At 45.2% G+C, this 288,358-nt stretch overlaps 5 protein-coding genes, 3 long non-coding RNA genes and 5 pseudogenes across 17 annotated transcripts; 4 read left to right on the top strand and 9 right to left on the bottom strand.

The window, feature by feature from the left end:
- The first annotated feature begins 19,705 nt into the window (after positions 1-19,705).
- Positions 19,706-26,106, top strand: LOC136513682 (kinesin-like protein KIN-13A; annotated as a pseudogene).
- Positions 26,107-46,244: 20,138 nt separating this feature from the next.
- On the bottom strand, positions 46,245-265,069 carry LOC136513299 (uncharacterized; annotated as a pseudogene).
- On the top strand, positions 97,537-101,262 carry LOC136512187 (replication factor C subunit 2-like). 3 transcript variants are annotated; one of them, XM_066506168.1, is made up of 9 exons: positions 97,537-97,893; positions 99,040-99,201; positions 99,497-99,577; positions 99,778-99,897; positions 99,982-100,051; positions 100,140-100,213; positions 100,294-100,414; positions 100,595-100,678; positions 100,942-101,262. In XM_066506168.1, exons 5-9 carry the CDS (start codon positions 100,034-100,036, stop codon positions 101,047-101,049), a joined length of 405 nt encoding a protein of 134 aa, XP_066362265.1. In that variant the 5' UTR covers positions 97,537-97,893; positions 99,040-99,201; positions 99,497-99,577; positions 99,778-99,897; positions 99,982-100,033; the 3' UTR covers positions 101,050-101,262. The 3 variants fall into 3 exon arrangements, with proteins under 3 accessions (XP_066362265.1, XP_066362266.1, XP_066362264.1); XM_066506169.1 differs by lacking the exon at positions 99,497-99,577; XM_066506167.1 differs by having other exon boundaries at positions 99,497-99,897.
- On the bottom strand, positions 138,632-139,410 carry LOC136511522 (uncharacterized). The gene is made up of 3 exons (XR_010772746.1): positions 139,318-139,410; positions 138,904-139,056; positions 138,632-138,811 (listed from the first exon to the last, which is right to left on the bottom strand). It is a non-coding gene; the product is annotated as an uncharacterized lncRNA (long non-coding RNA).
- On the bottom strand, positions 139,593-140,711 carry LOC136512240 (uncharacterized). Its single transcript, XR_010773013.1, has 3 exons — positions 140,633-140,711; positions 140,506-140,554; positions 139,593-139,724 (listed from the first exon to the last, which is right to left on the bottom strand). It is a non-coding gene; the product is annotated as an uncharacterized lncRNA (long non-coding RNA).
- Positions 151,579-154,383, bottom strand: LOC136513638 (glutathione S-transferase 4-like; annotated as a pseudogene).
- On the bottom strand, positions 161,212-179,100 carry LOC136513929 (glutathione S-transferase 4-like). 2 transcript variants are annotated; one of them, XM_066507906.1, is made up of 3 exons: positions 178,736-179,100; positions 178,580-178,628; positions 161,212-161,772 (listed from the first exon to the last, which is right to left on the bottom strand). In XM_066507906.1, exons 1-3 carry the CDS (start codon positions 178,889-178,891, stop codon positions 161,357-161,359), a joined length of 621 nt encoding a protein of 206 aa, XP_066364003.1. In that variant the 5' UTR covers positions 178,892-179,100; the 3' UTR covers positions 161,212-161,356. The 2 variants fall into 2 exon arrangements, with proteins under 2 accessions (XP_066364003.1, XP_066364002.1); XM_066507905.1 differs by lacking the exon at positions 161,212-161,772 and adding an exon at positions 177,569-178,101 and having other exon boundaries at positions 178,582-178,628.
- On the bottom strand, positions 180,980-183,086 carry LOC136512205 (sugar transporter ERD6-like 16). 6 transcript variants are annotated; one of them, XM_066506190.1, is made up of 6 exons: positions 182,365-183,084; positions 182,036-182,123; positions 181,893-181,952; positions 181,637-181,690; positions 181,365-181,424; positions 180,980-181,259 (listed from the first exon to the last, which is right to left on the bottom strand). In XM_066506190.1, the coding sequence occupies exons 2-6, from the start codon at positions 182,036-182,038 to the stop codon at positions 181,041-181,043; spliced, it is 396 nt and encodes a 131-aa protein (XP_066362287.1). In that variant the 5' UTR covers positions 182,039-182,123; positions 182,365-183,084; the 3' UTR covers positions 180,980-181,040. The 6 variants fall into 6 exon arrangements, 5 of the variants coding, with proteins under 5 accessions (XP_066362287.1, XP_066362284.1, XP_066362285.1 ...); XM_066506187.1 differs by having other exon boundaries at positions 182,036-182,143; positions 182,256-183,083; XM_066506188.1 differs by having other exon boundaries at positions 182,256-183,083.
- Positions 199,697-200,143, bottom strand: LOC136513671 (pheromone-regulated protein PRM7-like). The gene has a single exon (XM_066507634.1). The coding sequence runs from the start codon at positions 200,141-200,143 to the stop codon at positions 199,697-199,699; it is 447 nt and encodes a 148-aa protein (XP_066363731.1).
- LOC136514336 (uncharacterized) lies at positions 216,687-218,547 on the top strand. Of its 2 annotated transcripts, none has more exons than XR_010773618.1 (4): positions 216,687-216,892; positions 217,333-217,402; positions 217,607-217,691; positions 218,274-218,547. It is a non-coding gene; the product is annotated as an uncharacterized lncRNA (long non-coding RNA). The 2 variants fall into 2 exon arrangements; XR_010773617.1 differs by having other exon boundaries at positions 217,607-217,967.
- On the bottom strand, positions 225,475-233,379 carry LOC136514293 (putative disease resistance RPP13-like protein 3; annotated as a pseudogene).
- LOC136513300 (putative disease resistance RPP13-like protein 3) lies at positions 256,921-265,111 on the bottom strand (annotated as a pseudogene).
- Positions 265,112-269,167: 4,056 nt separating this feature from the next.
- On the top strand, positions 269,168-269,728 carry LOC136513670 (disease resistance protein PIK6-NP-like). Its single transcript, XM_066507633.1, has one exon. It carries the CDS (start codon positions 269,168-269,170, stop codon positions 269,726-269,728), a length of 561 nt encoding a protein of 186 aa, XP_066363730.1.
- The last annotated feature ends 18,630 nt before the right edge of the window (positions 269,729-288,358 follow it).

Raw genomic sequence — 288,358 nt, 5'->3', positions numbered from 1 at the left:
CTAGGGTTTGTATGAAAGATATTGGGTAAAGTATAATTGTTGCTAATTGTTGTCTTTGAAATTGTTTATTGTAATCAATAAATATGTATTTTAATTATTTATGGATAAATGGGCCATTAATTAATTTTCCTTTACCATGGTGTGTTTGTATGCTTCATGTAATTATATTAGATTTATATTCATATATATCTGAAGTATATACAATTATTCTCAAGTAATTATTAATTTGTTTCATTTTTATATATATCTGAATAAGTAGTCCTTTAATGTTTGTTTTGTTGTTGTTGTAAAAGATGGAGTACAGGAACTCTTGGATGTATGGTTCGTTAAGGTTCAAGGCAGGTTTCCGTGAAGAGGTGGATAAATTTATTGAAGCCACAAAGAAGCATGCAACGACATTGAAAGAGAATAAGGATACAATTATTTGCCCATGTAAAGATTGCAAGAACCGTATGGCATGGACAGATGTGACTATCATCAGATCACATTTGATTATGCGAGGATTTGTTGAGGACTACACAGTGTGGATTCATCATGGTGAAACGGTTATTGTTAACGACGAGGATGAGGACGAATACGACGACGAAACCATAGAATCCTGTCCCAATATTCAGCAGAGCTTGATGCACGAATGGATTTCGAGTTTGGCAATGAACAAGGTGGTGATGCTGGTGGTTGGGATGGTAACGACGAAGGTGGTGCCAATAATGATGGTGGAGCACGTGTCGGGGATGAAGATGATTTGGAGGACATGATTCGAGCCCTTGGACCAGAGATTTTACTAAATAGCCCGAAAGGTCTAGAAAATTTGGAAAGGGTGACAAAAGCATCGAAGGAGACTGTGTATGGTGTTGAAAAGGGCTGTCCGACACATTGGACATTGCTACGTTTTGTGCTTGAGCTGCTCATCCTGAAGGCTAAGTACGGCTGGTCAGACTGTAGTTTCAATGATCTATTGCATCTCCTGTCATGGGTGCTGCCACAACCAAACTCAGTTCCCGCCAACACATACCAAGCGAAGAAGGTCATAAGTCCATTGACAATGGGGGTTGAAAAAATCCATGCATGCCCCAACCACTGTATACTTTTTCGTGGCGAAACGTTCAAGTCACTGGATAAATGTCCCCGGTGTGGGGCCAGCCGATACAAGAACAATGACCTTTACGGTGGGGACGAAGCCTCCACGGGGAAAAAGAGGAATAAGAAGGGTACAAAAAAGGTGGTACAAGAATCTCAGCCCCCAGAGGACACTCCATTAGGCAACGATGCAAAGCAGAGAAGAATTCCTGCCTTGGTAATGTGGTACCTGCCAGTGACCGACCGCTTGAGACGTATCTTCCTAAACCCTAAAGAAGCCGCACTCATGACATGGTGGGATGATGAGCGCAAGGTGGATGATGATAAGATTGCACACCCGGCTGATTGTAGTCAGTGGCAAAGGTTTGATGAGAAGCACAAAGAATTCAGCGATGACCCAAGGAATGTACGGTTTGGCTTGAGCACCGATGGAATGAATCCCTTCAATGAGAGGATGAGCGACCACAGCACATGGCCAGTGATCTTGACCATGTACAACATCCCAACATGGTTGTGTCAGAAGAGAAAGTACCTTCTCCTCACTATTCTTATTTCTGGCCCTAAACAACCAGGCATTGATATAGACGTGTTCCTCGAGCCTTTGATGCAAGAAATGGAGAGGCTATGGAGGCATGGGGAGCAGATGTACGATGCATTCCGAAAGGAGGACTTCATATGTAGAGCAATAATATTTGTTACTACCAATGATTACCCCGCGCTGTTTGCTTTGTCTGGATAGATCAAAGGAAAGACAGGATGCTTGGTTTGCTTGGATGGTACTACATGGGTGTACCTAGATGCATCCAAGAAGATAGTTTACCTAAGGAACCGACTGCTTCTTAAAGACAAGTCACAAGTACCGCAGCAAATTGTTCTTTAGATTTTATGACAACGCCCCGGAGATTGAACCCCCTCCGGAGAGACGTCATAACGGAGAACACGTGTACAGAATGGTGAAAAACATACGCGTCGTCTATGGAAAGAAGAATCGGATGGGACTGAACAGAGATAGAAGCACACCTCCTGTCGAAGGAGTACCTTTCAAGAAACAATCGATCTTCTTTCAGTATCTGCCTTATTGGCCAGACTTGGAGGTCCCCCATGCCATTGATGCTATGCACGTGCAGAAGAATGTCTTTGAGAGTCTCATTGCTACCTTGATGGACACAGGCAAGTCAAAGGATGGTCTAAAAGCATGGAAAGACATGGTGCAGCTAAACGTGATGCCACAGCTTCACCCGGTACCTGAGGCTAATGGAAAATACACTCTGCCCACGGCGTGCTTCAACCTAACACCAGACGAGAAGAGAGCTATATGCACTTTCCTGAGGGGGATCAAAGTCCCGACTGGGTTTTCAGCAAATGTGAAGAAGCTAGTGTCGATGAAGGACTTGTCAATAACACACTGCAAGGCTCACGATTGCCATGTGATGCTGACAGTGTTTCTACCTATTGCAATCAGGGCTATAAAGCCAGAGTTCTTGAAAATGGCCATCACCCGCATGTGCTACTTCTTTTCGAAGATCTCACAGAAGACGATTGGCAAGCAAGAGCTGAGTGACCTACATGAATTTGTGGTGGAGACACAAAATCAACTAGAGATGTGTTTACCTCCTGCTTTTTTTGATATAATGCCACATCTCATGATTCACATGGTTCATCAGATACAGGCGCTGGGCCCTTGCTACTTGCATGAAATGTGGTCCTACGAGCGGTTCATGTCGGTTCTAAGTCGATACGTGCATAATCGAGCATACCCAGAGGGCTCCATGATAGAGGGTTACAGTACTGAAGAAGTCATCGAGTGCTGTCAAGAGTACCTAAAAGTACAGAAAGGGATTGGTAAACCCGATTCTCGTCACAAGGGTAGGCTGGCTGGGAAGGGCACCAGTGGTAGAAAAGTGTTCATCGACCATGATTACAAAGAGGTGAGTCGGGCGCATTACAGTGTCTTGCAGAGTACACAACTGATGCAACCGTACATTGATGAACACTTGGCTATCATTATGGCAGAGAGAAATAGCCAGTTCGGATGATTGGGTCATGAAACAACACAAGCAACGACTAACTACATGGTTGAAGGACCAAAACATACCGCCTGGAGAAACCATAGACTCTATTACCATCAGTAGGTTAGCGGAGGGGCCATCGAGACAAGTGACATCTTGGAATGCTTATGACATCAATGGGTATACGTACTATACCCACGCAAAGGATAGTAAATATGTGAACCAAAACAGCGGCTGTTCGAATAGAGGCTCTCGATGGATTGGGGCGAAAGATCCAATACTTTGGCATCATTGAAGAGATATGGGAACTTGACTATGGAAGGGATATAACGGTGGCCCTGTTTCGATGCCGCTGGATCAAACAACACCAACTGAACGAGATCGGATTGAGAGTCCTGGACCTCGAGAATCTAGGCTACCAAGATGACCCTTGGGTGCTCGCTTCACGTGTCGCACAAGTTTTCTATATGTCTGACCCACAAAGTAACCTCCCCCCGAAGAAGAAGACAAAGCACGTGGTTGCCTCCGGGAAACAACACATTATTGGAGTTGATGGCGTGGACGATGTTGAAGCTTACAATAACTACGATGAGATGTCGCTATTCATAGACTTTCCTAAGAAGATCAGTGTTGTGGAAAAGAACCTCCCCAAAGACATATTGCCATGGGAACGAAAAGGTGTCAAGGGAAAGTCGTTACAGTGGGCTAGCTAGTTGTTGAACGTGGAGTGTTTATGTAAGTGTGTGTTTGTAAGACTTCATTTATGGATGCGTGTGAGACTATATATTTATGTACGTGTGTAAGACTACATATTTTTGTATGTGTGTGAGACTACATTTATGCATGTGTGTGAGACTACCCTTTGCAACATCCAGATGACTCTATTTGAACATCCACTCTATTACTACTAAAACTTTATGAAATCACTTAACACTTTATGAAATGAAGAAATGACCAAAATAAAAGTAGGAGATCTTGACGAGTTATACAACTTTTATATTCATCACCTTTACAGCTGAAATCATTTAGTGTTTGAAAATCAGGTTTGAAGCTGTCATTTTCTGAAATTTAAAATTTGAATTGTTCAAAATTAGTGACAAAGATAGATGACTAGACTAAAATGATAGAGCATGATTTTAGAAAATTTTAGGAAAAAAACCATCACATTTGGAGTTAGTATGAGGGAGAAAAACTAGTTATAAGTTTCTGCCACAGATTAAAAAGAGAAATCACACTTGTTCATCATTGATCATCATGAACAGTTGTGCTTTTACTTTTTAATCTCTAGGGTAAAATTTGTAACTAGTCTTTCTCCCTCATACTAACTCCAAATGTGATGATTTTTTTCCTAAAATTTTCTAAAATCTTGCCCTATCAAGTTAGTGTGTTGATTTGGTCATTCTTTTCATTTGACAAAGTTTGAGCACTTCAAATTTTCAAATTTAAAAAAATGACAAGTTCGAACGAGATTTTCAACCATTAAATGATTTCAGCTGAAAAAGTGATGAATACCAAAGTTGTATAACTCATCAAGATCTACAACTTTTATTTTGATCATTTCTTCATCTGACAAAGTGATATTAAACATTGTTCACAAATCAACATGTTTCTCGTATAGTTCAGGAAACTATGAGTCATATGTGAATTTATGAACAATGTTTACTAATACTTTGTCACATGAAGAAGTGACCAAAATAAAAGTTGTAGATAGTGATGAGTTCAACAACTTTTATGTTCACGACTTTTATTGTTGAAATCATTTAAGGTTTCAAAATCTTGTTTGAAGTTGCCAATTATTGAAATTCAAAATTTCAACTATTCAAATTTGGTCAAATGAAAATATGATCAAAATAAAAGTTGTACATATTGATGAGTTCTACAACTTTGGTATTCATGAGTTTTTCATCTGAAATCATTTACTCTTTCAAAATATTATTTCAAGTTGAAATTGTTTGAATTTCAAAATTTGAATCGTTCAAACAAAGTCACATGACAAGATGACCAAAATAAAAGTTGTACATGTTGATGAGTTATACAACTTTTATGTTTACAACATTTTCATTTTATTTCATTTAATGTCATAAAATTATAGTCGAAGTTTTAAAATTCAAATTTTTAATTTTTGTTTTTTTGTTTTCTATATTGTTTTGACTACAATTGTTTATATATATATTTCTTCATATATAGAATAATACAAAATATTATATTTGTGCATATACACAATTGTTTTTATATTACTTTTATTTTGGTCACAATTGTTTTATATATACACAATTGTTTTTATAATACAGAATTAATAATTTAAAAAAATAAAAAATATTTGTAGGGGCGGTTGGATCAGGAACCGCCCCTACAAATGCATTTGTAGGGGCGGCTGGATCAGGAACCGCCCCTAAAAATGCATTTGTAGGGGCGGCTGGATCAGGAACCGCCCCTACAAATAATCCCGACTATAAATCCGAGGGCGCACGGGTGTTGTCTGCTGTTGGGCGCTCTCTTCTCCTCCGACGCCAGTCAGGCTGCCCCGCTGACACCGGCCCGCGCCCCTTCCCCGCCGACACCGGCCCGCGCCCCTTCCACGCACCCGCGCGCCCCATCTCCGCACCCGTGAGCCCCCTCCCCGTACCCGCGCCCCCTCCCCGCACCCGCACGCCTGCTCCTCCCCGCCCTTGGGTTTCCGACCGGCCGACGGCGCGCCTCCCTAGGGTTTCCACCGGCATATATAAAAGTTCGTCTGCTGCTCGTCGAGGTACCCGTCGCCGCTGTCCCTGTCGCAAGCTTGTCCGGGTTGCCGTCCGCACTTCAGTCGCCGCCGCCATCCCTGCTGCGCGGTCGTCTAGGTCACCATCCTCGATTTGCGCTCGTCGGAGTTAGGGTTCCAAGGGCGAGGACTTCGTGAAGACCATCGACTGCGCCGAGTGCTCGAGATCAGGTTAGGGTTCTTTTCCCTAGTTCTATTGTGAAGTGCGTCATTCATTCGCGGTCGATCTACGACCGATGACTCGAACAGTAGGGGTAGGGGCAGATGGATGTGGTCTATGCGTAATGCCAGAGGTCAATGGGGAATAACTAACTAGTGAGGAATCAGGCAATTGATTTGGGATATTGAGTTTCGTCTCCTTAATTTTGGATTGTGAGTTCCCAGTTTCATGTATCTTGAGTTCTGTCTATTTATTTTGGTATCTTAAGAAATTAACTAGCGAGGAAGAAATCTTCTTTTTTTCATTGTCTGTTGTGTACTTCATTTCTGAGAACTCGATTAGTGACCATAGATGCATCGTTCCAGAGGGCCTGGCTGAGAGATTAAATGACTTGTAGACATTGGATGGCTATCAACTAATGCATGGCAAGTGGTTTTTGATAACCTGATGGATTTAGTAAACACTTCTGCATATATTAGAAAAATTGGCTCAGATTTTTGTATATTTTTTCAAGTTCTGAATTGAGCCCATGCAAGAAATTTTTGATTGCCGACATTCTTTTTCAGTTACTCGTCTAGATTTGTTGCTTTTAGAGGTTGAAAGAAAAAAATGTGCTGCTCGATAGGTCACAGAATACATGTTCTTTATCGATTGTTATCTTTTTCTTATTTCTAAAAGCCAATTGAATTCTTGGTTCAGTCATTGTTATCTGGTATATGTAGACTATGAGATAGGAGCCTGCACATCTTGACTGTGTCAAAATCATGACCAACCTCATGATGCCACTTGAGATCACTGCACTTGATGCTTCAGAAAGAGTAACCTAGATGGCACTCATGTCCCATACATGATCTTACTACAACAATCGAACCATCTAAATATTCATTCTCATGAGTACACTATTTTATCTATTCTAAACTGTGAGCCAACATGTTGACTACTCTTTATTTTGCCCAACTTTTATCTGAATGTATGCACTAGTTTTCATCTATTCTAAACTGTGAGCCAACATGCTGACTACTCTTTATTTTGCGCAACTTTTATATATGCCAACTGTTTTAATATATGCTTTTATATTTGCAACAGCTGCTGCTTCTACTACTCTCCTATATGGCAATAGCTGCGCTGCTACTTTTTTTGTTGCTATCCAGCAATTCTTGTTTGGCAGCAGCTGCTGCTCCTTTGCTGAGTTAAATGATATGCAGACCTCTCTTCTCTCTTCTCTCTTTTCCTCACCTCTCTTCTCTCTTCTCCCTTCTACTCACCTCTCTTCTCTATTCTCCTCTCTTCTCTCTTGTTTGGCAGCAGCAGTTGCTCCTATTCTGATTTAAATAATGTGCAGACCTCTCTTCTCTCTTCTCCTCACCTCTCTTACTACTCCTGCTGCTCCTCTTACTACTAAACCTGCTTAGTTTGGTTATGCTTCTTGATATCCTTCCACACCTAGCTATCTACTTGAGTAATGGTTCTTATCCTTCCACACTTAGTTTGGGACTTGTATTGTTATGTCTTGCTGTTAGAAGTTACTAGCATTAGAAAGGTTGAGTTATCAGTCATTTTTTCAGTTAAGTTATCATGTCTTGCTATTTTTCTATTGCTTAAGTGCTTGAACTCATTTCCTGTCATTTGCAACAGCTGCTGCTTCTACTACTCTCCTATATGGCAATAGCTGCGCTACTACTTTTTTTTGTTGCTATCCAGCAATTCTTGTTTGGCAGCAGCTACTGCTCCTTTGCCTGAGTAAATGATATGCAGACCTCTCTTCTCACCTCTCTTGTCCTCTCTTCTCTCTTGTTTGGCAGCAGCTGCTGCTCCTTTGCTGAGTTAAATTATATGCAGACCTCTCTTCTCTCTTCTACTCACCTTTCTTCTCCTCTCTTCTATTTTCTCCTCTCTTCTCTCTGTTTGGCAGCAGCAGTTGCCTCCTATTCTGATTTAATATCTCTCACCCTCTCTACCTCTCTCTCTCTCTTCTATCTTCTCCTCTCTTCTCTCTTGTTTGCGTAGCAGCTGCTCCTTTGCTGAGTTAAATGATATGCAGACCTCTCTTCTCTCTTCTCCCTTTTCCCTCTTTTCTTCTACTCTTGTTTGTTACAGCAGCTGTTGCTTTCTTTTACAAATCTCCCCTCCTCTCTCTCCTCTCCTTTGTTTTGCCGATGATGAAATTGTCCAAGTCCATACATTATATGGAATATGAGCTAATGATCAAGAACTTGTGAGGAACTTGGCATCATTAGCAGCCGCCCCTACATTACCTTCTCTCTCTTCTCTGTTATGATGCCTTGATGCTCCAAGTTCATGATCAAATGACGATTGACATGTTTCTGAGGCCTCTACTACTGCTACTACTAGTTTTTTTGATATATTTTTTGACATGTTTCTAAAGCACACTTTCTTGCATCTATTAGAACAAAGCGTGAAATAATGTCACGGACACCAGACAGTGCAGCCCGATGCCCCGAGCATGATGAGCAACCAACCTATGAGGAGCAAGCACTAGAGGACCAGCTAACATCAAGAGCAGTTCGATAACGAGTTAGAAAAGGATCTAGAAGTGATGCTTACTCAGGAGCAGTGTGACGAGGAGGAAGGGGGAGCAGAAGGAAGAGCAGGAGAGGCTGCTGAAGGCGAAGAAGAAGAGGATGATGATGATGATGACTCAGAAGAGGGATATGTAAGTCCCGAGGATCCTTTCCCGCACATGAAGCCAGAAGGAGGCCAACTGGAGGAAGATTTGGACAAGGATTTTGACCCGAACGAGGAGGTAGGGAAAAAGCCTTAGCTTGTAAATTTTGCTAAAGCTTTGGCTGTGTTACCTCTGCTAACACTTTGACCTATCGTATATACAGGTCCCTCCTGAAACTCGAAAAAGACGACGTCGACGTCCGCGACATCTCGCTGGACTAAGACGGAGTAGAGGAAAGGAGAGCAGAGGCAACAGCCATAGAGACGGATCACGATGCCTCTGCTCCACAACCTCAAGACACAACCACGACTACCAAGCCTAAGAGGAAACGAGGGGATAGAAAAGGAAATCTATATCCAGATAAGGCATGCTATGTGATAACGGAGGTCGGGCCAGCAGGGGAGATCCTTGAGCCGAAGGAATTAAGAGGACGATTCTGTAATGCGATCGGGGCCCTAGTAAGAGATAAATTGAACCCAGCAATCCCTAACTGGAAAGAGGTACCAGAGAACAAAAAGAATGAACTATGGGATAGGTAGCTGAAGCTCAATTTTAGATTTCCGGAGGGTAAGCACGAACTGGTAAAAAAATGCTTTTAGGATGATGGGAGAGTCATTCCGACGTTGGAGGTCAGAGCTCAACACGAAGTATATCCAAAAGGGGTTAACTCCCTTCAAAGAGTTAGCAAAATAACTCCTAGTCAATGGGAGGAGCTCGTGGCTCAGAAGACTTCACCGGAGGCATTGGAGCTCAGTGCCCGTAACACCGAGCTGGCGAAGAGGAACAAACACCACCATCATCTAGGCCCCAGTGGCTACTATGCCAAGGAAGAGCAGTTTAGGAAGATGGACGAAGAGGCCGCTAGCTGCTGGAATATCGATGTGATGAATTTGAAGGTACGCTCAAGGAATTGGATATATGCGAGGAGTACAGAATCATTCGGCGGTAATCTTAAGTTTGATAAGCCGGAGACCCAAGAGGCAATATCAAGGATACTGAAATATGCTGAAGACAAGAAGAAGGGCTCATTCAATCCTTCCAGAGAGAGGGACGAGCTTAGCCTTGGTTTGGGAAACAAGGAGCACACAGGCCGCACCAGGGGGCTAGGGAAAAGGATGACCTGGAAGCAAGGATTCAAAGAGGACAGGCACATGTACAAGAAATATGGCAGAGATCGGGAGACTAGTCTTGAGCTCCAAGTGAAGGCTCTAGTTGCGAAGGCGCTGGAGGAGCAAGGATTGTCTACGGAGCCACGGATATTAGTGACGCCAGCCGGGAGAACTAGCATTAGTTGGCAGCCCTCTGAAAGTTCCTAGCAGCCAAGGTTCCACTGCAGCCACAACCCCCATCGATCGCATACGGGAACCAACTAGTTGCACCTTGGTGTTTCTCAGCGGCCGGCAGAACACTATGATGGAGGTGGCAACGGGTGTGGCACATCCTCCCGGTGGCTTACACCACAATAATAAGATACCAGACTACACTAGGGTCGAGGTGCATACAGTGAAGCCCGAGTTCATGCAGTGGAGGATAGACTACGCAACTCTCGAGGGTCTGGTGTTACTTCGGAGATGTTATGGGGTAGTTCATCCTTTGGCACAAACGGGACATTATATTGACTGCTTCTTCGCCGCCTCCCCCTCTCCCAAATTTGGAGCGAGTTGTTGAGGTCGGGGAGATATTTTCACCGTCTCGTGACCACATTCCTAAGATGCCACATTCTTCCCCGCCTCCTAGCGAGCATGTGCCTGATGAGATGCCACAACCTTCTCTAGCTCGTACCGAGCAAGTGCATGATGAGATGCCATAGTCTTCTCAACAAGCACAGCCGATACATGAACAACGAGTGCCTCCTGAAGAAGGTGATGCACAAGAAGATGAGGACGTGCCTGAATGGGAACTTCAAAAGAAGCATCCAATCACCATAAGGCCAGTTTATGTTCCGATCAAAGACGTCTCAGTCGGTGTCCAAGTGGTTTTCCCATGACCAGTTCAAGCCGAGAACCAAGTTAAAAAAGTCCCATCACGGGGTTCTGAGGTAGGCCATCACTAGCAAACTCCACCAAATTGCAAAGCAGTATCCAAATGTTGATGCCATCAAATGGTCAAAGGATTGCCTCAAAAACATATGAAAGAGGCAAGCCCTTCCTACCAAACCGGGACATCCAGCGCCTACCACTTGGAATGAGAAGGTTCCATGATTGGTACTTGCGTGTTCTCCCAACGAGCATAGATCTCATACAAGCATGCTTCCCCACCGGCACATTTGGAAGCCCAGCCGGGAAAATTGTCTTTGACTTCAATGACATGTACACATGCTTTCACCTGGGAGAAATGGAGATGAATCTAATTCGCACGTGGTGCCTGTAAGTCCTTGTCCTCCCGATATGATATGAATGTAATCTTTGAATTTTGTTGTAACTAACCCACGCCATGATTTGTAGAATGCAAGTGCACATTGTCAAACAAATGCCAAGTGTGAAAGCCGGGTATCTAGACCCTCAAGCTATAGCCCTAAACAAATTTAATTACCCTAAACGGTGGACACTGGATGCCAAAGAGCTAGCTGCTGCAAATGACTCTTCGGGAGAAAGAGCACATCCGTACTGGCGAAACTAAGGGAAGAGTCCCTTAAGGTTGCGGCATACATTGCCCTGGCTTTCAAAACTCTCCAACAACACTCTACTATATGGCTACCATACAACTTCGAGTAAGTTCAACTCTATACTTAAAGCTGTGTTCGATATATTTTATTCGATGCAGAAGGGCTTATCTAGTTCTATGATTAAATCCATGCAGCAACCACTGGATTTGTATAGCCATCGATGTCGGGAGGAGCATGGCATGGGTCTTTGATTCAATAGATAGGGACCCGGTGACATACAAAGACTTCATATCGATTCTCAAGACGTATACATATCGACAATCCTCATTAGCTTATATGTTTGTATATGTACTTGTAACATTCACTTTTGGATTCTAACAAGTTGTATTTGCTAAAATAATTTGAACAGGGCATTTAGGTTCTATGTCACTAGTCATCACAGAAGGCATGATCCAGCAAGAAAGGAAAAGCTGGCTATAAAAACACTATGTGCGGTAAGTGTAACTTCTTCAGTACTCCGTTACATGGCTGTCAAAAGCATTACTTAACATTTTCATATGCAAAACACATAGTGCCCCAAGCAGAAGCCTGGGAGTGTACATTGTGGATACTATATATGTTCGATGATGAGTAACACCGGTGCCTACAGGAGACACCCCTTAAGGGTAAGTTTGAACCTCTTCACCCGTAGTATAAAAACTTCGTACATGGTATGAAATACTAAACCGAAACTTGTTCTCTTGTAGTGGAGAGAAGAGAAAGGAATGAAAAGAGACCCATACAAGGATGACCAACTCTTAGAGCTCGTCGGCGACCTTTGCAACTTCATATTGGACCAGATTGTACACGTCAAAGGCACCTAGCATGACCGAGAGTCTGACTTAGGTACAAATCCTCAGTACCAACACCTTCGTGAGACTGAAAGGCTAGCTCTAGGACGTTAATAACAATGTGTATGGAATTTGTATATTTAATGATGGGTTGTATATATTGTTTTGAATTGGACATGTAATTGTAGTTTATATAATACTCTTGTGCTTGTAGTCGGGGTCGCGGGGCGTTCGGCAACGCGAACGCGGTTCGGATCGCGGGGCGTTTGGCAATGTGAACGCGGTTCGGAACGTTGGTCGCGGGGCGTTCGGCAACGCGATTTTGAATTGTAAATTTGAATTTTTTTGGCCGGAAAACATACTGTAGGGGCGGTTCTAGATTGAACCGCCCCTACAAACAGGAATTTGTAGGGGCGGCTGGTACTACATCCGCCCCTACAAATCGATTTGTAGGGGCGGCCAGTAATACGAGCCGCCCCTACAAATCTATTTGTAGGTGCGGCTGTAGTACCAGCCGCCCCTACAAATCGATTTGTAGGGGCGGCCTAGGAACCGCCCCTATAAATGCATGATTTGTAGAGACGGTTCGATAGGGGCGGCTGGCCAAACCGCCCCTACAAAGGGTTACCAGCCGCCCCTACAAATGCTTTTTGTAGTAGTGAGTAAACGGTCTAGGGAATCTCAAAAATAAAGTTTTGAGCCATAGTGAAAACAAATAACGTTTCCAAAAACCACAACTAAAAAGCAAGTCTATTGCTAAATCGGCAGCCGTGTCTTGCAAACACCTCCATCGCGATTATCTCAATAGTCCTGCATCCCACCTTCATCATATGGCGATCATCCTCCTTCTATAGCAGGGACCAGGACGTGGCCAGTAAGCCCCTGAAGATAACCTGCAAATAAGATGGTGCTAGGACCTTGTCAAACACGATGTCATTCCGAGTTAGTTATATCGCCCAACAAATTGCACATACACCCACAAGAATCTGAGATTTTAGTTTCCTATTTATCCCTTCCAACTAGCCTGTAAACAAATTGTGTACACTAGTTGGAGGTATTAGATTAAATAAAACATAGAATAGTTCTCCATATAAATTTAGCAAAATGACACTCAAGGAGTAAATGTTGTATAGACTCGTTTGAAGAATAGAAACAACACTTCCTATCTCCTTGCCATTGTCGCCGTACTAAATTATCCTTTATTAAGATTACTCCCTTGTACAAATACCACATAAAGACTTTGATTTTGAGAGGTAGTTTAAGTTTCCAGATTAATGTGTTATATGGTATAGCTTCTGCTCCTAATAAGGCTTTGTATATGGATTTGACTGAAAACAGCCCATTCTGATGTAGCCCCCACACAAAGTGGTATCTGTAGTTTGTTAGTAGTACATCTACAACCATAGCCACCACATCGTGCCACGCTTGCAAGTTAACATCCATCAGAGATCTCCTGAAAGCTACATTATTTAACGGTGTCATAGACAACACTGATCTTACAGACGCATTTTTTCTCCTCACAATATTATATAGTGCAGGAAAGAGCGATTTTAGTGGGCACGGTCTTATCCACGAATCCTCCCAAAATTACACTTGAGACCCATTACCTAGATCAAACATGCCTAAAACTGAGAGTCCCCGGGCATATATTGAACCTATGTCAAAGTTTTGTCCCTTAGATATTTATTCCTAAGCAATTGTTTCTAAACTCCGTCTCTATTCATCAATTTAAAAAGCCATTTGCTTAAGAGACACTTATTGTGAACATCTAAATTTAGGACTCCCAACCCTCCTTGGACTTTCGGTGTACATACTACCTCCCACTTAGTCAATCTATATTTTTTCTTGTGTTCATCACTCTACCAAAAAAAACCGTAATCTAAAATAATCCAACTTCTTCAAAACCTCAATAGGTATTTCAAAAAAGGGCATCCTGAACATGGGAGGACTACTCAAAACAGACTTAATTAGAACAAGCCTCCTCTTACCGACAACATCTTACTCCTCCAACGGTTCAGTCTCTTTTGAAATCGTTCTTCCACATGTTTCTAGTCCTTATTCATGAGTTTTCTATGGTGCATAGGAATTCCTAGGTATCTAAACAGAACGACCCCACATTACACCCAAAAATTTGTGCATACTCGTTTTGATTGGCTTTGGCTGCTTCGTAGCAAAACATTTAGCTCTTAAGGAAATTGATCTTGAGTCCTAATAACTGTTCAAAAGCACAAAGCAAGAGCTTCATGTGCCCATAAAGATAAGAGTGTCATCCGCTTACTGAAGGACTGAAAGTGTCATTCCCAGTTTTCCAAAGAAAACCAAGCTCGCCATATGTGCCCAGGAAGTCCACACATACAACAACAGAATAGAAAATATTAGAAACAATGTTATATATTGCTATATTAGCACTTAGATCAAAGTATCACAGAATGGTAACTAATATTCAGGCTCCATTCTTCTCAAGGACGACTAACTGGGGGCTCCATATGACAAGCGCTTCTATCAGCCTTCTAGGAACTCCTGTGTGTCCTCATCAATCTTCTAAGCAACTTTACTACAGTCTAGGGGTGTGGGGAAATAGCTAGGGTGAGCACATGTCGTACTTAGCAAATATAACAAGGGGTTCATGTGGCTCAAAATGTTTGACACGGGTTTACTGCAATTAGATTTTAGTGAGTCAAGTTTTAGCAACTAAGTAGCAACAATTTTAGCATAAGCCCCAAATAACCGCATGATCATGTAAACATAAATAATGTATAGCATAAACAGTAATCATTAGTGAGCATCTTTATCATCAGTATCATCAGTGTTCATCATCTATTCAGTAAGGAGTCCAGGCCGCTCTTGTCCGTGAGCATGGCTGTTATAACAGTTTTTAACACTCTACAGATGTTGTACATCTTTACCCATAAGCCGTGATTTACCCTTTCGCCCGAGGTGATCAGCCTCTTGACCCACTTCCAAGGAAGGTCGGCGGGGTTCACTATGAAGTCTTTCAAAGGTTCATCTACCAAGTTAGGACCGCTGGGTTTCTGTGGCCTGCAGATGTAGGGTTCTCCTTCCGAAAGGCATAATAACGCGCAGCCTATACACTGATGGACAGAGGCCGCACTATACCCAACCCGGAACACACCCCATTTGCGCCATAAAGGTAACCTCTAACAAGCTATAAAAGGTCCTCATACTTGACTAAAGCCAGAGCCATGTAGCGCTCATGGTTGCACTATAATTTCCGGATGATCTCTTACAGACAAGTCCTTAGGGAGAGGAATCTAGAGCACCACAAAAACAACCCAATGCTCTAGCCCTCTGATTCCATGTTGCTAAAAAGCATATTTTAATGTTTATTGCATATACCATTAGTCACGTTACAAGATCATGGTTATTTATCTTGAGCACTAGCATAATACAACCCAATGCAAATCACCCATGATGTCAAGGTACAAGATATCAAATAGCTAGGATATCCTTACAGGTAACAAGGTAGACACATGCATCATGAATTAATAGTGATTAAAAAGTGAATAGGTAATAAGGATGACCCATGCTATACTTGCCTTAAACACTTGCTCAACTCTCACACCATCAGATTTCGGTCATCACCTTCTCATCATCCACGCCCACAAATGATTCTCGTCTACTCGTAGCACGCACCACAGATAGACAAACATACAAGCAAACAAATAAAAGCAACTAAGAACATTACACCACATGAGACAAAACAACGTACTAAAGAGAGCACGTTACTATGGTCGAGAGAACGCAAAAAACGCCAATAACGAAACTATCATTAAAAAGAAACGACTACCGGGAGTTTTACTATATTATAAAAGAGACAACTACGAGCTTGATTTATTTTAATTAAATAAAGTCATGGAGAAGTTATTAGTTCAGATTAAACAAATCATAATTTAGTTTAGAGACGGAGTTTAAGCTAGTCATATTTTATTTACAAATATCCCGATATCATTTATGGCAATTAAACTTTAACTTGCAAAAGCAAAGTAACATATGAGAGCATCTATAAGAGTCTATTATATGTAGCGTGTTTAAACAAAGTAAATTATAATTTAAAAGCATATTAATGTTAGTAACTAGTCACATTAATATTTATGTATAAAATTCTAAAAATAAAACCTATATTGATTTTAATTATAAAACTAGTTTAATTGAACATTAATAAAATTAATATCTAATTATGAACATATAGACATGCGACATGATAAGTGCCGCTGATAGGTCGTAGATCACAGTGATTTGAAACTAACGCGGCAAAGGAACTGAAACTGATCTAAAATAGATAAGATGTGAAGGACAAGTGCACGTAGGGTTGCCTTGCTTTGCACTTCTGCATTGCATGGCGAGCTATGTTCTCTAGACGATGAATGTGCAAAAAGTACAGGTGGGCAGGAGATACGTACAGATGCATGCATGTGCACTTGGTGCATTTACTGCACAAACCTTGCACGCGTTGTACATAAGGCGTGTCTTGATTACCTCCCTGGCAGTGAAGAAACGTGCAGGAGCTGCTTGCTATGGCGAGGATAGAGGCAAGAGCCTAGCTTGCTTGGGAAGAGGGGCAGCAACTGGCAAGGACGCTGGTTCCCTGAGGTGGATGGCCGGCGTGCAGCATAGCAAGCAACGGCGACATGCAGAAGCTGATTTCCTTGCAAGCAGACAGATACACCGTGATGAAATAAACGAGTACACTGTAGAGAACACACAAAGACCTGAGAGAAAGAAGAGGGGGTCAAGAAGAGGCGTCCTCACCGGAGGCAGATGTACGTGCGGCAGACGAAACAATGGTGACCGTTCTGATTGTTGGCCGGCCGGACTCCACGCCGGCAACGAACTCGATCGGGTGCCAAGGAGATGAGAACGACAGCTTGACGGTGCTACTTCTCGACATGGTTTTCTCAGGCTTGGGTTTCGGCGTTGCTGCAGCAAGGTTCACGGTCAGCAATGAGAGAACACGGAGGCAAACATGAATACAGGGCCGAACAGCAATATAGGATCACTTTGAGCAGGACTAGCCTCACCTCGCCAGCAACGAACGGCAGCGGCTCGGTTAGGGGCAGGGCTCGTGGCACTCGATCATTTTCTCCATGCTTTGCTCGGCGCCGACTCTTCAACATCGTAGGAACGAAAGATCTATGGCGCCGAGAATAGTAACTTCGAAGGCTAGGGCTAGGGCGGCGGGCGAGACATTGAAGATGACGTAGTAGAAAAAGGAGGAAAAAATATATAATTTACTACCTTAGGAATTCCCAAACTAGGGGCTCCCCTTACGTTAGTTCTAGTGTGCTTTTGCCAAAGGGGTTGGTGCATATATAAAGAGAGAAAAACTCATCGCATCTACATCAACTAGCAATATGGTATTAATTGATGTTGCACGCTCCACATTTACTAATGAGCCTAAATAATCATTAAAGCCCATTAGTAAATAAATGCATGGGCCTTTGAGATTTATTAGGATTATTGCACATGGGCTTTGAGGGTTGGTTGGAAAATGAGATATATTATTTATTTTCGGAATTAATTAATTTCATGAATAAAATAATTCTAGAAAAGTCCAGAATTGATATTTAAGCCACGAAACATACTCCGAGACCTCCGAAAATTTGGAGAAAAATTCCCAGAGACACTTTGGAACATGATGAACCCAAATAAAGTATTTGAAGCTCATGAAAAGATATTTTGGAGCATCTAAAAATTAGATTATGCTTATAGAAAAATGGAAAAAGATTCCAGAAAAAAGCCAGAAAAATTCCCAGGAAGTTTTTAGAGATAGGCCGATGGATTATGAACTCAAAGAAGTGATTTACAGCACAAGAAAAAGGATCTTAAGAAACTCCAAACGAGAGGATGGAGTTGGGAAACAATGAATTTGATTTTAGAAAAAGACGGGGACAGGCCGGATTAAAGATAAACCTTACTAAACGCGTCTTGAAAATTTTACTCACTCACCACAGAAAGTCATGCAACAAGAAACATCACATCAAGCAAAACCCATCAAATTAATTTAGAAAAGATTGAAAATTCACATTTTCTATAACTAAATTTGCACTACCATAAACTAAACTTGGGAAATTTTATATCAACATTGAAATCATTTATTTTATTTAGTGTTTTCTATGCACAACCCAAAATCAGAAATTTTGGGGTGTGATGGATCTACCAAATGCGGAACAACCCCTTGGATTTGTTCAGCCTCTTTAGCTCGTTAAATAAGGATAGCCAACATGTCAACCACTATATTAAACATGATTGGAGATAATGAATTCCCCTGACGCACTCCTTTCCTCGTTTGGAAATAATGGCCTATATTATCATTGACCTTTACTGCAACACTCCCTCTAGACATGACTTTTGAAATCTATTCACAAGAATAATGCAGAGTTGATGAAAGAGGATGAGCTGCCCGAATCAACCAGGATTTGAACTGGAATGTCCGCAACTGTTCCCACCAATTTGACTGTACGAGAAGCAGGAATACCAGAGATAGCTGCCTTGGAGATAGCCAAACAGAGTTGCTCCGTGGCTTCAGTCGGTTCTGACTCCTCGATGGATTCCTCTTCTTCATCAGTATAAAATTCCCAGAATGCTTACGCTGCATGAAGAACTTCGGGAGCGCACTGATGATCCTTGCTCCACTTTATTACATTTGAAACAAAGACCCAAGGCATGGCGATAAGACTTAATTGCAGCCAACTTGGAGTCAGTCGGCGTAACCACAGGTGGAGAGGTCTTGTCCGCACGCGCCACAGCTGGAGTGCAAGGAGTCACACGAACAGTGGATGATGACTTGGGCGATGGAGACCAATCACCACTGCGGTGCACCCGTGGAGGGGGCACCAGGTTCGCCTCTTCCTATAACATAGCAAGAGTGCAAGCAGTATCCACATCGAGAGGCCGTAACACAAGCACAATAGCTTTGATGTCATGACGAAGACCATTGATAAACCTCATAGTGAAGTACATGGGATCGGTATTAGAAGAATAAGCCGCCAGCTGGTCGACTAATTCGGTGAATTGGGCAATATATTCGGCGACAAAGGAAGTTTGGTTGACATGGAATAATTGGCGAATGAGGAGCTCTTTTTGATCGCGGTCGAAACAATCATGGAGAAGGCGGCAGAAACCCGGCCAATCAGAGAAATCAAGGGTGGACTCGATGGATTGGAACCAACATGCTAGAGTTTTGTTGAGATGTTGCTTAGCGACGTGGATCTAGATGGTACTAGGGACACATACATGTCGAAATAGTCCTCACACAAGGAGCACCAGAGGCGAGGGTTGTCCCTATTGAAGTGAGGGATGGAAAGCTTAGGAAGGCGACCTATATGCTATGAAGCGGTGTAGTCGATTCGGCACAGTGCTCGTCAGGCGGTTTGGCAGCAAGTCCCGCAGAGGATGGCGCGGCCGCCGTGGGTGATGCCGCGAAAATCTCGGGGTGGTGCGCCATTGCATCGAACACCTGGCGGTAGCGCGGGTTGGTGAACTTCTGGACCTCCAACTTGATGTCATCTAGCACACCTTCCATGTCGGGGCGCCATGCGATGAGGTCCGCGGTCGTCATGGTCGTCCTTGGCGTCGGCGACACGGATGGCCTCCAGATCCGCGATGCGCTGGGCGTAGTCGGCGTCGCGGTCAACATTGTTTGCCTCTAGGTTCGCGAGGCGCTGCTCAACCGTCGTGGCGATGGGGTCGACGCTGATCGACTCCAGCTGACAACGCGTTCCTCTGGCGCCGTGGTGGCGGCCGCCATCTCGGTGAAGCGCGACTCGATGGCGGCAGCATGGGTGGCAATATCGCGGTCCCGATCGGTGAAGCGAGTGTTGAGCTCGTCAAAGCACTGATTCATGGTGTCGAGGACGAGCTGCAGAGCCGGATCCATGGCGCCTAGAGCTCACACTACTAAAAAAAGGTTTGTAGCAACGGTTCATTTTTTTTGTAGGGGAGGTTGGGGATGGAGGCACCCCAACTGTGGGTGTGCTCGGGACCCACGAGACCAGCCGCCCCTATAAATGGCACAGTTGAGGCGGCTGGTGATATGAGCCGCCCCTACAAATGGGTCGATTTGTAGGGGCGGCTCACTCACCAGCTGCCCCCGATGTTGCGATTTGTAGGGGCGGCTCAATCACCAGCCGCCCCTACAAATACATTTGGCCCACTCATCTCGTCCATCCATCTTGATCCAACGGGGAGGCTCCCCTTCGCACCGAACCCCGTGCCCAGTTTGCGAAACCCATCGTCGCCGCTCCTGTTTTCACGCGATCGCAACCGCGGTTTCGGCTAAAATGCTGGGCCCTGCCTGTCCTCGCTTGTCCCCTACCGCCTTCCCTCTGAGACCGAGCACGCGCGCGCGAATTGGAAATTCGCCGGCCCCGCCGCTTCGCACCTGCACCCAACCTACCCAGTGAGACCGACGAAACGGCCCCACTGCTAGATGGCGCTCAGGCACTGGCCAGTCAACCTTTAGGAGGTCCCCCACAGCCGCTTGACCCAGCGCCGTCCCAATTTGTTTACCACAATCGCGAATGTTTAGACCCTTGTTTGTTTGTGTGATGTAACTAAATAAATTCTTCTGTTTTCTTCTAACACTGTTTCCTTCAAGTATTGCTTACCACTACATAAAAGTATTATGGTTTTCCTAGTGATAGGATGTTTACATATGAATATACTCTCATAACATGTGCAATTGCATAAATGATGATCATCATTACTATTATTGTTTCATAGGGCTATGGGCCAGAGTCGATTGAGGAAAAGCAGAGGCTTTATAGGCTTCTAAGAGGTCTAAATTTTAACGGAGAGTCTGCACCCACATCAATGTCTGAGCCTTACACACCAACGGCTCAGAGCTTTGGTGGTGCGAACCCTGTTGAGGGGTTTTATTCACCCGAACTTAGAGGGGAACTTGGTGCTGGACTTCTAGACCTTCATGCTATGGATGATACTGAGCTTCTGTCTGAGGTATGCCTTGTAAACATTCGCGATTGCATGATCTATGCGCGAAAACAGTATTTCATATTGATTCCTGAAGTGGCTTCATTCAGTCTACTTTAGGCTTATTATTTTTCTGTTGGCAGGATGTAGCATCGGAACCATTTGAGCCATCACCTTTTATGCCAAAGGATATCGATGATGATGATGAGGATGTGATATCAGGGAGTCAACAAGCCCCAGTAGATAATTATGGTGTGGTCACCAGTGAAAAAGAGAGCACTGCTAGAGGAAATAATGTAGCAAAGATTAAAGTAGTGGTATGTTAATCTTGTTCAAGTCAGTGATATGCTTGAATCTGGTTAATACTTGACATACCTGACTTAGTTCTTCACATTTTCAGGTAAGGAAAAGACCTTTGAACAGAAAGGAGATATCTCGAAAGGAAGAAGACATCATAACTGTGCATGATTCATCATGTTTGACAGTCTACGAGCCTAAGCTGAAGGTATCTATGACTCATGTTCAGAAGTTTTGTTGTGCTTATATAAAGCTACAACCATTTCTTTAGATTCTTTTCATGGTTATGGAAATCAACCATTTTACACGTAAATGTCTATTTGATGCATTAGATGGTCAACATAGGTAGAGATACTCCTTTAACTCTTTTGTGGTGGTACTTCATGGCCATGAACAATGTACTCGTGTGCTTACCGTGTTACTTTCTTGCTGCTAGTCATATAACTATGTATCAAAACATGGAATACTGATACTATTCCTTGCCTACCATGCTAGATAGAGACCATATGGGTACTGTAGACATGTAGCTTTCCAGTGTTGTGTGTATATATTTGTGTTGGGGCGTGCCTGTTCCTTGGAATGGGCGGGAAGAGTTTGCGACCATTTTGGTTTAATATGTTCTAATTTGGTGGTAACTTAATGTCTCCTGTTGACTATCATGTTGGGTTTAACATTGCTGCTATACATTCCTGAGCTTATTAATGAACCTATGCAGTGAACCGTGGTGCTTAAAAGAATCCTTTAGAATGTTTATCGAGAAAAAAACATCAAAACTAACTGAAATTCTGCTTGTTTTCCTTCACTTATCAGCTATATATATATATATATATATATATATATATATATATATATATATATATATATATATATATATATATATATATATATATATATATATATATATATATATGTTTTCCAAAACAGCTCTAAAATAATTCTGAAATGCTGTAGGATAAACGTGAATTCATAATCTTAAGATTTCACGAGTACTTCTTTGGACCTGTTTTTCCTACTTTTATGATGCCTGCTAACATATTCTTTCCACTGAAAGGTGGATCTGACAGCCTATGTGGAGAAGCATGAATTTTGTTTCGATGCTGTCCTCGACGAACATGTTTCCAATGATGATTTGTTGCTCTTTCTTATGTGTTTTTTTTCTCTCGAACAAGGAGGAGAGTGTAAGATCAAAATAATTCTCATTTAATTTACAGTTAACCTTATGGAATTTTCTGGACAGGTTTACCGTGAAACAGTTGAGCCCATAATTCCAATTATATTTCAGAGAACAAAAGCAACATGCTTTGCTTATGGCCAAACAGGTTAGATAATACATTATGTTATTACAGGGTTATCAATATACTCCCTCCGTTCCAAATTATAAGACGCTTTGACTTTTATGGTACATACATTTTGCTATGTATCTAGCAAAATGGATGTACCAAAAAAGTCAAAGCGTCTTATAATTTGGAACGTAGGGAGTATATTTTTATGCATAATTGCATTGTTGTTTCTTATAGTTTCTGTTGTCCTACCATCTGTCGAATTCGTGAACAGGCAGTGGCAAGACATACACAATGCAGCCTCTGCCTCTGAGAGCTGCACAAGACATGGTTCGTCTATTGCACCAACCCGTCTATCGGAATCAGAATTTTAAGTTGTGGCTTAGCTATTTTGAAATATATGGTGGGAAACTCTTTGATCTTCTATCTGATAGAAGGTTAGTTTTTGGATTTTCTATTTTCGGTTACGTGACCTGCTTAAATATTTAAAAATGGCATACGTTTCTACCTTCATGATTTTGATGTATTGAATACCACACTATCACATTGTCTTTTTTCCTTCTTCCTGGTTGTGTGTGGGTGAACTTGTGCATGTGTGTGCTTGTTGCTCGTATTCATGATCTCTGGTGCGACCGTGCGAGTGTTGAAGCATGTCTCTACTTCAAAGTATCTATTCTTCATCTATACATAGTCTATTGTTAGCCTTGAAACATTATTTGTTTGGATGAGAAATCCATGTTTTCGGATATTAGGCCGAAATGCCGCTTGATGCTTTGTAAAAAACAGCTGCTGTTAAAGTTCCCTTTGACGTAACCTACATTTTTCATCATTTACTGAAAGGAAATATTTATGTCTGAAACAATGGCACTTCCTTTTGGATTTTGAAGATTTAACTTATTGTTTGAAATATGGGCCTAAAAATTGTTTTTGGGATGTTCTGTCCAGATTATTTTACCTGAACTGAAATGTTCTATCCTTTGTTTTATAGGCAACTACCGATGAGGGATGATGGCAAGAAACAAGTTTGCATTGTTAGTCTACAGGAATTTGAGGTTTCTGACGTCCAGATCGTCAAGGAATATATTGAAAGAGGAAATGCAGCCAGGAGCACAGGGTCAACAGGGGCCAATGAGGAGTCATCAAGGTCACATGCTATTCTGCAACTTGCTGTGAAGAAGCACATCATTGTAAAAGATACCAGGAGACAGAGAGATCGTGATGCTAATGAAGCTAAAAATACAAAGGCTATGGGGAAAATATCATTTATTGATCTTGCTGGAAGTGAGCGTGGTGCTGATACTACCGACAATGATAGACAGACAAGGTGTTGGTTATGTCTCTATAGATTTGCACTCCTTTATTGATTTCTCAAGCTCCTTTGCCATCTCACTTATTTTAACCATCAACTTGTTATCATATATCAGGATTGAGGGAGCAGAGATAAATAAAAGTCTGTTAGCTCTCAAGGAATGCATTCGAGCTCTTGATAATGATCAGATACACATTCCTTTCAGAGGAAGCAAGCTTACAGAGGTTCTTCGTGACTCATTTGTTGGTAACTCTAGGACAGTGATGATTTCTTGCATTTCTCCAAACGCAGGTTCATGTGAACACACACTAAATACCTTGAGATACGCTGATAGGTAACAATGCTATATCCAAGTGATATACATGATTTGTTTGTTTCAAAAATGCTTCCTGTCATTAACTTGAATTAAATAATAACAGGGTCAAAAGTCTCTCCAAGGGCGGAAACACAAGAAAAGAGCAGTCCACAGGACCAACTACCACTTCTAGCCGGGAGTCTTCGTCAGCTCCATCATATCCATTGCCTGCTGAAGCTGAAGAAATTCCTAATCAGATTCAAGAGAAGAGACCGGTTGATACTTACTGGAAGGGCACTGAAAATTCGATCTCCAACGCTTCTGTGGAGCCTGACAGAAATTCCTTTAGTATGATTCCAAGTTATTCTAATAGAGGGAGAGAAAAAAAACGGCGCAGCATCTGTTAATGACAGGGAGAGGTATGATTTGAAGTCCAGCCAAACTGCTTACACTAGTAAGGCACAGTTGGTTCAGAATTCAGCAAACACACAGGAGGAGGAGAAAGTCACAAAAGTCTCACCTCCTCGGAGAAAGGCTTATAGAGAAGACAAATCTGATAGGCAGAGCAATTACATGAAAAAGGATAATGGTCCTGAGACAGGTCGGGCTGGGTATAAGATGCAGCAGGCAAAGCAGCTGCAACAGCAGCAAAGGCCAGCATCTGCTTCAGCTTCATCAAGGCAATTTGAAAAGGAAAGTTCTTGTGATGATGTAGAAATTGATGCAATTCTTGAGGTAAAGACAATTCATGAAAATGCTGTATGATTTTATCGTGCATCGAGATGTGGTGCTAAGCTTTATTTTGTATGTTAGGAAGAGGAGGCCCTCATAGCAGCTCACAGGAAGGAAATCGAGAATACTATGGAGATCGTGCGGGAAGTAAGTTTTAATCTACTGAATAATGTCCATGATAATGTTCTTAGATTGACAGCTGTATACATACAATAAGTCATCTTACTGTATACTACCACCTCCATTTCAGAATGCATGGCGAATTAGAATTTGAAAAGGCCAGACTGTAAGCTTTGATCATCAATTAGTTAAAATCTATCTATGTTTACTTGTTTAGTGGACAAAAAGATATATCAATAGATTTGTACTCCATGCCAAAACCGATGCGAATATTGCTTAGTCAAATGATTTGAAGTTTGACCAAATTTATATAAAAAGATGCTAATATTATCATACTAATTAAGTATCATTAGAAGCATCATAAAAATAGTATTTTTAATATTTTCTATGAACTCCGTCAAACTTAAGATAGTTTGACTTTGACCAGACCTAGAATTGCATCCTTTTTGGGACGGAGGTAGTATTTCACATGCCTTTTAGTAACATAGTTTTGTAGTAATTGATATTATATTGTAAGAGAATCAATATCACCATACCTTGTGTGTTCTTTTAATTATATAATACGCCTTATTATAATGATATTTGTGTGTTCATAGGAAGAAATGTGATTAGCTAAGTACACATATATGCACATACATGTCCGGTTATCATAAAGAGGGGACCATATATTTTGTGAATTAACGTTAAGCTGTCTATTTACTTTTGACTTCCTTGTTTGTTCTTTTGTTTTAAGGTCACTGGTTGATAATACCGCTATTTCACAGCGCTGTTCATTTTGCCATGCTGCTTAAACACATGCTTTATTTTTCTCAGGAGATGAACCTTTTGGCAGAAGTTGATCAACCAGGTAGCCTGATTGACAACTATGTGACCCAACTGAGCTTTTTGCTCTCACTCAAGGCTGCAGGTTTGGTCAGCCTCCAAGCACGCTTGGCATGGTTCAAGCACCGCCTCAAAGAGCAAGAGATTCTTAGCCGCAAGAAACCTTCCAGATAGTATGATCAGCAATGGCTCTGGCCTTTTGCCTGGTAATATGATTGCTTGGAGCTCAGTTGTGGTCTCAGTTGTTTTTTACCTGTGCGCTCCAGTAAATGCTAGTCCCAAGCAAGGCAGTGATAGAAGACACATGGGAGTGGCTTAGGGTGGTCTTGACGTTGAGGCCGTGGTCCTGGTTGATATCACCTGCACACTGTGGGTTTGTCAGGGTTGATAACCACTTTGGTAATAGTCCTTTTTGCAGTGGGGCTGCTTGGGTGTGCTTTTTTTTGGCGGATGTATGGCTTGCCCACTTTGCCTTTCTTTCTTTTCCCCATTTTGTACGAGGAATTGGAACTCTTGTTTGCAGATATCAGTTGGTCTAATTTTCGCCATGGGTTCTTTGTGGAAACTGATACATTGTTGTATATTCATTACTGATATTATTTGCATTGAGGAAGGAAAGGATGTGTGAATGGTGAAGCCCTTGAATGGCCTTTTCCCCATTTCTTTTGAGCGAAAACAAGGAACAGCAACTGTTGTATATAAGTAACTTCCCCATTTGTAATAGTGTCAGTCTGCATTCTCTGAGACTGACCTTTTCTTATGATTTTTTTTCTGGGCAAACTCCAAATGTTTAGAAGGGCACTCATTTGTCTCCAACATGAGGTATAAATCAGGTCAAAACTCATGGGTTTTTTCGTGGTCCTAAGCTTCAATAGGTTTAGGGTCTTTTGGTTAGCAGCATAGTTTTTAATCTCCCGCTAGCCCGCTATAGCCTTTTGATGCGGGCTGCCGCTATTTGTGTTCATGTACAATTTAGCCGCTATATCCCACTATAGCCCGCTATAGCCCCGCTATTAGCTGTTTTAGAGATATACCGCTAAACACCTTATCCTAAGCATCAATAGGTTTAGGTTGAATATAATGAATTTGATGTTAGCTTGAAGATATACCATCTAATTATTTAAAGATAAACAAGATCATCGTTACAAATTATGAAAATTGATAACTACTCAGGAATGATGATATTGCGTTTAGAGGACTAAATCTCTCTCTCTCTTCTCTATACATCTAAAACATAAGTCGCTCGCACGCCCAACCGGCGCTTCGCTCGTTCGCTCACCCGCCCGCCTGGCTACATCACGTGTGCCACTCCCCTCGCGAGATCCCTCTCCCCGAGCTTATCCACGCCCGCGCTACCGCGTCCTCTTTGTCCCGTAGCACCCACGCCGCGCTCGGCCACGCCGCCGTGCCCGCGCACTCGCCCACGCCGCTGCCTCCTGTCCCTCCCCGTCGCACCTGCGCTGCACTCACCCACGCCGCCGTGCTGCCTCTTCCTCTCCCTCCCCGTCACACCCGCGCCGTCGCAATGCGCCGACGCCGCCTCCAACTATCGGCTGTGCCTCACCCATCACGATGACGCCGCCTCCTCCGCAGTGATTTGCTGAGGACGTGGGCCTCGAGGGCGTCCACCGCACCAGCCTTGCCTCCCTCCCTCTCCACCGATTGGATCAAGCTGCGGTGACTCTCCCTTCGCGCTGCCGCCTCCCTCCTCTACCCTGGACTAGGTGGAGATGTGACTGGCATCTGCGATGGAGGACAAGGCCATCGCGAACCAACCTCATCTGATCCTCGTGATGATCCCCCTCCGCTTCTGCAGATGACTTCATGGAGTACATCAATGGCGGAGATCTCTACTCCCTCCTCAGGAACCTCAGCTGCCTCGACGAGGACATGGCTAGGACATACATTGCTGAGCTTTGTTGCCAATGGGATTTAACTTTATCCTGTTCATAGTGACATCATTTTAATGCAATGACTGAAAACATCAAGGATCCATTGCATTCTTTCTGAATTGTGATGGCCATATAAAGGTAATCGGTACCCATTGCTTTCTAACAGCTTTCTCTATTCACACTAAGGATTTGTACCGCTGAACTGATGCCTCTCCTAGACTGCTCTTGTTCCCCAATGTTATACATTTTCTTAGGCTAGGCTTATCACTTACTTTCCTACATATAAAAATGTTTATTCATGGATCACTAGCCTGTTCAATTTGATTGGAATAGAATAATTAAGTTTTTTTCTATAGAACATTGGGCAGCTCAATCTAGAATAGAACTATTTCATAGGCAAGTATCAGGTCAGTGCACATAATCTGTAACTTGCAAGCATTACAGATCAGTAGGCCACCAACTTTTACAGTGGTATTTAGCTTCTAAAATATTTATCCTTTCATTCATTAGTCGATATATACTTGTTGCGTGTTTTTATTTTGTCGTGCCTTTATGTTTATACGATTCTCATTTGGTCATTTGGAACTTTCCTTGAAATTTTTTCATCTGTTAGTGATTGAAGATATAGTCTGAGTCCTATATTTGAGGTAGTTATCTTTTAGCATATCCTTCACCTAATTCTTCCCATATGATGTTGAAGGATCTGAGTCATGTTTGGAAGACAACCCTCCTTCGCAAAATTCAATCACTGTAATGCAATGTTCTTTTTCTAGAAAAAACATGTCTGACCACAAATCTACAATACTGGAATGTGCCTGAACTATGACATGCTGGTTTTAGGGGTTGCCTCTGGTTAACAACAATCCTCCAGTAGTATGATGGCAGCTCCCATTGGGTGCAGTGCATTTAGAGATATAACCAGCACCGGTAAGTTTCTTTTTTCTACTTTTTTATTAACCAGAAGTAGTTTCTTTTGGTTGCTATTTCCTTTAATTAATGCTGAGCCTTGGATTATATTCAGTATGATGCTACAATGTCTCATACCATGCGGGTCTTTTTCCTTCTAAACTATAATTTTTAGTTTACAGTCAACAACAAGTAGAGATCAAGAATGCTTACTTGGGTGAGTTCAAATCATCCTAGGTGCCTGCAGAATGTTTGGATGCAGAGTTTCAGAACTCTGAACTTTCTTAGCTAGTCTCGGACACCTTCCCGTTCAAGTTAAATAAACCATTTTATATTGAGCATTGACAAATGAGTACCATTAGAGTAGGTAGTAGGTAGGTAGACTGCATCGAAGATGATCGCAAAGTCTCTTTTGCTGAGGTTCAGCGGTGTCTGCAGACATTATTCTTTATTGGCAAAGTCTGTTTGAAAGAGAGTTGGGTGGACTTAATCTTTCTTAGAGAGACTTTGAATTTGTTACATGTCTGATCGACAAATGAGGTGACATCTATATTTTGCACAATTGTAGTTATGAAGTCTATTACCAAAGCTAAACCACAATTTCTCTGAGAAAATGACTGATCCTTCAGTTTAGTGTATGTAACTGTTTAGGAAATCTGGGCTTTAAGCATAACTAGACATTTTCCTTTGTCTCATTCTTGTATCCCTGGGCTTGAATTGATGCGCTTGACCTTTCACTACGCCAGATTTGCACATCACTGCCGGCATCATCACTGCCGGATTTGTGGTGATGTACCTTCACTGCCGGTTATGAGCTTGAAAATGAAAAAATGATTGGGACTGGGCTAAAATTAGCAGTGAAGGACCACATCACTGCTGGTTTGTGGCTTGAACCGACAGTGTTTTGGCGGCCACACATCACTGCCGGTTTAAGCCAAGAGCCGACAGTGATAGGGCTCTATCACTATCGGTTCTAGCCAAGAATTGACGGTGATAAGCCTACAACACAAAAAGGCTGCAGCCGTCCTCTCCTTCCTCCTCTCTTCCATCCCGAGAACAGAGGCACGTGTTTGGACCCTACCCTCCATTGTTGCGGCTGCTCTTCACCATGAAGCTAATGCTTGGATTTTGAAGAATGGCTTGATCTTTTTGCTTTAAGGTTAGTAACAAACATCCACTCCTTTGATTTTGTTGCTTAATTAGCTTCGTTTTGATGGCTACATTGCTTGATTCTCATTCTAGTTCTTTCTCCATTCTAGAGAGCACTTTTCCAATTGGACATTTGTGCAAGGCTCAAATTGTGGTGAATCCATCATCCAAACGGTTGGTGTCTATGAACACATTTAAATTCCTAGCTAATTATTCCATGGTGGTCAAGATCATCATTGTTAGTATGTGATGCTATAATTAGTTCTTAGAAGTAGAGTAGAATAGATGTTCTTCATTATTGCGCAATAATTGTTTTTTACTACGATTTTCAATTTACAGGGCCGGGGCTACCAATTTCAATTTTCCAATAATTAGTGTACAATAATGTTTTCCAAAAATGGTACTTTCGAGCTACAATTGTTGTTCATGAAGCTCGATTTCTTATTAATTCTTTGTAATTACTGTCTCAGTATTTTTTTGTGCAGAGATGGATCGAGAGTGGATGCATCTGTCCTGAACGGACAAGCGGTACATGCATGGCGTCAGCCAGTTTATCACCGATGCCAAAGCCCATGCTAGGAATGGGAACCCTGTCTTCTGCCCATGCAAAGATTGCAAGAATCATAGGAACTTTCGTCAAATTGAGTCTATACGATCGCACTTGATTACCAGGGGGTTCATGCCAAACTATACGATATGGACTATGCATGGTGAGGTTGGTGTGAATGTTCTGCAGGAAAACGATGATGATGTGGACATGCCTGACGTAGCCATCCATGATGCTGACGAGGAACCCGGTGTCAATACGGAACCTATGGCCACAGTTAATAATGTGTTTAGGAACACGCTAGCTGACGACACCGAGGATAACGATGGCATTTCTCAGCTGCTACGTAATGTAGAGACCGGATGTCTTAGTGAAAGACAGCTGAGAAAGCTAGAGAAAATGAGACAAGATGGCAAAACACCATTGTATAGGAATTGTCCAATGAGCAAACTGGAAGCCGACATCATGCTGTTAGAGTTCAAATCGACAAACGGATTGAGCGATAAAGGCTTCGATCAGTTGTTAGGTATAATAAGGAAAATGCTCCTAGAAAAAAATGAGTTGCCAGAAAAGACATACTTGGCCAAGCAAATGATCTGCCCCATCGGCCTCGAGGTTGAAAAAATCCACGCGTGTTCCAATGATTGCATATTGTACCGTGGAGAAAAATACAAAGACTTGGACAAGTGCCCCAAGTGTGAAGCTCCACGGTACAAGGAAGGGCCGTCAGATGAGGGTACCAAGACCAGAGGAGGTCCCGTAAAGGTCATTTGGTATTTCCCTATAGCTCCCCGGGTGCATAGGCTGTTTGCATGTGCAAAGTCAGCCAAGCTGTTGCGCTGGCATGGCGAAGAGCGTAAGAAAGATACAATGATGAGGCACCCCGCCGATGGGCATGACTGGAGGACTATCAATACTATGTTCTATAAGGACATCGGTGGAGAGGTAAGGCACCTTTGGTTTGCTTTGAGCACAGATGGGATGAATCCTTTCGACCAGGTTAGAAGCAATCATAGCACCTGGCCAGTGACGCTCTGTATATACAACCTTCCACCTTGGGTCTGTATGAAGCGGTCGTACATCCAGATGCCACTACTGATCCAAGGGCCAAGACAACCTGGGAATGACATCGATGTGTTTCTAGAACCAGTGATCGATGAACTAGTGGAGATGTTTGAAAAGGGTGTGCCGGATGTTTGGGACGAGTACAAAAAGGAACATGTCACGATCAAGGGAGTACTTATCGCTACAATCACCGACCTGCCAGGTCGAGGTTCGTTGTCCGGAGAGAAGACAAAAGGCTATACTGGATGTGTCGAGTGCTTGGACGACACCGATGCGGTAAATCTACCAAATAACTCAAAGATAGTTTATATGGGACACCGTAGGTTCCTACCTAAGGATCACCCTTACCGCAGGAACAGAAAAGATTTCAATGGTACTATTGAGAAACGCTTAGCTCCAAAATATCGAGACGGGCCTGCGATACTTCGAGAACTCAACAAACTAGAGGTTGTCCTTGGGAAGGGGGACAATGCAGTAGCAGCGCCTGATGGGAGCGTTTGGAAGAAAAAAATTGGTTTTCTGGAAACTACCTTACTGGCCATTTCTGAGTGTACGCCACTGTCTTGATCCCATGCACATCACTAAAAACGTGTGCGCTAACACTCTTAACACCTTGATGGACACCGGGGGGACATCGAAGGATTCACTAGCCACACGCCTGGACATGCAACACTTGGGAATCAGGAAGGAGCTGCATCCCGTGGAGCTAGAGAATGGCCAGTTCGAACTTCCGGTTGCGTCATGGACATTGAAGAAGGAAGAAAAGCGTGCGCTTATTTCTTTCTTCAATGAACTCAAAGTCCCGACGGGCTACTGTGTGAACCCGAAGAGGCTAGTGAACATGAGAGAACTCAAGTTCAACTATGGCCCTATGAAGGCCCATGACTGTCATGTCATTATGACTCAGCTGCTCCCTGTTGCCCTGCGTGGTATCCTCCCCCCAAAGGTCCTGCCCCAATCATAAAGCTTTGCTCGTTCTTCAACGCGATCTCAAAAAAGGTCATTGATGTGTCCATGCTAGAGCAGCTACAGCGGGACATAGCCGAAACTCTCGTTAGGCTTGAGATGCATTTCCCGCCGACTTACTTTGATATCTCATTGCATCTGCTCATTCATCTTGTTGACCAAATTAGAGCCCTTGGCCCAATGTACCTGCATCAGATGTTCCCTTTCGAAAGATTGATGAAAGTTTTTAGGAGGTATGTTAGGAACAGATTCAGGCCAGAAGGGGGCATGGTTGAAGGATGGTCAACGGAGGAGGCCATTGAGTTCTGCACATATTATCTGGACATCAAAAGGGTCGGAGTTCTAGAATCTCAGTCACGAGGGAAGACTACGTGGCAAAGGAACGATTGGGGAGAAATCTATTATAGTAGACGACCCTATTTCTTTCAGACAGGCACTAGTTCGCTGTTCTCTAGCAAGCCGAGGGTGTGATGCCATACATTGACGAGCACAGGCAGTCGCTGCAAACTCTGTATCCGAGCAGGTCACAGGCTTGGCTGGATAAAAAACATAAGGAGGAATTTGTCAACTGGTTGCGACGTCGCTTGCTTGGAATAAAGTTGGGTAATCAACTGGATGCCTTAGCCAAGGGACCTTCGAGTACATATCTTAAGTACCAAGGGTATGAGATCAATGGATTCACATTTTACACAAAAAAGCAAGATGGAAAGAGCACATACCAAAATTGTGGTGTTCGTTTTGATGCTCACGATGAAAACGGCAACTGTGCAGGCGACATACTATGGTTTCATAGAGGAGATATGGGAGCTAGCCTATGGTCCGTTGAAGGCAGCTCTTTTTCGCTGCCAGTGGGTCGGCTCGAGGAAATCAACACTGACAGCGAAGGGTTCACTACCGTTGATCTCACTAAGACCGCATACAGAGACGACCCCTTCGTCCTTGCAAGAGATGTTATGCAAGTCTTCTATGCAAGGGACAACAAGACAAAAGGAAGGCTAAAAGTAGTCCTAGAAGGGAAAAGGAAGATTGTCGGTGTCGATGGAGTGACGGACGAAGAAGACTACAGGGGCTATCAGGAAATGCCTCCATTCAGGGGCGAACGTACCCCTACCTATCCTTCAAGAGGGTGATGAACCTGCTTACGTACGGCTTGATCACAATGAGGCCCTCATTGTTGATGCACGTAAAGATAGTTAGATTATTGTTAACTATGTAATCATTATGCACATAACCGTGAAGGATGTTTGATCCTGATGAAACTCTCATCTCCTCTCTCCTCCTCGTTAATACTCTGCCAACTCAGCAAATATGCCGACGTATCATAGCAATTAATGAGAATGAAAGTTATTTAAAACTACCATTGAGACTGACCTTATTACTATTCAAACACTCGATTAGACACCGGACGTAACATTTCTAAACTTTACTCTCTGAATTTAAACACCAGCTAAATATAAATATAAATATATATGTCTAGACTTCTGATAGAAGGACATTGGGGCGGCCATTCTCTTCCGAGCTACTACTAGTAGTGAGGGATCCACAGCTCCTCGGCGCCACTGGTCCCCAACCAGTTTGTAGTCCCTGCTCGCAATACTCGAAGGAGCCCAGCCCACAGTCGGCATTGAGCAAAGGTGTAGTAGCTCCATTCCTCCTCCAACCTTCATTGACCATTGATGTATGTGCTCCTGGAGATGTGAATGGGAATGCCTGTGGCTTGTGTGTTGACTGTTGAGTGATCCATTTACTTGATGCGTGTACTGTTCCTAGTCTCCAGATCAGGCCGAGATGAAGAGGAACGCTAAGAAGGCCACGGAGAAAGAAGGTGCATAGAGAAAATTCATTTAATAAATTATAAAATAGAACAAAAAAATTTGGGCCGCCTAGGGACTCGAACACGGGTCTCGGGGGCTAAGTTGAGGGGTCTTAACCGTTGCGCCAGTAGGAGGAGTTCAAAAGAAATCTAAAAGTTATCCTACTTAACACCTAACTGCTACACCACATCACTACCGGTTTGGAGAATGGCCCGGCAGTGATGTACACCATCACTGTCGGTTTACAATCAAAACCGACAGTGATGAGCTATTTCCGAAGTAAATTAATAATTTATTAAATAGAACAAAAAAATTTGTCGCCTGGGACTCGAACACGGGTCTCAGGGGGCTAAGTTGAGGGGTCTTAACCGTTGCGCCAGTAGGAGGAGTTCAAAACAAAATGAAAAGTTATCCTACTTAACACCTAACTTAACACCTAACTGCTACCCACATCACTGCCGGTTTGGGGAATAACCGGCAGTGATGTACCCCATTACTAGTCGGTTTACAAGCAAAACCGGCAGTGATGTACCCCATTCACTATCGATTTTTAAACTAAAACCGACAGTGATGTGTAGATGCTCCTCACATGCCAACAGTGCTCCCACTGACCACAACAGTTGGAACACTGCTCCCACCTACCCCGACAACTTTAGTTCAGAAATAAAAATGTACCACGACTGCTAGCCCCTATAAAATGGCCCTCGGCCAGGAGCTAGCCTCTCCATGCATGTTGGTTTCAGGCAGGCCTTATCAGCCATGATACAATGTTTTCCTCTCACAACAAACCACATATATCGTTATGCGTCGTAGTCCACCAAAATGGTGCACACAAGAGGTACTAGAAGAATGCTACTGAAGATAGAGCAACGCCGAAGATTGGAGATGCCACGAGGTTCACAGAGCCATCCGCTGCGGTGCGCATCTGGAAAAAGGCCATGTACAGATAAGGTGGATTCATCGATGCCACCTTGTCATCTCCAACCGGTATAGCTCGTAGACCACCTCGGTGCTGCTGTTTGCCCCTAGTTGGTGCTAGAAGAATGCTACTGAGGTGGTTACATTATAATGTGTTGATACACATTGATTGTAACATTGACCTGTACGCAAATAGGTCTTTGTTATCGTATATGGAATTTTAGTGTAAGGTCTTTGTTATCGTATATGTAATTTATTTCTAATATTTTTGTTATTTTTTGATGTATTTCATTACTATCTAAATAAATATATCGTTGTTGTTAAAACTTTCCCACTGTACTATCTAAATAAATATATCCTTTACATATATGCACCCTTCACTGTCGGTTCTACTTACAAACCGGTAGTGATATTAACTTTCACTGTCGGTTCTACTTAAAAACCGGCAGTGATGTCCATGCCCCCCTTTATAAAATAAACTGCCGGCCACATACATCGATCCCACCCACCCACGAACTCTCATAGTCTCATTTATCACGTTTCACTCTCACTTCTCAAGAAATCAACTCTCTCTACGTGATTTGGTCATGGCTCCTGCATTTTTCAATGGTATTGATATGTTGTCTTCTCCAATATTCTATCTATATTCATTTGATCTATATTTATATTCATGTTTCTTTGCATTCTACATTTATATATATTCTTATTCCTTGCATTCGATCTATATTTAATTATGTTGCCACATTTTACTTGGAAGAATTTTTTGTGCATATATTTTATGTTCATATTTTTATTGCATTTTATCGATCAGGTGGTATGAACAACGGACCTCCCCCACCATAAGAACCAGGTTTCTACCCTGGCGATGAGCCATTCACTCCTAATGTGGCCATTTCACGGTTCCCTATTCTAGCTATTGTATGAAATATTTTCCAACATCTTTTGTTTTTTTATGCTAACAAATAAGTGTAATTAGTTTAATATCATTGTTGCATACATATATGTCGCAGACTATATCCCCAATAGATTGGCTGCGAACAGCACTTAGCTAGTTCTTTATCTCGAACATCGTCGAGAACATGGCATCTAATGCAAGTGGTTAGCTATGGACGTGTGAACTCAGTTTTTCCATCCCTTTGAGGGGTGCAAATCATCGGAACCATATCCATGAGATGGGAAGACAGAGCCCGGACGTGATAAGCGTCCAATTCAGTGTCGTGCGCATATGTTTATAGGCACTTCGACGTGTTTGCTATGATATGCCTGATTTCTCACACTTCAAGGCACTTGCTTTGAATGCTGGTGATATCCCCGTCCCGCAAGCAAGCGAATGGTTTGCGAGCTACAACCGTGCGGATGTGGTAAAATGGTCACTTATACCTGAGTCGTGGTTATTTGTTGTTTATTATTGTAATAACATTCTCTATTTTTTTTCTTTTTCTCCGCATGCAGATTGCGCTTCAGGACCTTACCTATGCTGCATGTGGCTTGTGGGCCGTTCTAGACCAAGCTACGGAGCAACTCGGGTATGATTGGGACTTCTGCAATGGTAACCTTGGCCAGCTCACTGTAGAAAGGACGCTACTACTGCATAAGGATTACTAACAGGGGCAGTGGTCGTTCAGTAGGTTACATCTATGGCCGACCATTCTTTCGGTATTGTGAGGCACGAGAGAGTGCACTTATATGGTCATTGGACTTCATCGATACAAGTGGATACATAATCCGTGACATCAATTACCATATATGGCTATAGAGGCATGTTAGTGTGCGTGGCCCGATCGAACCCGGCAGTGATTCCGATAGTAATTAATGTTTATTAGGTTGTTTTCAAGGTCGTAGTTTAATTGGGTTCTAGTTTTAATTTGTACGGCTTTGTGTGTTTAATTATGGTCATGCATGTAATTCGTGTAACATTTGTTGGGCAACTAGAAATATACATTCCGGTGTCGCATTCATCTCAAACTTTTCTTAGGCTTCCATATGCCACGTGTGAAGGAAATACCTAGTTTGGGATTTTCCGGAGATGGTTTGCTACTTTCTAAGGTTTAATTAAAGTTCTGTGCGACGACACTGTTTAATTATAGGTTGAACTGAGTCTACCCACGAAAAGATCTCGAATGGTTGCTAAACTTTTACACAAGCTCTAATGTGCCCTAGGATAAGAATTTGTGGAGGTGGATGACAAAATCTATTGGGTCGAGGATGAAATTCACCCTCTTTTGTCTCATTCGGCACAGAGAAAAATATAATAAATAAAAAAACTGATCAGAAAAAGCTCAGATCCTGTGTGGGGTCTTAATTTGGATGTACATGCTTTTCAAAAAAAATTCAAGCCATTTCGACATAGGTGGAGTATACATGCTTCATAGAGGTACATGTGCCCTTTCATCGAACCATGACTATACACATAGGTTATCAAGGTTTCTGTGGTTCATAGGCATTCTGGTGTCGTATTGGTCTTAATCTTTTTCTTAGGCTTGCACGTGCCATGTGTAAAGGAAACACCAAGTTTGGGATTTTCCGGAGGTGGTTTGCTACTTTCTGAGGTTTAATTGAATTTCCGTGCGACGACACCGTTTAATTATAGGTTGAACTGAGTCTACCCACGAAAAGATTTCAAATGGTGTCAAACTTTTATACAGGCTCTAATGTGCCCTAGGGATAAGAATTTTGTAGAGGTGGATGACAAAATCTATTGGATCCAAGATGAAATTCACCCTCTTTTGTCTCATTCAGCACAGAGAAAAATATAATAAATAAAAAAATTGATCAGAAAAACCTAAGATCCTGTGTGGGGTCTTAATTTGGGTGTACATGCTTGCCAAAAAAATTTCAAGCCATTTTGACATAGGCGGAGTATACATGCTTCACAGAGGTACATGTGCCCTTTCATCGAACCATGACTATACACATAGGTTATCAAGGTTTCTGTGGTTCATAGGCATTCCGATGTCGTATTGGTCTCAAACTTTTTCTTAGGCTTGCACGTGCCACGTGTGAAGGAAACACCAAGTTTGGGATTTTCCGGAGATGGTTTGCTACTTTCTGAGGTTTAATTGAATTTCTGCGCGACGAGACCATTTAATTATAGGTTGAACTGAGTCTACCCACGAAAAGATCTGGAATAGTGCCAAACTTTTACACAGGCTCAAATGTGTCCTAGGGATAAGAATTTTGTGGAGGTGGATGACAAAATCTATTGGGTCCAAGATGAAATTCACCCTCTTTTGTCTCATTCAGCACACAGAAAAATATAATAAATAAAAAAACTGATCAGAAAAACCTAAGATCCTGTGTGGGGTCTTAATTTGGGTGTACAAGCTTGCCAAAAAATTTCAAGCCATTTCGACATAGGAATACATATGCTTCTATTTATTCAATATATAAAAGGAATTTTTTAATATATATAAATATCACTGTCGATTTAAAAAAACCGGCATTGTTGAGAATAAACCCACAGTGATACTGGTTATCACTGTTGGTTTATTTTAAAAACCGGCAGTGATAATTAAAAAATTAAAAAAAATTATGCAAACCCTTGGGTTCGAGCTCGGGTCTCGAGCTACAGAGTTCAGAGACTTAACCGCTGCGCTAGTATAGGATGTGTGCTTAGGGTTATTTCCTTTTTCCTTTTAACCTTGAGGCCACTTAATAAATTATAAAATAGAACAAAAAAATTTGGGCCGCCTAGGACTCGAACACGGCTCTCGGAGGCTAAGTTGAGGGGTGTTAACCGCTACGCCAGTAGGTGGAGTTCGAAACAAAACAAAAAGTTATCCTACTTAACACCTAACTGCTACACCACATCACTGCCGATTTGAGGAATGACCCAGCAGTGATGTACCCCATCACTGTCGGTTTACGATCAAAACCGACAGTGATGAGCTATTTCCCTAAGTAAATTAATAATTTATAAAAAAATTGGGCCACTAGGACTTGAACACGGGTCTCGGGGGTTTGGTTGAAGGGTCTTAACCGTTGAGACAGTCGGAGGAGTTCAAAACAAAATGAAAAGTTATAATACTTAATACCTAACTGCTAAACCACATCACTGCTGGTTTGGAGAATGACCCAGCAGTGATGTACACCCATCATTGTCGGTTTTGGGAGGTACCCGGCAGTGATGTACCCCCATCACTGTCGGTTTTGACTTACAACCAGCAGTGATGAGATACTGGTATAAAAGAGGCGTGGGTTGAAATTATCCAAATTCATTTCAACCCCGCGCCAACCCCTCCCCCGCGTCGCTGGAGCACCATCCCGCGCCGGAGCACCGCCCCACACCGTCCACCGCCCACACCGGAGCACCACCCCACGCTGGAGCACCGCCCCACGCTGAAGCACCGCCCCATGCCGTCCGTGCCCTCGTTCGTCATCCACGACGCCGGCCGTGCCCCTCCTCCTTCCCGATGAGTGCGTTCAGGAGCACTCCCACCGCCGAGGCCTTCAGGAGCATGCGGACAGCTGCTTTCCCTCCCCCACGGTGAGTACATGGCTCACTACCCGCTGTGTGTTTGATGAAATGCCCCATGGTGTTAGCGCCTCATAGTAGCGCTTCTCCCTCTTGGTTCCTACCTTCCACCACCTGTGGCTAGTAACATTACTGATTTTTTTGTATCACCCACATCACACGTATAATCATGGTCATCTCAACTCCATCTTCCATGAGTATTAGTGGTCTCCTTAGACCACGTAGGCTCGGATGCCAGGTAAAGGAAAAAAGCAGGGACCTCGGTGGCTTCATGGATTGCTAGATAGAGCACGGGATGAGTAAAGTGACCGAGTCACAAGATGGCATAACATGGAGTGGTTGGGACAAGAAGAAAGTGACAAATATACACTGTGTTAGGAAAAATTAGTTCTAATACATCCACTCCTATGTGTATGATAGTTTTTTTAAGATAGTTGATAGTGTATGCCCACATTGATGATGCTGTTAGGGTATTTTTGTTTTTTCAGGCAAGAATCCCAGGCATCCGATTTTTAAATGTCTGGAACAAAAAATAAAGAACTTCCTTGTGACTTCGGAGAGCATTTGCTGGTTTTTATGAGCTTTCTAGCATCCTTTCTAAGATAGTATTTTCTAGCATATTTTAGATGATTACTGATGATGATGTATTGTGTGATCTTGATACAAAAACTATAGCTACGTATTTGATGTTCAAGTACAAATTTGTGTGCTCTCGCCTCTCTGTCAGTCATGAGAAGAAATGATACATTTCAATGGCACAGACATGCACCAGCATCCCAAAAATGCATCTAGTTGATTTTTTAATTTCCTGGAAGATGTGGTTTTCTATTATTTGTTCATCAACCCTTTTACAGCAAAAGCCCAATTGACATACCTACAAATATTGTTCATTAGAGCAGTGGTATCCATAGCCTCATGTTTCATGTAGATTTCGATATAACAGTGTGTGGATTACCAATGCATCAATGAGAGGTTTTTTTAGATACTAATGGCAATGTAAAAAATGACATAGATAGGTGACACCTGAATAAGTGGATTTTATTAAGATATGACTATATAAGTCAATTTTAGCTTCCTCCAAAATTAATAAACTAATCGGTATAATATGACTATTGGGAGCAATGAAGAATTTGGTTATTCATCTTGCACATGAGCAATACTGACAATGTATTGCCGAACAATGTTCTTACTCTTAAGCTTCCCTAGTTCAGTGAGTTACTATTACCACTTACCACATGCCTAATTTACTTAAATGTATAGGCAACCATGGCATGGTATGTAGTGCATGTTGGTCACATGCCTGGGATTTATCGAACCTGGGAAGATTGCTATGCTCAAGTCAATCGCTACCCTAGTAATTTGCACAAAAAGTACAACACAGAAGCTGAAGCTTTGAGGGCCTACTATAGTCATCCGGCCTACCTTGCAAACCATGGGCAACCGGCCTACTATGGTCCAATGAATGCAAACCATGGCCATCCGCTGGCACTAGAGATTGAAGAGAAGCCACCCGCCGGAGATGTGAAGATTAGGAGAATTGCTCCTTGGTCTTGGAAAGATGTCATGCTTTTATTTATGGCTATGGTCATTGCTTTTCTTATTTAGAAGTTGATGTAGGCTTAGTTTCGTAGAATAGTAGGTGGACTTTGTTGTATGTGGTCAATCAAACAATGAATTTGTTCTAGGTGAACATATGCTATTATTTGACTTTGTTGTATGTGGACTTATTATTAGACTTTGCACTAAACATATTATATATATATATGTATATATATATATGAACATATGCTATTAGTAGTTGTCCGCATCCAAAACTAACCACGATCGTGTCACAGCCATGACTCATCGTCGCCAGTTACCCCATCGCCGAAGAACAGATCGGCAACAAGAAGCGGCTGATATCGCTGGGACGGGAGAGCCGCATGATCCGACAAACGGTGACGGTGTCAATCAGGACGGTGAGAACAAGCAGCTATGGCCCCCGTCCGGCCTGCTCGATCTAGGTCAAAATGACCAAGATGGCCAGGTAACTTTGGTATCATGTGACTATGTAGCCACACACGCTAATCAATTGAGAGGGTCATAGCTTACTTGGTGTCTCTAGCAGGAGCCTCCGCCGGCCGAGGAGCCAGAGGGTTCGGGTAGCAGGAAGGCCAGATCCAAGCGAGGCGTGTCAAAGATTCCTGTTGGTAGGAATGCACACTGGCACATTACTGAGTTCGATGAATTCGGGGATCCACTCTTACCGCCTATAGCTTTGACCAAATACAAGACTATCCTCGGGTTACTTGTTTGGGACTTCATCCCGATTAGGTACAGGAAGTGGATTAGGAAAGATGATGACCCATGGAGGGTTCCCGAAAGTGAGAAGGATTACATATGGGATGTCAAGATCCCAGAGTATTTCACTTTCCTAAGGGTGTATGACAGTGAGTTAGTCAAGAAAAAAGCAAAAGAAATCATGGGGACATGCTTCAAGAATTTCAAAGGGCCATTGTACAAGAATTTTGTCCTCCAAAACAAAGAGCCAAATTTTGATGGTGGACAGTTTAGCAAGCAGAAGGACTTCTGGTAGGATTTCAAGGAATACAGGTTATCCGAGGAGTACTTAGAACTGAGCAGGAAGAATAAGGAGAACTCGTAGAAAGCGACGAATCCTCATCATCTCGGCTCTCGTGGCTACGCCAAAAAGATGCTAGAATTTGAAGCAGAACTTCAAAAGATGGATCACCTTGCTGAGGAAGGCGTTCAGGTTGAGACCACCGATTGGGAGCCCAGATCGGTAATATACTGTATGGGGAGGAATGTACGGCACGCCGAGGACGGGAGCTTTAGCTCCACAAATGAACCCATGAGAAAACTCATGCAGAGGATCTCCCAGGTAACTAAGGAGGTGAGGCAATTGACTCGCACTTCTAATAGGGAGAAAGATGTGCTCACCCAAGCACTTGGACCTAAGGAGCACCCTGGTCGCACTAGAGGAACCGGTGTTGTTCCTTGGAAACTAGCATTCCCCCAAGAATCTAACACTTACCGAAGCCGCTCGAGGGGTAGAGCGGAACAGGAGGCAGAGTATTTGAGGCAACTAAAAGAGATGGAAGACAGAATGGAAGCACGGATTGAGGCGACTATTGAAGCGTGAGTCGAGCAAATTCTGCTATCCAAGGGCTCAGGAGTACCACAAAACCCTACTCCTACTGCCTTTAGCCCATAGTTTAGGGGTCGCAGCAGCTGCGAATTGACCCCGCTCGACGAAGAAGAGACGAATGTGCCTCATCCGATGGATGGCATCACTGAACCCATTAATGTCATGTTGTATATCCGTCAGGAATGGACAAAGGACAAGGTGGCGCTTGGCCAGGCCTGGCCTGCGGGAGACGGGACAATTAATGGCCGCCCAATTCCACAGGGGTACGCTCGCGTCACCATTGACAGAATACTTGATAAGAAGTATAACAAGATACCCATTGAGTACCCCGTAGCGGAAGACAAGCCAAAACTTGGTCAAAACAAGGGCTCTCAAGTGGCCTGGCGCAAGCGCTTCATTAAGATTGACCATCAATTGTCCTCTGATGATGAGGACGACTGCGAGTCTTCGCCCACCTGCGATGATCACTCACCATCTCCCAACAGAGATCACTCCCCTCCTCATCCGGAGCCAAAACCCCCGAGAAGACAGAGGTCTCCTTCTATTCCTCCTCGTCCGACTCCATCTTCATCAGCCCCAAGAAAAGAGACTCCTCCTCCTCCTCCATCTTCATCAGCACCGGGAAAACAGAATTCTCATCGTCATCCTCCTCCTCCTCCACCTCAGCCCAAAACAAGATCAAGGACATCCTCGCAGTGGCAGAAAAGGTACTTGGATTCGGTCGCTAATGCTCCCAAAGTGGACCAATAAAAAAGAAAAAAGGCCGTTCATTGGTAGCATTACCACCTTGATGAAAGAAAAATTTATAGCACACATCTCGAAGGAAGATTGTGTTAGTTTCTTCAATCTCTGTGCCTCACTGCCTTCGTATTTGTTGAAGTCCGAATTCGAAAGGCAAACACAGAATAAATACGCTACAACAAGAGATGAAGAAATACACAATAAAGATTTAAGGAACATACAGAAGTATGTCAAAGACAACCCAGGATTAACCATGGAAGAGGCCGCGAACATCTATTCAAGGTGTGGGACTCGAAGAAAAAACCATTTCATCATCTGTATGCACCGGTGGCAGTGCTGAATTAGTAAGCGATCCTAATAACATATTATTTTCTAATCACACATACCGCTTTCTAACGTTTCTCCTTTTAATGTTGCTCAGTGTCCGAAGAAGACATATCGGTGGGACGCATGTCCCATTCAAGGTTGTCAAAATGGAGGGGAAGTACCTGTCACAGCCGGCGGGAAACAATGAATGCAGGTTTTATGTAATGTGGGCAATGCTTCGCTACATCGGCGGGAAATCGGAAGAAGCCAATATGTTGGTGTGTATAATCCCCATTTCATTTATGTCTGTTAATCATTCAACAAAATGATTTACTGATTCCTCTTTGGATATCATCTTTTTTGAATGACAGCGCAAGAAATATAATCACGAAAGGCTGTTAGACATGGAGATCGTTGCGCTGCAATCGGAGCTGGCAAAATTCATTTTTAGCCGAGGTATTGGAAAAAGATGGAGTCTTTTCCATTGCACAATCCGTGAAGTTCAAGGACCAATATGGCCTAGAGTGGCTTGCCAGATTATTGTAACAAGTCCAAGAAGCATGCTTTATCTTATCGAATAATTTCTTTTTTAATTTGAGGGATCGAGATCTTGATAAGAACATTTTAACTGTAACCGTAACATTTGTAATGTTTAATATTGATGGACCTATCGTCTACATAGCGTATATAAAGCGAAACCCGATTCAACGAAAAAATATAAATTAAAATAAAATATAAAACAATAAAATGCGAACGGGCCATCACTGCCGGTTAGCAACAAACCGATAGTGTTGTCGTAACCATCACTGCCGATTACCAACAAACTGGCATTGTTATCGTAACCATCACTGTCGGTTAGCAACAAACCGACAGTGTTGGCTTGCTCAACACTGCCGGCTTGAACCATGAACCGACAGTGATGGTTACGACAACACTGTCGGTTTGAGCCATGAACCGACAGTGTTGGCTTGCTCAACACTGCTGGCTTGAGCCAAGAACCGACACTCTTTGAGCAACCTTCACTGTCGGTTGGGACTACAAACCGGCAGTGTTATTTAACTCGACACTGCCGGGTAGACCCAGGAACCGACACTGTTGCCTGTAGATCAGTGTCGGTTTTTAAGAACCGACAGTGATGTCAACCCCCCATCACTGCCGGTATGCCACTGTAGGTTCAAAATCCGGCAGTGAAAGGGGTTTTTGAACCGACAGTGATGTCCAGATCTGGGGTAGTGTTTGCAGGTAAGCCGGTCAAAGGAATGCCCTAAAGCTAAAGATACGCACAAATGGGCATCCATCATGTTGCTCAGCGTGCTGGATCTGGATGGCCATGGGCAACGGGGATAGTGACCACCAGCCGGTGGTGTGTACTGCTTGGTGTGCTGGATGGCCATGGGTATATAGATGTGTGACGAGAACAGGGCATGCCCTGGATGTGTGCAATGATGAGGAGGCATTGAGGCAAGTCGATGTGCTATCATGACTTGGTGAACTTATCTGAAAATTGTCTTGAAGCAGAAGACAGCTTTGACTTTTGATGCAGTAGACACGATAACACTGCTAGAAGCCTAGAATGGTTTTTTAGATATTGTAATTTATTGATCATCATACTTTAGTAGCAGTAGCACTTACATGTGTTGTGTTTCGTTTCACTATATTTACATGAAGTCTACATTTGGAAAAATAATAATAGGCAGCGCTTGATTCACCCTTTTTTGCAGAAGCACTTTTATGTGTTTTATTTCTTTCGCTCGAGGTCTACGCGCAGTTGGCTTTGTAAAAATTTTGAATAGCATGCATGTTCTGGTGTAGACAAGCTATGCATAGTCTTCTTACACCCCATGGAGTCTGATGTCCCTGCCAAGCTTGAAAATGGCTATGCAAGACAATTGACATGTTGATTAATATACAAGAGATTTTTTTTCGAGGACATCTTATCTGCATATGTTATGTTTATTTTCCTTTGCAAATGGATCTAGGTCAAATAAAAAATTTGATGGGATGGATTAATTAGAAATGAAATATAAACAGTTTCTTTTTATTGATGATGATTTGACTTCTGCGTTAGACAGTGTATGCCATTATCACTGTTTGTTTTGCCCGTAGCAACGCACGGGCACGATCCTAGTAACAAAAAATATTTTGTCACTCTCATTTCCCTCCGTATTTTTTCTTTACCTAAATGCTGTTCTCATAATTATTTTAGTAAGTCATGATATGCAAACTAACTCGTTACAAGTGGAGTTAGTCTGCATATTGTCATGATATCCAAGGACAATTTTCTCCACTAGTAACGAGTTTTTACAATGCATGTCGAAATCTCACATCATTCACAAAACGAGAGTATTGCAATTGCAATTCAACCTAAGCCAACTTGACTGGAGAATTGGGTAGGCTGATACTCAGCATTGTCCCAAGGTCGTTGTATATAATAAGATAAGAACATACAATGCCCACTATCCAATTATGTTTTTTGAAAAAAAGAAGAAGAGTGATGGGGAGGGAAATGTCTCACCCACTAGCAACGTGCATATTTATTACAAAATAAGGAAGTCCTCAATGACATGAAAACACTAGTCTTAGATATATAGATCTTGAGGAGATCTGACGATGGATGGTGTACACATAACTGGATGGGTGCATAAAAAATCAGTTCCACTTGACTGAATATGTATCTAGAGGCCAAGCCAAAATATTTAACTGAGTCTGCTACTGCTGACATCACGGGATGGATGTTGTTCTGAGGTGACGTCGCTCCCCACTTGTACGTCGTCTGTATCCAACGGCTCCAGCACAAGAACTGCGCCATCGCTCATGCCCACTGCAATCTGGTTGGGCTTCCACGGATGCGTAGCGACAACTGTGGGATAGACAGTTTCACCATCCCTGGGAACAAGAGAGGTAACAAAAACAAGACGTTGGTTACCAGAATTGAAACTACCGCTCACAAAAAAAAGGAACTGCTTGAAACTCCACATACCTGGATATTGAAGATGGTATGTAGGCAGAGGGTGCTATCCTGCACTTTAACGTAAGAGATTCTGCATCGAATATTCCAATTGCACCATCACGAAATCCAGCATAGACCAACAAACAACCAAGTGAGTATACCGCACTTGAAATTGGGGAAGGGGGTGCATCTCTTGGGAACCACTGCATTGTCAAGTTATGGAAGGTTAAATATCAGTGTGTAATGTGCTTATTATAATGCATCAATACGATTAGGAGCATTCTACAAGCATGATGTAAATCATGTAATATGTTAGTACTCCGACTCAATAGACAAGACTGCATATGATTACTAAGAGATGCAAATATATTGTTATGAAAATGTTGTGAATGACTTACCGAGCACAAGCATTCCAATTGCCAATCATAGATTGCCAACTGACTCTCATGAACTACTAAAAGATGTGTTCCATCATAGTGAAACTGCACCACTGTATCACCAACTAAAGCACCGGAACCATTAGATGGATGTTTGATGTATCTTGATTTCTTCTTCTCCCAACCATGAATGCTCCAAACACATAGCTGCAAATTTCATTTCATTGCAAAAAACAAGAAAAGGATGATTCAGAAAGAAACAATAGTGTATTTTTAGATATTTATACCTTTTAGAAAGTGGAGTGTATTTATAGATCTTTATATATTTTAGAAAATGGACTAATGGATGGTATGAAATGCGACTAACATAATGTCGGGGGACCATACCCCGGTTACCCCACAACGCGGCTTACGCTAGAGGAAAGCGCACTTCATGGCCCAGTAGGCCACGGCCCATCATCCGCGTAGCGCCTCGACCACTCGCTCCACCCGACCATGCAGTCGGGTCGGGATACGAGGCATGACCTCGACCACCCTGGGCCTAGGCTGGCCATCAACGGATAAGACCAGGGGAGGTTGGCGCATTCAATGCGCCTGCCACAACGAGACGTGCACGCACCGCACACCCACTCAGACCAAAAGGACGACGACCACCCTTCGGACCGCAGGGTCTTGGGGTGAGGCACCACCCATCGGATTGCTCCCCCCACCAATTCAAAAGGCCACTCTGTGGCCAGGCAATGTCAGGATATGGCATGGGACCGCTCAAACACTATATGACTCGACGGGCAGGTGTATGGCCACGCTCGCCACAGAGCACTGGTCTCACTTCTAGGGACTTGACTCCTCGGAACGGGACAAACAAGTTGACCCCCGACCACCCGTGTGTGGGATGAAGCCTCGCCGCCCCTTCATGATCAGGAGGGCGGCTGGTCAGCAGAGGATGACAGCCATAGACTCAATCTAGCGCACGACGCCCCCGGGGGCAGTAGGCGCAAGGACGAAGGCCACGACTCGCACTATGCGCCCACGTCCCATCGGACTACAAGAGGACAGCCACGACCCGCACTATGCCGCTATGGCGCACCATACCAGCCACAACCCGCACTGTGCCGCTATGGCGCACCATACCTCGAAGTGGAGAACAGGAACCCATGACGACATCCGAGCATGCAACAGAAGCTGGGACAAGATGCAGAGGGCCCATGGACCGGGCTCGCCTACCTCCGCCCTCCCCTCGAGCTCTCGACCACTCGGGTCGTGGGAACCCTTTCCTTTCAATCGTCACTCGGCCCCCGGAAGCATAAGGGAACCGGGCCTTCATTCTAGCGGACGGAAAAAGGAAACACTCTCTATGGCTCTGGAGGGATCGATCTATTCTCTCGAGTCCTCTCACTTCTGAACCCACGCTTATGAGCACCCCCATTGTAAGCCAACTGAGCACTTGAACCGAGAAACACAAACTCGAACCCCTCTGAGACCGTAGGGCTCCGGCCTGAAACAGTATAACCTCCCCATGTCTTGAGTGCTTCCATCGATTCCTAGAGCTGCGCGGCACTAAATTTACTGGTCGGTTCACAAAACACCGACACATAACATTTGACTGTATTTAATTCAGCATCCCTTAAATTTATAAGCAAAAACAAAATCGCTAGTCCTAATTTTGATATATATTAGAATTCACACCTGAGCATCAGCACCTGAAGATACAAGCACCTCCATTGATTGCGAAAATGCTAGTCCAGTTATCTTTTTGTGATGACCCGTGAGCACAATTTTAACCTGTGCAATTCGATTAAGATAAGTTGATATTTTGGCACGTCGATGTTAAATATAAGCTAAACGGTAATTAGTACACTAAGCATAATGTTTCACATAGGAATAATCCATTATCGTTAAAAATTCTCAAATTTTTAAATGTCGAGCTAACAACATATGTATGGTTTATGAAGGTTTTTTAGGTCATATACCACGAGGTACTTACTACTCTTCATATTGTTGACGGGAGCTACCACAAAGTTGCTATGTAATATGTGTACCTTGTGGTATCTGCTCAAAGCCCGCAAAAAGTACATAATTTGTTATGTCAAAAAGATCACATGTAAAACAACATTTACAATCTCATGATCCTAATACATAAGTAAAACATGAAGGGATATATAGTCTGAAACGAGAGCACATTATTTTACAATGGGTACATTACTGCATTTCCAGTGAGAACCATATATAATGAGTTTTGCCAATACTCTGAGATTCACGGAAACAGGGGATGATAGATTCACGTTTAATACTCACTTCGTCTATACGGACATTGTAGATTTGAATTGAAGAGTCCTCCCTTCCAATAGCTATGATGTTATTGTCTAACGGGTAAAATGCAAGGAAAGTTGCAGCAGGTGGAGGTGCCATGAAAGTAGTCATGACCTATATATGAGAGATTGCACAAGATCAGTGAAGCCAAAGAAAGGCCATGGTGCAACTACGAAATAAAAATTATTTTACGGAAGTTGTCATGCATGATTTGTAAGAGATAAATCATGGAATTAACTACTTATTGTTATAGACAACTGAAGAAGACATACCTTGAATGTCATCATGTTGAACACTGAGACTTTGCCACCAGAAGCAGAAATTAGATAGCTGTCATTTTTGGATAGTGCAGTGCAGGCTGTTGCTTCTTTAGGGTCATTGCCATCAATGGTGTCGTTTGTCATTGGAATGCCATTTTCCGGTTGCCATAGTACAGGTGGAACAGATTTGCATGACTAACGAAAAGTAATGATGGATGGTTTTTAGAAAACAACAAACAGAACTACAGTGTTGAAATCTTAAGCTAGTGGTCCTATCTAACCTTGCCACGTGGATTCTTGTCCCTGTGCTCCCATTTCCACAGCTTATGAACAGCATTGGAGCTGAGAGCCAAAAGTGCCAGCCCATTATCTGTGTACAACAAGCATATAACCTACAAAGAAAACAAATAAAACACAATGCTTATATATCATAATTATATACTGCTCTGAATATGACCATAACAGTCTTAAATTCTACCGAATTGTTCGGTGTGTGCTATGTCATGAAAATCATAAGCACACGAACAGATACTGATGTGTGATATTCCTTGCATTAATTTAAATGGAAGATGTACATGCAAACGTTGCTGAACATACTTTGCTTGAAGATGCGGTCGGATCTGGCATATGCAGTATTTGAATTTGTCCTGAGCCAACGATGTCCGCCAACTTCCAGGCCTTGGTTACTAACTCAGGGGCTTTGCTCATTTCCATACATGCCTACCATTTGTTCGATACGGTTAGCAAATAAATACAAATATATTGAACTGCGAGGAAAAAGAAAAAAAAAGCACGTGCACACTCGGCTGGCCACTCATGAATTCCCTGTCATCATCATAGAAACATGTACAACATACACACTCCAAAACTGAGTGCTTTTCCTTGCATTTCTAATTACGTTCCTTCAGTAGTTAGACACCACAATTCATAATGTTATGAATGAATCTGCCTTGAGCCACGCAAACACGGCCAACCGGTTGGCAGACTATGGCATTTGCGAGACAACACGGCCAACTCGGTGACATGCATGCATGGCCACTGCAATCCTGCGTGTTTGGATCGAAATCTGAGCTATAGGCAGCAGATCCAGCCGCTAGTGTTTAGAATGAATCTGAGCCAAAAACAAACAGGCCCTACAAGCATGCAAGCGAGAACAAGGCAATCGGGATATTTTTACGTTAACTATCACGGCCCACCCACCCTTACTTAATACGGAGTAACTATTTATTTAGATAATCTATGATGCCCTTGCCCGGAATACTGTGTAGGAGAACCCGATTGAGCTAGGACTAATAATAATTCAAAGGAGAGGATGTATGAGATAAACATTTTATTGTGACCATTATACAGATAGAAAGACAGGATAGATAGGAAGCTAGCAATAGTAAATCAGAGCCAGTAGCATTTGAATTTTGAAAGCAAGTTCAAATGTGCATGCATGATCAGTTCATCATACCTCTTGGTAGCGTGACTTCATATATTCTTCCCCTACCCTGTTGGTTAGAAGGGTGGGATGTTTTGGATGGACTGCGGCCGCGTGCTCCAACGCAGACTCCGCTTCCTCCACATCCCGAGTACGGGCACCTTCACAGTTCACTTCGGCTTTGACTCGCTGGAGCGAACTTGTTCCGAGGTTCTGGAAGCCAAGCATCTTGTCAAAACCAAGCTGCAGGTTCTTGTCTTTTAGGGACCGCACATGGACATCAAACTCAAGGGATTCAAGACGTGGCATGATAGTATTAGATGATGCTACCCTGCTGCTGTTGCAGTACTTGCTGCCGCGCAGATCAAACCAGATAGATGCACCATCTATCTTTAAGAATCTCAACTTGCGGAAGTAGCCAACACCTTCAGCACGAAGCTTTATGCTAACTAATTTGGTGCCAGCCAAATGCAGTATGAGGCAACTAAGCTCTGGCGACTTGGCAAGGGTTTCCATGTCCTGGTCTTCCACAGCTACCACTAGCAGATCCAGATAGCATAGGTTTGGAGCAAGTGACGAGTTAATCCACACTGGCAGTCCAGAAAACACCAAGCGATCCAAACGCAGGAAACGGAGATGCCGACAGGAGACCCGTCCTGCATCGCTGCTCACCCAGCCCTTATTTGGAGAGTAGTATACCAAAATTTCAAGTTCCTGCATTTTGTACAGATGGCCCAGGGACTCCAGCAAAGCACTCTCGATGCTCTCACTCCTAACAGAAATCCATGTCTTGAGCACCCTCAGTTCCTTCAGCAGGCCCAGCTCCTTCACAAACTGCATTATTATAGCATCCTCATCTCCACACGATATACATAGCTCTTGCAATGATGTCAGCTTACCGATCAAACCAGCCGGCACTCTTGTCTCGCCACGACATCGTAGGCAAACAAGTTGCGTCAAAAGTCCCACCTCCTCTGGCAGCTCCTTTACCCGACTCCTCCGTAAATCCAGTGTTTGCAGAAACCTCAGATATCTTACCTCCCTAGGAAGCTCAGGGATAAAGATACTCTCTACTCTGAGGTACCTCAAGTGAAGTAAACTCCCAAGATGATTCCTCAACACATCTTTGATGCAGTCTTTGTTGAAAACAGAACATCCTACCATTTCTACTACACGTAAATATGGGAGGCGTGGGCATAATGCACAAAAATCACACTCACTGGCAAAGATGGATCTCACTCTCTCCACAGCGATGTTAGCCAGCTGGCCAACGTTGTGCTCTTCAACACACTGTAGGGCTAACCTGCGTGAAATGCTCCGCTGAAGTTTCTGTCGCTCACAACCATTCAATACAGTGACAAAATTTACTTCACTTGACAATTGATGCATCAGATCAAGAACCATATCATGAACCGAGCAGGCATCAACGTACCCTTCATATTGTGTCTCCTATGCCTGGATCATGTTTCTATTTATCAATTCATTAAAGTACCTCTCCCCGAGCTCAAATAATGATGTTACCCCTGCTGCTGCTGCTTGTTCCTCAGAGATGAAACCTTCAGCTATCCACTTCCATATCAAACTATTTTTCTCTATGATACTATCTTCCGGAAATACGCTTAGATACAATAAGCAAGACTTTAGATGTGAAGGCAGATCATAGTAGCTAAAAGACAATATCCTTCTGGTATTATCTACGTCATCATTGCCTTTACGCCCAAAACCAATTGAGTTGTAGACCTCAGACCAGTCCTCTCCTGGTTTACTAGCCAACAAATTGGCTATTGTAATGATAGCAAGTGGCACGCCGCCACATTTCTTCAAAATTCTTTCACATGTCTCAACCGAAAGACTATCGAAATACTTCCCTTCACCGTCAACTATTCTTGCGTACAATAATTTTTCAGAGTTATCATGAGAAAGTGGTTGTATTTTGTAAGCTTCATCAGCATATGCGGCAACTTCAGAAATACGTGTAGTGATCACAAGTCTACTTCCACAATTACTTTCTTGCAGAGCACATCTGACTAATTCCCAGGTCTTCTTGTCCCATATATCATCAATAACAATCAAACACCTACATATTCACAAGATAGTTCAAGAAATGGTAAATAAATATACGAGACATCATTTATAGTTTTTTTATTCGTATATCACCATTTCGTTATGTTCCTTTCATCACTTTCCTTTATTAAAATAAATAAGATATAAAGAACCAATAATTGTGCAGCTACATAATCTAAAAGCGGCTATAATTATTTTTTAGCAGTGAGCCAGCGATGAGTAGCAATGATTAATGAATCGGTGATCATATTAGCTCGTACCTCTTTTCCTTGACGAATTCGTTGAGTTTGACCATGAGCTGATTTTCATCCAAACCCATTAATTTGGGACGAGTGTAAGTTTGCTCATCAAGGGCTATGAGAATGTCCCCAAAGACTTTCTTGATGTCAGGATTCTGACCCACTGGAACAAAAGCCCGGCACTCGAAGCGCGGTTTGAGGTGGTCATAGACAGCTTTGGCAAGAGTGGTCTTGCCTAGCCCTCCAAATCCAACGACAGAGAGGATCTTCATCTTTGTAGTACTAGACAGATCCACGTCGCCATCCCCTAGGGACAGCATATTTATGAGCTTGTCCCTTGGTCCCTCAATGCCAACAAGCTCGGTCGCCCTTTTGTATAGATTCAGGATGCGAGGGTCAATGGTGTTTGCAGCTACAGGGCTGACGACAATGCTGTCAAGTGTGTACCTGCCTCGCCTTGTTGCCACCACCTCATGCTTCTCGTTGATGTCATCTATTAGGCTAGAGATCTTGCGGCGAGCCTTGCTCCTCTGGAACAGCCTGCCCACCTTTTTCAGGAGGCGCCGGTGCATGTGTGGCTCAGTAGCTTCATTAGGGTCTTCAACGCGCACCAGGAATGTGTCGACGATGTCTTCCATATCGTAGGATGCCTCCCTGACTTCACTCGCCCAGAGCCTGACCAGGTCGTCGAGCTGGTCCGGTGGAACATCGCCGATCTTGCGGAGGACGGCGTGCACCACCATGAGCTCCCGTGAGAGAGACTCGATCTTCTTCTTCACGTCCTTTTGCAGGCCGTACTCCTCCTTGAGCAGCTCGCCCAGCTTGGGGAGCAGGCTCCCCATCGCCCCCGCCACCATACATGCCTACCATTTGTTCGATACGGTTAGCAAATAAATACAAATATATTGAACTGCGAGGAAAAAGAAAAAAAAGCACGTGCACACTCGGCTGGCCACTCATGAATTATCTGTCGTCATCATAGAAACATGTACAACATACACATTCCAAAACTGAGTGCTTTTCCTTGCATTTCTAATTACGTTCCTTCAGTACTAGTTAGACACCACAATTCATAATGTTATGAATGAATCTGCCATGAGCCACGCAAACACGGCCAACCGGTTGGCAGACTATGGCATTTGTGAGACAACACGGCCAACTCGGTGACATGCATGCATGGCCACTGCAATCCTGCGTGTTTGGATCGGAATCTGAGCTATAGGCAGCAGATCCAGCCGCTGGTGTTCAGAATGAATCTGAGCCAAAAACAAACAAGCTCTACATGCATGCAAGCGAGAACAAGGCAATCGGGATATTTTTACGTTAACTATCACGGCCCACCCACCCTTACTTAATACGGAGTAACTATTTATTTAGATAATCTATGTTGCCCTTGCCCGGAATTCTGTGTAGGAGAACCCGATTGAGCTAGGACTAATAATAAATCAAAGGAGAGGATGTATGAGTTAAACATTGTATTGTGACCATTATACAGATAGAAAAACAGGATAGATAGGAAGCTAGCAATAGTAAATCAGAGCCAGTAGCATTTGAATTTTGAAAGCAAGTTCAAATGTGCATGCATGATCAGTTCATCATACCTCTTGGTAGCGTGAGATCATACATTGTGGGTCTACCCATTTGGTTAGAAGGGTGGGATGTTTTGGATGGACTGCGGCCGCATGCTCCAAGGCAGCCTCTGCTTCCCCCACATCCCAAATACTGGCACCTTCACAGGTCACTTCGGCTTTGAGTCTCTGGAGCGAACATGTTCCGAGGTTCTGGAAGCCAAGCATCTTGTCAAAACCAAGCTGCAGCTTCTCGTCTTTTAGGGAGCGCACATGGACACCAAACTCAAGGGATTCAAGACGTGGCATGATAGTATTATTAGATGGTACCCTGCTGCTGTTGCAGTCGTTGCCGCGCACATCAAACCTGATAAATGAACCGAGTATCTTTAAGAATCTCAACTTGCGGAAGTAGCCAACACCTTCAGCACGAAGCTTTATGCTAACTAATTTGGTGCCAGTCAAATGCAGTATGAGGCAACTAAGCTCTGGCAACTTGGCAAGGGTTTCCATGTCCTGGTCTTCCACAACTACCACTTGCACATCCAGGCAGGAGACGTTTGGAGCAAGTGACGAGTTAATCCACGCCGGCAGTGCAGAGAACACCAAGCGATCCAAATGCAGGAAACGGAGATGCCGACAGGAGATCGATCCTGCGTTGACGCTCTGCCAGTGCCAGTCCTTACCTGTACATATGCCCGAAATCTGAAGTTCCTGGATATTGTGCAGATGGCCCAGGGACTCCAGCAAAGCACTCTCGATGCTCTCACTCCTAACAGAAATCCTAGTCTTGAGCACCCTCAGTTCCTTCAGCAGGCCCAGCTCCATCACAAACTGCATTATTATAGCATCTTCACCTCCACACGATATACATAGCTCTTGCAATGATGTCAGCTTGCCGATCAAACCAGCCGGCACTCTTGTCTCGCCACGACATCGTAGGCAAACAAGTTGCGTCAGAAGTCCCACCTCCTCTGGCAGCTCCTTTACCCCACTCTTCCGTAAATCCAGTGTTTGCAGGAACCTCAGATATCTTACCTCCCTAGGAAGCTCAGTGATAAAGATACTCTCTACTCTGAGGTACCTCAAGTGAAGTAAACTCCCAAGATGATCCAACACATCTTTGCCGCAGTCTATGGAAACAGAACATCCTACCATCTCTACCACACGTAAAAATGGGAGGCGTGAACATAATGCACCAAATTGCACCGACTGGCAAAGATGGATCTCACTCTCTCCACAGCGATGTTAGCCAGCTGGCCAATGTTGTGCTCTTCAACACAGTAGGGCTAACCTGCGAGAAATGCTCCGCTGAAGTTTCTGTCGCTCACAACCATTCAATACAGTGACAAAATTTGCTTCACTTGACAATTGATGCATCAGATCAAGAACCATATCATGAACCGAGCAGGCATCAACGTACCCTTCATATTGTGTCTCCTGTGCCTGGATCATGTTTCTATTTATCAATTCATTAAAGTACCTCTCCCCGAGCTCAAATAATGATGTTACCCCTGCTGCTGCTGCTTGTTCCTCAGAGATGAAACCTTCAGCTATCCACTTCCATATCAAACTATTTTTCTCTATGATACTATCTTCCGGAAATACGCTTAGATACAATAAGCAAGACTTTAGATGTGAAGGCAGATCATAGTAGCTAAAAGACAATATCCTTCTGGTATTATCTACGTCATCATTGCCTTTACGCCCAAAACCAATTGAGTTGTAGACCTCAGACCAGTCCTCTCCTGGTTTACTAGCCAACAAACTGGCTATTGTAATGATACCAAGTGGCACGCCGCCACATTTCTTCAAAATTCTTTCACATGTCTCAGCCGAAAGACTATCGAAATACTTCCCTTCACCGTCAACTATTCTTGCGTACAATAATTTTTCAGAGTTATCATGAGAAAGTGGTTGTATTTTGTAAGCTTCATCAGCATATGCGGCAACTTCAGAAATGCGTGTAGTGATCACAAGTCTACTTCCACAATTACTTTCTTGCAGAGCACATCCGACTAATTCCCAGGTCTTCTTGTCCCATATATCATCAATCACAATCAAACACCTACATATTCACAAGACAGTACAAGAAATGGTAAATAAATATACAAGACATCATTTATAGTTTTTTTATTCGTATATCACCATTTCGTTATGTTCCTTTCATCACTTTCCTTTATTAAAATAAATAAGGTATAAAGAACCAATAATTGTGCAGCTACATAATCTAAAAGCGGCTATATTTATTTTTTAGCAGTGAGCCAGCGATGAGTAGCAATGATTAATGAATCGGTGATCATATTAGCTTGTACCTCTTTTCCTTGACGAATTCGTTGAGTTTGCCCATGAGCTGATTTTCATCCAAACCCTTTAATTTGGGACGAGTGTAAGTTTGCTCATCAAGGGCTATGAGAATGTCTCCAAAGACTTTCTTGATGTCAGGATTCTGACCCACTGGAACAAAAGCACGGCACTCGAAGCGCGGTTTGAGGTGGTCATAGACAGCTTTGGCAAGAGTGGTCTTGCCTAGCCCTCCAAATCCAACGACAGAGAGGATCTTCATCTTTGTAGTACTAGGCAGATCCTCGTCGCCATCCCCTAGGGACAGCATATTTATAAGCTCGTCCCTTGGTCCCTCAATGCCAACAAGCTCGGTCGCCCTTTTGTATAGATTCAGGATGCGAGGGTCGATGGTGTTTGCAGCTACAGGGCTGGCGACAATGCTGTCAGGTGTGTACCTGCCTCGCCTTGTTGCCACCTCCTCAAGCTTCTCGTTGATGTCATCTATTAGGCTAGAGATCTTGTGGCTAGCCTTGCTCTTCTTGAACCGCCTGCCCACCCTTTTCAGGAGGCGCAGGAGCATGTGTGGCTTAGTAGCCTCATTAGGGTCTTCAACGCGCACCAGGAATGTGTCGACGATGTCTTCCATATCGTAGGATGCCTCCCTGACTTCACTCGCCCAGAGCCTGACCAGGTCGTCGAGCTGGTCCGGTGGAACATCGCCGATCTTGCGGAGGACGGCGTGCACCACCGTGAGCTCCCGTGAGAGAGACTCGATCTTCTTCTTCACGCCCTTTTGCAGGCCGTACTCCTCCTTGAGCAGCTCGCCCAGCTTGGGGAGCAGGCTCCCCATCGCCCCCGCCACCAGCTCCATGCCTGCAATCTCGATGGGTGTGGGTGGCGCCTGCACGCAGCAGCTTGGTAAGTGAGGACGATTGTGTTGGTGACAAGGTGAGCAGCATGTCGTGGACAGAGAGGGACGAAGGCCTACCCAGATCGAGATTGGCCGCCTGGTGCTCTTGGCCTCAAGCGGAAGGTCGTCGGGATCGTCGTCGGGAAAGCATCAGAACAGTGGGAGCTTCACGCCTTCTCCCGCCGTCCAGATCCAGCCCCTGCTCTTGACTCTGGATGTGGAATGACTGCCACATGACAAGGGCATCCGCAGTGGTTGGCACCCAAACAAAAATATAGTTGTTAGCAGTGTTCTACCGGGGCAAGCTGCAGAGCCGGAGCTAAGTTGACTCTGTCTGCATTCTTTTGTCTGCTTGAATAATCTGTGTCCAACTGTCCATCGTCATGCAGTGCAAAGAAGAGGCAGCACGTTCAACACAAAAAATAAATAACTAAAAAATAAAAACTCTGCCTCCTCGGTGATGTATCGTTGACCTCGAAAACTGCAAAATTCGTACGATAGGTTTAAGTTGCAAGTACATTTTATAAGTAAAATAATTGGCGGTTGTGTTGTGTGATAGCTGTTTATTTGACATAGTAACATACGTGAGTGCTTGATACATATCGTTTAAAAGGGAATTCTGTCATTATTTGTTTATTACTGTAGGAACACATGGTTGATACGTGCCTTTCTGTGTCGAATTGTGCTGAGTGATTGTTAGGAAATGATCGGCTTTGGCCGAGTTTATAGATTAGCCACTCCGTGTGTGCGCGCACCATGCCTCTTGGCTGTGTTGGTGTGCGCAGGTGTGGAGCACAGAGACGAATGACGGTAATGAAGAAGGTCAAGTAGAGACGGACCGTGCCGATGGACTAGGAGCGGTGAATGACGGACGTGAGGCTTAGAGCTGCAGAAAACATACTCCCCCGTCCCAAAATATACGTCGTTTTCATTTTCCGAGAAACAATTTTGACAAAATATAGATTTAAAAATATTAACATTTATGGTACACAATTATTATCATTGGAAAGATCTTTGAATGTAGTTTTTAATAAATTTATTTGGAGATACAAATATTACACGTATTTTCTATAAATTGAGTCAAACTTGTAGCACGAAAACCAAAAGTGACAAATAATTTGGGACAGAGGGAGTAGTTATTAGCAGGCTCTGTGTGGCCGAAACGCCGGATGCGGAATAACAGGCACATGACAAGGGCATCAGGAGTGGTTGTTAGCAGTGTTCTACCGGAGCATGCAAGGTGGAGAGCCGAGCTTGACTCTGCATTACTTTTTGTGATTGAATAACCTGTGTCCAACTATCCATCATCATGCCGTGCACAGCGATGCAACAAGAGGCAGCACGTTCCACGCGAAGAAAAAAAAACAAATTCTTTGGCTCCTCGATGATGTATCGTTGACCTCGAAAGCTGCAGAAGTCGTAGGATCGGTTTAACAGCCTGTTTCAGTCAGGCCTTATCAGCCAGCCAACAGTGTTTTTCTCTCACAACGAACCAACACCAGCCGGGCTTATCAGCCCAGAAATCAACCAGCGAACATGCCGTAAGTTGCAACTACCTTTATAAGTAAAATAGTTATAATTAACTTTGCAAAATCAAATGTTTTCGGTCATGGAGGAAGGAAAAGCTAGATATGTTTGGAATGGAGGACATGTCGATTTTGGGTAAGGAAAAAAAAGTGTGTCTCGGGCTTGCTAGGATAAATCTCACGAGCTTACTTGGAGTTCTTGCTCATCAATTACCAATGTGCTACACTTTAGGACTTGTTCAGAAGAGCTTTAGCTATACAAAAAAACGGAGATGCTAGCGTCCGGATGTCTGGACAGATGCCCGCACCTGCACCCCATGTCACGCACATCTCCGTTTCCCGCGCCTTCCTTCGTTTCCCACCCGCGCTCGCATCGCCCGGATGCCTCGCCCTACCTACAACACCCGCTCTCCCGCTCCGTATCGCGCACACAGGGACCGTCAACGCCTACACCTGCTCGTATCGTGCTCACACCCCCACATGCGGATGTGCGCTGTGTGACTCTGGCGGTCCATATCGTGCAACATTTGTGTGAAACACATATGCAATCTCTAGATAAAACCTTTGCAATATACGTCTGAAAAACAGATGGAACATTTTGAACAAACGCTTGCAACATACATGTATAGCTATTGCAACATGTGCAACATCCCGATCTACTTTTGCAACATTCATATACACCACTTGCAACATATCTCTAAAGCATCTTAAACACTTGAAATATACACTTACAACATGCGCTTCTTCCTATCGTGGTGTCTTCGGCCAACCGCGAGAGACGATGTCCCGGCTGGCGATGACCTTCACCTGGTGGCATTAGGGTGGTGGTGGCGCGGTGCATGCCGTGGCCGCGACAGGCGAGCGCGGAGTGGGGCGCAACGGTGGATGGTCGTGGCTGCGAGGCAGGGTGGGGCGACGCAGCGGTGGATGGCCGTGGCGACGAGGCAGAGTGAGCGGCCTAGCGCATGATGGGTGCACGCGTGGGGAGATGGCCACGACGGCGAGGAAGAGTGGCGTGCCGTGGTGTGGGATGGGGGCACACGCGAGGAGATGCGGCAGCGATGCGGATTGTGGTGTGCGGATGGCCGCACGGTGCGGTGAAGCACGCGATGGGCGAGCGGAGTGGGGAGATATTTTTGAGAAAGATGAGAAGATGTAGAGAGCAGGCATGCCCGTTGGGTCGATAGCGGTAGCGCGCAGGCCCAACAAGGAGCGTCCAGGCAAATGGACGCCCTGACTAATAAAGCATTGCCGATTTAAAAATAGCGGGAGAGTGCTAACTCCACACTAGAGTTGGCCTCCCACCATTAAGCTGGGACACCTATTTTTTTTTTAGAATTACACAGTGCAACGTAGACGTCCACAACACACGCACACTCTGAGACACCTATTTAGCTTGCAACTCAGCTCTATATTTAGGAATAGGTGGTTGTGTTATATATAGCTGTTTTGAGATAACATATGTCAGTGATCGATATAGTTTAATGGAATTATGTTATTTTTGTTTTAGTCGCATTGCTGACTTGTTGTATGCAACATTTTGCTTACACAAAGTGACGGGTAAGTCACCATCAAGACATGATAAACCAATTAAGCAGAACTCAATGGCTTCATAAAATGGATGTGTACTCACAAGGAGCTGAGGTATAAAACCCAGCACATTAGCTTGCTAAGGTTAAGAATTAGATGTTTTTGGGCAGGTTTGGCCAGGTCCAACAAACCAGCACAACTACAGGAAGGCTCAGATTCAGTAGCACAGGACAACAACGTTCAGCAGCAGCAGGCCAAAGTACAGGTGAAGGACCAATCGCAAATGATTTTGCCAACCAAGGCAGATGATGAAGCAGGAGAAATCGATCCAGACAGGTAGAGGAAGTCGCGCAGCAGCTGGATCTTAACGCCCCTTGCAATGGTGGCTCCAAATTAATTAAAAGAGATATATATAATTACTGTTCTATGTTCATAATGAATAGATATGGTGGTTATAGATGGCTACCGTATTTTGATTTGATGGCCCAATGTTTCTGACTAATGTGAGAATTTTTAGCATTTATCTTTTTTTCTAGCGCGTCTGTTAAGAATTAACGTGCAGTAAGACATGATAAACCAATGCATTTAAGCAAAACATGATGGCTTCATAAAATGGATTAGTACTCACAAGGAGGTATAAAACCCAACACATTACTTTACAAACGTTTTTTAATATAATGCAAAAAATCCGGTTCCATCCCCAAAAGAGAGGAGACTAACTTATTACAGAAATACCACCGCAATGACCGGACTGAGGTTACAAAACAAAACTGACTCAAAACTCAATTCTTAAAATAAAGGGCCAACCGAAGAACACAAAAGAAACACATAGTCGCATTCTCCAACTTGCGGCATGCCTCCTACATAGTGATGGATGCAAATGTCCAGATATCCTATCCGATATTCGTATCCGTTTTAGTGTAAATATGGATATCCATATTTTTATTTGATTTAAATATGAATGTTAAATGGATGTATCCACATTCATTTTTGAAGATTATTCTCTATTCAATCTCACATTTGTATTAGACAAAAACGTGAAACATCCGATATTATCCGTATCTGCGAAGTATGATTTATTTTGAAACCATCTAAATCTTATAACTATGATTAATTAAATATGTAAATGAAAATGATTTTAATATACCAGATGATATGTACAATTATTTAAAATTTATCTACGGATAATGTAATTTTATTATTATTAACGATATATAAATCTTAAGTTTAATTAATTATAATATGTCTAATCATATTAACTAGTATTTTAGTTTATTTATATACTTCTAGAACTTATTTTTATCTGTTTGAATTCAGTAATTAATATATATTATCTATAATTTTCTTATATTTTATATACATAATTATTGAAATATTGATTAATTTTTTTATGTTTGGTAGTTGAATTTATCATCATTGTTATATAGCTATATTTTAAATCCCTTGATCCATAATGATTTTAATTATACTATGCAATTATCGATAAGCAAATAGATACATGTTATCTTCAAAATCAAGTAGATATCCCAATTCGAATCCGAATTCGAAATATCCGTTTTGCATTAGTATCCGACGAATTCCGTGTTTGTATTCAAATTTGAATTAAAATGTGCACCTTGGGCACTTGATTTCGATGAACTCTATGCTGTCAGTGCCGAGGAGCCAGGCTCGTTCAAGGAGGCGGAAGGCGCCCCGGAGTGGAAGCTGGCCATACAACAGGAGATGAAGTCCATCGTCTCCATTGGCACCTCGTCCCTCACTAATCTTCCCGCTGGCCATGCATGGAGCAATCGGCCTTATGTGGGTTTACAAGGTGAAACAAGATCAGTGTGGCATCGTCGTCGTCGGGCACAAGTTAAATCGGGGCCGATCCACCACATGGATGTCAAATCGGGGTTCCTTTTTTTAGAACGTGTATGGCACGTGTTTTATTAAGAAGTTAGAAGGTTTACACGCCCGTCATCACATCACGGCGAGGTGCCATGAGTGATGGAGTGATGGGGTTAAACACGAAAACAAGGCACCGCTAGACGGTGGATCGCACACTGTTGTAACTGACTAAGAAACTAAAAGTGTGACCGAAGAGCTTGAGGTGAGCGAATCCGTGCTCAAGACGCTTGCGGCGGTGCTCACCTCCTGCGAGCACCAAGCCATGGGGAAGAGCTCTCACATGGTTGCACGTTTGGAGGAAGACAACGGTTCTTGGAACGTCTCGTGGAATCAAGTCATGATGGACGCGTCAGGCGTCGCCGGCGATGACCGCAGAGTGCTCGCTGAGGGCTGCCATTTGCGGAGCATCACCCGTTTGCCCTGCTTCTCCGGCTTGGGGTCACGGTAGACGGACTTGGCTGCGAGTCTATCACTGCGCCGCGGCACTAGATTTTCGACACGCACGCGAGAGACGTGAAGGCGCAGCAGCTTTAGACCGACAATAAAGTCTTGGACTGAGTTGGGTTGAACTGTAGGAGAACCAACACCTGGCACGTTGTTGGGCGATACCTGTCCCGGAGGTGACCGGGTGGGTGGCTCGCGAAGCGAGGGTCTAGATGTTGGAGCAGGGACAGATGTAGTTGTTGCCGTCATTGTTGTCTGCCCGACAACAGGTACATGTTAAGTAATCTACTGCTCCCTGTATGAACGCACGGCAGGGGGCAGGCGCCAAAAAGGGCTCCCTGCTGCTGCACTGTAGCCGCTGCAGGGGTAGGCGCCGAAAGGCTCCCCTGCCGCACTGTAGCCACAGCAGGGGCAGACACCAAAGTTAGCCCTGCTGTCACATCTAGTCACTGTAGGTTAGATTGGTAGAGTTGTATATATAGCTTTCCACTGGAACTCAGTAAAGAGAGCGAGTTCAGTTTTGCCATCTCCTCTGCAGAGCTCTGGCCAACGCTGGTGCTTGTGCTGTGTGTGTGCTCTGTTCTCCCTCCTTTCTTCTACATTTAGCCAAAGTGTGTGGTCAACAAGGACGATGAGTGGTCGGCTCACCCATTCTGAGAGATCCAGGGGCCAACAAGTGGTATCAGAGCCGTACAAGCTCCATCGCCGAACTAACCGCTGGCGATGACGGACGATTTGGAGATGGACGACAGCAGCGGCGCTGCTGTGGCTGCCTAGCCACGACAGGAGGTCGTTGTGCTCACGGTGCGGGAGGTCAGCGGCACTAGTTGGCCGACGCTAACTCGCACCAACTATGGCGAATGGTCGATGACCTCGAAGGTCAAGCTTAGAGCCCAACGGCTCTGGAATGCTATTGACAAGGGCACCGACAACAAAGAAGACGACATGTCAGTGTTGGAGGCTATCCTCGCTGCTGTGCCAGCGGAGTACAGGGCGCCATTGGGGGCGAAGAGCTCTGCTAAGGAGGCGTGGGAGGCCATTGTGGTGATGCGCGTTGGTTCCGACCGAGCAAAGAAGGCGACGGCCCAGCTGCTGAAGCAGGAGTACGCCAACGTCAAGTTCAAGGATGGTGAATTGGTGGAGGACTTCTCCCTCCGCCTGCAGATGCTCATCAGCAAGCTGAGGAGCCACGGTGTCACCATCGACAAAGAAGAGGCGGTGTCCAAGTACCTTCACTCCATGCCGATGAACTACATCTAGATCGCTCTTTCCATAGAGACGATGCTGGACTTGTCCACCCTCACCATTGAGGATTTGACAGGCCGTCTGTGGGTGGTGGACGAGCGCCTAGAGCAAGCCACAACAATGACAGAAAGCGGCAAGCTGCTGCTGACAGAGCAGGAGTGGGCTACCCAGAGGAAGAAGTCCGGGGAAGCCTCCTCCAGCCATGGTGGCGATGGCAAGCGCTACGGCAAGGCTTCTTCGGAGAAGAAGGAGAAGGTCAACCTCAACGCCTGCCGTCGCTGCGGGAAGACAGGCCATTGGTCAAAGGAGTGCCCAAATCGCAAGCAGGAGAAGAAGGCTGAGGCACATCTGGCGCAGGCCGATGATGATGATGAGGTCACTCTCCTGATGACGATGTTCTGTGCACTGCACGACGTTGAGGCCAAGGAGAAGGGAGAGGTGACAGTGGTGGCTGAGCACGGCAAGGCTATGAAGGCTATCCACCTCAAGGAACACCTCAGACGTGTGGGCGGCGGACAGGAGCAGCGGTGGTACCTGGACTCCGACGCCAGCAACCACATGATGGGCTCCATAGAAGCCTTCTCTGAGCTCGACGGCAAGGTGACCGGCACGGTGAAGTTCGATGACGGCTCAAGGGTGGCGATCCGAGGGCACGACACCATCATCTTCAGGTGCCAGAATGGCGAGCACCACGCACTAACGGATGTATATTACATCCCGCAGCTGCGATCAAGCATCATCAGCATTGGCCAGCTGGATGAGCGCGGCAGCGAGGTACCGATCAAGGACGGCATCCTCAGGATCAGGGACCGGGAGCAGCGCCTTCTTGCCAAGGTGAAGAGGTCTCAGAACTGGCTGTACCTGCTTGACTTGAAGGTGGAGCAGCCGGTGTGCCTGGCAGCACGGCACACCAAGGAGCCGTGGCTGTGGCATGCCCGGTTCGGCCATCTCAGCTTTGACGCGCTCGATCGGCTGGAGAAGATGGTCCGAGGGCTGCCCCACATCTAGCACGGAGGTGAGCTATGTCACAGCTGCCTGGCCGGAAAGCAGAGTGTAACACCTCCAGTGTTACATGAGCCCTTTAGCACTAAACATGTAATTATTAACTTGTTAATAATAAATTAGAGCAAGATTAGAGTAGAAGAGAACTCAAAAATAGAATGAAATAAAATACATTATTAAATAGAACGATATATATATAGCTTTTGAATATAATTTAAATTCGACGTTCGGTTGAAATTTTTCTTATGCCTAGATGTTTCTAATTGTCTAAATTAGTAAACCGATAGAAATATATATAGATATAGGAGTAGTAATATCCTCTCTTCGTACTGTACCTATCTTAATTTTGTCACAGTGAATAGCACTACATCCAGTCCATGTCTCCATCACATGTGTTGGCTGCTACTACTACTATACGTAGTACAATCTTGCGTATTCCGAAGAGCGTGATTAATTCTGAGCTGTGAGCTGTCCCTGCAGTTGGTCATTAGTTGTCTATCGTGGTTTAGTTGTTGGGTAGCGAGCGGACTGATCCACGGCGAGGCGAGTAGGCAAGCAAGCACACGCGCGGGCAGGTACCACAGCGCTGAGCTCGAACTTGAGCCGGTGACCGTTCATCCCACCTACTCACCGAGCTGCTGCCGCTGTTCTCGTTGCTTCGTCCCTCCCCATCGCTTGACTAGTTTAGTACACGTTGTTTCTAGAGGAGCACATGCAGCACCATCCTTGCCGTGCTGTTGCTCTGTCATGCCATGCGCCGCTGCTCCCTCTCCCCGCGCTCCTTGTGCACGCCGAGGCCGAGCTGCTGCTGTCGCTGCCGCGCCATGACGCGCCCGTGCTGCATCCGCACACGTCCCTGGCCCGTCGTGACACCTACTTCAAGGCCGAGGTCCTCTCCTTCTACTCTCACCCTCGCCCGGTTCGTCGTCTGCCATGGCTAGTGAGCAAAGCTCCAAGCCACCGAGTTCCCATGCCTCTAGTCTCCCTCTCGCTCCTGCCTTCCCTCCCTCCCAGCTTGTCCAAAGCGCCGCTGCGCGCCGAGGTCGCCGTGCCGCGTCTCCCGCCCATTGTCGACCCCTCCCTCGTGAGCACGCCTGAGCCCGCGTTGTCCCGCACCGCTCCCTGCTGCTCCTCCCATGGCGACCTCCCCTGCTCTCCGCTCCTCCGCGCGTAGCACCGATGCCCCCTCCTCTTCCTCCCTGCATTGCGCGCCCTCGTACTGCTGGCTGCCGTGCCCCCGCCGGACTGTCGAGGAGGGATGGGCACATCGCCTGGCTGCTGGCCAGCCACAGCTGCTCACCTCGGCGGCCGCAACTGACCATGTCGCCCCTCCCGCCGTCGTACGTGCCGAGAACCGCCGTGGCGTGCTCCGCCCCGGTCCGCGCTGTAGCCAGGCCGAATCCAGTCGTGGCCCACGCACCTCCCCGCGTCGCACCATCTCTGCTACAGCACCCCCGCCGTGGCCGCGCCATTGTCGCCGAGTAGCTATAGTTAGGCCTAGGGGTGCTCGGTCGCCATGCCGCGTCGCCACCGCACGTTGCCCCACAGCGGTGGGCCACCCCATCCCGTGCTGTTGGCACCCAGGGATGCGGCCCGGTCCAGCGCACCCCATGGCCGGTCCTCCGCCACCGCCATGCCTTCCCATGGCAAAAATTGGCCGCCGGCTGGATTCCCCTGCCCGTGCTCTGCTTGCGTGGAGGACGAGTGACCGCGGGGTAAGGAATAATTTTTTTCCAGGGTCCCCAATGTAAAAATCTAACTCACATGAACAGTGCGTTGTACTGTGGGTTGATTTGAGGAAAGCTTGGGGGCCCTCGTGCAAGTTTGCCATCGTGCTGGGCTCATCCACGCATGGGTCAGCCGCTCCTGGTCGCTGGGCCGCCGACTGTTCCGCCTGGGCCACCGGTCGCGCGCCCCGTCTGGGCCGGCCTGTTGGGCCGCTCGCCCTGCGCCTCCACGGCCGTGGCCTGCTCGGCGCCTCACCTGGGCCGGCCTTGTGCCGCCCATGCCTGGGCCACGTGTGCACGCTGTGCGCCTGGGCCGCGCATCCGCGTGGGCCAATTTGGTGGCCGTTGGCCCTTTTAGTTTTCTAAAGCAATTGTTAATTTAGTTTCGGAAATAAACTTGTAAAATCAATATAAATTTGTGTAGTTGTCCAAAAATTATGAAATCAATTTTGTTATGCTCCTAAAATCATGATCTATCTATTAGCATATTTGGTTCATCTAGTTTTAAAATGTTTCCAGGGTTGCTCTAATTGTGGGAACTTGTGGGAATTTTTGTGAGAAAATGGTGATAGTGTTGGCCCTGAAAATTTTACAGTAAATTCCTAATATTATTAGCTGCTCACTGTAATTTTGTAGCTCGAGAATAATTAGTTTGCTAGATAGATAATGATGTCCTATTTCGAATAAAGATTAAATCGATAGAATAGAATAAAGAAACACCTTGGGAATTGTATAACTAAAACACTTGTTGGGAAATGACACCTTTCACGATGATGTTGATACCTAGATTAGTACGTTAGTCATTAGAGCTAGCTTGTTAGTTCGTAGTATGTACTCTATTTTAAAAGTTGTTGTTATTGCCTTGTTAATTAACTGTTGCATCATCTCTGCATCGCATTGCATACCATAATAGGGACGATGATGGATCATGGAGTCATCTGGAGTATCAGAAAAGATGGTGTCTCATTGATCATGTCACCAAGATGGAATGCTAACTTTTGGTTATATTTTACCCAGGCAACCCCGGTGCATAACCCTACTTTTCTGCACTTTAAATTATATTTGTGCATTAAGTTTTAAGGAGTTGAATAAAACCCACTTGCATATATATATATATATATATATATATATATATCTTTATCCTATGAGTCTTACTAGTATGATAGGATCGTGTAGATTGCTATGCTATAGGACTCCGATAGAAGTCGAGTGATTGCCTGTCACTCGCGAGAGATAGGAAATATATCATTGTTGTTACTAATTATTATCACTTGGAATATATGTATGAATGATAAATGGAGACCGGGCAGGGATATGGTTTGGGTATTGGTGGGTGTAAGAGGTTGTTTCCTATAGCCAACAGGGCATAGTTTGGTTACACTGTTTTCCCTGTCTATGTCGGTTAAGGACTGGCCATTATATTGGGTTCTAGGCAGGTCACAGACTTATTATCCTGAACTAATACTTGTGTATGGGTGCAGGGAAGACTTGTTACTCTCTTGTCATGGGTTCCGGCTCTTTTTGGACCGACTTTCAGGGTGGTTTTTGGGAGGAGGTCCAAGCACCACACTGAGTCCGGGACTCAGGGGCAGGGGCTTGGAGTCCAAGTTTGGATGGGGACCTAGACCCCGTGACAGGAGGGTAGTGGGATGGTCCTGCTTGTGCCTAGGGTACAAGCAGGGCGTGTTCCCGTACGACTTGTCTATAGTCTAGCAACGTAGTAAGAACTGGAAGATGAAAGATGGTAAAATAAATCTGATTGCTTACCACCTGCTTGAAAGTAGCACATGTGCTTACATAGAATGGTTAGTTAATGAACTAATGATGACTGCTAATAAAATTGAATATAAGGACGCACGCTTAATAATGCTTCCTGTAGATGCAACAAACCCACAAGCCAGATAGCCTTACATATCCTTGGAGTCTTTTCTTTCCTCCTATCAGGTAAGTCTTGCTGAGTACAATTGAGTACTCAGGGTTTTATTTCCACCTGTTGTAGGTGACAGGTGGATGCTAGAGCTGACCTTTGTGTGTGGATTCCTCCTGGTGGGCTCAGAGAGGATTCATTTACTCTACGATCATAGTTTTTTATTTATAACTCTCACTAAATATTTTTATAAATGAAAGTTTTATAATATGTTGTCATAGCTTATATACTAATGCTTCATCATGTCATGAATAGATATTTAATTCCACTGTAACTCTGATCACATGTTTATATTCCGCTATTAAATTAAATTGTTCATAACTCTGATAACATGTTCATATTCCGCTATAATAAATAGTAAATATTATACTCTGATGTTGCATGAAAAGTGATGTAAGAAATGGTTAATAATGATGTAAGCTTTATTCTCTCATTTGTGATCCTGATGGAAAAACCCTTGGGGTGTGCTCGACGGAACTACGTAATTTGGTGTCCTCCCTTGGGTACTTAGTGTCTAAAGGAAGACAAGTACTGCTGGGAGGCATTAGATTAGGCGGTTCTGCCACAGGTGGTATCAGAGCATAAATGAGAAAATAAAGCTTCAGAACCTATTTCTAAAATAAAATTTGACAACCTATTTTTGCAAAAAGTTAGGACGTTGCATGCGAAGTTATATAAGTAGCCCTATTACTATGGTTATGTATCCAGGATAGATGGCACTCTGCTAACTTTGGTAGACTTAATCAAGTTTTCTGTAGGTACACTGACCCCGAGCATAGTCCGATAGTATTGACTAGCTACAGGGAGAGAACAATATGCCAAAAATCTGAGAATGGTTGCCCTATATGTCGGCAACAGTGGAAGGGCGTATAGGACGTGCATTCATGCATATCTTGTTTGTGCATTGTAGTGTCAGTATTGCTTGCAGATATGTCATCCATAGGTGTCACGCGTGTCGTATTGTGCACGATTGACCCATCCTTGTTCCAGAGTTATTGCTGCACTCTGGCTCGTGCTCCGCGTTCGCCTGTGATTCACGCCGATCGTGACCCACCTCTCCCCATACCCTTTTTTATGCTCTTGTCAGACACTTGCCCTGCAGTCGTACTAGTTATTAATGGCCTCGGACATCGCTCGCCTCGAACGCGCGCAAAAATTTGGTTGAACCTTAGTGGACCGCATCAGGACCACTGAACGCTTTGCCTTTATAAGTAGAGCCTGGCTTGGCCATTGGTACCACCACTCAGCACGCTTTAGCTTGTCTAGCTTTTCTTTTGAGCAAGCTTTTCGCTCAGTCCTTCTTTGCAACCACCGCCAGGAATGGCAGGAGCCTGGGTTAGTAGTTACTGCCTGAACGTTGAGGGTTTTCCTAGAATCCTGCATGCCACCCTGTAAGAAGCTACACATGCTACGGACTGATCGGGGTGACAAATTCACTTCAGTGGAGTTCACTGCATACTGCGTAGATCAGGGTGTGGTGGGACACCACACCGTGGCGTACTCGCCACAACAGAATGGCGTGGTGGAGCGGTGGAACTAGACGGTGGTCGGCAAGGTTCTGGGGTGAGGCGGTGTTCATCCTCAACTGCATGCCCACCAAGGCCTTAAAGGGTAAGACACCATTCGAAGCTTGGTATGGGCATAAACCGAGCGTGTCCTTCCTTCGGACATTCAGCTGCATCGACCACGTTAGGAATATGAAGCCAATCCTCACCAAGCTAGAGGACAGGAGCACACTGATGGTGTTCCTAGGCTACACGGAAGGTACCAAGGCATACCGGCTCTATGACCCACGCGGAGACAAAGTGCTTGTCTCGCGCGATGTCGTGTTCGATGAGAAGGCGGCCTAGGACTGGAATAGTCCGGGCACGGGGAAAGCTGGTGGCTTCACCAGCACCTTCGTCGTCAAGCACTTGGTCATCCATGGTGGTGGAGACGCTGGAGAGGAGGTGCCGACCACTCCAGCAACAGAGCTGAGCACTCCGGGAGTGGTGCCGAGTGGTCCTGCAATGGTACCGACCACTCCAGGATGGGTGCCGAACACTCCTGTAGCAGAGCTGAGAGGTCTTGCAGTGGTGCCGACCACTCCAAGACCTACACTGAGCTCTCTTGCAGTGGTGCCGACCACTCCAGGAGTGGTGACGAGCGGTCTAGGAGTAGTGTCGAGCACTATGACTGGGGTGTCAAGCACTCTAGGTGCTATGTCGACCACTCCAGCGGAATAGGGAACTCCATCGACACCGATCGAGTTCGCCTCACCTCCAAGCGACATCACTGAGTTCGTTGATGCCTTCCACAATGGTGAGGAGCTGCGGTTCCATAGGCTGGATGACATCATCAGGGGCACAGGGCCCTCAGGCCTGGCGGGTCGGCTAATCAATGACCTAGAGCTACTTCTCATCAGTGTAGAGGAACCACCCATGTTCGCGCTGGCCGACCGCGATGCAAATTGGCTATGGGCGATGCTGGAGGAGATGAAGCCGATCGAGGAAAACGAGGCTTGTGAGCTCATCGATCCACCTCCAGGATGTCGTTCGATCGGCCTGAAGTGGGTGTACAAGGTCAAGCGGGATGAGTGCGGCACCATTGTCGAGCATAAGGCATGCCTTGTTGCTCGAGGCTTTGTCCAGCGCGAGGGCATCGACTTCAAGGAAGTCTTTGCGCCGGTAGCGCGCATGGAGTCTGTTCGACTGCTTCTGGCTTTGGCAGCAGTGAAGGACTGGTGCGTCCATCAACTGGATGTAAAATCAGCCTTCCTCAATGGTGAACTAGCGGAGATGGTCTTCGTTAGACAACCTCTGGGTTTCGCCATCAAGGGAGCAGAGCTTAGGGTGCTCCGACAACACAAGGCGCTCTACGAGCTATGGTAGGCCCCATGAGCGTGGAACGCTAAGCTTGACTCCACGCTGGGCGAGCTTGGGTTCACACGGTGTGCAACTGAGCACGTGCTCTACATGCGGCGACAAGGGAAGGAGGAGCTCATCGTCGGCGTATATGTGGATGACTTGATCATCACCGGCACGCGTGCGGAGGACATCGATAGGTTCAAGCATGAGATGGCGGCTCGTTTTTGAATGAGCGATCTCGGAGCGCTCTCCTACTACTTTGGCATCGAGGTGAGATAGGGGAAGGAGGAGCTCATGCTCTATCAGAGCACGTACGCCTCGAAGCTATTGGAGCGGAGCGGCATGGCTGAGTGCAAGCCATGCGTGACTCCGATGGAGGAGCGGCTGAAGCTGATGAAGGCCAGTACCGCATCGAAGGTACATGCAACACTCTACCACAGCGTCATCGGTAGTCTACGCTACCTAGTCCATACGAGGCCGGACATTGCGTTCGCCATGGGCTATGTCAGCCGCTTCATGGAGGATCCCTGAGAGGATCACTGGGCTGCGGTGAAGCGGCTACTACGCTACGTTAAGGGGACGGTGGATCACGGGATCGTCTTTCCCAAGACCGGTGGAAGTAGGCAGCAACTCACTGTGTTTAGTGATGTAGACATGGTGGGGGACATCAACGGACGGTGGAGCACCTCTAATGTGCTCATCTTCCTCGGGTTGGCTCCAATCTCATGGCTGATGCTAAAATAGAAGGTGGTGGCGCTATCCACATGCGAGGTAGAGTACGTGGTGGCGACCACAGTGGCGTACCAAGCTGTATGGCTGCATCGGCTGCTAGGCGAACTGATCGGTGTGGAAGCTCACCCACCAGCACTGATGGTGGACAACTAGCCCGCCATCACCCTCGTGAAGAATCCGGTTCTGCACGGCCAGAGCAAGCACATCGACATCAAGTTCCACTTCCTTAGGGGCTGTATCGATGGAGGGCAGATCATCATTGAGTTCATCAAAACTGGTCCGTAACTCACGGATGTCCTCACCAAGCCGCTCGGCCGACTTTGGTTCATGGAGCTAAAGAAGATGATCGACATGGAGAGGGTTCTAGGGTTAGCAGCAGGATTAGGGGAAGAATTGTTAAGTAATCTGCTACTCCCCCGGGTGAACGCACGGTAGGGGGCAGGCGCTGAAAAGGGCTCCCTGCTGTAGCACTGTAGCCGCTGTAGGGGCAGGCGCCGAAAGGCTCTCCTACCACACTGTAGCCACATCAGGGGCAGGCACCAAAGTCAGCCCTGCTGCCATATCTAGTCACTATAGGATTAGATGGGTAGAGTTGTATATATAGCTTCCCGCTGCAACTCAGTAAAGAGAGCGAGTTCAGTTTTGCCATCTAATCTGTAGAGCTCCGGCCAACGTTGGTGCGTGTGCTATGTGTGTGTGCTCTATTCTCCCTCCCTTCTTCTACCTCTAGCCAATGTGTGTGGTCAGCAAGGATGGTGAGTGGTTGGCTCACCCGTTTCGATAGATCCAGGGGCCAACAGTACCTGCCAAGTGCTGAGCACTTGGGCTTCGGAGTTTGCGGCGAGCTGCGCCTATTGATCGCTGAGGATCACATCAACCGGCCCAGGGGATGGAGGCCCAACATTAGGCGAGGAAGGCCCAATGTCAGTATTGGCAAAGCTTTGTGATTCAGAATTTGAAATTTGATGGGGCGTGGTTGTGGTGAGTGCTACAGACTGTGTGACGACAGCTGATGACAGAAAGAGGCAGGATTCTCCCAACAAAGAGGCAGAGGTGAAGCGGTTGGGCTGGTCCAGCTTTGTTCTTCACAAAGAGCCGCAACATAGTCTGGAGCCCATGAATCACGTTGTGGCTTCTTTTGCGTGGCCTCCTACTGGCATGCGATGTCATGGAGGTGTGTAGAGCGCATCCCCAGCCTCACCGTTGATCAAAAGCATGGGATCAAGCCAAGTTTGAATTACTGTGCGGTCGCAAAGCACATCGGGATCGACACTTTGCCCTAGATGGCCGCAAGGGGATAGCTCTAGGTGGGCCACAACTTGTGTAGATGGTGACATCGGTTGTCGAGGCAATGGCGAGCTGTTCCAACGACCGATGCATCAAGGGCTCGCAACGGGTGTGACCGAGCACATGACTGCCCCAACCTAGAGTGAGGCTATTGGATGTTGGACACCCCCCAAGGCCCTAGCCTTTGCTTCGGCATAGTGGCATCACCGTCTATGCCTCCATCGTCGTTCGACAAGAAATGCCTTGTCCATGGCACCGACCGGCAATGATTGGCCTAGTGGAACCAGCCCGGGTTGTTACTGTTGTTGGGAGGGGAATCGTTGGAGGACAACAGTGGTGCCCTCTAGTCTTGGAGCTCAATGATCCTGATCGTTATGCGGTAGCGCAGGGTGAGTAGCTCGGAGTCCTCCCTTGAACGAAACACAACCAAGAAATCCTCAGGTGCGTAGCGGGCGACAGTGAAAGCATCGGGGAGGATGTGGTAGTGATCGACGAGATGCCCGCGGACCTCATCTAGGGAGATGGGAGGCTGGATGACACCGCTGAGCGCGACTAGGGCCAGTGATAGTGAGTCCTCGTCCTTGTTGATCACTGTTGTCCATGGGATGATGGCCAGCTCGGTTGTCGACCTAAGAGCAGCACTCTCCAAGGGCGGCGACCTCGTAGGCGATGACGGCGAAGGTCCGACGAAGGTTGGAGCTTGGTGTTTTGGCAATGTGCTATGGCGGCCACAATGTGGTGGGACAGAGGTCTCATGGCTAGTGGAGCAGGAGTGATTAGAGACCGTCCCTGCATCCAAGGAATGAGCGGCGCGACGGACAAGATTGGGACGACAACGAGCAGCACTGGCTTGACACCTGTCCTCGACTCCTAAAGAAGTGGAGCTCGATGGTGAGCACGCGTGCTTGTAGGCTCAGGCGTGGTGGCCGGTGCTTCAGCACTGAAGACACCGTGAGGGGAAGTGATAGTTTGCCGCAACATATTGGTTGGCCAAACAATTGAAGAAGTGTCCGACCAACTGTGGTGGAACAGGACATGGCCAATGCACCAGAGCCCTCGTCCTCCTGCGCCAGCGACACTGACTCTGGACGACATAAAAACCATCGGCGTCCACCGGGGAGTCCATGCGTGGAGGGTGAGCATGGCGTGGTGCACGTATTCAAGGAGGGGGCGATGGTGACCTTGTACGCGGTGGGGGAGTAGAAGACCAGCGTGGATGGGCGCGCCTCACGTCAGCCATGAAACCCCCATAGAGCGGACAGGGTGACGTGCGTGATGGGGGCCTCCCTCCTACAACGGGGCCTTGTACTTGCCCTCCGGAACCGGCGGTGGCGAGTCCTCCGACTCGTCAATGATGCCTCAGAATCCGTGAAGGATAGCATCTCCCTTGCATCCGACATGGAGGGACCCGACAGGTGGTGAGGCGACACAAACGCTGTAGGGAAACAGAGCACCCTTATAGTACTAGGATACATTGGTTCATGAATCGCCATTTCCATGAGATGGTATGACTTGGCTACGGTGTAGCACCGAAGTAAGAACTGAAAGATGAAAGATGGTGAAATGGTTCTAATGGCTCAACCCTTGCTTGAAAGTAGAACAGATGCTTACCTAGAATGGTTAGCTAATGAAGTAATCATGATTGCTAATAAAACTTGACTATAAGGAAGAACTATTAGTAATGCTTTTCGGAAACAAAAAGAAAACAACAAACCTAGATTGCCTATCATACTCCTTGGAGTTGGGAAACTATTCCCACTAGTCGGGTAAGTCTTGCGAGTACATTGTGTACTCATGGTTTATTTTACCCTTATTGCAGGTGCAGCTTGAGGAGTAGCTCTTGTGTGGAGGATTCTTCTAGTGGGCACAGATGGATCCTTGTATCATTTCCGTTAGATGTTTATTTTCATTCTGATGTTTAATTATCGCACTCTGAACTCTGGTATTGTAATAAATAATTTCCAAGAACTCTTGTTGTAAGAAATAGACTAAGTATTGTAAGCTCGTACTCATTATTAGATTCTAGATGTAAAACGTGGATGGTTTCGAGTTCTCTCTTGGGGTGTGCTCGACGGAACTGTTCGATGTAGCTAACTTTTGGGGTGCTTAGTGTCTAGTGGAAGATGAGCGCCTTTGAAAGCATGTTATTTTGCGTGGTTCTGCCACAGGTGGTATCAGAGCCCAATTATAAGTCTACAAGTTTAAAAACTCTTTTCAAAACCTAAAATTTGACCAACAAAAGTTTTGTGAAAAGTAGGATGCGATAAATTACATAAATAAGTATAAGCCCTAGTAATATGGTCTATCTAGGATAGTGGCATTGGTTTTATCTAATTAATCTTCTATAGGTACACTAACTTACGTTGCATAAGAATCGTTAGCTTATGGAAAGTGAGTGTACGCTGTGCCAAAAATTATATACGAATGCCGCTATATTCCGGCTTGAGCGAACGAATAGGTCGATCCATGCATCATGAAAAGAGAATCTTGCTTAAACTAAACTCCCCCACATGTATAAATTGGGTAGTAAATTGATAGGATAATAAATAAAGAGAAATGCTTTAATTTTTAAGGAAAAGTCTCGCTAGTAGCCATTTATTGGGCCTTATCATCTCTCTAGCCTTTTGTTTCTAAATATGGAGACCTTGTCCCTAATGGTGGGTACCAATCTGTTTACAGATAAACCTGAGGTCTGGTCATGGGACCACCAGTGCTGGGATGGACTATGGTCTTTTTGAAGACCAGGGCGAAAATGGTCATGTTTTTTATCATGGCAATGCCAACGGGGAGAACCACAAGGCCCCATTCCTTGGTCCTCCTCCTCCGCCACCACCACTGCCTCCGATGACCCATGCCAAGATGATGGCTGAGATGTTGGCTACTCGTCGTGAGTCACCCCGTGCCCTGGAGATGCCGGCACAGGCTATTGGTGGCTTCACCCGTGGAGGCCCTGGTGGCAATGGTGGTAATGGGGGTGGTGCCTGTGGTCTCGAGAGGCCCTATTCCTATCAGGACTTCTTGGGGATAAACCCACCCATGTTCACACCAACTGCAGAGCCTCTTAACGTGGAGCATTGGCTTTGTATTCTGGATCAAAAGTTTTAGCTGCTCAATGTGACTGATGAGTAGAAGGTGCGCTTTGCCATACTGCAACTTCTAGGATCTATCAGTGCTTGGTGGGACACTTTCAACACCATGTAGCCTATGGACTACCATGTGACTTGGTCGGAGTTTACCACTGCTTTCCGTCAGTACTATATTCCTGCTGGTTGCTGAACAGGAAGCTATCAGAGTTTCTAGGGTTAAAGCAAGGAAACATGACTGTGATGGAGTATGTCAACAAGTTCAACCATCTTGCACAGTATGCTTAGACTCATGTGGACACTGATGAGAAGAATATGGACCATTTCAATCACAGTCTCTCTTGCATCTTGCAAGAGAACCTATATACAGGGGCTATCAGACCTTTGGTGCTTTGATGAATGCTGCCATTGCTATGGAGAGACTTCAGCGTGACTCTCAGGCTAAGTGGAAGCACAAGAGGGTGATCACTGGGTCTTCTAGTCACCCACAGTCTCACAAGGTACATGTTGTGAGGAGGGTGTCCTATCACTCTCTGGGTGGACAGTCGTCTCGCTAGACTCAGCAGACTCACCAGGCACCTCCCACTTAGTACCGTGCACCTACTCAGCGGGTGCAGCAGCCTCAGGGACAACAGGATCCGCCTTGTCAGGAATAGGGGAACAAGCTAGGTGCTTGTTTCAAGTGTGGCAAGGAAGGCCTCTATGCTCGTGAGAGCCCAGAACTAGCTTACTCAGTCTTCTCAGCCTTCAGCCAACTCTTGTTTAGTCAAGAGGACTATCATCAGGAAGAAGGTGCCCGTGAGCCACTCGGGATAGGTTAACTTCACTGAGGCTGAGGAGATCCCGCAGGGAGAGCCCGTGATGGCTGGTATGTTCACCATTGATTCCCACCCAGCATATGTATTATTTGATTCTGGTGCATCACATTCATTCATGAGTATGGGGTTTGCACAAAGGCATAATATATCTACTATGGCTATTCCTATTGCCTATAGAATTAGAACTCCGGGTATGTAGTTGTGCATTAACACTCGAACGGACATAGTGAGACTAGTGCTAGCAACTCACTCTTATCGTCTCTAGTTCATGTTATTGCCTAGGCAAGGCATAGATGCAATTCTAGAAATGAACTGGTTGAGAAGTTATGGGGTAGTCTTGAACCTTAGGCAGAGAATTGTTGAGTTGAAGCTTCCTTCTTCTAAGGATAGAATGTCTCTCCTTATGCCTTCAGTCCCCACCTTGTTAGTTATTGCTCATACTGAAGCCTTTCCTAACCTTGCCTCTATTCCTATGGTTGTGAGTTTCTAGATATTTTTCCCAAAGATCTACCTAGGTTACCACCGGATCGGGATGTGGAGTTTGCCATTGAGTTAGAACCTGGTACTGCTCCTATTTCATGGCGTCCTTACCTCATGGCTCCAAATTTAGCAAGTGTGAGTTTTGGTTGGATCGAGTGTAGTTTTTGGGACATGTCCTAACACCTGAAGGCATCTCTGTGGATCTTAGCAAGGTGCAGGACGTGTTAAATTGGAAATCTCTAGTCAGTGCATCAGATTCGTTAGTTCCTTGGTCTTGCTGGGTATTATTAGCGCTTCATCCCTAATTTTTCCAAAATAGCTCAACCAATGACCAAGTTGCTCCAGAAGGATGTCAAGTTTGTATGGAGTCCGGCTTGTGAAGGAGCTTTCCAAGCCCTGAAGAAGTTTCTTTCCTCTGCTCCTATTCTTGCCCAACCAGATATTGATAGGCCGTTTGATGTGTATTGTGATGCCTCTAGGACTGTACTGGGATGTGTGCTTATGCAAGGTGGACGTGTGATCGCTTATGCTTCATGTCAGCTAAAAAAGCACGAGTTGAATTATCTCACCCATGATTTAGAGCTGGCTGTAGTGGCGCACGCTCTAAAAATTTAGAGACATTACCTGTTGGGAAACAAAGTGCATATATACATGGATCACAAGAGCCTTAAATATATTTTCACTCAATCTGAGTTGAATATGAGGCAACGGAGGTGGCTTGAGTTAATCAAGGATTACAATTTAGAAGTTCATTATCACCCTGGAAAACCTAATGTGGTAGCTGTTGCCTTAAGTCAGAAGTCGCATCAAGTTGAAGAAGAATCTTTGTCTCTCAACCATTCTAAGGTGTTAGCCCATATTGCTCTAGTATCGGATTTACTTGAGCAAATTATCATAGAGCAAAGGCAAGATGCTTCGGAAATTCCACATATCAAGAAGTTAATTGTTGAAGGGCGTGGTCCTCATTTTAGTGTTGATGATCAAGGTGTGGTGAAGTTCAAGAACCGATTGGTGGTTTTCTCAAGTGAGGAGCTTAGGAGAAAAATTTGGATGAAGTTCACAACTCCAAATTATCCATTCATCCGGGAAGTAACATGATGTATCAAGATTTGTGTCACTTGTATTGGTGGCCAAATATGAAATAGGATATTACCAAATACATCTTAGAATGTGACATTTGTGGAAGGGTTAAGACAGACCATATGCGTACGCTTGGATTTCTACAACCCTTGCCTATCCCTATTTGGAAATGGGAGGATATTTCCATAGACTTTGTTGTGGGTTTGCCCCGCACGGCAAAGGGGTATTACTCTATTTGGGTCATTGTGGATCACCTTACCAAGTCCGCTCATTTCCTCTTGGTGGATACAAGGTATTCAGCCAAGAAGTATGCTAAGCTATATTTTGATTGGGTTGTGACCCTACATGGAGTTCCTCTTACCATTGTTTCTGATAGAGGACCAGTCTTTGTCTCTTGTTTCTGGGAGCAGCTCCAGAAATGTCTTGGTACTCGTCTCCTCAGAAGTTCAGCTTATCATCTGCAAACTTACAGTCAAATAGAAAGGGTCAACCAACTACTTGAAGACATATTGAGAGCTTGTGCCATTTCTTTTCTAGAAAAGTGGGACGAATGCTTGACTCTAGATGAGTTTTCTTATAACAATGACTATCAAGAAAGCATTCATATGGCACCTTTTGAGGCCCTGTATGGCAAGAAATGTAGAACACCCCTTAACTGGGTTGAAGTAGGTGATCATGGTTACTTTGGACCTGATTTTATTAAGGAAGCTCGAGAGCAAGTTAGTGTTATTCAGAGTCATTTGAAGGCAGCTCAGAATCATCAGAAAACTTATGTGGACAAGCAAAGAAGACCCTTGTAGTTTGAAGTTGGTGACCATGTGTAACTAAAGGTATCCCCGATGAGAGGTGTGCATCGGTTCGAAATCTGTGGAAAGTTAGCTCCTTGTTATGTCGGACCTTATAAAGTTTTGGAGCGATGTGGTGCGGTTGCTTATCGTCTCCAACTTCCGAATATTTTGTCAGCAGTACATAATGTCCTTCATGTTTCCCAATTAAAGAAGTGTTTACGAGTTCCTGAGGAAGTGGTGGAAATTGAAAGACTCCCTCTCCAACTTGATCTTTCTTATATTGAGCATCTTGTCAAAATCTTGGATGAAAAAGAGAGAGTTACTAGAAACAAAGTGGTGAAATTTTATAAAGTCCAGTGGCAAAATCATTCAGCGGATGAAGCAACTTGGGAATAGGAGAGTTATATTCTAGAGCATTATCCCCTTCTTCTCCCCAGTGTGCCGAGGTAATAGTTTATGTTAAAAGCTCACTCTTACCCTTTTTCCTACACTAGCCACTCACATGAAATCTCGGGATGAGATTTTGTTTAGGGGGGAGCGTTGTAACACCCTCGGTGTTACACCCTAAATCATTTACTAAAACATGTCATGAGCATCATGTTTATGTGTTAATGCATATGATAGAATGTGTAGATAAATTTCTTGTAACTTAAAATGATCAATAAAAATGCTAAATGAAAGTTGATTCAATAGCTCATGTATATCAAGTAGGATTGAAAACCAATTTTTATTAAGCAAAAATACTATAGAACATGTGTGTGATACTTAAATAAAGTTTGGAATTTGAACTTTGTAGATGACAGTGAAATACTTGTTGTTGAAAAATGATATTACTAACTAATATTTCTACTAGCCTAGAAATTGCAAATTGAAATCAAGTTCAGCTCAAAAACTTAGAAAAATTTTCAAGTTTGTCAATAGCTAGACATGGCTATGTTTAGCAAATTATTTCGAGAGATTGGGTTAAGGGGTGATGTAGTGTTATAGCTCGATTTGGTAGTCTCATATGCCATCTTGAGTATGGTGAAGATGGTTTGGCTCCTAAGGCAACCGTTTAGTTGTTATGGATGCTTTAAAATTTGTGCACGACTTGGTCTCGGGCTGGTTGGCTGTGTGGGCGCGGTCACCACGCTCGGGCACTGGACATCACCACGCCAGTCATGCATGTGTGTGCTGCCGCCCGTGGCCAACCATGGCTGCCTCTGGCCTGGCATAGAGCTGCTGCCGCTTGCCCCGCCCACGCCACAACGAAGCCACTGCCGTCGCCATCACCTCGTCATCGTGTTCGCGCACTGCTGCCTCGCCGTAGTGCCGACCCGCCTCGTGCCATGATGCAGCTACTGCCACTGTCATCGCATCATCGTCACAACCACGCCTGTCCACTGTACCCTCTGCACCGCTGCCGACCCAGTGCGATGCCGCCACTGCCGTGCCCACGTGGCCGGGCTCGCCGTCGCCTTGCCATTTTTGGCGCTGCACCCCACAGGCCATGGCCAGTAGGGGACGCGCGCGCTTGTCCTTTGCATCTATGCGCATGCCTTCCCAGTCACACCGAGCAAATCCCGCCAAGGCGAGGTCGTGCTGTGCCACCTACGGTCTGTCTCTCTCTTTCTCCCTCCACTACCGCCGTCAAGTCGTGCAATCAAATTACCTAGCGAGCGATCACCTCCATTCAATTCATAGCATCCATGGCTTCACCATCATGTCCACTTACTGCCCGACCCCACCCAGCTTTGAAGCGAGCATGGCCAAGCTCCAATTTTGGAGTTTCCCCATCGCCGTGCCGATAAGGCGGCGTCTAGCCATGGTTGTGGGCAGCCCTCCTACCGTCCCTCCCGAGCCAATTCACCTGCACCATTAGCTTCACCTTGCCTCCCTCTCCACCTTGCGCACGTCGGCGGAACCGCTACCGCCTCCCCGTCGTTGCTGACGCGACCATGCCACCGTGGTGCGCCACCGCACGGCTCGGCCACACGTGGCCAGCCCTCCTCCGCAATCCCCTACCCCAACCGTCACCTCGGCTAGGTCCATGGTAGTCTACTGATGCTCCCTCACTAGTCAGTTAGGTTCTTAGGTGCTCTAGATCACCGGGGTAGCTCCCTCACTGCAACTTGCTCCAGCGCGTCCCGCCACCCCTCGCCGCCGCTTAGCGTAGCCACCAAGATCGGTGATTGTGATCGACCCATTAGGTGGGCCCACACAAGTCCCAGGTGGCCGGCGTAGGCGCCCGGTGCCGCCGCTCGCCGCGCCACCTTGCACTGAGTTGCCGGGGGTACGCACGGGTGAATTAGGGAAAGGCCAGGAGGTTAAGTGAGAAGTTCTGAGAGAGGAGAAAATAGTGTTAGTACTTAATTATAATTCAGGATAAGATCGAGGTCTCTTTAGCAATCTCGCCAGCACACGTAGGATTCCCCCCGCCGCGGGCCATCTTGCGCTGCGGGCCGACCTCGTGTGGCCCACACCGTGGGCCGCCGCGCGCTCTCGCACGCGCACTGCGTCGCGTGGGCCACGCGTGTGGCCAGCATGAGAGAATACGTTTTCTTTTTCATGAGGAAATAGAAATAGTTTTCTAATTTAATTTTTGAGCTAATCTTTGGTAAATCATATAAAATCATGTAGGTGTCCAGAAATTGTGAAACAAATTTTGTTAGGTTCCTAAAATTGTGCTCTATCTGCTAGTGTATTTAGTTCATACATGTACATGTTGATACTAGGAGCTATTAAATCATTTGAGAGTGCTCAATATTATTAAGTTAATTATTGTAGGAATTTTTTTGGTAAATTGGTGATAGCTTTAGTCTTGAAAATTTTCTAGTAGCTTCATGGCATTATTATGTGCTCACTATAATTTTTGTAGCTTTAGAATAGACTAAACATTAGGATAGTTAAATGCTCTTTGTTTCAATATACATTAAATCATTAGTAGAAATAAAGATATATCCTTCATTTGTAAAGCTAGGGTTTGTTAGTTGAACCCAACACTGTGCTTGGTAAAGATGATAGTTAGCTTAGTACCTTAGTCATTAGAGCTAGCTTAGTAGCATAGTATGCGTATTCTTAGTTTAGGAGTTGCTATTGCTTAAATGCTAAGTGTTGCAGCATCATCGCATGCATGTAGAGAACGAGTTGGCGGAGATCGTGACCACCGGCGATCACGAGTTCCAAGAGAGTGTCGAGGAGTATGAGGAGGAGATTCTTATGTAGGAGGAGGTCCTAGAGCCGCCACTGACTGACCCAACTGACACCGCGCCTACCTAAGGCAAGCCCTGGTGCATAACCCTTATTTTTTATAATCATTGAATATATATATGTGATGTGCATTTACGTTATAGGAATTTTATGAAAACCACATGCATAAATATAACAGTCCTAAGAGTCTTACTAGTGCAGGTTCGAGTAGCTGCTATGCTTAGGTTTTCGGTAGCATGAGTAACCTGTCGTTACTCACAATAGGTGATTATTATTACCCTCATAATAAAATGATGAAAGGAAAAATAGAGACAGGGCAGGGATATGGTATGGGTATTGGTGGGTGTAATAGGTTGTGTCACGCGGCCAACAGGGCTTAGCTTGGTTACACTATTTTCCCTGTCCGTGTCGATTAAGGACCGTCCATTGTTGCGGATGGTAGTCAGGTCACAGACTTATTATCCTAAGCACATACTTGCTTATGGGAGTGGGAAGGCTTGTTACACTCTTGTCGTGGGTTCCGGCTCTTTTTGGACTGACTAATTGGAGGTGGGGATAGGTGGAGGTCTAAGCACAATAATGAGATCGGGTCTCAAGTGTGGGGGCTTGGAGTCCAAGTTTGGATGGGGACCTGGACCCCTTGACAGGAGTGGAATGGGTTGGTCTTGTTTGTGCCTGGGGTACAAACGGGGCATGTGTTTCAGGGTACCCAGCTGGGATACATTGGTTCACCAATCAACATTTCCGTGAGACGGTACGACTTGGCTATGGTCTAGCACCGTAGTAAGAACTAAAAGATGAAAGATGGTGAAATGGTTCTGATGGCTCAACCCTTGCTTGAAAGTAGAACAGGTGCTTACCTAGAATGGTTAGCTAATAAAGTAATCACGCCTGCTAATAAAACTTGACTGTAAGGATGAACTATTAGTAATGCTTTTTGCAAACAAAAAGAAAACAACAAACCCAGATTGCCTATCGTACTCATTCGAGTCGGGAAACTATTCCCACCAGTCGGGTATGTCTTGCGAGTATATTGTGTACTCAGGGTTTATTTTACCCCTGTTGCAGGTGCAGCTTGAGGAGTAGCTCTTGTGTGGAGGATTCTTCTAGTGGGCAAAGACGGATCCTTGTATCATTTCTGCTAGATGTTTATTTTCATTCCGCTGTTTAATTTTCGCACTCTGAACTCTGGTATTGTAAAAAATAATTTCCAAGAACTCTTGTTGTAAGAAATGGACTAAGTATTGTAAGCTTGTACTCATTATTTGATTCTGGATGTAAAACATGGATGGTTTCTAGTTCTCCCTTGGGGTGTGCTCGACGGAACTGTCCGATGTAGCTAACTTTTGGGGTGCATAGTGTCTAGTGGAAGACGAGCGCATCCGAAAGTGTGTTATTTTTTACAGTTCTGCCTCATCTGCCGATGTCTGTCTTCATGGAGTTTAGGTCCAGTCCAAATGTTCACGGTGCTCCCAGTTGTCACACCCGATTTTAAGGATAAAATGGGATGCATAATCTTATGTGTGCTCGGAGATCAGTCACACACATAAGCCGACAAATTATAAATAGTATCATCACAAGTGTATATTACATCACAAATAATAAGACAAAGTCTTCACATAAATGTAGCAGAAGTATAAAGAAAAATCTCTTGCGGAAGCTCCATATCACAGGGACATCAACTGGTTGACCACAAGTCTAGTAATCCTCAGGAAAGTCATCATTACCATAGCCATCTATTACCCATCTAGGATTTTTATCCAAATAATGAAAATAAACAAGCGTAAGTACGTGTCGTACTCAACAAGTGTAACATGGGGTTCATGAGGCTCAAAAAGGCATGACACAGGTTTAACAGCATTCAGCTTTTAATTGTCACAATTTTAGCATAAGAGTAGCAACAAGTTGTTTTAATCCCATAGTAAACACATTATCAATGTAAACATGAATAATGAATAGCATAAACAGATAATTCTTAGTGATTATCTATTCCATAAGGGTCCAAGGCCACTGGTGACCGTGAGCACGGCTGATATACCAGTTTTACACTCTACAGAGGTTGTACACTTTCACTGTGAGTCGTGATACCCATATGCCCAGGTTAATTACTCCCAAAACACTTCCAAGGTGAGCAGGCAGGGGTCACTATGAAGCTTTTTAAAGGTTCGTCTAACAAGTTAGGGCCATTAGATTCACTCGGCAAATAGCTATAGGAACCCCCATGTCGAATGGCACAATTTCATCACGGCTATACACATAAGAGTAGAGGCTGCCCTATACTCAATTCGGCAAGCCATTCTTATGCCATAAAGGTAACCTCTAACAAGCTAGAAAAGGTCCTCATACTGAGCTAAAGCCAGAGCCATGTTGCCCTCATAGTTGTACTGTAAGTACCGGATGTTTGCTTACAGATAAGTCCTTAGGGAGAGGAATCTGAAGCATTTAGAAAGTAGCTAAATACCCTAGCCCCCTGTTTCCAAGTTGATAAAAAGTCATGTTTTAATGTTTCTTGCATATACCATTAGTCAAGTTACAAGATCATGGTTTAGTTCAGCACTAGCAAACCGACCCAATGTATATCCCATAGGAGACAAGGTATAAGTTTAATTCTAGGGAATCCCAACCAAGGTGACACATGCAATATGAATTAAATGTATTAAAGTTGATAGGAAACAAGGATGATCCCATGCTATACTTGCCTTGAACAAAGTGTTCCTACTGATCCTGCTCATCAAAGTATTACTCTTGATCACCCACAAATAGCTCACCGTCTATACTCGATAACCACAGCAACATACAAGCATCCAGAAGCAATCATGTATAGAAAACAAAGGCTATAGATTAGAACAGTACACCAACAACATAAAATCAAGATGAAAACTTTGTAAAACAAATCTATGTATTGCTACGAACACACAGACACGAAGATCACAAAAATCGGAGCTAAAACAGAGAAGTTATGGATTAACACTACAAGAAATCGTAGGATCTATGACGATATGTTATCATCATAAATTCTTATATATTTGTCATAGCAGTTATATTTATGACGACTGCATGACGAAAAACCATTCGTCAAAGATCATGCGTGGTAAATCATGTTTAATGATGACTGCATGTTTTTTCATCATAATTTTTAATGACGATCTAATTAAAGAGTCGTCACTAAATGTCCTATGGCCTGGCTAGGCCCATGTACTAAAAAAGGCTATTACTGGGCTAAATATAATTACGAGCCTAATTTATTATATGCCAAGCCCATTTACAGAAATAAAATTGATACTAATTTCTAGGACATAATCTATTTTGCAACCTTTATATTTAGTGGGCCAACAACCATCGAGCCCAAACATCAAAAAGGTTATATATTTAGTTACAATGCCGCCCATACAATTTTTTCAGCCCACACAATTGAGCCCATATATTTTCAACCCACATATTTCAATCCATATACACTTATAATAATATAGTTACAATACACCTGAAATAAATCATTTATAATAATAATACATATGCATATGTTACTGGCTCTTCTAAATTAAGCACCAACAACTGTACTTTTGCCATCTGCAAGCATTACATTAAAAAAAGATCGCAATAAAAGAATGTTTTAATAGAAAATACAATCTTTGGTTATCCATCTTCCCTGTTTATGCAAGGTCTATACTGCAGCATCATGGACAAATCCAGCAGTCCTGTCATCATGAAATAAAAGCACTTATTCAGATGTAAATATGATCGAGGTACTGACAGCTTGCTAAAATTGATAGACATGTATGTAAAAGATTATCTAATCCACCATTTTAGAAATTATCCAAATGCAAACATGCTATCAACATAAGATCTGTAGTATACAAAGCTACATCAAAAATCGAATGATAACTGAACAACTATCTTGAGATGTGAATCTCATTACAAGTTATACAAACAATACTAAAAAATTGCAAGTTAATCAAAGATTTTTTTCCATCAACTCACCAAAAAGTAGTATATACTATTTACTATATAATGCCCTTTATTTTCACATAGCAGGAACTGTACACGGGATACCAACAACTATATATCAATGCAGCTAGAAGTACATGGGAGGCCAACAACTATACCGATGCAGCTAGAACTACAGCAAGGGCAGGTAGGAGCAGCGCGATAAGAGATTCTAAGGCAACATCTGTAGCATAAAAATGCATGAACCTGCATTATATGGCATGGACAGGAACCTGCAAGGCAAAAATGGAGTAAAGTTTGCAAGGGAAAAGGCAATGTAATCTTTAAATCCAGTACCAGGCTAACAACGACAAAGTAAAATTGTGGCAGCGCATAGACAAAATTTAAAGGTAAACAACGAAAGGGAACGGCCCATCAAGAAGGCAGGCTTCAATTCTCTAAACCTCGTTGCCTGAGCAACATGCTGATACAAAATCAGTTAGACATGGAGGAAATCTATCTGATAGCACATTGGAATCAGTAAATGAGTTTACGTGGCAAACATAGAACAATAGTCATAATGCTTGAATCGCTAATTCATGTGGAACTGTAGACCTGAGAAGCAACAGAAATCTCATGTAGGCAGGCGGCCAGGCAATATGAATCAATAGACGCAGGGACTACTGAGACTGACGCAATCTAAGCCATGCAATCAATTTGTACATGCAGGGTCCATTCTGACTGAGCTAATGTAACCATAGTAAGGACACGATGAAGCAGAAGAAAAAAACACTGAAACGTAGATTGGTCTCCACTTTCTAGAGATGAACCTATACTATAGCAGCAGAGGGGGGAGCAGAAAACGTGAAATTTGTACCTAGTAGCACAGATTTGAGGATCAAAGAGGCACTCAAACCATGGCTTGAGGAGGAAGCACCCAGATCCGGCCTGTGGACTCCTTCGCGTCAGGTAGCTAGCAGCCGAGGAAGAGAGTGACGGCCTCGCTCCATCACCGGAGAGCGGTAGCAGCAAGCGGCGCCGATGTAGATCGAAGGTCGTTCCGCCGAGGGAGAGCGGTAGCGGCAGTGGCAGACGGCGTCGGCGTAGGTCGAAGGTCGAAGGTCGCTCCATGGAGGACCAGGCCGGCCTCTTTGACAAATGTCTTTTGCACAATCTGCATCCACCAATTTGGCATACATGACAAACAAGATCGAGGCAAGCAACGGAAGAGGGGAGAGGGGCGCAGCGCAGGGATGGATCCGGGACCTTGGACTTGACGGAGCGCTTGATGAGGAACCACAGACCAGGCACGGGAAGAACAAAGAGCCCCAACGACGTGTAGTACCTCGCCTATGAGTACCCTGTCCCGCCGCATCGAGCAGGACCGCGGCGTGGTCCAGCGACGCGTGCACCAGGGCGCTACGGACTCGCCTCCTCGGCTCGGCTCGCCACCGGGGGCGCACGGAGACTACCGCGCCCCACGGCGGCGCCAGCAACCCGCCGCTGTCGCCCGCCCGATATAGTGTGCCCCCGGCCGGTGACGCGGGCCAACACCCGATCTGGCGAGCCCCTGGCCGGAGACGTTCGTCGGCGCCCGATTTGGCGTGTCTACGGCTGAAGAGGGAGAGGCATCACGAGAGAGACCAGGGAGGGAGGGTGGCGCGGTGAGGCTCGAGCACAGCCTTGAGAGGAACGAAGGGGATTCCCTGGAGACTATTATATGCTAGGGTTTTCTGATCGGGATCATTTTTAGCCATCAGATCATGAATCGAGTGGCTGTGGGTGACTAGGCTGATATGGGCCGCAACGAAGTTATTTTATTTTTGTTTTTTTACAGAATTAAAAATATTTAGGTATAGCAAATGATTTCAAACAAAAAGGTCACCAACAACGAAGTTATAAAATTCATCCAGATTTACAACTTTTGTATTGGTTATTTTTCCATCCGACTTTGTATGAACAATTCAAAATTTAAATTACAAAATAAGAGAATTTTGAATAGAATTCTAGGATAGTAAATGATTTCAAATGAAAAAGTCATCAACAAAAAAAGTTGTAGAACTAATCGAGGTCTACAACTTTTCTTTTGGTCATATCTTCATCCAATATTGTTTGAACAATTCAAAAGTAGGACTATACATCATTCATTACACATCTCTCACTTAGCCATATAACATTTGAAGAGGGATGTTACATTTGTGAACATCATTCAAATGTGAGAGATGTTACATTTGTGAACAACGTACAGTAGCGCTTTGTTAAAATTACGTGAAACTTTTATGCGATGATTAGACACCAAAAATATATTGGCATGCAAGTTTGTAGATTTTTCTGACCAATTTTAGACATTACTACATTCATTTTATGGTAATTCAACAAATAATTACAATAATAAATAAATTTGGTCAGATAATTCTAAAAATTGACACACCAACATATTTTCAGTCAAAAAGCATTCCATAAAAATTTCAAGCAATTTCAATAAAGTGGGACTATACATCCTTCACAAATAAAAACATCTCTGACTTAGTCATATATCTATTTTGCGATGTATCCATTTGTGAACAAATGTGTAGTATTGTTTTGTTAAAATCGATTGAAATTTTTTATGCAATAATTATACATCAAAGTCATGTTATCACGCAAGTTTATAGATTTTTAAGCATTGTATAAAAAATTTAAGCGATTTCAATAAAGTGGGACTATACATTCTTCACAAATAGAAACATCTCTCACTTAGTCATTTAACTATATGTAAGATGTATCTATTTGTGAATAATGTGTAGTATATCTTCAAATGAGTTGGGATAATAAATAGTTTCAAATGAAAAAGTCATAAATAAAAAAGTTGTAGAACTCATCGAGACGTATATTTTTTATTTTAGTTATTTCCCATCTGACTTGTTTGAACAATTCAAAATTCGAATTTTAAAATATGAGAGATGTATAACTTTTGTTTTGATCATTTCTACACTGTCCCAGGCTTCTATCAGGGTGGATCGATCTCTGGTCACGGATCGATGTGTTTTTATAAAAGATTTTTCTTCTCATGTCTTTTTATTTTTTTATAAGCAAAGGATGGCTAATGACGCCATAAAACATTCATGGAATCACAAAGCTGTGGTTTTGGTTGCCGAGAGAGAATCCTATAAATATAGTATTATTATACAATAAATTATCGAATTCCTTTTCTAGGTTAGTAGTAATGCGTGGCCTTGTTGATGGCTTTAGCCAAGGTTCGATCGCTCATGAGCACACAGCGTGTTTTTTTTTAAAAAAATACGGCGCGGCCCGGCTGTTTAAGAGGCCCATCTCCTCTTGGGATTCGGGTGCGGGATGTTTTATTGTTCATCTAATTTAGGTTCAGGAATAAATAAAATAAAACACTAGCATAGACATAAACACATGTCTTGTCTGGTGGTCAAAGCTATTGGTGGTTAGGTGTGAGGTGCGCAGGCCTACTGGGGTCAATTTGTGTGCGCAGGCCTACTCTGCTGCCCCCACGTGGACACCAGCCTACCTATTGGCTTAGGCAATCTTCAAACCTGGTAGAAAATAGATATATACAATAACTTGTATAGAAAATAATTACATGCTGATATCTTGATTCAAATCTTGTCACTGTCTTGTTTTATTTTATTTTCTAGAGCTTTCAGCTCTACCTTATGAAAATTATATCTTTTTTATATGACCTAAGAGGAAGATGATTTTTTTGTTCTATTTTCCAAAAATAACTTTACATATAGAGCTTTTTTATATGACGTGAGATGAAGATGATTTTTTTGTTTTTCGAAAATAGCCAGAGCCCATTAAAATACAAATGATAATGGGACCAAATATCTAATTTATAGGTAAATAAAATTACAAACTAATATTATCAATAATTTATGACAACTTCAAGGTAGCATGTTATGACGGAACATAGATCATCATAAACAAACTACTTCTCTTGGTTATGACGATTTTTATTGCGTCTTAATGACGAACACAAAATTTTCGTCAGAAAGTTATTCTCCTCCTGAAAGTCGTCATAAAACAAAATGACTTATTGACGAATTGACTCATCGTCACAAAAAAATTGTCATAGATCCTCAAATTTCTTGTAGTGTAAACAAGATTTCCTTCATTAAAATAATAGATTAAATCTAACCTCGAATTTTAAAAGTTGAAAACATGTCTAACAGTAGGATAAACATGTAGATTAGGCAATTACGAATCCAACACAACTTGAACGGACCAAATCGGAGTTAAAACGAAGATTTTATGGCTAAAACAAGATCAGTGGTATTTTTGTAAATGAACATAACTCAATTTTGATTTAAAATAAATAAAATCAGATTTTGAATTTGGGCTAGGACAGCGGATGGAACATTCTAGAAACTAGGGGTCTCTATAGCAAAAGTATAGGGATGACGGGTTCTATACTAGAAAACTTCAGGGTCTCTTTTGCAAAACAGACGGCCAAAGTGGTATTAACTGATCTAAGCCGTCGGATCATGACGGACGGTTCAGAATAGATCGGGAGGGGAAACAGAGGCGCGCGGCGGTGCTGTCACCGGAAAAACAGGGGACCTCGCCGGCGTTCGTCGTTCTCGACGTTCCAGGCATCATCGGTCGCATGGAAAGCACAGGAAGCAAGAGGAAAGGAAAGTGAACTTACCATGACAGTTTACAGCAGCGAGGAACAAACAAAGATGGCGGATGGCTCAAAATAGCTGTGGTGATGGCGGCGATGCTAGGGCTTGGCGTGGCGCGGCATCTCGGTGAGGCAGCTGCAACTCCGAAGCTTGGGATGGGAGCGGCACGATGCGGGCATATGATATTTATGGCCGGGAGCGGCTTGGGGCACATGGCAAGGATGAGGCGTGGTGGCGGCGGACTTCCGATGGCGGGGGAGTCTGGCGCGGAAACGAGCTAGAGGTGGGGAAGGCGACTGACAGGCAGGACCCGGCTGACAGAGGCACAGGGCGCGGGAGAGAGGAACGGCGCGGGCGCAGCTGCTGGGCCGGCCAGCGGGATGGGCCGTGAGGAAAGGAACTAGGCTACGGAAGGAAAGACCGAGCGGGCCCAAAAGAAAGGGAGGAGGAAGAAATCTTCTTCTTTTTTCAATTTCGTTTTCAAATCCAAATTCCAACCAAATTCAAATTCTTTTGCAAATTTTGATCAAACCCAAGCATCACAAAATAAATATGCATTAGCATGAATGCACAAGCATGTATGTAGACCTTATATTTGGTTTTAATTTTAACAAATTTATTATTTTTCTAAGTTTGCATGCTCACGAAATGCATAAATAAATCATTTTAAGCTATTTTAAAAGCTTGCAAATTTTAGGGTGTTACAATTCTACCCCCTCTTAAAATGAATCTTGTCCTCGAGATTTTGACGAAGCTTACTCAAAAAGATGTGGGTATGTTTTCCTCAAATCCTCTTCTCTTTCCCAAGTAGTCTCATCTTCTGTATACCGATTCCACTGAACCTTACACATCTTTATAACTCGGCTCCTTGTAACCCTTTCTGCCGTCTCCAAAACCCTTACCAGAAATTCCTCATAGGTGAGATCTTCCTTAACTATAAGCTCCTCTAATGGTATCTGCTCCTCTGGTACACGCAAACACTTCTTTAATTGAGACACATAGAACACATCATGTACACCTGACAAACTCTCAGGCAATTCTAACTGATAAGCTACTTCTCCACGTCTCTCTAAAATCTTGAAAGGCCCAATATACCTTGGTGCTAAATTTCCTTTCACCTTAAACCTTCTCACACTTCTCATAGGTGACACATTCAGGTAAACATAGTCCCCTATTTCAAAAACCAATTCTCTTCTCCTAGTGTCGACATAACTCTTCTGTCGAGACTGTGCCACTCTGAAGTTATCCCTAATCATCCTTACTTGATCTTATGCGTCTCTTAAAACATCCAGTCCGAACACTTGAGTTTCTCCCGTTTGATTCTAAAACAACGGGGTTCTACACTTTTGTCCATACAAAGCTTCGAAAGGTGCCATATTGAGACTCTTCTGATAACTGTTGTTATATGAGAACTCTGCATAAGGAAAACTTTTGTCCCAACTTGTACCATACTACAACGCACAAGCTCTCAACATGTCCTCTAAAATCTAATTAGTTATCTCAGTTTGTCCATCTGTCTGAGAATGATATGTTGTACTAAAATTCAACTTCGTTCCTAATGAACTATGTACTTGTTGCAAAAAATGAGATGTAAATTGAGTACCCCGATCAGACACAATTTTCTTGGGAACTCCATGTAAACACACTATCCTCTCTATATATAATTGGGCCAACTTCAGCCCTTTATAATGAGTCTTGACCGGTATAAAGTGAGCAACCTTAGTTAACCGATCCACTATCACCCATATTGAATCATAACCTTTCTAAGTGCGTGGTAACCCAACAATAAAATCCATACCAACTTCTTCCCACTTCCACTCAGGTATCTTTATTGGTTGTAATAATCCTATAGGTCTTTGATGTTTCACTTTAACTCTCTAACATGTATCACATAAAGCAACATATTCAGCCACATCCCTCTTAAGTCCATACCACCAATACTTCTCTTTCAGATCCAAATACATCTTAGTACTCTCGGGATGAATAGAGTAAGCAGACTCATGTGCCTCATGAAGAATTGCATCTCGTATAGCCTTATTCTTAGGCACACATAGTCTTTTCCCAAACCACAGAGTTCCATTATCATCTATACAGAAACCTGGTGCCTTACCAATCACTATGTTCTTCGCTATCTCCTTTAACCACTTATCCTGTAACTGACCCTTGCGTATCTCTAGCTCTAATGTAGGCTCTAACACTAACTCTACTGCATTAGTGACAAAACCCAAGTTTAGTTGCTTAAGTTCAGCACACAACTCACTTGCCATAGGCATCACTTGCACCTCATTGGCGTAACTCTTCCTGCTAAGAGCATCGGCCACAACGTTCGCCTTTCTAGGATGATAGTGTACTTCTAGATCGTAATCCTTAATCAACTCCAACCATCGACGCTATCTCATATTTAGATCTGTCTGAGTTAAAATGTATTTCAGACTCTTGTAATTAGTATAGATATCACTCTTATGTCCGATAAGATAGTGCCTCTATATTTTTAGAGCATGAACCACTGCTGCTAACTCCAAATCCTGAGTAGGATAATTCAGCTCATGCTTTCTCAACTGTCGGGATGCATAGGCCACTACTCTTCCTTCTTGCATAAGAACACATCCGAGACCTTGACGAGATGCATCACAATAGATTGAAAAGTTCTTGCTCAAATATGGCAAAACCAACACTGGGGCTATAGTCAATCTTTTCTTCAATTCCTCAAAGTTAGCCTGGCACTTCTCGGACCACACAAACTTAGCATTCTTCTCCAATAGAACTGTCATAGGCTTGGCAAGTTTAGAAAACCCTTCTATGAACCTTCTGTAGTATCCAGCCAATCCCAAGAAACTTCAAATCTCTCCCACATCGGTTGGTGGTTTCCAATTCAACACATCTCTCATCTTGCTTGGATCTACTGCTATTCCACCATTAGAGACAACATGGCCTAGGAAAGAAACTTCCTTTAACCAAAACTCACACTTGCTTCACTGAGCATACAACTTGTGTTCTCTGAGCTTTTGCAAGACCAACCTTAGATGTTTAGCGTGCTCTTCTTCTGTTTTGGAGAATACCAATATATCATCGATAAATACCACCAAAAACTCCATGAACACCTTATTCATCAAGTACATAAAGTATGCAGGTGCATTGGTCAAACCAAAGGACATAACGGTGTACTCATACAAACCATACCTCGTAGTAAAAGCTGTCTTGGGTACATCAGTTGCATGAATCTTCAACGGATGATAACTAGAATAAAGATCAATCTTAGAGAAAACACAAGCACCTCTCAACTGATCAAACAAGTCATCAATTCTAGGTAGCGGGTATTTTTTCTTGATAGTAACTTCATTTAGTGACCGATAATCAACACATTCTCTGGGTACCATCCTTCTTGTCAACAAATATAATCGGTGCTCCCCAAGGTGACGAACTAGAACGAATGAAACATCTCTCCTGTAATTCCTTTATTTGTTTCTTAAGTTCCTCTAGTTCATTAACCCCCATTCTATATGGACACTTAGCTATAGGTGTAGTTCCTGGTAATAATTCAATAATAAACTCAATGTTTTGGTTAGGTGGCATACCTAGCAAGTCATCGGGGAACACATCCAGAAACTCATCCACTATTGGGTCCTCCTTATTGACGTAATCATCAAGCTGGTTCACTGTGGCTGTCGGTTGTGCTTGTACTACAACATCAACACTGATTCTATCCCCATTCGGTACGGTCACAACAACTACCTTCTCCTGACACTGAATTACTATCCGGTTTTGCTTCATCCAATCCATACCCAGATGTTCTCAACACAATGGGGCTCACTTTGAACTCTACCCCCCTTAAAGTTAGACTAGTTGGAAGACAATGAGAAGAAGCTTGCATACTACCTCCTAGTGAGTTTCCTAATATGGGATTTTGCATGGCACATAAGGGTATGCTATGCATTCTGACAAATGCTTGTGATATGAAAGAATGCGAAGCTCCAAAATTAAAAAGAACAGTGGTAGGAGTGGAATTGACATCAAATGTACTGAGCATGACTTCTGGTTCCACAAGCGCCGTCTCTATAGACACATGATTCACCTTTCCCGTGTTGGGTGCTGGCTTCTAAGGTGTTCCCTTCCGATTACTATGCTGACCCTGGGGTGTTAGCTGATTCTGCTTCCTAGGACAATGGTTAGCATAATGCCCAACTTCTCCACAATGATAGCATACGTTCGGGGTGCTAGGTGCACTGGTCTTCATGGGAGTGTTGTTAGGCATTCCCTGGCATTGTGTCTGCTGGCCACTCTGCTGCTGGGGACGTTGATTGCCATTCTGCTACTGGTACAGTGGACGCTGCTGGTTCGGGTTGCGCTGAGGGTACTGACCATGATTCCATTGATTGGGTGGTCCCTAGTACCTCTACTGGAAGCCTTGCCGAGGGTTGGTGCGTGGACAAGTATTACTCCCAGTGGCCTGTCCCTGAAGTTGTCCTGACGCGTACAACACCTTCTGCTGGTCGTCGCACTATGCTATGTTGAGCTGCTTTTCAACTGCATGAAGCCAATCATCTGCTTCCAGTGGATCAGTGGCATCAGAAAACACTAGGGGGTGGCCCTTCAAGAATTCACCACGCTTGTCAGGCGGTGCTCCACCAATTTGTTGATTCTTCTGATTCTGCACCAAAGCTTGCATAAGCTGGGTCTGCTCTATCAGAAGCTGCTCAATAGTAGGTGGCAGTGGTGGTGGTGTATGTGGGGGAACACCTCCATGACCTCGGCCTCTTCCTCTTCCAGACATCTGACATCCAACACAAATACTCAAAATTTAGAGATTTCCATGTTATATACACTTATAGACACTACGTGAAAAAAGGTTTATAGCAACGGCATGAATTTTTTGTAGGGGCGGCTGGTGATGGAGCCGCCCCTATAGTGGCGTGCTCGGGAGGCCAGAGACCAACCGTCCCTACAAATGGAACAGTAGGGGCAGCTGGTGATACGAGCTGCCCCTACAAATGGGTCTGATTTGTAGGGACGGCTCACTCACCAGCCGCCCCCGGTGTTTCTATTTGTAGAGGCGGCTGGTGATTGAGCCGCCCCTACAAACGCCCCATGTATAGTGAATAAGTCACCCACCCAAAAATATCTGCAGCCCTCCTCCTCTCTCTCTCCGTCTCGAGTCTTCCATTCCCCTCCCTCTCTCTCTCTCGCCCTCGCTCGGATGGCCGCGGCTCCTCGCCCGCCCGCGCGGCGCAGCAGCGCCCCCCTCGCCCGCTCCTTGCCGCATCCCTCCCCCACTTCTTCATCCACCGCCCCAGGTTTCGGCCATCGTCAGCCCCGGGCTCCGCTGGTTTGGCTGTCGGTGCTGTTAGATCCAACGCCGCGGTCTTCACCGCGCTCACCGCTGCCTGCATCGGTACCTACGCCATAGCCGTATCGCGCGACCTGGGTCGCGTGCCGGCGTCCTTCGTGCCCGACGTCGAGGACGCCAGGAACTCCATCCACGAGATCAAGCGCAAGGTACTCTATTCACGTCCCCTGCCTCCCTCCGTCTGGGCCATGGACCACTCTAGATCTCGCGGAGGCCCCTGCCGCGTGCTGTGAAGTTTAGATCTACGTACTGGGATGGTAGTCATACGTGTAGAATCAGAAACTTCGTTATGAGTTCAGATCTTGGGATTAGATTTCGAGCAGGCATTGCCTCCAAGCAAGGTCCGGGCGTCCGGCGAGTTCGTAGTTCCGTGCGTGAGATTTGGATTCTTAGTCGGGATCACGGGAATGGTCCTATACCTATTGGCGCGCCGAGCGCCTCGGTGTTGCAATTTTTTGGTGAGCCAGGAACTGTGTATAGGTGCGCGTTAACATCTTTGCTCTGAATCCTTGCACTGTCCACTCATCGTCGGTACTCGGATTGAGTGACACTGGTTTCCAAATTACACCAAGTGGGAACTGGGAATCTACTCTTGTTCGTGTGCATAGCTTTGGTATTATGGTCTAGATCTAAGCATCAGGGGTCTGTACCTGGTACCATCCTATATGTAGACTTACAAGAAGAAATGACATACTCCAATTGCTTGGGAAAAAAACATCATACCAATCAGTTAAGCTTCGAAAAGAAATAAAATAAATCTAGGGCAATTCAGAATCTTGATACTCCAACTGTTCCCAGGACTCTCAGGAATTCATATCAATATTGCCTATTAAGCCTGTCACATGATCTCATTCCTTGAATAAGCACTGTCGTATTAATTGAGTGCACATGGAAAATAATAGAGTGCACGTTTTCTTGTACTTCCTATAGTGGCTGTAGTTATATTGCTAGTATGCTACTTAACTCTAATATACCATCAAGTTGTATTCTGGTCCTGGAATTTGTGTACTGCAGTTGCCCTTGAATTGATTACACACCATTCTGCAAAAAAAATCTGGGCGCGAAAGGAGAACTAAGAGTACATTCTTTTTAGATTCACATTCACATGCATTTTCTAGTTTTTTTAGAGTTCTAGGGGGGCCATGGTCCATTAGTATTACAATCAGAAACAGAATGTCAAAGCAATTACCTGACAACATTTTAGACAAATAGCTTAGCTGAACTCAAAGTATAGGACTCCCAAACAGACCGCACAGTCTCTAGTCGTGCAGCCTACTCACTGCTTGTATTTTCAGGTTGCTGAGGTGAAGAGGATCATCGAGACCACTCAGGGTCAGAGTACCTACCTGGCAGACCAGCAAATGCTCATATACCAAGGGAAAATTCTCAAGGATGAGACCACTTTGGAAGGCAACGGAGTTGCTGAGAACAGCTTCCTTGTTATAATGTTGTCCAAGGTATTTGGTGCTCTCTGGCTTATCCCATCAGCGATTTATTCAATATAATCTGGTTCTTAACTGGAAAGTGTGATCGGTTTGCTTGTAAATCGTACCATATTTCAGTATTTTAGGTTGGTTGCGTTAATTTCAGTTTCATATCTTACTTCTGCTGTTATTGTTACATGGTTGGATTGCTAGTAAAATAAGTAGTTATGTTTCATCCACTGCCTTATGGTGCTCATAAGTTATCTATGGTAGCACATTGTCTTGTTTACTTCTGCTAGTGCTCTAGTTGTTGGGTCATTCAATTCAGGTCTACACAAGCTAGGTCATCTAAATCTGGAGGGTTATACAGTTACTGCAGCTTGTTTGGAGGGTCTATTTCACCTGAAAGGTGAGTGTTCAATGCATTGGTAAATTCTAGATTACAGTGGTAATTATCATTTTCTCCTTGTAAGTGTGGAAATGACCGCCCCTATAAATCTTGTAAGTGTGGAAATGACATTAGAAACTGTCTTGTTTTGAAAAAAAAACACAACATTGCTCTCAGTTGGTTTGGGGACTCAGTTTTCTTCTCCTCTTTGGATGTTTCAGTCCAGAGCTGTATAAGTCGAGAGTTTTGGAGCTCAATGCTAGTGATGATCGTGGAATTAATGTGGTGAGGACGAAAATCAAGGACTTTGCTGCTGTTGCTGTTGGTACTGCACGGAAAGCGTAAGCTCATCAAAATTAGAAAGCTTTTCAATTCCATCCGATTTTTGTATTCCTTACAAGTTTTCTTGTTGTGATGGACTTCAGTGGTTATCCCTGCCCACCTTACAAGATTATTATACTTGATGAAGCAGATTCAATGACAGAAGATGCCCAGGTATATTGTCACACATCATTCTTCTATATGTAATAAATGCTTCAGACCTAATACATATGTTAAGTTGATATTTTATATCCATCTGTAGAATGCTTTGAGGCGTACCATGGAGACTTACTCCAAAGTGACCAGATTCTTTTTTATATGCAACTATATCAGCAGGTATTTTGTCAACGTGATCTTATTATTTTTCTATGGTACAAATATTGAATTTTTGTGATTCATGATTGTTAATGTTACAGGATAATAGAACCACTTGCATCAAGATGTGCCAAGTTTAGGTTCAAGCCTCTTTCAGAAGAAGTGATGAGCAGCCGCATTATGCATATATGCAATGAAGAAGGTCTTAATCTTGATGCTCAGGTATTTAAATTAGCCTTATTCGTGATGAATCAGATGATGTTATTATAGCAGATGGATATCCAGTCTCACAGCTGATGGCACAGGTCATCTGTTTATTTTGTTTCTAGATGCCATACTCCAGTTAATTACTATTCCTGTTGATTTCATCTGTCACTGCTGCTAACTGAAGTACTTGTGCAGTTTCTAGATGTGATTGTTAGCGCGGATGATATTCAAGATGATCAAAAGGCAAGGATATGTAAAAAGCTTGGGGAAACTGATAAGGTTTGTCCGACTAAAATTACAGTACTACAGTCTCATGTTCATCCTTTTCTTGTTTCCCATGACTTGTACTCTTCTAAAGGGAAACCTAGAACTTATTTCTTCCACATGACTTGTTCAGAAATAATATGATGTTGAAGCCTGCCATACTAGAGTTGCATGTTTTTATCTTGTAGCAAGTCTCTGAACTGTATCCACAGATGTATCACATACTGAAACTTCTATACTATCTGTAATGTTACATTTCTCACATTTCTAATTTGCAGATAGCTGATGCGATTGAGAATGAGAAGGAAGTTTCCAAGGCGTTTCAAATCTATAATGTCGATAGAGCTGTCTGTGGTCGGGTAGCAGGTGTGTCTGGAGAAGAATAAGAGCTCATAGTATTATTTTTTCTGATGTGTAGCTATTAGATCTAGTTGAGTACTTGACTACATTCATTTTTAGTCTTCGCAAAGCATCTGAAAACTTGTCTCAGATTTGCTTATCAAGCCTGACCAACGCCCATCCTAGATGTACAAGTTCAGACACGGATAAGTCATGATGGAGTTGTGCATGAAAAATATATGTTCTGGTCGAATTTGAATTGTAAATTTAATTTTTTTTGGCGGAAAAATAATTTGTAGGGGCGGTTGGTACTGTAGCCGCCCCTACAAATCGATTTATAGGGGTGGTTGGTGTTCTCAGACCGCCCCTACAAATCGATTTGTAGGGGCGGCTATAGTACCAACCGCCCCTACAAATCGATTTGTAGGGGTGGCTACAGTACCAACCGCCCCTACAAATAGATTTGTAGGGGCGTCTGGAAACACCAGCCGCCCCTACAAATCGATTTGTAGGGGCGGCCTAGGAACCGCCCCTACAAATGCATGATTTGGAGAGACCCTTGCGTAGGGGCGGCTGGGCAAACCGCCCCTACAGAGCCTCTGGAGCCGCCCCTAAAAATCATATTCTACGTAGTGAGAGATATACAATACATTCTGAAAATTTTTGGGACGAGTTCCAACATCAGCAGCTCAGTAAAACACTCATATCTCGAGTTCCAGATATCCAAAAGAAGATTTATTTACATGGTTGGAAACATTAAGAAATTATCTACAACTTTTATTCAGACCACATGCCTAGATTCTATCGTTAGTTTACTAAAAAATGGGACACAACCGAATCTGTTCTAGATTCTAGACTGTGTAGACACTTCAACTTGAAACAGCTATATCTCACAAACCAGGTTAGATATAGAGGTGATTCTAGAGGAATTAGAAAGATACTTAAGTCTATTTATTCCCATAAAAATTTCATAATTTTTGGTTAAGTAGATTTATATTGGCATTGAGATAAGGACAGACTGCTTCGAAAAATAGATTCGAGAGAATAAGATGTACCAAACCCAACTATTTATTTATTTACTCAAACTTTAATATTCTTAACTATGGAACTTGCGGACATGCCCACGAAGTTTGAGCACTCATTAGAAAAATCTAACTCACACATAAACATAATAATAAATCAACTAGGCACACCAAAGTTCACACCACACTACTAGACTCGGCTTGACTCAACTTAACCCGTGCTACTAACGTCTTATTACATAAAAAGGAACTCCAACACCTATGGGCGAGGTTTATGGGGAAAGCTTCTTATAAATCCTTGGCAGGCTGAGGCACTCCCTTTGGTCATCTGTCACTCGTTGGTACCTCTTTAGAGTCTCTTACTGTGCCTTTAACTGATCTTCCAGTCGTCGAACCTTCCCTACTAACTCACAGCCAAAGTGTACCATCACTTGAGTAGTTAGATCCATGCCCTGAGGGTCCATCATTGCCCACTCCAATTCAGGGTGTTGGCGAGGGAGGAATTGATATTGGTCCTCCTTCATATCCTCAAAATGACGACCACGGAGACCCATGCAGGCTTCAGCGGCTGCATCTTCTATGCCTCTTCCATGGTGGCACGACGAGCATGATGGGAATAGCTCGCGTCTAGCTGGTATGCTTCCTTTTCTTCATCCCTGATGGAGATGCACACCCTAGTCTTCCAATAAGTGTCCTCCAGAGGGTGCATATGTTATTCACAGACATACTCCACAGCTGTGTCCTAATCAGCATAGTAGGTCTGAAGAATCCCCATAAGTCGGTGGTACGAAACAGAGGATTCACACCCCGGCCTGTACTAGATCTTTGTAGTCCATCCCATGGCAGGGGTAGGCTGATCTTCTTGAACAACGTCCTCCTCCTCATCATCATCAGACAATACAACGACCTCCTCTTCTTCGGGTTCTTCTTCTTTAGGCTCTTTCTAGAATGGCTCAGGCGTAGGTGCAGGTGCTGGCAAGTCAACTTCTTGCTCCTGGGGTTCCTCCTCACGTGGCTCCATGGACTCATACAAGCCACGAGGAGGGTAGTAGCCTCCGGTGCTGATGTGAGTGGTCTTCTTGGCACGAGGCATCTACAGAATTAGATTTAGTCAGAATAGAAGCAATAATTTTTATAACAGAGTGAGGCAAAAGAAGCATAAAATTTAGCAAATAACAAGATTGATATGGGAAGCATGAAATGAGTAAAGCAAAAGAGGCTAGACGACCATTGCAAACTAGGCTTGCGTCCTACAGTCAACACGGCTCTTATACCAATCTGCCACACCCGATTTTAAGGATAAAATGGGATGCATAATCTTATGTGTGCCTAGAGATCAGTCACACACATAAGCCGACAAATTATAAATAGTATCATCACAAGTGTTTATTACATCATGAATAATAAGACAAAGTCTTCACATAAATATAGCGGAAGTATAAAGAAAAATCTCTCGCGGAAGCTCCATATCACAAGGACGTCAATTGGTTGACCACAAGTCTAGTAATCCTCGGGAAAGTCGTCATTACCATAGTCATCTGTTACCCATCCGGGATTTTTATCCAAATAATGAAAATAAACAAGCATAAGTACGTGTCATACTCAACAAGTGTAACATGGGGTTCATGAGGCTCAAAAAGGCTTGACACAGGTTTAACAGCATTTAGCTTTTAATTATCACAATTTTAGCATAAGAGTAGCAATTGTTTTAATCAAATAGTAAACACATGATTAATGTAAACATGAATAATAAATAGCATAAACGCATAATTCTTAGTGATCATCTATTCCATAAGGGTCCAAGGCCGCTCGTAACTCTGAGCATGGCTGATATACCAGTTTTACACTCTACAGAGGTTGTACACTTTCACTGATGCCCGGGTTAATTACTCCCAAAACACTTCTAAGGTGAGCAGGCAGGGGTCACTATGAAGCTTTTCAAAGGTTCGTCTAACAAGTTAGGGCCATCAGATTCACTCGGCAAACAAATATAGGAACCCCCTGTCGAACGGCACAATTCCATCACGACTATACACATAAGAGTACAAGCTGTCCTATACCCGATTCGGCAAGCCATTCTTACTCCATAAAGATAACCTCTAACAAGCTAGAAAAGGTCCTCATACTGAGCTAAAGACAGAGCCATGTAGCCCTCACAGTTGTACTGTAAGTCCCGGATGTTCGCTTACAGATAAGTCCTTAGGGAAAGGAATCTGAAGCATTTAGAAAGTAGCTAAACACCCCAGCCCCCTGTTTCCATGTTGCTAAAAAGTCATGTTTTAGTGTTTCTTGCATATACCATTAGTCAAGTTACAAGATCATGGTTTAGTTGAGCACTAGCAAAGCTACCCAATGCATATCCCATAGGAGACAAGGTATAAGTTCAATTCTAGAAAATCCCTATCAAGGTGACACATGCAATATAAATTAAATGTATTAAAGTTGATAGGAAACAAGGATGATCACATGCTATACTTGCCTTGAACAAAGTGCTCCTGCTGATCCTGCTCGTCAAAGTAGTACTCTTGATCACCCACGAATAGCTCACCGTCTATACTCGATAACCACAACAACATACAAGCATCCAGAAGCAATCATGCATAGCAAACAAAGGCTATAGATTAGAATAGTATACCAACAACATAAAATCAAGATGAAAAGTTTGTAAAACAAATCTACGTATTGCTACGAACACACAGACGCAAAGATCACAAAAATCAGAGCTAAAACGGAGAAGTTATGGATTAAACAATATTTCCTTTATTAAAATAATAGATTAAATCTAACCTCGAATTTTAAAAGTTGAAAACATGTCTAACGGTAGGATGAACATGTAAATTACGCAATTATGAATCTAACGCAACTTAAACGGACCAAATTGGAGTTAAAACGAAGATTTTATAGCTAAAACAAGATCGATGGCATTTTTGTAAATAAACAGAACTCAATTTTGATTTAAAATAAATAAAATCAGATTTTGAATTCGGGCCAGGGACTGCGGATGGAATACTCTAGAAACTGGGGGTCTCTTTAGCAAAAGCACAGGGACGATGGGTTCTATACTAGAAAACTTCAGGGTCTCTTTTGCAAAATAGCCGGCCAAATCGGAATCAACAGATCTAAGCCGTCGGATCGACGACGAACGGTTCAGAATAGATCGGGAGGGGAAACAGAGGCGCGCGGCTGGCAGGCGACGCTGTGCGCGGCGGCGCTGTCACCGGAAAAACAGGGGACCTCGCCAGCGTTCATCGTTCTCGACGTTCCGGACATCATCGATCGCAGGGAAAGCACAGGAAGCAAGAGGAGAGGAAAGCGAACTCACCACGACAGTTTGCAGCGGCGAGGAACAGACGAAGATGGCGGACGGCACAAAACAGCGGCGGTGATGGCGGCGACGCTAGGGCTTGGCGTGGCGCGGCGTCTCGGCGATGCGGCTGTGGCTCCGAAGCTTGGGATGAGAGCGGCACGATGCGGGCATCCGGTATTTATGGCCGGGGGCGGCTTGGGGCACAAGGCAAGGACGAGGCGTGGCGGCTGCGGAGTTCCGGCGATGGCGGAGTCCAGTGCGGAAACAAGCTAGAGGTGGGGGAAGGCGACTGACAGGCAGGACCCGGTTGACAGCGGCATAGGGCGCGGGAGAGAAGAACGACATGGGCGCGGCTGCTGGGCCGGCCAGCGGGATGGGCCGTGAGGAAAGGAACTGGGCCGCGCTGAGGAATGAGGGCAGCTGCAGAAGGAAAGGCCGAGCGGGCCCAAAAGAAAGGGAGGAGGAAGAAATCTTCTTCTTCTTTTTCAATTTCATTTTGAAATCTAAATTCCAACCAAATTCAAATTCTTTTGTAAATTTTGATCAAACCCAAGCATCACAAAATAAATATGCATCAGCATGAGTGCACAAGCATGTATGTAGACCTTATATTTGGTTTTAATTTTAACAAAGTTATTATTTTTCTAAGTTTGTACGCTCACCAAATGCATAAATAAATCATTTTAAGCTATTTTAAAAACATGCAAATTTAAGGGTGTTACACCAGTTCCGACTGTGGGGGGGTGTTAGAGTGTAAACCGGTCCGTGGGCCTGCTGATCCAGGCTCCCCACCGTGCCTATACGTATGCACTGATTTCCCCTGAGTAATACATGAGTATTCTCCGATTCATACGTTCTCATTCACGCCCCCTGAAACAAGCCCGATTTCCGCGAAGGGAAATCCACAGCGTCGAAGTGTAATAAGATTGTTGAAGATCATATTACCCGGATTCCAGTCGAATATCACATCCATACAACGATAATATCAGAGTACAAATAGTGCGGAATTACATAATTTATTACATCGCCGCATTGGTGGAATCAAAAGTAGCATTCATCCGGAACAGCTTGAAGATAAGTTCGCCAAACTCGAGCGTAGGCACGAATCCCTCAACCGTCAAACTCCTCGGAGCTATACTCCTCAGCAGAACATGTGTGCCAAAATTTATCAGTACGATTTGTACTGGCCACTCCCATCCCTATGAGCATTGCTTTGTGGAAATTGGATGCAAGTTGGACATAGTCAAAGGAACCTATATGGCTGGGGTTTCCTATGCATTAGCATATCAAGTATATAATAGTAGTTGGTCAAGTTTTAACACCATTACCACTCTCATTCCACCCCATTCCCATTCCAGAGCCAGGTTTCGATCTTGGGATCGATATACCACCATCTCCACACCATCATCATACCAACTCCATACCATCGCTTAGTCGACAGGCCAACTCCCTCTCAGCACTGTCTCAAGGCCCGTAGCCCCTGGCTACGACCGACACTCTCTCATGGGGGAAGAAGAGAAGGACTCATCTCACTATCTAGTTTAAGCGAAACCCAGGAAAGGTCCATAACCGACAAGTCGGCATATGTATTGATCGATCAACCATACACTCGGCAGAGGTTTCACAAACCCACAAGATAGCCATCCTCGATGGTGCCCCGTCTAGGCAGATTCCGGCCGCTTGCTAGCCTAGAACGATGCCACCCTACCTCTCAGCCCTGGAACATCCCAAGTCTAGTCTGGGATGGCTGATACTGTGAGTCATAGACAGAGCCGGGGCCCTCCGGATGTCAGGAGCCGGGTCCACAAGGCCTCCTAAAGTCTCGGAAGGGTGTGGGGGGAAAACCGCGCACCCCGTACCTCCTTGCACACGTTCGCCTAGCAGTAATGGCATTGCTCTACCAAGTAGTCCGACCGTCCCGCACCATATAGGGCGAGTGGGATGTAAGGCTTCCTAGTGAATCTGAGTACTAGTAAGTCCTTAGGGATGACCAAGCCAGAATGTCTTCATCAGGGTTTCCAATTACCATGCCACCACAGCACCTCTACCCCAGGCTCCACCTCCCCGAGGTTCACACCCGAGGCCACCTCCAATTACCATTTACCCGCCATACGTATTCCATATCCAAGTGCCCAGATAGCACCACATGGCAAGACTCGCCCCAGGCTCGTCGTTATTCTAGCTCGGTCGACACAACCCTCACCCTCCACACACCCAAGTCACATACGCAGCACTCTCCCCATAGTCCAGATAACACCAGTTTCCACCACGCATCGATGTAGCAAAAGCGTAGTAGAAGTAGTAAGCAATGAATTATAGAAGCAAGCGTGTGACTTAGCCTAACAGCAGGGTGAGCAGGGGTAAGGTTGCATCAAGGTAAAAGGCCATCAAGAAAGCATACTACCATGCAAGTCCTATCATAGTGTGTATACAACAATAAAGTAAAGCAATAGCAGTTCTACATGAGCCATGCGTAATAGGTGCTACAAGATTGGGTGGGATGTGGCACCTTCAGTGCAGTCGACTCCGTACTCCTCTCGGTACTCTCGGTCCTCGTCCGTCTGGTTCTCCTCCGAGTCTGCAAACGATCATATTATGGTCGTGTTAGCGACGTCTATAGAATAGCACAAGAAAGCAACAAGAATTCGAAAGAGCCAAATGCACTCAAACATGGGTTCATCGCGTAGGGCTCGATTTTAGATGAATTTTGGTCCTGGTCTTGTACTTTTCTGAGTTCGTATGAATTTGATATGAATTTCCGAGGTTCATCGAGGTGGACGGAAAGGTCACTGTGGTCGGCGAAGTGGTCAGAGAGGTCACCGAAGTGGTCGGAGAGGTCACCGTGGTGGTCGGAGAGATCACCGAAGTGGTCGGAGAGGTCAACGTGGTCGTGGTCGGAGCTGCTCGGCGAAGCTGCTCAGGATGTGGTCGGAGCTGCTCGGCGAAGCTGCTCGGGATGTGGTCGACGTGCTCGTGGTCAGAGCTACTCGTGGTCTACGGCTCAGCGAAGGAAAAATCCCCTGTACTTCCCCGACGGGGCTTCCGCCGGCGGTGAGGTCACCGGCGAGCCTCTCCGGCGGTACTGGTGTCCGATTAGGGTAGGCAATAGTTTTCCCCATGCCCCGGCGGGTACAACGATGGGGTCAAGGTGGCGGTTAGGGCTGCCTAGGGCCCTAGCCGCGGTGAACGGCGGCATGGGTCCATCTGTGTGCATGGACAGGGCTGTGGTGGTAGCGAGAGTTTAGTTGGAGGAGCGTGTGAGCTCCACGGTGCTTCTACGGCCATGGTGGGCGTGTTGAAGGAGCTCCTGGTGCTCCCGGTGGCTCTGGCCATAGTGGTGAGGGCAAAAACAGAGGCGGTGGCGCTCCGACGAGATGCAGTGTGGCAACACAGGGCTCTGGTGGGCTCCTTCCTCGACTAAGGTGAGTGCGGTGCGACTCTCGTCATGGTGGGGCCAGTCGGTGTGTCAACGTCGCCTTTACCGCGACATAGAAGACGCAGTGGTCTCGCCATGGTTGTGCTCTCAGCCAGGGTGAGCGTGCTCGTGCATGTGCGCTCCTGCTCCGATGCACTACATCATGGCTGGGATCTTCCTTTTGGCTGAAGGCAGCGCGTACGACGCGTCCTGAGTCTCGGCAAGCATGGCCATGGTGGTCTCCCTAGCTAACCAGTTGGCTACGCCGAAGCTCGAAGCTTCGGCCAGGTTCCGATCATGGCGGTGCACGTTCCATTTGGCTAGGGAGGTGGTCTCAGCAAGATGGCTCACCGTAGGGCTCGTGGTGGTAGGATGGTGGTGCAGTGGCGAGGTGAGGCCATGATGAGGCGATGCAGTGCCGTGCCGAGCGGCTATGTCGCTATAGCTGATCGGGGCGGCGCTCCTGGATCTGGCGAGCTCCTCCCCGCAGTGGCCTCCTTCTCCTCCTTGCTTCTCCCTCCCCTCTCTCTCTCGGCTTGACGTGGTGTGGTGCTGTGCCGCTAGTGGCGGCGGCGAACGGGCTAAGGGTTAGGGTTCACAGACGTTGGCTTTTATAGCCGAGCTCCAAGGGCTCCAATGGTGGACGGGATTGGGCGGTGGTGATGCGTCGAGCGCATCCGGCGGCCTGCGTGCGGTAGCGTAGGTGTGGCGCAAGGGGGAAACATGGTCATGCGATTTGCGTGACCCTGGGCCCATGCCTGCTCTGCGGTCGGCTCCCGGTTGCGTGGTGGAGGGCGCGTGGGGAAGACAACGACGCTGTAGCTAGGTGGCTGACAGAGGGGGCCCGTTTGTCAGCTTGTCCTGATGCGGCGGCGTGCGGTGCGTGACGGCTATCGGACGGGTCCGGCTCATTAGTGGCTTGTGCGCACGGGCGGTAGGGTGTTGCTGGGCCGGCTTCATGGGCCGCGTGCGTGAGTGGGAGGGCAGGCGGGCTGGCTTGCAAGGCCGAGCAGGTCTGGGCTGCTGCTATTCCCTCTTCTTCCCTTTCTCTTTTATTTGTTGCCAATTTGGTTAGGGTTCGATTTATTCACACATCACATAAATCAATAAAATCCAAATCACATATCGAATTAAGATGCATGCAAGATTCTATTTCATGGGAGTTTCGAATACACATGTGACAATGCATCCTGCCTATGATTTAACTTAGTTGGGTTGCACCTAATGCAAAACTTAGGGTAAGCTCCTACAATGTCACTCATCATCACATGGGGTTAAAACAAAAATTTTGTAGTTGGGATTTTTGGTGTGTGGATTTTTGGGTTGTTACAGTCCTACCCCCTTAACAGAATCTCGTCCCCGAGATTAAAGTGTAACGTACTCTTCGAAGAAGTAAGGATAGTGTAGCCGGAGGTCGAACTCTTTCTCCCATGTTGCTTCTCTCTCAGTGTGATTGCTCCATTGGATCTTGCACATAGGAATAGTCTTGCTTCGGGTCTCTTTGGTGTCTCTTTCTAGAATTCTGACATGATGTTCTTTATACTCAAGAGTGTCTTGAATGTCAAGTGTATGAGTTGGAACTACTTCATCGGGCACTCTCAAACACTTGCGTAGCTGTGAGACATGGAATATGGGGTGTACACCCGCCAATTCCTCAGGTAGCTAAAGTTTGTAAGCGAGTTTTCCAATCCTCTTGTGTATCTTGTATGGCCCAACAAATCTAGGGGCAAGCTTTCCTTTCACATGAAATCTGACAGTTCCACGTAGTGGGGATACCTTGAGATAGACAAAATCTCCCGTATTGAACTCAAGTTCTCTTCTTCTTTTGTCAGCATAGCTCTTGTATCGACTTTGAGCAATTCTCAAATTCTCCTTCACTTGAGCAACTCCTTCTTCCGCATCTTGAATTTTTGTGGAGTCAAAGAACGATCTTTCCCCTAGTTGAGACCACATCAATGGTGTCTTACAAGGTCTGCCATACAGGGCTTCAAATGGCGACATCTTGATACTGGCTTGGTAGCTGTTGTTGTAAGAGAACTCTACAAAAGGCAGGCATTTCTCCCAATCGGAGCCATAATTCAGTACACTAGCGCGAAGCATATCTTCCAAGATCTGATTCACTCATTCAGTCTGCCCATCTGTCTGTGGGTGATATGCGGTACTAAAATCAAGCTTAGTTCCAATGGACTTGTGCAGAGCTTCCCAGAATCGGGACACAAACTGAGGACCACGATCAGATATAATACTAGAGGGAGCTCCATGTAGTCTGAGGATATGCTCAACATATAGATCTGCTAATGTTTTGGCATCGGTCCTGGTCTTAACTGATACAAAGTGGGCAATCTTGGTCAAACGATCAACAATCACCCAAATGGAATCATTGCCTTTCTGTGAACAGGGCAATCCAACTATGAATGGATATGCTCTCCCATTTCCACTCGGGAACGTCAAGAGGCTTTAACAATCCAGCAGGCCTTTGATGTTTAGCCTTGACTCTATTATAGGTGTCACATTGTTCCACATGTCCCGCAATGTCTGTCTTCATGCCTTTCCACCAAAAGTGTTTCTTCAAGTCTTGATACATCTTTGAACCTCTAGGGTGAATACAGTACTTAGAATCATGAGCTTCTGACTAAATCTCCTCTCGTAGTGCTGGGTTAGATGGAACATAGATTCTGTCTTTGAACCAGATGGTTCCTTGTTCATCTTCATGATGGTTGGTCTTGTAGCCTAGTTTCATCAGACTACGGAGATATTCAATCTCTTCACAATTTTTCTGAGCTTGACAGATGCGATCTGTGAGATCATACTGTATGCAGAGCTCATTCAACAAGCCATGCAGTAGTATCTCAAGTTGAAAATAATCAATCTCTTCCTTAAGTTCAAGTGGTATGGATTCAGTGATCAAAGTGTGACAGTAGCTCTTGCGACTGAGAACGTCTGCGACTACATTAGCTTTTCCCGGATGATAGTGAATTTCCAGGTCATAGTCCTTGATCAACTCTAGCCATCGGCGTTGCCTCATATTCAAATCTTCTTGAGTGAAAAAGTACTTCAAGCTCTTGTGATCCGTATAGATATCACACTTGTTGCCTATCAGGTAGTGTCTCTAGATCTTCAAGGCATGCACAACTGTTGCTAACTCAAGATCATGGGTTGGGTAACGGTTCTCATGTTCTTTCAACTGTCGAGAAGCATAAGCTATCACTCTTCCACCTTGCATCAATACACAACCAAGTCCTTGATGGGATGCATCACAATATACCATGAAATCTTTGCTGATATCAGGCAATGCTAACACAGGAGTTGTGGTAAGCTTCTGTTTCAGCTCTTGAAAGCTTCGCTCGCACTCGGGCGTCCATTCAAACTCCTTGGTCTTCTTCAGAAGCTTGGTCATCGGACGGGCTATCTTGGAAAAGTTCTCGATGAATCAGCGGTAATATCCAGCAAATCCCAAGAAACTTCTGACCTCTGTCACATTACGGGGTTGGTCCCATTCTTTCACAGCTTCAATCTTGGCTAGGTCAACTGCGACTCCTTCAGCTGATAGTACATGGCCTAGGAAAGCAACTTTCTGTAGCCAAAACTCACATTTGTTGAACTTTGCGTAGAGCTGATGTTGGGCTAGTTTCTCAAGCACGGTTCTCATATGATGTTCATGCTCTTCGGCGGTAGGTGAATAGACAAGGATGTCATCAATGAATACTACCACGAACTTATCCAGTTCTTCCATGAAAACCTTATTCATCATGTTCATGAAGTATGTGGGAGCATTCATGAGTCCAAAGGACACCACGGTGAACTCAAACTGCCCATACCTAGTTACGAAAGCTGTCTTCGGGATATCACTCTCTCGAATCTTCATCTGATGATAGCCGGATCTGAGATCAATCTTGGAGAAATACTTGGCACCTCGAAGCTGATCAAGCAGATCATCAATCCTTTGCAGGGGGTACTTGTTCTTGATGGTGACTGCGTTCAAGTTCCGGTAACCTATGCACATTCTCATTGAGCCATCCTTCTTCTTAACAAATAGAACAGGGGATCCCCAGGGTGAAGCACTGGGTCTGATATATCCCTTCGAGATGAGCTCATCAAGCTGCTTCTTGAGCTCGGCTAGTTCATCAACTGACATGCGATAAGGTCTCTTGGCAATGGGTCCTGTTCCCGGCAAAAGATCAATGATGAACTCTACATCACGGTCTGGTGGCATACCCGGTAATTCTTTAGGGAATACATCGGGATAGTCTCTGACCACAGGCACATCATGAACTGTTTTCTCCTCTTTCTGCGATTCTGAACTTGCTTTAAGGGCACATAGGATAGAGGTGGACTTTCCGGACTGGGGTTCACATCTAATGACTTGGCCAGATGGGTGGGTCACTTGGACATATCTAGGTGAACATGATAGGGTACCTCGGTGAATGGTTAACCAATCCATACCTAAGATGACATCTAGGTTGGTGGAAGGTAACCAGGTTAGGTCGGCTTTAAAGATAAGACCCTCCATGGTAAGACTCACTCCTTTACAGATGTGGGTGCACTTTAGGTCTCCTAAAGGTGAACTGGTGATGATAGGCTTTCCATGTGGGGTTACAGGTAAGTCATGCTCTCGTGCAAACTTGGATGATATGTAAGAACAAGTTGCTCCAGAGTCAAATAGAACTGATGCAGTATTGACATTAACTAAAAACATACCATACACAACATTAGGGGCAGCCTGTGCTTCCTCGGCGTCCAGATGGTTGAGACGTCCACGAGTAGCAGATCCCTTGAACTGAGACTTTTGAGTGGCTGAGTTCTGAGGGCACTCAGTGGCTCTGTGACCCGGTTGGCCACAAGCAAAGCAGGTGAAAGGCGTACCGCCTGTAGGGGTTGGCGCGGGTGCCTTCTAGTTTCCAATGCTTGGTGCAGAGCGGTTCGGTGCTGGGCGTTCATTCACAGAGCGGGGACGGTTAGAACAGTCTTGAGTGTTGCGATCCTGAGCATAACGGTCCCGGGTGTAATGATCCTGAGCAGGGCGGGAGTATTTGGTGGTGTAGCCTCCACTACCCCTACTCGATCCAGAGTTGTCATCCCTGTTGTGGCGAGGGCGTTCCCTGGATGGTGCATCTCTACGGAACCTCTTGCGATCATGACCACGGAGAGACTCCTCAGGCTTACGCTTCCTCTCCCTATACTCTTCTCCAGCTTCAGTACGGTCCTTCTCGATCTGAATGCAGTGATCCACCAGTGCACGCAACGTGTTACTCTCAATACCGCCAAACTTCATCTTGATGTGCGGATTAAGTCCCTTGCGGTAATAGTACAACTTCTCCTTCTTAGAGTTCACAACATAGGAAGGTGCATAGCGTAGAAGGTTGGTGAATCGAGTAGTGTACTCAGTCACCCTGTCCTTTCCCATCTTGATGTTGCGAAACTCCTCGGCTTTGGCCTCCATGATACCCTTGGGAATGTGATACTCAGTAAATGCTTCGGCGAACTCATCCCACGAGATGTTGGCAGGGTCCTCATGGGAATCACTGAAACTGTCCCACCAGGCACGTGTTGCACCTGTGAGCTGGTGTGTGGTAGCTCCAACACACTCATCGTCGGTGAAGGTGGTGAGGTCGAGCTTCTTCTCCATCTCCTTGAGCCAGTCATCGGCTACAAGTGGGTCAGGGTCAGTGCCATCATAGGTAGGTGGCGTCAGCTTCAGAAATCCTTCTAGCTTCCTTTGGAAGTCATTCTGCTGACCTCCGTAGCGATGGTTTGCTCCTTCAATGAGAGCTGCAAGAAGCTGGGTCTGTTGTGCCATCACTTCTGCCACAGTCGGTGGTGGTGGCGGCGGAATGTTCTCCTCAGGCGGCGGGGTATTCTCCAGGTTGAAGGGTATCCCTCCACGTCCACGGCCATAGCCACGGCCACGGTTGTTGCCACCACGTCCCCCATTTGGTTCGACTGGTTCGGGAGTGGGCGCACGTCCACGGTTCATTAGGCGATTAGATCAGTGGTTTGGCATCTGTAACACGAATCATAGGAATTTTAGTGTTTGTGCCATAAGTGCTTATAATTTAGTATGATTACATGATTTTTATGATTTGAAGAAAAACATTTATTCTATCCAACACTCATTACAAAGAAGCAATAAGATCCATAAGATGCAATAAGATCCAAAGCATTCATTACATGGGTTTTATTACATAGCGTCATCTCCAGTAGCTACACTTGGAGACTCGCGAGAATCGTACTACGCATAATGACTCATAATACATCTCATAAGGGGTACATCATGGGGTACTACTTATGGAAGCCACTGACATGACACATGACCACGCAGGGTCATCTATTCCAACTCGTACACCGCTGCTGGGATACGACTATTCTCGATCTCAATCTCCTCGTCAGACTTGTGAAGTCGGGATACGTACTTCAAGGCCTCGGCGAGCTCCTCAGTAGGCTTGGCTCCAGGTAGGGTAGGGCAGGCGTCTAGGTTGAGGTGAGTCGGGGCTAACTCAAACTCCTCTATCCTAGGCTTCATCTTGCTACGAATCTCCTTGGGTAGCTGATCCCACATACCCTTCATCTCCCTGAGGCGCTTCCTGTCAGACTTCTGCCAAGCCTGCCATGTCCTTTCACACTTGTCCTGTAGGTACTCGGTCTGCCTGAGTGCCTCAATCAGGTGACCCTGGTTGCGAACGGCCTTCTTCCTGAACTCCTCTAGCTCTTGAGTCATGGTCTTGTTCTGAGATTGGATCTTCAGCATATCAATCCCCTTGGATCTTTCTCTGTCTCCTCTACGGTTGAACTCGGCCTTCTTGTCGTCTAACTCTCTCTGCAACTCCAAGACCTTGCTGTCGAGGTAGCAGTTCCTATTGCCTAGGTCGGCTGCTTTGTCCTGTAAGTCAGCGACCTCGGCTCTGTGGACTTCCTCACGACGGTTGAGTTCGTCCTGTAGCTTGGCAACTGTCTCAAGTAGACTAGCTCGCTCCTGTGCTCCCTGCGAGTCTCGCTCCTGGTACTCCCATAGAAGGGCCTGGTCCTGTCGTCTCCTCTGCTCCAGCTGGGTTACGTACCTGTCCTGCTCCAGTAGGTGGATAGCTGAGACACGAAGACATCTGTCCTCCTCGGCAAGGATAACTCTACCAGCTGTGAAACTCTGCTCACTAGGGGTAAGGCTGAGGTCGAGGGCCTAGGGTAGTAGATGGAACTCTATCGTCTTTAGGTGCTCATAGTGGTCCCTCATCACTCTGCGAAGTGCCTTGTGTGAGATAGCTTGCAGTCCTTCCTTGACTGTGTCCTCTATAGTCATCTCGGTGAAAGCTGGGACAGAAGGTAAGGTAGTGCTAGCTGGGAACTCTACTAAGGTGACATTCGGTCCTTCGATTCCTCCTTCCTGAGCTGGCTTCCCGGTGCAGGTGACCTTGATAAGCTCGTCGGGGACTCCTAACGTGACGAGAACTTGACAGAGGGTCTGTGCAAAACCCCTGAGCTCACGTAAGTCGAAGGTAAGCTTGGCGTGGTCCAGAGGTAGCGGTCCTAGCGGCGGCCAATCAACGTTCATTGCCATCTGCATTTTTTATGGAAACAGGTGTTAGCAGGTCCATAAATAGATAAGCCTTGCATAAAAGTAAATGCAGGGTCGGTATATAACCGAAAGAAGGGCTGTTCATGTCCTATTCTATCGTCCATTTCTGAGGGTTTCATCCTAAGGTCAAGTATGGCTCTGATACCAACTGAAATGACCCCGATTTCCACGAAGGGAAATCCACAGCGTCGAAGTGTAATAAGATTGTTGAAGATCATATTACCCGGATTCCAGTCGAATATCACATCCATACAACGATAATATCAGAGTACAAATAGTGCGGAATTACATAATTTATTACATTGCCGCATTGGCGGAATCAAAAGTAGCATTCATCCGGAACAGCTTGAAGATAAGTTCGCCAAACTCGAGCATAGGCACGAATCCCTCAACCGTCAAACTCCTCGGAGCTATACTCCTCAGCAGAACCTGTGTGCCAAAATTTATCAGTACGATTTGTACTGGCCACTCCCATCCCTATGAGCATTGCTTTGTGGAAATTGGATGCAAGTTGGACATAGTCAAAGGAACCTATATGGCTGGGGTTTCCTATGCATTAGCATATAAGTATATAATAGTAGTTGGTCAAGTTTTAACACCATTACCACTCTCATTCCACCCCATTCCCATTCCAGAGCCAGGTTTCGATCCTGGGATCGATATACCACCATCTCCACACCATCATCATACCAACTCCATACCATCGCTCAGTCGACAGGCCAACTCCCTCTCGGCACTGTCTCAAGGCCCATAGCCCCTGGCTACGACCGACACTCTCTCACGGGGGAAGAAGAGAAGGACTCGTCTCACTATCTAGTTTAAGCGAAACCCAGGAAAGGTCCATAACCGACAAGTCGACATATGTATCAATCGATCAACCATACACTCTGCAGAGGTTTCACAAACCCACAAGATAGCCATCCTCGACGGTGCCCCGTCTAGGCAGATTCCGGCCGCTTGCTAGCCTAGAACGATGCCACCCTACCTCTCAGCCCTGGAACATCCCAAGTCTAGTCTGGGATGGCTGATACTGTGAGTCGTAGACAGAGCCGGGGCCCTCCGGATGTCAGGAGCCGGGTCCACAAGGCCTCCTAAAGTCTCGGAAGGGTGTGGGGGGAAAACCGCGCACCCCGTACCTCCTTGCACATGTTCACCTAGCAGTAATGGCATCGCTCTACCAAGTAGTCCGACCGTCCCGCACCATATAGGGCGAGTGGGATGTAAGGCTTCCCGGTGAATCTGAGTACTAGTAAGTCCTTAGGGATGACCAAGCCAGAATGTCTTCATCAGGGTTTCCAATTACCGTGCCACCACAGCACCTCTACCCCGGGCTCCACCTCCCCGAGGTTCACACCCGAGGCCACCTCCAATTACCATTTACCCGCCACAGGTATTCCATATCCAAGTGCCCAGGTAGCACCACATGGCAAGACTCGCCCCAGGCTCATCGTTATTCCAGCTCGGTCGACACAACCCTCACCCTCCACGCACCCAAGTCACATACGTAGCACTCTCCCCATAGTCCAGATAACACCAGTTTCCACCACGCATCGATGTAGCAAAAGCGTAGTAGAAGTAGTAAGCAATGAATTATAGCAGCAAGCGTGTGACTTAGCCTAACAGCAGGGTGAGCAGGGGTAAGGTTGCGTCAAGGTAAAAGGCCATCAAGAAAGCATACTACCATGCAAGTCCTATCATAGTGTGTATACAACAATAAAGTAAAGCAATAGCAGTTCTACATGAGCCATGCGTAATAGGTGCTACGAGATTGGGTGGGATGTGGCACCTTCAGTGCAGTCATCTCCGTACTCCTCTCGGTACTCTCGGTCCTCGTCCGTCTGGTTCTCCTCTGAGTCTGCAAACGATCGTATTATGGTCGCATTAGCGACGTCTATAGAATAGCACAAGGAAGCAATAAGAATTCGAAAGAGCCAAATGCACTCAAACAAGGGTTCATCGCGTAGGGCTCGATTTTAGATGAATTTTGGTCCTGGTCTTGTACTTTTCTGAGTTCGTACGAATTTGGTATGAATTTCCGAGGTTCATCGAGGTGGTCGGAAAGGTCACTGTGGTCGGTGAAGTGGTCGGAGAGGTCACCGAAGTGGTCGGAGAGGTCAACGTGGTCGTGGTCGGAGCTGCTCGGCGAAGCTGCTCGGGATGTGGTCGACGTGCTCGTGGTCGGAGCTGCTCGGCGAAGCTGCTCGGGATGTGGTCGACGTGCTCATGGTCGGAGCTGCTCGTGGTCTGCGGCTCGGCGAAGGAAAAATCCCCTGTACTTCCCCGACGGGGCTTCCACCGGCGGTGAGGTCACCGGCGAGCCTCTCGGGCGGTACTGGTGTCCGATTAGAGTAGGCAATAGTTTTCCCCATGCCCCGGCGGGTACAGCGATGGGGTCAAGGTGGCGGTTAGGGCTGCCTAGGGCCCTGGCCACGGTGAACGGCGGCATGGGTCCGTCTGTGTGCATGGACAGGGCTGTGGTGGTAGCGAGAGTCCAGTTGGAGGAGCGTGTGAGCTCCACGGTGCTTCTACGACCATGGTGGGCGTGTTGAAGGAGCTCCTGGTGCTCCCAGTGGCTCTGGCCATAGTGGTGAGGGCAAAAACAGAGGCGGTGGCACTCCGACGAGATGCGGTACGGCAACGCAGGGCTCCGGTGGGCTCCTTCCTCGACTAAGGTGAGTGCGGTGCGACTCTCATCATGGTGGGGCCAGTCGGTGTGTCAACGTCGCCTTTACCGCGACATAGAAGACGCGGTGGTCTCGCCATGGTTGTGCTCTCAGCCAGGGTGAGCGTGCTCGTGCATGTGCGCTCCTGCTCCGATGCACTACATCATGGCTGGGATCTTCCTTTTGGCTGAAGGCAGTGCGTATGGCGCATCCTGAGTCTCGGCAAGCGTGGCCATGGTGGTCTCCCTAGCTAACCAGTTGGCTAGGCTGGAGCTCGAAGCTTCGGCCAGGTTCCGATCATGGCGGTGCACGTTCCATTTGGCTAGGGAGGTGGTCTCAGCAAGATGGCTCACCGTAGGGCTTGTGGCGGTAGGATGGTGGTGCAGTGGCGAGGTGAGGCCGTGATGAGGCGATGCAGTGCCGTGCCGAGCGGCTACGTCGCTGTAGCTGATCGGGGCGGCGCTCCTGGATCCGGCGAGCTCCTCCCCGCAGCGGCCTCCTTCTCCTCCTTGCTTCTCCCTCCCCTCTCTCTCTCGGCTTGACGCGGTGTGGTGCTGTGCCGCCAGTGGCGGCGGCGAACGGGCTGAGGGTTAGGGTTCACGGACGTTGGCTTTTATAGCCGAGCTCCAAGGGCTCCAATGGCGGACGGGATCGGGCGGTGGTGATGCGTCGAGCGCATCCGACGGCCTGCGTGCGGTAGCGTAGGCGCGGCGCAAGGGGGAAACATGGTCATGCGATTTGCGTGACCCCGGGCCCACGCCTGCTCCGCGGTCGGCTCCCGGTCGCGTGGTGGAGGGCGCGTGGGGAAGACGACGACGCTGTAGCTGGGCGGCTGACAGAGGGGGCCCGTTTGTCAGCTTATCCTGATGCGGCGGCGTGCGGTGCGTGACGGCTATCGGACGGGTCCGGCTCGTCAGTGGCTTGTGCGCGCGGGCGGTAGGGTGTTGCTGGGCCGGCTTCGTGGGCCGCGTGCGCGAGTGGGAGGGCAGGCGGGCTGGCTTGCAAGGCCGAGCAGGTCTGGGCTGCTGCTGTTCCCTCTTCTTCCCTTTCTCTTTTATTTGTTGCCAATTTGGTTAGGGTTCGATTTATTCACACATCACATAAATCAATAAAATCCAAATCACATATCGAATTAAGATGCATGCAAGATTCTATTTCATGGGAGTTTCGAATACACATGTGACAATGCATCCTGCCTATGATATAACTTAGTTGGGTTGCACCTAATGCAAAACTTAGGGTTAGCTCCTACAATGTCACTCATCATCACATGGGGTTAAAACAAAAATTTTGTAGTTGGGATTTTTGGTGTGTGGATTTTTGGGTTGTTACACCCCCACGCCGGAGCTAAGAATAATGAGAGAGCAGGCAGACAACTTTTCCAGTTCACGACCAGAGAAAAGGTGAGCGAGGAAGCCAGAGCTAGCAAGTTGCACAAAAAAGAAAAAGGAAAACAACTCTGCTTCCTCTGATGTGTCGCTAGAAAACTTTAGATCCTCATCAGGCAGCTGTAAAAATTGCCTAAATGGCCCCTCCTTGCTCAACTCGCAGCTTCCGCTAGGAGGAGGTGCCGGCCCGTGCTCCGGCCGGCCACAAGTGATGTTAATCCAGGCAGTATCATCGACGAGGCATCGGCGCTGGAAAAGAAGTTCGGTAGGGACGGCATTAATGGAACAACCATGAGGACCAAACACACGGTACGGTGCCACCACTGCTACGAGCGGAACACGATGGAAAACGTGAGGCACCGGGGAGGTGGGAACCGAGCAAACGGCATCGTCGGCCCAATCCGAAGCTCATTGGGCTAACGGGAATATGATTCTCCTGATTTAAAATACAGCGGTGGAGCTTCATTAGGACTGAAAACGTTCATTTTCTTTTAAACTAGACAAATTCTTAATGCACTCCCTATGTTCGAATTTACTAGGTATTTTAGCTTTTCTACTAGGTATATTGTTTTTACAATTTATCTACGTGTGCGCCAGAATCTGACGTGGACATGCCACCGTAGAGACTGGAGGCCATTGTGCGGACTCGTCGTCACTGGCTGCAGGCCATTGGGGCTGGCCTGGCCGCGACGCGCCGCCCTCCATGGCAGCAGCAATCGTTGAGGTGCTCGCCTCGGCGCCCGAGGCACTGCGAACACGTGGGCGGATCGCCCCTCCGATGAGGACGGCAGGTTCGAGTTCGACGCTGACCTTGCTGGCACTAGAACCCCCTGTGAGACAGAGAAATGGAGCGTTTTTTTTTTCAAAGTCGGCAATGGGCCCGCGTCCAGGCTCTACGGTGGCATGTCCACATCGGCTCCTAGTGCACGCGTGGCGTGTTTCGGACCTTTGGTGTACGGGATGGATAGATTCAGGACCCATATGGTTCCCTTTTAGTTCGACGACCCAGATAGGAATTCACCATAAAAGTTCAAGGACCTGGTGCTATTTACTCTAATTTGGAATATAGGGAGTACTACTTAATTTCATCGCTTCAAATGCTAACTAAATACTAATATGGCACCAACCACTACTACAGAATGAGCTACCACAGCACCATGATGTGCCTTAATATAATGATATTAGTGTGTTCCTAGGAAGAAATGTGATTAGCTAGTACACATATATGTTTGGTTATCGTAACGAGGGGACCATATATTTTGTGAATCAACTTTAAGCTGTTTATGCGCTTTAACTTGTTTGTTCTTTCGTTGTAAGGTCACTTGTTGAATGCTGATAACACTGCTACTTCATAATATTGTTCATTTTGCCACGCTTCTGAAACATATGCTTTATTTGTCTCAGGAAATGAACCTTTTGGCACAAGTTGATCAACCAGGTAGCCTGATTGACAACTACGTGACCCAACTGAGCTTTCTGAAGCAAGTCTGCAGGCTTGGTCAGCCTCCAAGCACGCTTGGCACGGTTCTATCACACCCCAAAATTTGGGTTGTGAATAGAAAATACTAGATATAATGAGTGGTTTTCATATTTAGATAAAATTTCCAAGATTAGTTTAAGTTTGCACGAACTTAGTTACGAAAAAGTGTGAGTTTTCAAATTTTCTGAATTAATTTGACGGACGTTTGGATGATGTGATGTTTGACTTTGTGTTGTGAGTGAGTAAAGTTTTTAAAATGGGTTTAGTAAGTCGTTTACCTTTCTTTGGCTTGTCTCCGTCTTTTCTTTAATCAAATCTTTGCTTCTTGATCTTAATCTTTGTTTTGGAGTATCCCAAGAGACTTTTCTTCTCCTCCAAATCACTCTTTTGAGTTCATCATCCATCAACTTATCTCTACAAAATTTTCAGGAAATTTTTCTGGCTTTTTCTGAAATTTGTTCCCACTTTTTGAGGAGCATATAATCTAATTTTTAGTTACTCCAAATTATCTTATCATGAGCTTTAAACATTTTATTTGGGTTTCTCATGTTCCAAAATGTCTCTGATAATTTTCGAAGTATTTTTCGTGGCTTATAAATAATAATTCTAGACTTTTTCTAGGATTATTTTATTTGTGTAATTAATTAATTCCGAAAATAATGAACTTTAACCCTAATTCTACTTGATCCAAACCCCACACATATATATGCGGACCTCGTTGCAGATCGGGTCTCCGTGTTTTCAATCTCAATTCCTAACTCACATCTAAGCTCAAAGTTCGACGTCCGGTGAATCTCCGGCGAGCTTTTCCGGCCGTCACGTTCGTCTCCGGCGGAAACCACCACCACCATGAGGTTCGTCTCGTCGTTATCTATGCCGTAGTATCGTTGTTTTCTCAGATCCGACACCGTATGACCGTTCCCCTTCGTTTTCGTTTTTCCGGTTAACTTTCCGGCGAGCACCTCCATGGCAAAGCTTCTTCGTCACTGTTTTCCGGCCGTGCACCTCACCGGGCCGCACAAAGCTGGTCTGTCGCCTCCTGACCCTTTTCCGTGCCTGCACCGCGCCACCCCGACCTCGCGCCGCCGGCCCGGCCCTCCCCGTCGCGTGGCCTGCGCATGGTCGCAAGACCGGGCCGCCCACCCTGTGCGCGCGGGCACAGCCGGAGGTGCGGGCTCCAGCTCGGGCCCGCCGCTGCGGGCCCCACGCGGCCTGCCTCCGCCGTTGGCCAGCCAGTCCGCCGCCCTTGGCCCCAGCCGAGGCCCCCTCTCTCCCATGCGACCGGTACAGCAGCTCCTCATGGCCATGTCCTGACGACGAAGAAGACCAAGGTAGAAGATGCTGTTATTTACAGTTTTGCCACCATACGAGATTAGCAATAGTTTATTTGTTTTAATTATGATTTGCTCCATTCAAGTTACGTTAGATTTGTAGCCACATGATCTCCGTGGTAGTACCAATCGAAGTTCACGATGTCATATGTTTTTCCTGTATATAATTAAAACAATAATTTAGTTATTATGCATGTAACTAGTTTTCTAATTTAAAAACAATATAGGAGTTACACTTGGATATTTTATATGCAGATATTAATATAATTTAATTGCTATCATCAATGTGTTTTTAAATTATAATTTGTTTAGCTGAACCCACGTCATATGCAGTTTGACATAAATAAACATGTGACATATTTAGAAATAAAACATGACTAGATTTAGCTCGGTTATTTTAATTAAAATTTATAGTGATTAATCTGAATTAATATTATTCACATAGTTTTGTTTACTTAAAATAAAAACAAGCATGTAGGCTTTTCTTTTCTTTTTATAATATATAAAAGTCATGGTAGTCATTTCTTTTTAACGATAGTGTCATCTTCAGCGTTCTTGTGATCTCGTAGCACTAACTCTTTTTTAGTACATTGTTTTATTTTGTATGGTGTACTATTCTTAGTTGTTTTTATTTGTTGCTTGTATGTTTGTCTATGTGTGGTGCTTGCTACAAGTAGAACGAGAGCTGTTCGTGAGCTGCTAGAGATCAGAAGCTGATGATCAAATGCTAAAGTTCAGAAAGTTTGAGCAATTGAAGGCAAGTATAATATGATGTTGATGCTCATGTTTATTCATAATTGTCATATTGCCATTGTTTATGAGCATGTGGGAACTAGAGCTTAAGCATAAGTTAGCAACTCAGGTTCTAATGATAAAACTTGATCTACTAAAATTGTTTATCGCAGTTCAGTCGTGTCAAACCTTTTGAGCCTACATCCCCTCATATTATGTTTGTTAAGCGGAGGTTTGCTTACGCTTGCATTACTTTTTAATTACTTTGGCAAATCCCGGATGGGTACAAGGTGGTGGAGCTAGTGAGTTTTTTGAGAAGTGCTAAGAGTATGTACCCCAGGTTGAGAGGTCCTAATATGGCTTGAGGGGGTGAATAGCCTATTTAAAAATCTACAAGATCACTAAAGCAATTTGATTAGTATGACAAATAGCAAAATGCAAACTTGCTCTAGCTCTACAAGGGTTGCAAGCCACCTATCCAACAATTCTAGTTACTATAATCACTAGGCACACAAATGGCTAAGTCACTACTCACTAAGAGCTCTCACACTTGCTACACTAAAGAGCTTGCTACAACAAGTTTGCGAGAATGTAAACGAGTGAATAGGGTGATTATACTGCCACGTAGAGGAGTGAATCAATCACAAGATGAGTACTAATTCAATCACCGGGAGAATACCAAAGGGCAAGAGACAACCAATTTTTCTCCCAACGTTCACGTGCTTGCCGGCACGCTAGTCCCCGTTGTGTCGACCAACACTTGATGGTTCGGCGGTTAAGAGGTGTTGCGCGAACCTTGTCCACACAATTGGACACCGCAAGAGCCTACCAATAAGTGAGGTAACTCAATGACACGAGGGATCCACTAGAGTTACCTTTCGGCTCTCCGCCAGGGAAGGTACAAGACCCCTCACAATCACCGGAGCCGACCATGAACAATCACCAACACGTGCCAAAGCTCCTCCGCTGCTCCAAGCCATCTAGGTGGCGGCAACCACCAAGAGTAACAAGAACTCTGCAGGTACAATGATCCCCAAGTGTCACTAGATGCAATCACTCAAGCAAATGCACTAGGAATCACTCATAATCTCCCTATGATGATGAATCAATGATGAAGATGAGTGGGAGGTGTTTGCTTAGGCTCACATGGATGTCAAGTATGTCAAAGTGCCAAGAGAGTCATCCCCAAGCCGGCCAAACACTATTTATAGATACCCCCAAAGGAATAGAGCCGTTAGAGCCAAGGAGGGGCGTTCTGCGTACTGACCGGATGCGCCGACCTCAGCGTCCGGTCGCTGGATGGCCTCCACATGTCGCCCTTTCAAATCTCAGCCATTGGATCTCAACGGCTATTTTCTAAACACGCGAACAGTTAAGTCGTGATCATACTCAGCGCTCTAGTGACCGGACTCTCAACACCGGGGCGTCCGATCATTTACAAAAAGGTTCCAGAGCCAAAAATTACCGACCAGACCCGTCTGATCAACCCTGACCTGACATGCCCCAGCGTCTGGTCCTTCCACTGCTCAGCAGCGCGCTCCCAAGATGCTGACGCCAGCGTACGTCACACTCAACCTGGCGTGGCCCCTGTGCATCCGGTCCTACCAACTGCCAGCATCAATAAGTGATAGGACGCGCAGGTGGCAGCATCCGGTTGGCAGCATCCGGTCACTCCTCAGCCCTCTCAGCCAGCTACGCCGCGCTGCATATAAATGACCGGACGCGCCCGGGGTGAGTCCGGTCACCCCAAGGCCAGCGTCCGGTCATGGACCTTCTCCTCTTTTTCTTTTTCTAAGTCCACAACCGCTTCACCCTTGCTTCTAACTTGCCAACCACAAAGTGTAGAACTTGTGTGCATGTGTGTTTGCATTTTTCAAAGCATTTTACAAGGGTCAAGGTTAGCACACTAGGTTCCTAAATGCATTTGCAAGAATCATGTCACCTAGTGGCACTCGATAAACCGTTTAGCCAAAGATTTCCTCTCTTTATAGTACGGCTATCGATCCTAAATACACTCACACCCTCTATGGTGTCTTGAGTGCTAAAACAAAAACCTATTTGATACCTTTGCCTTGATCATCTTGGTTTTTGTTTTTACTTTTCTTCTTTTCCAAGTTGAGCTTGATCATCTTCAACACATGTCCATCTCCATCTCCATGGACTTCATCACCATGCTCCATCACTTGGTATGTACCAACTTTGCTCACATGACACTCATGACAAAGGTTAGTACTTAGGTTTCATCAATTAGCCAAAACCAAACTAGGGCTTTCAATCTCCCCCTTTTTGGTAATTGATGACAACCTTTTCACAAAGATATACAATAAAATCTTTTTGGATTCATGTTGCTTGTCCAAGTATTTTACCATGTGTAAAGGATATGGACAAGTTTCATAAATCCGAATTGGTAGCATTAGCTCCCCTGCATATGTGCTAAGAGTTTGGATTTGAAAGCTTGCACATATGTATAGTTAGGAAGTGTGGGGAAGTAATGACTACCAAATGATGCTAAGGTGTAAAGAATGGACCTTTGAAGTGTGATCCCAATTGGAGTTGCCATTTGAACACCATCCTTAGCACCAAAATTTGCTAGATATCACTTGAAAAACAAAGACAAACTAGATACCTCGTGAAATCAATATTAGAAGTAAGGTTCTAGTACCACTTGTAAAAGTTCAAGGAATATCTAGCTATCCTGTACATGCTAGTTTTTTATTTCATTAATCATTATCTAAAATCTAGCATACACTACACGAGCATGGATAGGGAATTTTAAGAACTTGTGCCATGCAAACAAACATATGTAATGCACATACAAAAGCAACATACACGTTTTTGAGCTAGCTCCCCCTACTTATGTGTTTCAAATTTTAATTGATCCCCTTTCTTTCACCTATCTTAGGTTTCTCTCCCCTTTTTGCTTATCTTTGGGAATTACTTCTCCCCCTTTGTCATCAATGACCACAAAAGGTGAGCTTAAATTTTAGATAGGTTGTGTGAAACCATGATAAGGGAGGATCATTTTCCCAAAGTGGTTCAATCTAGATCACTTGCAAAAAATATTTAATTCGGTTTGATCCAAGGGCAAGCTTCTTCACACCTCTAAATAAGGGTTATCATGCACCATATTGAGTTAAACACTTATAGCTTATTTTCTAGATTAAACACTAGGTTTACAAGCCCACAAACATGTCATATGCTACCACTAGATCATTTCAAGCATACAAGCAGTAGTGGTACCATAAAGTATCAAATTCATTTGATTTTTATGAATGAGCCTAAGACATGTGAGGAATGACTAGTTGCATTAAACAAGTCCTTAGCAATGGATGAATGACATGTCAATCAACTTTACCTTGTTTTCCTCGAAGGAGAGGCATGCCATATATGGGGGTGCATCAACATATGTTTGAGAAGTCAAGTATGTTCAATTCATTCCTTAACTTGCAAAACCTTTTTCTCATCATGTGACTTGGTGAAAATATTGGCAAGTTGATCATCGGTGCCCACATTTTCAATGCAAATGTCCCCCTTTTGTTGGTGATCTCTTATGAAATGATGGTGGATATATATGTGCTTTGTTCTTGAATGTTGAACCAGGTTGTTGGTGAGCTTCACAGCACTCTCATTGTCACATAGTAAAGGCACTTGTTTAAATTTGATTCCAATGTCACTCAAAGTAGCCTTCATCCAAAGTAATTGAGCACAACAACTACCGGCCAAAATGTAGTCTGCTTCGGCGGTTGAAAGTGCTACACTATTTTGCTTCTTTAATGACCAAGACACAAGTGATCTTCCCAATAGTTGACATGTGCCCGATGTGCTTCTTCTCTCAACTTTGCATCCTGCATAATCGGAGTCCGAATATCCTATCAACTCAAATCTTGCTCCTTTGGGATACCACAATCCAACATTTTGTGTATGCTTTAAGTACCTCAATATTCTTGAAGGGGACCGTGACGCCTAAGAGGGGGATGAATTAGGCAACTTAAAACTCCAACTCTAAACTATGGCATCTTTTTCTACCTAGTCAAAACCTATGCAAGAAAGTAATCTAAATGTGCAACTACTGTTTTGCTGGTGTGTTGCTATCTCTACCGTAAAAAGGAGTTATGCAACCTAGGTTCTAAACCTATCAACTAGCCTATCACTAAGCTAGGAAAGTATAGCACAAACCAAGATTGCAATGTAAATGCATAAGCTAAAGAGTAAGGAAGAGATATGCAAACCCCCGTCGATGACTCTGGTATTTTTACCGAGGTATCGAGAAGCACGCAAGCTTCCCCCTCGTCCTTGTTGGAGCCCCTCGCAAGGAATCCCTCGCAAGGGCCAAGCTCCCGGTCGGGTAACTCTGTGGATAGCCTCGAGCCTTCCCCACGCGCAAGTGGGTCTCCGACATGCCTTCCAGCAAGCTCTCCCAGATGTTCCCCGCCGTCTTCACTATCAAGCTTCCGGCTGAACCGCTGTGGACCTTGTTCCCTTCGGTACATGGTGGTGGCCACACCACAAACGCGGTTGCTGTGATATCGCAAGACTACAAGCCCCTCTGATGTACAACAATGGTGCGCGCAAGCACCGAGTGATAAGAGGTGTGCAAACCTCACTAAACACTAGGTATTAACCTAGAGCAAGCGCATAAGTGGTGGTCTAATCAACCTAAGCACTTCGCAAAGCACCTACGCTAATCACCTAATGAATCACTAAGCACTATGCAAGTGGAGATCACTAAAATGGTGTATCAACACCCTTGGTATGTTTCCTCAACTCTCCACTTCTCAAATGGTCGGTTGGGGGTCTATTTATAAGCCCCATGGAGAAAGTAGCTTTTGGGGACGAAACCTAGCTTTCTGCTACTGACCGGACACTGCTGTTGTCCTGACCGGTCGCGTCTAGTTGTCCTGACCGTTGAGCACGCGCGTAGAGATCGGACGCACTGTCGAGTCCTGTCATCATCGATTGGATGCGTCCGGTCGCGCTGGCGCCGCTCTAGAACCTTTCTAGACTCGATCGGACGCCAGTGCCTAGCGCGTCCGATAGTCCACAGCCGCTACGTCCAGTCATGCTGAATTATTGCCGCGATGATGAACAGTGAAGTCTGTGCATCCAGTCACTACCTCGCTCAGCGTCTGGTCGCTGCTGCTGACGCCTGCTGTTGCTGAGCAACTGACCGGACGCGTCCGGTCACTCATAGGGCCGCGTCCGGTCACCTCTATGGAGCCCGTTTCTTCACGATCTTACGTCCAGCTTGGTTCCCATCTTCATGCTTGGACTTTGCTTGATATCTTGGGTCTTCTCTTGTGCATCTAGGGTCTTGCTTTTGGTGTTGATCATGGAATCATCATGTTGCCTTCATCCAAGTCACGTCGTGCGCCCTATTGAACTACAAAACAATTACTTGCAAATTCATTAGTCCAATTTGGTTGTGTTGGTCATCAAACACCAAAATCCAAAGTAAATGGGCCTAGGGTCCATTTTCCTTACAATTCTCTTTGTTGCCTTCAAGTGACTCTCTCTTGGCGAGGCTTGAAATCTAGCACACATGCATACACTAAACATCACATCTGGCCTTGATACGGTCACATAGAGTAGGCTTCCAATCATAGACCGATACATCTTTTGATCCACTATGTTCCCACTAGCAACACTATCCCGGCTTCCATTTGTCCCCATTGGTGTACTAATTGCTTTAGCATCAGCCATGCCAAACTTCTTGAGCATGTCTTTGATGTACTTGCCTTGACTCACAAATGTGCCACTCTTCAATTACTTGATTTGTAGACCAAGGAAGTAACTAAGCTCTCCAATCATAGACATCTCAAATTCACTTGCCATCATCTTTCCAAAATCCTCACAAAAATCTTGATTGGTTGATCTAAAAATAACGTCATCAACATAGATTTGCAATACAAACAAGTCATTGCCTAACTTCTTGGTGAAGAGAGTGGTGTCAACCTTACCCATCTTGAACTCTTTAGAGAGCAAGAAATCTCTCAATCTCTGATTCAATGCTCTAGGTGCTTGCTTCAAACCATACAATGCCTTTCTTAGCTTGTAAACATGGTTGGGCTTCTTCTCATCTTCAAAACCAGGAGGTTGCTCAACATACATAAGCTCATTGATGTACCCATTGAGAAATGCACTCTTCACATACATTGGGTACAACTTGATGTTGTGGGCACAAGCATAGGCTAACAAGATCCTGATTGCTTCCAATCTTGCAACTGGGGCATATATCTCTCTAAAGTCAAGACCTTCAACTTGAGTGTAACCTTGAGCCACTAATCTTGCTTTGTTCCTTACAACTATCCCATCTTGATCTTGCTTGTTGCAAAAGACCCATTTGGTTCCTATCACATTATGATCCTTAGGCCTCTCAACTAACTCCCATACTTGATTTCTTGTGAAGTTGTTTAGCTCTTCATGCATAGCATTCACCTAATCAACATCTGCCAAAGCTTCATCTATCTTCTTAGGTTCAATGGAAGACACAAATGAGAAGTGTTCACAAAATGATGCCAGTCTTGATCTTGTTTGTACACCTCTTGAGATATCACCAATGATAGAATCCAATGGATGATCTCTTGCAACATTGGTTGGTTAGAGCACTCGCACTTGATTGCTTGCATTTGATTGAGATGATGAACGAGCTTGATTTGTATCAACTTGCACATTTGAGTTAGAGAGCACTTGATCTTTGTCATCTACAACTTCAATCACCTCTCTAGGCCTTATGTCACCAATGTCCATGTTCTTCATTGCATTAACCAATTGAGTGCCTCTCACATCATCTAGATTCTCATCTTTCTCTTGGGAACCATTTGTTTTATCAAATTCCATATCATAAACCTCCTCAAGAGTACAACTAGCTAAATTCTAAACTCTATAAGCCTTGCTAGTAGTGGAGTAACCAAGTAAGAAACCTTCATCACATTTCTTCTCAAACTTGCTCAATCTTGTGCCTTTCTTCAATATGTAGCATTTGCAACCAAAAACCCAAAAATATGCAATGTTGGACTTTCTTCCATTCAAGAGCACATATGGTGTCTTCTCCATCATGGGGTGACAATAGAGTCGGTTGCTATAGTAGCAAGCCATGTTGATTGCTTTGGCCCAAAATGAATGACTCATATTATACTCACTCAACATTGATCTTGCCATGTCAATCAATGTTCTATTCTTTCTTTCAACTAGGCCATTTGATTGTGGAGTGTACTTGGCCGAGAATTGATGCCTAATCCCAAATTTATCACATAAATCATCAACTCTTGTATTTTTGAATTCAGCTCCATTGTCACTTCTACTTTCTTGATGGTTGTTTCAAACTCATTGTGAATTCTCTTGATGAATGTCTTGAAGGTTGCAAACATATCACTCTTGTCAACAAGAAAGAACACCCATGTGTATCTAGTGAAATCATTCACAATCACAAATCCATATTTGTTTCCATCAATGCTATGTATAGTGGTTGGTCTAAACAAATCCATGTGCAACAACTCAAATGCCTTAGATGTACTCATCATGCTCTTCTTAGGATGTAGTGTTGCCAACTTGCTTTCTAGGCTTGACATGCACTACAAAGCTTATCCTTCTCAAATGTGACATCTTTCAAGCCTCTAACTAGATCATGCTTAATCAACTTGTTCAATTGTTTCATTCCTAACATGACCAAGCCTTCTATGCCATAACCAACCCATGCTAGACTTAGTGAGCAAACATGTTGACAATTGAGCTTCACTAGCATTGAAATCAACCAAGTATAGATTTTCATATCTAAATCCCTTGAATATCAAGTTAGGGCCATCTACACTTATGACCTCTACATCATCAACTCCAAATATGCACTTGAAACCAAGATCACAAAGTTGAGCTACCGACAATAGGTTGAAGTTCAAGCTCTCTACTAGCTAGCACATTGAAAATGCTCAAGTCATTGGATATTGCGATCTTACCAAGCCCTTTGACCTTGCCATTGCCATTATCACCAAATATTATGCTATCAATCCTATTGTCATCATTTGAGTTGATTGAATTGAACATTCTTGAATCACCGGTCATGTGTTGTGTGCACCCACTATCAAGCATCCAATGCCTTCCTCTGGCTTTATAATTGACCTACAAAAGAAGATCAATTCTTTTTAGGTACCCAAACTTGCTTGGGTCCTTGAAGGTTAGTCACTAAGGTCTTTGATACCAAAATGGCTTTCTTCTTTGAGCCCATAATAGGTGTACCAATGAACTTAGCCTTCACACCATTCGCACCCTTAGTAAGCATGTAACAAGAATCAAAACAAATTGAGGATACATTAGCATTGATCTTGTCCTTGTTCTTTATGCAAGATTGCTCTAAGTGCCCTACTTGCTTGCCTCTATTGCAAAACCAACCATTGCTCTTCACAAAGCTAGCTTTGGGAGTAGTAAAGGTCGCCTTGCCTTTCTTGTGGGTATAGCCCAATCCCTCTTTGTTAAGAGAGAACCTTTGGCTACCCAAGCACTTTAGCAAGTGGGTCCTCACCGCCATAGGCCTTGCCTAGGGCGTGAGTGAGCTCATCCACCTCTCTCTTGAGAGTCTCATTTCAACCATTAGTGAGGCATTACAAGTGAAATCATCACTAGTAGTAGAGGTAGGAGTGGTAGAGGTGGTGGATGATGAGCTACAAGAAAGGTTAGTGGGAGCAACAACAATAGGTTCATGAAATGAATCTTTAATAATGTCACATGGTATGCCCACATCACATGATACTATAACCCTTTCCTTTTCCTATTCAAGAAGCAAGGAGTGAGCCTTTTCAAGCTTGGTGTGAGCTTTTCCAAGCTTCTCATGGGCTTCCACTAGACTCTCATGAGTAGCATTGAGCTCATCAAAGGATTGCTCAAGAGCACTAAGCTTCTTTAGCAAATCTTTGCACTTCTTGTTTTTCTTGTTAATTATTGAGTCGACTTGTTCTAGCATGTTCATTAGTTGTTCATTTGAGAATTCATCATCATCACTATCATTTTCACTTTCACTATCATCATTTTCATTCTCATCATATTTTACCTTGGAGCCCTTGGCCATGAAGCATGATGGAGTATCAAATAGTGAAGGCTTGTTGTTGATAGCAATGAGTGCTAGAGCCTTCTTCTTGGAAGCCTTGTCATCATCACTTGAATCATCATCGGTGGAGGCACCACTATCCCATGTGATAACATAGAATCCACCCTTCTTCTTCTTCTTGAAGGTCCATCTTCTCTCTTTCTTATCCTTCTTATCTTTCTTGCTCTTCTTTCTCATTATCCTCATTGTCACTATTGTAGGGACAATCCGCTACAACATGATCGTGGCTCTTGCATTTGTAGCACAACCTCATATACTCCTTGTTCTTGAAGTGATCTCTCCACTTCCTTGCACCATAGCCTTTCTTCTTCATCATCTTGTCAAACTTGCGTACAAAGAGAGCTAGTGCTTCATCGTCACTAATCATCATGAGAGCATTCTTCATCACTTGATTCTTCTTTCTTAGCCTTGCCCTTGCTCTTGTTCTTGGAGGATGAAGTGCTGGCCTTGAATGCCACACTCTTCTTCTTCTTGTCTTCCTCCTTCACAATTTCTTCACCATCACTATTGTATTGGTCCTCAGGTCATCACATCGCTAAGCACCTCATTCGGAGTAACATCCTTCAATCCACCTCTAAAGATGATGGTTCTCAATGTCTTGAATCTCTTTGGCAAACACATCAAGAACTTGTGAGAGAAGTCCTCATCCTTCACCTTCTCAACCAAACTCTTGAGATCATTGATGATGACTTGTAGCCTATAGAACATCTCCGGGATGGACTCATCATCCTTCATCTTGAAGTTTGATAGCTTGTCTTTGAGCATGTAGAGCTTGGCACTTTTTACCAGTTGAAGTGCCCTCATATGTTTTTTCTAGTCTCACCCAAACTTCACTTGCCATCTCAAGATCTTTGATTTGCTCAAACACCTTTGAATCAATGCCATTGTATATGGTGTTGAGTGTCATAGTGTTGCATTACTTATTGATCTTGTCATTGTCGGTGAGATTGGTAGGGTCAATAATCACAAACTCATTCTCTACCACATCCCACACCTTGTCATTGATTGGTCCAAGGTACATCTTCATCTTTCTCTTCCAATAATCAAAAGATATGCCATCAAAGAATAGGTGGTTTGCCTCCAACATGGTTGAACACAATTTGAGTCCATAATTTGCACCGAAGGTTGTTAATCCTTGAAACAAATGATGACCATGACTCTGATACCACTTGAAAGGTCCTAATATGGCTAGAGGAGGGGGTGAATTGACAATTTAAAAATCTACAAGATCACTAGAGCAATTTAATTAGTATGACAAATAGCGAAATGCAAACTTACTCTAGGTCTACAAGGGTTGCAAGCCACCTATCCAACAATTGTAGTTACTATAATCACTAGGCACACAAATGGCTAAGTCACTACTTACTAAGAGCTCTCACACTTGCTACACTAATGAGCTTGCTACAACTAGTTTGCGAAAATGTAAACGAGTGAGTAGGAAAATTATACAGCTGCGTAGATGAGTGAACTAATCACAAGATGAGTATCAATTCAATCACCGGGAGAATACCAAAGGTCAAGAGACAACTAATTTTTCTCCTGAGGTTCATGTGCTTGCCGGCACGCTAGTCGCCGTTGTGTCGACCAACACTTGGTGGTTTAGTGGTTAAGAGGTGTTGCACGAACCTCGTCCACACAATTGGACACCGCAAGAGCCTACCCACAAGTGAGGTAACTCAATGACACGAGCAATCCACTAGAGTTACCTTTCCGCTCTCCGCCGGGAAGGTACAAGACCCCTCACAATCACCGAAGCCAACCACGAACAATCACCAACATATGTCAAAGCTCCTCCGCTGCTCCAACCTGTCTAGGTGGCGGCAACCACCAAGAGTAACAAGAACTCTGCAGCCACAACGATCCCCAAGTGCCACTAGATGCAATCACTCAAGCAAATACACTAGGAATCACTTCCAATCTCACTATGATGATGAATCAATGATGGAGATGAGTGGGAGGTGTTTGCTTAGGCTCACAAGGATTTTAAGTATGTCAAAGTGCCAAGAGAGTCATCCCCAAGCCGGCCAAACACTATTTATAGACACCCCCAAAGGAATAGAGCCATTAGAGCCGAGGAGGGGTGTTCTGCATATTTGACCGGACACGCCGGTCGAGATGACCAGACACGCCGGCCTCAACGTCTGGTCGCTGGATGGCCTCCACGTGTTGCCCATTCAAATCTCAGCCACTGGATCTCAATGGCTATTTTCTAAACGCGCGAACAGTTAGTCATGATCAGACTCAGCGTTCTAGTGACCGGACTCTCAACATCGCGGCGTTCGATAATTTACAGAAAGGTTCCAGAGCCAGAAATTACCGACCAAACGTGTCCAATCAACACCAACCTGATGCGCCCCCAGTGTCCGGTCCTTCAACTGCTCAGCATAGCACTCCTAAGGTGTTGAGGCCAGCGTAATGTCACACTCGACCTGACGTGGCCCCTGCGCGTCCGGTCCTGCCAACTGCCAGCATCAATAAGTGACCGGACGAGCAGGTGGCATCGTTCGGTCGCTCCTCAGCCCTCTCGGCCAACTGCGCCGCGCTGCTTATAAATGACCGAACGTGCCCGGGTGAGTCCGGTCACCCCGAGGTCAGCGTCCGGTAGTGGACCTCCTCCTCTTTTTCTTTTTCTAAGTCAACAAACGCTTCACCCTTGCTTTCAACTTGCTAACCACAAAGTGTAGAACTTGTGTGCACGTGTGTTAGCATTTTTCAAAGAATTTTACAAGGATCAAGGTTAGCACACTAGGTTCCTAAATGCATAGGCAAGAATCATGTCACCTAGTGGCACTCGATAAACCGTTTAGCCAAAGATTTCCTCTCTTTATAGTACGGCTATCGATCCTAAATACACTCACACGCTCTATGGTGTCTTGAGTGCCAAAATAAAACCCTATTTGATACCTTTGCCTTGATCATCTTGGTTTTTGTTTTTCTCTTTCTTCTTTTCCAAGTTGAGCCTGATCATCTTCAACACATGTCCATCTCCATCTCCATGGACTTCATCACCATGCTCCATCACTTGGTATGTACCAACCTTGCTCACATGACACTCATGACAAAGGTTAGTACGTAGGTTTCATCAATTAGCCAAAACCAAACTAGGGCTTTCACCAGTCGACCATTCCTGTGGTGTTTGGAGGCTTCGCCTAGATATTGGAATATATGATTCTGCCACTTTGATGCATAGTTGGTCTCTATGTAAGTGTTAATGTAATATTGTTACTCGTTATGTAATAAACTACTATGCTTGATACTTTGTAATTTAGTCGTCATATATGTGTGATTGATTCCTGGACACAGCATATGGTGTATAGTGGTTTGTTCATGGTTCAAGAAAACCTCATATCAAATGTTTTGTGCCACTTGACTCCATATAGAACATGTAATTTTTTTTCAGCTTTAGCTCACACTTAGCTCTAGTCTCACATGGACCATGTTGTGTTATTATTTGTTAATATTTATGCTAATGAGGATTAGACCGCGGAATTTTAAAGATGCCATCTTTATGTAATGCCTCACTTATACTCACTAGTATAGTGCTCGTGCTAACGCTACAGGCTACATTTAATAATACAAATCAAACAACCAATAAAATATATTGCCAATAGGAAAAAGAATGCATGGAAAATAAAATGAGATGACAATAAAATATATTGCCAATGGGAAAAAGAATAGGCCATCTAGAAGATTTTGGAGTATTATGCTCCAAACTTCTGATTGCTTTCACTTAAAGCCAGCGAAACATCGAGAGTTCCCAACATAGAACAAACATTTTAGCAAATCTCTTGCAGGTTTCAGAAACATTATGAGGCAATACAAATAATGCAGCAAACTAAAAAGTCATGTGCAAAATACACCACTTGCGTTGTCTCACTGATCTTGGCAAATCTTAATTTGGGGTTCGCCTGGACTAACACCGGCTTCCTTTACATAAGAATTTGGCATGTTCCACTACCTTGTATTTGGATGAGTGCCAGATGCTGCTGAACCAAAGCCTTACTGCAACCCAGCATGACGTGTGTTTCTTGCCAATTGGGAGCTCGGCGGCCTGATTCCTGCACAAAATAGTATATACTTATCAATGCAAATTAGACTCAAAACTTTGTAGTGACCAAACATTTACAGGAAAATGGCAAAGAAATGCTAGGTAACATGAGTTCTTGATGAACTTGATCACTTGGAGACTGGTTGCACCCTACATATCAATGTCAACGGATGACAAATGGATCCATGCTAACCTGGTTATTTAACATGGAACACTTGAGTTTAAGAGTAATGGATACTCGCAAAGCAACTTCCAGAACTACCAGGATCTGTACACAGAGAAGAGGTAATCAGTTAGATTTGCAACAGGGTAAACAAATAGCTTTCACCGTATATGCTAACCATTGCAAACAGTAAGGCTTGATTTAATCTTAATGTAACGAAACTGCAACGTGGAAAGAAATTCCAAGAAACTAATAGCAAACTGTTATGTTATTAAGCAAACCAAATATTGGGGCTTGCAGATCCATGAGCCCTAACAAAATCAGCAAGAGCTCTCTTTTGACATAGATTTGGGGGAACAAAATCTTGAATGTCTAACAGAATTACTGAAAGAAGACAGACAACAGCAACTCAATTGTCAGAAATGCTGCCCAAAGTTAAGACAAAACTTATTCTTTTTTTCTGTAATTGCGCCAAACCTTCATTGCAAAATTTTTGAAAATTTGTGAGTATACTATGGCCTCCAAACCTACAGGTTTGTAAACTACTGATTTCTGATTTGAAGTCATTCTTATCAGGTAAAACCAGTAGGGGTAAATACCCTAGCAACTTAGCTGAAATCACCTGATCACAGATTTCCACCCCTAAAAAATAAATTCATATCAGGAGTTCCAGAGCTCCTCTAAAGATCTATTTTGCCAATCTAGAATATATTTCATTGTTGCAAGTACAATATGCTTCAAAGAAGTTGCAGGGTGCACTCAGAAAGGAAAATAAACTGCATGCAGGAACATGATACAGGCAGAAGTTTACTTCTCTAACAGCAGATGTGTGATCTTCCTCAAAGAAATAGTGTGGGTATATGAAATCACATTACTTGTCTTGTGTCAAGTTACACCCGTCTCTCCACTTCAACAGCACTCTGTTCAGACCAGCAGAGGCACTTGCTAACGCTACGGTCACCATTAAGTCCGTGCTAACGCTACGGCCACCATTAAGTCCACTGTGATATTTAATTGTTTGAAATCCGATGCTATTCCATGTTTTAGAATGAACATGTCAGTACCCTCATCTGTAGTCGGGTTCCATTAGGACAAACAGAGGTATAAGGAAAACTGATAGCTAAATATGAAATGAACACATGTCAGTACCCTCATCTGTAGTCAAAACATGGTATAAGGAAAACTGATAGCTAAATATGGAATGCATTATCCGGTGAACACAGGTAGAGAATATGTAAACTTCCCAAATACAACTATCTCTGAATGGTGCAATCACAGAATCACTTATATAATATACAGGTCTAGCACAACCAGAGATAAATGGCTTAATGTTCATAGTTACAAGCCTACATGTATATTTTACAAATACAAGGAACTATATCATGTTTCTGAATTTCTAACTGAAAAAAGTTACTCACGATCTATTCGAGGCATCATGAGAGGCAGCATCGATGTTAATCATCTTAGGTCCTGCTTGCCAACCATCTAGCCAAAACACTCCATCAGGGAGATTCTTGCTCTGCACTGTGATGCATATCTGAACAACTATTGCGGGGTAGATATACCTTAGCATCTCTATGAGCATATCAAAACCAGCACCTGCATTAAATAAAAATGCAAAAAAGAAAACATTACTGAATCAAGTATGTGGTAAGACCAAGCAAATCAGCTCTCGCATGACTAAGAGATACCTTTTACCCAGCCAGGAGTATTGACAATTAGTGGCAGCATTTCATTCTGATCGCATCGATATTTTCCAACGAAATAATCAGTACAAATGGAATAGGAAATTTGGATATGCTTCTGCATTTCTTTTTGAAGAAATGTCACCAAAGAAGTAGGACCTAATCAAATTTGTAAATGGCATTAGTAAAACCCATGCAGAGATAACATAAGTGAGGAATATTAAACAAAACGTTTGCTCCGGCAAAACTTTAAAAGTTACACTGGTCGTGCTAACAAACTACTACAACTGTTCTAGTAAATAGACGAAGAAATCCCACAATAGAAATTGTGTACAAATCCTGAAGTGAAGAAATCAAATGAAATTACCACACACTGCTGCACTACCAGCTAATCACAAATCCTGAGGAGAAATTTTACACCTTTCAGCTTCACGTAGAACTAGGTTTAGCAAACCAGCCCAAGCCAAAAAATCATCTTGTTCGTGACGACACCTGTGAGCTGTGGCACAACTATCAGGACTTAGATTTCGAAAAAAGAAAACTAACACTTTCTGTACACATCTTAATTGCTGAGACGATCAAAATATTCACTGGAATCAGAAATCATACCTCTGGTGGCAGGCGGCCTGGCGACCTGGTGGCTGTCGTCCTGGCGCCAACGCCCTCCTAGAGCCCACGCCGCCGCCTACTGAGCCTGCGCCGCAACATCCCACGCCGCTATCGCATCTCGAGGCTACGCGCCAGTGCCTCCCTAGCCACGCCGCTGCTACCTCCTGGGCCCTCGTGGAATCCCTAGCCATCCCAGAGCGTCTGAAAAAGAGACCCTCCTGTTGGGAGAGAGCGCATCCACTTTTATAGGTGAAGGGGATGGCCTTATATGTTTAGAGAGAAAGAGAGAAAATGTATATGTGTGCTACCTAGTCTTGTTGCCCACGCTATCGGGTACGAGACGGTCGTTGGCGTCCACAATACTGTTTATGTCAGACGCATGTGGCAGGCTTTACCGTGTTCGTCCGGTATGGTAAATGTCGGCGCCTACAGTACTGTAAGGCAAATATCGGCGCCCACAATACTATTTGGGTTCTGACACGCCTAGAAGGTTGCATAGTACCCGTCTGGCATGGCCCGATGGCACTGTCCTGCAGGTGTGCAGGGTACGGTTCTCGGTATTGCGGTTGACTTGAGCGCCGTACCTTATCTGCTCCGCCTGATCCCCGAGCCCTTACTGAGCGGGTGTCCCCGGTCGGTCGTTTCCGGTCGGCTCCGACCGTGTCGGTCGGAGAAAAGCGACAAGCAGAGGTTCGGCGTATTCCCGGTAGGAAAAGGAGGTCGGAGTCGGACTATGTCCCTTCCTTAGCCAGGACTTCCGGTCGGAGACCGGGTCATTCTCCCGGCCGGTCGTTAGGTAACTAGGCCAGCCCGGGAGACGTACGTTGTTGCTACGATGTCTGCTGGGCCGAATTTTTGTTGGAAAACGAGCCTATTGGAGACCCGTGTTTATGAACCGGACAGACGGAGTATAAAAATGAAACTCGGTGATTGATGCGATTAGTAAGCGAGGACACGAAATGGAGTGAAGTATGCGTTTTGTTGGCGTGGCGGGCGTACCAAAGAGGGTGAGGTCTCCGTCCTCAAGCACCGGCGCCTCCCCGAACGGCTGCAATCAGAACAGGGGATACAGTCAGTAATAATCCAGACAGCAGGGGCCTAGAGCAGCAGCAGCAGCAGCACGCACGTTCCTGGCGAGGTAGTCGGGGCGGCGGTGGTCGCCGGCCTCCCTGCTCATGGCGACGAGCTCGTAGTCGACGCCGGCCTCCTCCAGGCACAGCAGCACCCGCGACACGAACGGCGAGATTGCCCACCCGTACACCTTCACCGCCATGTCTTGCCTGCTGCTCCATCTCTTTATCTCCCTGGATCCTGATGTGCTTGTGTTGTCCTGGGAATTGGGGATCCGTGTGGACGGTGGAGTGAATCGACGTGTGCTTGCCACTTCTCGCTATTTGTACTACGCGAGGCCAGGCCTCAGCACTCAGCGGGTAGCGAGAGAAATCAACCAGAGAACACCGGCACACGGATGAGTACAGTGTTGGGTCAGCATGAGCGGTTCGTGACGTCTTCGCTTGCGTCATGATAATAGGGATATTCTTTCTAGAGGAGAAACCGCGTGATTGTACTGTCAGCACGTGATGATTGATTATGAGATGGATAAGACGGTTAAATTTGTACTGATATTTAGCAGTAACATTTGCTAACAAAATATTCGACTACATCTAAACAAATGTTTTCATTATTGGTATAAACTTTAAACCAATATTTTATAATAACATAATTAATTAGAGAAATGGTTAGTAATAAAGCTAGCTAACTAGTGGCTAGAAGATACCGCTGTCTATAATAACCAATCTAATAGCTCATTCGTATAATACTTTTCAATTGAAATATCTGACCACATCAGTCTGTCATAGAGATTCCTTTATATTTTGGAGCCTATGAATTACCTCCAGTCCGATTTCTAAGGGAACTCCCAACCATGAAAGATGAAACTAGTTATATGTTCATTAATCAGGATCTAAACTAAGGAAAAGATGATGTGTCACTATAATTAAAGAAGATAGACGAGGAAATAGTTTCTTAGATAAAAACCAAGATATGAGGAGATGAGATAGATAGATGATATAGAGAAGACATGTGATTAGCTAAAAAAATTTATTCTGTAAAAACTATTATAAATTAATAGACAGAGAAATTATATTTGGTTTTTAGCATATATGTGGTTCAATAGGCAGAGTACTATTTTTTTTTCTTGAAACTGTTGCACGCCTTAGAAAATACTAGTATACCGGAAGGGAGTAGCTAGTTTGTAAGTTTACTGTCTGTTTTGTTTTTCCTCTTTTCTAATCATTCTTCATCTCACTAAACATCTGAGATGGCATCTTTTATATAGCTTTTTTAGATTAACTTATCGTACTTGCTTTTATACATCTGTGTCTGTTTGTCTGAACACTTTACAGAGGTGCCCTAAGGGCGTCCCAGTGATGTTGACGACGTAGGCAGCTGATGTGGAACAGAGACAAAAATAGAATGATTATTATTTATATATTCTGTCTCATGCTTGGTTGTTCCTTCGAGGCAACTGGCCCCATCTCCTCTCTAGCTTTCTCTCAGCTCCACGTCTGCATCTAGCTAGCTCCGAGCCCCGGTTGAGGACGCAGCGACACAGCCTCGTAGAAATCAGGGTGTGTTTAGTTGACATGTGGCTGTGCAAAAAAGATGCTGTGGACTGTGAGCTGTGAAAAAAACTGCTGTGGGCTGTAAGTTATAGAAAAACTAAAAAATGTTTAGTTAAACAAGTATAAAATATACCTTCTATCTTTATCTCTCTTGAAACAACTATGGAAGAGCTTTTTATTTCATCAATTTCGAAAAAGTAGAAAGTCAAAAGTCAAAAACAGGGTCAAACTAGCTTTCAAAAATATAGTACGGAAAAGCAGCTGCTTCTAAAAAAACAGCCTCCAAAAACAGTCCCTTTAGTTAGGCTTTTGGCTTTTGGGAAGCCCAACCAAACGGACCCTCGATCTATCTAGAAGTACCACAAAGAAAAAAAAGGAAGCGCGGTGATGGCTGACATGTTTCTGCGTACGGTTGTCAGTTGGCCGGGTTCAACAGTAGTAATGAATGCCCGACGTCGTCATTGGTTGCGTCCGATCCACGGTTTTCGATTTCGGGCTGTGAATAGAAAACACAAAATAAACCAAATGATTTTAATATTTAGATAAAATTTATTAAGTTTAGTTTGAGCTAGCGTAAATTTAGATATAAAAAAATATGAATTTACAAAATATTCTGAATCAATTTTACTAGTTTTTGATGGATGTGATGTTTGCTTGTTGCTTGACATTGTATTTGAGGGTGCAAAGTTTTCAAAATACATTTAGGAATCGTCTAAATCATCTCAGCTTTGCTAATCCATCTCCTATCAATTCTGTTTATTTGCTCCATGCATTTGTTTCCTTAACACGTAATGATATATAATATAAAATAATGATCTTTTGAAGGAAGAAACCAACCGTTCCTTTATTTTTCTTCCTTAACTGGACTTCCTTTGCACGGATCATCGATCTCTCTCTTTGTCAAATTTCTAGTCGTGCACATCAAGGACTTCCTGTCAATCTCCATCACGACGTTTGCCATATGACCCTCTGTTGTCTATATACATAACAAGCCTGGTCCATTGTATCTTTTCTAAACTCTAAAACTAAGCCAATCAATGATGATCCATGCCGCCGCCAGAGCCAATCTTTCCCATCATCAAGGTTGCTCCAAATGTGCCCTAGTTTGTTCATGCGATGCCGCCGGCCACCGTCGAAATCTGCACAAACTGCGCCGGAGAAGCAGTTTATAAGGCGCCGTGAAGGACGCAGCCACCCGGAGCATCGCCAGAGATCGCTTGGAAGCTGTTCAGACCTCATCGGCATCGTCCCGTGGCCTGATCATGCATCTACGCTGCAGGAAAGACCGTAGGCCGTTCTCCATATGCAAGTCCATCCATCGTCCATCCCGCTCTGTTCTCCACCATCCCTTGCAGAACTCCGGCCATCGATCGTTGTTAGCCATCGGTGAGCACTGCACATTCATATAGTTCCTATCTCTCTCTCTTTTCCCTTCAGTTAGTCTGAGCAATTCTGTGCTTGTTTTGCTAGTCGCAGCCGAACCGTATCTAGTACCATGCAAGTTTATCTGCACACTGTACGTGATGCTTCCTGTTCAGTAGATGCAAGTCACGGCCACCCAGTTCCTGTCCAACAGCAGAAACAGTTGCTATTTCCTCCGTCGCCTTGACACCAGTAACAAGCGTCATGCATGTTTGATTAAAGGTGAGACGCACATCTCCTTGTCCTTTATTTTATTGATCAAAGATGGTGCTGATGTCATGCCTATCGATACACAATTCCAACACCTTCCTACCACTATGGGAGACGTGCTCTTTGCCGAGTGCTCGGCGCTTTGCCGAGTGTCGAAACACGGGCACTCGGCAAAGAGGCAGTTTGCCGAGTGCCACACTCGGCAAAGGCCGTCTTTGCCGAGTGCTAAACACTCGGCAAAGAGGGACACTCGGCAAACGTCCTCTTTGCCGAGTGTCAGGCACTCGGCAAAGAATAACCCTCGGCAAAATACCTCAGGCGACTCCGGTGGCTCCGTCGTCATCTTTTGCCGAGTGTTGGCCGTTAGCACACGGCAAACGTTCTGTCTTTGCCGAGTGTCTGGCCTGGCACTCGGCAAAGAGGTTCCTTTGCCGAGTGCCAATTCCGACACTCGGCAAAGATTTTTTTTTTTCAAATTTTTTCTGTGGCATTTATACAGTACCTTGAAGCACATGTTCCAATTTGGAACTTTTCTATGACCTTTTGGTATATTTTTTAAATTTTTATGTTTACTTAAATTTTTCTCGAAAAAGTAAATTTGAACTGCAGGTGCATGAAATATTGGAATTTAGCGATTCAAAAAATGGTATTCATGTTTTTGAGTGTATTTTGAGGCCGTGTGCAGGGATATTGGTGAAATTTCCAACATCTGTTTCACGAAACATGACCACCAACTTGTTAAAATAGTGTTTTTTAATTATATAAAATGCAAACGAAGTCCGAAAATCACGAAACTTGTCGAGGTGTCGTGTCATCGCATGTAGAGGGTGTGGTAAAAAATTTAGAAGTTTCCGAGCAAGTTGTGACGTACGATGCCTAAAACCCAGACATCTCCACATGTGATCCCCAGCCCAGATTCAGGCACTCGGCAAAGCATTTTAAAAAAAATAAAAAACACATTTCTTTGCCGAGTGCCGACGCGTGGCACTCGGCAAAGGGGCCGTCACCGTGACCTGGCCATCACGGCGGCTTTTCTTTGCCGAGTGCCGTCGTGGCACTCGGGAAATCCTTTGCCGAGTGCCCGACATGCGGCACTCGGCAAAGAAGCCTTTGCCGTGAAGGGATATGCCGACAGCTCTTTGCCGAGTGCAGCACTCGGCAAAAGCTTTGCCGAGTGCAAAGCCTTCTTTGCCGACTGCAATTGCACTCGGCAAAGCACGCGTCTGCTGTAGTGTACGTACAGCTTCAATCTTGCGCCATACGGCTGTTTTAGCTCCGTTTCTACCCGTTTTTGTTCTGTTAGATTCACGATAACAGAGTAAGTGTGTTAGTGTCGACGTTTAATATGTCCATATTTCTGAAGTTAAATATTAACTTGATTAAAGTTCATGTGCTACTAGCTTTCTAAGTTAATCAAAAGCAATGTAGGGTTGCCACGTCGGCCTTTTGTAAATAAATATTAAATTGATTAATGATCATACAACTAGTTTTAGAATTAAAAACAATATAGGTTCTATACGGTGTTTTTATATAAAAAAATATTAATATGATTAATTGCTATCACTGTGTTTTTGAATTATAAATTGTTTAACTTAAACCCGCATCATATGCAGTTCGAGTAGGTGTTTCACCCATCCTTTTATTTGGCAAAGTTAGTGTTTCATTTGCTTAAATATACAACAATATTTATAAGTAAAATATGACTAGATTTACCTTGGTTATTAAATTAAATTAAGATTTGTTTAATCTGAATTAACAACTTCTCCATGATTGTGTTTAACTAAAATAAATCAAGCTTGTAGTTGTTTCTTTTTCTTATAATATAGAACTCTCGGTAGTCGTTTCTTTTAAACAGGAGTTCCAATATCGGCGTTTTTTTTATCTCATAGCACTAGCTCTCTTGTAGTATGTTGTTTTTATCTTATATGGTGTACTGTCCTTAGCTGCTTTTATTATGTTTGCCTATGCGTGGTGCTTGCTACGAGTAAAACAAGAACCGTTTGTGAGTGCTTAAGATAAGAAGATGATGACCAGAAGCAAAGTATGAGGAAGCTTGAGCAAGTGTAAAATGCAAGTATAATATGTGGCTTTCCTTGATACCTAATAACCTTATGCAACTAAATTCATACTTCCATGTGCCTAATTTGATCTACCACTAAGGACTTGCCTAGATGTTGTTATCCTAATCCTTGATACCTATGGTTCATGTATATGGGTAGTTTTGCTAGTTGCTCTACTTAATGATGAAAGCTCCTTAATAATGACTAATGGTATATGCAGTGATGTTTAAAATGTGCTTTTTAGCAATATGGAATCCCTACTTATCTGTGAGCAAAATCCGAGACTTATAGTACAACCATGAGTGCTATATGGCTCTGGCTTTAGTCAAGTATGAGGACATTTTCTAGTTTGTTAGTGGTTACCAAAAGGCGCAAGAGGAGTTTGACACCGTTGGGTATAGTGCAGCCTCTGTTAATTTGAGTACTTTTGCGTGAGTGTGCCACCTTAGAGGGGGGCTCTATATCTGCCTGCCACTAAAACCTAGCGGCTCTAACTTGTTAGATGAACTTTTGATAGACTTCATAGTGAACCATGCCGACCTTTCTTGAAAGTTGGTCAAGAGGTTGGCCGTCTTGGATGAAAGGGTAAATCACGGCTCATGGTGAAAGTGTACAACCTCTGTAGAGTGTAAAACTATTACACGGTCATGAGCGGCTTGGAAAACTAACGAAATAATTGGTTCTTATTTTTATTCTATGATGTTGATGCTCATATTTAATCATTATTGTATAATTGCCATTACTTATGATTATACGGGAACTGGAGCTTAAGCACAACTTTATGCTACATTAATGTTAAAATTGTGACTTACTAAAATGCTAACCGCAGTAAAACAGTGTCGTCCTTTTGAACCTTCATTCGTCCATATTATATTTGCTGAGTACGACATGTGCTCACCCTTGCTATTTCCCCCACAGTCCCAGTCTCTAGCAAAAGTTGCTTAGAAGATTAAAGAAGACATGGAGGAGTTCTCAGAAGACTGATGGAAGTGTTAGGCGTACGTTACCCCAGTCAGTTGTCCCTGTAAATAGTTATAGTTCCGTAATACTCTGATGTAAGTGTTAATATAGCTATGTATACGTTATTTAATAACATTGTTTCTGATACCATTCGTTCTGTTGTTGTATGTGTAGACTTCCTGAACATACATATAGCGAGCTTGGTTTTTTTTTTTGGAAAACTAGGTGTGACACCTCATCAGTCATCTCCCGAGACCTTCCTCCGAACCCGTGATCGACGACAACAGCGTCCCGGCCCTTTTTCCACGGAACGGGAACCATACTTCGATCGTGCAGCGCGCCACCACGCCAAAACAACACAAAAATCCAGCTACGTCGCGCGTCACCAGTTTGCCTACTTTTCCTTCTCCGTTAATGCACGCCTAGAATCTTGAATTTTTTACTCCAAGGTTAAAACAAATACAACCTAGAATACTCATTTAGGCCACATCAGACATACTGATTACATTAGAGTGTGATATTGAGGTTTGCCCTACTGCTCAGCTTACTACTTTTTAGAATTCTCAAACATGAATTCTACTACAAAGTTATGAATATCTTAGAGTGCAAAGTTTTAACTACAAAGTTTATAGCAAGTCATTTGAAGTTTACAATGTGCTAGCATGTAACATCTAAAAGTTTCAAATTCCCTGCATCCCAGAGATGCTTTAGAATATATTTGCAATTTCTAAAACATTTCTGGAGCGGAAGGTGTCAAGGCTGCCAGCTGCCTACGGCCTCTTTGCCGAGGGCCTGAGGCCCTCGACAAAGGCCCATTAACCCTCGGAAAAGGCTTTGCCGAGGGCGGCCCTCGGCAAAGAGCTCTCGGGGAATTTTGAGTCGGCGAAGAGGGTCTTTGCCGAGGGCCCTTTATTGGGCACTCGGCAAAGCCTTTGCCGAGGGCTGGAGCGGCACTCGGCAAAGAAAAGCAGCCGTCACGACGCCGGCGCCTGGGACGGAGTCTTTGCCGAGGGCCGTCTCCGGGGCCCTCGGCAAAGAATTATTCTTTTTTTTTTTGAAAAATCTTTGCCGAGGGCCTCCAACCATGGCCCTCGGCAAAGAAATATGCAGAATTTTTCCAAAAAATCTTTGCCGAGGACAATGGGACGGCCCTCGGCAAAGAATTATTATTTTTTTTTGAAAAATCTTTGCCGAGGGCCTCCAACCATGGCCCTCGGCAAAGAAATGTTGCAGAAATTTTTTTTTTAAAAATCTTTGCCAAGGGCAATGGGACGGCCCTCGGCAAAGGACCCTTCTTTGCCGAGGGCCTTGGTCATTGCCCTCGGCAAAGAGGCAGAAATTTAATTTTTTTTTGTTTTTTGCATTCCATCGACACAAGCATTTCATATATATACATATATATATCAACCATCACATATATATATCACACAGAACCCATTTTCTCACAATATATCACAACCATAATTGTGAACCACAAATCACAATATATTACAACGACAAGTCACATGTTCATCATCATTCACATGTTTATTACGACAAGTTCATGAAATCCAAGCACAAGTCAGAACCATAAACCACAAATATTACAATAAAGTCCAACCACATCACCTAGCACTAGTCCTTATCAAGGTAGCCTATGAGACGGTGGTGAAGGAAAGGCGGGATCACCCGGTGACGCACTACCAAATTGATTGGAACCCGCGGACGGAGGCTGTACAAAGGAGCAGAGATTGCATGTGTGAGTAATCCGGGGAAACAGTTTTGGAACTTAGAGATTGCATCTAGTAATCTAGGAATACAAAAAGATTAGACTCAATTGAAAATTTCGGCAGCACCTCCCCTGCACGGGGAGGTTTCCAAAACCTGCAAGAAACAACGGCACGAACGCCGACATCCACAACGGCACGAACGCCGACATACATGCAAAACATAAGCGAAAAGTGAACTTTCATACTTACAGGAGTAGGAGGAGGAGGAGCTGAAAACTGCACAGGTACACCCGATGCTTGCCCAAGACTTTGCATGATCGCCATCATCTCCGCCATCTGCTTCTACGCGGCCTCGAACGCGACCTGCTGGGCCTGCAGCTGTGCGGTCAGTTCCACGTTCTGCTCTTGACTTTGCCTTTTTGTTTCTTGCAGCTCGGCCTGCAATATTTCACTCCAATGTATCAGTAATGCAAATCTAATTTAGGTGTGTAAATATCAACGTACGACGAGTAAAACAGGAATTACCTGGAGTGCCTGGACCTGCTGCAGTGCTGGAGAAGGCCGTGAGCATATGGGCTGGCTGGAGCTCGTGCTCCGTGCTCGGATAGCGTCGAGGGAGGGAACAGTGGTGGAGTCGATGGCGCCGTCTGCAATCCACAGCCGCCCGTGCTTCTTGCCTCCTCCGAGCCTCATGATCGTCTCTGCATCAATGGGCTCAGTGCGCACATTGTAATCTTCCCCATAGATCTCCCTTACTGAGGATGTGTACTCTTGGACTTTAGTGTATACGTTTGGGTCGGAGTACACCTGGGGCGGGGCAGCCGGGTCGAAGGAGACAGAGGATGACGCCCTGCCCATGTGGGACATAGCCCACGCAGAGAACTCCGAGACCTCGCCCGGGTGCGCAGCCTCCTGCGAGAAAGACAGGAAGATGGTGAGAAATCAAGCAGAAAGACGGGAAGAGGGAGGAGACCGCTGCCTCCTGTGGCTGCTGCCCCTGGTCCTCCTCTCGTCACCTCCTACAGACGCTGCCACAGACGACGACCCCTCACCTCGAAGGAGAGGGCGGTCTCTCCCATAAACCGAGGGCGTGTCACGGCGTGGACGTCTACTCGCCATCTTTGTTCAATCACCTGCAATCACAAAGAATGAACAAGACTAATTAGTACATATATTAGAAATAGATTCAAAATATATAAACAAAACACAAATTAAAAAAAACATAGTATTACATGTACTAGGAATAATCTTCATGATTGGGATCATAGGTCTCATCATCACTGTCAAAATTGTCCAAATGGGCAACACTATCCGAAGGTTCTATGTTGTCATCGTAGTCATTGCCTAGAAGTAATCGCTCAAGCATTGCTATGTCCTTGGCATTTACCACCACATCTCCATCGACCTCGCCATCAACCATTTTGTTGTCTACTTCCATTTCGATTGCTTTGGGTAAGACTATCTCAAACGTGCCTGGTAGCCCATCTTCTTGATAGAACTATCCATCATATGTGTTTGCGTTGAAGTTATAATCATCATCGTTTGGGGTAGGTAGTTTACCGTGTGGAGATACCTGATGCACAATAGCCCAACCCTTAAGATCCTCTTTGTCTTGGTTGGCGTATCGAGTATAATACACCTGCACGGCCTGTTGAGCCACAATGTAGACATCTTTTCCAGGATAGATGGAATCTTCTCGAATCTCGACTAGCCCAAGATGAGGGGTTCGTCTCGTTGATCGAGGATAAAACCAGTGGCATTTGAACATGATAGGTTTAAGAGGTTTGTCTCCATGAAATGAGAGTTCATAGATTTCCTCAACTCTACCATGATAGCCGAGGCCATCAGTGCCGGGCGTACAAACTTCGCTATTTGTGGTTTTTCGTTTGGGCCGAATCTGCTCGTAACTTGTTGTGTGGAAGCGATATCCGTTCATGTCATAGCCGGTAAATGATTTCACCCTAATGTCACAGCCGTTTGCAACCTGTTTCAACTCGTCACTCATGGACGAACCGGTCTGGGCCTGCAAGGTGAAGCATGATAGATCGTTATATTAATCAAACGTACGATCACCTTGGACGATCGAACGTACGAGCTAAATTGGACATTACCTTTTGTTTGAACCAAGAAATAAAATCAGGCCTCCCCGCTCCCGCACCCCGCGAAACAAGGGTTTCGAGCAAGTTGTGATGTCGGATGCCTAAACCTTCTCAAATTTTTACCACAGCCTACACATGCGATAACATGACACCTCGATAAGTTTCATGATTTTCGGACTTCGTATGAATTTTATATAATTTAAAAACACTTTTTCGACAAGTTCCTCGTCATGTTACGTGAAGAAGATGCTCGAAATTTGATGCGAGTTCGTGGATAGGGACTCAACATACACCAAATACCATGAATAACATTTTTCGAATCACTAAATTGCATTATTCCATCCACCTGCAGTTCAAATTTGAAATATTCGAAAAAAATCATCGAAAAGAAATAAATTAGGGAAATATACCAAAAAAAGTCAAATTTGGCCCAAATTTTAACATTGAGATTTAAATAATGTATTATAGCACCACAAAAAAACTGGGTTCAAAAAACCAAAAAAAAAACTCTTTGCCGAGGGTCTAGCCTGGCCCTCGGCAAAGGGGGTCTTTGCCGAGGGCCTGGCCAATGGCCCTCGGCAAAGAATATTTTAAAAAATAATAAAAAATCTTTGCCGAGTGCCTGACGGCGGGCACTCGGCAAAGACTAACGCCAGTGGCCGCCGTGACCCATCCGGCCATATTTGTCGAGGGCCAATTTGCCGAGGGCTAGGCCCTCGGCAAAGATTTATTTTGCCGAGGGCCGTTTGTTTGTCGAGGGTCAGGCCCTCGGCAAAGGACTCTTTGCCGGGGGTCTATCTTTGCCGAGGGCTCCTGGGGCTGGCCCTCGGCAAAGACCCCCTTTACCGAGTGCCCGAGATCTAGCCCTCGGCAAAGAGGACGTCTCCGGTAGTGCTACCGCTATCGCAACATTAGAATCTAGTGTTATGGATGACATTACGATATCCAATGCTAAATTCAATGAAATTTGCTACAGGGCAATCTGAAATGTGATTAATATTTTTTTTGCTAAATCTGATGAAATACATTAAATTTATTCATACAAACGCTCAGTATTCATCGACAAAAGTAGCAAAAAAAGAACAAATATGAAAGTTACACAAAGCACAGAGAGACGCCACACCTGGAAAAGTAAGCACACAACAGGCATCACTATATCACTCCTGTTTCTTGGGCACCCCGGAGGCGAGTGACATGAACTCCGCCACCTTCTTCGCTGCTGGGCGGGCGGCTAGGCCCTCCCACCAGGCGTTGACGTGCGGTAGTGCCTTGACCAGTGTGGAGTACTCCGTAGCCATGAAGTAGTGCATGATGGTGAAGTGGCTGAGGTCGGCGAGGCTGAGGACGTCGCCGGCGAGGTACCTGCTCTGCGCCAGCCGCGCCTCGTACACCTCCAGCACCTTCTTTAGCTTCTCCACGTTCTCGTCGACGACAGCCTGGCTGCGTTCGCGACCATGTAGGACAGGCGCGACGATGCACTCGACGGCGATGGCGCCTGCCAGGGTTGCATCTGGTGGGCCTCCACCTCCACCCACATGTCCACCATCGCCGACTGCTCTAGGCTGCCGGACCCCAAGAGCTCCGGCTTGTACTTCCGAAGCACGTGCCTCGCGATCGCTCGGGATTCTGAATAAAGAAATACGTATATTATGTGTTAGAAAATTTTGTGGTGGTGGATAAAATGCTGCTAGGATGTTTTATGGATACACATATTTCTGAGCAGGTGTGAATTGTAGTTTACACCACATAGTATAGAAGTATCATGGTTTAAGAACACCACATATAAAGTATTTTGTGCCACTTAACTCCCATATAAAACATGTAGAATTGTTTCACTTTAGCCAACCCTTACCTCTAGTCTCTCTCACGTGAACCATGTCGAGTTATTATTTGTTAATATTTACGCTAATGAGAATTAGATCGTGGAATTCTAAAAAAAATCCACTTACACTAATAATTTGCTTCATCATTTACCACCGGTCGGTAAATGTTGGTTAAGACCATTAGTTTCTTTAGCGATATCATCATGAAGCATTGGTATCTCTCTCTATAGTTGATGAGGCAAAAAGTAAAGAAATGTTGCCACGGTCATGTGGATATGTTTGGGACTAGTAGAGCTAAGGGGGTGATACAGTGAACTCAATTGGCATGTTTACATGGCCTTAAGGGGCACAAAAACGCTATGAGGCTTTCTGTAATCATGACATATTTGATACTCCCTCCGTTCCAAATTATAAGTCGCTTTGACTTTTTTGGTACATCCATTTTGCTATGAACTTAAATATAATAATATGTCTAGATAATAGATGAATCAAAAAAATCAAAGTGACTTATAATTTGGAACGGAGCGAGTATTCGGCAACTGGAATACCCTCTTTTAACAATGAATTAAAACATCTTTTATATATCCATTCACCACTGATGCGGTCCATATAAAAGAAAGGTACCTACAAATTTTAGAATCACTTTTCATGTTCAGTTAAGTAACTTGTATCTAATTACATTGTCAATCTTCATGTGTCTTATATGTTGATGGTAAAAGTTTGAGCTATCGACATGATTAGAAAAGGACATATTCTGAATCAAAGATAGCAGTATATACCTTGTACAAAGAACATGAATAAGAGAGCACGTTAACGCATTCGAAATTGTGCATTTTAGTACTGGTAGCAAGGTTTCGGGTGACCATAAAAAATGAAGATGGTTTAGGTGCCAAATGAGAGAGTTGTGAAACCAAAGTCTTAATTTTTCCAAAAAAAATAAACCAAAGTCTTATTTGTACCAAAGAGGACGTCGACGATTACACTTGGCCAAGTGGGGACTGGATAAGCTTAACTAGCAAATTTGGAAACGAGAGAAGAACCTGAACCTTCAGATTCTTTTTGGAACATAGAAATTGCATAGGAATCAATTTAGTTTTGTAGAAAATACACAGAAACAGAAAAAAAATCCTGTGCTCCAGACAGAACATCGGAAAATTCGGAAAAGTACTGATACTCATCATTTCTTTAGTTCTTTTTTGAAAGTCACGCCCATTATAGTATCTTCTGTTCGTCTTTATGGGAAGTACGGATACTCATTTCTTGAGGCGTTGAGAAGTTTTTACCATCGTTGACTATGTTTTTAGGTTGGTATTGAAAAGAACATTTATTTATGATTAGATTATAACTGTCAGTTAAAGCCTTTATCCTAGCAGCGGAACAATTAAAACATGCTTATATATCAAAATGAAAGTCATTGAGAATTTGAGATTGAGGTGATAAGCGAGAGGACAGGAGATGAAGTGAATTAATTATTGGTTGGTTGGCGGGCGTACCAAAGAGGGTGAGGTCTCCGTCCTCAAGCACGGGCACCTCCCCGAACGGCTGCAATCAGAAAGCACGAGCAGAGCAGGAGACAGCAAGGGCGTCGTCAGTATGTAATCCAATCCAAAAAGGGGCATGCCGGCCGAACTTGCAGGGAATTGAAGGTCGTCGAATCGTAGCAGTAGCAGTAGCAGTATACGTACGTTCCTGGCGAGGTGGTCGGGGTGGCGGTGGTCGCCGGTGTCGCGGCTCATGGGGACGAGCTCGTAGTCGACGCCGGCCTCCTCCAGGCACAGCAGCACCCGCGACACGAACGGCGAGATCGTCCACCCGTACACCTTCACCGCCATGTCTTGTCTGCGCTGCTCGATCTCTTCCTGAATCCTGATGTGCTTGTGTGCTCTCGTGGGAATTGGGGATTGGAATTGTGGGAGTCGGGGATATATCCGGCGTGTGAACTGTGGAGCGAACGGATGTGTGCTAGCTTGCCGCCTCCGCCGCTCGCTATTTGTCCGCGAGGCCAGCGGGTATCTAGAAATCAATCAGAGAAGACCAGCAGGGACGATATCGGTCAACGTGGGTGGCCTGTGAGGCTGTCTCGACGTCTTTGCTTGCGTATGTGCAGACCATGTCAACCTTGCTTCAAGCGTGACGTCCTTGCTTGCGTACGCACGTCGTGATTTTTGGAGGAGGAGACGCTATTTTCCGTCCCACTAATTAGCACGTCATGATTAGGAAATGGATAAGATGCTCAACTTTGTACTGATATTTAGTACTAGTATTTGCTGACAAAATACTTAGTTGGCTATATCTAGAGATATTTTTCATTATTGTAGTAGTAACTTTATACCAATGTTTATAAGGGCCTGTTTGGCGTAGCTTAGCTTGACCAGTGAAGCTGTTTTTTTTTTTTTGCAAAATAGCTTTATGAGCAGCTCTCTAGGTGAAGCCGAGTTGTTTGGGAAAAAATTGTTTGACAAAATAGCTTCACACGGTAGACCAAAGGAATAAAATTACTATACTCAATTTTACTTTTTTATTTTCTCGTCTTCATCGTACCTACGCATCTACAATCTTCGCGACGCAACGCCGAGCCGCGACCTCGCGCCCAAGCGCGCGCATGGCGGCGTCCCTCCCAGTGTTCCGCGCCCCGCGCAGCGGCACATCTCCCGGTGGCCTGCGCCCCCGGGGACGTCCCTCCCGGCAGGCCACGCTCCCCACGGCGAACCGCGCCCAACGGCCAAGCCATGCCCCTTCCGGCGGCCCGTGCCCGGCCAAGCCATGCCCCCGGCGAGCTGCTCCCCAGCAACCAAGCCTGCGGCGAGCCACACCGCCGGCAGCTGCACCCCCGGCAGGCCGAGACCCGACGAGCCATGCCCCCTTCGATTCGCACTTCGGCGGCCGCTCCTCGGCGAGCCACACTGCCGGCGGCTACGCCCGGCGGTCGGGCCTCGGCAGGCCATGCCTCGGCGGCGCCTGCACCTCCCTCGCCCGAGCGTGCTCTCTCTCTCTCTTCTTGGCTGGCAGTCTAGCTCCTATGGCCCGCTCGCGCTCGCGCTTGCCCGCACCCCGACGGCCACACTCGCGCTGGCTCGGCGGTGGCGACGGCGCCCGCTCAGCCACGACCTGGGCTCCCCGACGATCACGCCTTGACTCCCCGGTGGCCGTGCCCCAGCGCTCGGCGACCCCTAGCCAGCCACGACCCCCCGACGGCAGCGCACCTTGGGCTCCTCGGCGGCCGCGCCCCTGCTTCCTGGTGGCCGTGCTCCTGCTCACCGGCGTCCGTGCCCTTGCTCACCGGCGAGCCGTGCCCCGTCGCCTACGTCACGTGTGCTCTCTCTCTCTCTCTCTCTCTCTCTCTCTCTCTTTCCTGGGGCAAGAAGAGTCTTTTGTGTATAGTGGGGTCCACATATGAGAGATGAAGCTGGAATAAGCTACTATTTTCAGCTTCATACCAACTTATGTCTTTGTGAGAGGAGAAAAATAGCTTCATGGGTGAAACTATTTTGAAAATGAGTGTTTGGCAAAGAAAAAACAGCGTGAGCTGTGCCAAACAGGCCCTAATAATATAACAACATTCTCTCTTGTTACTAGACATTCTATAGTAGCTCATTCATATAATATCTCATTCTCTAATGCTTATAATAATATAACAACATTCTCTCTTATATTTACGACCAGCGACTTCAGGTGACCAAGGCGGCACATTTTGACACTGACAAAATCACTATAAACATCACACTGATAATATCCACACATCGCCTATGATTATCCATATGGAAATGCTCCCCGTAGGGTGTCCAGCAGTCGTACGGACGACGGCTTTCTAGGCCTGTGCAACGAACAAGCCCAATAGATCGTGCTTCTCTATTAAAAAACAATTGTTGCACGTCGATTCCCCAATCCTCCTCGCTCTCCCTTCGCCGCATTTTTCACTGCCGCACCATGCCATCGACCGCCACGGTAGATTCCACCCTGTCACCCGTCGCTTGCCCTCTCCAGCGTGGGGTTGCTCACCACAACATTCTCTAGTGCAGGGACGCCTCGCCGCGGGCACAGCACCAACCTTCCTCGACCTTCTCCAGCAGCGGGGGACGACTCACCATGGGAGGCCGCACCCACCTAACAGCCGCTACTGCCTCCACCGCGGGGGCCACTCGTCGGGGCACCACCCCTCGCTGTTGAGCCTGAGCCGCTGTGGATTCCGGGTGGTCCACGATGACCACTGCAGCACGCCCGGGAGCCTACGTGGCGCCATCCTTCCTCTCTCCACTGTGCCGAGCCGCTCGCAAGCCGCTATCCTCGCTCTCCACTGCACGTGAGCACCGTTTGCTGACTACCGCAGTTGACCACAAGGTAGGCCATGGCCACCGGCGATGTCGTATTTCAGGTGTTTTAGATGTATGTGTCCAAGTGTTTCATCTGGATGTTGCGTATATTGCAATGGCTATATACGCATGTTGCAAGCATATGTTTCAGATGTTTCAAGCATATGTTTCAAGTGTTTCATCTGGATGTTGTGGAAGTATATCTGGATGTTGCATGACATACATGTTGCAAGAGTATATTTCAAGTGTTTCAGGTGTTTCATACTTATGTTGCAATTGTTTCATCTGAATGTTGTAAATGTAGATCTGGATGTTGCATATGTTTTTGCAATGGATTGCAAGTGTTTCAACTGTTTTAGACGTATGTTGCAAATGTTTTCATCTGGATATTACAAAAGTAGATTGAGATGTTGCACATGTTGTAATAGGACCCACCTGTTGCAGATGCCTATCGCTGTTGTTGGGGCGCCGTCGTGGGTCACCGTGCAGGGGCCTAGGGCCGGCAGACGCCTCTACAGGTGGGGCAAGTGACTGGGACCCATGTGGGTTCTTTGCGTGCGGGCGCGACAGTCATTGAGCGAAACAGAGCGAGCACGATGGTAGTGGCGGGATGCAGCGTGGGGACCACATGGTGGGGTGCGCGAAAACACACTACAAGAAATGTGTCATCCTATGACATTTATGGCATGACATCTCGTGTAAATGTCACTAAATCAACTAGTTTATGACGTTTTTCTGGAAGCTATCTCGTCTTAGTGACATAAACGATTTCAAGTCATAGAAAATGTCTTACAGATAGTCAAAATCCAATTGGTGACGATCCTTGCCGTGTCATAAAGGCCAAACTGGAAACAAGAATTATTTTAATCATTTTTAAATATAGTTTTTCCAAGGTGGCATGTGGGCCCAACTTCCATAATTATTTTCAAATAAACATGTATACATACTCGAAACAAGAATTTCGATGTGTGCCTAGTATTTTCTTTGATGGTATCACACAAGCACACAGAAAAAATATCAATTATCTTGTAGATTTTGTTAACTCACGTAGGAAACAACTAACCCTATCGATTTTTATAGTTTCCTTGTCATATTTTGAGTGTATATAGAAAAATTATTCTATTTCGCGCGTACTACTTTTTTTGGTCGGCGCCTTTGCTTTCAATCGCCCGCGCGTGGTAGCTTCAAAATCGCCTGCCCTGCGTCCACCTAATAAAAAATAAAAAGAAAATGCACCTCCCCACTTATCCTCTACCTGCACAGGTCCATCTTATCCTCTCCTGTTCACCCGCCCCTCGGCCTCTCTTTCCACGAATGAGATCTCATAGTGGCGGCGGCAGTGGCAGCGACGACGCATCCACACTAGCAGTTTTTTCTGCTTTCTAGTCTGTCTATATGGCTGTATCTTGAAGTGTTCCTCTCACTGTATTGTTCTCTTTAGTATTTTTGAGTGGCAACAAGTTAAAAAGATTAATGCAAGTTTTTTCACGAGATGGTCTGAGAAAAATTTAAGAGCTTTCCTCACAACAGCTCTAGGTTGTTAGCTTATGACAGCTCCTGACTTTTATTTTAGAGCATATATGAAACTTCACTCTAAAATAATTGTATAGGCTAACCAAACTAGATATTAGTAGTTTTGATGAACTATAGCAAAATAGATCAAACCAGGTGTGCTGGTTATCTATCATATGTGCATGCACCTATAGCTGTTACTCTATGGACCATATATGTTGCTGTTCTCTTTAGTATCTAAAAGTGCACAATATCACAATTTTGGTAGAACAAAAGAATCGTTTCATGCATAAACAACATAGTTCTTCTTTTCAGTATCCAAAAAGATGTTTACAGTAGTGGCTCTGTGAAAACAGCAGAGTTTTTGTCAATGTTCTGTTCTGTGCAGCAACTAAAATGCTTGACAGTAGAGCAATGTGTCCTGGAATGGCTACTAATAACTGTCCAGAAACTTGCCATTTGCTTCTCTGCCACATGATCAACTACTAATAATCTGAGGCTGCTGCTGGTACTCCTCTCAGACTTCCCCTTTGCCAACTAAAGCTGTCAACAAGAATACGAAGTGAGCAGCCTAGAAAATACTTTACTGCAGCATTCAGTTAGCATGCTAATTTAGAGTTTAGATAATTTAGTCACAAATGCATCTTAAATGAGCACGCCATTGCAACCTGTAGTTTCCAGAAGCAAGTTCAGTCACATTGATGCAGTTGGCTGGCTGTTAGCAACAGCTCAGCTCGATCACCTATGCTCTGCTTTACACTTCTTAGCAATTACAGTATTTGCATATGTAGTTGTGACTGCGCCAATATGTACTAAGTTTTCAGTATTGACTAGAGCAAATATTTGAACTTTATTCTTGGTGTGAGAATGTTTAGTGTGAATTAGTGTATTTCCTAGATATGTGTAAATATATGTTAGTGTGGAAAAGATTGTTGTTGCTTGATTTCTTCCCGCAGTACATATGTAACGTTCTTTTTCTGACTATTTTATTTGTTTCAACAAGTGATGGCTGCTTCTAATGTGTTGTGCGTCTGCAGGACATGGACAGATTCCAGCAACCTAAGGATTTGCTCCGGACACCAAGAATAACTAGCTGGTAGCACCATATGTTGGACTATTAGTTTGGTGACAAAGGTTACTTGTGAGACACAGATGTGAAATATCCATCTGTTTATTTTGTCTAAGAACCTTTGTGACTAAGGTCACTTGTTGAACAATTAGTTTGGTGTTCATGATGAATTTAATAAAGATGTTGATGTATGACTTGTGAACCTGTGGATTTGGTCATGAATGGAATATATTGTTGGGCACACATGTTATTTTGGATTGTTTGTGCAGCTGTGTGCCTTGAATGATGTCCAAATAAATATTGGGCTGTATGGAATTCGCCACCTGGCAAGATCAAAGAACTTGTGACATAAAAGCAAAGGTCATAAAGATTATGACGTTCAAAATCAATGTCATAATGATATGACATTAACACTTAAATGTCACAAGTTGTCATTAAAGACGCTCATCTTTTGACATTTGATTTTTCGTCAACTTGGTGTCATAAATGGTGACCTATGACATATTTTACAGGTATTGTGACATATATCAATGTCAAAAGATGGCACATTTCTTGTAGTGACAGGCGGGCGTATGCTCTCTTACATGCGCGGCAGCGTTCGGGCGCTAGCAAGTCCGTTATCCATAATAGGTACTCCATCCATCCCATAAACCATGTAAATCTCACTTTTCGAGGCTAGATTATTAGAAGTGTGAAATTACGCAAGTGCCTCTGCTATATCCTTCTCCCCACATCGGAGCTTAGAAGTAATCGAACTATCTAGAGTATTCATTGCAAGTTCAGAGTTTTTCAATTGCATGTGGTGTTTTTTATTGATGGGTCCCAAATATAAAGTTCATCTCCAATCCATGTTTACATTTATTTTGAGACAAGATTTAAATCACAGATCACATTCTTTTTGGGATGGAGGAAGTAGATCATACTAGTTGAACAATAATCTGTGCTGCAGCACGACCTATAATCTTGTGTTACATAAATATTAAATTTTTTATGATGAATTTTAGTACGTTAAATTAATCAAAATTGGATATTTTTAGTGTCTCTATTTATTTCCTACTACAATGGCTATTTAGATAATCTATAATCTCTATTTAGATAATCTATACTCTATATGTATTTGCGTGCTTTCATCTAGATTCTAATATGTTGGCTTTCAACTTTTGATCTTATTAATTATTGTAATGTTTTTTTATCAATACTCCATTTTATGGCATTATGGGTCCTATTTGGCTTTTAACTTTTGATCTTTAATTGTTGTAATTTTCATCCAATTGTTAAGTTCAAACTTTAATGCTCTGTTGTATTTTTATTTCATTATTTCATTTATATTTTTAGATTCTAGGTCCTAGACTAGAGTACTCTAGTTACTTCTATGGTATTTATTAACAATCGTTTCAGGTCGGCACCATAACACTCAAGATGTTAAATTTCTTCTACTAAAGAATAGTATTCTTAGTAACATTGTTTTATATAAAAACATTGCTACATTTAAATTATTAGTATTGATATATCATAATGTTTCAGTTAAATTATATACAGTTATCTAAAGTAACAGCTAACAAAATTCTTGGCAGAGAGTTTCAATATAATTTAAAATTTAAAATTAATAATCAGTGCCATTACGTTGGTATGTGTCACGGCCAACGATCGAGCGCTGGAGCAATGTTGTTGTTTTTTGTTTTTTTTAAATCAAATTCCAGTATTGAAATCAGGTCTCGAACTCACTTTAAATTGATTTATAGTGTAGTTGGCAGGCGATTTTTTTTTGGGTAAATAAAAGCAGGTGACTTCTAGAGTTGCTTGGTTAGGCTGTCGCGAAAACCACCTCTTGAAAAAAAAAACTTTGGCCGGCTATCTGCCAAATTTGATGACGATATCTGGCACACAGCCATATGAAATCCAGTGAAATATTTTTGCTAAATGTGATGAAATGTACATAAATTTCCAAATAACTGTCATTCTGTGGAGGAAGAGCAGCAAAAGACAAATACACAAACTACAGAGGCACCACATGAGAAAGTAATTAAACACAACACACATCACTTTTCGTCATCACTCGGGTTTCTTGGGTGCCCCGGCCGTGCCGACCGGCATGAACTCGGCCACCTTCTTGGCCGCCGGGCGCGCGGCGAGCTCCTTCCACCAGGCCCTGGCATGTGGGAGCGCCTCGACTAGAGCGGCATACTCGGTGGCCATGAAGCAGTGCATGATGGTGAAGTGACTGAGGTCGGCGAGGCTAAGGAAGTCGCCGGCGAGGTACCTGCTCTGGCTCAGCCGCGCCTCGTACACCTTCAGCACTTTCTTTAGCTTCTCAACATTCTCGTCGACCACCGTCTGGTTGCGTTCACGGCCGAGGAACGGCGTGAAGATGCACTCTACCACGATGGCGATCGCCAACGGGCTCAGCTGGTGGGCCTCCACCTCAAGCCACACGTCCACCATGGCCGCCTGCTCCAGGCTGCCGGTGCCTAAGATATACATATCACACGCTTAGAACTCGTAGAATCAAAGCAAAATACTGCCTCCTCTCTTCTAAATTGTAATTCACTTTTTAATTTAACATCTGCTCCTATAGGTTCAAAAATAAGTATATTATTAAAATGTTGATGAAAAAATCAATATAACTAATGTGACCATGCAGGTGTTGGCATATTTTTTTATAAACTTAATTAAAGTTGAAAAGGTTGACTTAGGATAAAACTGTGATTTTTTTTATAAACTTACTTAAAGTTGAAAAGGTTGACATAGGATAAAACTGTGAATTACTCCATCCGTCTAAAAAATGTAAATCCCACATCTTAAAGATTTAAGTAATCCTAAAAATGAGTTAAATAATCTTAAATTCAACTAAATATATACAACAAATTAATATTTATTATGTAAATATTACTATATTAATCACGAAATATATTTTCATAATAAATCTATTTAAAGATATATTTTTTTTACAGAGGGAGTATAATTTGGAAAGAATAAGGAGTAGATATGACATGCCCGATGGATGATGAATTGTGATTCTATTTCATATTCAAAGTGATTGCTCCGATGGATGATGAACTTACCGAGACCGTGAGGTCGCCGTCCTCGAGCACCGGCACCTTCCCGAAAGGCTGCAGCAATTAAGCACAGGAGCGCGTGTCAGTCGGCGTCGGCGAAGCGAGGGATGGCCGATGAGCGGAGTGGAAGTGAAACCAACAAACAAATTCATGGTGGGTCGAGGGAGGGAAGGAGCTGAGCTGCTGAGGTACGTACGTTCCTGGCGAGGTGCTCCGGGCGGCGGTGGTCGCCGGCCTGGCGGCTCATGGGGACGAGCTCGTAGTCGACGCCGGCCTCCTCGAGGGCCAGTAGAGCCCGCGACACGAACGGCGAGATAGCCCACCCGTACACCTTCACTGCCATGGCTTCCCCTGCTCTGCTCTGGCGAGTGCTACGACTAGCTCTAGCTCCTTGAGTGCGGGCGAGACCGAGAGCTCAGCAGCTAGGAATGGTTGATGGATGTGCACCTTCTGCCTGCTGCAGGCTGCTACTTGTACACGAGCGGGAGAGGAGAGAGGAGGTCAGAGATGACGCTGGCGCTGCTGCTTGGGGGAGAGGAAGAAGTGCCAGAAGAAGTGAATTGGTATTTTGGTCAACGGGAGGGTGAACGCGTGACGTCGTTGCTTACGTAGGCGGCTAGTGATCAGGTGCGAGCCCGTTGGCAGGCAAACGCGGTACACTGAGCAGCAGCCAACAAGTGTTTCTTACATCAGACAGAAATTCTTATCCCATTAGTTGTAGATCTGATCGACATGTACCCTAACTCCTTGGTTATATAAGGCGGATAGGGAACTGTGGGGTATGACCCCCGTTACCCGTAGGGCTCCACGTGGATCGAGCCGCTAGGGGAGGCCCAACCCACAAGACTATGCATGAGTCGCGTCACTGGTTGAGGCCCAGCTCGCAAGACAACGGCATGCGAAATATGTTGCAGGACGACGTGCTTCGCAAGGCAACGTGAAGATCCTCGGTGATCTATGAAATCTGCTCAGATATGATAGATATTGTACGATCTGTAACTTCCTATCTTGCAAACTGATTAGAAGGAAAATAACCGATCTGTATCTCTACCCTCAAGCTATGTAAGATGGGTAGGGACCCCCTTGTTTTCATCTGAACACACGCAATAAATCCACAAAGACACAACGTAGGGTATTACGTCAAGCCGACGGCCTGAACCTGTCTAATCGTTGTCTCTTGTGTTCTGTGTCACCATCCGGTCTCCTCACGCGCACCTCCACTGATTCATCTACTACCGTAGGCATACCCCTCGATAGACTGCCGACCATATTTCATTGACAGTGGCGCACCAGGTAGGGGGTGTGCGTGCTGAATCCAAGGCGAACCAGATGGTCACCTTCCCAAGCTCCACGACCCCCCTCAAACCGGGCCAGATCTTCACGGTCGGATCGATGACCTGGGTCATCGGCCCCGACGGCAACCGGGAGATCGTGGAGGCGGTGCAGGACCACCCTGCGTCGATCGCGTTGACACTAGTAATGACATCTCCGGTCCCGACGCCACGTCGCTGGATCAGTAGATCCATCAGCAACGATGACCTGATCGCATCCATCAATCGGGTCACGGATCGCCTAACTGAATGCCAGCTCCTCGTAGATTCGGTCCTAGATCGATCTAGAGCGAGCGACGATTTTCCTGCGCTCTAAGATCACCAAGCCACAACGACCGTGTGACCCACTCGGCCACACCGCGCAAGGCAGGTAGATTCCGATCTGGTGATCACGACTACCCTAGAAGGGCGCACGGTGCGGCGCCGACCACTTCCCGCCACCGGCCTTCGTTTGGATGACTATGAAGTCCCGATGGAGAACCTACCGAGGCCCTAGCCCTTCGAGCTGGAGGGTGTAGGATCTGCATATCCGAACGCCGTCCACCACCTCTTCGCCGACCACGTCGAATGCAATCGTGTCACCAACATCTACGTGATTGACCCAACTAACTCCGATCAGCCCATGCCCGTTGTCAACATGGTGGCCATTGGTCAGCTCTTGGAGGATTCCCATATTCTGACCGAATCTCTTCACCACGTCTTGGACGAAAGCCCCGACGAATCTTCTGAGGGCTCGACCAAGACCTTGTCGAGCTGCCCTACTTTCCCTCCAGGGTTGAGGGGCAAGATTTTCCACGTCAGCCATGACAGTGTTACCAAGGAGGGTGAAACCGCTGAATAGCGCGGCGCTCGTCTAGCGAAGAACGTCGATCGCCAATGTCGCCGAGATGCAGAAGCGGCCCCTGAGGCCGTCGAAGATGGTCATGGCCCACCTGGCCATCAACGCAATCTCGCTCTCGCTTTCAACGAGCACGACAAACTCTCTCACACTCTAGAGGTCGAGAAGGGCCGTGCGCACATCATAGCTGCACAAGTAAAGGTCAACGAGTTCTGGAACGATGCGCCATCTTCCTCCACCACATCGGCTCGTAGCCGCCGCTCCCCCCATGATGGAGGAGGCCAACATCATGGCGCCGATGCCCCCTGACCTTAGGCTAGAGGCCCCTACCTCTATAGAGGATCTAGGGGCAACTATGAAGCCTATTCACGCCAAGACGCCTGCCCACCACGTCCCTAGGGAGGTTAGGGCGGCAACCACAACCAGGAGGTCAATCAACCCGCTCCTCGTGACCTTCGCGATCACCTTAACCCTAGTGCGGATGCCCGTGGCCGCATCAAAAACAGCAGGTCCACATGCTACGAAGCAGAGATGGAGCGCCGTCGGTGATTCAACACTGAACATGAAGGATTCGATGCTCGCCAAGCACCACTACCCGCCGACGCATCGGGACATCACCCCTTTACGGAGAGGCTCCGAGCCGTCCGATGGCCAGTGGGCTTCAAGGTCATTAGTGTCAATACCTATGACGGAAAGGCCAACCCCGCTTAGTGGCTAACTCTATATGAGATCACCGTAAAAGCCATGGACTGAGACGAGGACCTCATGGCAAACTACCTTCATGTCATGCTTAACCAGTCTGCAAATAATTGGCTCCTTAGCTTGCAAGAGAACTCCATCCGATCTTGGGATGACCTCAAGAAAGTCTTCACCGACAACTACATGGATACATGCGAGCAGCCCGGCACCAAGTATGACTTGGAAAAGCTTCATCGGTCCTCTGGGGAATCTCTGCGTGACTTCATCAGGCGCTTCTCGAAGACAAGAAACTCCGTCCCCAACATCACTGATGCTGAGGCCATCGTTGCCTTCACCAAAGGGCTCTAACACAAGCAGCTTCACGGCAAGCTGTACTGCAAGAGGTCCACCACCATCGGCGAGCTAATACAAACAGCGAATGGATACGCCAATGCCGAAGAAGCCGAATAGGCTACCCGCTCCGCTCATCATGAAGAAAGACGTTACGATGATCACGATCGCCGCCGTGATGGTCATGACCGTCGTGATGACCATGATTGCCGTCATGATGACCGCGACCCCTAGCATGACGATCGTCCAGAGAGCTCGAGAGGCAGACAAAGCCATCGTCGCTGACGTGATACCTCCATCAACACCGTCGACACCCGTGTCAAGCACACCTATGATGTAGATTTTGGCAAGCTACTGGATGCCCCATGTCCTATCCACAAGGATGCCAAGATCACCATGCGGGAGTGCAGGGGCCTGAAGACTGCGCTTAGGGGAGAACCATCAAAGAAGCAGCGGCGCAACGATGATGAGACCGAAGACGGTCAAGGTGGAGAGCGAGGCAAGAACAAGGGCCCAGAATCCCACCAAGACCATTGCTACCATCTTTGGTGGGAGGGCTATCTCCAAAGACAAGCGAGAGCAGAAGCTCATAGCCCGACGCTTCATGTCGATCGTTACATATGATGGCCTTGTCTTTAATCCAAAGTATCTCGACTGGTCGGAGCACCTAATCACCTTCTCCAGGGCCGATCAGTGGTCGGACATCCTGTACCCAAGGCATTTCCCACTCATCCTGGATCCCATAATCAAGGACGTGCACTTCCAAAAGGTCCTCGTCGATGGAGCGCCCTCAATATTCTTTTCATCAGATCTCTGGAGAAGCTTTGACGATTCACGCTAGACAAAAAGGAGGCTATTAGGGTAGGGATAACCCAGCGCTTAGCCACCGATTTCATAAAAGGGGTGTACCATCCGGACTGGCTTGCCAACCCAGTTCTTGTAAGAAAGAAGAATAAAGAATGGAGAATGTGCGTTGATTACACTGATCTCAACAAACACTGCCCTAAAGACCTCTTCGACTTACCTCGCATCGACGAGGTCATAGATTCTACAGCTAGTTGTGAGCTTTTGTGCTTTCTAGATTGCTACTCTAGTTATCACCAGATCGCACTACCGAAAGAAGACCAGATCAACACGTCGTTCATCACGCCCTTTGGCGCCTATTGCTACACGACCATGTCCTTCAGACTTAAAAATGTGGGCGCAACTTATTAAAGAGCCATCCAGTGTTGTCTCAAGGACCAAATTGGGTAGAATGTCGAGGCCTATGTCGATGATGTGGTAGTTAAGTCTAGGACTGCCAACACCCTCATCACCGACCTCACCGAAGTTTTTAAAGCATTGAACGTGTACCGATGCAAGCTAAATCCCACCAAGTGTATTTTTGGTGTTCTGTCCGATATACTACTAGGCAACATTGTCAGTCACCGCGGCATCGAAGCCAACCCAGAGAAGATAGCGGCGGTGACCAACATGAAGCCACCGACATGCGTCAAAGATGTCCAGAACCTAACAGGGTGCATCACGGCTTTAAGTCGTTTCATATTCTGCCTGGGCGAAAAGGGACTCTCCTTCTTCAAGCTACTTAAAGCGCAAGAGAAATTCATTTGGTCGGAGGACGCTGACAAGGCATTTGCCAAGCTCAAGCAGTTCCTCACCACACCTCCGATCATGACCACCCCCTAAAAGGATGAGACCCTGCTAATCTACATCGCAGCGACCAACCGGGCAGTTAGCACCGCCATCGTCATTGAGCGAGAAGAGGCCGACCACGCATACAAAGTCCAGTGCCCAGTCTACTTCATCAGCGAGATCTTAAATGAGTCTAAGACTCGCTACCCACAAGTCCAGAAGCTATTGTACACCATCCTTGTCACATCCTAGAAGCTCTGCCACTACTTCGATTCCTACCACATAGCGGTAGTCACGGAGTATCCGCTTGGTGACATTCTCCACAATAAGGAAGCCAACGGCCGCATCATCAAATGGACGGTTGAGCTCGGCACCTATACCATCGATTTTAGGCCCCGCCACACGATCAAGTCGCAAGCACTCGCCGATTTTATCACCGAGTGGACGGATATGCAGACTCCTATCCCGGTCAACCACCCCGAGCACTAGACCATGTACTTCGATGGGTCTCTCAACCTTGATGGTGCTAGGGCAGGCATATATTTCATCTCACCATCGGGGGATAAGCTTCGCTATGTCCTCCGCCTACACTTCCCAACATCCCACAATACCGCTGAATATGAGGCGACACTTCATGGTCTCCATATAGCTATCAAGCTCAGTGTTAAACACCTCCAGGTGTACGGCGACTCCGCATTCATGATCAATCAGCTCAACAAAGACTGGAATTGCACCAACAAGAAGATGGACACTTCCTGTGCCGCGATAAGAAAGTTAGAAGATAAGTTCTATGGCATCGAATACCACCACATGGTCTGGGCCAATAATCAAGCAACTGATGAGCTGTCAAAGATAGGATCAACTCGGGCTGACGTTCTAGCTGGAGTGTTTGTCCAGGACCTTGTGGCTCCTTCCATCAAGTAGGAACAAGAAGCCATTAAAGAGAAACCACCTGCCGAGCAGATAGTCGCAGCGGTCCTTGGTCCTAGATGTGATTGGAGACAACCTTTCATTAGGTATCTAACCACTGCAGGCGTCCCAACTGACAACACAGAGAGAGAACACCTTACCCACCGCAGTAAGCACTACATCCTCGTTGATGGGAAGTTGTATCGCAGAAACGCTAAAGGCGAGCTACTACAGAAGTGTGTCTCCGTGGAAGAAGGCCAGAAGATACTCAACGAGATCCACGCCGACACCTGCGGCAACCACGTAACCTCTAGAACACTAGTTGGAAAGGCCTTCTGAGCTGGCTTCTATTGGCCTTCTGCCGTGGCCGATGCTGAAGCCCTCGTTCGCCGATGTGAGAACTACCAGTTCTTTGCCAAATAAATCCACGTCCCAGCTCAGGTCTTGCAAACGATCCCTGCGTCATGGCCCTTTACATGCTGGGTACTAGATATGATTGGACCATTCAAGCCCATGTCGAGAGGATTCCGCTGGGTCTATGTCTGCATTGACAAATTCTTCAAGTGGATCGAATACAAACCCCTAGTCTAGGCTACAGCAAAGAAAGCAGCCAAGCTGCTTGACGACATCATCCACCGGTTTGGTCTACCGAATAGCATCATCATCGACCTTGGGTCCACGTTCACTGGTAATGACTTCTAGGATTTCTCCGATGAAAGATGCATCTCAGTCAAGTATGTCTCCATGGCACACCCAAGGGCCAACTGCCAAGTCGAGCGCGCCAATGGCATGATCCTGGATGCATTAAAGAAACGACTCTACGAGAAGAAACAGAAGCACCCGGGAAAATAGCTCAAGGACCTAGCCCAGTCGTAGCACCATTGTCTCCCCATACTTTATGGTTTTTGGCTCTAAGGCCGTACTGCCTACTGACGTCGCCTTCCGTGCTCCTAGGGTGAACTACAATGAGAACTCCAACCAAGCTCAGTTCGTTGAACTAGACAACCTAGAAGAGGAATGTCTAGTCACCTATGTTTGGATGGCTAAATACCTCGATGGCCTACGCAGATACTACAACTGCAATGTCAATGACTGATTCTTCATGGTCGGAGATTTAGTACTCCGTAGGAAACAGAAGATAGATGGGATGCACAAGCTCTTCTCACCTTGGGAAGGCCCCTTCATCGTGAAGGCGATCACTCGACCATGTTCCTACAAACTATGCAACATGGATGGGAGAGATGTCCCAAATTCTTGGCACATCGACCTACTTGGACATTTCTACCCTTGAAGCATTCACTCCAAAAGATATGTACCTTTAATATTTTAGTATTCAATAAAGTTTTTTATGCTAACATCTCTCCATATTGTTCTCTCCATGCTGAGTGTTTCTAATTCTACACTCAATGTCTTAAAGACAACATGCCACCTACGTTCTATGCAAATACCCGAACAAACACGTTGACGCTCGGATGCCTCCAGAGATGACCCTATCTCCGACCTCTCCCTACACGTGCATGAGCGTCCGCCCTTTGCGTCATGGGTGGTCAGCAACGGTTCCTTAGTGATGCCCTATTTCTTCCCACATGCACATGGTCCCTGAGCCACGCGGTACAGATAACAGGCTAGCTAAGGCTAGGGACTCAGCTATATACTTCTGTTCGGACGGTTTATATCAAATATAAACACAAACATATCGTAACTGCAAGTGTTCAACAAACGTCGCCAGATATTCAATAGGAGTTTTTTTTAAAAAAACTCTACTGAGCACTGGTCTCCCACTCACCAAATAGCTCGACATCTTCGGCCAACCTCTTTGCTAGCTCCTTTATGTTGTCCTCCAGTTTGGTGATCTTATCTACGTTCGTGCCCTACACATATCCGGTCGCCACCTGCTAGAGATCCACCGAAGGGTAATGAGACTTCAACTGTGCGAGTGCGTGGACAACAGCTCCATGGGTCATGCTGTGCGTGAACTCCTTGAAGTTCGTCCACGCCGTCCGACAATGATCCATGACCGATCGGTGCGGCCCGTTGTCGGGCAATCATACTCCCTCAGGCTGCTCTAGACCGACGTAGTCCAGCATGAGCTGGATCCCCACGATCATTGTCTCCAGCTTATCATCTTGAGTCTTTACCTGCTCCACGAGCACTTGGAATTACGCTTGAGACTGATGTTGATACTCTGCAAACGACACATCTATATGTTAAACGCATGCCTAAGGGTGCACAAGTTAAAACTGCATGAAAAACACTCACAACAAAGGTCTTCAATGGCCTTCTCAGCCCTCTTCTCCGCTTTATCCGTCGCCTCAAAAAGCTGGCGGACGGCTTCCTAGGACAGGCCGAGCTCCATCTCCAATGTTGCACACAACAGACAGACATATCACAGCACTGAATACCAGCAAAGCAAAATTTCAAGCCAAACTTTTCCCGATCAATGCTACGGCCAAGCTGCTCGGCCATCAACTGGCCCTCAACCTTCATTTGTTGACGCTCCTTCTCCAACGCTAGAACCTTCACCTCCAAGTCCTCCCTGTGGTGGCGCTCTCAGAGCAGGCGCGCCTAGTGGTTGTTCACCGACGTTTGCAAACTCTTATTCTCCTCCAGTACTGGAGTCATCTCCTCCAGCTGCCACTGACGCTGCTCGGACACCTTCATCATATTCTGCGGAGGACAAACGGATTAACAGACTACGCTCTTCAAGGGACAAAAAAGATCTCTTCAAGCTTACCTCAATACGGCCAATCATTGACGTCAAATTGGCCCTTAGCTTCTTTGTTTCTGCGGAAGCCTCCCTCTCCTCCAGCATCTCAAACTCTTCGCCACGCTGAATGACCGTGTAGAGAAGTTGGGGAGGCGGTGTGGTCTCCCGCACTATCTCTTTGACCTCAACGGCAACCACCGGCATAGGTGCCCTCCTCGGCTGCTGCCGTGCTCGAACAGGGTGTCCAAGCGCCGCTTCCGCCATCGCCACCACTTGTTCAGCAACCACTGGTGGGCCTTGCGCCGCATTGCTCGGTGCATCACCCACGGGCTCCGTACTTGCTTTGGCAAGGCCACTTGATATCACCGCCACACCCCCACATCTCCTCCATACCAGGATCACCTTCTTCATGCAACCAACCGCCAGGCGATGCCGATCTAGCTATCGAGGACTCTCCCATAGTAGGGCCGGTTGGCCCTGCAGCCGTTGATTGCTCCTAGGTAGGGCCAATTGGATCTGCTCTTGTCTGTGCTGGGTCAGCGGGAGGAGCCACCGGCTCCCCCATGTGCCTTTCGTCGCTAGCAACCGATGGCTACAATTCCTCCATTGACTCTGTGCTTCAACAAGCAACAATACGTTAAAGAAGCAAACTATAGTACTGAAGCAACATAGCAAATAAATAAGGTATTTACAACTGCGACTATTATTGCATAGCTCGGAACCGGCGTCCCCGCCTGCTACCCGTCGGCCCACCACCCAAACTGCTTGGCTCCTCCACCGCCACCGCCAGAGTCATCCGTGCGGTCTCAGGGACTACGATGGCCACCTATGCTGTTACCATAGGGGGTGTAACTATGATCTTAGGGGCTTCAGCAGCTGACGATGCCCGAACACCACCACGCGGCGTGGCTATGGCTTACCACGGCCGTCGCATCTCATGGGTCCTCACTCCAGCTGGCACGGCCGGTGGTGGTGTCGAGTCCCTCGGAGATGGTGGTGCTGCCAACCCATCATCATCTAACGAGCTTGAAACCACCATTTGCCATCTTTGAGGGTGAATGGGAGCGCCGATGTTCACCGGCCGCTCTTCTCAACAGGATGATCCCGCCGTCTTCCTTCTCTTTGGGGATGACTCCTCACTAGTGGGCTGATTCCCTTGAAGTTTCTCACGGACATCTGATGTTCGCTCACCTCCGTTTTCATCGTCGTTGTCATCCAAGCTGTCCCTACTAGCCTTCAAGTTGGCTCGATGCTGGGGACTACTCGACCGAGCATCAACACCCCTCAGCCAGTCCATCGACGACATGGCTAAGAAGTATGCTACTTGGTCCTGCCCACAATTCTTCAAGAGCATGAATGAGTACATCGCAACAAAAAGGAATTAGGCCAAACTAATACAAAGACTCTTACCTCTGGTGGGAGGTTCCCAACACTAAAGGCCCTCTGCTGGTCGTCAACCTTGCAGTGCCCCATGAGGTTGAACAACACCCCAATCCGCCACTTGACTTCCTCTCGGTCAATCGGCTCAAGCGCCTCTCGGGTCCTATCAGTATCCTCCCAGAATTCATATGCTAGGTGTGCCCTCTCCTTGATGAGCTGGCATCGCCGAAAAGTAAAGTTCATCGCCATTATGACCCCATCTACTCTCCTTCGGTCAATCAACACCAGGAGCTCCCTCACTTGCTCCATTCCACTGGCACTAGGTCTCTCTGACCACCTAGCGTTACTCACGGGAATCTGATCAATGTCGCATGCCACATAATGTTCCTCCTATGGCATGTAGAACCATCGTTGTGCCCAATACTTCACGTTTGTGTTCAATGGGATAGCGATGTACTTCCCAACCATCCCATCCTATAGCTACAATTACGCTCTACCTGCAACCCTAGATCTAGACCCCCACGAGATTTCAAACAGAAAAAGCGGCGGAAGAGATCAAAATGTGGGAGAATGCCAAGATAGGCTTCGTAGAAATGGATGAAGACAGAAACCTAAAGGATGGAGTTCGGGCCCAGATTGCAAAGACTAATGGTGTAATACTCAATCAATCCACGGGGGAACGAATGAATTGGAACGCCAAATCCGCGATAGAAATAATCTTCAAACACGACTAATTCATTGCCGCGGGGGGTACGAAAGCTCTCATCGTGAGCAGGACACCATCCTGCCGTCACCCTATTCGGCAGCACGCCATCCACCACCAACTGGTTGAGCGCCGCCTCGTTGTTGATGGAGCTCACCCATTCCTCGGTGCGATTGAGCTCGCGCGATGCCCTGATCGAGCTGCTACGGCTTCTCTTGGGTGCCATCTCGCCGATCTGAGGAATGGTGGGAGATTACGAGCTTGCGGTTGCTAATATGGCGGAACAGTTGCCGGTTGATGTGGTGCGGGTGCAAGGAAGAAGACGAAGAGGCAAGAGCAAGGTGGAGAATGTGCGTCGGGGCTGTGGCACTTTATAACGGTTCGACCCTCGACCCTTTGCCTTCTAGGGATTTTGGGAAACCACGCCTAACCCGCTGCACATTGATTGGCCGCCAAATGAGCAAGGTGGGCCACGGCGTTAAATCGCGTTGAAAGCGGAACGACGAAACGAATCTCTAGACTCAGTGCTGGGTCAACGGAATTCTTTATGCATTTATGCCAAGATATTTTTCCTTGACCCTGCTACAAGATTTCTTCATCATCTTCCAGCAGGCTCGGGGACTAAGTGTGTACACTTCATCTTGCGGTGAATGTACTGGTTCCCTGGTTACTCGATCTTTCGACAATGATGGGGGCTGCATATTTTTCTTTGACCCTGCTATAAGATTCCTTCATTATCTTTCAGCAGGCTCGGGAACTACATTGTGTACAATGTACCTTGCAGTGCACGTACTTTTTTCTTCTTCATGGTGTTTCAACTTCGTCAAGTCTTCGCCTATGCTCCGCCCTGATGACCACGTCGTCAGGACCATCGCAATTGGCACTTAAGTGTGTACACATCACCGACCAAGACTTCAAAATTTTTACTTGAGCTCATTACATCCTTATGGAAAACCACGACTTTGAGTGAGTCCGAGCTTGACGCCTAGTTAAATTGGTCAGACGCTTGTCTCAGCTGCTCAGACACCCACTTCAATAGCTTGGATGCTCGTTCGAACTGCTCGGACGATTGCTTCAATAGCTCGGCTCTAATTTGAATTGGTCGGAAGACTGATCCTCATGAGTTGCTGCAAGTTGGATAGCTCGGATGGATGCAAGATGGTGTTGCTCAGTGGATGCAAGGTGCTCGGGGATTAGCTGTGGGGATATGACCCCTGGTACCCGCAAGGCTCCACGTGGGCTAAGCCGCTAGGGGAGGCCCAGCCCACAAGACTATGCATGGGTCACACCACTGGTTGAGGCCTAGCTCGCAAGACAACGCCACGCGAAGTATGCTGCAGGATGACGTGCTTCGCAAGGCAACATGAAGATCCTCGGTGATGTATGAAATCTGCTCAAATATAATAGATATTGTACGATCTGTAACTTCCTATCTTGCAAACCGATCAGAATGGAAATAACCGATCTGTAACCCTACCCCCCAAACTATATAAGGCTGGTAGGGACCCCCCTCGTTTTCATCTGAACACACGCAATACAATCCACAAAGACACAGAACATAGGGTATTACGTCAAGCCGACGGCCCGAACCTGTCTAATCGTTGTCTCTTGTGTTCTGTGTCACCATCCGGTCTCCTCATGCGCACCTCCACCGATTCATCTACTACCGTGGGCATACCCCTCGGTAGACTGCTGACCAGATTTCGTCGACAGGGACCCCCTCAAAACATACACAATCATATATGATAGCCAATACAAACTGACGGGACACATGATTAGGGTATTATGTCAAGCTGATGGCCTGAACCTGTATAAATCTTGTGTCTTGTCACTGTCTCGCTCTTGTTCTCGCTCACCTCTCCGATCAATCTACCATCGCGGGTTACCCCCTCGGTGGACTGCCGATCATCTTTAGTCGACAGTTACTTGCATAAAATCGCTTTCTATATCTTTTGACTCTCTAACAGTCTTTCTATATCTCATGTGCGCTCTAAAAAGTCATTCTCATCTTCTATTTTTGGCTAGCAAGAAATTCAGAATAGAAGATGGCTATATTTGGATAACCATATAGAGAAGTTGTTTAAGGGTAATTTTTCATCAAAATCTTTATTTCTAGCATTTATGAAGGATTTAGAGAGTCTATTGGAGTTGCTCTAATAGTATCTCCAAGAGTATCCTAAATCTTCTCCCAATCCTTGCTTTTTTTTGGAAAGATCGGAAAAAAAACTCCCAATCCATCCTTCTAAACTTTTAGCACTAAAACCTTGGTTCATTGTGTCTTCCGCAGAAATCAGAACAACTACATTATCTTGTGAATTAAAAATTATTAGGAATTAAACTAATAGCTCAAAGACTTAAACATTGTGAACAAAGATATTCCAAAGGTCACATTTAATTGTCTACTGAAATATCTTGGGGATTAAATTATCAAAACTGGGAAGTAAACATTGTTCTTAGGCAATAAACTTATTTGTCTATACTTTAAAAAAATAATTCACACAAGAAAACTAACAAAACAGTAAATACAATAAAAAACATTTTTTTGCCCTAACATAATAAATTCAGCAAAGATAAACATTTTTTCTTTCTGCACTATTCAACTTGTTTTTTCAGCCGGAACAGTGTTTTCTCTCACAACAATTCAACCAGAACAGTGTTTTCAGCCAGTTTCAGCCAAGTTTCAGCAAGCCGAACGGGGCTTAATCAGTGCTGAGTTTGTGATGTTCTATGCGCAGGACCGTAAAAGCTCTAAGTTTAATTTGGGTAATTGAATGACAACTAGTGGACTGATGCTTCCAATTAAGTTGTGATTGAGATAAGGTTCACATCAAGATGGTCAGCAAGACTAGGATGTGGTTGAGTGATCATCAAGCCATATAGAGCAGGCTAATACTTGGAGAAAGAAGAAAGAGATGAAAACAAGCCCAAAGGCAAGATATAAGCTAGGGGTTTAAATTTTGCTGGCTGATACTCAATACAGTGCGTGGTCGGATTTAGGGTAGATAGTCTTACTATTAAGAGGGAACTATAGATTAAAAAATATGCTTAATTATCTTATGATTGCTCACTGATTGCACCCTAGTTCAATTATTAGAATCTCAATTGGCATCAAACCAAACTAAAACATGTCAACATTGTTCTGTTTAAGGATAACACATAGAATTTAATTTGGCATGCCTTAGCGACGGCAATCTGACTTAGGTTAATTACTGACACTAATTATGATGCTTAACAATGATAAAGATAGGTACTCATCTATCTTGGATTGATCTGATTCATTGCTTAAAAACTCTTCCATCCCAAATTGTAAGTCGCATTGGCTTTTGTAGGTTCATAGCTTTTATCATGCATCTAGACATAACGTATATATCGGTGCATAGCAAAAACTACATATCTAAAAATATTAGAATAACTTACAATTTAAAATAGAGGGAGTAGTAGATTAGATTGAACAGATCACATAAGAAACTAATATGTCTTAGGGTTATTTAAAATAGAAACATGCTAACTTGGACTAATTGTTTTTAAATCAATTTCTAGTATTGAGTCAGGTCTCTAATCATCCCCTATAAATTGATTTCTAGGTGTTGTTGGCAAACGGTAATGCTCTATACCGCGCGTCCATCGGCCGGACGCGTGCCTTTCGCTGGGCCTACGGACCAGGTCTGACCAGCACATTATTAAAAAATCTGGACGCTTGGACCGGGACCAATCGTCTCATGCCACGCACCGCCGCGCCTCGCGTTGGACACGCTTCCCACCGCACGCCCCTGCGCCTCACGCCTCACGAGGGACTGGCCTCGTGCCCCGCACCCCGCCTGTGCCTCGCGCCGCGCGTCGTCCGTGCCTCGTGCCTCGTGCCGCGCGCCACACGCGCCTCACGCTACGCTCCCCCGCGCCCGCGTCAACCTTCATTGGGCCGCCAAGTAGATGAGGACATGTTGCAACCGTATATTTTGTGTTTCAGATGTATGTTGCATATGTTTGATTTGGATGTTGCAAAAGTAGATCTGGTGTTGCATATATTGCAATGGCTATACACGTGTGTTGCAAGTGTAGGTTTCAGTTGTTTCAAACATATATTGCAAGTGTTTTTTTCTAAATGTTGCATACATTGCAGTGGCTATACACGTATGTTGCAAGTGTGCTTTCCAAATGTTTCAGCTATTTCATCTGGATGTTGCATGTTTTTATCTATATGTTGCATATGTTGCATTGACTATACACGTATGTTACAAGTGTATGCTCTAAATGTTTCACATATTTCAGACGTATGTTACAAGTGTTTTATCTGGATGTTGCATATGTTGCAGTGGTTATACACATATGTTGCTAACATATGTTTCAATTGTTTCACTTGGTTTCAGTATATTGCAGCATGTACTTCTCCCACGCGCTATGACTCGCGGGCACGCACGCGCTGCATGCACCCATCCAGCTCTGCCTATCTCTGTCATGTGGGCCAGCTCTAATAGTCGGACGTGCACGAATGGTACGGTCAGTGCCCAAATAGCCGAGCATTCCCTGATTAAAGTGCATGCGCATATACAAAGCGCCAGAGCGGGCCAGCACCGAACGTACACAGAACCAGGTGTCCCTGGACCCTCCACGGTGGAGAAGTAGCCGGGGTCAACACGGCCACGTGCGCTGTGGAGGAAGCAGCAAAAGACAAATAGACAAACTACAGAGGCACCACGTGCACATGAGAAAGTAATTAAGCACAACACACGTCACTTTTCATCGTCACTCCTGTTTCTTAGGTGCCCTGGTGCCGACCGGCATGAACTCCGCGACCTTCTTCGCTGCTGGGCGCGTGGCAAGGCCCTCCCACCAGGCGCTGACGTGCGGCAATACCTCGACCAGCGTGGCGTACTCGGTGGCCATAAGGTAGTGCATCATGGTGAAGTGGCTGAGGTCGGCAAGGCTAAAGAAGTCGCCGGCGAGGTACTTGCTTTGGCTCAGCCGCGCCTCGTACACCTCGAGCACCTTCTTGAGCTTCTCCACATTCTCGTCGACGATCGCTTGGTTGCGCTGGCGACCGTAGAACGGCGCGACGATGCACTCCAGCACGATGGCGAGCACCAACGGGCTCAACTGGTGGGCCTCCACTTCAAGCCATATGTCTACCATGGCCGCCTGCTCCGGGCTGCCGGTGCCCAACAGCTCTGGCTTGTGCTTGCGCAGAACGTGCCTCGCGATCGCACGGGATTCGGGAAAATAATACATATCACACGTTTTAGAACTCGTAGAATCAAAGCAAAATACTACCTCCGCTCCATTCTAAACTGTATTTCACTTTAAATTTAACATGTACTCCTATATGTTCAAAAATAAGTGTATTATTAAAATATTGTTGAAAAAATTAATAAACTAATGTGACCATGTGGGTGTTGGCATATTTTTTATAAACTTACTTAAAGTTAAAAAAGTTGACTTAGGATAAAACTGTGAATTAGTCCATCGGTCTAAAAAATGTAAATGTCACATCGTAAAGATTTAAATAATCTTAAAAAAAGTTAAATAATCTTAAATTTGATTAAATATATAAAAATTAGTACTTATAATGTAAATATTAAAATATATTTCCAAATAAATCTATTTAAAAAGATTTCTTTTTTTGACCGAGGGAGTGTAATCTGGAAAGAATAAGGAGCAGATATGACACGCCCGATGGTTGATGATGAACTTACCGAAGAGCGTGAGGTCGCCATCCTCGAGCACCGGCACCTTCCCGAAAGGCTGCAGCAATTAAGCACAGGAGCGGCGTGTCAGTCGGGGACGATGAGCGGAGTGAAAGTGAAACCAACAAGCAAATTCATGGTGGGTCGAGGGAGGGAGGCACGTACGTTCCTGGCGAGGTGCTCCGGGCGGTGGTGGTCGCCGGCCTGGCGGCTCATGGGGAGGAGCTGGTAGTCGACGCCGGCCTCCTCGAGCGCCAGCAGAGCCCGCGACACGAACGGCGAGATAGCCCACCCGTACACCTTCACCGCCGGCGTAGCCATGGCTTTTCCTAGCTCAGCGAGTGCTTCCTTGTGTAATCTACGCGCAAGATCGATCCGACGATGCAGGATATATCAAAGATCAGCAGCTAGAAATGGATGGATGTGTGCAGCTTCTGCTGCCTGCTGCAGGCTGCTACTTATACAGCAGCGGGAGAGGAGAGGAGAGATCAGAGACGACGCTGGCTCTGGCGCTGCTGGTTGGGGGAGAGGAAGAAGGTGGTTTGGAAGAAGTGAATTCGTATTTGCTCGACGGGAAGGGTGAACGCGTGACGTCGTCGCTTACGTACGCAGACTCGCAGACTAGTCAGGTGCGAGCCCGTCACTGGCAGTGGAAGGCAAACGGCTCCGTCGCCGAAAGGAAAATGATTTCTCACACTTTCCTGGAAATTCCTGTCTTCATTCGTATCAGCTCCTATCACAGTAAGTTAGAAACATCCAAAAAGTAGAAAACTACCAGGATCTGCAACTGATTTATCTTAGCCTATGCTGAAACGATAGTGTCAAGGCCAGACTGACAGCAACTTATGAAGCCTAGTTCACATTGCTAAACGTGATTAAACCAATCTAATAACACAACAAAAGAACAACTTTTCGTGGGAAAAAACAGAAAAAAAAACAAAAGAACAACTTCCTCAAGTCATTTTTTAGGAACAAAACAACTTATGCCGGTTGATTTTTTTTTTCAATCGAGTAAGGGCCTGTTTGGTTCCTTAGACCTTAGATTGAATTTTAGTCCCTGTCCCATCGAATGTTTGGACACATGCATGGAGTATTAAATATAGACTAAAAAAATAACTAATTACATAGATTGCGACTAATTTGCGAGACGAATTTTTTAAGCCTAATTAGTCCATGATTTGACAACGTGGTGCTACAGTAAACATGTGCTAATGATGGGTTAATCAGGCTTAATAAATTCGTCACATAAATTAGTCTCCATCTATGTAGTTAGTTTTATAATTAACTCATGTTTAGTCCTCCTCATTAGCATCTGAACGTCCGATGTGACATGGACTAAAATTTAGTCCGTAGAACCAAACACCCCCTAATTACTATCCGGTTGAGTAATTCCTAGAGCCTGATCCTTTTGAGGAGCGTACTTCGTAGAGTATGATCCGGATTTTGTTCTAGCGTAGATTTTCTAACTCACATATATATGTATATACTATTTTTCTAACTCACATATATATTGGTATAATTATTTTAGTAATTCACAACATGCAATCTAACTCACATATATATGTATATACTATTTTATCCAAGAACAATTTTCCCCACTTGGAACGAGTTTTGTACAGTGCATGTTGATCTCACATCATTCAAGCAAGAATATTGCTATTCAACCTAAGCCAACTTGACTTAAAGAATTGGGTAGGCTGACACCCAACATTGTCCCCGAGGTCACAATATATTGTCCACTATCCAACTATGTTTTTTGAACAAAGAAGAGAGATGAAGACGGAAATGTCTCACCCACTAGCAATGTGCATATTACAAATAAGTAATAAGTCCTCAACGACATGAAACACTATGTGAAAAACAGTTTTTAGCAACGGGCTATTTTTTTAGGGGCGGCTAGCATTCGAGCAGCCCCTACAGTGGCGTGCTCGGGCTCCAACACAGCTGCCGCCCCTACAAATGGCACAGTAGGGGCGGCTGGTAATACAAGCCGCCCCTACAAATGCGTCGATTTATAGGGGTGGCCGGTATGTAGAGGCGGCTATTACCAGCCGCCCCTGCTGTGTCCATTTCACTACGTCAAAAAGGGTTTTTAGGGGCGGTTGTAGATCATTTGTAGGGGCGGTTTGCCCAGCCGCCCCTACACAAGGTCTTTACAAATCATGTATTTGTAAGGGCGGTTCCCAGACCGCCCCTACAAATCGATTTGTAGGGGCGGCTGGTACTGTAGCCGCCCCTACAAAATGATAGCCGCCCCTACAAAATGATTTATAGGGGCGGTCTGAAAACACCAGCCGCCCCTGCAAATTGATTTGCAGGGACGGCTACAGTACCAACCGCCCCTATAAATCATTTTTCCGCCAAAAAAAAATTAAATTTACAATTGAGAAAAACAATGGAACAAATGTAAGCAGGAAGGGTACATTACTACATTACAAGACATTAATCCTATGTAAGCAGGAAGGGTACATTACAATTGAGAAAAATTAAATTTACAATTGAGATATGAATTGAGAAAAACAAGACGAGGCAGGCCACCATTAATCCTAAGCACCAATACTCCAGGTGCATTACCTGCAGAGCTCCAGTCCATAAGGAAGCTAAACGAGTAAGAAATCGCGAAGGAGCCCAACCAGCTAACAAGGGTCACCAAGCTTCCACCAATTGCTTTCATGTTAATTGAGAATATCTGCAGGCAGTCAATTTGAGCAATGGTAAATCTCCAGCAAACTTTAATATTTGTCCATCTGTCATAAATGCATCCAGAACAAATACAATTCGGTTTCCATTTTACCTCAGACATGACAATCCAAGGGACAGGACCCATTCCAATCGAGAATGCCCCGATGTAAACCTTCACAAAATAGCATCATAGGACAATTTCAGACTACAAGAAATAAAATGCATAATGCATAACTTGTGTATACGGGAATATAGATCTTGACAGTTTGCCATGGTACTAGGTATAATGATTTTCAAGAGGCATAACATTTAGCTTATGGTCCTTGGAAGTTTTCGGACTGTAACTGAAAGAAAGCAAAAGCACAGTGACATTGTATCTCTTACCAGTATGCCAGAAAGAGCCAATGTGGGAACCCATTCCGGGAAAAGTCCTTGTGCCTAACAGATGATGAAGCATTCACCATTATATATAGAAACATAGATAAACGTCCTATATGCCATGTCAATCCTATTTAGAATAAGCTGAAATTTTTACCAGCTGGTGCCAAGTGATTTCCATCATGCTAATTTATGATGCTATCATTTATTATGTCAGTTTCAAGAGTAATTTTCCATACCAGGTTAGAAAAATTATAGTTACCTTTAGATAGAATGATACTCCAGTGAGGAAGCAGCCCAAAAATGTTCCAGATGCAGAGACCTATAGGATAAAAGGATCTCACAAAACATTCTACCTAGCAATCTTTCTTTGTGTACATCAGCTCAGCTTTGTATTGTTTATACCATCAGGAGAACCCTTCTTTGTGTACATCAGCTCAGAAATCTTTCTTTGTGTACATCAGCTCAGCTTTGTAAGGCGGTGGACGTAATCCTAAATTGAAGCATGTCAAACTGAAGAATGTGTTATAGTGCCACTTAAGCTATATATTGAAGCCTGCTGCAATTGAGAACGATGAATTTCTATACAATGTATAGAGGCAAAATTGAGGGAAACCAAGCTGACCTATTAGTTCTTGCATCTCATCATCAGTTTTACAAGACTGTGAACATAGATCCCCTGTAGACAAGAAAATAGGAACAGATCTGAGAGGGAGGTTGGGGAGAGAGAGCACCTCGCGGTGGCAGCAGCATGGGTGCCAGAGAGGCCCTGCAGCGTCGGCGGTGCTGGCATCAGGGGAGGCCCATGGGTTTGCGGCACGGGGGTCGAGGAGGGGCCGGCGGCGCTGGTGGCGGGGTTACCCCTGGGCACTGCTTCTGCTTATTCGACTGCATGCATGCCTAAGCCCATCCTCTTCCTCTGAAACAGAGAGTGCTCACCTGGCTCCTCTGGATCCAAAGGCCCATCCTCTTCCTCGTCGCCTCCGCTGTGGGGAGCTAGTGGCGCGGGTCGCAGTCGCCGTCGCCGTGGCATGACTAAGCCCGGCCGGATCCGCGGCACCGACGGCTGGATCCACGGCACTGGCGGCACCGACGGCCGTATCCGCGGCACCGACGGCCGGATCCGCGGCGCTGACGGCTGGATCCGCGGCACCGACGGCCGGATCCGCGGCACCGACGACCAGATCCGCTCTGCCACGGCCTTGTCCTGGCCGCCGTCGGTCGTGCCTCGCAAGGGCCGCCGCCTCCGTCCGCCTGGGGCTACGCGTTGCCACCTCCGTCCGCCATGCGTTGGAGGCACGCATGAGCTCGCACGAACAAAGTTCTGGTGGTGGGGAAGAAGGTGGAGGAGGAAGTCGATGGTGGTGCGGTGAGGGCCGAGGCCGCAGTCAGGAGGAGGAGAGTGACGATGGAGATGAATGAAAGGGCTTCTCGGAGACATATATATGTTAGGGTTTGCTGAGGGGTGTTTCGGCCGTCCGATACTAAATCTTGCAGCCGTGATTGAGCTGAGACTGGGGTAACGGTTTGTAGGGGCGGCCAGTGATTCAGCCGCCCCTACAGATGCACACATATTTGTAGGGGCGGCTTGTATTATCAGCCGCTCCTACTATGTCATTTGTAGGGGCGGCTGCTGTGTTGGAGGCTGAACACACCACTGTAGGGGTGGCTCCAATGTCAGTCGCCCCTAAAAAAGGTCCCGTTGCTACAAACTATTTTTCACGTAGTGTTTGTAGGGGCGGCTGAATCATCAACCGTCCCTACAAATGCCCGTTGTATATATAGCAGCCACCTTCTTCCACCTGGGGCCACTCTCTCCAACACGAGCAAAAAAGGTTGGGAGGACTTGTGCTCCTCCCAAAAAATGCTCTACTAAGGGGGGGAGGTTTTGATCTCAAATACTTTGATGGAGAGGTTGTACAAGGTAAGAAAATGCTATTCCAAGACTTTATTTGAAGTTTTAATGGTTGGTTAGTGATCGTAATTAGAGTTTTGCTTTTCTCTCTCTTCTATGATGCTTGAGCTTTGTATGAAGCAAATTAGACTCTAGTTTTGAAGCTATTAGTGTAAATTAGTTAGATAAATGAGATTACACCATTTATTAGTCGATCTTGCTTGATTTTAGTTTAGATTACACCCTAGTTTCATGTATGTTTCATGTACATGTAGATTTAGATCTAGATCTAGGGTTTGTTTTTTTTATTTTAATTTTGTAAATTTATGTTCCATGAAATTGGAATAGGGTTTGCATGAAAGGTAGTGGGTAAAATATTAATTGTTACAAATTGTTGTCTTTGAAATTATTTATTTTAATGAATAAATATATTTTTTTAATTATTTATTTATAAATAGGCCATTAATTAATTACCCTCTACCATGGTGTGTGTTTGATATGCTTCATGTAATTTTATTTTATATTTATATTTATATATATCTGAAGTATATAGAATTATTGTCAAGTACTTAATTATTAATTTAATTCCTTTACATATATATCTGAATTAGTAGTCCTTTAATGTATTTTCTTTTATTATTGTGTTTTAAAAGATGGAGTACAAGAAGTATTGGATGTATGGTTCGTTAAGGTTCAAGGAAGGTTTCCGTGAAGAGGTGGACAAATTTATTGAAACCGCAGAGAAGCATGCAGCGACGTTGACAAAGAATAAGGATACAATTATTTGTCCCTACAAAGATTGCAAGAACCTTATGGCATGGACAGATGTGACTATCATCAGAGAACATTTGATTGTGCGAGGATTTATTGAGGACTACACAGTGTGGATTCATCATGGCGAAACAATAGTTGTTGATAATGACGACAATGATGAAGAAGACGACGCCGAAACCCTAGAATACCTGTCCTAATACTCAGAACAGCTTGATGTACAAATGGATCCTGAGTTTGGCAATGAACAAGGTGGTGATGCTGGTGGTTGGGATGATAACGACGAAGGTGGTGCCAATAATGATTGGGGAGAACGTGTTGGTGATGAAGATGATTTTGATGATTTGGAGGAAATGATTCGGGTCCTTGGACCAAAGATTTTACTAAAGAGCCAAAAAGGTCTAGAAAATTTGAAAATGGTGACAAAAGCATCGAAGAAGACTGTGTATGGTGTTAAAAAGGGTTGTCCAACACATTGGACATTGCTACGTTTTGTGCTTAGGCTACTCATCCTGAAGGCTAAGTATGGCTGGTCAGACTGTAGTTTCAATGGTCTATTACGGCTCCTGTCATGGGTGCTTTCACAACCAAACTCAGTTCCCGCCAACACATACCAAGCGAAGAAGGTCATAAGTCCATTGACAATGGGGGTTAAAAAAATCCATGCATGCCCCAACCACTGTATCCTTTTTCGTGGCGAAATGTTTAAATCACTAGATAAATGTCCCCGGTGTGGGGTAGCCGGTATAAGAACAATGACCTTTACGGTGGGGACAAAGCCTCCATGGGGAAATATAGGAATAAGAAGGGTACAAAAAAGGTGGTACAAGAATCTCAACCCCCAGAGGACACTCCATTAAGCAACGATGCAAAGCAGAGAAGAATTCCTGCCTTGGCAATGTGGTACCTGCCAGTGACCGACCGCTTGAGATGTATCTTCCTAAACCCTAAAGAAGCCACAATCATGACATGGTGGGATGATGAGCGCAAGGTGGATGATGATAAGATTGCACACTCGGTTGATTATAGTCAGTGGCAAAGGATCGATGAGAAGCACAAAGAATTCAGCGATGACCCAAGGAATGTATGGTTTGGCTTGAGCACCAATGGAATGAATCCCTTCAATGAGAGGATGAGCGACCACAACACTTGGCTAGTGATCTTGACCATGTACAACATCCCAACGTGGTTGTGTTAGAAGAGAAAGTACCTTCTCCTCACTATTCTTATTTCTGACCCTAAACAACTAGGCATTGATATAGACGTGTTCCTCGAGCCTTTGATGCAAGAAATGGAGAGTCTATGGAGGCATGGGGAGCCGATGTACGATACGTTCCGAAAGGAGGACTTCATATGTAGAGCAATAATATTTGTTACTACCAATGATTACCCCACGTTGTTCGCTTTGTCTGGACAGATCAAAGAAAGACGAGATGCTTAGTTTGCTTGGATGGTACTACATGGGTGCTCCTGGATGCATCCAACAAGATAGTTTACCTAAGAAACCGACGCTTCTTAAAGACAAGTCACAAGTACCGTAGCAAATTGTTCTTTAGATTTTATGACAACATCCCAGAGATTGAACCCCCTCTAGAGAGACGTCATAATGGAGAACACATGTACAGAATAGTGAAAAACATACACGTCGTCTATGGAAAGAAGAATCCGGATGGGACAAACAGAGATAGAAGCACACCTCCTGTCGAAGGCGTATCTTTCAAGAAACAATCGATCTTCTTTTAGTATCTGCCTTATTGGCCAGACTTGGAGGTCCCCCATGCCATTGATGCTATGCATGTGTAGAAGAATGTCTTTGAGAGTCTCATTGCTACCTTGATGGACACAGGCTAGTCAAAGGATGGTCTGAAATCATGGAAAGACATGGTGCAGCTAAATGTGATGCCACAGCTTCACCCGGTACCTGAGGCTAATGGAAAATACACTTTGCTCGTGGCGTGCTTCAACCTAACACCAGAAGAGAAGAGAGCTATATGCACTCTCCTGTGGGGGGTCAAAGTCTCGACTGAGTTTTCAGTGAATGTGAAGAAGCTAGTGTCGCTGAAGGACTTGTCAATAACACACTACAAGGCTCATGATTGTCATGTGATGCTGACAGTGTTTCTACCTATTGCAATCAGGGCTATAAAGCCAGAGTTCTTGAAAATGGCCATCACCCTCATGTGCTACTTCTTTTCGAAGATCTCACAGAAGGCGATTGGCAAGAAAGAGCTGAGTGACCTACATGAATTTGTGGTGGAGACACAAAACTAACTAGAGATGTGTTTACCTCCTACTTTTTTTATATAATGCCACATCTCATGATTCATATGGTTCATCAGATACAGGCACTAGGCCCTTGCTACTTGCATGAAATGCGGTCCTACGAGTGGTTCATGTTAGTTCTAAGCCGATACGTGCATAATCGAGCATACCCAAAGGGCTCCATGATAGAGGGTTATAGTACTAAAGAAGTCGTCGAGTGCTATCAAGAGTACCAAAAGTATAGAAAGGGATTGGTAAACCCAATTCTCGTCACAAGGTTAGGCTGGCTAGGAAGGGCACCAGTGGTAGAAAAGTGTTCATCGACCATGATTACAAAGAAGTGAATCGAGCGAATTACAGTGTCTTGCAGAGTACACAACTGATGCAACCGTACATTGATGAACACTTGGCTATCATTATGGCGGAGAGAAATGGTCGTTCAGATGATTGGATCATGAAATAACACAAGCAACGACTAACTACATGGTTGAAGGACCAAAACATACGGCTTGGAGAAACCATAGACTCTATTACCATCAGTAGGTTGGCGGAGGGGCCATCGAGACAAGTGACATCTTGGAAGGCTTATGACATCAATGGGTACACGTACTATACCCATGCAAAGGATATTAAATATGTGAACTAAAACAGCGGCGTTTGAATAGAAGCTCTCGATGGAGTGGGGTGAAAGATCCAATACTTTGGCATCATTGAAGAGATATGGGAACTTGAGTATAGAAGGGATATAACGGTGGCCCTATTTTGATGCTGCTGGATCAAACAACACCAACTGAACGAGATCGGATTGAGAGTCCTGGACCTCGAGAATCTAGGCTACCAAGATGACCCTTGGCTGCTCGCTTCACGTGTCGTACAAATTTTCTATATGTCTGACCCACATAGTAACCTCTCCCCGAAGAAGAAGACAAAGCACGTGGTTGCCTTTGGGAAACAGCACATTATCAGAGTTGATGGCACGGACGATGTTGAAGCTTACAATAACTACCATGAGATGCCACTATTCACAGACTTTCCTAAGAAGATCGGTGTTGTGGAAAAGAACCTACCCAAAGACATATTGCCATGGAAATGAAAAGGTGTCAAGGGAAAAATCGTTACAGCAGGCTAGCTAGTTGTTGAACATGGAGTGTTTGTGTAAGTGTGTGTGTTTGTAAGACTTTATTTATGCATGTGTGTGAGACTATATATTTATGTCTGTGTGTGAGACTATATATTTATATATGTGTGTGAGACTACATTTATGCATGTGTGTGAGACTACCCTTTGCAACATCCAGATGAACATATTGCAATATCCACTCTATTACTACTAAAACAGCTGTAATACGTAGACACTTGAAACAGGCACTTATTACTACAGCAACATGTTCGGACTACTATTGAAACACTTAAAATAAGCACTTAACACTTTATGAAATGAAGAAATGACCAAAATAAAAGTTGGAGATCTTGACGAGTTATACAACTTTTATATTCATCACCTTTACAGCTGAAATCATTTAGTGGTTGAAAATCAGGTTTAAAGTTGTCATTTTCTGAAATTCAAAATTTGAATTGTCCAAAATTAGTGACAAAGATAGATGACCAGACTAAAATGATAGAGCATGATTTTGGAAAATTTTAGAAAAAAACCCATCACATTTGGAGTTAGTATGAGGGAGAAAAACTAGTTATAATTTTTAGCCACAAATTAAAAAGAGAAATCACACTTGTTCATCATTGATCGTCATGAACAGTTGTGATTTTTCTTTTTAATCTCTGGGTAAAATTTGTAACTAGTCTTTCTCCCTCATACTAACTCCAAATGTGATGATTTTTTTCCAAATTTTTTTTTAAAATCATGCCCTATCAAGTTACTGTGTTGATTTGGTCATTCTTTTCGTTTGACAAAGTTTGAGCAATTCAGATTTTCAAATTTAAAAAAATGACAAGTTCTAACAAGATTTTGAAATACCAAATGATTTCAGCTGAAAAAGTGAAGAATACCAAAGTTGTATAACTCATCAAGATCTACAACTTTTATTTTGATCATTTCTTCATCTGATAAAGTGATAGTAAACATTGTTCACAAATCAACATGTCTCTCGTATAGTTTATGAAACTATGAGTGATATGTGGATTTGTGAACAATGTTTACTAACACTTTATTAAATGAAGAAATGATCAAAATAAAAGTTGTAGATAGTGATGAGTTCAACAACTTTTATGTTCATGACTTTTCTAGTTGAAATCATTTAAGGTTTCAAAATCTTGTTTGAAGTTGTTATTTATTAAAATTCAAAATTTGAACTATTCCAATTTAGTCAAATGAAAAGATGACTAAAATAAAAGTTGTAGATAGTGATGTGTTCAACAACTTTTATGTTCACGACTTTCTTATTTGAAATCATTTAGGGTTTCAAAATCTTGTTTGAAGTTGCCATTTATTAAAATTCAAAATTTAAACTTTTCAAATTTTGTCAAATGAAAAGATGACCAAAATATAAGTTGTACATCTTGATAAGTTCTACAACTTTGATGTTTACAAAATTTTCATTTGAGGTCATTTAGTGACATAAAATTCTATTAATTGTTTTGAAATTCAAATTTTCAATTTTTAAAATATTTTTTTTGTAAAGAAGAAAATATAGAATTATATCTATATATATAATAAAAATTTTTATATATACATATATTTATATATATAGAATAATAAAAAACTAATATATAAATTTACATTATGTTCTTTATATATAAATTGAATTACAGAATTAGTAATTAAAATAAATTAAAAAATATTTGTAGGGGTGGCTAACTCAGGAGCCGCCCCTACAAATGACCTCCGGTATATAAACTAGAGCCCGCGGGAGGCCAAAATTTTTCTAAGTCTGGGCGCTATTCTTCCTCTACGTCGCCGGCAGGCTGCCAAAGTTTCCTTCGACGCCGCCGACGCCTCGTCCTCCCTGACCTCTCCACCGCTGACGCAGTCCACAAAGCCGCCGCACCAATGCCGCCGCCCCATCTCCGTGCCCCCGGGCCCCATCCTCGGCAATCCCCATGCCGCCACGCAGCTAGGGTTTGAGAGCCTCCTGGCCGGCCAGCCCGCCGCCGCCCCATCTCCGACCCGACCTCCCCCGCTCCGGCCGTCGGCTCATCGATCTACGATTTTTGAGCTCTCCCAGCCCCCTACGCTAGGGTTTGAGGGCCCCAGCCCACTGCGCCACCACTGCCGCCATCCCTTGGTGGCCGTGTGCACTAGCATCCGTGCACGCTCCCCATCTCCGACCTTTGCTTCTGACGTGGGGGTCTTCTCCGACCTTGACATCCCTGCCCCGTGCTCGCTGCCGCCGCCATCCCTTGCTTGGCTATAAATCTAAAAAATCAGTTCCATTTGATTGAATAGTATCTTGCGGCCAAGCCAAATATTTAACTGAATGTGTCATTCTAGGACAAACAAGCGTTGCTGTGTCACCTCATCGTAAGCCGATCAGACGTCTAGAGTTGGCTGTCACCACTGCTACTACTGACATCACTAGATGGACGTTGTTCTGAGGAGACATTGCTACCCACTTGTATGTCGTCTGTGTTCAACGGCTCCAGCACATAAACTGCACCATCGCTCATACCCACTGCAATCTGGTTTGGCTTCCACGGATGCGTAGCGACAACTGTGGGATAGACAGTTTCACCATCCCTGGGAGCAAGAGAGGTAACAGAAACAAGATGTTGGTTACCAGAATTGAATGTACCACTCAAACAAAAAGCAGAAACTACTTTAACCTACATATATACCTGGATATTAAAGAAGGTATGTAGGCAGAGGGTGCTATCCTGCACTATAAGGTAAGAGATTCTGCTTTGAATATTCCAATTGTGCATCATAAAATCCAGTATAGACCAACAAACAACCAAGTGAGTATACAGCTCTCGAAATTGGAGCAGGGAGTGCATCTCTTGGGAACCACTGCATTATCATGTTATGGAAGGTTAATTATCAGTTTGCAATGTGCCTATTACAATGCATCGATACGATTAGGAGCATTCTACAAGCATGATGTAAGTCATGTAATATGTTAGTACTCCGACTCAATAGACAAGATTGCATATGATTACTAAGAGATGCGAAATATTATATTGAAAATGTTGTGAATGACTTACCGAGCACAAGCATTATAATTGCCAATCAAAGATCGCCAACTGACTCTCATGAACTACTAGAAGATGTGTTTCATCATAATGAGATTGCACCATTGTATCACCAACTAAAGCACCGGAACCATTAGATGGATGTTTGATGTATCTTGATTTCATCTTCTCCTAACCATCAATGCTCCAAACACATAGGTGCAAATTTCTTTTTCCTGTAAAAATCAACAAAAAAATGATTCAGAAAGAAACAATACTATATTTATAGATCTTTCTATCTTTTAGAAAGTGGAGTGTATTTATAGATCTTTATATATTTTAGAAAATGGACTAATGGATGGTATGAAATGCGACAAACATAACATTCGACTGTCAGCATCCTTAAATTTATAAGAAAAATCAAAAAATTGCCAGTGCTAATTTTGATATATATTAGAATTCACACCTGAGCATCAGCATCTGCAGATACAAGCACCTCCATTGATGGCAAAAATGCTAGTCCAGTTATCTTTTTTTGATGACCCGTGAGCATAATTTCAACCTGTGCAATTCGATTAAGATAAGTTGATATTTTGGCACGTCGATGTTAAATATAAACTAAACAGTAATTAGTACATTAAGCATAATGTTCCAGATAGAAAGAATCATTATAATTAAGAATTCTCACATTTTTAAATGTCGAGCTAACAACATATGTAAGGTTTAGGTAGTTTTTTTTGGATCATACCACGAGATACTTACTACTGTTCATAGTGTTAACGGGAGATACCACAAACTTGCTATGTAATATGTGTACCTTGTGGTAAAAGTCTGCAAAAAGTACATAATTTGTTTTGTCAAAAAGAACATATGTAAAACAACATTTACAATCTCATGATATCCTAATACATAAGTGAAAAGCCCTAGTTTAGTTTTGGATAATTGATGAAACCTAAGTGAAGTAACCCTTTGCTCTGAGTGATATATGAGATAGATTGGTTCACCCCAAGTGGTGGAGCTAGATGGCACTCAAGTGATGAAGGTGGCCAAAAGATGGTGAATGAAGTGCTCCAACTTGGAAAAGAAGAAAGAGAAAAACAAAATGGGCTCAAGGCAAAGGTATAAGCAATAAGGCCATTTTGTTTTACCGGTCAAGACATTATAGATAGTGTGACCGGGTTTAGGACAAATAGCCATACTATGAAGAGGGGAAAATCATGGTAAAAGCGGTTATCAAGTGCCACTAGGTGAAGTGATTCATGCATATGCATTAGGACCTAGTGTGTGACTAACTTGACCCTTGAAATGCTTTGGAGAAATGCTAACACACAGTGCACAAGTGTTGGGACACATTAGTGTTAGCACATGGAAGCAAGGGTTGAAGAAAAGGGAAGAAAGGAGGAGTTATAGGGCCATCGGACCCTGGCTGGCCTTGGCGTCGGCCCATGGGCCGCTAGTCCGACGGCTGACCCTAGTTGTGAACAGTGGTGGCGCCAGCTGCTGACTCTGTGTTGGTCTCTCTCACGTGGGTTCGAAGGTTGCATAGTTGAGAGGGCGCGGGAGCTCCAGACCCTGGTGCTTGGTCTGGCTGCCTCGGCCGGACTGAGTCCCAAATGTCCTGGAGCTCTCGGGAGTTCTCCATGTAAATTCTGAGGAGGCGTCAGACCCTGGTGCATAGTCCGGCCAGTGGCGTCAGACTGAGTTCGGACTGAAAATCTCATTCTGGAACCTTACTGGAAGGTGTGAGACCTTGGTTGCGATTGGTCCGACCAAGGCATTGTTGGGGTCCCGAGGCTCGGTCTAGAGCGCGCGTAGAGAGCCATTGCACACTCCAACGGTTGATTTGAAAAGCAAGGACACGTGGCGACATGTGATTGGTCGTAGGGGAGCGTCAGACCTAGAGCCGATGGTCCGGAGCCTCATGAGTCCATGTCACACCCTAAAATTTTGGATTTTGGGTTGTGCATAGAAAATACTAATTAAAATAAATGTTTTAATATTTGGATAAAATTTCCCAAGTTTAGTTTAAGTTAGCATCAGTAAGTTATAGGAAAAATGTGAATCTTCAAACTTTTCTAAATGAATTTCATGGGTTTTTGGTTGATGTGATGTTTGCCTGTTGCTTCTCTGTCTGTTAAGAGTGAGCAAAGTCTTTAAAACGCGTTTAGTAAGTCGTTAATCTTTCTCTGCTTGTCTCTGCCTTTTTCTGTAATCAAATCTCAGCTTTAGATCTTAATCTTTCTGTATGGAGTACCCCAAGATCCTCTTACTCTTCTCCAAATCACTCCGTTGAGTTCCTCGTCCGTCAATCAATCTCTACAAACTTCTCGGGAATTTTTTCAGCTTTTTCTGAAACTTTTTCCCACTTTTCTCTAAGTATAATCTAATTTTTATATGCTCCAAAATATCTTTTCATGAGCTCCAAATACTTTGTTTGGGTTTCCCATGTTCTAAAATGTCTCTAAGAATTTTCTTCGGATTTTTAGAGCTTTCGGAGTAATTTTCGTTGCTTAAATATCAATTCTAGACTTTTCTGTAATTATTTCATTCACGAAATTAATTAATTTCGAAAATAATAAAATAGGCTGTTTTTGCACATACCTCAAACCCTATCACTATATATGTGCCGGTGTTGTGCTCGTCGCTCTGATTCCAGATGTAAAATCCTTTTTTCGAGCCGCCACTCCTAACGCGCTAGATCTAAAGCCGAAGTTCCGAAAAGCTAGGTTTCCGGCGAACTCTCCGGTGAGCTTTTCCGGCCGAACCTTGGCGTTCCGGCAAATTCCACCACCAAGAGGTAGCTCTCTTCGTTGTCTACATCGTGGTATACTTGTTTTCTCAAATCCATGTCCGTTTGATCGTTTCCCTAGCCTCTCTTTCTCTTTTTCGGCGAGGAGCTCCATGGATAGGTCATCTTCCTCCGTTTTCGGCCACCCTCTGCCTTGGCCGCACCACCCCGGCCGCCGCCCGTCCCGTGCGTCCTGGCCTATGCGCCGCTCAGGCCCCTTCCTCGTGCCCCCAGCCCCTCCGGTCATGTGCTCCCGTGCGCATGGAGCAGGCGCCGTGCCTACAGTGGCCGAGTGGGCCCTGCCCCGTCCCACGTCACCTTTGGCCTCCACGCCGCCGCGTGCCGGCAATGGCCGTCTAGGCCGGCCGTCCTCGACTACCTCCACGCGAGCAGTGGCAGCCTTCATGGCCATGACCGGCCATTGCTCTGTACGTTACGTAAAGGAAGAAGATGGAGAGGATGAAGATGAAGGTAATTACAGTTTTGCCACCAAACGTGTTTAGCCGTAGTTTATTCGTTTTAATTCTGTTTTACTCCATTCAAGTTGCGTTAGATTCGTGAGAAGATGGAGAGGATGAAGATGAAGGTAATTACAGTTTGGCCACCAAACGTGTTTAGCCGTAGTTTATTCGTTTTAATTCTGTTTTACTCCATTCAAGTTGCGTTAGATTCATGTCGAAGTGCTCTATACAATAGTACCATTGTTTTCATGTCACATGTTTTTTTCCACATGTAGCTAAATATTAAACTGATTAATAAGCTTGTAATTAGTTTTATATAATTAAAAGTAATATGGGTTTTATATCTCGATGATTATGCATAACATGTTAATTTGATTAATTGCTAATACAAATGTGTGTTTAAACAATAATTTGCTTAGTTTAAACACGTTTCATATACAAAATTCGAATTAGATGCTCTCACATGTTTATTTCTTTTGCAAAGATAAAGCTTAATAACTTGCTTAATAAATTAGGTGATAGCATTTACAAAATAAAATATGATTAGCTTCAACTCGATTTTCAAGTTTAAATATGATTTGTTTCATCTGAATAAATGTTACTCACATAGTTCTTCATAATTCACATAAATCATTCTCGTAGTTGCTTTCTTTTATAACATAAACTTTTTGGTAGTCCTTGTTTTAATTATAGCTCCGTTCTCGACGTTTCTCATGATCGTAGAACTAGTTCTTCTTAGTACGTTGTTTTTACCTTGTGTGGTGTACTGTTCTTAGTTTCTTTCTTTTATTGCTTGTCTGTTTGCCTATGCGTGGTGCTTGCTACGAGTAGAACAAGAATCGTTTGAGTGCTGAAGATCAGAAGGTGATGACCAAAAGTAAAGTATGAGGAAGTTTGAGCAAGTGTTAAGGCAAGTATAATATGGGGCTTTCCTTGATACCTATTCACCATTAATGCCACTACATTCATGCATGTGTCTAATTTGATCAACCCTTAAGGATTTTATCCTAGCACATTGTTATCCTGATCCTTGATACATATGGTTTATGCATATGGGTAGTTTTGCTAGTTGCTCTACTTTAATCAAGAAGCTCCTTAATATTGACTAATGGCATATGCAATGATGTTTAAAATGTGCTTTTTAGCAACATGGAATCCCTAAGAACTTATATGTGAGCAAAATCCGGGACTTAGAGTACAACCATGAGTGCTATATGACTCTGGCTTTAGTCAAGTATGAGGACCTTTTCTAGCTTGTTAGTGGTTACTTGAAGGGGCACAGAAGGGGTTTGTCGAGCTAAGTATAGTGCGGCCTCTATCCCTATGTGTATAGCCTACGCGGAATGTGCCATTCGGAAGGGGGGCTCTATATTCCCTCGCCAATTGGAAACCCAGCGGCTCTAACTTGTTAGACGAACCTTTGAAAGACTTCATAGTGAACCCTGCTGACCTTACTTGGTAGTGGGTCAAGAGGCTGATCACCTTGGGCAAAAAGATAAATCATGGCTCATGGTGAAAGTGTACAACCTCTGTAGAGTGTAAAACTGGTATATCAGCCGTGCTCACGGTCACGAGTGGCTTGGAAAACTGATAGAATATTGGGTTCTTATTATTATTCTATGATGTTGAGGATGCTCATGTTTAATCATTATTGTACTATTGCCATTACTTATTGTCGGTGTTTCGAATAAGCACCGGCAAGTAAATTTATATTTATGCGCGTTAGGCCCGGATGGTGCGCTAAAGGACACGAGATTTATACTGGTTTGGGCTGAAAGTCCCTACGTCCAGTCTGTTGCTGCTCATGTTATTAGCACCGAAAATGGTTCGTAGTAGGGGATACAAACGGTCGAGAGAGGGACTGGTCCCAGGTCTCTGATGGAAGGGTCGAAAGGATGTCAAGAGCCTGATAGCAGCTTGACTGTGTATGATGTGTGTTGTGTTGTCCATCAAAAGTCGGTCCCTCTAGTGGGGAGCCCTGCCCTCTCTTTTATAGACCAAGGGGGGAGTAGGGGCTACAGATGGGAGAAAGATGAAAATACCAAGGGCATAGAAGGTCCTTAGAAGGAGCCGGGTCTTCCTTTTTTCCCGCGCCTGCCCTGTATAATATGGCAGTCCGTGTCAGAAGTGGTGTGCTTGTTGATCTTCGTAGGCCATGCCCTAGCCTCTTTTAGCAAGTGGGTGCGTCCCATCCTGCTCCTGCGGGCGGTGTGTCGGACAGGGTTGTTGATCTCCGACCCCGTGGGGAGCGGATGGCGTGGCGACTGCTCGTTTGTCACTGTAGGAGACGGGAGTCCTAGCTTGGAATGTAGTGGTTGTCGTATGTCCGTGTCGGGTTCTTCGCCCGAAGGCTGAAGGCGGCACGTACAACACTGTAGGGCGAAGAGCACGTGCCTGCAACACTATTCAGGCTCTGCTACGCCTGGAAGGGTCTAAGCGCCCGTCCCGTCACGCCCTGATGGTACTTTCCTGCAGGGGTGCGGGGTATGGTCCTTGATGCCGTGGTTGACCCGAACGTCTTGTCTCACCCTGTACCTATCATCATGAGGGAGCGGGGATTGGTTGTCAGGCGAGGCAGAGCCTGTCTTTTATCAGTCGGGCGAGGTGGAGTCTAGCCCTTAGCCCTCGGGCGAGGCAGAGCTGGCCCATGGGCGTTGGGCGAGGCGGAGTCTAGCCCTTAGCCCTCGGGTGAGGCAGAGCTGGCCCACGGGCGTCGAGCAAGGCGAAGTCTAGCCCTTAGCCCTCGGGCGAGGCGGAGCTGACCCACGGGCGTCGGGCGGGCGGAGTCTAGCCCTTAGCCCTCTGGCGAGGCGAAGCTGGCCCATGGGCGTCGGGCAAGGCGGAGTCTAGCCCTTAGCCCTCGGGCGAGGTGGAGCTGACCCACGGGCGTCGGGCGAGGCGGAGTCTAGCGCTTAGCCCTCGAGCGAGGCGGAGCTGGCCCACGGGCGTTGGGCAAGGCGGAACCAAACTCCCGTCATTCGGGCAAGAAGCGCAGTAGCGCCCTTGTCCGTTCGGGAGTTTTTAACGTTCGATGGTTATTAGTTCCACCTCCTTGGGTACCCCAGTATTAGGTCCCCGACGGTAGCCCCCGAGCCCCCGTGTGATTCGGACAGAATCACCCGGGGGGTGTTTTTGATTTCGTCGAAGTCAATTCGCCAGTGGGTGCGCGCGAGCGCACCCGATGGGTGTAGCCCCCGAGCCCCTGGGTGATTTGAGTAGAATCGCCCGGGGGGTGTATTTGACTTCATCGGAGTTAATTCGCCAGAGGGTGCGCGTGAGCGCACCCGATGGGTGTAGCCCCCGAGCCCCCGGGTGATTCAAGTAGAGTCGCCTAGGGGGTAGTATCGGACCCTCCATGGGTAAGGCCATAAGACTTGTTTTTTCGTCAACTGGATATTTTTAAGGGAAACGTGGTATTCCGTTCGCGAGAATTTTATTCAGGGCCGGCCTGGCCGGAACCCAACTGCGGATCGAGGCCCTGGTGACGCTTGCATCCCTGGGTTCTGGTTGCTTATGGGCCCATCCACTATTGGGTTGGTTGTCGAGACCGTTGGGCTGATCCCTGGACGTTCCAGGCCCAGGTGGGCCAGAGATGAAGCATTCTAACCCATATTCCCTCTGTGGGGAAAGAGTCCGGTCCACTTGGGAATGCGAACCATCTAGCGCGGTTTTGGAGGGAAAGGATAGAGATCGTGGGCGCGTATCCCGCGAGGTGACATGGCGGTGCGCGTGGCAGGCTTGGAGATCGAGGTGGACGGTTGCCCTTCTTGCATCCGTCACCCCTATAAAACCACAAGGTTCACCCCTAGGGTTTCGTATTTCGTCTCCTCGCCTTCGCGTCTGAATCTTCCGCCATCAATCGCTTTAGCCTCCAGCTCCCGTACTGCCGCCGTTGTTAGGCTTGCATCCGCATCGTAGCCACCGTCAAGCTCGCGCCCGCGTCGCAGCCGCCGTCGAGCTCGCACCCACCTTTTTTTCCGACGCCTCAATGGACCTGTGGGGCAGATCTGGAATTACCCCTCAGCGTTTGGAGGGCCTCGTCCACCGCGGCCTTCTCCGCCCATCAACCGTTGCCGAGGGGTGGCTACTGCCCGATGATGAGGACCAGCCGTTGCCACCCGAAGGGTATGTCATGTCTTTTGCTATCTTTCATGAGCGGGGATTCACCGTACCTGCGCATAGATTTCTTCGGGGGCTGTTGGATTACTACCAGGTGGAGTTGCAGCACCTTACTCCCAATGGGGTTCAACATATGGCGGCATTTGTTGCCCTATGTGAGGGTTTCCTAGGGATCGATCCTCACTTTGATCTGTGGCGGCACTTCTTTACCATCAGTCTGTCGAAGAGGCGGATTGGGGGGAAGGAGGTGAGTGTGTCGATGGGATGTGCCAGCATTCATCTACGCCATGCTCGGGCGAGCGGCTACCCGTTGATGCGTTTGTCGTCCTCCAACAAGGAGTGGCATTCGTAGTGGTTTTACATCAGGGACGACGTGAATGCCCCCCTACCGAAGTATTCAGGGCGCCTCATCGAAGAGGCCCCGGAGTCGTGGAAGTGGGGCGTCCTGACCAAGGAGAAGAAGCATCTCACCGATCTTCTCGCCGCCCTCCATACTCAGAAGGACCGGGGCGTGATGGGGTCGGGGATCTTTGGTGCCTACCACGCGAGGAGAGTGGCGCCGCTGATGGCGCGCGCGCTCCCCCTGCTCCGGATGGTGCCTGGAGTGCCGTTTGAAGGGACGGTGCTTGTTGATGAAGCGCTTCCTCCCTCCAAGGTGGCGTAGCGCATCAAGGAGGCAATGGAGCCTATCAAGGACTCCGCCGGTGATGTCCTCGATCATGTGTATCCAGTGCTGGGGCATCCCCCAATGCGGCCGAAACCGGGGTTTTTTGACTTCGTAAGCTTTCTTTCCCCACACTCCTCTTTTTGCTTGAATTTTCGACCCCTCGATGCTAACTTTGGGATGGCGGGACCAGCCGAGGAGACTCTCTTTCAAGGAGAGTCCAGACCCAGAGCCGAAGGACTGGGTTCTGACAGCGGCGAATCGCACCGCGGCTGAGTGGGACAAGAGGACAAGGGAGCTCAAGAAGGAGTTGATACGAAAGCAGCAGGCATGGGATCGAGGAGCGGAGGTAAGCAGTGATGACGACGACAACGATGACGACGACGACGATGAGGCAGCAGCCAGCATGGATTGGGGTGACCTGGAGAACGAGGACTCGTTGTCCATGCAGGGACCCCTTTCGTTCCACGCGGAGGGAAGCGAGTCTGTGAGGACGGTGGAGCCGAGCCTGCCCCTGGGTCCGGTGGGAGCCGGTGGATCCACCGTCACCCTCGGGGTGCCATCGGGGGATCAGTGGATGGGCGGGGACAGATCTGTGGCTACCCCCGAGGTGCTGATGGAGGGGGGCGGCTCCGATGCCGCGCCCCGTGAGCTGATGGAGGGGGACGGCTCTATTGCCGTGCCCCATGAGCCGATGGAGGGGAGCCGCCCTGTCGCCGCGCCCTTGGAGACAAGGGAGACGTGCCCCCTGCCTCGAAGCATGGGGTAGGCTTGAAGCGGTCCCGCCCACATGAGTTGGAGCAGGGGCCTAGGGGTTCGTCCCCCAAACGTACCCGTCGCCCAAAAGCGTCAGAGTATGTCATTGATTCCCCTCGTTTTCCCTTGTTTACTGTTCTGTTCCGGCTTTATGTCTTTTTTCCTTTTCGTAGATTCTTGCGATAGGGCCACCCTCTAGGACCGGCGCCCAAGAAGAGCCTTGCCCTTCAGGCAGGGCGGATGGTGCTGTCCGACATCGCCCCTATTTCGGGCAAGAGCGGCACTGACGTTGTGGCCTCGTTGGCCAATCCGGCGGCACCCGTGGTGGTTGCCGAGCAGGTGGCCGCGACTGCGCCAAGCCTATAGCAGCTGGACGCAGCCGCGGTGGCATTCGAGGGGGTGGCGCATTCCGTGCCCCCGGCGGCCCAAGTGACGGGGCCTGACGTGGGCTGGGCAGAGTCGGGTGTAGCCGTGGTGGCATCCGATGGAGCAGCGCAGTTCGCGCCGCTGGAGGACCAGACGGAGGTGGCCGTGACCGCAACAAGCCCGGTGGGGTCGGACGCTGCCATGGTGGCGTTCGAGGGGGTGGTGCAATCCACGCCACCGGCGGTCCAGGCCGTGGTGCTCGGGGCAGGCCGGATGGAGGAGGACGTGGCCGAAGGGTCTTCGGGCATCGTGACAGTGGTGGGGAGGATCAGAAGGGAGCCACCTGTGGCCCTGTTGTCAGGAGGCAGCCGCTCCCCCGCACGGGGCGAGCCGCCGGTCTAGTGGATGGCCGCCGAGACCTCAAGCTGAAGGCTGAAGGCTGAGGAGAGGTTCGCGGCGTTGCAGCAGAGGGCGGACCAGGACGCTGAGACGATCATCTGGTTGCGCGAGGAGCGGGATGAGGTATGCCGGACCGAGGAAAGACTTCGCTCGGAGCATAGTGCAGCCTGTGAGGATCGTGATCGGGCCACCCGGGAGCGTGACGAGGCGCGTGGGGTGGCCGACTCCCTCTGGGCGGATCTTGGAGTCGCGGTGAACCGAAGGTTGGACGTTGAGAGCGTTGCTGCTAGGCTGGAGAAAGAGCTTACTGAAGTGCGAGGGATCCTCTGGACCGAGAGCGATGAGCACAACCTTCTGCAAGCCGCTATCGGGGTGGTCATTGATGCCCTGGGGGTGGCGCAACCGGTGGAAACCAGCTCGCTCACGGCTCGTGCCATGGGTATCACGGCACGGGTGGGCCAACTTGAGGAGGATGCCTTTCACACCGGGGTCACCCAAGCCTTTGCTGTCGCCCATTCCCATTATGCTCAGGAGATTAACCTAGAGGCAATGAGCCATGGCTTCGTGCCTGTCTATGATGACAATGAGCTAGACGAGATGGAAAAGGTAGTGGCTCCCCTCGCACAAAACCTAGCGAACAGGTTGAAAGAAGAGGTTCTCCCTTCGCGGAAGGAGTTAGTTTGATAAACACTTATCTGTAATATGTGAACAAGTGTCAGTACTTTTGTGTCCTAGAAACGGTTTTGTAATTTTCATTTCGTTTGTTTGATCTTACCTTCTTCTCTTTTTATGATAAAAAAGATTTAGACAATCGACCCTTCCATTTGTTAAGACCGTAGGGCCCGAGGTTTTTTAGGGGAACTTTTGATTGCGCTGGTGAGCAAAATTACCGTAGCTGTCTAGGCGTGGGCTTTTTGCGGTCTTACCAGTCTGTTCCCCCAAACCTTGCCACCAGTCTTGATGCGAAGAGGAGGTCTAATGTAATGTTTTTTCAAAAAAAGAAAGGGGGTAGCCATACCTTTATCAGCCCCCGAGTGAGATCTAACCCCTTGCGGTTGCTGGGGTCAGATGTTACTAGAGACTGGAGCGAGGGAGGTGAACTTACGTTTGTATTTACTCGTACCCCTTGCTAAGGACTTTGATGATCGCTGTGTGACCGTACGTTATGAGCTCGCTAACGGGGATGTTCGGACGGAATCCGATCCCGTTTGCTTCACGACAGGGTCGGCGAAGCCCTAGGGTGGCGTTCTATTACTCCTTGGCCCGCCTTCCAACGGATTCCCCCTCAATGGGGTTTCTATGGGCTCGACTAGAGGCTGGATTGAACAAGAAGGTTGAGATGACCCTATTTGCCTTAATGCGGGTCGGGCAAAGGCCGTTGAGGCTCATCTGTGTTTTCTTTCCTAGCTCTTGTTTGACACGAGGCGGCGCTGGACCCTTCGCTGGTCAGCCATTGAACCTCGATCTCTCGATCATGGATCGAGCGGCTTGAGCCCCTGAGCCCTTTAGGGTCGGTTAGGGGTCGACCGTGTTTTCACGTGCTACCCCATCCTCGGTTTCCGCAACTAGAGGGGCTGAGTTGACGACACTTGCCTCGATGGCTCGAGTGTCGCGCTTAATGAGCTCGCTAACGGGTATGTTCGTGTGGAATCTGGATCCATCATTCGTTGACGGGGTCGGTAGGGCCCTCATGTGGCATTCCACTACTTCCTAACCCACCTCCCGGTAGATGCCCGAGCCGTTCGATGGGCTCAGGAGGCCCGTTGGCCTCTCCTCGACGGAGATTCTGTGGGTCTGGCTCGAGGTTAGAATCAAACGAGAAAGGTCGAGATGTCCCTGTCCAGTTCTGAACGGGGTCGGGCGAGGCCGCTGGGTTCATTTTGGTTTTTCTCCCCTGGCTCTGTTTGACACGAGGCGGACTGGAGCCCTTCGCGGGCCGGCCTTCAAACCCCAGTCAGGCGTCGCTCATATTGAATGAGGCGGCTACCGCTTCGTGACGCGACACGAAGCGTTGAGATGCAAGAATTTGCATATGCAACGTTTGGATGTATGGATTTGGCATATAGTTTAATCGAAACAAAAGAGGGGGTCGGTAACATTACCTTGGTGGTATGAGCCATGGGAAGCTCCTACCAGATATGTCCATGGCAGGTTCGGGTCTGACGTTTGCGACGAGGCCAGCGTAACCTAGATAAGTATTGCTATTTTTGTTTTTGTCTCTTGGCGGCGATCCGAGCCGCTCGATTGATTTTTAAGCGATCTGTCAGCTTCCCCCCTGAAAGGGGGCTTTGTAGGTGGACCCCTCCAAACTCCTTTCGGGAAGGCGGGAGCTAAGGCTAGTAATGTGAGGAACTGTGAACGCGATTATGCTGGTGAACAAAAAACACCATAGCCGTCGGGGCATAGGGTCTGGTGGTTCGTCCAGTTGTATTCATCATTATATTCCCACACGCCGTGCTTCCAGTTTCTCAAACGTAAGGAGGGGTCGGGCTAAGAGGGTGTTTAAACAAACAGGCACCCTCGGTAGCCCCCGAGCGATGTCCGTGCCCCTGCCGTTGCTGGGGTCGGAGGCTCGGTAAAGAAATCAACACTCAAAGTAAGTAAACAGGGGTGCTTATCTTTCCATTGGTCGTTTGTTCATTGTTTTGCCTGGGCCGCTCGATCGACCCAGGAGGCCCGTTGGGCTCCCCCTGGAGGGAGGTTTCGTTGTTGGGTTGTTCCATGGTCTAGCCAGGCAGCGTCCCATCGACCAGAGCGCGTCCCGTCGTTTTCGGCGCATCCCCTCAGATTTCTGTCAGCATTGATTTCACATTTGTATTGAATAGGGGAAGGCAGAGAGTTTTTTGTCCCAACCTTTCGCCTTTCCTCCGCTACTGTGTCCCTTCTTTAAATAGGGAGGGGGAGAGGAGTTCTCATCCCATTCCCTAGCCAGTCTCTGAGCCGCTACCACTTCTCCTTCCTTTCCACCGAATGTGGCGGTTCCTGAGTAAGAGAGGGTGATGTGAGGGAGAGAGCAACTCACAGATCTGCTTGTGAATCCAGAGCGGGATGTTGAGCTGGAGGTCATCCAACGTAGATGAGATGGTGCGAGCCACCCTTGCTATGGAGGGACCGCCGCCACCGATGGAGGAGGGGCACTAGAGGGTGCCGAGCGTCGTCGACCTTGCCATCGTTCGCTGCGGCCTTCCTTCAGCGGGAAGCACCCCCTGCCCCGACGCCATTGTTGGGGTTGGAGCTGATGACGATGGCGTAGTCCCTGGGTGCCCCGGCGGAGGGGACCACATTCGCCGGTGCGGTGCTCGACATTGCAGATGATGGTGCCTTCGAAGATCCCACGGAGCGGTGGGACGTTGCTAATGGAGAGCGTTGTGCGGCGGCCGCAGTAGACGAACTGGCCCGTGTACATGCCCGGACGTTGCCGATGGAGAGCTTGGCGCGGCGACCATAGTAGTACTTGTAGTAAAGCTAAGTAGAGACTATAATTGAATAAGTTTAGGGGAGCCCCTGAGTGAATAGTCCTTTGAATTTTAGGAGTACATTAGTCCTTTGTGTGATGAAATTACTTTGTAAGTGGTGAATTTGTGCAAAAATGAACAAATTTTCCATCTTTTGTTACGGCAAATAGCTTTTCAGCTTCCTCTTCTTGTAGAAGAGGTTTCGATGCCTTCCCATGGCTCAAGTTTAAAAAACTAGGAGTGCGGGTGGATTAGCTCTGATCATGCTGGTTAGCAAAGAGGTTGTAGCCGCTAGGGCGTGGATCTCCCATAGTCCTACCAATCGTATTCAGAATTTGTTCCCAAAATCTTAGTCTTTAGGACTTGTTATGAGAAGAATGGAAAACTTAGAGAAAGTTTGCAAAGATAACACATGAAGTGTTTGCAAGATAAACATACTTGTATTATTTGTATCAGCCCCCAAGTGAGGTCTGGCCCCTCATGATTTGCAGGGGTCGGATGTCACTAAAGATCGTGGTTTTGTAAAGACAAAAACTGATAAGAAAAAACATGCGTTTATTTAAGGGTAAAAACGATGTAGTAGCTCAATGTTCCAGGCGTTGGTGAAGACCTCGCCGTTGATGGTTTTCAACCTGTAGGCGCCTGGGCGGAGTACTTCCGCGACAACATATGGCCCCTCCCAGGGCGAGGAGAGCTTATGGCGGTCCTTGTTGCTCTACATGAGGCGGAGGACAAGGTCCCCGACGTTAAAGGCTCGGCCCCGAACCCGTCGGCTGTGGTACCATCATAACACCTGCTGGTACTTGGCCGAACGGAGGAGGGCGATGTCGCGGCTTCGTCTATTTGGTCCATGGCATCTTGGTGGGATGCCTCGGCCCCCTGTTCATCATATGCTCTGATTTTTGGCGCTCCATAGTCAAGGTCTGTTGGGAGAACGGCCTCAGAACCATAAACCATGAAGAAAGGTGTGTAGCCGGTGGCTCGGCTGGGAGTTGTCCTTAGGCTCCAGAGCACCACTGGGAGCTCGGCAACCCAGCGCGCGCTGAACTTGTTCAATTGGTCGAAGATCCTGGGCTTGAGGCCCTGCAGGAGCATGCCGTTTGCGTGCTAAACCTGTCCATTCATCCGGGGGTGCGCGACGGCCGCCCAATCGATCCGGATGTGTTGTTCATCGTAGAATCAAATGAATTTCCTACCGGTGAACTGTGTGCCATTATCTGTGATGATGGAGTTTGGTACTCCAAAGTGGTGGATGATGTCGAGGAAGAACAACACAGCTTGTTCAGATTTGATCGTGGAGATCGGTCGAGCTTCGATCCATTTCGTAAACTTGTCTATGGTGACAAGCAGGTGGGTGAAGCCCCCGGGTGCCTTTTTGAGTGGCCCAACTAGGTCGAGCCCCCAGACCGCGAAGGGCCATGTGATGGGGATCATCTAGAGCGCCTAGGCCGGGAGGTGAGTCTACCGAGCGTAGTATTGACACCCTTCGCAAGTGCGTACAATTTGCTCGGCATCGGCTACTGCGGTTGGCCAGTAGATGCCCTGTCGGAATGTGTTTCCAACCAAGGTCCTTGGCGTGGCATGGTGACCACAGACCCCACCGTGGATATCGCTCAGCAAAAGTTTTCCCAATTCGCTAGGGATACAGAGCTGTAGGATCCCAGTGTGGCTCTGTTTGTAGAGTTTGCCTTCAATAAGAATGAAGGACTTGGCGCGACGTGCAAGCCGTCGGGCTTCCATCTTGTCTACCGGTAGTGTGTCGCGGAGGAGATAGTCGAGGTAAAGCGTTCTCTAGTCATTGAGAGGGTCGGGCTCTACTGCTGGATCCTCTTCAAGCTCCATGACCTCGGGGTCGGGCGGAGTCGCCCCTGATGCTGAGGCGTCGGATGCCCAGCTCGATGGCGATTCGCAGGCCGTTGATGAGCGCTTCGTATTCGGCGATATTGTTTGATGAGGGGAAATGGAGCCAAACCATGTACCTCATGCGGACCTCGAGGGGTGATACAAAGACTAGTCCCACGCCAGCGCCCTTTTTCATTAGCGACCCATCGAAGTACATCGTCCAGTACTCTTGATCGACGACTGCTGGTGGCATCTAGACCTCGGTCCATTCCGCGATGAAGTCAGCCAGCACCTGGGATTTGATCGCCATTCAGGGGGCATATGTAATGCCTTGATCCATCAGCTCGAGTGCCCACTTTGTAGTTCTCCCTGTGGTGTCCTGGCTATGGACGACCTCGTCGAGGGGGAACGACGTCATGACTGTCACAGGGTGTGACTCGAAGTAGTGGCGTAGCTTCCTCTTGGTGATGAGGACGGTGTAGAGGAGTTTCTGGATTTGAGAGTAGCAGGTTTTGGAGTTGGATAGTACCTCGCTGATGAAATATACGGGGTGCTGCACCTTGAAGGTGTGCCCCTCTTCTTCCTGCTCTACTACTAAGGCAGCGCTGACCACTTGCATGGTGGCCGCTATGTACAGCAGGAGGGATTCTCCGTTGCTTGGAGGAACCAGGACCGGGGGTTTTGTTAGAAGTAACTTGACCATGTCAGGCGCCTCCTGGGCCTCGGCTGTCCACTCGAAGCGGTCGGCTTTCTTCAGGAGTCGATAAAGGGGGAGTCCTCGTTCGCCGAGGCGCGAAATGAATCGGCTGAGGGCGGTGAGGCACCCTATGATCCGCTGAACCCCCTTTATGTTCTGGATCGGGCCCATCCTTGTGATGGCTGAGATTTTCTCCAGGTTGGCTTCGATGCCACGCTTGGAGACAATGAAGCCAAGCAGCATGCCCCTCGGGACCCCGAAAACACACTTTTTGGGATTGAGTTTGATGCCATTTGCCCGTAGTTTCACAAAGGTTTGTTTAAGGTTGGCGACAAGGTGGTCAGCCCGCTTGGACTTAACTACGATGTCGTCGACGTAGGCCTCAACGGTCCACCCGATGAGGTCCCCGAAGCAGTTGAGCATACAGCATTGGTAAGTTGCCCCAGCGTTCTTCAGACCGAACGGCATTAAAATGTAGCAGAACGATCCGAAGGGGGTGATAAAAGACGTCGCAAGCTGGTCGGACTCTTTCATCACGATCTGGTGATAGCCGGAGTATGCGTCAAGAAAGTAGAGGGTTTCGCACCCTGAGGTAGAATCGACTATTTGGTCTATGCATGGCAAAGGAAACGGGTCCTTCGGGCATGCCTTGTTGAGGCCCGTGTCATCGACACACATCCTCCATTTCCCGTTCTTCTTTCACACAAGAACCAGATTTGCTAACCACTCTGGGTGGTGAACTTCCCTGATGAACCCAGCGGCCAATAGTTTTGCTATCTCTTCACCGATGGCCCTGCGCTTTTCCTCGTCGAAGCGGTGCAGGCGTTGCTTCACCGGCTTGGAGCCTGGGTGGATTTTCAAGGTATGCTCGGCGACCTCCCTCGGGATGCCTAGCATATCCGAGGGTTTCCACGCAAAGATGTCTTTGTTATCGCGGAGGAAGTCGACGAGCGCACTTTCCTATTCGGAGGAGAGCGCTGTACCAATGCGTACCCTTTTAGCCTCAGAGCTACTGGGGTCCACGAGGACCTCCTTGGACCCTTCCGCCGATTCGAACGACCCGGTTGATTTCTTGGCATCTGGCATTTTTTCGGCAACCTCCTCCCTGAGGGTGGCCAGTTCCTTGGAGGCGACGACTGCGGAGGCATGACCGTAGCATTCGACTTTGCACTCGTAAGCGTGCTGGAAGGAGGTGCCAACGGTGATGACCCCATGGGGACCCAGCATCTTCATCTTAAGGTATGTATAGTTGGGGATGGCCATGAACTTCGCGTAACACGGTCATCCCAGGATGGCGTGGAAAGTTCTCGGGAACCCCACTACATCGAAGGTGAGGGTCTTAGTCCTGTAATTGGACTGATAACTGAAAGTGACGGGCAGATCGATCTTCCCCAGTGGCACAGCCTGCCTACTAGGCACGACGCCATGGAAAGGTGCTCGGATGGGGCGGAGGTTCGTTCGGTCGATGCCCATCTCGTCGAGCATCTTGGCGTACATGATGTTGAGGCCGCTGCCTCCGTCCATCAGTACTTTCGTGAGTTGCTTTGGGCCGACGATCGGATCAACAACAAGCGGGTACCTTCCCGGGTGTGGGATGGCATCCGGATGGTCGGTCCGGTCGAAGGTTATGGCGGATTCTGACCACCGGAGGAAGGCAGGCGTGGCCGGTCTAGCCGTATAGACCTCGCGGCACGTGACCTTCTGGCGGCGTTTGGAGTCATAGGCCGCTGATCCTCCGAAGATCATGAGGGCACCGTTTGGCGTTGGGAAGGCGTCGTCCTTCTCCTCAGCGTCGTCTATGCTAGGGGCAGGTTCCTTCCCCTGCTCCCCTTTGTTGAGGCCTCCGGACAAGTATTTGCGCATGAGGCCACATTCCTTGTATAGATGCTTGGCCGGGAAAGCATGGTTTGGGCATGGCCCCTCGAGCATTTTCTCAAAGTGGTTCGAAGTGCCCTCCGTAGGCTTCCGACCACCTTTGTAGTCGGCAGCGGCCACGAGCGAGTTGTTGCGCCGTTGCATCTTATTCTTTCTTTTGGCGGGACGGTTGGAGGTGCCTTCGCCGGCGTCCTCGTCCCGCCTCGCCTTGCCGTCGGAACGGTCGAAGATGGCTCCGACCGCCTCTTCTCCTGAGGCATGGCTGGTGGCGATGTCCAGGAGTTCCTTGGTGGTCCGCGGGCCCCTACGCCCCAGCTTGTGAACCAAAGACTCGCAGGTTGTCCCGGATAGAAAGGCTCCTATCACGTCGGCGTCGACGACGTTAGGGAGCTCGTTGCACTGCTAGGAGAAGCGTCGGATGTACCCGCGGAGGGTTTCATCGGCTTTCTAGCGGCAGTTCTTGAGGTCCCATGGGTTTCTAGGGCGTTTGTACGTGCCCTGGAAGTTCCCCACAAAGATCTCAATCAGATCCGCCCAACTTTGAATAGCGTTGGACGGTAGGTGCTCCAACCACGTTCATGCCGAATCGGCCAAGAATAGCGGGAGATTGCGAATAATGAAATTGTCATCACTCGCACCACCAGCTTGACAGGCAAGCCGATAGTGGTGGGCGGTAGGTGCTCCAACCACTCGCACCAAAGCCCGGGGTTTGTTTCCCCAGAATATTTAGGGATATTGGTGGGCGGTCGGTACCTTGGTGGGAAAGCAGCATTAAGGATGTTTCCGCCGAAGGCCTGAGGGCCTGGTAGGCCAGGGCTCGGGCTCCGATCCTTGCCGCTGTCGTAGCGTCCGCTGAGGCGAGGATGATAGCCGCGGCGGGCTCCTTCCCTTGCATCATCGTGGGTGCGCCTGCGGGCGTCGATGGTGCTGCGTACGTCGCGGTTGTGGCCGAGGCGTTGATGTACCGGGACAGCGGTGTGTAGCCTGCTGCCTGGCGGTGTCTGGTGAACAGACGCGTCCTTGGCGGGGCGCACCGAGGGCATGCGCTGGCTGGCGTCGGGCTCGCGTCATTGAGACAACGAGGTTTCTGGCTGCTGCGCCGCCGCACACTCGAGCAACGTGCGAATCTCTCGGTGGGCTCAGCGATCATCGGACGTCACGGCCTCTGGAAGGCCGTGCAGCAAGGCCATCGTAGCGGCGATGTTCTGGCTCGCCTGAGTGAAGTGAGGGAGGGTCCCGTCATCGGTGAGGATCCTCTGGTGTATGGTGCGGGCCGTGGCACGCGCGCGCCCACCATTTTCGTGGCGTTCGATCTCGCGATTGATGTCCGCGTACTCCCGCACGAGCCCTTGTCCGGCCTCATCGATCTCCCACTTCTGGGCTCTTAGCTGCTCCATCCTCAAGCAAGATGGGGCTGCTGCCTCCTCTCCGGACCTGCCGTCAGGGTTGCTCGTTGGGGTAGCCTCCTCCCCGGAGATGCTTTCGACGTGCCCCTCGGGGGTTCGCGCCATGAAGCATTCCTGGGAAGGGTGATGGCTCCCCCTGCTAGAGTCAGAGCTGGAGGACGATTCTGGCTCCTCTGTGAGGAGCCTATGGAGAGTCTCCGTGTCATGTTCAATTCCCCCATGAACTCGCTGTTCATGGGCGGTTGAACCATGCGTAATGCCAGGAGGTGGCCAGCGGTTGCCGCAGCGTTGCGGAGGCCGAACGGAAACGCTGTCGGGGCACTCCGTACATCGCGCTCTGGAGGGAGGGTGATGCGGTGCGGGGCCTCCCTAGACAACTAGGGTCCAAGGGTGATGCCGGGCTAGCCCTCAAGCCTCCGGTGGCTGAAGTTGACGGGAGGGAGAGACTAGACGGCCGCGTGGGCCAGCGCCAGCTCTCCTCCCAGCGTGACATTGAAATACAGGTCACCGAAATGCACGTGTGCACCCAGGACCCAGCTGATTGCGTGGTTAGCCATCCGAGGCCTGATTTGGAACGCGCAGAGTCCCCTACCTGGCGCGCCAACTATCGGTGTTTCGAATAAGCACCGGCAAGTAAATTTATATTTATGCACGTTAGGCCTGGATGGTGCGCTAAAGGATACGAGATTTATACTGGTTTGGGCTGAATGTCCCTACGTCCAGTCTATTGCTGCTCATGTTATTTGCACCGAAAATGGTTCGTAGTAGGGGGTACAAACGGTCGAGAGAGGGACTGGTGCCAGGTCTCTGATGGAAGGGTCGAAAGGATGTCAAGAGCCTAATAGCAGCTTGACTGTGTATGATGTGTGTTGTGTTGTCCGTCAAAAGTCGGTCCCTCTAGTGGGGAGCCCTGCCCTCCCTTTTATAGACCAAGGGGGAGCAGGGGCTACAGATGGGAGAAAGAAGAAAATACCAAGGGCATAGAAGGTGCTTAGAAGGAGCTGGGTCTTCCTTTTTTGCCGCGCCTGCCATGTATAACATGGCAGTCCGTGTCAGAAGCGGTGTGCTTGTTGATCTTCGTAGGCCATGCCCTGGCCTCTTTTAGCAAGTGGGTGCATCCCATCCCGCTCCTGCGGGCGGTGTGTCGGACAGGGTTGTTGATCTCCGACCCCGTGGGGAGCGGATGGCGCGGCGACTGCTCGTTTGTCACTGTAGGAGATGGGAGTCCCCGCTTGGAACATAGTGGTTGTCGTATGTCCGTGTCGGGTTCTTCGCCCGGAGGCTGAAGGCGGCACTTACAACACTATAGGGCAAAGAGCACGCGCCCGCAACACTATTCAGGCTCTGCTACGCCTGGAAGGGTCTAAGCGCCCATCCCGTCGCGCCCTGATGGTACTTTCCTACAGGGGTGCAGGGTATGGTCCTTGATGCCGCGGTTGACCCGAATGTCTTGTCTCACCCTGTACCTATCATCATGAGGGAGCGGGGAGTGGTTGTCAGGCGAGGCGGAGCCAGTCTTTTATCCGTCGGGTGAGGCGGAGTCTAGCCCTTAGCCCTCGGGCAAGGCGGAGCTGACCCACGGGCGTCGGCGAGGCGGAGCTAGCCCACGGGCGTCGGGCAAGGCGGAGTCTAGCCCTTAGCCCTCGGGCGAGGCGGAGCTGGCCCATGAGCGTCGGGCGAGGCGGAGTCTAGCCCTTAGCCCTCGGGAGAGGCGGAGCTGGCCCACGGGCGTCGGGCAAGGCAGAGTCTAGCCCTTAGCCCTCGGGCGAGGCAGAGCTGACCCACGGGCGTCGGGCGAGGCGGAGTTTAGCCCTTAGCCCTCGGGCGAGGCGGAGCTAGCCCACGGGCGTCGGGCGAGGCGGAACCAAACTCCCGTCATTCGGGCAAGAAGCGCAGTAGTGCCCTTGTCCGTTCGGGAGTTTTTAACGTTCGATGGTTATTAGTTCCACCTCCTTGTGTACCCCGGTATTAGGTCCCCGACACTTATGATCATGTGGGAACTGGAGCTAAGCATAACTGAGCAATTCAGGCTTTAATATTAAAACTTAGTCTACTAAAAATTGCTTATCGCAGTTCAGCCGTATCAAGCCTTTTGAGCTTTCATTCGCCCATGTTATATTTGTTGAGTACGACATGTGCTCACCCTTGCTATTCCCCACACACCCCAACCTCTAGCAAAATTTACTTAGAAGATTGATGAAGACATGGAGGCTCCCAGAAGATTGATAGGAGTGCTAGGCATATGTTACCCCCAGTTAGTCGGCCCTGTGAAGAATGGAGCATGAAGATTTGTTACCGTTCCACGATACTCTGATGTAAGTGTTAATATAACTACGTATACGTTATTTAATAACATTATTTCTGATACTATTCAAATTGTTGTCGTATGTGTGGACTTTTTGGGCACACATATGGCGAGCCTGGTTTTGTTCTTTGAAACTGGATGTGACAGTCCGGGTCCAGGGCATGGTCCGACGGTCGGTTCAGGGGGCCAATGGATAGTGGAGCCTTGGGGGCTCTATTTAAGCCAATTGGCTGGCTGTAGCTCACTCTATTGGACATTTTGATCATTAATACATCCTTGTGAGCTGAAGCAAACCTCTCCCACTCATCTCCTTGTTTGATTGTGCATCCAAAGTGAGATTGAGTGATTCCAAGTGCATTTGCTTGAGTGATTGCATCTAGTGGCATTTGTGGATCGTTGTTGCTACGGTTTTCTTGTTACTCTTTATGGTTGCCGCCACCTAGATAGCTTGGAGCAGCGGAGGAGTGTTGGCATTAGTTGGTGATTGTTCGTGGCCACACTCGGTATTCTTGTGAGAGGTTCTTGTGCTTATTCCCCAACGGAGCGCCAAAAGCAACTCTAGTAAGTTGCTCGTGACGTTGAGTGCCCTAATTTGTGTTGGCTCTTATGGTGCCCAAGTGTTGGGCTAGGCGTGGTGCCTATTAGCGCGTGAACCACCAAGTGAATAGGCCATCACAACGGGGACTAGATTGCCGGCAAGCAATTAAATCTTGGGATAAATCTTGGTGTCATCATTGGTGTTCATATTGATTGATTGATCACTTGCCCAGTTTGGTATTCCACACTATCACTCTCGCATTCCATTCTTGATATACTTGTGTAGTGATAGTGATAACTTGTGTAGCTAGTAGAATAGTGAAGTAATTAGTTGTAGCTAGTTGTTTCTTTTTTTTTAAACTTGTAGCTAGTTGTTTCTAGTTGCTCATATCTTGCTAGCTCATTAGTTGAGTAGTGACATAGCTCCTTTGTGTGACATAGAGATCATAGCCATTAGTTTTGGGTAGGTGGCTTGCAACACTTTAGTAGAGCTAGAGCAAAATGCATTATCGTCATTTAGTTGTCTAACACATTGCTCTAGTGTTTTGTAGAAAATTTTATTAGGCTATTCACCCCCTCTAGCCATTTAGGACCTTTCAATAAGTAAAAGATGAGGGGACATATAGTCTTAAATGAGAGCGTACTATTTTACAATGGCTTCACTAGTGCATTTCCAGTTAGAACCATATACAATGTGTTTTGCCAATACTGTGAGATTCTTGCAAACAGGGGATGACAGATTCACGTCTAATACTCACCTCATCAATGTAGGTATCGTAGATTTGAATTGAGGAGTCCTCCCTTCCAATAGCTATGATGTTATTATCTTGCGGGTTGAATGCAAGGTAAGTTGTAGCTGGTGGAGATGGCATGAAAGTAGTCATGACCTATGAGAGATTCCACAAAATCAGTGAAGCCAATGAAAGGCCATGGTGTAACTACGAAACAAATTTAAAAAATATTTTACGGAAGTAGTCATGTACTCATGCGTAAGAGATCTGTGATGGAATTAACTACTTAATGTTATACACAACTGAAGAAGACATACCTTGAATGTGTTCATGTTGAACAATGGGATTTTGCCACTGGAAGCAGAAATTAGATAGCTGCCATTATTTGATATTGCAGTGCAGGCTGTTGCTTCTTCAGGTTTGTTGCCATCAGTAGTGTCTGTCATTAGAAAGACATTTTTTGGTTGCCGTAATACAGGTGGAACAGATTTGGACAACTAACAAAAAGTAGTAATGGACGGTTTTTAGAAAACAACCAAACAGAACTGTAGTGTTGAAATCAACTAAGGCAGTTGTCTGTCTAACCTTGCCACGTGGATTCTTGTCACTATGCTCCCATTTCCACACCTTATGAACAGCATTGGAGCTGAGAGCCAAAAAGTGTCATGCCGTTATTTGTGTACAGCAAGCGGGTAACCTATGAAGAAAACAAATAAAACACAATGCTTATCAGAATTTTCTACTGCTCTGAATATGACCATATAATACTTTTAAATTCAACTGATCCGTTTGGTGTGTGCTGTGTCACAAAAATCATAACCACATCAAATATCAACATCAATGGATACTGCTGTGTGATATTTCTCGCATTAAACAGAAGATGTACATGCAAACGTTGTTGAACATACTTTGCTTGAAGAAGATGCTGTCGGATCTAACGTACGAAGTATTTGAATATGTGCTGAGACAACTATGTCCGCCAACTTCCAGGCCTTGGTTACTAACTTAGGGGCTCTGCTCATTTCCATAGATGCCTACATTTGTTCGATACAGTTTGGAAATAAATATATTGAACTGCAAGGAAGACAAAAAAAGCTGTTGCGCACTCAACTGGCAACTCATGAGTTCCCTGTCATCATAGGAACCGAATATACAGATGGGCCCTATACACATTCCAAAACTAACTTCTTTTCCTTACATTTTTAAGGTCCTTCGGTTTCAGTAGTTAGGCATCACACTACATAATGTTAATTTGTGGTATTTTTCTGTATGTCAAAGTCCGGGTTACGTAGTATATGGGCTCTTGGGCAGTTGTGATCATGGAGATCAAATCATCTTGAATGAATCTGGCGTGAGCCACGCAACGCGACCGACCGGTTGGCAGACTATGGTTTTGGTGAGACAACTCCTATGATGAAAAATCCAAACTACCTTCCTTTTTTTTCTTTTTGGCATTTCGTTAAACATTTTTGCTATTTTTATGAAATTTATCAGTTCATATTTGATCAGAGGTCTTGCCTACTAGGGGTTACACTACGGGAGAGGCAAAATTCCCCGAGTGTCGCTGGCTTCCCCGAGTGCCAAAAATCGGGCACTCGGGAAAGAGAATCTTCCCCGAGTGTTGCACTCGGTGAAGAATTGCACTCGGGGAAGAGAGGCTTTCCCGAGTGCCGCAGAGATCCTGGCACTCGGTAAAGAGCAGCACTCGGCAAAGGCCCTCTTCCCCGAGTGCAACACTCGGGAAAGATCGGCACTCGGCAAAGAAACATGTTACTTGACGGTCCACCCCGCCCACGCCGTTAAAACTTTTTTAAAAAAAATTCTTCCCCGAGTGCCTTCCCTGGCACTCGGGGAAGAGGCCCTTTCCCGAGTGCCAGAACAGGGCACTCGGGAAAGAGGCTGCCTTCCCCGAGTGCCCTGTCCTGGCACTCGGGAAATGGCCTCTTCCCCGAGTGCCAGGGAAGGCACTCGGGGAAGAATTTTTGTTTTTTTTTGTTTTTTTTTGCCTCATTTTTTTGTGAGGCCTTCCCACATTATTTAAAACTCCCTGTTCAAATTTGGGACAATTTTGACTTTTTTTGTTATATTTCGTTAGTTTTTTTCGTTTCGTTGAATTTTTTTTGCATACTTCGAATTTGAACTGCAGGTGCATGAAATAATAGAATTTGATGATTCAAAAAATTATATTAATGATATTTGGTGTATGTTGAGGCCTTATCCAGGAACTCGCATGAAATGTCGAGCATCTTGTTGACGTAACATGACGAATAACTTGCGGGAAAAGTGTTTTTAAATTATATAAAATCCGAACGAAGTCCGAAATCACGAAACTTGTCTGAGCGTCGTGTTATCGCATGTAGAGGCTATGATAAAAAATCAAGAAGGTTTTGAGCAAGTTGCGACGTCGGAAGCCTAAAACCCAGACATCTCCGCATGCCTCTACAAGTGATCACATGCGGAGATGTCTGGGTTTTAGGTATCCGACGTCGTAACTTGCTCGAAACCTTCTCAATTTTTTATCATAGCCTCTACATGCGATAACATGACGCCCAGACAAGTTTTGTGATTTTCGAACTTCGTTCGGATTTTATATAATTTAAATACACTTTTCCCGCAAGTTGTTCGTCATGTTACGTCAACAAGATGCTCGAAATTTCATGCGAGTTCCTGGATAAGGCCTCAACATACACCAAATATCATTAATATAATTTTTTGAATCATCAAATTCTATTATTTCATGCACCTGCCATTCAAATTTGAAGTATGCAAAAAAATTCAACGAAACGAAAAAAACTAACGAAATATAAAAAAAAAGTTAAAATTGTCCCAAATTTGAACAGGGAGTTTTAAATAATGTGGGAAGGCCTCACAAAAAAAAATTAGGCAGAAAAAAACAAAAAAAACAAAATTTCTTTCCTGAGTGCCTTCCCTGGCACTCGGGGAAGAGGCCCTTTCCCGAGTGCTAGAAAAGGGCACTCGGGGAAGACTTAAAAAAAAAAAGGGCCCAACAGGCCTTATCTAAACCTAACAGGCCACCCACCCGGCCACCCCACACTCGCACGCCGCCCGCCGCAGCTCGCCCCCCGCGCCGGGCGCCGCGCGCCCCCGCAGCCCCCGCCGCCGCCGCAGCTAGTCCCCCGCGCCGCGCGCCCACGCAGCCCCCGCAGGCCGCCGGCGCGCCCCCGCAGCCCGAGACGGCGGCGCGGCCCCGCCGGCGCGCCCTGTCCCTGCGCGTCGGGGCCTGTCCGGCCGGCGCACCCCCTCCCCGGCCCCTGCGGCCGGCCCCAAGGCAAGCCGCCTGGCGCTCCCAGCCCCGGCCCGGCCCGTCCAGCTCAGTCCAGCTCAGGCGGTGCGGCGGCGCGGGGAGCGACACACACCCAGCTCAGCGGCGGGGGGGGGCGCACCTCGGCTCAGCGGTGCGGCGGCGTGGCGGCAGGGGCGCCCCCTGGCTCGACGCGGCGTTGCGGGGCGAGCCGCCCCTAGGCCGGCGGTGCGGGGCGAGCGCGTCCCCCGGAGCGGCGGCGCAGGTGGGCGCGGGCTTGGACGTCGGTCGGCGCGATGGGGTGCTCCGACGTGTGCTTCACCGACTCCGGTCCGGGCTTCTTCTACCTCATGCTTCCCTCTCCTCTCCAGCCTCTCTCTCTCTCACCGACTTCCCTTTTCTCTGTGCTCCACCGTGTGCTCCGGTAACTCCACGACCAGATCGGGTGCCTCCATGACTGGATTTGTCCTCCCCACCATTGGAGCGTCCGGATCCAGTGCCCCCGCGGCTGGATCCGTCCATCCCCTCACCGGATATCTTTGTACTGGGTAAGCTCTCACTGATGGACATGTATTTTTTCCACGTATGTGCAATACTGTGTTAGCCTTGTTTTTTTTCGTTGGAGCACCACTATGTTTGTCCCATGTATAAAGCTGAAACTTCTACACGTAAGGTTCTCAATTTATTATGTAAAAGTAGTGCACAATAAATCATAGGTCTGGTACCGTGTATAATTTCTATTTCTACATAGCTACTTACTAATGTCAGATTACTACAAGTAATGTCTGTTCAGGGTTTATTGATGCCTTGGACATGCTCTTTTTGTTACTGCATTGCTAGATTGAAGTTTGAGAGCACAAAAGTGCCTCCAGGATTGATTTTTCTATAATATCCATCTACCATTTTTTTTGCCATCCTATTAGTGTTTGAAAATTTTAGTTGTTTCTATTTTTCTATCCTATTGATTCGATTTTTATGTTATGCCCAGGTGTACAGTGATGCTGAAGCAAAGACAATTAATTTTCTCCATGTTGGGAACCTGGTGAAGGCTTATCAAGGTGATTACACTCTTAGTTCAATGCTTTTGAAAATGCTATGATCAGATGCACAACTACTGATGCTGAAGGTGCCATATCAGGCTAGGAATCTCTCATCGTAGATGTTTGTCCCACTCTAGAGGCAGGACCATTTTACAACATGTGCATTTCTAAGGCTACCAGATAATAGAGCAATTGAGCATTCACAATATTCTGATTTTGCAGAGATGGACCACTACGGTGCGAAAAATACCTGCACTTTTCTCCTTGCATCGCCACCTTCATCTAATTATTGCTGGAGTTCAATCATGTGAGTAAAATACCTGATTCTTCTGTGCACCTGTGAGTACATTTGTGCAGGACAATAGTTGTTCATGTGTCATCTTTAGTTAATCTCAGTTCTGAACCTGAGACTATGATCCTTATCTGAAACTTTGCAGTGACATGTTCTATCTCTGTTCATTTTGGTCCTTGTCTGTGTGACTCTGTGCATATTCTATCTTTGTCCATTTTCTCAACCCTTGTATGCAGTGTGAATCTGCAGAGGTGCTGCTTGTGTTTTAAAGATGCTCAAGTGTTCATAAAGGTCACATTACTTACATCTTGGATGGACTCTTTGATTAATTTTGGCGATTTCAAGTTACTGTTGAATTATCTTATCTTGTTTGCACTTGCTGAACACTAGGATAATATACAGCTGTAGTCAGTATTATAGATCGAGGATTCAAGAGTTGAGGCGTGTTCTTCTCTACATATAAGCAAAATTTATAGTCAAAATGAAATATTTCAAACCTAGTTACATTCTGATCTGAAAAATCACAATGTTTCAGTCAGTAGGCAAACATAGTACTTAGTCAGTAGGCATGCTGACAATGAATTTTGGCATTTCCAGGCAGGCTGACAGTGCTTGAAGGCACTGGTGATTTGCGGCAATCATGTGATCTACCTTTTTTTGTGAGGATGTGAACTACCTAAGGGTGCGTGTCTGCAAACTCTTTGTTCAAGAATACTTCTAGTAGTTGGTCATCTTATTACTCGATTGGCAAACAGCTATATTGGATAAAATGTTGGTTGATTATTTCAGAGAAGGTAGGGATCAATGAAAGTAAAAAAAGAACAATGCTAATATCATATATAAAGAACAATGCTATTTCCCTTGAGCTAGCTTCCTGGGTTGTCGGCCTTCGTGCCGATGTTTTTCTTGCAGGTTTTGGAAACCTCCCCGTGCAGGGGAGGTGCTACCGAAATTTTCAACTTTTCTTTAAACTCCTTACATTTTTATCTTGTCACTCACGTGCAATCTCTTCTCTTTTTTGCAGCATAATTCGGGGGCGGCGTCGAACCATGTCGGAGGGTCGCCGGCATCGGACGTCGGGCCATCCCCACCTGGACACTCGCCGGGATCGCACCCTGGGGCGTCCCAACCCTCATAGTCGCCGTGAGCTGCCTGCGGAATCGTTTTTATGTATTGAACTTGTGAACTTGGAATAGTGTGTACTTTTGAACGTGTGGTTTGTAATATATTGTGGATTTTGGACAAATTTGGTCGTTTGTGATATATAAATGTGGTTTGTGACATATTGGTGTTGATTTGTGGTTTGTGATATATATATATATATATATATATATACATATATATATATATATATATGCTTTGTTGTTTACATGGAAAAGCAAAAAACAAAAAAAAAGAATTTTAGAGGTGGCTTCCCCAAGTGCCTGTGCTGTGGCACTCGGGGAAGAGGGATTTAAAAAAAAAACAAATTTCTTCCCCGAGTGCCTGAACTGCGGCACTCGACAAAGAGTATTTAAAAAAAAATTCAAAAATCTTTCCCGAGTGTTGCACTCGGGGAAGAAAATCAAAAAAAAAAAAAAGAAAACGACGTCGGCCAACGGCGTCAAGTCTTCCCCGAGTGCCAGCACGGCACTGGGCAAAGCCTTCCCCGAGTGCACGATTTTTGACACTCGGGGAAGGCGACTTTTCCGTGAGAGGATTAGCCGGAGGCTCTTCCCCGAGTGCAACTGGGCCTTCCCCGAGTGCAACTGGCACTCGGGGAAGCCAGCAGTTCCTGTAGTGTTAATGGCGTCCACAATCGGGAGGAAAAACAATAAAGAAGGAGGCTTATCACCTACTTAACCACTGTGGAAGTAGAAAGAAGGTGGGTAGTAGTATCACCTAATTAAGTTCCATTATCTAAAAAGTAGTAAGCTTAAGACCCTGCAATAGCCATTAGAAAATTATATCTGTAGGCCATGGAGACATGCATGCACAGCCACACTACAATACATGCATACAAAGCGGGGATAAGATAAATGGGATTTTTTAAATTTTTTATGGGCCTGCCCTTGATACATGCTTTTGGTATGTACACATTGTGAGATTTATGGTAACTATTACAGTCCACTCTTACTTACTACTCACTCTATTCTAAACTATAAGATGTTTTGGCTTTTCGGATGTATAGATTTTGCATTTTGATATATACTATATCTAGATGCATAGCTAAAACAATTTATTTAGAAAGAGACAAAACGTCTTATAATTTGAAACGGACGGAGAAATACTTACTGTTTAGATAATATACATATCCATAATACTGTTCCTAGTAGGGGGATCGAGTACCTACCTTTAGTCTTCTACTACTTGAACCAACGTAGGTAGATAAACAGTTTTTTTGTGACCATTATAAAGACAGGATAGATAGGAAGCAATAGTTAATCAGAGCTAGCTACACTACCGGAGACCGGCTCTTTGCCAAGTGCCAAGTGGATTGCCGAGTGTTTTTTTTCGGGCACTCGGCAAAGAGCTTCTTTGCCGAGTGCAGAAAAAAAACACTCGGCTAAGAAGCTCTTTGCCGAGTGTTTTTTTTTACACTCGACAAAGAAGCTTCTTTGCCGAGTGTTTTTTTTTGACACTCGGCAAAGAAGCTCTTTGACGAGTGTTTTTTTTACACTAGACAAAGAAAATTTCAAAGCACATTTTGAAGCAGTAAATTAATTCAAATGAAAAAGTTTTCAACTACAAAGTTGTATAACTCATCAAGATGTACAATGTTTGTTTTGGTATTTTCTTCATATGACAAAGTGAAAGTAAATTTGTTCACAAATCTAACATATCTCTCTTGTAGTTTATGAAACAACAAGAGAGATATATAAGATTTGTGAACAATGTTAGAACGACCTTGTCGGATGAACAGATGACCAAACAACCAAAATAAACTTTGTAGATCTCGAAAAGTTAAGAAACTCTGTAATTGGCAACTTTTTTATTTGAAATCATCTTGTCGTGCAAAACTGTGTTTGAATTTCAAAAATTTAAAATTCGAACTTTTCAAACGACCTCGGATGGAAAAACAACCAAAATAAACTCTGTAGATCTCGAAAAGTTATGAAACATTGTAGTTGGCAACTTTTTGATTTGAAATCATCTTGTCATGCAAAACTGCGTTTGAATTTCAAAATTTTGAAATTCAAATTTTGTAATGAAACTTTGTAGTTTACAACTTTTTTATTTGAATTCGTTTAGGGCCTCAAACAAGTAATTTACACTCGGTTTAGTATAATATGTGGGGAACCAAAACGGAATCTAGACATAGGTGGCAGTGTGGTGTAGTGGTTAGAGCAGGGGACGCGCGAGGGAGAGGTCGCCGGTTCGAATCCCGCCGGGCTCGTAGCTGCGAATTTTACACGAAAAATGCCGGAGATGGACAAGAAAAATGCAGGAGATGGGCGGGCACTGGCCGGTGGGGGCCTCCACCGATTAAAAAAAATTCCCATTTTTTCGGTTCCAACTTTGCCGAGTGTTGCCGAGTGCCCGACAAAAGACACTCGGCAAAGACGCCTTTGCCAGCCCATTTTTTGCTGAGTGGCCTTTGCCAAGTGCAGCACTCGGCAAAGCTTTTGCCGAGTGCAAATTGGACTTTGTCGAGTGCCCCTGGCACTCGGCAAAGCCACTGAGTCCGGTAGTGCTAGTAGCATTTGAAAGCAAGTTCAAATGTGCATGCATGATCAGTTCATCATACCTCTTGGTAGCGTGAGATCATACACTGTGGGTCTACCCTGTTGGTTCGAAGGGTGGGATGTTTTGGATGGACTGCTGCCGCGTGCTCCAACGCAGCCTCTGCTTCCTCCACATCCCAGATACTGGCACCTTCGCAGTTCACCTGGACGTCGACTCCCTGGAGAGAACTTCTTCCGAGGTCCTGGAAGCCAAGCATCTTGTCAAAACCAAGCTGCAGGTTCTTGTCTTTTAGGGATCGCACATGGATATCAAACTCAAGGGATTCAAGACGTGGCATGATAGTATTAGATGATGCTACCCTGCTGCTGTTGCAGTACTTGCTGCCGTGCAGATCAAACCAGATAGATGCACCATCTATCTTTAAGAATCTCAACTTGCGAAAGTAACCAACACCTTCATCAGTACGAATCTTTATGCTAACTACTGACTTGGTGTCACTTTTTGAACACAGTATGAGGCAACTGAGCTCTGGCAACTTGGCAAGGGTTTCCATGTCCTGGTCTTCCACAGGTACCACTAGCAGATCCAGATAGCATAGGTTTGGAGCAAGCGACGAGTTAATCCACGCCGGCAGTCCAGAAAACACAAAGCAGTGCAAACGCAGGACACGGAGATGCCGACAGGAGACCCGTCCTGCATCGCTGCTCACCCAGCCCTTATTTGGAGAGTAGTATACCAAAATTTCAAGTTCCTGGATATTGTGCAGACAACCAAGGTATCAAAGCACTCTCGATGCTCTCACTGATCCTAACATGATGAATAGTAGCCTGGAGCACCCTCAGTTCCCCCAGCAGACCCAGCTCCTTCACAAACTGTTCTTGCAATGACGTCAGCTTACCGATCAAACCTGCCAGCACTCTTGTTCCCTGAGTGGCTCGTAGTCATAGGGAAACAAGTTGCATCAGAAGTCCCACCTCCTCTGGCAGCTCCTTTACCCGGCCCCACTCTTCCGTAAATCCAGTGTTTGCAGAAACCTCAGATATCTTACCTCCCTAGGCAGCTCAGTGATAAGGATACTCCCTACTCCGACGTACCTCAAGTGAAGTAAACTCCCAAGATGATCCAACACATCTTTGCCGCAGTCTATGAAAACAGAACATCCTACCATCCCTACTACACGTAAAAATGGCATTTAACTTTATCCTGTTCATAGTGACATCATTTTGCTGCAATGACTGAAAACATCAAGGATCCATTGCTTTCTTTCTGAATTGTGATGTCCATATAAAGGTAATCGGTACCCATTGCTTTCTTACAGCTTTCTCTATTCACACTAAGGATTTGTACCGCTGAACTCATGCCTCTCCTAGACTGCTCTTGTTCCCCAATGTTATACATTTTCTTAGGCTAGGCTTATCACTTACTTTACTACATATAAAAATGTTTATTCATGGATCACTAGTCTGTTCAATTTGATTGGAAAAGAATAATTAGGTTTTTTTTTTCTATAGAACATTGGGTAGCTCAATCTAGAATAGAACTATTTCATAGGCAAGTATCAGGTCAGTGCACATAATCTGTAACTTGCAAGCACTACAGATGAGTAGGCCACCAACTTTTACAGTAGTATTTAGCTTCTAAAATATTTATCCTTTCATTCATTAGTCGATATATACTTGTTGCGCGTTTTTATTTTGTCGTGCCTTTATGTTTATACGATTCTCATTTGGTCATTTGGAACTTTCCTTGAATTTTTTTCATCTGTTAGTGATTGAAGATATAGTCTGGGTCCTATATTTGAGGTAGTTATCTTTTAGCATATCCTTCACCTAATTCTTCCCATATGATGTTGAAGGATCTGAGTCATGTTTGGAAGACAACCCTCCATCGCAAAATTCAATCATTGTAATGCAATGTTCTTTTTCTGGAAAAAAACAAGTCAGACCACAAATCTACAATACTGGAATATGCCCGAACTATGACATGCTGGTTTTAGGGGTTGCCTCTGGTTAACAACAATCCTCCAGTAGTATGATGGCAACTCCTATTGGGTGCAGTGCATTTAGAGATATAACCAGCACCGGCAAGTTTCTTTTTTCTACTTTTTTATTAACCAGAAGTAGTTTCTTTTAGTTGCTATTTCCTTTAATTAATGCTGAGCCTTGGATTATATTCTGTATGATGCTACAACGTCTCATACCATGCGGGTCTTTTTCCTTCTAAACTATAATTTTTAGTTTACAGTCAACAACAAGTAGAGATCAAGAATGCTTACCTGGGTGAGTTCAAATCATCCTAGGTGCCTGCAGAATGTTTGGATGCAGAGTTTCAGAACTCTGAACTTTCTTAGCTACTCTCGGACACCTTCCCCTTCAAGTTAAATAAACCATTTTATATTGAGCATTGACAAATGAGTACCATTAGAGTAGGTAGTAGGTAGGTAGATTGCATCGAAGATGATCGCAAAGTCTCTTTTGCTGAGGTTCAGCGGTGTCTGCAGACATTATTTTTTATTGGCAAATTCAGTTTGAAAGAGAGTTGGGTGGACTTAATCTTTCTTAGAGAGACTTTGAATTTGTTACATGTCTGATCAACAAATGAGGTGACATCTATATTTTGCACAATTGTAGTTATGAAGTCTATTACCAAAGCTGAATCACAATTTCTCTGAGAAAATGACTGATCCTTCAGTTTAGTGTATGTAACTGTTTAGGAAATCTGGGCTTTAAGCATAAGTAGACATTTTCCTTTGTCTCATTCTTGTATCCCTGGGCTTGAATTGATGCGCTTGACCTTTGCAGGTAAGCCGGTCAAAGGAATGCCCTGAAGCTAAAGATATGCACAAATGGGCATTCATCATGTTGCTTAGCGTGCTGGATCTGGATGGCCATGGGCAACGGGGATAGTGACCACCAGCCAGTGGTGTGTACTGCTTGGTGTGCTGGATGGCCATGGGCATGGGAGTGGCGAGGCAATGGTGCCTTTGGATGCTAGGCCACAAGGGTGCCATGCTAAACTACATGCATATATAGATGTGTGACGAGGACAGGGCATGCCCTGGATGTGAGCAATGATGAGGAGGCATTGATGCAAGTCGATGTGCTATCATGACTGGTGAACTTATCTGAAAATTGTCTTGAAGCAGAAGACAGCTTTGACTTTTGATGCAGTAGACACAATAACACTGCTAGAAGCCTAGAATGGTTTTTCAGATATTGTAATTTATTGATCATCATACTTTAGTAGCAGTAGCACTTACATGTGTTGTGTTTCATTTCACCATATTTACATGAAGTCTACATTTGGAAAAATAATAATAGGCAATGCTTGATTCACCCTTTTTTGCAGAAGCACTTTTAAGTGTTTTGTTTCTTTCACTCGAGGTTTGTGCGCAGTTGGCTTTGTAAAAAATTTGAATAGCGTGCATGTTCTGGTGCAGACAAGCTATGCATAGTCTTCTTACACCCCATGGAGTCTGATGTCCCTGCCAAGCGTGAAAATGGCTATGCAAGACAATTGACATGTTGATTAATATACAAGAGATTTTTTCGAGGACATCTTATCTGCATATGTTATGTTTATTTTCCTTTGCAAATGGATCTAGGTCAAATAAAAAATTTGATGGGATGGATTAATTAGAAATGAAATATAAACAGATTCTTTTTATTGATGATGATTTGACTTCTGCGTTAGACCGTGTATGCCATTATCGTTGTTTGTTTTGCCCGTAGCAACGCACGGGCACGATCCTAGTAACAAAAAATATTTTGTCACTCTCATTTCCCTCTGTATTTTTTCTTTACCAGAATGCTTTTCTCATAATTATTTTAGTAAGTCATGATATGCAAACTAACTCGTTACAAGTGGAGTTAGTATGCATATCGTCATGATATCCAAGGACAATTTTCTCCACTAGTAACGAGTTTTTACAATGCATGTCGAAATCTCACATCATTCACAAAACAAGAGTATTGCAATTGCAATTCAACCTAAGCCAACTTGATTGGAGAATTGGGTAGGCTGATACTCAGCATTGTCCCAAGGTCGTTGTATATAATAAGATAAGAAAATACAATGCCCACTATCCAATTATGTTTTTTGAAAAAAAGAAGAAGACAGATGAGGAGGGAAATGTCTCACCCACTAGCAATGTGCATATTTATTACAAAATAGGGAAGTCCTCAACGACATGAAAACACTAGTCTTAGATATATAGATCTTGAGGAGATCTGACGATGGATGGTGTACACATAACTGGATGGGTGCATAAAAAATCAGTTCCACTTGACTGAATATGTATCTAGCGGCCAAGCCAAAATATTTAACTGAGTCTGCTACTGCTGACATCACGGGATGGACGTTGTTCCGAGGTGACGTCGCTCCCCACTTGTACGTCGTTTGTATCCAACGGCTCCAGCACAAGAACTGCACCATCGCTCATGCCCACTGCAATCTGGTTTGGCTTCCACGGATGTGTAGCGACAACTGTGGGATAGACAGTTTCACCATCCCCGGGAACAAGAGAGGTAACAGAAACAAGACGTTGGTTACCCGAATTGAAACTACCACTCACAAAAAAAATAGGAACTGCTTGAAACTCCACATACCTAGATATTGAAGATGGTATGTAGGCAGAGGGTGTATCCTGCACTTTAACGTAAGAGATTCTGCAGCGAATATTCCAATTGCACCATCACGAAATCCATCATAGACCAACAAACAACCAAGTGAGTATACCGCACTTGAAATTGGGGAAGGGGGTGCATCTCTTGGCAACCACTGCATTGTCAAGTTATGGAAGGTTTAATATCAGTGTGTAATGTGCTTATTATAATGCATCGATACGATTAGGAGCATTGTACAAGCATGATGTAAATCATGTAATATGTTAGTACTCCGACTCAATAGACAAGACTGCATATGATTACTAAGAGATGCAAATATATTGTTATGAAAATGTTGTGAATGACTTACCAAGCACAAGCATTCCAATTGCCAATCATAGATCGCCAACCGACTCTCATGAACTACTAAAAGATGCGTTCCATCATAGTGAAAATGCACCACTGTATCACCAACTAAAGGACCGGAACCATTAGATGGATGTTTGATGTATCTTGATTTCTTCTTCTCCCAACCATAAATGCTCCAAACACATAGCTGCAAATTTCATTTCATTGCAAAAAAACAAGAAAAGAATGATTCAGAAAGAAACAATACTGTATTTTTAGATATTTATACCTTTTAGAAAATGGAGTGTATTTATAGATCTTTATATATTTTAGAAAATGGACTAATGGATGGTATGAAATGCGAGTAACATAATGTCCGGGGGAGCATACCCCGGTTACCCCACAATGCGGCTTATGCCGGAGGAAAGCGCACTTCGTGGCCCAGTAGGCCACGGCCCATCATCCGCGTAGCTCCTCGACCACTCGCTCCACCCGACCACGCAGTTGGGTCGGGATACGAGGCACGACCTCGACCACCCCGGGCCTAGGCTGACCATCAACGGATAAGACCAGGGGAGGTTGGCGCAATCAATGCGCCTGCCACAACGAGATGTGCACGCACCGCACACCCACTCAGACCAAAAGGATGACGACCACCCAATGGACCGTGGGGCCTTAGGATGCATTGACCACCCTTCGGACCGCAGGGTCTTGGGGTGAGGCATCACCCCTCGGACTGCTCTCCCCACCAATTCAAAAGGCCACTTCGTGGCTAGGCAATGTCAGGATAAGGCACGGGAGCGCTCAAACACTTTATGACTCGACGGGCAGGTGTACGGCCACGCTCGCCACAGAGCACGGACCACACGTCCAGGGACTTGACTCCTCGGAACCGGACAAACAAGTTGGCCCCCGACCACCCGTGTGTGGGATGAAGCCTCGCCGCCCCCTTCATGATCAGGAGGGCGGCCGGTCAGTAGAGGACGACAGCCATACACTCAAACTAGCGCACGATGCCCCCCGGGGGCAGTAGGCGCAAGGATGAAGGCCACGACTCGCACTATGCGCCCATGTCCCATAGGACTACAAGAGGACAGCCACGACCCGCACTATGCCGCTATGGCACACCATACCAGCCACGACCCGCACTGTGCCGCTATGGTGCACCATACCTCGACGTGGAGAACAGGAACACGTGACGACATCCAAGCATGCAACAGAAGCTAGGACAAGATGCAGAGGGCCCATGGACCGGGCTCGCCTACTGCCGCCCTCCCCTCGAGCTCTCGACCACTCGGGTCATGGGAACCCTTTCCTTTCAATTGTCACTCGGCCCCCGGAAGCATAAGGGAACCGGGCCTTCATTCTAGCGGACGGAAACAAGGAAACACTCTCTTTGGCTCTGGAGGGATCGATCTATTCTCTCGAGTCCTCTCACTTCTGAACCCACGCTTACGAGCACCCCCATTGTAAGACAACTGAGCACTTGAACCGAGAAACACGAACTCGAACCCCTCTAAGACCGTAGGGCTCCGGCCTGAAACAGTATAATCTCCCCATGTCTTGAGTGCTTCCATCGATTCCTACAGCTGCGCGGCACTCAATTGACTGGTCAGTTCACAAAACACCGACACATAACATTTGACTGTATTTAATTCAGCATCCCTTAAATTTATAAGCAGAAACATAATCGCTAGTCCTAATTTTGATATATATTAGAATTCACACCTGAGCATCAGCACCTGAAGATACAAGCACCTCCATTGATTGCGAAAATGCTAGTCCAGTTATCTTTTTGCGATGACCCATGAGCACAATTTGACCTGTGCAATTCGATTAAGATAAGTTGATATTATGGCACGTCGATGTTAAATATAAGCTAAACAGTAATTAGTACACTAAGCATAATGTTCCACATAGGAAGAATCCATTATCGTTAAAAATTGTCAAATTTTTAAATGTCGAGCTAACAACATAGGTATGGTTTATGAAGGTTTTTTGGGTCATATACCACGAGGTACTTACTACTCTTCATATTGTTGACGGGAGCTACCACAAAGTTGCTATGTAATATGTGTACCTTGTGGTATCTGCTCAAAGCCCGCAAAAAGTACATAATTTGTTATGTCAAAAAGATCATATGTAAAACAACATTTACAATCTCACGATCCTAATACATAAGTAAAACATGAGGGGATATATAGTCTGAAACGAGAGCATATTATTTTACAATGGGTACATTACTGCATTTCCAGTGAGAACCATATATAATGAGTTTTGCCAATACTCTGAGATTCATGGAAATAGGGGATGATAGATTCACATTTAATACTCACTTCGTCTATACAGACATTGTAGATTTGAATTGAAGTGTCCTCCCTTCCAATAGCTATGATGTTATTGTCTAACGGGTACAATGCAAGGAAAGTTGCAGCAGGTGGAGGTGCCATGAAAGTAGTCATGACCTATATATGAGAGATTGCACAAGATCAGTGAAGCAAAAGAAAGGCTATGGTGCAACTACGAAATAAAAATTATTTTTACGGAAGTTGTCATGCATGATTTGTAAGAGAGCAATCATGGAATTAACTACTTATTGTTATAGACAACTGAAGAAGACATACCTTGAATGTCATCATGTTGAACAATGAGACTTTGCCACCAGAAGCAGAAATTAGATACTGGTCATTTTTGGATAGTGCAGTGCAGGCTGTTGCTTCTTTAGGGTCATTGCCATCAATGGTGTCATTTGTCATTGGGATGCCATTTTCCGGTTGCCATAGTACAGGTGGAACAGATTTGGATGACTAACGAAAAGTAATGATGGATGGTTTTTAGAAAACAACAAACAGAACTACAATGTTGAAATCTTAAGCTAGTGGTCTATCTAACCTTGCCACGTGGATTCTTGTCCGTGTGCTCCCATTTCCACAGCTTATGAACAGCATTGGAGCTGAGAGCCAAAAGTCCCACCCCTGCATCATCTGTGTAAAGCAAGCGAACAACCTTCCTAGAAAACAAATAAAGCATAATGCTTATATATCAGAATTATATACTGCTCTGAATATGACCATAACAGTCTTAAATTCTACCGAATTGTTCGGTGTGTGCTATGTCATGAAAATCATAAGCACACGAACAGATACTGATGTGTGATATTCCTTGCATTAATTTAAATGGAAGATGTACATGCAAACGTTGCTGAACATACTTTGCTTGAAGATGCGGTCGGATCTAGCATACGTAGTATTTGAATTTGTCCTGAGACAACGATGTCCGCCAACTTCCAGGCCTTGGTTACAAACTTAGGGGCTTTGCTCATTTCCATACATGCCTACCATTTGTTCGATACGGTTAGCAAATAAATACAAATATATTGAACTGCGAGGAAAAAGAAAAAAAAAGCACGTGCACACTCGGCTGGCCACTCATGAATTCCCTGTCATCATGATAGAAACATGTACAACATACACATTCCAAAACTGAGTGGTTTTCCTTGCATTTCTAATTACGCTCCTTCAGTAGTTAGACACCACAATTTATAATGTTATGAATGAATCTGCCTTGAGCCACGCAAACACGGCCAACTCGGTGACATGCATGCATGGCCACTGTAAACCTACGTGTTTGGATCGGAATCTGAGCTATAGGCAGCAGATCCAGCCATTGGTGTTCAGAATGAATCTGAGCCAAAAACAAACAGGCCCTACATGTATGCAAGCGAGAACAAGGCAATCGGGATATTTTTACGTTAACTATCACGGCCCACCCACCCTTACTTAATACGGAGTAACTATTTATTTAGATAATCTATGTTGCCCTTGCCCGGAATACTGTGTAGGAGAACCCGATTGAGCTAGGACTAATAATAATTCAAAGGAGAGGATGCATGAGATAAACATTCTATTGTGACCATTATACAGATAGAAAGACAGGATAGGTAGGAAGCTAGCAATAGTAAATCAGAGCCAGTGGCATTTGAATTTTGAAAGCAAGTTCAAATGTGCATGCATGATCAGTTCATCATACCGCTTCGTGGAGTGAGATCGTATATTGTGGGTCTACCCTGTTGGTTAGAAGGGTGGGATGTTTTGGATGGACTGCGCGGCCTCCGCTTCCTTCACATCCCAAATACTGGCACCTTCACACTTCACGTGGGCTTTGACTCGCTGGAGCGAACATGTTCCGAGGTTCTGGAAGCCAAGCATCTTGTCAAAACCAAGCTGCAGCTTCTCGTCTTTTTTCACCTGGACACCAAACTCAAGGGATTCAAGACCTGCCGCGCACATCAAACCTGATAAATGAACTGAGTATCTTTAAGAATCTCAACTTGCGGAAGTAGCCAACACCTTCAGCACGAAGCTTTATGCTAGCTAATTTGGTGCCAGTCAAATGCAGTATGAGGCAACTGAGCTCTGGCAACTTGGCAAGGGTTTCCATGTCCTGGTCTTCCACAGCTACTACTAGCAGACACAGATAGCATAGGTTTGGAGCAAGCGACGAGTTAATCCACGCCGGCAGTGCAGAAAACACAAAGCATTCCAAACGCAGGACACGGAGATGCCGACAGGAGACCCGTCCTGCATCGCTGCTCACCCAGCCCTTATTTGGAGAGTAGTATACCAAAATTTCAAGTTCCTGGATATTGTGCAGACAACCAAGGGACTCCAGCAAAGCACTCTCGATGCTCTCACTGATCCTAGCACGAATATGAGCGTGGAGCACCCTCAGTTCCCTCAGTAGACCTAGCTCATTCACAAACTGCGTTGTATCATCTTTTTCACACCATACACACAGCTCTTGCAATGATGTCAGCTTACCGATCAAACCAGCCGGCACTCTTGTCTGGTAACTACATCGTAGGCAAACAAGTTGCGCCAGAAGTCCCACCTCCTCTGGCAGCTCCTTTATCATGCTGTACTGCAAATCCAGTGTTTGCAGAAACCTCAGGTATCTTACCTCCCCAGGCAGCTCAGTGATAAGGATACCCACTACTCTGAGGTACCTCAAGTGAAGTAAACTCCCAAGATGATTCTCCGACAAATCTTTGATGCAGTCTTTGTTGAAAACTGAACATCCTACCATTTCTACTACACGTAAAAATTGGAGGCGTGGACATAATGCACCAAAATTGCACCGACTGGCAAAGATGGATCTCACTCTCTCCACAGCGATATTAGCCAGCTGACCAATGCTGTGCTCTACAACACACTGTAGGGCTAACCTACGAGAAACGCTCCCCTGAAGTTTCTGCCACTCTCCACCATTCAATACAGTGACAAAAAAAATTTCACTTGACAATTGATGCATCAGATCAAAAACCATATCATGAACCGAGCAGGCATCAACGTACCCATGACGTCTTCTCTCCTGTGCCTGGATCATGTTTCTATTTATCAATTCATTAAAGTACCTCTCCCCGAGCTCAAATAATCCTACCCCTGCTGCTGCTGCTTGTTCCTCAAAGATGAAACCTTCAGCTATCCACATCCATATCAATCTATTTTTCTCTATGATACTATCTTCCGGAAATACGCTTACATACAATAAGCAAGCCTTCAGATGTGAAGGCAGATCATAGTAGCTAAAAGACAATATCCTTCTGGTATTATCTACGTCATCATTGCCTTTATACCCAAAACCAATTGAGTTGTAGACCTCAGACCAGTCCTCTCCTGGTTTACTAGCCAACAAACTGGCTATTGTAATGATAGCAAGTGGCACGCCACCACATTTCTTCAAAATTCTTTCACATGTCTCAGCCGAAAGACTATCGAAATACTTCCTTTCACCGTCAACTATTCTTGCGTACAATAATTTTTCAGAGTTATCATGAGAAAGTGGATGTATTTTGTAAGCTTCATCAGCATATGCGGCATCTTCAGAAATGCGTGTAGTGATCACAAGTCTACTTCCACAATTACTTTCTTGCAGAGCACATCTAACTAATTTACAGGTCTTCTTGTCCCATATATCATCATTAACAATCAAACACCTACATATTCACAAGACAGTACAAGAAATGGTAAATAAATATACGAGACATCATTTATAGTTTTTTTATTCATATATCACCATTTCGTTATGTTCCTTTCATCACTTTCCTTTATTAAAATAAATAAGATATAAAGAACTAATAATTGTGCAGCTACATTATCTAAAAGCGGCTATAATTATTTTTTAGCAGTGAGCCAGTGATGAGTAGCAATGATTAATGAATTGGTCATCATATTAGCTCGTACCTCTTTTCCTTGACGAATTCGTTGAGTTTGCCCATGAGCTGATTTTCAACCAAACCAACCAATTTGGGATGAGTGTAAGTTTGCTCATCAAGGGCTATGAGAATGTCTCCAAAGACTTTCTTGATGTCAGGATTCTGACCCACTGGAAAAAAAGCCCGGCACTCGAAGCACGGTTTGAGGTGGTCATAGACAGCTTTGGCAAGAGTGGTCTTGCCTAGCCCTCCAAATCCAACGATAGAGAGGATCTTCATCTTTGTAGTACTAGACAGATCCATGTCGCCATCCCCTAGGGACAGCATATTTATGAGCTCGTCCCTTGGTCCCTCAATGCCAACAAGCACGGTTGCCCTTTTGTATAGATTCAGGATGCGAGGGTCGACTGGTGTTTGCAGCTACAGGGCTGGCGACAATGCTGTCAAGTGTGTACCTGCCTCGCCTTGTTGCCACCTCCTCAAGCTTCTCGTTGATGTCATCTATTAGGCTAGAGATCTTGTGGTGAGCCTTGCTCTTCTTGAACTGCCTGCCCACCCTTTTCCGGAGGCGCTGGAGCATGTGTGGCTCAGTAGCCTCATTAGGGTGTTCAACGCGCACCAGGAATGTGTCGACGATGTCCTCCATATCGTAGGATGCCTCCCTGACTTCACTCGCCCAGAGCCTGACTAGGTCGTCGAGCTGGCCCGGTGGAACATCGCCGATCTTGCGGAGGACGGCGTGCACCACCGTGAGCTCCCGTGAGAGAGACTCGATCTTCTTCTTCACGCCCTTTTGCAGGCCGTACTCCTCCTTGAGCAGCTCACCCAGCTTGGGGAGCAGGCTCCCCATCGCCCCCGCCACCAGCTCCATGCCTGCAATCTCGATGGGTGTCGGTGCCGCCTGCGGACAGCAGCTTGCACTAGTAAGTGAGGCTGATTTTTGTGTTGGAAAAACAAGGTGAAGGTGGGCTTACCCAGATTCACCGCCTTGGTCTGAGCTCTGTAGCCGGAGAAACCCAGACAGGGCGCCGAGGAAGCTGCGCGCGCAGCAGCTGGATCTTCACGCCCCACGCAATGGTGGCTCCCAATTAATTAAAAGAGAAATGTATATATTACCGTTCTGTGTTCTTGAGATGGGAGCAAGTTGAAGAGCCCGCGGGCCAAGACAATTAAAAATAACCAGAGAGCTGGCAGACAACTTTTCCAATTGACGACAAGAGAAAAGGTGAGCTTTCCATTAATTGCTTGATTAACGTGTGTGTGTGTGTGTCACGCAGAGTCCAGGAAGTTGCACACAAGAGAAAAAAAAAACAACTCTGCTCCCTCTGTGATGTGTCGCTAGTAAACTAATTTAGATGCGGACCAGCTCATTGGACTTAACGGGAATATGATTCTGCTGATCTTAAGTACAGTGGTGGAGCTTAATTAGGACTAAAAAGAGTCATACCCCCTAGAAATATTCTAAATGTACTCCCTCCTTTCTAAATTATTAGATATTTTGATTTTTCTATGTACGTTACTTTCGCTATTTATCTACGTACGGTGTATATCTAAGTGTATAATAAAAACTATGTATCTAACAAAGCCGAGAGGTCTTAGAATGTTGAACAGAGAGAGCAGTACTTAATTTCATCGCTTTAAACTAACTCTAGACCTATACATATGTATACCTAATTAATAATAAAAAGATAAAATTTCTGTCCTTTTTTTGGTCCGCTCTTTTTTTTGTTTGGTCCTTGCATGCATGGTCTCCTAATTAGTACTCCCACCGTTCCAAATTGATCCGGTGAAATAACTTTGATCACCTCTATGCCCTATATATATGGCTATATCTATCCACGTTGGTAGCATATATATGTATAGCGCGTGTGACTTTTTGTAACAAACAGTATTATATTAACTTGTACGTTTGTGACTAGTATTTTATTCGGTCGCTGGAGCACACTTGTGATCGAATTTATTTTTGGTCGAATGGTGATAAATTTGCTTTCATTACTCGTCAAATGATAGTAGTATATATAAATACCATCTGATTTCAATCAGCCGTGAGACCCATGTATAAATGAGCTCCACTTCCTGGGGGCCTTGGGGGCTCACACTCTGATTTCTGTCAGCCATGAGACTGGTGCGTTGCAGGATCACATTGACGCATGATAAAAGCAGTTGCCGTACCACGGGGCACATGGGGCTATGGCCCATGGCCCATGACCAATGCAAGGCGATCCGTCTGGGGCAATGACGTGGTGGTGGATTGGTTTCTCATGGAGAGTTCCTAGCAGTGGCGACATTGAGCTCTGTTGTGTAGTCAGACTCTGTTTTGAGATAGGTTATAATTGGTTAATAACTAGTCAAAGACTTAGCTAAAATATTAACATTCCTATTAGCTCTTCTATTTAGATATGTAGATATAATTTTAGCTATTTTTTTAGATAATGGATTCAATAACCTGACCTCTATATGCATGAAGGATATACACAACCAAAAAGATACAAGAGCACTTAGTCTCACATCTCAACAAAGAGGAGAACACACAACACAAAAGGAAAAAAAAACTATGACCTCGACGCATCCCTGCTCCCCGACATCCTATCCTGAAACGGCCAGATTCGGCGAGTGAAAGTCGTCAAGTCGCCGCCGCCCCAAGTGTGCCATCGCTGCGAACCTCCACTGGTGCCATCTTTATACGCTTCAAGTGAGGTGACACCACAAGTCGCCGCCTAAGGCCTACCCGCGCGCCCGCCTAGGGATGCGACGCGTGAAGCCTAGAGGACACCCGCGCCGTCTAGGACTCTCGGTCCGCACAACAGGTCACCAGTACCCTAACCCTACACCCCCCCAGATCCCCGGTTGTCTTCTCATGGGTTGATCTGCCAGCGGCGCGCCGCCTGAGGCCCGCTCGCTCGCCAGCCTGGAGGCCGCCCACGCCGTCTGGGACTCTGGGTCCCCACAGCAAGTCACCAGTGGCCTAACCCTAGCACCCCAAAGCCCCTGCTTCTCATGGGTGATCTCCTAGCTAAGCACCGCCTGAGGCCCGCTCGCACGCCTGCCTGAGACGCCCGTGGCCCCGGTCACCCGGCCGCCTGAGTAATTACCTCTTGTATCAAACAGGTTCTAAATTATTAACTTGTACGTTAGCATTCAGTTACATCTAGTATTTTATTTGGTCGTTAGAGCAATCAATCAATTTACTTTTGGTCCAGTGATGATAAACATGTCACCTGTGTTAGGTATGATGAATCTCGTTTTTATTAATACTCATCAATCAAATGCTACTCCCTAAATACTATCTGATTGCAGCGTGCCGTTCACGGAGCTCCAGTGGCCCTCTCTCCCCTCCCGGGGGCCCACACTCTGGTTTTTGTCATCGAGGAGCTTGTGCGTCGTACTCCCCTCCATCCCTAAACATCTGTCGTTTTCGTTTCCCGATAAACAACTTTGACTAAATATATATTAAAAAATATTAATATTTATGATATATAATTAGTATCATTGAATAGATATTTGAATCTAGTTTTTTAATAAATTTATTTAGAGATAGAAATATTGCACGTATTTTATATAAATCGAGTCAAAGTTATCGACATGCAAATCGTAACGAATAACATTTAGTGACGGATGGAGTAGTACTGGGATACACAGTGGCTTTGAAGAAACCTGTCGTGATAAAAGCACTCCTGCTAGGCATGCACATGGCGTGTGCAGCACCACCTCGCACGCTTCACCTCCGATCCATGACCTCTCCAGGAGTGCATTGTCACTTTGGTACATCTCTAACACTAGCTTCAAAATTATGGTCTCTATGTTTGATTGAGAGTTTTTTCTTTTACTTTTAGTATCCTATTTTTTCTCTAGTTTTCATGGCTCAAGTCCAACAAGAGCCCCTAAATTAGCTCCTACTAGTGCATCAACCCGTGCTCCCGCACAGGTTAACTTTAGATAAGCAATAGAAAACTCTATTTAATATATATTAACTAATAAAAATTTCTTCATATAACTAACTTTTATTTGAATTCGGAGTTACGTATAGAGTTGACATTGGTAGGGATCACCGTGGCATAACTAATGATGTAACATTAATTTGATTCCAATGCTTGGTGTTTCCTTTTCCCTTTTTCATGTCCCAGTATAGCTGAATCCGTGCAGTATATGGACATGTTGGGTGTCCCTCTTTAGGAGTGGATAAAAATATTACAATGTTAGTTTATCTGTGGACCTGCAAATAAAAGTTAATAACATAACCGAGACTTGAATATTGAGATCCGTACCTTCAATTGTTTTCATAAGTTGTAGTCTTTGTTTGATTTGCCTGATGAAATTTTTGAGGTTAATGTGGAAGTCCATATCATAGATGTTTGGTTTGTCATTTGTTGGTTTTTACTCGTGAATAGATGTATCGACATAATTAAGTCATTGCTCTGACCTCCTTGACATATCGCCATTACATCTTTCAAATTATTTGATATGTATTTATTGCGTTGTTGCAAAGGAGATGGTAATATGATTATGTTTCCATCCTGATCAGAGGTTGTGCCACTTCTTTGTAATCATCAGAGGAGGAGCATTGGTAGATTACCTTGTTGATCTTGGCAACATCATTGTAGTTTCTTCTTTTCAAGGTCACGTGTGACAGCGTTGTGCGTTGATACGTCGTTCAAGCCTTGATGGTGTTTGCTTGTAGACCATATATATAAGGGACTTTGTGGATCCAATGTTCTAAACTTTAGTTGGCTAAAGTTAATGACTAAAACTTTTTACCACTTAGTTCACTTGTGTAGTTTAACGTTTTTTAGATCGGCTAAGCTTTAGACAACACTTGAGACCTCCTATTTGGAGTCTCAAGTTTATTTGCTAAACTTTGGACCATAGGATCCAAAGTTCCACTCAGGGCCTTATTCTGATTTATTCCACCATCGTCAGATAGATTTGTTGCCAGATTGTTTGGCCAATGTGCCACCCTATAATGAATAATAATTATAGGGTATGCACTGCTCTGTGGAGAAACTGCAAGTACCACCCTATAATAATGAATAATAATTATGTGTAGAGCACCATTCAAGTGTAGTGTTTTTTTTTTGGAAAAGTAAGTGTAGTGTTGTTGAGTCTTCACCATTCAAGTGTAGTTTTTTTTTACGACAAGGTGTAGTTTGTTGATTGTTCACCATTCAAGTGACGTTTGCGACGAGTATTTTATTTGGTCATTGGGTGTTGATTTTTTTTGGTCAGATGGTGATAAACGCGCGGTAGATATAACCATTGTTTTCATAACTCGTCAAATGATACTAGTATGTACTAAACATGATCTGATTGCAATCAGCCATAAGGCTGCCCCCTTGCCACTTTCGGTGTGCCGTGGGGCTCACACTCTAATTTTTTTATCGGTATAACTTGAACGCACACACTCCACACACTCCATACTCACACCACACGCACACACGCGTGCGCGTCCATACACACATAAAGAAGAGGACGACTTTAGTGCGCGGAAAACGTGTACGCGTGCGTGTACCTTGAAAATTCTGAAAATTTTATAGAAAAAAGATGCAATCACTAGGCTTTGAGTAGCGTTTCACTAGACAACCCTACCGCTGAACCACAGCCCTTTGGGCCACACTCTGATTTTTTGCTGCTATTAGACTGGTGCGTTCAGTAGGGGTAGGAGCACCAGGATAGACAGTGACTCGTGATAAAGCAGTCCTCACTGGACTCGCCACGCTAGGCCGTACCACAGAGCACATGGGGCCATGGCCCATGGCCCATGGCGGACAGCCTTTTTTTGGACGAATTGATGATGTGCCGCAAATGTGGTGGTGGATTGGGTTCTCATGGAGAGCTCGTAGCAGCGGCGGCATTGAGCTGTGTTGTGCAGCCAGCGTGCACCACCTTAGACTCCGATCTTCTTGTTTGGAGCTTGGCTACGGTTAGTTATAACAATCAGTTAAAGACTTTTAAAAGAAAAAAAAAGAAAAAATACAAAATTCTAGCTTTCTTTTACTTTTGTGCATGTTTTTTGGCAAAAAGATTAGGCTAACTATTAGCTCTTCTGCTTTTCTTTTTCAATTAAACAGTACAATACAGACACTCACAACACACGCACATCCACCCCTATGAATGTACACACGTAAACCCTACCCTTATGATCATCTTCAAAGACTGAGCCAGAAAATCCTCGAGATGGATGAAGTCACCACAGATGTCTCGCTATCGACGGAAACATCGTCTACCACTGAAAGCACAACGCCGGAAAATCCTAAAAAATTCGCACTCACGCAGAACCTGAGGTGCTATTGAGGGTCTTGTAAACACTAGTTTATACACTAGAGGTGATTTTAGCTAATTTTTAGGTAGCCAACAATTAGCTCTAGTATCAAATAGGAGACCCTAACTTGTACGTTATGAATGAATTACAACTAATATTTTATCTGGTCGTTAGAGCAAAAAAAATCAATCAATTTACGTGTTACGTGTGGATGATTCTCGTGTTTATTAGTACTTATTATCAATCAATCTGATTGCAGCGTGCCGTTCACGGGGAGCTCCAGTGGTCCGCTCTCCCCTCCCGGAAGGGGGCACACTCTGATTTTGTCATCGAGGAGCCTGTACGTTGTAGTACTAGGATGCACAGTTGGGGTTGTTTGGTTCTTCTCCTAAACTTTAGTCGCTGTCTCATCGGATGTTTGACACATGTATGAATTATTGAATATAGTCTAATTATAAAACTAATTGCACAGTTTGCGACTAATTTACGAGACGAATCTTTTAAGCCTAATTAGTCCATGATTTGGCCTCATTTCCATCCATGCATGGAGCTGGACTGTGCTGTGCCCATCCGTTCTCTCTCGAGTCATGGCCAGTTTCGTCCTGCGTTCTCACTCTAGGGAGGTGCTGGGGTGGGCATTGTCACTTTGTTACAGCATCTCTACCACTAACATCTAAATTATGGTGTCTATGCTTGATTGTCTTTCCTTTACTTTTTAGAGTCCTATTTTTCTAGTTTTCATGGCTCAATTCCAATAGGAGCCCCTAAATCAGCTCCTATTCTTCTCTCTTTTCTTATTTTCATTGTATGTCCTATCTATTTGCCACATTAGAAATAGAAACAAAGTAATTATGACTTCATATAGAAGACTAATTCACATCAACAAATTCTAACATGCGAATTCAAAACTAAATTCGAAACTTTTAAAAGAACGAGAAAACATGGCTCAGTCAGACACCCTCCCTACGGTTAGGCCGGCTTTGAAAGTCAGCAAGGCCAGGTTCTCCTATTTCATTGTACAAAACAAACCTGCCTTAAGTCATGTTTCCCCAATCCGAATAAAAAAACTATAAAACATGTACATTTTAATATGAATATGTTTCGTAGTGGCTTAAGACAACCACCTCTCTATATATACAATAGACTCATGGGTAATTGAGGTCTCCAATCAATTAAAATAAATCAATTTACCTTACTTTTTACTTCTTCAAACTCTAAACTTTTCCAACCCCAATTACTTGTTGTTCTGCGCTTTTCTCGATGAGCTTCGTAGATGATCTGGGAGGCTTTACTAGCAAATATGTTTCCAAATATGGTTTCTCGATGTTTTCTACTGGCCAATATATCCGAATATTCCACACTAAGAAGATCAAACATCCGGTTCAACCTTTTATGGTCGATAAGGGTTCCCAAACGCTGTGCACCTCCGCAATGGTCATGTCTCGAGCTATCTCCGACGTGGTCTACTGCACCAGATTCGCCACCCTCTTCATGCCCAACTTTCGTCTCTTGGCCTTCGACAATACCCTCTCCCACCGCTCCTTCAGTTCAATATCCGGGCACTTTAAGCCCTTATCCTTGTACTTCTCCTCTAACACTGTGAACCACTCCTGGCCAGCTCGTAGCGGACCCACCTCTGCGCACACGAACTCATCGAGCAAGTCCTGAGCGCATTGGTGCTTCGATTGTGCTCGCAGAGCATCCTCCACCTCGCGTAGTTTGGACTTGGGGCTTATAAATATGACCCCAACCGAACAAAACAAGTGTGAAAGAGCTAACGGAAGATACTAGGGGTGTTGATACACCACTTTGGTGCTCTCCATATGCATAGTGCTTAGTGATACACTTTGTGATTAGCGTAGGTGCTTTGCGAAGTGCTTAGGTTAGTTAGACCACCTCTCATATGTGCTTGCTCTAGGTTTAGGCCTGGTGTTTAGTGAGGTTTGCATATACCTCTTGCCTTTACGTGCTTGTGCGCATCATGTTTGTACTCGGCAGGGCTTGTAGTCTTACAAGATCACACCAGCCGTGTTTGTGGTGTGGCCGACACCGTGTACCGGAGGGAACAAGGCCTGCGGCGTTTCGGTCAGAAGCTTCATAGTGGAGACGGTGGGGGAGCGGTCCGAGAGAGACTTGCCGGAAGGCACATCGGAGACTCACTTGCGTGTGGGGAGGGCCCGAGGCTATCCACAGAGTTACCCGACTGGGAGCTTGGCCATTGCGAGGGCTTCCTTGCAAGGGGCTCCAATGAGGACTAGAGGAAAGCTTGCGCGCTTCTCGATACCTCGGTAAAAATATCGGAGTCATTTGTCGGGTGTTTGCATCTCTACCTCATCTTTATCTTTCGCATTTACATGCTACCTTGGTTGTGTGTTCTACCTTTTGTAGCTTAGTTGATAGGTCAGTTGATAGGATTGGAACCTAGTTTGATAACTCTTTTGCGATAGAGATAGTAACACACCTAGCAAAACTATAGTTGCACATTTAGATAGTCTACTTAATTGCATAGGTTTTGCTCAGGTTGGAAATTAGAGGCCATAGTTAGAAATAGAGTTTTAAGTTGCCTGATTCACTCGCCCTTTTAGGCGTCATGGTCCTTACAATCATAAAATAAATTATTGTTTTTAATTTTTATAAAAAGGTAAAACATAAATAGATATGTACCATTTCTGTCATTGTTTTTCATTAATATTTTATAGTATTTTTCTTGTGTTGCAACACACGGACATATTTGCTAGTCTTGTGAAAATGTTGAATCAGCTCTGACAAAAATATTCGATCAACGAAAACTAATAATAAAAGAATGCAGCATCAATTTTCTTGTAAAACGTTGAATCAATAAAATAAATAAAGGAATGTTGCATAAACTTTTCTATCAAAATGGTGATTCAAAAATCAATGTCCAAAAAAAACCAGTCGGTGAACATGTCGTGAAAATGCTGAACAAACACCTAAATTTATTTTATACATGTGACGTCTCGCATGCAAAAGAAAAATAGTATTGTATATACGGCATCAACTTTTCGAACAATCTATTCTAGTCTCTCCATTCCAAATTACAGGTTACTTTGAATTTTTGGTACATATTTTGGTATATATATATGTATCTAGGCATACGTTCTATCTAAATACATAGCAAAATAATGTACAAAAAAGTTAACACGACGGGGAGTAATTGAAATCCCAGTCACATCAAAATTATGGCCTCCTCCAACTATCGGCCGACGCCGCCTCCAACTATCGGCTGCGCCTCGCCCATCGCCGTGACGCCGCCGCCTCCGTAGTGATTTCCTGAGGACGTGGGCCTCGAGGGCGTCCACCGCACCAGCGCTTGCCTCCCTCCCTCTCCGCTGATTGGATCAAGCTGCGGCGACTCTCCCTTCGCGCTGCCGCTTCCCTCCTCTGCCCCGGACCAGGCGGAGATGTGACTGGGATCTGCGATGGAGGACAAGGCGATCGCGAACCAACCTCATCTCATCCTCGTGATGATCCCCCTCCGCTTCTACAGACGACTTCAAGGAGTACATCAATGGCGGAGATCTCTACTCCCTCCTCAGGAACCTCAGCTGCCTCGACGAGGACATGGCAAGGACATACATTGCTGAGCTTTGTTGCCGATGGGATTTAACTTTATCCTGTTGATAGTGACATCATTTTGCTGCAATGACTGAAAACATCAAGGATCCATTGCTTTCTTTCTGAATTGTGATGGCCATATAAAGGTAATCGGTACCCATTTCTTTCTTACAGCTTTCTCTATTCACACTAAGGATTTGTACCGCTGAACTCATGCCTCTCCTAGACTGCTCTTGTTCCCCAATGTTATACATTTTCTTAGGCTAGGCTTATCACTTACTTTCCTACATATAAAAATGTTTATCCATGGATCACTAGCCTGTTCAATTTGATTGGAATAGAATAATTAAGTTTTTTTTCTATAGAACATTCGGCAGCTCAATCTAGAATAGAACTATTTCATAGGCAAGTATCAGGAAAGTGCACATAATCTGTAACTTGCAAGCATTACAGATCAGTAGGCCACCAACTTTTACAGTGGTATTTAGCTTCTAAAATATTTATCCTTTCATTCATGTCACACCTGATTTTAAGGATAAAATGGGATGCAAAATCTTATGTGCTCCCAGAGATCAGTCACACACATAAGCCGACAAATTATGAATAGTATCATCACAAGTGTTTATTACATCACGAATATTAAGACAGAGTCTTCACATAGATATAGTGGAAGTATAAAGAAAAGATCTCTCGCGGAAGCTTCATATCACAGGGACGTCGACTGGTTGACCACAAGTCTACAAGTCCACCGGAAAATCATCATTACCATAGCCATCTGTTACCCATCTGGGATTTTTATCCAAATATTGAAAATAAACAAGCGTAAGTACATGTCATATTCAACAAGTGTAACATGGGGTTTATGAGGCTCAAAAGGCTTGACACAGGTTTAACAGCATTCAGCTTTTAGTTGTCACAATTTTAGCTTAAGAGTAACGACAAGTTGTTTCAATTCCCAATGCAAAACACATGATCAAGGTAAACATGAATAATAAATAGCATAAACAGGTAATTCTTAGTGTTCTTCTATTCCGTAAATGTTCCAAGGCCGCTCGTGACCGTGAGCACGGCTGATATACCAGTTTTACACTCTGCAGAGGTCGTACACTTTGACTGTGAGTCGTGATTTACCCTTTCGCCCGAGGTCGCGAGCCTCTTAACCCACTACAAGGGAAGGTCGGCAGGGTTCATTATGAAGCCTTTCAAAGGTTCGTCTAACAAGTTAGGGCCATTAGATTCACTCGGCAAACAGATGTAGAGCCCCCCTTCCCGATGAAACAATGACGCACAGCCTATACTAAAGGGGACAGAGGCCGCACTATACCCGATTCGTCAAGCCATTCTTACGCCAATAAAGGTAACCACTAACAAGCTAGAAAAAGGTCCTCATACTAAGCTAAAGCCAGAGCCATGTAGCCCTCACAGCTGTACTATAGGTCCCGGATGATCACTTATAGATAAGTCCTTAAGGAGAGGAATTTGAAGCATTTAGAAAGTAGCTAAACACCCCTGCCCTCAGTTTCCAAGTTGCTAAAAAGTCATATTTTAATGTTTATTGCATATACCATTAGTCAAGTTACAAGATCATGGTTTAATTGAGCACTAGCAGAACTACCAAATGCATATCCCATGGGTAACAAGGTATAAGTTCAATTCTAGGGAATCCCTATCAAGGCGACACATGCAACATGAATTTAATGTATTAAAGTAAATAGGAAACAAGGATGATCCCATGCTATACTTGCCTTGAGCAATGTACTCCTGCTGATCCTGCTTGTCAAAGTAATACTCTTGGTCTCCCACGAACCGCTCACCGTCTATACTCGATAATCACAACAACATACAAGCATCCAGAAGCAATCATGCATAACAAACAAAAGCTATATATTAGAACAGTACACCAACAGCATAAAACCAAGATGAAAAGTTTGGAAAACGAATCTACGTCTCACTACGAATACATAGACGTGAAGATCACAAAAATCGGAGCTAAAACGAAGAAGTTATGAATTAAACAATATTTCCCTTAGTAAAATAATAGATTAAATCTAACCTCGAATTTTAAAAGTTGAAAACCTACTTAACAGTAGTATAAACATGTAGATTATTTGATTATGAACCTAACGCAACTTGAACGGATCAAATCGCAGTTAAAACAGAGGTTTTATGGCTAAAACAAATCTAGTGGCAAAACTATAAATAACTGAAGACGTATTTTAGATCTACCCGAAGCAAAATACGCTTTAAAAAGAAGAAAAAAGAATCTAAAAAGGCGCTATGGACCACGGGTTAAGACTCAAGTACTTATAAGGACTCTTTTGCAAAATTCCAAAACGAAGGGGTATCCTTCATCTGGGCCCGTCGGATTAGACTTGAGCGGAAGAGATTCAATCAGGCGGGTGAGAGGCGACGGCGGCCGGCCGGACAGGACGATGATGAATCTAATGGCGGTGGCGCCATAGAAGACTCACCGGAGCTCTCGGTTCTTGGCCTACAGAGCACGGTTTGACTCACCAGTGACACGGGGAGAGAGCGGAGGGGATGGGGATCTCACAGGAAAGCTTTTTGCGGGTGGAGAAGGCGTGACGACGACGACCCACGTGGGATGGCGCATGGCGGCGCTTAGGGCTACAGCGGTGGCTCAGTGAACTCTATGCGAGGATGAAAATCTTGCTGCAAGGTGGGATAGGGAGGCGGCGTAGGCTCGACGGTATTTATGGGGCACGGAGACTTGGGCGGCACGACGCATGAGGCGTGGCGGGGTCGGACAGGGGCGGCGTCGGTGCGGTGATGTCCGAGCCAGTCATGAGACGGAGGACGAAGGAGACGCCCTGATGGGCAGGCCCGGCATGGCAACGGGGTAAGAGGCGCAACGCGGCGTGCGGAGCTGGGCTGCGGCCGTAGCTAGGCCGCGGAGGGGGAGGCAAGCCGCGCAGAACAAAGAAAAGCAGCACGCGGAAGGGAATGAGCCGGTGCTGGGCTTCGGCCCGAGGGGGGGGGGGGGGGGGAAGGGAAAAGCCAAGCGGCCAGCTGGGCCGGCAGAGAAGCAAGGCCACGCGGGAAAAGAGAGGCAGGCCGACTGGGCCTAAAACAGGGAAAGGAGAAGGGAGGAAGAGAAATCCATTTTTCCTTTTCTAATTTTTCCAAAGCAAATTCAAATCAATTTAGAATCCGACTTCGAACCAAGCAATACAAAACAATATGCAACGACATGAATGCACATACATGATTGTGACCTTATATTTGATTTTATTTTTAATAAAATTATTATTTTCCTAGATTCAAATGCCCACAAAAATGCATAATAAATCAGTTTCTCCTATTTAAAAATTATTGTAAATTTTAGGGTGTTACAATTCTACCCCCCTTAAAATGAATCTCATCCTCGAGATTCGGACGATGCTTACTCAAAAAGTTGCGGGTATGTTTTCCTCAAATCCTCTTCTCTTTCACAAGTAGCCTCATCTTCTGTATACCGATTCCACTGAACCTTACACATCTTTATAACTCGGCTCCTTGTAACTCTTTCTGTCGTCTCCAAAATCTTCACTGGAAACTCCTCATAAGTGAGATCTTCTTTAACCATAAGCTCCTCTAATGGTATCTGCTCCTCTGGTACACGCAAACACTTCTTCAATTGAGACACATGGAACACATCATGTACACCTGACAAACTCTCAGGCAGTTCCAACTGATAAGCTACTTCTCCACGTCTCTCTAAAATCTTGAAAGGCCCAATATACCTTGGTGCTAACTTTCCTTTCATGTTAAACCTTCTCACACTTCTCATAGGTGACACCTTCAAGTAAACATAATCCCCTACTCAAAAACGAATTCTCTTCTCCTAGTGTCGGCATAGCTCTTCTGTCGAGACTGAGCCACTCTCAAATTATCTCTGATCATCCTTACTTGCTCTTCGGCGTCTCTTAAAACATCTGGTCTGAACACTTGAGTTTCTCCCATTTGATTCCAAAACAACGGGGTTCTACACTTTCGTCCATATAAAGCTTCGAAAGGTGCCATATTGAAACTCTTCTGATAACTGTTGTTATATGATAACTCTGCATAAGGCAAACTCTTGTCCCAACTTGTATCGTACTGCAATGCACAAGCTCTCAACATGTCCTCTAATATCTAATTAATCCTCTCGGTTTGCCCATCTGTCTAAGGATGTATGCTGTACTAAAATTCAACTTGGTTCCCAATGAACTATATACTTGCTGCCAAAAATGAGATGTAAATTGAGTACCTCGATCAGACATAATTTTTTTGGGAACTGCATGTAGACACACTATCCTCTCCATATATAATGCAGCCAATTGGGGTCCAGTATAGGTAGTCTTGACCGGTAAGAAATGAGTAACTTTAGTTAACCGATCTACTATCGCCCATATTGAATCATAGCCTCTCTGAGTACGTGGTAACCCAACTATAAAATCCATATGAACTTCTTCCCACTTCCACTCAGGTATCTTCATTGGTTATAGTAATCCTACAAGTCTTTGATGTTTAGCTTTGACTCTCTGACATGTATCACACAAAGCAACATATTCAGCAACATCTCTCTTCAGTCCGTACCACCAATACTTCTCTTTCAAATCCAAATAGATCTTGGTGCTCCCAGGATGAATAGAGTAAGCAGACTCATGTGCCTCATGAAGAATTGCCTCTCGTATAGCCTTATCCTTAGGCACACATAGTCTTTTCCCAAACCAAAGAGTTCTATTATCATCCATATGGAATCCTGGTGCCTTGCCAATCACTATGTTCTCCGCTATCTCTTTCAACATAGCATCCTGTAACTGGCCCTTACGTATTTCTTGCTCCAATTTAGGCTCCAACACCAACTCCACTGCATTAGTGACAAATCCCAAATTTAGTCGCTCAAACTCAGCACACAACTCACTTGACATAGGTGCCACTTGCACTTCGTTGGCATAACTCTTCCTGCTAAGAGCATCGACAACAACATTCGCCTTCCAGGATGATAGTGTACCTCCAGATCATAATCTTTGATTAACTCCAACCATTGATGATGTCTCATATTCAGATCCATCTGAGTGAAAATGTACTTCAGGCTCTTGTGATCAGTATAAATGTCACTCTATGTGCCCATAAGATAGTGCCCCCATATCTTCAAAGCATGAACCACTACTGCTAACTCCAAGTCATGAGTAGGATAGTTTAACTCATGCTTTCTCAACTGTCGGGAAGCATAAGCCACTACTCTGCCTTTTTGCATAAGAACACATCTGAGACCTTGACGAGATGCATCACAATAGATCGAAAAGCTCTTGCTCAGATCTGGCAAAACCAATACTGGAGCTGTAGTTAATCTCTTCTTCAATTCTTCAAAGTTAGCATGGCACTCCTCGACCACACAAACTTAGCATTTTTCTCCAACAAAGCTGTCATAGGCTTGGCAAGTTTAGAGAAACCTTCTATGAACCTTCTATAGTATCCTACCAATCCCAAGAAACTTCAAATCTCTCCCACATCAGTTGGTGGTTTCCAATTCAACACATCACTAACCCTACTTGGATCTACTGCTATTCCACCATTAGAGACAACATGGCCTAGGAAAGAAACTTCCTTCAACCAGAATTCACACTTACTTCGCTTAGCATACAACTTGTGTTCTCTAAGCTTCTGCAAGACCAACCTTAGATGTTCAGCATGCTCTTCTTCTGTTTTGGAGAATACCAATATATCATCGATGAATACCACCACAAACTTATCCAAAAACTCCATGAACACCTTATTCATCAAGTACATAAAGTAGGTAGGTGCATTGGTCAAACCAAAGGACATAACGATGTACTCGTACAAACCATACCTCGTAGTAAAAGCTGTCTTGGGTATGTCAGTTGCACGAATCTTCAACTGATGATAGCCAGAACTGAAGATCAATCTTAGAGAAAACACAAGCACCTCTCAACTGATCAAACAAATCATCAATTCTAGGTAACGGGATACTTGTTCTTGATAGTAACCTCATTGAGTGACCGATAATCAACACACATCCTCTGAGTACCATCCTTCTTGTCAACAAATATAACCGGTGCTCCCCAAGGTGATGAACTAGGATGAATGAAACCTTTCTCCTGTAACTCCTTTATTTGTTTCTTAAGTTCCTCTAGTTCATTAACCCCCATTCTATAAGGACGCTTAGCTATAGGTGCAGTTCCAGGTAATAATTCAATAATAAACTCAATGTCACGGTCAGGTGGCATACCTGGCAAGTCACTGGGAAACACATCTAGAAATTCAACTACTGCTAGGTCCTCCTTGTTGATGCGATCATCAAGCTGGTTCACTGTGGCTGTCGGCTGCTTCTGCACTACAACATCAACACTAATTCTTTCCCCATTCGGTGTGGTCACAACAACTACCTTCTCCTTACACTGAATCACTGCTTGTTGTTGCATCATCGAGTCCATACCCAAAATCACATCAATGCCAGAGGTTCCCAACACAATGGGGCTCACTTTGAACTCCACCCCCCTTAAGGATAGACTAGTCGGAAGACAATGGTAGGAAGCTTGCATACTACCTCCTGGTGAGTTTACTAATATGGGATTTTGCATGGCACATAAAGGTATACTATTGTTCTAACAAATGCTTGTGATATGAATGAATGCGAAGCTCTAGAATCGAAGAGAACAGTGGTAGGATTTGAGTTGACATCGAACATACCGAGCATGACTTCTGGTTCCGCAAGTGCCGTCTTTGTAGACACATGATTCACCTTTCCTGTGTTGGGTGCTAGCCTCTGATAACTATTCTGCCTTTGGGGGTTTTGCTGGTTAGGCTTCTCAGGGCAATTATAAGACATGTGACCCTCTTTACCACAACAGAAACACTTGTTGGGAGTGCTAGGGCACTAGTCTTCATGGGAGTGTTGTTAGGTGCTCCCTGTCGTGGTGTCTGTTGGCCACTCTACGGCTAGGGACACTAATTTCCATTCTGTTGCTGGTCCTAGTTGCGCTGAGGGTACTGACCACGATTCCTCTAATTAGGTGGTCCCTGGTACCTCTGCTGAAAGCCTTGCTAAGGATTGGTGTGCGGACGAGTATTACTTCCAGAGGTCTGTCCCTGAAGCCTCCTCTTCTTGGCCTTCATCTCTTTGCGCTTATTATCAATAACAATTGCACGATTGACCAGTGTCTAGGAAATTGGGGTATGTATTGGACATAAGCTGGAGTTGCAGACCATCATACAAACCCTTGAGAAAACGGCTGTTGCTTATCAGCATCATCAAGCCACCTCCTTCGGGGCGTAACGTGACAACTGAGCAAATTTGTCACGATACTCAAGTACAGACATAAATCCCTGTTTCAGAGCCCGGAATTCCTCCTGCTTGAGCTCTATCAATCCTTCAGGTATATGGTAGGATCTAAATTCTCTCTAAATTCCTGTCAGGTGATAGGAGGAGCATCAGTGGGACGTCCATATTCGAATGCCTCCCACTAGTCTTGAGCTTCTCCCTGAAGTTGTCCTGATGCGTACAACACCTTCTGCTGGTCATCGCACTGTGCTATGTTGAGTTGCTTTTCTACTGCACGAAGCCAATCATCTGCTTCCAGTGGATCAGTGGCATGAGAAAACACTGGGGACGGCCCTTCAAGAATTCACCACGCTTGTCACACGGTGCTCCACCAACTGGATTGATTCTGCTTGATTCTGCACCAGAGCTTGCATAATCTGTGTCTGTACTGCCAGAAGCTGCTCAATAGTAGGTGGCGGTGGTGGTGGTGGATGTGGGAGAACACCTCCACGACCTAGTCCTCTTCCTCTTCCAGACATCTGACATCCCACACAAATATTCCAAATTTAGAGATTTCCTAATTATAGACACTTATAGAGATATAGAATATATTCTGAAAATTTTCTGGACGAGTTCCAACATTAGCAGCTCGGTAAAACAGTCATATCTCGAGTTCCTAGATATCCAAAAGAGGCGTACTTTATATGGTTGGAAAGATTAAGAAATTATCTACAACTTTTATTCAGACCACATTCCCAGATTCTAGTCGTTAGGTTACTCAAAAGCAGGAATACAACTGAAACTGTTCCAGATTTCCAGACTGCGCAGAAACTTTATCTTGAAACAGCGATATCTCACAAACCAGATCAGATATAGAGGTGATTCTAGAGGCATTGGAAATATACTTAAATCTAGTTATTTCCATAAAAAATTTCATAATTTTTGGTCAAGTAGATTTTAATGGCATTAAGATAAGGCAGACTGCTCCGAAGAACAGATTCCGAGAGAACAAGATATACCAAACCCAACTATTTATTTATTGACTCAAACTTTAATATCCTTAACTATGAAACTTGCGGACTTGTCCACAAAGTTCCAGCACTCATTACAAAAATCCAACTCACACATAAACATAATAACAAATCAACTAGGCACACCAATGTTCACACCACACTTCTAGACTCAACTTAACTCAACTTGACCCGTGCTACTAACGTCTTTATTACATAAGGGACTCTAAACTCCTATGGTGATGAACTCTAGGTAGCTTCTCATAGATCTTGGGCATCTTGAGTTGGGTCCTATACTCATCAAGCTGCCTTGCAACCCGTTTGTGAGCCTTCTTTTCCTTTTCCAATTCTTCCTTAAGGACATCATTCTTCTGGAGTATCTCCCTAGCAAAACGGACCATCGCCTTTGTAGTCGTATCAAGACCTTGAGGCTCCATCATCTCCCATCCTTCTTTTTAGGGTCACAACGACGGAAGGAACCTGAATGGATCTTCCTTCATTTTCTCAAATCATCGGGCACGGTATATCATACAAGCTTCATAGGCTGCATCCTCCATACTTTCCTCCATAGTGGCACGACTCACCAGGTGAGTGTGTCTGGTTTCCACCCTACGAGCCTTCCTAGCTTCATCCCAACCAGTGACAAACAAGTCTAGTCTTCCAAGTATGTAGCTTCATGGGGGTGCCGGTACTCGGTGCAACGATATTGCACATAGAGACACAAGTCGGAGTAGTAGCATACAAGCACTGTCATGAGTAGGGAATGGAAGTAGGCCGTGTCATCCCCATGCTTGAAATAGAACTCCTTGGTCCACCCCACGCCTAGGGGATGATTTGCCTTTAGTGAAGCATGGTCCTCTATAGCTAATGCGGGCGGTCTTACTGGCACAAGGCATCTACAGAATTAGATTTAGTTAGAATTAGAAGCAATAATTTTCATAACAGAGTGAGGCAAAAGAAGCATAAAACTTTAGCAAATAACAAGGGTGAGATGGAAAGCATGAAATGAGTATAGCAAAAGAAGCTAAACTGACCATTGCTAACTAGGCTTGCGTCCTACTAGTCAACACGGCTCTGATACCAATCTGTCACACCCAATTTTAAGGATAAAATGGGATGCAAAATCTTATGTGCGCCCAGAGATCAGTCACACACATAAGCCGACAAATTATGAATAGTATCATCACAAGTGTTTATTACATCACGAATATTAAGACAGAGTCTTCACATAGATATAGCGGAAGTATAAAGAAAAGATCTCTCGCGGAAGCTCCATATCATAGGGACGTCGACTGGTTGACCACAAGTCTAGAAGTCCTCAGGAAAATCATCATTACCATAGCCATCTGTTACCCATCCGGGATTTTTATCCAAATAATGAAAATAAACAAGCGTAAGTACATGTCGTACTCAACAACTGTAACATGGGGTTCATGAGGCTCAAAAGGCTTGACACAGGTTTAACAACATTCAGCTTTTAGTTGTCACAATTTTAGCTTAAGAGTAACAACAAGTTGTTGCAATTCCCAATGCAAAACACATGATCAAGGTAAACATGAATAATGAATAGCATAAACAGGTAATTCTTAGTGTTCTTCTATTTCGTAAATGTTCCAAGGCCGCTCGTGATCGTGAGCACGACTGATATACCAGTTTTACACTCTGCAGAGGTTGTACAATTTCACTGTGACTTGTGATTTACCCTTTCGCCTGAGGTCGCGAGCCTCTTAATCCACTACCAGGGAAGGTCGGCAGGGTTCACTATGAAGCCTTTCAAAGGTTCGTCTAACAAGTTAGGGCCATTAGATTCACTCGGCAAACAGATGTAGAGCCCCCCCTTCCCGATGAAACAATGACACACAACCTATACTCAAGGGGACAAAGGCCGCACTATACCTGATTCGTCAGGCCATTCTTACACCAATGAAGGTAACCACTAACAAGCTAGAAAAGGTCCTCATACTGAACTAAAGCAGGAGCCATGTAGCCCATAGCTGTACTATAAGTCTCGAATGATCACTTATAGATAAGTCCTTAGGGAGAGGAATCTGAAGCATTTAGAAAGTAGCTAAACACCCCAGCCCCCTGTTTCTAAGTTGCTAAAAAGTCCTATTTTAATGTTTATTGCATATACCATTAGTCAAGTTACAAGATCATAGTTTAATTGAGCACTAGCAGAGCTACCCAATGCATATCCCATGGATGACAAGGTATAAGTTCAATTCTAGGGAATCCCTATCAAGACGACACATGCAACATGAATTTAATGTATTAAAGTGAATAGGAAACAAGGATGATCCCATGTTATACTTGCCTTGAGCAATGTACTCCTGCTGATCCTGCTCGTCAAAGTAATACTCTTGGTCTCCCACAAACTGCTCACCGTCTATACTCGATAATCACAGCAACGTACAAGCATCCAGAAGCAATCATGCATAACAAACAAAAGCTATAGATTAGAACAGTACACCAACAACATAAAACCAAGATGAAAAGTTTGGAAAACGAATCTACGTCTCACTACGAACACACAGAAGCAAAGATCACAAAAATCGGAGCTAAAACGAAGAAGTTATGAATTAAACAATATTTCCCTTAGTAAAATAATAGATTAAATCTAACCTCGAATTTTAAAAGTTGAAAACCTACTTAATAGTAGTATAACCATGTAGATTACTTAATTATGAACCTAACGCAACTTGAACGGATCAAATCGGTTTTAAAACGGAGGTTTTATGGCTAAAACAAATCTTGTGGCAAAACTGTAAATAACTGAAAATGTATTTTAGATCTACCCGAAGCACAATACGCTTTCAAAAGAAGAAAACAGAATCTGAAAAGGCGCTATGGACCGTAGGTTAAGACTCAAGTACTTATAAGGACTCTTTTGCAAAATTCCAAAACAAAGGGGTATCCTTCATCTGGGCCCGTCGGATTAGACTTGAGCGGCTGAGATTCAATCAGGCGGGTGAGAGGTGACGGCGGCCGTCCGGATAGGACGACGGCGAACCTGACGGCGGCAGCGCCATAGAAGACTCACCGGAGCTCTCGGTTCTTGGCCTACAGAGCATGGTTGGACTCACCGGTGACACGGGGAGAGAGCGGAGGGGATGGGGATCTCACCGGAAAGCTTTTCGCGGGTGGAGATGGCGTGACGACGACGACCCACGTGGGATGGTGCACGGCGGCGCTTAGGGCTATAGTGGTGGCTTGGCGAACTCTATGCGAGGATGAAAATCTTGCTGCAAGGTGGGATAGGGAGGCGGCGCAGGCTCGGCGGTATTTATGGGGCACGGAGACTTGGGCGGCACAGTGCACGAGGCGTGGCAGGGTCGGACACGGGCGATGTCGGCGCGGTGATGTCCGAGCCGGTCATGAGACGGAGGAGGAAGGAGACGCCCGAACGGGTGGGCCTGGCACGTTAGTGGGGTAAGAGGCGCAACGCGGCGTGCGGAGCTGGGCTACGGCCGTAGCTGGGCCGCGGAGCGGGAGGCAGGCCGCGCAGAGCAAAGAAAAGCGGGGCGTGAAAAGGGAATGAGCCGGTGTTGGGCTTCGGCCCGAGTGGGGGGGGGGGGGGGGCAAGGGAAAAGCCAAGCGGCCAGTTGGGCCGGTGGAGAAGCAAGGCCGCACGGGAAAAGAGAGGCAGGCCAACTGGGCCTACAACAGGGAAAGGAGAAGGGAGGAAGAGAAATCCATTTTTCCTTTTTCTATTTTTTCCAAAGCAAATTGAAAATGCAAATTCAAATCAATTTAGAATCCGACTTCAAACCAAGCAATGCAAAATAATATGCAGCTGCATGAATGCACATACATGATTGTGACCTTATATTTGATTTTATTTTTAATAAAATTATTATTTTCCTAGATTCAAATGCCCACAAAAATGCATAATAAATTAGTTTCTCCTATTTAAAAATTATTGCAAATTTTAGGGTGTTACAATTCATTAGTCGATATATACTTGTTGCGCATTTTTATTTTGTCGTGCCTTTATGTTTATACGATTCTCATTTGGTCATTTGGAAGTTTCCTTGAAATTTTTTCATCTGTTAGTGATTGAAGATATAGTCTGGGTCCTATATTTGAGGTAGTTATCTTTTAGCATATCCTTCACCTAATTCTTCCCATATGATGTTGAAGGATCTGAGTCATGTTTGGAAGACAACCCTCCATCGCAAAATTCAATCATTGTAATGCAATGTTCTTTTTCTGGAAAAAAACAAGTCAGACCACAAATCTACAATACTGGAATATGCCCGAACTATGACATGCTGGTTTTAGGGGCTGCCTCTGGTTAACAACAATCCTCTAGTAGTATGATGGCAGCTCCCATTGGGTGCAGTGCATTTAGAGATATAACGAGCACCGGCAAGTTTCTTTTTTCTACTTTTTTATTAACCAGAAGTAGTTTCTTTTGGTTGATATCTCCTTTAATTAATGCTGAGCCTTGGATTATATTCAGTATGATGATACAACGTCTCATACCATGCGGGTCTTTTTCCTTCTAAACTATAATTTTTAGTTTACAGTCAACAACAAGTAGAGATCAAGAATGCTTACCTGGGTGAGTTCAAATCATCCTAGGTGCCTGCAGAATGTTTGGATACAGAGTTTCAGAACTCTGAACTTTCTTAGCTACTCTCGGACACCTTCCCCTTCAAGTTAAATAAACCATTTTATATTGAGCATTGACAAATGAGTACCATTAGAGTAGGTAGTAGGTAGGTAGACTGCATCGAAGATGATCGCAAAGTCTCTTTTGCTGAGGTTCAGCAGTGTCTGCAGACATTATTCTTTATTGGCAAAGTCTGTTTGAAAGAGAGTTGGGCGGACTTAATCTTTCTTAGAGAGACTTTGAATTTGGTGACATCTATATTTTGCACAATTGTAGTTATGAAGTCTATTACCAAAGCTGAATCACAATTTCTCTGAGAAAATGACTGATCCTTCAGTTTAGTGTATGTAACTATTTAGGAAATATGGGCTTTAAGCATAACTAGACATTTTCCTTTGTCTCATTCTTGTATCCCTGGGCTTGAATTGATGCTCTTGACCTTTGCAGGTAAGCCGGTCAAAGGAATGCCCTGAAGCTAAAGATACGCACAAATGGGCATCCATCTTGTTGCTCAGCGTGCTGGATCTGGATGGCCATGGGCAACGGGGATAGTGACCACCAGCCGGTGATGTGTACTGCTTGGTGTGCTGGATGGCCATGGGCATGGGAGTGGCGAGGCAATGGCGCCTTTGGATGCTAGGCCACAAGGGTGCCATGCTGAACTGCATGCATATATAGATGTGTGACGAGGATAGGGCATGCCCTGGATGTGTGCAATGATGAGGATGCATTGAGGCAAGTCGATGTGCTATCATGACTTGGTGAACTTCTCTGAAAATTGTCTTGAAGCAGAAGACAGCTTTGACTTTTGATGCAGTAGACACAATAACACTGCTAGAAGCCTGGAATGGTTTTTCAGATATTGTAATTTATTGATCATCATACTTTAGTAGCAGTAGCACTTACATGTGTTGTGTTTTGTTTCACCATATTTACATGAAGTCTACATTTGGAAAAATAATAATTGGCAGCGCTTGATTCACCCTTTTTTGCAGAAGCACTTTTATGTGCTTTGTTTCTTTCACTCGAGGTCTGCGCAGTTGGCTTTGTAAAAAATTTGAATAGCATGCATGTTCTGGTGTAGACAAGCTATGCACAGTCTTCTTACACCCCATGGAGTCTCATGTCCCTGCCAAGCGTGAAAATGGCTATGCAAGACAATTGACATGATGATTAATATACAAGAGATTTTTTCGAGGACATCTTATCTGCATATGTTATGTTTATTTTCCTTTGCAAATGGATCTAGGTCAAATAAAAAATTTGATGGGATGGATTAATTAGAAATGAAATATAAACATTTTCTTTTTATTGATGATGATTTGACTTCTGCGTTAGACAGTGTATGCCATTATCGCTGTTTGTTTTGCCCGTAGCAACGCACGGGCACGATCCTAGTAACAAAAAATATTTTGTCACTCTCATTTCCCTCTATATTTTTTCTTTACCTGAATGCTTTTCTCATAATTATTTTAGTAAGTCATGATATGCAAACTAACTCGTTACAAGTGGAGTTAGTCTGCATATCGTCACGATATCCAAGGACAATTTTCTCCTCTAGTAACGAGTTTTTACAATGCATGTCGAAATCTCACATCATTCACAAAATGAGAGTATTGCAATTGCAATTCAACCTAAGCCAACTTGACTGGAGAATTGGGTAGGCTGATACTCAGCATTGTCCCAAGGTCGTTGTACATAATAAGATAAGAAAATACAATGCCCACTATCCAATTATGTTTTTTTGAAAAAAAAGAAGAACAGAGATGGGGAGGGAAATGTCTCACCCACTAGCAACGTGCATATTTATTACAAAATAAGGAAGTCCTCAACGACATGAAAACACTAGTCTTAGATATATAGATCTTGAGGAGATCTGACGATGGATGGTGTACACATAACTGGATGGGTGCATAAAAAATCAGTTCCACTTGACTGAATATGTATCTAGCGGCCAAGCAAAAATATTTAACTAAGTCTGCTACTGCTAACATCACGGGATGGACGTTGTTCTGAGGTGACGTCGCTCCCCACTTGTACGTCGTCTGTATCCAACGGCTCCAGCACAAGAACTGCACCATCGCTCATGCCCACTGCAATCTGGTTTGGCTTCCACGGATGCGTAGCGACAACTGTGGGATAGACGGTTTCACCATCCCTGGGAACAAGAGAGGTAACAGAAACAAGACGTTGGTTACCAGAATTGAAACTACCACTCACAAAAAAAATAGGAACTGCTTGAAACTCTACACACCTGGATATTGAAGATGGTATGTAGGCAGAGGGTGCTATCCTGCACTTTAACGTAAGAGATTTTGCATCGAATATTCCAATTGCACCATCACGAAATCCAGCATAGACCAACAAAGAACCAAGTGAGTATACCGCACTTGAAATTGGGGAAAGGGGTGCATCTCTTGGGAACCACTGCATTGTCAAGTTATGGAAGGTTAAATATCAGTGTGTAATGGGCTTATTATAATGCATCGATACAATTAGGAGCATTCTACAAGCATGATGTAAATCATGTAATATGTTAGTACTCCGACTCAATAGACAAGACTGCATATGATTACCAAGAGATGCAAATATATTGTTATGAAAATGTTGTGAATGACTTACTGAGCGCAAGCATTCCAATTGCCAATCATAGATCACCAACTGACTCTCATGAACTACTAAAAGATGTTTTCCATCATAGTTAAACTGCACCACTGTATCACCAACTAAAGCACCGGAACCATTAGATGGATGTTTGATGTATCTTGATTCCTTCTTCTCCCAACCATAAATGCCCCAAACACATAGCTGCAAATTTCATTTCATTGCAAAAAAACAAGAAAAGAATGATTCAGAAAGAAACAATATTGTATTTTTAGATATTTATACCTTTTAGAAAGTGGAGTGTATTTATAGATCTTTATTTATTTTAGAAAATGGACTAATGGATGGTATGAAATGCGACTAACATAATGTTGGGGGAGCATACCCCAGTTACCCCACAACGCGGCTTACGTCGGAGGAAAGCGCACTTCATGGCCCAGTAGGCCACGACCCATCATCCGCGTAGCGCCTCGACCACTCGCTCCACCCAACCACGCAGTCGGGTCGAGATACGAGGCACGACCTCGACCACCCCGAGCCTAGGCTGACCGTCAACGGATAAGACCAGGGGAGGTTGGCGCATTCAATGCGCCTGCCACAACGAGACGTGCACGCACCGCACACCCACTCAGACGAAAAGGACGACGACCACCCAACAGACCGTGGGGCCTTAGGATGCATCGACCACCCTTCGGACCGCAGGGTCTTGGGGTGAGGCATCACCCCTCGGATTGCTCCCCCACCAATTCAAAAGGCCACTCCGTGGCCAGGCAATGTCAGGATATGGCACGGGACTGCTCAAACACTATATGACTCGATGGGCAGGTGTACGGCCACGCTCACCGTAGAGCACGGGTCTCACGTCCAGGGACTTGACTCCTCAGAACAGGACAAACAAGTTGACCCCTGACGACCCGTGTGTGGGATGAAGCCTCGCCGCCCCCTTCATGATCAGGAGGGCGGCCGGTCAGCAGAGGACGACAGCCATAGACTCAAACTAGCGTATGACGCCCGCCGAGGGCAGTACGCGCAAGGACGAAGGCCACGACTCGCACTATGTGCCCACGTCCCATAGGACTACAAGAGGACAGCCACGTCCCGCACTATGCCGCTATGGCACACCATACTAGCCATGACCCGCACTGTGCTGCTATGGCGCACCATACCTCGACGTGGAGAACGGGAACCCGTGATGACATCCGAGCATGCAACAGAAGCTGGGACAAGATGCAAAGGGCCCACGGACCGGGCTCGCCTACCGCCACCCTCCCCTCGAGCTCTCGACCACTCTGGTCGTGGGAACCCTTTCCTTTCAATTGTCACTCGGTCCCCGAAAGCATAAGGGAACCGGGCATTCATTCTAGCGGATGGAAAAAAAGGAAACACTCTCTATGGCTCTGGAGGGAACGATCTATTCTCTCGAGTCCTCTCACTTCTGAACCCACGCTTCCGAGCACCCCCATTGTAAGCCAACTGAGTACTTGGACAGAGAAACACGAACTCGAACCCCTCTGAGACCGTAGGGCTCCGGCCTGAAACAGTATAATCTCCCCATGTCTTGAGTGGTTCCATCGATTCCTAGAGCTGCGCGGCACTAAATTTACTGGTCGGTTCACAAAACACCGACACATAACATTTGACTGTATTTAATTCAGCATCCCTTAAATTTATAAGCAAAAACATAATCGCTAGTCCTAATTTTGATATATATTAGAATTCACACCTGAGCATCAGCACCTGAAGATACAAGCACCCCCATTGATTGCGAAAATGCTAGTCCAGTTATCTTTTTGTGATGACCCGTGAGCACAATTGTAACCTGTTCAATTCGATTAAGATAAGTTGATATTTTGGCACGTCGATGTTAAATATAAGCTAAATGGTAATTAGTACACTAAGCATAATGTTCCACACAGGAAGAATCCATTATCGTTAAAAATTCTCAAATTTTTAAATGTCGAGCTAACAACATATGTATGGTTTATGAAGGTTTTTTGGGTCATATACCACGAGGTACTTACTACTCTTCATATTGTTGATGGGAGCTACCACAAAGTTGCCATGTAATATGTGTACCTTGTGGTATCTGCTCAAAGCCCGCAAAAAGTACATAATTTGTTATGTCAAAAAGATCATATGTCAAAAAACATTTACGATCTCATGATCCTAGTACATAAGTAAAACATGAGTGGATATATAGTCTGAAACGAGAGCACATTATTTTACAATGGGTACATTACTGCATTTCCAGTGAGAACCATATATAATGACTTTTGCCAATACTCTGAGATTCATGGAAACAGGGGATGATAGATTCACGTTTAATACTCACTTCGTCTATATGGCCATTGTAGATTTGAATTGAAGAGTCCTCCCTTCCAATAGCTATGATGTTATTGTTTAACGGGTAGAATGCAAGGAAAGTTGCAGCAGGTGATGGTGCCATGAAAGTAGTCATGACCTATATATGAGAGATTGCACAAGATCAGTGAAGCCAAAGAAAGGCCATGGTGCAACTACAAAATAAAGATTATTTTACGGAAGTTGTCATGCATGATTTGTAAGAAATCAATCATGGAATTAACCACTTATTGTTATAGACAACTGAAGAAGACATACCTTGAATGTCACCATGTTGAACAATGAGACTTTGCCACCAGAAGCAGAAATTAGATACTGGTTATTTCTGGATAGTGCAGTGCAGGCTGTTGCTTCTTTAGGGTCATTACCATCAATGGTGTCGTTTGTCATTGGAATGCCATTTTTCGGTTGCCATAGTACAGGTGGAACAGATTTGGTTGACTAACGAAAAGTAATGATGGATGGTTTTTAGAAAACAACAAACAGAACTACAGTGTTGAAATCTTAAGCTAGTGGTCCTATCTAACCTTGCCACGTGGATTCTTGTCCCTGTGCTCCAATTTCCACAGCTTATGAACAGCATTAGAGCTGAGAGCCAAAAGTGCCCGCCCATTATTATCTGTGTACAACAAGCGCATAACCTACAAAGAAAACAAATAAAACACAATGCTTATATATCAGAATTATATACTGCTCTGAATATGTCCATAACAGTCTTAAATTCTACCGAATTGTTCGGTGTGTGCTATGTCATGAAAATCATAAGCACACGAACAGATACTGATGTGTGATATTCCTTGCATTAATTTAAATGGAAGATATACATGCAAACGTTGCTGAACATACTTTGCTTGAAGATGCGGTCGGATCTGGCATACGCAGTATTTGAATTTGTCCTGAGCCAACGATGTCCGCCAACTTCCAGTCCTTGGTTACTAATTCCATACATGCCTACCATTTGTTCGATACGGTTAGCAAATAAATACAAATATATTGAACTGCAAGGAAAAAGAAAAAAAAAAGCACGTGCACACTCGGCTGGCCACTCATGAATTCCCTGTCATCATCATAGAAACATGTACAACATACACATTCCAAAACTGAGTGCTTTTCCTTGCATTTCTAATTACGTTCCTTCAGTAGTTAGACACCACAATTCATAATGTTATGAATGAATCTGCCTTGAGCCACGCAAACACGGCCAACCGGTTGGCAGACTATGGCATTTGTGAGACAACACGGCCAACTCGGTGACATGCATGCCTGGCCACTGCAATCCTGCGTGTTTGGATCGGAATCTGAGCTATAGGCAGCAGATCTAGCCGCTGGTGTTCAGAATGAATCTGAGCCAAAAACAAACAGGCCCTACATGCATGCAAGCGAGAACAAGACAATCGGGATATTTTTACGTTAACTATCACGGCCCACCCACCCTTACTTAATACGGAGTAACTATTTATTTAGATAATCTATGTTGCCCTTGCGCGGAGGAGAACCCGATTGAGCTAGGACTAATAATAATTCAAAGGAGAGGATGTATGAGATAAACATTTTATTGTGACCATTATACAGATAGAAAGACAGGATAGATAGGAAGCTAGCAATAGTAAATCAGAGCCAGTAGCATTTGAATTTTGAAAGCAAGTTCAAATGTGCATGCATGATCAGTTCATCATACCTTTTGGTAGGGTGAGATCATACATTCTGGGTCTACCCTGTTGGTTAGAAGGGTGGGATGTTTTGGATGGACTGCGGCCGCGTGCTCCAATGCAGCCTCCGCTTCCTCCACATCCCAAATACTGGCACCTTCACAGTTCACTTCGGCTTTGACTCGCTGGAGCGAACTTGTTCCGAGGTTCTGGAAGCCAAGCATCTTGTCAAAACCAAGCTGCAGGTTCTCGTCTTTTAGGGACCGCACATGGACACCAAACTCAAGGGATTCAAGACCTGGCATGATAGTATTATTAGATTGTACCCTGCTGCTGTTGCACTCGCTGCCGCGCACATCAAACCTGATAAATGAACCGAGTATCTTTAAGAATCTCAACTTGCGGAAGTAGCCAACACCTTCAGCACGAAGCTTTATGCTAACTAATTTGGTGCCAGTCAAATGCAGTATGAGGCAACTAAGCTCTGGCAACTTGGCAAGGGTTTCCATGTCCTGGTCTTCCACAGCTACCACTAGCAGATCCAGATAGCATAGGTTTGGAGCAAGCGACGAGTTAATCCACGCCGGCAGTGCAGAGAACACCAAGCAATCCAAATGCAGGAAACGGAGATGCCGACAGGAGACCGATCCTGCATTGACGCTCTGCCCGTGCCAGTCCTTATCTGTACATATGCCCGAAATCTGAAGTTCCTGGATATTGTGCAGATGGCCCAGGGAGTCCAGCAAAGCACTCCAGATGCTCTCACTGATCCTAGCACGAATATTAGCCTGGAGCACCCTCAGTTCCCTCAGCAGACCTAGCTCATTCACAAAATGCATTGTATCATCTTTTTCACACCATACACACAGCTCTTGCAATGATGTCAGCTTACCGATCAAACCAGCCGGCACTCTTGCCTGGAAAGCAGGGCTACATCGTAGGCAAACAAGTTGCGTCAGAAGTCCCACCTCCTCGGGCAGCTCCTTTATTCAGCTGTTCCGTAAATCCAGTGTTTGCAGAAACCTCAGGTATCTTACCTCCCCAGGCAGCTCAGTGATGATAGGGATACCCACTACTCTGAGGTACCTCAAGTGAAGTAAACTCCCAAGATGATCCAACACATCTTTGCCGCAGTCTATGGAAACAGAACATTCTATCATCTCTACTACACGTAAAAATGGGAGGCGTGGACATAATGCACCAAAATTGCACCGACTGGCAAAGATGGATCTCACTCTCTCCACAGCGATGTTAGCCAGCTGGCCAACGTTGTGCTCTTCAACACACTGTAGGGCTAACCTGCGAGAAATGCTCCGCTGAAGTTTCTGTCGCTCACAACCATTCAATACAGTGACAAAATTTACTTCACTTGACAATTGATATATGTATCAGATCAAGAACCATATCATGAACCGAGCAGGCATCAACGTACCCTTCATGTCTTCTCTCCTGTGCCTGGATCAAGTTTCTATTTATCAATTCATTAAAGTACCTCTCCCCGAGCTCAAATAATGATCTTGCACCTGCATCTGCTCCTTGTTCCTCAGAGATGAAACCTTCAGCCATCCACATCCATATCAATCTATTTTTCTCTATGATACTATCTTCCGGAAATATGCTTAGATACAATAAGCAAGCCTTCAGATGTGAAGGTAGATCATAGTAGCTAAAAGACAATATCCTTCTGGTATTATCTACGTCATCATTGCCTTTATGCCCAAAACCAATTGAGTTGTAGACCTCAGACCAGTCCTCTCCTGGTTTACTAGCCAACAAACTGGCAATTGTAATGATAGCAAGTGGCACGCCGCCACATTTCTTCAAAATTCTTTCACATGTCTCAGCCGAAAGACTATCGAAATACTTCCCTTCACCATCAACTATTCTTGCGTACAATAATTTTTCAGAGTTATCATGAGAAAGCGGCTGTATTTTGTAAGCTTCATCAGCATATGCGGCAACTTCAGAAATGCGTGTAGTGATCACAAGTCTACTTCCACAATTACTTTCTTGCAGAACACATCTGACTAATATCCAGGTCTTCTTGTCCCATATATCATCAATAACAATGAAACACCTACACATTTACATGACAGCGTAATTACCTTCATGAGTTGGTAATTAAAATGAGAAAGCATATAAAGAACAGAGCAGTGGCATTATCGACCATAAAAAAGAACAGGTGGTTGTAGATTTGTATTTCATACAACTAGTTATGCTTACTGCTGAAAATACAAATTTACTTCTTTATGATTCTTTTAAATCAATTGTGTATGGATCCAAGATTACTGTAGTAATTTATAGACTTGAAGTGGAACATGCTAGCTCCTTCCAGCCATAATGTAATATATAAAATAAATAAGATATAAGGAAAGAATTGTACGGCTACGTACTTACTGAAATATAATTAAGTCTCTATATATGCATGTATGCAGTGACCAGCATTGTGTTGAGTGATTAAACTCGTACCTCTTTTCCTGGACGAATTCCTTGAGTTCGTCCATGAGTTGCTTTTCATCCATATTCAAATTCATGGACTTCTCCTTATCAAGGCCAACAAGAATGTCTCTAAGGACTTTCTTGATGTCAGGGTTTCGACCCACCGGAATAAAAGCCTCCCACCTGAACCGCGGTTTAAGCTGGTCATAGACAGCTTTTGCAAGAGTAGTCTTGCCCAGTCCTCCAAATCCAACAACAGAGACTATCTTCATCTTCTTAGGACCAGACGCATCACCGCCGTCGTCCCCTAGGGACAGCATATCTATGAGCTCATCCTTTGGTCCCTCAATGCCAACAAGCTCTGTTGCACTCTTGTACAGATTCAAGATGCGAGGGTCGATGGTCGTTGCTGGCTTGGTGACAATGCTGTCGGGTGTTTTGAACCAGTCACGCCTTGCTGCCAACTCCGCAAGCTTCTTGTAGATTTCTTGGATCTGGCTAGAGATTTTGCGGCGAGCCTTGCTCTTCTCGAACAGCCTGCGCACCCTTTTGAGGAGGCGCAGGAGCATGTGTGGCTCAGTAGCCTCATTAGGGTCTTCAACGCGCACCAGGAATGTGTGGAATGACAGCCACATGACAGCCACATGATCGGTGTGGGTGCCGCCTGCGGACAGCAGCTTGCATTAGTGGTAACACAGTAGTAAGGTGGGCTCACCCAGATTCACCGCCTGTTCTTGGTCTGAGCTCTGTAGCACGAGAAACCCAGACAGGGCGCCGAGGAAGCTGCGCGCGCAGCAGCTGGATCTTCACGCCCCTCGCAATGGTGGCTCCCAATTAATTACTCGTCAAATCATAGTAGTATATATAAATACCATCTGATTTCAATCAGCCGTGAGACCCATGTATAAATGCGCTCCACTTTCTGTGGGCCGTGGGGGCTCACACTCTGATTTCTGTCAGCCATGAGACTGGTGCGTTGCAGAATCACATTGACTCAGGTCTTGTTTAGTTTAAAAAAGTTTTTCTAAAAAGTACTATAGTAATTATTACATCGAATCTTACGATACATGCATAGAGCATTAAATATAGACAAAAAAAAAACTAATTGCACAGTTTGGTTGGAAATCGCGACACGAACGTTTTGGATCTAATTAGTCCATGATTCAATACTAATTGTCAAATAAAAACAAAAGTGCTATAGTAGCTAAATTTCTAAATTTCACCCGACTAAACAAGACCTCGTGATAAAAGCAGGGACACGCCACGCTAGGCCGTACCACGGGGCACATGGGGCTATGGCCCATGGGGGGCAGCCTTTGGTTTGTCGGACGATTTGACGAGGTGCCGCACCAATGCAAGGCGATCCGTCTGGGGCAATGACGTGGTGGTGGATTGGTTTGCGACATTGAGCTCTGTCGTGTAATCAGACTCCGCTTTGGAGATCGGTTATAATTGGTTAATAACTAGTCAAAGACTTAGCCAAAATATTAACATTCCTATTAGCTCTTCTATTTAGATATGTAGATATAATTTTAGCTATTTTTTTAGATAATGGATTCAATAACTTGGCCTCTATATGCACGAAGGATATACAAAATCAAAAGGATATCAGAGCACTTAGTCTCACGTCTCAACAAAGGCCCCGTTCGCTTCGCTGAAAAAACATGCAGAAACACTTTTTTCGGCTGATTTGTTGTGAGAGAAAAATATTATTCCGGCTGAAAAGACAAGCCAAAAAGTATGGATTATAAGACAAACGAATAAGGCCAAAGAGGAGAACACACAACACAAAAGGAAAAAAAGAAACTATGACCTCGACGCATCCCTGCTCCCCGACATCCTATCCTGAAACGGCCAGATTCGATGAGTGGAAGTTGTCAAGTCGCCACCGCCCCTAGTGTGCCATTGCTGCGAACCTTCACTAGTGCCATCTTTATACTCTTCAAGTGAGATGACACCACAAGTCACCACCTAAGGCCTACCCACGCGCCCGCCTAGGGACGCGACGCGCGAAGCCTAGAGGACGCCCGCGCCATCTAGGACTCTCGGTCCGCACAACATGTCACCAGTAGCCTAACCCTAGCCGCCCCCCCCCCCCCCGATCCCCGGTTGTCTTCTCATGGGGTGATCTGCCAGCGGCGCGCCGCCTGAGGCTCGCTCGCTCGCCCGCCTGGAGGCCGACCACGCCTTCTGGGACTCTGGGTCCCCACAGCAAGTCACCGGTGGCCTAACCCTAGCACCCCAGAGCCCCCCGCTTCTTATGGGTGATCTCCTGGCTGTGCACCGCCTGAGGCCCGCTCGCACGCCTGCCTGAGACGCCCGTGGCCCCTATCACCCGGCCGGCAGAGTAATTACCTCTGGTATCAAATAGGTTCTAAATTATTAACTTGTACGTTAGCAATCAGTTACATCTATTATTTTATTTGGTCGTTAGAGCAATCAATCAATTTACTTTTGGTCTAGTGATGATAAACATGTCACCTGTGTTAGGTATGATGAATCTCGTTTTTATTAGTACTCATCAATCAAATGCTACTCCCTAAATACTATCTGATTGCAGCGTGCCGTTCACGGAGCTCCAGTGGCCCTCTCTCCCCTCCAGGGGGCCCACACTCTGGTTTTCGTCGTGGAGGAGCCTGTGCGTCCTAATCCCTCGGTCCTTAAATATATGTCGTTTTCGTTTTTAAATAAACAACTTTGATTAAATATATATTAAAAAATATTAATATTTATGATACATAATTAGTATCGTTAGATATATATTTAAATCTAGTTTTTTAATAAATTTATTTAGAGATAAAAATGTTGCACGTATTTTTAATAAATCGAGTTAAAGTTATCGACACGTAAATCGTGGCGACTAATATTAAGGGAGAAAGAGTAGTACTGGGATACACAGTGGCTTTGAAGAAACCTGTCGTGATAAAAGCACTCCTACTAGGCATGCACATGGCTTGTGCAGCACAACCTCGCACGCTTCACCTCCGATCCATGACCTCTCCAGGAGTGGACAAAGGCAAAAACCCACCCACTGTCACAGCAAGGAAGCGATGATCTGATTGTACTAAACATGATCTGATTGCAATCAGCCATAAGGCTGCCCCCTTCCCACTTTCGGTGAGCCGTGGGGCTCACACTCTAATTTTTTTTATCGGTATAACTTGAACTCACACACTCCACACACACCACACGTATACACGCGTGCGCGTCCGTACACACACAAAGAAGATGACGCCTCTTGTGCACGGAAAACGCGTACGCGTGCGTGTACCTTGAAAATTCTGAAAATTTTATAGAAAAAGATGCAATCACTAGGTTTTAAGTAGCGTTTTTCTAGACAACCCTACCACTAAACCACAGGTCCTTTGGGCAACACTCTGATTTTTTGCTGCTATTAAACTAGTGCGTTCAGTAGAGATAGGAGCACAGTGACTCGTAGTAAAGCAGTCGTCACTGGACTCGCCACGCTTGGCCGTACCTAAGAGCACATGGGGCCATGGCCCATGGCACATGGCGGACAGCCTTTTTTTTTTGACGAATTGATGATGTGCCGCAAATGTGGTGGTGGATTGGGTTCTCACGGAGAGCTCGTAGCAGCGGCGGCATTGAGCTGTGTTGTGCAGCCAGCGTGCACCACCTTAGACTCTGATCTTCTTGTTTGGAGCTTGGTCACGGTTAGTTATAACAATCAGTTAAAGACTTTTAAAAGAAAAAAAATACAAAATTCTAGCTTTCTTTTATTTTTATGCGTGTTTTTCAGTTAAAAGATTAGCCTAACTATTAGCTCTTATGCTTTTCTTTTTCGAATTAAACAGTACAACACAGACACTCACAACACACATACATCCACCCCTATGAATGTACGCACGTAAACCCTACCCTTATGATCATCTTCAAAGACTGAGCCAGAAAATCCTCGAGATTGATGAAGTCACCACAGACGTCTCGCTGTCGACGGAAACGTCGTCTACCACCGAAAGCACAACGCCGTTAAATCCTAAAAAATCGCTCTCACGCAGAACATGAGGTGCTATTGGGGATCTTGTAAACACTAGTTTATACACTAGAGGTGATTTTAGCTAATTTTTAGGTAGCTAGCAATCAGCTAGTATCAAATAGCAGACCCTAACTTGTACGTTATGAATGAATTACAACTAATATTTTATCTGGTCGTTAGAGCAAAAAAAAAAAAAATCAATCAATTTACTTTTGGTCCAATGATGATAAACGTGTTACGTGTGGATGATTCTCATGTTTATTAGTACTTATTATCAATCAATCTGATTGCAGCGTGCCGTTCACGGGGAGCTCCAGTGGTCCGCTCTCCCCTCCCGGAAGGGGGCACACTCTGATTTTTGTCATCGAGGAGCCTGTACGTTGTAGTACTAGGATCCACAGTTACTTTGAAGAAACCTCGTCTCGTGATAAATAAAAGCAGTGGTCAGTGCACACTCTAGGATCAACGGGCACATGGTTGCGCAGCCTTTTGGTTTGGTTTGGTCTGGTCTTTGGTGGATGAATTTAATTTGATGATGACGTGCACAGTGCTTGATATCACTGTACCAGCAAGGAAGCAACCTCCTCATTTCCATCCATGCATGGACCTGGACTGTGCTTGTGCCCATCCGTTCTCTCTCGAGTCATGGCCAGTTTCTTCCTGCGTTCTCACACTAAGACCGTCTCCAACCATGAGAGCGCAAACATGAGACATATTCCTCATTTGAGTCACCTACAGGGAAAAAAGTCACGGACCCAAATCCCTGTTCTCCAACAACGAACCCAAAACAAGCTCCGTCGCTGCGGCGTACAGCGGCGGCCGGACGCGCAGAGCAGTTAGCAGCGCACCGACGTTGTGACCGGCGCGGTGAGCACGCTGCTACCCATGCTGGGCGACCTGCTGACGCGGGAGTACCAGCTGCAGGCGAGCGTCCGGGACGACGTCGCGTTCCTCAAGGCGGAGCTGGAGAGCATGGAGGCCGCGCTCCTCCAGATCTCCGAGGCGCCGGCGGACCGGCCGCCCGACGCGCAGGACAGTCTGTGGGCGTGGGAGATCCGGGAGCTCTCCTACGACGTGGAGGACTGCGTGGAAGCCTTCCTCGTGCGCGTGCACCACCACGCGCCGGCGCCGGCGCCGCCCGGGGACAGGGACCTCCTCCAGGGCCTGAGGGGCCTCATCGACAGGGGGCTCGGCCTGCTCAGGAGGGCCAAGATCCGCCGCGACATGGGCGCTGAGGTCAGAGACATCAAGCGACGCGTCGTGGAGGTCGGCGAGCGCCGCGTCAGGTACAAGATCGACAGCACGGGAGAGACGCAGCAGCAGAGCGGGCGGGAGACGAAGAAGAAAGCGAAGCAAGCGCAAGAGGACAAGGGGGCGGAGAGCGGACGGACCGCGGGAGGCGCCGCCGCCGATTCCGCCGCCGCGTCGGGACGGAGCGAGCGATGAAGAGGATGGGGAATGGTGCGTTCTTTTTTCTTTTCTTTGTTTGGCCGACGGACGACGGATCAGATATGCGTCGTCTCTCTGTCGAGACGTTTATTTGCGTTGCGGTTCGGCTTCGACGCAAAATGCGTCGTCAGTTTGGGTGATCCGTTGGAACGTATTTTCGGTACCTAAAAACACTGTGAACTACCTATTATGTGTTTAGGTTGCGTCGTTGGAGATAGTCTAAGGGAGGTGCTAGGGTGGGCATTGTCATTTTGTTACAGCATCTCTACCACTAGCATCTAAATTATGGTGTCTATGCTTGATTGAGTGTCTTTCTTTTACTTTTTAGAGTCCTATTTTTCTAGTTTTCATGGCTCAATTCCAATAAGAGCCCCTAAATCAGCTCCTATTCTTCTCTCTTTTCTTATTTTCATTCTATGTCCTATCTATTTGCCACATTAGAAATAGAAACAAAGTAATTATGACTTCATATAGAAGACTAATTCACATCAACAAATTCTAACATGCCAATTCAAAACTAAATTCGAAACTTTCAAAAGAACGAGAAAACATGGCTCAGTCAGACAGGCCGGCTTTGAAAGTTAGCAAGGCCAGGTTCTCCTATTTCATTGTACAAAACATAAACCTGCCTTAAGTCAAGTTTCCCCAATCCGAATAAAAAACTATAAAACATGTACATTTTAATATGAATATGTTTCCTAGTGGCTTAAGACGACCACCTCTCTATATATACAATAGACGCATGGCTAATTGAGGTCTCCAATCAATTAAAATAAATCAATTTACCTTACTTTTTACTTCTTCAAACTCTAAACTTTTCCAACCCCAATTACTTGTTGTTCTGCGCTTTTCTCGCTGAGCTTCGTAGATGATCTAGGAGGCTTTACTAGCAAATATGTTTCCAAATATGGTTTCTCGATGTTTTCTACTGGCCAATATATCCGAATATTCCACACTGAGAAGACCAAACATCCAGTTCAACCTTTGACGATCGAGAAGGGTTCCCAAACACTGTGCACCTCCGCAGTGGTCATGTCTCGAGCTATCTCCGACGTCGTCTGCTGCACCAGATTCGCCACCCTCTTCACGCCCAACTTTCGTCTCTTGGACTTCGACAATACCCTCTCCCACCGCTCCTTCAGTTCCTTGTGTTGGCGCGGTCACCGCGCGCGTGTGTTTGGCCACGCTCGGCTGGTCACTATGGCTGACAGCCCGGGCTTGCAGCTGCTCCTCCTCACTGCCACTGGCGTCGCTGCTGGTGCCCTTGGGGCCACCCGTGTTCGCTCGGTTGCTCGGCTCTGCTCCGCCAGCAGCCGTAGTTGTTGCGCCGTTGTGCGCACACCGCCTCGCACATGGGTGCCACGACGGCGCCTGTCTCTCTCTGCTCTGTAGGCGCTGCGTCAGTACAGGACCGAGGCCGCTGCCTTTCGCACGCGCGCCTGTTCCCGCTTGGGGTCAACCGTGCCCTGTCGAAGTGGCGCAGAGCTCTCGCGCACGGCACATCGTGGCAAGCCGCTGCTGGCCTCGCCCTGCGCCGCATGAGGAGTTGCCGTCCCCTCGCCTTGTTCTTTTCTGTTATATGGCTACGCGACGCATCGTGCTGTCCCTTCTCTGCACCTCTCGCGTGCACGCTGTTGCGGCCACCATGGACGGTCAGGTAGGACCGAGCCGCACCAAAGCAAAATTCGCAGCGCCTAGTCATTTTCAACGCAATTACTCACGCCAGGTGGTAGTACTGGAGTCCTGCTACCGCCCAATCATCTCCGGCCTTCAACTGAGCCCGACCGAGCTCCAATTGGTCATTTTCCCCTCCGCTGTGTTATTAAGGCCAAAACCGGCCATGGTCGAGGGCAGCCACCCGCCGCACCACCTCTCGTCAATCCATCTTCACCACGAGTTCTGCCTTCACCTCCACTTCACCCTACTTACCCCACTTGCACTGCCACTGCTTTCTCGGCGCCACTGACGCTGTCGCGCCACCACAATCCATCGCTGGACTTGCCGTGCGCGTGGCCGGACGTGCCCGGTCCATCCCCGGTCAAGCCACCACCACAAGTAGATGTGGGGTGAGTTGCTGATGCCCACCCATTGGTTCTATCACCTCGGTTGTACCTAGACTCACTAGAACACGGCCGCCACCGCCGCAGGGTGTCCGCCACGGTGGAGGGAGCTCCTGACCGCGTCCCCGCTCATCTCTTCACCACCCATCGATTCGCGTCTGCATCTAGGTGAGCATCGGCCCCTTAGAGGGGGCGTGGCGGTCCAGTGCCATCGCCACCACGCTGGTGCGCGTGGGGGTGGCTGGAGGACCGGCCCATGGTAAAGAAGCGAATGGGGAGGGGCTTATTTGTAAAAGATAAGTCTGTAGGAATAGTGTTGCGGACCTTGGGGTGAATCATCGATAGCTCAAGGGTGTTTTCGCAAAAGTTACCAACACGCGTGGGCCTCCCCGTCTCGGGCCGTTTCCGCGCGGATGGGCCATGCCCCGCGTGGGCCGCACCAGCGGGTTGCGCGTACGCACACTGCGTGTGTGTGGGCTGCGCCGCTCGCTCGTGGGTCGCATGCGTTAAATTCATTTTTCATTTTTATAGAAGATAGAAATAGCTTTATATTTTACATTCTAAGTTGAACTTTGGAAATGAATATCAATTCATATAAGTATCCAAAAATTATGAAATAAATTCTGTTGAGTTCCTAAAAATATCGTCTACCTGATAGTATGGTTAGTTTATATATATCTGTGTTGATGCTAAGGTCTATTAAATCATTTAGAAGTGTTAATGTTACTTAGGTTAATAATTGTAGGAATTTTTGTGGCAAATTGGTAATAGCTTTAGCCATGAAATTTTTACAGTAGGTTCATTAGATTATTATGTACTCTCTGTAATTTTTGTAGCCTTAGAATAGGTTGAGAAATATGGTGGCTAAGTACTCCTTGTTATAGTATATATATTAAATCGGTAATAAGAATAAGGATGCCTTTAGTTGCTAAGATAATACGTGAAATATTTCATACCTGTTTAGTGGCAATAATAGGTAACTTAGAGTCTTAGTCAATAGAGTTAGCTTAGTTGCTTGGTAGATGCTATGGCAGAACCGCCTAATCTAATGTCTCTCAGGAATGCTCGCCTTCCATTAGACACTAAGCACCCAAGGGAGAACACTAAATTACATGGTCCCGTCGGGCACACCCTAGGGGAGAACCCGAAAATCCACATTTTCCCATCAGGATCACAAATGAGAGAATAAAGCTTACATTATTCTTAACCATTTCTTACATCACTTTTAATACAACATCAGAGTATAATAATAATTATTATAACAGCGGAATATAATCATATTATCAAAGTTATGAATAATTTATTGTATCAGCGGAATATAAACATTTGATTAGAATTACAGCGAAAATAAATAGATATTCATGGCATGATGAGGCATTAGTATATAACCTATGACGACAGATTATAAATCTTTCATTTATAAAAACATTTGGTGAGAGTTGTAATAAAAACTACGATCGCAGCGTAAATGAAATCCTCTCTGAGCCCACCAGGAGGAATCCACACATAAAGGTCAGCTCAAGCCTCCACCTGTTACCTGCAACAGGGGGAATTAAACCCTGAGTACTCAACTGTACTCAGCAAGACTTACCCGACAAGAGAAAAGAAAAGACTCCAAGGATATACAAGGCTGTCTGGCTTGTGGGTTTATTGCATTTATAGGAAGCATTACTAAGCGTGCGTCCTTACATTCGATTTTTATTAATAGCCGCGTTGGTTCATTAACTAACTATTCTATGTAAGCACCTATACTACTTTCAAGCAGGTGGTCAGCAATCAGACTTCCTTTCCATTCCATCTTTCATCTTTCAGTTCTTACTACTGTGCTAGGCCGTACATGAGCCGTACCGGATTTTCTAGCGATTCACGAATCAATGGCCCCAGCTGTGTACCCTGAAAACACACGCCCTGCTTGTACCCAAGGCACAAGCAGGACCAACCCATCACCCTCCTATCCCGGGTGTCCAGGTCCCTGTCCAAACTGGGACTCCAAGCCCCCGCCCCTGAGTCCCGGTCTCCGGACGGTGCAAGGACCTCCTCCACCAAAAACAAACCCTAACAGTCGGTTCAGAAAGAGCCGGATCCGCGACAAGAGAGCAACAAGTCTTCCAAGCACCCATACCCAAGTATGTGCTCGGGATAATAAGTCTGTGACTTACCTAGAGCCCTATGCAACGACCGGTCCTTAACCGACACAGACAGGGAAAGCAGTGTAACCAAGCTATGCCCCGCGTCCACGGTGACACAACCTCTTACACCCACCAATACCCAAACCATATCCCTACCCGATCACCAATTTTCTTTCCACCATTTATATTTTCCAGTGATAACAATTCAGTAATATATTTCCTATCTCTCGCGAGTGACAGGCAATCACTCGATTTCTACTGGAGTCCTGTAGCATAGCATTCTACACGATCCTGTCATACTAGTAAGACTCATAGGATATATATATATATATATATATATATATATATATATATATATATATATATATATATACAAGTGGGTTTCATTCTGAAAGGATCAAGATGCCCAAGAGGGAGGTTAATTGGGCTAATTCTAAATTTCTTTGCAATAATTAAATCCTACGGTTAGCCCAATTAACCCCTTGTGCCTAGAAAGTGTTTCTAAGTGTTCTACCGCACAAAAGACTTACAACCTAAGTTCCAATCCTACTCTAGCATGGCAATTCTATTAATATAAAGACAAGTATTGAATTGCTCAAAGTAAATGATCAAAGTAAATGGAGAGAGAGAGGAACGCGGCGATGTTTTGCTGAGGTATCGGAGAGTCGCCACTCCCCACTAGTCCTAGTTGGAGCACCCGCGCAAGGGTGTAGCTCCCCCTTGATCCGTGCAAGGATCAAGTGCTCTCTATGGGTTGATTCTTTGACACTCCATCGCGGTGAATCACCCACAACCGCTCACAACTTGAGTTGGGTCATCCACAAGCTCTCCGGATGATCACCAAGCTCCCAAATCACCACCAAGCCGTCTAGGTGATGGCGATCACCAAGAGTAACAAGAACGAACTCTCACTTGACCACGACAAGCCTAATGAGAAGGGCGGATACACACTTTGCTACTCTTGATCTCACTAATGAGGGCTCTCTTTGGGATTCTCAAATCTCAATCACCTCACTAGGACCTTGCTCCTCTTGGCACTCTCTAAGGTGTTTCTCAGCTGTTGAAATGAGCAAAAGTACCCCCACACATGAGTGGAGGCTCTATTTATAACATGGGCTGAAAAATGAACCCTTATGTGCTTATGCGGGGTGACCAGACGCTCCGGTCAGTATACCCCGAACTCCAGTGTTTACAGTGTGACCAGACGCTGGCAGCGTCCGGTCAGCACTGACCGGACGCGTTCAGTCATGATTTTCCCTCTCTAGAACCTTATTGGAGTCGACCGGACGCTGCCTCTCAGCGTCCGGTCACTTGACCTCTCAGCATCCGGTCAAACTAGACGCAATCACCTTGGTCAAATGAATTGACCGGACTCTGAGCCAGTGTCCGGTCACACCGGAGCCAGCGTCCGGTCTCCATTACCATGACCTAACTTAATTGCCTCTACAAAACACATGTTAGTCATAGTAATCTTGTATTGTCATTAATCACCGAAACCCAACTAGGGGCCTAGATGCTTTCAATCTCCCCCTTTTTGGTGATTGATGACAATACCACCTCGAGTATGTGAAAGAGTTGAGGTTTTTAACATGCTTGGATCATATAAGCTCTTGTCAATAAGAACAAAAGGGTTAGGCGAGCTTATATGAACCAAGCCAACATGATGTACTCTAAAGATATGAATTAAGCATGAGTACAAGTAATAAAGCTCATTTGCATCGGAGTAAAACGTGGAAGCAAAGGCAAATGAGCATTGCACAAGTGATATGACATATAAATAATTCAAAGTAGAGAGCACACATGTCATATATCACGATCACGTAGATATCACTATCATATATATATATATATATATATATATATATATATATATATATATATATATATATATATATCACACGATGAATGCATAATAGTGTATCACACATAAAAACTCCAAATGTAATATATAAGCTAATATAATAACTAAGCTCCCCCTAAATAGTCGCTCCCCCTAAGACTATCATACTCGAACCCTCTCCCCCTTTGGCGTCAAACACCAAAACCTAAGGGTCGCTCGGCGGGGCTGCGGCGAACAAGCCAGGCGCTGAGGTATGAGGAGCGAGGTGGAACTGGGTGCCATCATCGTCTGATCCTGAACTATGAGCTGTCTAACCCTCTGTAGCTGGTAGGGATGCTAAAGCAGTCTGGGTCAGATCAGGAACTGGTGCTGCTGTAGGCTGAGCTGGTATAACTGAAGCAGCCGGCTCTGATGATGCCACTAAGGAGGGGAGCGTCTTTGTCGTCGCTGTGATAGGTGCAGCCCTAGAAGGACCTGGAACATGCAGGTATGGAGGAGTGGGCTACCCTGTCAACTCACTGAAGGAAGCACCAAGGCTCCTGGACACTGTGGTCTCTGGCTCTAGCAGCGATGATGTCTCAGCCGGTGTGAAGCCCGTACGAAACGGTGTGAACTGCGGGGCTGGCACTGACGTAGCAAACCACTGGGACACCTGCTCTATCGGTGAAGCATACTGTGCTGGTGGCTGTCCCTGACTCTAAAGCCCACTAGGCTATAATGCTGGAGTCATGGAAGTGGTGGCAGGCTGACCGAGCTAGGGCGAAGGCTGTGGCGGTGGGGCCCTAATCGCTGTCACTACATGCTGCATGAATCCGAGAAGCTGCTGCTGCATGAGGATCTGCTGCTGGTGCATAGCCTGCTGCTGCTGCTGTAGAGCCTGTGTCTGCTGCTGAATGACTAGCTGCTAGCACTGAAACTCGTCCTACGGAGTCTGGAACTGAGCAAAATGTAGCAGCTGTCTCCTGAGCCTGTCGTGCCTGGTCCTGCCTCATCCGCTCAAGTATAGCCAGAAGAGCAGGGTCTGTCTGCAGGGCAGGTGGCACTAAACTAGAGCTACTGGCCTCAGCATCATGTCGTCGTGGAGGCATATGAGGAACGGGCTGGTAGTCATCATCAGAATTATCACTGGCTCGCTAGTGACCAACCCCTCCTACTGAGCAAGCTGCTCCTCCTTTGTAGCTGCAATACCCCTGATAATATCATCCTGCTGGGCTACAGTCTCTGGCACCTTAGGATGACGGTGAGGCTGACTGGGTGCTGTAGGTGTACTGTGCCTGATCATCTGTGTCATGTTATAAGCAGGGAACTCTGTTGTGGCACCACTATACTCAGCAAGCATGTCTGGCGGCCTCACTGTGACTGCTCTATGGATAAGGAATGTGATCCAATGAGCATAGGGTAGCTGCCTGTGACCTCTGAAGCCCTCAGCTATAGTGTCCTCCATCTCTGACAGAAGAAGATCCCAAATATCAAAGACTGTCTGCTGCATCAGAGAGTTGATCATCCACAACTGTATGCGAGTCAAGCCCTCTCGATACCCCATCCTCGGTAGCAATGTCCTCCTCATGATAGCCTCTAGCACTCTAGCAGTAGGAGTAAGGTCACTGGGGTTCCTACGCGACCCTTCATCGAAGGGCTCGGTGAAGCAGTGGCGAACCAAGTCAGTAGGGGGCACATTACCACCATGTGGATGTCTAGGAGGCGCTGTCTGTCCATAGCAAACCTCATGAAGTCTGACTGGCTGCTCCTGAAACCTCAGTATCTCCCTAACCCTAGTACTCGTCAGCCAGTAGTCTCTGCCTCTGAATGCAAAGTGAATAAAGTTATGGTGCGGGTCAATAAAGAGAGAAGCATAGAACTACTGAACCCAAGATGGAACATATAGTCTGGTCCGTCCAATCAAATCTGATACCCCGGTAGATATGTAAGGTAGGGGTGAATGTGCTCTCCAGCTACTGCAACTATAGAGTCAATGTGGCACACCCTCTGAGATCTGAAAACTGCCCCACTATTGAGATAAGCATTGTAGAAATCTTCCTGCAGAGGCGTGTAGAAACCCTCAGATGCTCTCTCATCTCTCCTGGGTGGAAACCACACCTCAAAGTCTACGAACCTCAGCTGCTGCACCTGCTTGGCCGTGGCGGCCCTCAAGTTAAGATGGGTCACTGGAGGCGGACCCTGTGGTCTGGGCGGTGGACAAGAACCCCTCCGCTGTGTATCCGGCCTAGGTGTAACTAAACACGGGTACGACCAGAGCGGCGTAGCTGTGACTGTGGTGCCTACTCTATCTCCTCTGCCTGCTGTCCCTCCTGACCCTCCTGAGTCTGTTCTGCTGGCGGTGCCTGCTGCTGTGACTCCCCCTGAGGCTAAACCTCATCAATAGTATGACGCCGTCCTGCAACCATGACGGTTCTAGGTGGACCACCATGAAGGCGCTCAACACGCTCGATTCCCTCCATCGCTCCTGGTGGAAGCGGATCTGCAATAACAACTCCACTGCGTGCACCTCCTCTCTCGGCACCCTCTGCGGCCTCTGCAACTGCTGCTGCTCTAGCTGTCTCTACATCTGGGTACTTGCGCTTCTTTGTTGCAGTCTTCTTTGTCGTCTTGCCTTTTGGATCTGCAGGCAAGTGAGGCGGACGCCTCAGATCCTCATCCCCTGGACCACCTTCGACATTCTTCACACGAGCCATCTGAAAATCTGAAGAAAAACTACCGCTGACAAAGATCGACTGCCACTGACACTTCTGAGGCTTGGCCTCGATCCGTACTCGTGAGCTTGGCCCCAAGTTAACTGACAACTGCCACACGATCTCAACGGCACCGACTCGCTGCACGATGGAATAGATAGGATATACAAATAAATACAATATACCTAATAGATGCGAAACCCTAGGAAGCAAGCAATTTAGATACGAAATTGAAACGACTGGCTTGCTACCTGACGAACCGGCGATCCGATGAAAAGATAAGCGACATGTGGGGAACCACCGAATCTAGGGTTAGGGTTTGCAGTGAGCAGTGAATCGACGGCCCTGGATGTAATTGAAATCAGTGCTGTGATGAATAGCAAGGTCATGGTGAAGTTGCGATATGGATGCTAGGGCACGACGGCAGGGTCTTACCGGCGCTATGCAGAAGCTAGGGCTGGATCAATGCAGAACTAGGGCACGGCGTAGACATCGGCGCTGGAGTGGGGCTCGACGGCGTGCTAGGTGGCTTTGGTGCAGCGCAGACGAGGCACGGCGGCCCGAGCTATGGAGACGCGGGGCAAGCAGCGGTGATGCTCGGGAGCAGTACTGGCGCAGGCGGAGCTTGCACGGGGTGGTGCAATGTGGGCACGGCGAGCTCTAGAGCGCGGCTTGGCAGGAGGCATGCGGGATCCATGGACAGAGCTGGTGCGTGGAGCAGGGTAGCACGGCGGCGGGAGCTGCGGTGGTGAATCTAGCGAGATGCGGCGGTTCGGGCGATGTTGGCGCGGCATGGGAGAAGAAATAGGATTAGGTTAACGCTCATCAGGATTATATGGTGCCCCACGAGTCCAGAAAAAGAAATGGGAAAAGAGCTCTGATGCCGCACGTTCTCTACTGACCGGACGCTCCGGTGGCAGCGACCAAACGCTGCCACCCAGCGTCCGGCTCGATTCTAGTAAGGTCCAAAACCCTGGAATCGCGACTGGACGCGTCCGGTGGACACCGAACGAACGTAGCCAGAGTCCGGTCACCTAGCCTTGATGTATTCATGAACGACTAGACACTGAAGCCTCCTTCTGACCGGACGCTGGGAAAACACTGTTTCAGCGTCCGGTCACTCCTGCGCAGCAAGTTCACCTCCTGTGAACTGACCGGACGCTGGACATCAGAGTCCGGTGCAGCGTCCGGTCACTCTTTTTCCAGCAAATCTTCAATGTCCTTCGTGCTGCCTATTCCCAATCAAGTCGCAACTCAAATAAGATCCAAATAAACACCAATTGGGACTGATGTGAGTGACCTCTCTCAAACCCTCATAGTTTTTCAAAATATTTTGCCTTAGGCTATAAATCTTTTTAAGAAAATAGGCAATAAGAGGGCGATTTAAGATAGAGGACAAAACAACATTCATGCATATGCAATACAATACTTGAAAGTAAATCTAGTAGCTTGTCAAGTTTGATCCAAGGTTAAGCTTCTTCACACGCTTTTCGGCGGTTATCTTAACCAGTGTTAGACAAGCCCTATATGCATTATAAAGCATTAAGCATGTTGTATATTACAATGCAATGCAAGGGACAACACAAGCTCAATTTTTAGTGAAGTTACTAAAATCAAGAACATTGAGCTCATTCCGCAATCTACAAAATGTAGCCTCATCTAGCAGTTTAGTGAAGATATCCGCCAATTGATCCTCGGTCCTTACACCTTCTAGTGATATATCATTTTTAGCAACATGATCTCTAAGAAAGTGATGACAGATATCTATGTGCTTGGTGCGAGAGTGTTGAACCGGAATTATTTACAAGTTTTACTGCACTTTCATTGTCGCACAAAAGAGGTACTTTATCTAGAACTACACCATAGTCTAGCAAAGTTTGTTTCATGTAAAGTATTTGTGCACAACAAGCACCCGCGGCAATGTATTCCGCTTCGGCGGTGGACAAAGCCACACTATTTTGTTTCTTGGAGGACCAAGACACAAGTGATCTACCAAGCAAATGGCACCCTCCGGATGTGCTTTTTCTATCAACTTTGCACCCGGCATAATCCGAATCGGAATAGCCAATTAATTCAAATCTAGCTCCTTTGGGATACCAAAGGCCAATGCTTGGTGTGTGCTTAAGATACCTAAGGATTCTTTTTACGGCAATTAAATGTGATTCCTTAGGCTTAGCTTGAAATCTAGCACACATACACACACTAAACATGATGTCGGGCCTAGATGCGGTTAAATATAACAAGCTACCAATCATAGAGCGGTAGAGAGTTTGATCAACCATGTTACCTCCCTCATCTAGGTCGAGATGTCCATTAGTTGGCATTGGTGTCTTGATTGACTTACATTCATCCATCTTGAATCTCTTGAGAAGATCTTTTGTATATTTCTCTTGAGAGATGAAGATCCTTCTCTCATTTGCTTGACTTGAAAACCAAGAAAGAATGTAAGCTCACCAATCATTGACATCTCGAACTCCTTCGACATCAATTCACCAAACTCTTTGCAAGAATCTTCATTTGATGATCCAAAGATGATATCATCAACATATACTTGACAAATGAAGATATGCCCATCAAGCTTCTTGGTGAATAGTGTGGTGTCGACCTTCCCAATGGTGAAGCCCTTCTCAATGAGGAAGTCCCGAAGGCGCTCATACCAAGCTCTTGGGGCTTGCTTAAGCCCATATAATGCCTTGGACAACCTATAAACATGATTAGGATATCTAGGGTCTTCAAACCCGGGAGGTTGATCAACATAGACTAGTTCATTAATAAAGCCATTTAAAAATGCACTTTTCACATCCATTTGATATAATTTTATTTCATGATGTGATGCATATGCAAGGAGGATTACAAATGGCTTCTAGTCTTGCAACCAGTGCAAAGGTCTCTCCAAAATCTAAACCTTCAACTTGAGAGAACCCCTTTGCAACTAGTCTTAGCCTTGTTCCTCACAACAACACCTTGATCATCTTGCTTGTTTTGGAACACCCACTTTGTTCCAATGACTCTTGTACCTTTTGGCCGCTCTTCAAGAGTCCACACTTCATTGCGAGTGAAGTTGTTCAACTCTTCATGCATGGCATTTATCCAATCCGGATCTTGAAGAGCTTCTTCAACCTTAGTAGGCTCAAAGCAAGAGACAAAAGAGTGATGAGCAATAAATGAAGCAAGTTTTTGTGAACGAGTCATTACACTCTTTGATGGACTCCCTATGATGAGATCTTGTGGATGATCTTGTAGTAGAGGTGTATTTCTTCTATTGACCACTTGAGGAGGAGGTTGTGGAGCATCAACATCTTGTGCTTGTACCACCATTTGCTCATGGGAGACATGAGTGTCTTCATTTTCTACTCTCCCATCTGTTTTCACCATCTTGTGGTACACTTGATGAAGAGGGTGGATCAATTCACTTGTACATCATCTTCATCATCTTTAGGCTTGATGTCTCCAACTGGAATGTTCTTCATAGCCTCCCTCAATGGTTCATCACCTACATCATCAAGATTCTCATGTGCTCCTTGGGAGCCGTTAGATTCATCAAATTCCACATCATATGTTTCTTCAACCAAGCCGGTGGCATGATTAAATACTCTATATGCTTTGGACTTTGATGAGTAACCAACAAGAAAACCAATATCACAACGTCTTTGGAACTTCCCTAGGTGTTGCCGCTTCTTGTAGATGTAGCATTTGCAACCAAACACCCTAAAGAAGGAGACGTCCGGCTTCTTCCCATTGAGCAACTCATAAGGTGTCTTGCCAAGGAACTTTTGAAGGAATAGGCAGTTGGATGCATAGCATGCGGTGTTGATTGCTTCCGCCCATAGAGCTTCGGGGGTGTTGTACTCATCAAGCATTGTTCTTGCAAGAGTGATCAATGTCCGGTTCTTCCTCTCAACTACACCATTTTGTTGAGGAGTATACGTTGCAGAGACTTCATGTTTGATTCCAACTTCATCACAATAGGCTTCTATGTTTGTGTTGTCAAATTCTTTATCGTTGTCACTTCTAATATTTTTGAGCTTCACTTCAAATTCATTTTGAGCTCTCTTGGCAAACTTCTTGAAGCAAGATGCAACTTTGGATGTGTCATGAAGGAAGAATACCCATGTATACCTTGAATAATCATCAACAATCACAAGACAATAAAGATTTCCTCCCAAACTCTTGTATGTTGTTGGTCCAAATAAATCCATGTGAAGGAGTTCTAGCACTCTTGCGGTTGACATGAAAGCTTTTGTTGGATGGGTATTTGCAACTTGCTTGCCGGCTTGACATGCACTACAAAGCTTGTCCTTCTCAAACTTCACATCCTTCAACCCTCTCACCAAATCATTCTTCATTAGCTTCTTGAGTGAGCTCATCCCAACATGAGCAAGTCTTCTATGCCATAGCCACCCAAGTGTTGTTTTGGTGAATAGGAAAGTCTTCAAGTTTGCATCTTTGGAGGTGAAGTCCACTAGATATAGGTTGTTGTATCTAAATCCTTTGAATATCACTTGTTCATCATCCTTCTTAGATACAACAACTTCCTTCTCGGTAAACAAGCATTGGAAGCCAAGATCACACAATTGCCCAACGGATAGCAAGTTGAAGCTCAATGAAGCAACATATAGCACATTGGAGATTGAATGATCATTTGATATTGCCACTTTGCCCAATCCTTTAACCTTGCCCTTTGAATTATCCCCAAATGTGATTCTTTCTTGTCCATCTACTTCTTCATCTAGTGAGGTGAACATACGAGGATCACCGGTCATATGTTGTGTGCAACCACTATCAATAACCCAATGACTTCCACCGGTCTTGTAGTTCACCTACACACAAGAGATCAAGCTTTAGGAACCCAAACTTGTTGAGGGCCCTTCACCTTCTCAACAAGTGACTTTGCAACCCAAATTTTCTTAGGCCTATTCTTATTGGGAGGTCCTAAGAACATCACTTTCATCTTTCCACTAGAATCATTTCTAAGCATGTAGTGAGCATTGAAGGCAAAGGGTCTAGCATGCTTGGGCAAGGGTTGTGGTGGTGGAGTTTGGCACTCATGAGCAAAGTGGCCTTCTTGTCCACACTCAAAGCATCTCTTGGCTTGGCTTTGGCTTTGATTGTTGTTGTTGAGCTTGAGCCTTCTTCTTCTCTTGATTTGCCATGTACCCAATGCCACTTCTATCCATCTTCATGACGGTGTTCATTAGGAGCTCACTTTGAAGATACTTGCCTCTAGTGAACTTGCTCAATCCAATCTTGAGATGCTCTTTTTCCAACTTGAGCTTCTTGTTCTCTTCCTTGAGTGCATCACTACTTTTATCTTCCTTGAGTGCAACATTGTTTCTCTCTTCCTTGAGTTTCTTGTTTTCTTCTTTTAGCTTCTCATTCTCAAGAATCAAGTCACCATCATGATCAAGAGTTTCTAGCACAATGGTGTTGTGGATTTTGAACTCTTCAAACTCTTTCTTGAGCTTTTCATTGTCATGCTTGAGCTTGACATACTCATCATAGTCATTGCACTCAACCACTTGCTTGCCTTTGCCACTAGATCCTTGCTCAATGCTCTCATCAATGAAATCATCACATGATGTAGCTATATCAATCTTAACAACATCGTTAGTAGCATCATGTGGCTCATTGGGTAAAAATTCTTGAGCAATAACAAGATTGTCATGATTAATCTTGAGAGTAGTATATTCATCTTTTAGCTTGTTATGGCTAGTGATGAGCTCTTTGTGCACCCACTCAAGTTTATCATGTTTATCTTTAAGCTCTTTCTTAGAAGATTTGAGCTCCTTGAGTTTGGATGACATAGCATCATTTGCTTCTCTAAGCTCAACACTAGCATTTTTGGCTATGTCACATTTAGCTAAGAGAGAATCATTCTTAATCTCAAGCTTTTCATTTTTAGCTCTAGTCTTTATAATGATCTTAGTGTATTTCTTTAGCAATTTAGCAAGATCATCATAAGTAGGTGACTCATATTCATCATCATCGCTATCACTATCACTATCATCATTATGAGCATGATCATCACCACTACTATCATCATCATGTGATACCTTTCGTTCACCTTTGGCCATAAGGCATAGGTGTGTAGAGGATGATGGCGGTGGTGGCGGTGAAGATGATGAAGAATCAATAACAATAGCAGCCACCTTCTCATCGTCACTATCATCATCGGATGATCCACTAGATGAATCAATTCTGAGCCAATCACAGACGATGTAAGCCTTTCCACTCTTCTTCTTCTTGTGGAAGTCCTTCTTCTTGCCATCTCTCTTCTTGTATGGCTTGTTCTTTTTCTTCTCATCTTCATCTTCATTACTTGAGTCATCTTTCTTTCCCTTGTTCTTGTTCTTAAACTTGTCTTTCTTGGGCTTTGTGCATTGGTGAGCTAGATGACCAAGTTCTCCATAATTGTAGCAATCCATCTCGGAGATTGGCTTCCTTCTAGAGCTTGTGAAGAACTTCTTCTTCTTGCCATCAAACTTGATGCCACTCTTGTTGAGCTTCTTTAGCATCTTGGCGGTTTTCTTCACCATGAGAGCAAGGCTTTCATCATCAACTTCATCATCACTTGAGCTCTCATACTCAAGCCTTGCTTTGCCCTTCTCTTGGCTAGCTTTGAATGCTAAGTCTTTTTCTTTCTTCTTTGTAGAGGATGAGCCATCTTGAGGTGTGATGTGCATGTACATCTCATGAGCATTGATCTTTCCCAAGATTTGTGTTCGGTGTAGCGGTGGAAAGATCACCTTGATGTAGCACGGTCACAATATGCCCATATTTGTCAATGGGGAGGACACTCAATATCTTTCTTACAACATCGGATGGTTGCATTTGAGTGAGTCCAAGCCCATTAACTTCCTCTACAAGAACATTCAAACATGAATACATCTCATTAGCACATTCTTTAGGAAGCATTTCAAAAGAGTTGAGCTTCTTCATGACAAGATGATAGCGTTCCTCACGCTCACTCTTTGTTCCCTCATGGAGCGCATAAACGTCCGACCATAGTGCATGGGCGTCTTTGTGGTTCCTCACCCGATTGAACACATCTTTGCAAAGGCCTCTAAAAATGGTGTTTCGAGCCTTTGCATTCCACTTCTCGTAATTCACCTCATTGCCTTGTAGGTGAGTAGCATCCCGAGGTTTTGAAAGCTTTGTGAGGCGGCTTTAAGGAATACCAACATCTAGAGCTTCCAAATACGCCTCCATGCGAATTTTCCAATAAGGAAAATTATCTCCCTCAAAGATAGGAGGAGGTCCATCCCCGTGAGACATCTTGCTCTAGGTGGTTAAGCCTAAAAATGTGAGCACGAGGCTCTGATACCAATTGAAAGGATCAAGATGCCCAAGAGGGGGGGGTGAATTGGGCTAATTCTAAATTTCTTTGTAGTAATTAAATCCTACGGTTAGCCCAATTAACCCCTTGTGCCTAGAAAGTGTTTCTAAGTGTTCTACCGCACAAAAGACTTGCAACCTAAATTCCAATCCTACTCTAGCATGGCAATTCTATGAATATAAAGACAAGTATTGAATTGCTCAAAGTAAATGCTCAAAGTAAATGGAGAGAGAGAGAGGAACGCGGCGATGTTTTGCCGAGATATCGGAGAGTCGCCACTCCCCACTAGTGCTCGTTAGAGCACCCGCGCAAGGGTGTAGCTCCCCCTTGATCCGCGCAAGGATCAAGTGCTCTCTACGGGTTGATTCTTCGACACTCCGTCGCGGTGAATCACCCACAACCGCTCACAACTTGAGTTGGGTCATCCACAAGCTCTCCAGATGATCACCAAGCTCCCAATCACCACCAAGCCGTCTAGGTGATGGCGATCACCAAGAGTAACAAGCACGAACTCTCACTTGACCACGACAAGCCTAATGAGAAGGGTGGATGCACACTTTGCTACTCTTGATCTCACTAATGAGGGCTCTCTTTGGGATTCTCAAATCTCAATCACCTCACTATGACCTTGCTCTTCTTGGCACTCTCTAAGGTGTTTCTCAGCTGTTGAAATGAGCAAAAGTACCCCCACACACGAGTGGAGGCTCTATTTATAACATGAGCTAAAAAACGAACCATTATGAGCTTCTGCGGGGTGACCGGACGCTCCGGTCATGTTGACCGGACGCTCTGATCAGTATACCCCGAACTCCAATGTTTACAGTGTGACCGGACACTGGCAGCGTCCAGTCAGCACTGACCGGACGCGTTCGGTCACGATTTTCCCTCTCTGGAACCTTACTAGAGTCGACCGAACGCTGCCTCTCAGTGTCCGGTCACTTGACCTCTCAGTGTCCGGTCAAACCAGACGCAATCACCTTGGTCAAATGAACTGACCGAACTCTGAGCCAGCGTCCGGTCATACCAGAGCCAGCGTCCGGTCAGTATTTGACCCTCCATTCACTTCCAACTCTCGATCATATGTGAATGAAGTTTGCTCCATTTGATCTAAGGGCTATCTTGGAGCTACCTAGTGCTAGTTTTAATAAGTGTGCACCACACCTAACTCACTAGACTCACCTAGGTCAAGCTACCCATCCATACCCCCCTTAATAGTGTGGCCAAAGGAAAAACAAAGTCCTAAACTACTCTAAGTGTCTCTCCACCTTCAATCGACACTTAGAACTAGTCCATCCTTAACCTTGTCGTCCATCCTTTGAAAACCGAAACGATTTCCATCGTAGGGGCATGACCACCTCAATTGCCCAATCGATCTCCATTACCATGACCTAACTTAATTGCCTCTGCAAAACACACGTTAGTCATAGTAATCTTGTATTGTCATTAATCACCGAAACCCAACTAGGGGACTAGATGCTTTCACATTCAACTCCTTAAAAACTTAAGGCACAAATATAATTTAAACTGCCGAAAAGTAGGGGTTATGCACTGGGGCTTGCCTAGGTAAAATATAACCAAAAGTTAGTATTTGCATCTTCAGATCATCCACCATCAACTGAACAGAAAGCCCATTGCATCATCTCCTAGAGAGAATACCATGACACCATCTTCGGATTCCCAATCATCCTTCAATTGATCTGTTGAGCCATCATTGTACCTATATGATATGCGTTGATGCAAATGCATAGATGTAAATAATCGACGACAGCCAAAACACTTCGAAATCCAATCATGCCTCACAAGCTAACGAGACAACTCTAACGCTGGTCTACGTATCCATGTCGCCGAATAAGACGTTATTTCCCAATAATTGTTTTAGTTATACAAACCAAATGTGTTTCTATATTTCATTTATTTGATTTACTATATTCAAAATAGGACATCATTGTCTATCTAGCAACTAATTATTCTGGAGCTACAAAAATTATAGTGAGTACCTATTATTGCTCGGAGCCTACTGTAACAATTTCAGATTTAACAGTATTACCAATTTATCATGGAAATTCCTACAAGTTTATATTTTACAATACTAAGTACCTTAAATTAATTATATAGCTTCCAAGAATATTATTACACTATATGAACAAAATATACTAACAGGTAGATCATGATTTTAGAGACTCAACAAAACTGGTTTGGCATTTTTATGATTTTTCTATGATTTATTACCAATTTCCAAACATTCAGCTGATTACTAAAATTAACAAAACACCGAAAAAGAAAAAGGATCCCTGGGCCCGAACCGGCCCAGCTCGGCGGGAACAAGCGTGGCGCGGATAGCCCAGCGGAGGCGGGACCAGTCGGCCCAGGCGGGCGCGAGTGGCCCAGCGCGACGCTGGTGGCCCAACAGTGCGGCAATGACCGGTCGGCCCAGCGACAGGCAGGCCAACGGCCCACGCGCGACGCGACGAGCAGGCCGGCCCACACGGCCAGGGCCAGACAGCGGCGACGACGCCCAAAATGCATCGAGACCCTCGTACTTTACTTAAATCAACCCGCAGGACATTGGCAC

This window comes from Miscanthus floridulus, chromosome 16 (assembly GCF_019320115.1).
Source record: "Miscanthus floridulus cultivar M001 chromosome 16, ASM1932011v1, whole genome shotgun sequence".
NCBI lineage: Eukaryota > Viridiplantae > Streptophyta > Magnoliopsida > Poales > Poaceae > Miscanthus > Miscanthus floridulus.
The sequence above is the reverse complement of the archived record's forward strand: the minus strand, read 5'-3'. Positions and strand labels throughout refer to the sequence as shown.

What these genes read in the sequence shown, in the direction of transcription:
- LOC136512187 (XM_066506169.1), top strand. An exon ending in ATATGCAACTATATCAGCAG is followed by an intron (nt 100,214 to 100,293) that starts GTATTTTGTCAA and finishes TTAATGTTACAG; the next exon opens with GATAATAGAACCACTTGCAT. An exon ending in GTCTTAATCTTGATGCTCAG is followed by an intron (nt 100,415 to 100,594) that starts GTATTTAAATTA and finishes GTACTTGTGCAG; the next exon opens with TTTCTAGATGTGATTGTTAG.
- LOC136513929 (XM_066507905.1), bottom strand. Translation starts at nt 178,891, where the DNA reads ATGGCTACGCCGGCGGTGAAGGTGTACGGGTGGGCTATCTCGCCGTTC. An exon ending in CGGAGCACCTCGCCAGGAAC is followed by an intron (nt 178,629 to 178,735) that starts GTACGTGCCTCC and finishes TAATTGCTGCAG; the next exon opens with CCTTTCGGGAAGGTGCCGGT. An exon ending in GATGGCGACCTCACGCTCTT is followed by an intron (nt 178,102 to 178,581) that starts CGGTAAGTTCAT and finishes GTATTATTTTCC; the next exon opens with CGAATCCCGTGCGATCGCGA.
- LOC136512205 (XM_066506190.1), bottom strand. An exon ending in TGGCTCTTTCTGGCATACTG is followed by an intron (nt 181,425 to 181,636) that starts GTAAGAGATACA and finishes TATTTTGTGAAG; the next exon opens with GTTTACATCGGGGCATTCTC. An exon ending in CTTGGATTGTCATGTCTGAG is followed by an intron (nt 181,260 to 181,364) that starts GTAAAATGGAAA and finishes GACTGCCTGCAG; the next exon opens with ATATTCTCAATTAACATGAA.
- LOC136513671 (XM_066507634.1), bottom strand. Translation starts at nt 200,143, where the DNA reads ATGCCCGAAGACCCTTCGGCCACGTCCTCCTCCATCCGGCCTGCCCCG.
- LOC136513670 (XM_066507633.1), top strand. Translation starts at nt 269,168, where the DNA reads ATGCTGGGCGACCTGCTGACGCGGGAGTACCAGCTGCAGGCGAGCGTC.